The sequence below is a fragment of the Gopherus evgoodei genome, chromosome 13 (assembly GCF_007399415.2).
Source record: "Gopherus evgoodei ecotype Sinaloan lineage chromosome 13, rGopEvg1_v1.p, whole genome shotgun sequence".
In the NCBI taxonomy this organism is placed as follows: domain Eukaryota; kingdom Metazoa; phylum Chordata; order Testudines; family Testudinidae; genus Gopherus; species Gopherus evgoodei.
Genome location: NC_044334.1, coordinates 7,574,794 through 7,794,734, shown reverse-complemented (window position 1 = coordinate 7,794,734; position 219,941 = coordinate 7,574,794). Strand labels below are relative to the sequence as shown.

General features: G+C 43.6%; 8 protein-coding genes across 27 annotated transcripts; 5 read left to right on the top strand and 3 right to left on the bottom strand.

Moving 5' to 3' along the window:
• Window positions 1-1,553: 1,553 nt before the first annotated feature.
• ABCB9 (ATP binding cassette subfamily B member 9) lies at window positions 1,554-37,556 on the top strand. Of its 12 annotated transcripts, none has more exons than XR_004002985.1 (12): window positions 1,554-1,633; window positions 9,449-10,153; window positions 10,451-10,565; window positions 11,696-11,826; window positions 13,106-13,311; window positions 15,634-15,831; window positions 20,587-20,715; window positions 23,000-23,188; window positions 25,849-26,022; window positions 27,202-27,210; window positions 28,917-29,053; window positions 33,021-33,104. XR_004002985.1 is itself a non-coding variant. In XM_030582954.1 (12 exons), exons 2-12 carry the CDS (start codon window positions 9,529-9,531, stop codon window positions 36,625-36,627), a joined length of 2,106 nt encoding a protein of 701 aa, XP_030438814.1. In that variant the 5' UTR covers window positions 1,554-1,633; window positions 9,449-9,528; the 3' UTR covers window positions 36,628-37,556. The 12 variants fall into 12 exon arrangements, 9 of the variants coding, with proteins under 9 accessions (XP_030438814.1, XP_030438810.1, XP_030438816.1 ...); XR_004002986.1 differs by lacking the exon at window positions 33,021-33,104 and adding an exon at window positions 32,387-32,999; XR_004002987.1 differs by lacking the exon at window positions 33,021-33,104 and adding an exon at window positions 32,115-32,370.
• Window positions 37,557-44,236: 6,680 nt separating this feature from the next.
• On the top strand, window positions 44,237-75,294 carry VPS37B (VPS37B subunit of ESCRT-I). The gene is made up of 4 exons (XM_030582970.1): window positions 44,237-44,395; window positions 62,164-62,335; window positions 64,469-64,551; window positions 66,094-75,294. The coding sequence occupies exons 1-4, from the start codon at window positions 44,291-44,293 to the stop codon at window positions 66,595-66,597; spliced, it is 864 nt and encodes a 287-aa protein (XP_030438830.1). The 5' UTR covers window positions 44,237-44,290; the 3' UTR covers window positions 66,598-75,294.
• Window positions 75,295-77,710: 2,416 nt separating this feature from the next.
• On the bottom strand, window positions 77,711-136,422 carry HIP1R (huntingtin interacting protein 1 related). The gene is made up of 32 exons (XM_030582947.1): window positions 136,225-136,422; window positions 108,843-108,906; window positions 107,957-108,099; window positions 106,173-106,229; window positions 105,222-105,302; window positions 104,943-105,019; window positions 103,222-103,283; window positions 101,387-101,527; window positions 99,373-99,430; window positions 99,186-99,261; window positions 98,077-98,214; window positions 97,238-97,296; window positions 97,083-97,155; window positions 96,453-96,636; window positions 95,911-95,999; window positions 95,271-95,387; window positions 94,277-94,378; window positions 92,739-92,933; window positions 91,650-91,797; window positions 90,765-90,851; window positions 89,675-89,782; window positions 88,144-88,280; window positions 86,227-86,337; window positions 85,917-85,975; window positions 85,457-85,487; window positions 85,263-85,325; window positions 84,497-84,597; window positions 83,614-83,719; window positions 82,561-82,684; window positions 81,528-81,589; window positions 80,722-80,925; window positions 77,711-79,939 (listed from the first exon to the last, which is right to left on the bottom strand). The coding sequence occupies exons 1-32, from the start codon at window positions 136,315-136,317 to the stop codon at window positions 79,892-79,894; spliced, it is 3,198 nt and encodes a 1,065-aa protein (XP_030438807.1). The 5' UTR covers window positions 136,318-136,422; the 3' UTR covers window positions 77,711-79,891.
• Window positions 136,423-139,567: 3,145 nt separating this feature from the next.
• Window positions 139,568-160,394, bottom strand: CCDC62 (coiled-coil domain containing 62). Of its 4 annotated transcripts, none has more exons than XM_030582968.1 (13): window positions 160,164-160,384; window positions 159,332-159,510; window positions 158,112-158,304; window positions 156,545-156,711; window positions 155,181-155,282; window positions 154,660-154,831; window positions 154,479-154,580; window positions 153,440-153,528; window positions 152,247-152,347; window positions 145,258-145,459; window positions 143,563-143,694; window positions 142,178-142,270; window positions 139,568-140,401 (listed from the first exon to the last, which is right to left on the bottom strand). In XM_030582968.1, the coding sequence occupies exons 2-12, from the start codon at window positions 159,365-159,367 to the stop codon at window positions 142,184-142,186; spliced, it is 1,383 nt and encodes a 460-aa protein (XP_030438828.1). In that variant the 5' UTR covers window positions 159,368-159,510; window positions 160,164-160,384; the 3' UTR covers window positions 139,568-140,401; window positions 142,178-142,183. The 4 variants fall into 4 exon arrangements, with proteins under 4 accessions (XP_030438828.1, XP_030438829.1, XP_030438826.1 ...); XM_030582969.1 differs by having other exon boundaries at window positions 145,258-145,435; window positions 160,164-160,383; XM_030582966.1 differs by lacking the exons at window positions 139,568-140,401; window positions 142,178-142,270; window positions 143,563-143,694; window positions 145,258-145,459 and adding an exon at window positions 148,451-150,659 and having other exon boundaries at window positions 160,164-160,394.
• Window positions 160,395-164,351: 3,957 nt separating this feature from the next.
• DENR (density regulated re-initiation and release factor) lies at window positions 164,352-175,049 on the bottom strand. Its single transcript, XM_030582973.1, has 8 exons — window positions 174,896-175,049; window positions 172,006-172,120; window positions 169,978-169,997; window positions 169,269-169,353; window positions 168,301-168,384; window positions 167,094-167,210; window positions 165,408-165,547; window positions 164,352-164,638 (listed from the first exon to the last, which is right to left on the bottom strand). The coding sequence occupies exons 2-8, from the start codon at window positions 172,109-172,111 to the stop codon at window positions 164,594-164,596; spliced, it is 597 nt and encodes a 198-aa protein (XP_030438833.1). The 5' UTR covers window positions 172,112-172,120; window positions 174,896-175,049; the 3' UTR covers window positions 164,352-164,593.
• A 1,643-nt stretch (window positions 175,050-176,692) lies between these two features.
• On the top strand, window positions 176,693-185,812 carry GPN3 (GPN-loop GTPase 3). The gene is made up of 8 exons (XM_030582972.1): window positions 176,693-176,895; window positions 177,513-177,621; window positions 178,268-178,435; window positions 178,773-178,897; window positions 180,225-180,340; window positions 181,476-181,572; window positions 182,455-182,583; window positions 183,379-185,812. Exons 1-8 carry the CDS (start codon window positions 176,848-176,850, stop codon window positions 183,439-183,441), a joined length of 855 nt encoding a protein of 284 aa, XP_030438832.1. The 5' UTR covers window positions 176,693-176,847; the 3' UTR covers window positions 183,442-185,812.
• Window positions 185,813-190,331: 4,519 nt separating this feature from the next.
• On the top strand, window positions 190,332-201,115 carry ARPC3 (actin related protein 2/3 complex subunit 3). The gene is made up of 7 exons (XM_030582974.1): window positions 190,332-190,441; window positions 191,877-191,976; window positions 194,151-194,227; window positions 194,532-194,600; window positions 197,029-197,155; window positions 199,516-199,610; window positions 200,825-201,115. The coding sequence occupies exons 1-7, from the start codon at window positions 190,436-190,438 to the stop codon at window positions 200,885-200,887; spliced, it is 537 nt and encodes a 178-aa protein (XP_030438834.1). The 5' UTR covers window positions 190,332-190,435; the 3' UTR covers window positions 200,888-201,115.
• Window positions 201,116-204,151: 3,036 nt separating this feature from the next.
• Window positions 204,152-219,590, top strand: ANAPC7 (anaphase promoting complex subunit 7). Of its 6 annotated transcripts, none has more exons than XM_030582959.1 (11): window positions 204,152-204,407; window positions 206,552-206,738; window positions 207,153-207,272; window positions 211,166-211,277; window positions 211,530-211,683; window positions 213,351-213,493; window positions 214,103-214,220; window positions 214,651-214,847; window positions 215,198-215,422; window positions 215,876-216,026; window positions 217,294-219,590. In XM_030582959.1, exons 1-11 carry the CDS (start codon window positions 204,184-204,186, stop codon window positions 217,481-217,483), a joined length of 1,821 nt encoding a protein of 606 aa, XP_030438819.1. In that variant the 5' UTR covers window positions 204,152-204,183; the 3' UTR covers window positions 217,484-219,590. The 6 variants fall into 6 exon arrangements, with proteins under 6 accessions (XP_030438819.1, XP_030438824.1, XP_030438825.1 ...); XM_030582964.1 differs by having other exon boundaries at window positions 204,356-204,407; window positions 206,602-206,738; window positions 217,294-219,449; XM_030582965.1 differs by having other exon boundaries at window positions 204,407-204,460; window positions 217,294-219,449.
• Window positions 219,591-219,941: the final 351 nt, after the last annotated feature.

The following is a 219,941-nucleotide window of genomic DNA, read 5'->3' as shown; positions in this document are numbered from 1 at the left end:
ACGCTGCCAGAAACTCTTTGTAATAATCCCCAAGTGCTCAGGAGAAGGCAAGATGTGCATGGGAGAACAGGGCTCATTCCAGTCTTGACTTGCTGTATAACTTTGCCAGGGCAATGTGCATGTTTTCACTACACGCCTAGTTTAACGCATTTTGCCTCTTTATAACAAGATCATCCTTGAATCCAGCCATGGCAGGAAAAGCGGATTGATTTCAGGATGGACAAAGCAATCTAAACTTTCCCTTTGGGACAGCTGTAGAAACATTTTTCACCCCATGAAAAGGACATCTAAAAATGGGGAGTGGAGGAAGCTTGTACTGGAGGATAAACACCAGTGTGAGCCTTTTTGGCTGGAGAGCCACAGCTCCCAAGAGCCTGAAGCAAGAAGAGCGCAGCCAGGAGTTATTCCTTCTCTCCTGCTCTCTGCCACAGGGGCAGCTGTGCTGTTTCTGCACCATCTGCCCTTGCTCCTGGAAGGAAGATGGGGGAGGGCTGTGAGTTGCCAGTACAGGGGCACAGAAGGGTGGTCGGGGGTGGGGAGGTTGGTACAAAGGCTCTGCACTTGGCCCAGGTGCTTGCATTGATTATGCCCCAGGCCTGCTGCTCTGCTCAGGGCTGACTCCAGCTTTTCTGCCATCTCAAGTGGAAGGGGGGTAAAGAGTAGCGGCACGTCCTTTTTGGCGGCAGCTCAGAGAGGGAATGAGGGACCCGCTGCCGAATTTCCACGCAAGACCCAGATGTCCCATTTGAATTGACCACCCCAAGCACCTCCTTGCTACACTGGTGCCTGGAGCTGGCCCTGGCTCTGCTTCACTTTGCACTTTAAATCAGCATCACCATTTCGTTTGTTCAGCCTAAAAGGAACAGAGTCCAGGCAACACTAGGGCCCTAGCAGCTGAACCCGGGCACCTCCTTACACAGGAGGCTGGAGGCCCTGGCTATTGCAGGGTTAAAATTCAGGGGATGTGGCAGGAGGGTCTCACCCTGCACCAATCCCCAGTCTGACCTTGTGTTTATGGCTTCAGCCAAACTTGGCAGCTGTGGATCCCCAGGGGCAGGTTACCATCGACCTGCCCAGCGTGAGTAAATCGAGCCACATGCAGGACTGGAGGCTGCAGCCAGGGGCTAGGAGAGCAGCTCTGGGAGCAAGGTCCCCTGCAAATAGGCTTGCCAAGCCTCCAGGATTGGCCTGGAGTCTCCAGGCATTAAAGATTAATCTTTATTTACAGATTGTCAGGAACACGCCCAACCAAAACTGGCACCCCCAGTGCAAAGCCCTGTGTAGGGGCAGTGGGGAGCCCCCGAGGGGTAGGACCAGGAGCCCACTGGGGCTAGGCGGATGCATTTACACAAGCCCCAGCTTGCAGCCCTGGCTCCTCCTGCGGTCAAGCAGCCGGTGCAAGCCAGGGGCCAGGGCAGGGTCCCTCCCCAGGGGCCCCAGATGCTTGCAGGTCAGGCCAGGCACGTGCGATTTCTCCCTCCTAGACCCCCCCCCTCACCCAAAACCGGCTGCAGAGGTGGGCGTGTCTTGATGATGTCACCCGGACAGGCTCCTCCCACTTCCGACTTTGTTCTGCAGGACCGGGGGCCGTGCGGCTCCGCAACGATCCGAGTCTCCTGCTGCCGCCGGCCAGGTAAGAGCCGCCGGTGCAGCGCCGGTCTGGGACCCTGTCTGCAGGGGCAGCTCAGCTCGCTGTACCTGCTCCATCGCTGCCCCGGGGCGGGCGCTGAGTTTGGGTCTCCCCCGGCTGCAAGAGGCGCAGAGTCTCTGGTTGTTGACGCAGGACCCGGAGGGTGACGGTGTGTTTGGAAAGATCAAACCAGGCTGGCATTAAGGTGACCAGATGCCCCGATTTGGGGTCTTTTTCTTATATAGGCTCCTATTACCCCCCACCCCGTCCCGATTTTTCATACTTGCTGTCTGGTCACCTTAGCTGGCATCTGCATGGCAGCTGGCAACATGCACCTAATTCCCCTTCCCCCAGCACAAGTGGGGACTTGTTTTACAGCGTCTACTGGCGCAGATCAGAGCTGGAACACCCTGGCCACTTTCAGAATGAGTGAGAAGGAGGGTGGCTGGGTGGGTACCCCTGGGTCTGATCCTGCCCTCCTTTTACAGGTCTGTTGCATCTTATGGACATTTAACATGTGCAATTTCAGTTTTACGTGGTCGGCAAAAATTAAAAAAAGGAGAGAAAAATAACAATTTAAATACTGTTTCTGTAGTGCGGGCGATTCCACCCGCCATTCAACTCAATGTAATTTTGACTATGAGGTTTTCGCTTTACGCGCTAACCACGGAACGGAACCCCCGTGTAAGATGAGTCTCGCCTGTATATGATGCAAATCAGGTGTAACGCAGGTCAGGGTCAGAAGCCAGATCAGAATCGGGCCCCTTGTGCTTGCCCGTTTGCAATAAGTGCTGAGCGTTGTGTAGCTTGACAATTGTATTGATTTGGTCTGGTCTGGTCCCCCTTAGACAACCCCCCCACACACACACGTTAACATTGCAACAAAACAATACATGTAGACACCCCGCTCTGAGTTCACTACATGGTGGTCAGGTCACTTGGTGACAGTTGCATAAAGGGAGTAACAACAACAATAATGACACCAGTACATCTAATTTCCCATTTGGACAGTCTTCTACAACATGTTCCATTAATAAAGTTAATAAATAACTTTATTAATGGAACATGAACTAGAATTATGATACTAAGCACCATTTTGGCTCTAGCCAAAACAAAATTCTGCAGATGGCTCATTGCTGATCATATAGATTTTTATAAACTCTCTTTTTTTTTTTAAACTAAAGAGTAACACAAATTATATTCCTTTTATTACAGTAACAGCTGTATCATAATAGTAGAGTTCAAAAACGGATGTGCAAGTCAAGGCTGTGTTTTATTGAGACCTATTTAATGTGGTGTTATCAAGCAATTCATTTGTTACGATTGTTTTTCTCTTTTGATTTGGCTAAGCAAGATCAAATAGACTGTAATTGTTTCTAATTTCTATCACATTAGCCAAAAGTCTAGTGCCTTTTCCCTAATCTGCTATATAGTCTATTTTCCTTGAGTCTGATGAGACACTTGTTAGAAATCGCATTTATAAAACTTTGCATCAGATGGAGTTTGTAAGTGGCCAAAGGAACAGATGAGGGGATATGAAATTTTTTAGCCTTAGGATTTGCAACAAGCACAGACTGTCACCAAAAGTCCTTATGTCTGGATGGTTGTTCTAGTGTCCTGTAGGAAATGAGATTGTGGGTCTCAGTCCAGTTCCTCTAATTGTCAGGTTTCCTTATTACAGCTGGCACTAACTGGCACCCCGAGGACACTAAAGGCCAAGTGCTCAGCGGTGCATGGACTCTGAATCCCCCCCTCCCAACCCTGCGGGGCTGGAGCACATTGGTGGGGTAGTGGGGAGCAGTTTGCATAGCTGCTGGATGCAGACACTGTCAATCCAACATCTTTTACAAGCACTAAAATTTGCTTGATTTTTTTTTTTTTTGACTGCCTCAGAGCAATAGGTGGGTTTAATGCACAGACACTGGGAAATCCACAATAGTAGAGCCTCCGATGCAACTAATAGGATCTGGACATTCAGTCACTTTTGCTTATTTTAAATAGTATTTAAACTGTCAAGGTTCCAATCTACTGGAGCTGCACCCTGTACCTGTGACACAGGGAGTCCAGGTGCTATTGGATGCCACAGATAACGTGTCAGTCCAGTTCTATTCTAGAATGTTGTTCGGGACACACAGGAGTCTGTGGCTGAGTTCTTAATTAGAAATATTTGGTTTTGGCTGGAGCTTCTGCTGCCCTTTCTCCACTGGGTTCCAATCCTGCCATGAAACAGCCACTCCATTCCTGCTGTTGGAAGCTTCATTCTCCTATGTCCTCTGGTTTTCACACACAGACCTTCATCTGCTTGCTTTCTTCTTTGTTGCTTGCCCTTGGTGCTGTCCCCTGTAGGAAGCCCTGCTGCAATTTGGGGGTGTAATGCAAATTTGAATGTGGTGGAAAGACAAACAGCATTTTTTGCTTAGATCGTAATCAGCCTCTTTTGCCCATGAAAATAGAAGGGACATTTGTAAAGGAACTAGAAATCCTCCATTCTCCAGGGTTCACGCGTGTTACAATAGTGTCTCTATTGGGCTCCCTTTGAATTCCAGATCCTCCTCACTGGGGATGGGGTGGGGTGAGGTTTTGGGTGGGTTCAGCCTGAGAGGCTGATGATGCCAAGCTTGCCCCAGAGGCCTTTGCCCTGGGGAGCTGAGCCAGGGAGATGGCCAGGATTAGAGAGAGCTGTAGGGCTCCTGAGACCAGCTAGCACCAAAAAGAGGCAAAGCCCAAACAGAGCAAGAGACCAATTAAGCGAAGCTAGTTCTGAGGTTACTCGGCTGTCAATGTCTGGGTGGGTTCAGAGCCCTTCTCTGCAGACAGAGATCCAGCACTGGGGTATTTGGAAGTTGTTCTGCTCTTTCCAACTCTTGCTGGCTGGATTGTTAGCGGTTCTGACGGGAACAGACCCTGGCAGCAGGCATGGGACCTTCACTGCATGTGTAGCGGACAGTGATCTACAGATCAAATAAATTAGGGGGAGATTTTCAAAGGCACAGAGGGCAGTTAGGTGCCCAACTCCCCCTCACTGCCCCAGGGAATTGGGTTCTTAATTCTCCCTTGTGCCTTTGAGAAAAATGCCCCTCTCAGTGCTTGTCTACCCAAGAAAATTGATCAACACAGCTAAAGTGGAATAACTATTATTCCAGTCATTAATAACTATTCTGCTGTAGCTCTGCCGGTCAATTTCCCCGGCTATATAAGCTGTTAGAGAATTATTTTGTGAATAATAGATGATGATGATAAACCATGAAGTTGGCTGAGGCCTCCAGTACAAAGGCCCTGTCTGTTCTGCATGGGCCTTAAAGGTCACAGGCACCTTTCACTGGATGAAAGGTTTGCCCCAGCCTCTTTGGACCGCAGAAGGGACCTCATTTCAGTGACCCCAGCAGGAGCTGTATAGGAGAAGGTTCTCACACAAACAGAGCCTTCAGTGGTGTCAGTCAAGTCACTGATTACTCTAACCCAGGGCATGATCATGTGACCTCTTGTGAGGTTCCTTATTCTACCCACCTGGTAACAGCATTTATGCTTCATTATTTATTTGTGTTCTAGTGTCCAGAGACCCCCATGGTGATCAGGGCCTCTCCACATGGGAGGACGTGCAATTTGAAATTCCTCGTCTGCAGGCTGGTGATCGATCTCGCCTAATGTTAGCTCTGGACACAGACTGGTACAGAGCCTGCATTAGGATGAGGTAGGCACAGATTGGAGCTAGTTCTCTTGAGCCGATGACTCCAATAGTGGTTAAGCTAGAAAGCCATTTAGGGTGCTTTTCCTGCAGATCCAGTAGGGGGAGCCAGATGGTTACTGAAAGCTGGTTCGCGTGGGCCAGAATTTCAAGTGTGGCGCTCCTATTTAGGCCCCCTAATGAATGTTCTCTTTGAAATTCTGGCTACTGATTTAGGTGCCTACATGGGAGCTGTTGGATGCTGAGCTCTCTTGAAAATTGGACCCTGAATGTTTATTTTTCTGCAACAGCATGAGCCAATACATGTCTTTGGATCAATCGATTGCACTCCACTAACAGGACTGCGGGAAAGTGCAGTGATGCACATTTGTGCAGTGAGATTTAAAAAACGGACCCCAAGTTGTTAGGAGTTGTATCAGCTGAGTAATATACCCTTGAAGTGGCTGCCCAGAGCTAGCCCTGTGTTGTCGGTTACATGCAGTGACTTTTGTGTTAAATTAAACTTGGCACTCTGTGCTTGGATAAATACACATTTTAAGGCAGAGTATCCACAACATCTACTTCTTGTTAATATCGCTCTGTCTTTGAGGTCTGAGCTTTGGGTTTCTCATTGCCCAGTCTTAGGGGAGAAGCCTCTTTCTTCTACCTTCTTCTGCCCCATTTTGTACTGCACAGCAGGGGAGAGTAATTTGATCTTCTTTCTTGTGTTTCTTAGACTGTGGAGTGTATCTTTTATGAACAGTGGTGACTGAAACTGCCTGCTCTCTTGATTATTTGAAATCCCGTGTTTCAGGCACTTGATTGCCTATGTTGTTCCTTTGTAGAAGGGGCGAGAGAGGACTGGTTTGCTACCATAGGATCAGAAACTTCAAGGGTTTTGAAATTTGTTACATAAAAACTAATTTCATCTTTGCCTGGAAGGAATTGGGATTTAGCAACATTTTAGGCCACTTTTTAGATTTTAGAAAAGTAAACAGAGGGTTTGTGGCTCTGGAGCCGTTTGGTATTTTTGTTCTGTTGCTCCAGACTCCAATGATTTTATGAACAGGCCCAACCTTAATAGTAGATGGTGCTTAATAGCCAAAGCTTTCCTTCATCCACAGGCTTTCGTCCGAAAGGTAGTGAGCTAATTCATCCCTAAACCAAGCCTGGCCTCCAGTGGCCAGCTCCAGAGTATGTCAGAACACATGCTGGAGCGCTCAATCCTATTGATCCAGGTCTCCAACTGCTAGGGAAGGACTGGTTCTGTCCCACTATTCCGTCTCCATAGGAACAGACAGAGGCGTTGAAGTGAAAAGGTTGTTACTTTATTTGTCCTTTTGAATTTTGTAAAGTATTTGTAGGGTTTATTATGAAAATAATAAGGACCTCTGGGGTCAGGAACGTGCTGGCATTTAACGAGGGGCTGTGTTTACAGCTGTTGTATTAATTTAGCTAGAGAATGAATGGGCCGAAGGTGTTAATATAACCCAGTCACTGTTCAGTATTAAACAGCGTTAAACCAGCTTTGGGGTTTGGAATGGAGAGACCTCAGCCTGATTAGCACCATGGCAAACAGGCCCTTACATTTTATGACCTTTTATTAAAGATACCGAAAAGAAGGAAAACCGGCTGAAGCATTTGAAATGAGAAGCATTCAGTAAGGCATTCATTTTAACAACATTGTTTGTTCCCTTTCCTTTAGCTGGAGAGAGTTTTTCGAAGGAAAAGGCCCTTGCTTGACAGTCTCTTAGATGATATTAAAGATGGTAATAATTGGCCTTTTGGGGGAAAGAGAACTAGTGAGTTGAGATGGGCTGAATCTGTTGCTGTTGCTCTTAAAATCCAATCCCATTTCATCCCAGGTGGTATCTGGGATTCAGCTGGAACTGGCAGAGTTGGGGTCTTATTTGGGCTCCTCTTCTTGGCCCAATCTGGTTAGGACATCTCTCAGGATCAAGGCCAAGAAGGACTGGAGTTCCAGGACATGGTGAGGGTGGCAGCCATGATGGTGAAGCTCACTCCAGTATATGCCATCTGTTCTTCTCTATCCCCCCCCAGCCCCAAGCCTCTTTCTTTAAAGACCCCCAGAAGAAATGGTGGGTGGAGTAGCCCAGCCGTTCATTATTTTGTTCACCAATTAGGCCTAATATTGGACACACCAGTCTTGGCTCATTAATTTTTGGTTCCACATCTTCTGTCTTTACCAAGCATGATTTCAACGGCATCATGGGATTATATCAACATGGTTTTTTTGTTTAGAATAATTCAATCTTTTGGTCTCCCTTTCATACCTCTTTCCATTAACATTTGTTATTATAAATTACTGTGACATCTGATGACCTTTCACGTACTTTCATATGTGAGCTCAGAATTACGGTAAATTTGCAGGCCCGACGATCAGAACAGAGCACATGGCTTTCAGCATCACCAGCTGTTCCTTGAGGTCCAGGCTGTAGGTTTTGTTTCTCTTGAAAGATTGCATTTTAACTGGTTCATTTGCTGTCTATGAAAACTTAGTTTTGTCGGGATCTGGTGGTTTTTGCAACCCGAACAGACAGCAGGTTGGGATCATGCAGGACACTCAGGGAATGAAACTGATGAGGGGAGCAGAGGGACACCGGAACTGACCGGTTTATTTTCATTGAGAAGTGCCAAGAGTAAACACAGCATCAGTAGTGAAGAGTAAAATAGACTTTTCAGGTGCTGCCTGGTTTGAATCTAATGTACTGCCATATGAACTGGAACCATAAACTCACTGAACGTTAAATCTCACAAAATGAGAGTCAATCTATCCTCATCATCGTATCCGTTCATAATACTCCACACCTGAACCTAGCCCTCATGTGAGCAACATCCCTCATATCTCATTGTCTGTACTTTGACTCGTTAACCTTTTACCCTGCTCAGGGATATTGCAGATTATGTATTCCCGATGCCATCCAATCTTAAACCGAATTTTGCACCCCTTGATAATCTGTATGTTATTCCCTAATAACCAGAAACTTCTGTGCTTAAACTCTGTACTGTTCACATTTAAAAAAAAACCACATCATCATCTTAATAACCAAGGGAAGGAAATATTTTTGGCCTGAGTGTCCACTTGTAAATGGGGATAATGTTCCATTCCTTCCTTTGGAAAGTAGGAGTGAGATAAAAAGCGCCAGATAAGAGCTAGGTATTATTTATTCTTCTGCCCGCCAGGAAGTGCCCCTCTCCTTGCTTAAATAGTCTATTGGGCTGCTGGCGCCCTCGAGCAGTTTTTCTACCTTTGCTTTTGTTGGCTGCTGCATTCCCACTTGGACACACCTTACACTTTAATCAGCCCTGGTGGAGTGAGCTGTCTTTTCAGTGTCTAGAAACTGGGGTCCAGCCATCTGATTTCAAACCTCTGCCACCTGCTTCTGTCTCTTGTGGCAAATCCCTTTTGAATCATATTCAGGAGCCCTTTTCGTGCGGGCACAAAGAGCCGACCCTCTCTCTCTTGCTGGCTCGCGGTGGGGAGCTCGCAGCAGAGGCCTGGGGGACACTCCCTATCACACACCCATCATGTGTTCAGAGAGCTGGTTGTCACCTGAGTCTTAGCCTGCAGCCGCTCTGGCTTCAGGGACCTGATCCGTCCAAGAAACATGAATAAATATAAGTTCTGGGGGTAGGGATGGTGCATGCCAACTTGGAGCCTGTCTGCCTTGATGGTTTCCCTTCACCACACAGCGCTCCTGTGGCTGCAACGGAGAGACATCACAGAGACATTTCAAAACAATTTGTTTGACATCATGTTCTGGGGACCTCCTGGAGCCTACTGTTAACACCGTGGTGCTGAGAATTGGGCTGTCCGGCATTGAAGAGAGTAGCTGAAAACACCCCATGACTCTACCTGTAGCCTAGAAATAATTCCCGGCCCTAAAAATTGGAACCGTAGGGTCAGCCTAAAAAGCAGGCTCAAACTCAGGCATGTTGTACAGCTGTGGGCACCCCTTCTGCCAGCGCCCCAGACTATCCTGATCTGGGAGGGGATGGCAGGGAATTGGCCTCCGGCAGAACCAGAGCTCTCACGTGAAACTAAACAGCAGTGCTCCACAGCGCTTGGTCCCCCTCTCTGCCACTTCATAAAGGTCACTGATATTCTTGTGTTGTTCCTTTCCCCATCCCAGGAAGGACTAACATGGAAGTTTTTACCTTGGACTAGGGGGTTCGCTGCCTCAAACTGCAATCTGCCTCTCCCCAGAGTTAGATGAAGATGAGAGTCTGGAAGGCTGTGGCTTGCACTCTGGCGTTCACCGGCGTGGACGTGCTGGTGACCACACTGCTGTACGTGCACAGCCGTAGCGGCAAGGACATTGTCCAGGATCTGAAGCACTTCAATGTCTTTAATTCCATGTTGGACGTGTGGGGGACATGTCTGTACAGGAGCTGCTTGCTTCTCGGCGCTGCCATTGGGGTTGCCAGGAACTCAACCTATGGCCCCAAGCGCCTGAAAGCATCCCAGACCTTCATCACCTTGGTCTGCCTGCTAGCCGGCATTTACACCCTGGTCAAACTGCTGCTCTACTCGGAGGTCAGGAAGACTATTCGGGACCCCTGGTTTTGGAGTTTGTTTGCATGGACGTATGTGTCGCTGGCTGCAACTTCCTGCCTGTGGCAGCTGCTGTCTTCCGTCACATCCTCCAGAGAAGTCTTGGGGGTCAGTTCGGAGTCCAGGGTGGAAGCAGAGGAGATATGTGACCCCAGCCCTGTTACGGTGCAGGAAAAGAGGGAAGAGGTGTCAGGAGCCACTATCCATAAGCTGCTGTCTTACACCAAACCAGATGCTCTCTTCCTCGGAATAGCCACTTTCTTCCTTCTGGTTGCTGCTTTAGGTGAGTGAACGGAGTTTAGAGGGACATTGCCAAGATCAAAATTCCATATTTTCTATTCATATCAGTTCTATAAAAATCACACCTGTCAACCCTGATGAAATCTAAATATTGGGCTTAAACAACCTTTTAATCTTTGTCTCACACCTAGATTATCAAGGCCAGAAACACCGTCAAATATATTACTGTTCCCAGAAACCAATTAAACTCCACTGCTAACATTTGCTTTACCCGATAGCTCTGTGTTTGAAACCCTACCTCTTGTTCTAATCCACCGTCTCTTATGCTTCTCCCATATAGGAGAAACATTCCTTCCTTATTACACTGGCTTGGCGATTGATGGAATAGTCATCCAAAAAAGCATGGATCAGTTTTCCACTGCAGTGGTGATTATGTCGCTTCTTGCTATAGGAAGGTAACTGCGATAGATTATTTGTGCCTCAGTTATAAGAAGTTTATTATGTTGAGGTTTAAACCTTCTTCCATAGTATTGTCCTGAACTGGCTAGTGGTTATATGAACCTCTGCTCGATGGATTAGGAACTGCTCACTCAGCTTTGTGTTTCAGGTGCGAAGCTGCTAACAGCAGTTTTCCTTTAGCTCAGGTGGCTGGGATGTGTCTATGTAGACCCATAAGATGTAGGTAATCCCTGCTCTCGCTGCGCAGTTCTGAGTGCCCACAGTGTAGCAGCAGAATGACAACCGTGAAGCATTAGCTGGCCATGACTTTTTTACAGTATTTACAGACTCAAGAGGGAGTAGGGAAAGAAACATCCTAAACACTTGGTTTAGTTTTATCTAAACATCCTTGCAGAGGACAAGGAGATTCAGAGGCAAAGCTTTGGCCCATGTCTGACTCTTCCCTGGTGACAGCTGCACAAAACTGGCAGATGCAGTTTGCAGAGGGACCAGATGTCACGCCAGCTTGTAGGTTGGTTTTGGTTAACGCAGCTTTGTGTCCCTAAGTCACTTGGCATTCTGGGGCAAATGAGCCCCGGACTGAATGGCCATGTGCATCCTGCTTGCCACTATAATGACATGAAGTTTTTCATGGTTTCCATCTGAAACTGTGAAAGTGACCAGGGCTCAACTGAAAGGGTTTTTTTTTTTTATGTTTAAGATTAGTTTGTACCAGCCTGATTCTGGGGTTTTGTAACAAAAGTTTCTCTTGTTTCTACTCTTGACACTTCGGTGTTGTCTAAAACCGGACGCATGGTGTTAATATGTAGTGGAAGCGTTGTCTAGTAGTGATAGCACATACCTGAGACTCTGCCACTGACTTAGCCATGCCACTTTCACACTTGTGTGTCAGTTTTCCCAATCTGTAAAGTGGGGATAATGAGATCCATCTCGGGGGTGGGGTGTTGTCAGGCTAGTTGTCCGAGCAGCTCTTTGAGATCCTGGGATGAAAAGGCACTTTCAGTACAAAGTATTATCATTGGCCCCTGTTTCGATATGTCTGTCTTGGGTCTGATGGGGCTTGTATGTTGTGTTAAGGAGTGGATTTTGTGCACATTGTTATATAACGTCTCTTATCTGCAATTAGCTCATTTGCCGCAGGTATCCGGGGTGGCATTTTTACGCTCATATTTGCCAGGCTGAATATTCGACTCCGCAACTGCCTCTTCCAGTCACTGGTCGCTCAGGAGACAAGTTTCTTTGATGAGAATCGCACAGGTTGGTTTCTCTCCCTCCATGAGATCAGTCTCTCTTTCAGCAGTCCAGCCTAATCCTCGCGTGATGATGATCTCTGGGAGGCAAGTGTGCTTGGGACGCCACATTTCCGTTGTTTCTCAAGATATGAGAATACAGTCTGAGTAAGTGATTGACCTGAAACACTAATGCACTGATTTCCAAGTACCTGCTACTGAAACACTAATGCACTGATTTCCAAGTACCTGCTAACAGTGTTTGTCAGATTCATGGCCTACGGGAATTCCATATAAATCCTGCAATCTAAAGTGAAGGGAGGTGCTTGGTTGCTCCTTCTGGAGATCAGAGTCCCCAGTTTATCCATAGTTTCTGACTGTAACATTCAGCATGGCCGAAAGATACCACAAAAGCTTTGGCTCTCTGCCCCTCCGCATCTCAGTGGTCACTAGTGGAAGATGGGGGCTCAGGGTATTCCTTAAGAACTGCTACAGGACTTGGGGGGAGGAGGAGAGGGGAAACTTAAACAGATTCAGATTGCAGCAGCCCTGTTTCGAACCCATTTAGTCCCTGCAAGGAGCCAGTGCAGGATTGGGCCCTGCAGTGCATCTGTCTAGTGCTTTGCCCAGTTGGGCTTTAGGACATGCAGAGAAGTCCCAAGCAGGTCCTGACAGCTGGTGTTTGCAGGAACCTGCTGGGCTGGTCACTATTCTTTGTGTTTTGGCTTCTCTACCCTGGGCAGGTGCCCTCCCTACAATACATAACCTGTGGTTGTTAAATAACAAGTGTTCATGTGAACTGAGTGACACCCCTGGAGGATGTAGGTACATTCAGCAGCAGGCAAACCGCCTACATACGCCTGTATCCAGCAATGTGCCTCTGACCTGTCTTGCAGGATGTGAGGGTGGTTCAGTCTCCAGGGCCCATTCAGTACTTGGGCTCTGCTGAGATTGCCAGCAAAGAGCCTGATCGTGGTGATCTCACCTTGACCGAGACCTGCCAAACTCGTTTTCTGCCACCCACTGACCTGCAAGCGGGTGGTACAGTAACAGCTTCCAGTCACTACTGACCTGGCCTGGATTTGAACTGGGAGCCTAGATCTGAAAGGTTCTGTGGCCCATCATGAACAGCTGCATCCCCTGAGCACCTGATCTGTGCACATGTCATTCTTGGTTCCCCATGACCCTCCTTTTTGGCTCAGGGCACGTGCAATCACTACCTGCCTGTGCTGGGATGGAGATGGGGGCTATGATTCCTGAAGCACTGACAGATCGGAGCTCTCCCCCCACTCTCCTTTGCCTTGCAGGGGACATCATCTCCCGGCTGACCTCGGACACAACGATCGTGAGCGACCTAGTTTCCCAGAACATTAACATCTTCCTGCGCAACATGGTGAAGGCGACGGGCGTGATCGTCTTCATGTTCAGCCTGTCCTGGCAGCTGTCTCTGGTGACCTTCATGGGCTTCCCCATCATCATGCTGGTGTCCGACCTCTACGGGAAATATTACAAGGTAAGGCAGATTGCTTGCATCTTCAATGTATGCCGAGTCCCTCTGTCTCCCCCAACGCAGGACTCTTCCATGGGCCAAGTGACCTAGCTGTGGGCTGCTTCTCATGGAGATTGGGGGTGAGCAGCGAATGAACTGTCTCCCCTCCAGTCTGTCTGCCAGGAGAAGAGAGCAGGCCAGCCTGTGAGCTGTGGTGGCAGCACAGGACCCCAAACACTCCCTTGCTTTGCTTGTGCCTAAGGCCTGCTTTGGCTCCGAGGAGTCAGGATGGCTCAGTGGAGTTCAGGAAAGGATGCCGCATACAACAGGGATGCTGTATATGAGCAGGGGAGGGTGCAGTCTGTGCTGTTGTACTGCCTCCTGCTGGCCATCCAGAGAGCAACGTTGGCTGTAGCTCTTGAGCACCCAGAGTGATCGTCTAGAAAAATGTGGGTTCCAAAGTATGTGGTGAGGAATCTTTAGGATACTGTTGCACCACAAGCTTTCCACAGGCCCGTTCCCAGTCTTTGTTCCCTGTTTCTCTCTCCTTTCTGTCTGAAGTAGCCGGTGATCAGTTCTGCAGATCCACCAAGACAGAGAGTTTAACCAGACCAGAGGTGTTTCCCTTCATTTGCTGCTGACGTGGAAAGAGCGGGTTAGAACTAGCAGTTAATACAAATCCCCACAATGAGCTTTAGCTGGTCACAGCCCCCTGATCCATCAGTAATTGTGGCTGGCTGTAGTCTCACCCATCACTTTCTGGAACGACTCACTTCCCCAAACTGGATTGTGCCGCTCCTCCTGGCCACACCTGTTCTCCCCAAATCCCTAAATCAGACCTGTAAGGTTTTTCTTGTCACAGTGGAAGTGCTGGCTGCATGTGCTATTGGTCTCGTCTGGTAAGATTAAACAAACAGATGTTTGGTTAGTGTTCAAAAGACCTTCTGTCTTGATGCTGGATTTCTCTGTTAACCAATCGAATGAAATTACAGGCCCTTTCGTAGCATGATCTTGGGGATATCAAAGGAATGTGTTCTTTACAGGGAAAAGTGTCTGTCTAATTTGTTCCCCCCCACACCCCCGTCTGGGTTTGTGTGTGCAATACACAGTGCTTTCTCTATTCCTGTCTCTTTTTAATCCCAATGTGAGCTCTGTTAGTCTGTGGAAACAGTGGAATCCCCATTGCTTGGGACTTTTAGAAAAAGGACAAAACAACAGAAAATGTACTGCAGGGAGGAATCCCGCCCCGGTCCCCGAGAGAGCGCTGGGGTGATCTAATACATCTGGTTCTCTGAGTCTACAGCTGTGCCAGCTCCATTGTCCTAACCTGTAATACCGGTTGGGGCGTGTGCGCACCTGGCTGTCTCATTGTTCATAAGGAGCTCTCTCTGACTCCCAGGCGAGAATTCTTTCCGAAGTGACATGCCTGCACTTCCATTGGGTGGAGCACGTGAATCAGTACAGCCCACGGGCTGTGTGCCGTGCTTTGAGAGCTTTATCGCTCTCAATGTCAGTGCCGTGGGGCAAATCCTGCCTGTGTGCGTAGTGCCGCCCATGTGACATGCACATGCTGTAGAAGCAGAGGCGCCGTGCCTGGATTCTGTCCAGTTGTGGCTCCCCTGTACGGATTCTCCACCCTCTCCCCAAGATTATTCTTGCTAGAAGTGTGTAATTGGCAAGTGGGGGAGGTTTGCATATTGCCATTGTCTGTTCAGAGTGTGCACGTGCACAGACACCAGATTGTGCCCCCCTTTGTGGCTTTGGTCACAGGCAGCTGCTGGCTGTCTCAATGTGCTTAGAGATCCCAGCACTACAGGCACTTGTGTTCATTTCCTGACTCTTTCTTGGACAAGTCACTTAGTGTCTCCATGCTTCAGTTTCTCATCTGTGACGTGGGGATAATAGCACATCCTGTCTCCTCCTTTCGTCTGTCTTCTCTATTTACACTGTAAGCTCTTTGGGATAGAAACTGTCTTTTACTCTGTGTGTGCGTACGTACGTATGTACATACGCTACCTAGCACAATGGGCCCGGGTCCTGACATCAGGCTCTAAACTCTGTCATCATACTCAAAGAATAATAGTGATTGGCCCAGAGCCACTGAAGGAGTCTGTCAGACCCAGTGGCAGGACTCTCTCTCAGTCCTGTCCTCCCACAACCCCTTTGTGGGATTCAGTCCTCTAGGCTGACATACCAGCCCAGGGACAGTGACATGACCAATGGTCTCCAAATCCCTTTCCATCGGGTGTGCGGTGCGTCCTTAGTGGGGGAGCACAACGAAACGGAACAGTAGCATCCTCTGGTAAGTACAGTCCTGCTTTCCCTTGTTCACTTTGTTCACTGCAGAAGCTCTCCAAGGAGGTTCAGAATGCTTTGGCGAAGGCCAACAACACAGCAGAAGAAACCATTTCGGCCATGAAGACTGTGCGCAGCTTTGCAAGTGAGGACATGGAAGCAAATGTCTATTGGCAGAAACTGCAGCAAGTGTACAAACTGAACAAAAAGGAAGCCCTGGCCTATACGTACTATGTGTGGTCCAGTGGGGTACGTGCCTTGTTTCTATGAGCCACCTATTGTCACTGTGATGATACTGAGGGCTGGGAGGGGTTATGTTCTGATACTGCTCGTTCTCTGCTTTATGAACGTTGTAATACATTGTACATAAAAGGCTTGGGGTGCGGGGCTTAACAAGAGACACAAAGTGTAAAGTCTGCTCACTATCCCCTATGCTTTATTTTCAACGCTCCAAACAAATATACATTTCTGTTAGGGATTTTGAGCAGTGTCATCCAACAGGCAATTTCCTGTAGTAAGTAGCACTATAATTCAGCTCAGTCAAGGGCATTTGAAGCACTGTGTGCATGTGTTATTGCATTATGTACTTAGGCCAGCTAGTTTTTGGTATCCTAAGCTATAAAACAAAGTTTGTGTGATTTGATCTGCTGCTCAGAAACTGACAAAACCATTTTCAGTGTAGTTTCTTTTTTGAAAGGCACTTTGTTGCCAGTCAAGCCTCGATTTCGAGGCTTCTCCTGGTAACCAAAGTAGTGCAAAATCACACACAACTGACCTGGTTCCACTAAATTCCTTTGTTGAAAGGTTTGTGAACCAACTCTGGGGAGACTCATGGCATTCTACCAAAGCCCTGCAAGATCTGTGATTTCTCATGGTTTGGATGCAAAATTAGACCATTTTGAATTTTGAGTTTTTGGGATCATCCAAAGCAAAGCTCACAGCATGAACCCGTGGTGTCTCAGGAAATTGAGAAGACCTGTCCAAAATGAAACTGACACATTTAGCTCAGCTCTAACAACCTCTTTCTCAGGGAAGTGCAGAGTCCTGAACTCAGGTCTTGGCAGATGAATAAAGGAGGAATTTGTTTTCATTATTTTTGGCTTGTAGAATGGATTTATTCGTGGCTTTGTAGTCAACAGCTTTCACTGGCTAACTTTGACCTCTTTAGCCCAGGAGTAGGCAAACTTTTTGGGCTGAGGGCCGTATCGAGTTTCATAAATTGTATGGAGGGTCAGTTGGGGAGGCGGTCATGGCCCAGTCCCCACCTTCTATCTGTCCGCCCCCCGGACTCCTGCCCCATCCAACCCCCCCCCCCGTTCCCTGACAGCCCCTCTGGGACCCCTGCCCCATCCACACACCCCCACCTCCTGTCTCCTGACTGCCCCCGGGCCCCCGCCGCCCCATCCAACCACTCCTCTCATTCCTGATGGCCCTCCTGGGAACCCTGTCCCATCCAACTACCCCTTCTCCTTGTCCCCTGACTGCCCCCGGAACCCCTACCCCTGACTGCCCCCTTCTGCCCCATCCAACCCCCCCTCCCTCCTGATTGCCCCCCAGGACCCCTGCCCCCATTCAACACCCCTGTTCCCTGCCCTCTGACTGCCCCAACCCTATCCCCACCCCCATCCCCTGACCACGACCCCTAACTCCCCTGCCCTCTATCCAACCCCCCCGCTCCCTGCCCGCATTGCCTGGAGGCACTAGTGGTTGGGCACTACAGCCACGCCACCCGGCTGGAGCGAGCCACGCCGTCGCCACCGTGCAGCACAGAAGCTCACAGCCCTGCCGCCCAGAGCATTGCACCAGCAGCGGACCAAGTGAGCTGAGGCTGCGAGGGGACAGCAGGGGAGGAGCCAAGGGCGAGCATCCTGGGGCAGGAGCTCGGGGGCCAGACAGGACGGTCCCGTGGGCCGTAGTTTGCCCACTCCTGTCTTAGCCAGTGGAAGAGTAGATGAGTCAGGATTCATGTGTTCTGTATGCCACACTCTGCTACTCACTCATGTGACTTTGGGCAAATCATGGAACCATTGACGGGGGAGAGATAGCTCAGTGGTTTGAGCTTTGGCCTGCTCAGTCCTTGAGGGGGACACTTAGGGATCTGGGACAAAATCAGTACTTGGTCCTGCTAGTGAAGGGAGGGGGCTGGACTCCATGACCTTTCAGTTCTATGAGATGGGTATATCTCCATATTTTTGGGGGGAGGGGAGGATAGCTCAGTGGTTTGAGCAGTGTCCTGTTAAACCCACAGTTGTGAGTTCAATCCTTGAGGGGGCCATTTAGGGAACTAGGGTAAAAATCTGTCTGGGGATTGGCCCTGCTTTGAGCAGGGGGTTGGACAAGATGACCTCCTGAGGCTCCTTCCAACCCTGGTATTCTATGATTGCACCTTACCCACCTGAGAACCTGGAATGAAGAGTGCTAGATAAATGCAAAGCACCTTTATTTTCCAGTTCTCTTTCAAGGGTCTGATCCAGCTCCCACTGAAGTCAGTGGAAAAACTGCCTTTGACATCAAGTAAGAGTTGGATGAGGCTGTAAGGCAGCACTTCTTAGCATATGCGCAACATGACCGGGATTCATCACTGAAATACACTTGAGTAATTCCACTGTGATTTATAACTTAGTCTAGCATATTAGGCCCCAGGCCAGAGCTCCATACACATTCCAGTGCCAATGTTTGCGCTGAACTTTACATGTACTTTCTGGATTTCAGGGTTGACCTTAATTGCCCTTGAAAGAAACAGCTGCAGGGTGCCGCATGGTGGAACCACGGGCACATGTGGGTACTAGTGTGTTGCTCGTTAATTTCCATATACTTCAGCCTCTCATCTGATCCCTTAATGTAAACCACTGCTGACCCTGCCTATGCTCCTAAGTGTTTTTATTTATTTTTTCTTTAACCACATGAGGCAGATTTCTGGTCCTATGGCGTCCTCTGCTTGGAAGCCAGCAATGTTAATAACAGCTTTGCCTACCATGGGCATAGAGAAAATGGGCTTCTCCTGGCATCTTCAGTCTGAAGTGAAAAGCTGGCATTTTTGGCTAGATGAAAACTCTGCTAAAATATTCCCTTTTGGCCCCAAATGGGGCATTTAATCTGGTCAGGGAGTTCTAAGGCGAGTCATGTTTAGGTTAGTTCTTTGTTTTAATTGTGTTGGTCTACTTATTACATAGTCCTGCCTTGAGTGCAGGGGACTGGACTGGATGACTTCTCGAGGTCCCTTCCAGTCCTACGCTTCTGTGATTTGTGAGTTTTCGGCACTAACTTGGGGACAGAAAGGTGCTGAATCACTGCAGCTCCCAGGGAGGTTAATGGGATCTGCAAACTGTTATTTCTTGTTGTTGAATTAGTATCACAGCAGCACCTGGAGGTCCCAGCTGGGATCAAGGTTGAATTGTAGTTGGCACTGGCTACTCACACAGTGAGAGTTTGCAATCTCAAGAGACAAGACAAAGGATGGGCGAAAGAGATCCAACATCAGAGCAAAAGATTGGAGACTGAGTCACAGGGAGATTGAAGGGAGTTGCCCATGGTCACACAGGGAGTCTGTGGCAAAGAGAGGAACTGAACTCGGATCTCCTGCGTCCTCGGCCAGTGCTTTCACTACAAGATCATGCTTCCTTCCATTGCCTGGGGCTTTTCAGAATCAGAGCTTTAAATTACAGCCCCTTGCTTGAGGAAACATGTTACCGAACTAAAGAAGAGTGTCGCCCCCACCCACCCCAAAACAAAAACAAAACAAAAAAAACCTGTGTGTTCAAATGCCCATGATCCTTGAGGAAGTTTGGACTGGGATCTGAAAGTTATGCTTCAGGTCTATCTGTTTAGCCCACACTCTTACATATATTCATCTGTAAATTCAGTTCATCTCATTTTAATTTTCCATATAAATCAATTGTTAAGATGTTTCATGTTTTTCCCAATATCTGATATAACACCACACTCCTGCAGAATGGCTCCTTTCTCCTTGCCCCTTGCAGTACAGTTCAGATCGAATTAGAGGCAGCCCAGAATCCCAAACCCTTCACGTTTCAAGAGGTGAGCAGAGCATTTGGCTTTGAATTCCCAAATCTGAATCCCGCTTCTGGGTTGGATCCTAAATCAGAAAGGGCCTGTTTTCTGCTTTGAATGCTGACAGTATCTATTACGGTATCTTGAGATTTTGGGCCTGTCCAGTCCAAACCCTGGCACTGATTCAACCCCCAGCCTGAACTCTAGCATAATCCAGAAACAAACTGCTTAAGATGTAAGAACGGCCATACTGGGTCAGACCAAAGGTCCATCTAGCCCTGTATCCTGTCTTCTGACAGTGGCCAATGCCAGGTACCCCAGAGGGAATGAACAGAACAGGTAATCATCAAGTGATCCATCCCCTGTCACCCATTCCCAGCTTCTGGCAAACAGAGGCTAGTGACACCATCTTTGTCCATCCTGGCTAATAGCCATTGATGGACCTATCCTCCATTAATTTATCTAGTTCTTTTTTGAACCCTGTTATAGTCTTGGCCTTCACAACATCCTCTGGCAAAGAGTTCCACAGACTGACAGTGCATTGTGTGAAGAAATACTTCCTTTTGTTTGTTTTAAACCTGCTGCCTATTAATTTCATTTGGTGACCCCTAGTTCTCAACCCTTCTCTAGTTCAGATCTCTTTTTAAATCTGACTTAATTCCCACTGTTCTGACCATCCCCTGAGCATCAGATGCTTTATAGTTAAGACTTTCAGAGTAGCACAGGGGGATTAGACACCTCTTCCATTATTCTTAATGAAAGAGATGAGTCAGAAATCCCATAGATCAACCTGTGCTTCTGAGCTACTTTGTTCCTCCAACATCAATGTCTCTGCTTTGAATTTACAATCTATTGCACAACCTCAAGTACACCGTTGGGACACTCCAGAAATAAAGATGACACTGGTGAATTCTGGACAGCTGGGTGAATGAATAAGCATAAGCCCAAGAAACAACCAGCATTGTCTGATTATGTGTCTGTGCTTGATTTCAGCTGACTCTTCTTGTAGTGCAAGTCAGTATCCTTTACTATGGTGGCCATCTAGTGATCTCTGGGCAAATGACCAGCGGAAACCTGATATCTTTTATTATTTATGAATTTGTCTTGGGAGATTGCATGGAGGTGAGTGTGGCTTATGCATCCACCAGATTTTTTTCACATCCCAGGCTGGAAAGCTGTGGAAGGGGAAGTAGACGTGTTTTGTTTCTGTCCAGGTCACCATTGTCATAGTATTTCATCACCTCCCAAGTATTTAAAAAATGGAAACAATGACGGTCACTGTTTATTTCCCCTCCCCCCCAGCTGATAGGAGTAATAACTGGGTCAGGATATAGGGTTTTGATTGGTGGAGGGGTGTTATAGGAAAGTGAGGTAGGCTATGTCTACACTACAGCTGGGATTGAAGCTCTGAGCTCGATCCACCGGCAGTCGATTTAGCAGGTCTAGTGAAGACCTGCCAAATCAACAGTAGATCGCTCTCCAGTCGACCCTTGTACTCTACCCCCGATGAGAAAAGTAAGGTAAGTCGATGAGAAAAGTAAGGTAAGTCGATGGGAGAGTTTCTCCTGTCAACCCCCTGTGGTGTAGACCCCGCGGTAACTCGACCTAAGGTACGTTGACTCCAGCAATGATATTCACGTAGCTGGAGTTGCGTAACGTAGGTCGACTTACCGTGGTAGTGTAGATATAGCTGTAAATAGAAATTAGTTTTGCATTTAGTTCTTAAAGCAGGTAGGTTTGTGGTCACTCTTATCTCCTTACAAAGCCCTTTTGATTCGGAAGGGCCAGGTTTGGGTACGACTCACATTGAATAATAACACAAGAGAATCAGGCCCTAGATGACACCGAGTGCTAGGTCCTTAGCTGGTGTGAACCAGCTCCAAAGACTGCAGTGGAACTGGGCTGGTTTACACCAGCTGAGGCTCTGCCTCTGGTTGCTTTTGTTATTCCTGTGAGTTTCCTGGCCTCTCCTGCCACCTCACCAGCTGGCACTAGCTCCCGTAGGATATCCTTCAGATTAGATCTGGGACTTTGCTTCCAGGTCCAGTTGCCCCCAGCATGACAGTGTGCTGAGAAGGCAGCCTCACTCAGTGAACAGCACGGGGTGGGGAGAATCCCATTGTTCTCGCAGAATAATAGAAGTAGTTCATCTGCTGATGAAACAGCCGGCTGCAGGAAGTGGAGCGGAAAGCTGTCCATTGCCTGAAGGGCAGAGTCCTGGATGTCCTCCGGGCAAGCTTTCCTGCGTGAAGGATGAAAGGGTTTGGAGGCTGCTTGTTTGATTTCAGGGCCCATTAAAAGCTTAGCTGGATTCTTTTATTTAATTGGTTATAAATGGCTAAATTGGCAGTGAATTAGCGAGATGGGATTCTGTCTGAGATGGCCCTGGGATTGCCGAGCCTGCACAAGTCTGCTGTTGTCTCGCCTCATTAACTCCGCTAATCTGGGCAGAAGAGATCAGCTCCAAACTTCCTCCTAGCCGGTGCAATCACCTTAGTGCTCCAGCCTCCCCTGGAATGAAGAGCAGCACACTTGGCACTAGCCATCTGTTCACAGGACTGCAGGATCCAGTGCCGCTTCCAGTCTCCTTTCCCCCTTATGGGATGCCTGTTCCTTGCACAGTCTGTTCTGAAGCCTTGGGCTTGGTGCTGGAGGTGAAGAGTATCAGAGTTTCCAGGGACGTTTTACTCTAATCGGCCCCACCATCTGCTGCATAGCAGACCTGGGTTTGGGAGTGGGCTTCGGGTTCCCACTGGGGCTCTGATAAAATGCATTTCAGAGGACGGAGGGGCCGTCCCATATTCATAGGATTACTGCAGAATCCCAGGTGTTATGGGAACTGCTTGTCTTGGTCACATGGAAAACGACAGGAGGGTTTCAATCCATGTTTGGGTGATTTGTTTTCTGGGAGACCCCTCCCTGCATTTCCTTTTCCTTCCACTGTCACATGCACGTGCCGTCTACAACCTCCATAGCCGTCACTCCACCATTGCATGCATCTGTGTAATGGATGTTGGACCAAAGCCTGAAATCGCAGGTGTATACAGTGTGTCTTAGACCAGCAGTCAGTGCTGCTGCAAGCATCAGCCAGAGAGGGGTCACTCAAAAGCTCCACTAGGTATTGGTGTGAGGGGAGATAGACCCTTGCACACGACCCCACTCTTTTGCGGCTCAGCATACGGTAATACGTTCATGGTATTCCCTGGGAGCTTGGGCTTAGCTGCTGCCCTGTCAGCTGGGTTGGTCCTTTCTATTGCAAAGTATGACTACGCAGTGCATGTTTATTTCATTTACAAGAGAGTGATATATTTTAACGATCATTATTTCTCTCTTTACTAACGGATCCTATCTCTAGCCCTGACACATGGAGATGTGTAACCTAGGCCTGTTTTCTGTTTCTATTTAGTCTGTTGGTTCTGTCTACAGCGGATTAATGCAGGGAGTAGGAGCTGCTGAGAAAGTGTTTGAGTTTATAGATCGCAAGCCAACGATGGTGAACAATGGAACTCTGGCCCCAGACCATGTGGAGGGTAAAGTGGAGTTCAGAAATGTTACTTTTTCATATGCTACCCGGTCTGCAACACAAGTCCTACAGGTGAGGGTCTTGGCATGTGTTCAGCATTTCCTTCCTGAATACACGGCACCATAGATAGCGTTGTCTCCTGGAATAGGTTAAGTGCAATAGTTCTCCATCAGTTCAATTACTAACCAATCACAGGCTGCAGCATAATCATTGAATCATAGAAATGGAGGACTAGAGGGGACCTCAAGGAGTCACCTAGTCCAGTCCTGCAAATTGAGGCAGGACCTACACTGTCCCCGACTAACTCATTTGTCTAATGCCTCCTTAAAAACCAAATGTTGGAAGCCCCATCCTTGGAGACATTTCAAACCAGACTGGACAAAACCCTGGCAACTAGATAGTGGGGAACCAGTCCACATGGCGGTGTGGTGAAGAGAGGGCGTCTAGGGCCTAACAAAGGATACTTACATTAATAAAACCCTTGTTCACTCTTACAACTTAAGTGTTGTCCAGGGTCTTGAGTCACATTATCGCTGGTGACTCCCGTTGTAGCAACCACCATTAAATGTTTGTTAACCTTTTGTTAAAGACACAGAAAAAGAAAGGGGGAAAAAAAAGTGAAAGCCTTTGAAATGCACAGTGTTAAGTAAGGCTTTCATTGTAATAATTCCCCTTCTTTCCTTTCCCTTACTTGCGCTGTATAAGATTTTTGTATAGGAGAAGCCCCTGTTTGACAGAGGATATTGATGATGATAACTCTGCCCTTGATGGGGAAGAGAGAAGAGTTAGTTTAGGTGGCTTGGAGCTATTGCTGAGGCTGCTGCTGTTATTGGAGTCCAGTCCTGTTTCCATGAAGACTAAATAAGACACCCACAGACAGACAAAGGGACAGAAAAGAACAGCAAAGAGAGAAAAGGCAGTTTCTGACTCGGGTGCTGACTTTCACTGGCTGCTGGAGGGATACAGGCCCAGCACGCCCACTTCTCAGCCTCTCAAGGTCTGGCAAACTTCTATCAGCATCAGGCCGTTTGAGGCACTGCTACTCGCTGCCTTTCTGGTCACAGGCTCGTCATGGTGGTGCAAAAGGAGGAGTTGTCTTGGCCAGTTCAGACAGACTCTGATTAGACAAAAACCAAAGGAGGGGATAGGCAAGAGGAACGATAACGTGGGAAAGGAGGAAGGACACATGAGGAGTGGGTAAGAACAGGAGCCCACATCTCCCGCCCTATGTATTGTTCAGGACTCGACTGAATCTGGTGGCGGTGACTGTGTCCTTGGTACCCTCTCTGGCCTGGCTTGCGGATCAGGACAGTGCAGGCCCGACAATCCCAGGAGACAGGTGGCAGCCATGACAGTGAAACTCGCTCTTTTCCAGCCCACCCTTTCCCCCGCTCCCATTGAGTGACCCCCAGATAAAAAACGTCCAGTTGAAACATGTTTTGGAGATTTCAACTGTCAACATTCCCTCCCATTTGTAGACTCTTTAAGCTTGTTCTCATGACAACCTGTGACTTTACCAGGAGCTTTGACCCATTTTCCCAGTTTTCTGAACCTAACCCATCCACTTTGTACCAGTCGCTGCATATTCGACTTTGGCCGACTTTCATAAACAAGTGTATGTAACAGGCTGAGTTTTGTTACTTTGCACAACTTAACACAGGTCTCTTGGTTTTTCCTGTCTTTCATGCCTATGATTTTGCATAGCTGGAAAAGTCCATCTATGAGCTCACTTACTAGAAAGCCTTTTGTAGCTGTTTAACACTGAGATAGAAGGGATGTTTCTAGGTCACTTGGGAGGCTTGGCAGACGGCGAACCAGGTACTGATCTCAGATCCGTGGGATATATGGGTAATGGTTTGGTCTTGGAGAATCAGCTAGATTCCAAGTGTTTATAGATATAACACTGGAGGGAAACCGAGAGCAGAGCTGCCCATTTGTGGTGGTGGTGGCTTGTGCAGCTGCGGGCATGTTCTGTTTTGTGTCGTGCTAGTGAAAGCTGTTGGCCTTTTCGACCTCCAGTAGGTGGAGGGAGGGCCTGGAAAAAGGATCCACCCATTAAATCAAGAAGAGCAGGGCTGAGATCAGAGGATGGGTACCAGCGCATTGCTGGACTGTCAGCCTTTGAGACTGAGCCACAGAACAGATATAGCACAGGGACAGCAGATAAAGTGTCCCCATGCTGCCAGGTGCCAGTGTGCCTCAATCCTGACCCTCCAGATCTAGCCCATTCAGCCCTCAGCTTCTCTATTGAGACGACCAACAAAGTTGCCAGTTGTGGTTGTGCCTTTTATGATGTGGCCACCAGATCACTAGGGACTGGAGAGGGGCCACTGATCATTTCCAAGTGAAGTTGGGTCAGAGTAGCAGAGGAAAGGGATGTGGTCTGCAGTCTCTCTCCTGGCTTTTGGACATGCCTGTTCTATGAACAGGTGAGTTTGAAGAAAAGATGTTGGGCCCACCTGCTTGTTGTGGGGGAGGGAAGGAGTGAGGCGGAAGATGATACAACATTCAGAGATTGTCTAGTGGGAGCTCACACATGCTCATCTCCTGGCATTGAAGCTGGAGGCAGCCAATCCTCCAGTGGTAGGATAGCAGCACTAAAGAAAACCCTGATCACTGTTTTCACTCTGTTTTAGCTGCCCTTTCTAGTGTACTCTCTGCAGCTCAGATACATGGATGCTATAAAAAGCCAGGTACACAGGCTATCACTCACTCACCTCTTTCATTTACAGAATGTGTCTTTCACCCTCTATCCTGGCAAAGTGACTGCGCTTGTGGGTCCATCAGGCAGTGGGAAGAGCTCCTGCGTCAATATTCTGGAGAATTTCTACCCTCTTCAAGATGGGCAGGTTCTGCTGGACGGGCAGCCTGTTAACATGTATGATCACAAGTTCCTGCACTCGGTGGTACGAGTTACTGATAAACCTGTTATAGCTCTAATCTGCTATGGAGCAAAGCATTTTAGATCATTCAGAGGATACTGTCTGGTCAAATTTGGGCCCAACATTTAATTTCTCTCTTTCTAAAATGTTTCCTCAATGCCTGAGACTAGAGCTGGTTAAAAAAAGAATTCATTTTTTTGCTGAGGGAGTGAGGAGGAAGAAGAGGAAAAAATGCACCTTTTCCCCCCCAAAATTGTCCTTGTTTTGACTAGTTCAACCTAAGACAAGTAGAACCATGTCTGTGATTGTTTGGGTGTTTTTAAAGATTCTAGTATAAACCAGTTTTTTTTAAATACTTCGCACTTCTACAGCACCTTCTATCCAAGGATCTCCATGTACTTCACAAATATTAAGTAGTTAAATCTTCCAACACCCCTGTGATGTATATGATCTCCATCAGCAAAGCCGAGACAGAAAGGTTAAGTGACTTGCCCAAGATGACACTGGAAGTCTGCAGGCTTCATTTCTTCCACAAATAAACATTCCTCTGCAGTGGTTACAATCCAGAATACACATCAAGCTTCTGCATGAGAACCTGAAAACATAAGGGATTAGAAATGGCAGCCCTGAGCTTGCAGTGTTACAACCAAAATGCACCAGTATCACTAGCGGAAGCTGCAGGTTTTGTGCCATTGCTGCAGTGCTTAATAGGGTAATAACCTGAGGTAAACAGACCAGATTCACTTTTGTTCTCCAAGAGCTGCACTTTCAAACAGAGCAGAAAACACAAAGCACTAGAAGGTGTTACTACCCTTGGCTCCTGCAGTGTCGCCAGTTTTGTTTCTTGGTTCAATATGCAGGTGGTGCGTAGTCACTTCCCCACACTAAAATACCAGGTACATCTGGCAAAATGTGCTTCCAGTGCTGACTAATGTCCTGCAGCTTCCATGAGTCAGCCAAGAGCTCATTCTGAGGGCACAGCTGCATTGTTCACACGGGCAGCCTACAACAGAGTGTAATTAGTGCCCTTGCTGAAATCCTCTCTGGTTTAGGCACATTGGGTTTAGGTTTAATGGTGGAACTCTGCTATCTACACTCACAAGCCAACTGGAACCAATTATTGTAATCGGCGAGAGGACTGTAGTCATTAAACTGTGATGGTTCTGTTTTGGTTCTGACTGCCTCTTTCTTTCCTTTCTGCAGATTTCTTTGGTGAGCCAAGAGCCAGTGTTGTTTGCTCGATCTATTGCGGAAAATATTTCGTACGGGTTAACTTCAGTCTCGTTTGAGTCAGTTGTCCAAGCTGCTCAAAAGGCCAATGCCCATGCGTTTATCACAGAGTTGCAAGATGGCTACAATACAGGTAGTACGGACCATTTCGTTTGCTCCAGTTCAGCAGAAGCATAGCACTTAAATATCCAAAACACATCTTGGAGATTGGTGGTAACATACAGAGCCTGTCCTCTCAGGTTAAGAGATTAAATTCATCTCATGTGAGCAGTGACCAAAACTCACTGGCAGTTGATGGTTGTTGGCCAAGATGGCCTTTGACTAACTGCCAAATATTGGGACTGGCCGACAGGATGGGTGACTCAATAATTGCCCTGTTCTGTTCATTCCCACTGAAGCATCTGGCATCGCCCAGTGTAGGCAGGCTACTGGGCTAGGTGGACCATTGGTCTGACCCAGTGTGGCCATTCTTATGTTTATTCTGTTCCATGGCTTACTGTGTGTGAACTTAGTTTGGTCTCAGGCCTGTTTTCCTATTGGGTAAGTGTCCACATCACGGAAACCCTCACCACAGTTAGCACTAATTGCTCCCCATCCTTATTGACAGACTCCTCGGAGAGGCCAAGGACTGAATGAGCTACGGAGACTGAACTATCTTCTCCCCACAGAGGTGGTCTCTCCAAGTCAGGGCTGTGGCACCTGGTCGGGCTTTATATGGAACTCTGTGCTGTTGTTGCCCCTGATATATCTAATATGTGGCTAATGGGAGGCTGTGTCAGGTTTCCGCGGGAACAGGATTGGGCTCTGGATCTCTAACTCGTAGTTCATCCAGTGCCAGGTCCTGGACGGAACACACCCTCTGTGTCTCTTAGTTTTCCAGTGCGCTTATTCTCTTAGCAACCCAATAGCAATAAAACTGAGCAGCGAGGCATAAACCAACCTGCTCCTGCTTACCAAGAAAATAAAATGACAATAAATCTGTAGGAACAAGAGCTGATGTGTTGGTGACAGAAGCACTGTGCATTGGGACAAATGAGGGAAATAGCTTATACGATGCAACCGAAATGTTTCAGTTTTCCTTCCCGTCTCTTTTCACTGAAAGATCTGCAGAATGAGTCCCTAGGGGAGAGAGCGCACGTAACTGACAGTATATGTAAATCTGCAGAAGTAGCAATAACTGGCGCTACCTTTCAGTGCTAAGGTTTCCTTGGAAGAACTGGTCAGTGAAGGTTTTGTATAGTTGATCTTCCAGTCTCTTGCAGCATTTCTCATCCTAAGAGCCAAGGGCTCTTGGAATCACTGTCGCATGTATCAATCCCCTAAAATGCTGGGTTGATTGTGGTGATCCACTGCTGGATCCTTTTAAGGGTATGGCTACTGTTGGGGCACAGGGTTATTTTGGTAACTTAGGGCCTGAAAGACTCCTATTGAGTTCAGTGGGCTTTAGATCAGGTCCTTATTGAGGCGTATGACCTTAAAAATCCCAGCCCAGCATTTCAGAGGAGGGCAGTTAGAACAGCTGCTGGGAGACTAGAACACGCCTCTCTTCTTGTACCAAAATACTTTTGGTTCCTGTAGTGAACCTCTCCACTGCCTTACCTCACAGGAGTGTACTGAAAGAAATCTGAATCCAGTGATACATCTTGATTTTTTTGGTCTCATTTCCCCCCCTGCCTTTCATCCAACAGAAGCTGGTGAAAAAGGAGCCCAGCTGTCTGGTGGCCAGAAGCAGAGAGTGGCTATTGCAAGGGCTTTGATCCGAGCCCCCCCAATCCTAATCCTAGATGAAGCCACAAGTGCCCTGGATGCAGAGAGTGAACACACGGTTAGTAGGGCTAATTCAGTTTATTCCAGGAAATAAATAGGAGTTAAGTCTGGACTTGGGGTACAGATGGGCAGAGACTTGAGCTGCAATTTCTAGGTGGTGGGCCTGCATAGTCTGGACATAATATGTTGCCTTCTTAACATCTGGCAATTGTTGTATGAGCAGGTGAGAATTAGAAACTAATTTCCGCTTTATCTTCTGTCAGACAAGTTTGTAACCATTACAGAGGGAATGATCTGGCATCTATAACATACCAAGACTAATTCAGGTTAGATACGAATTGCTTTGCCCAGGGAAGAAGTTAAACAGTGCACAGCAACATTACACAACAGCTTAGGATAGGGAGTGGAGAAAATTGTATCCTGGTGAAACTGCACTAAGGCAGAATGTAATTGCCTGAGCTGGAATGTAGCCAGGACACCAGAATGAGCCTCTCTGCTCTTGCCAACAGTACCCAGGGAGCCTTCAGGGATAGTGAGCAGTCAGAGCCTTTGTCTAGTCTGGTATGACACCTTGGTACCCCAGTGCCCCCTAATACCATGTTGGGATATTACTTTGGTATCATCTTGAAGGAAAGTTGGTGAATCGCCAGCACCACTTTCTGCAGCACCTCCATTTTCCATAGAGAGCTCCCATCTGAGTACACTAACGCCTCGCTTAACATTGTAGTTATGCTCCTGAAAAATGCTACTTTAAGTGAAACGATGTTAAGCGAGTCCAATTTCCCCATAGAATTAATGTAAATAGGGGGAGTTAGGTTCCAGGGAAAAAAAATTTCATCAGATAAAAGACTATATATACACACATATGTAAGTTTTAAACAAACAATTTAATACCGTACACAGAAATGATGATTGTAAAGCTTGGTTGAGGTGGTGGAGTCAGAGGGTGGGATATTTCCCGGGGAATGCCTTACTGCTAAATGATTAACTAGCACTCGGCTGAGCCCTCAAGGGTTAACACGTTATTAATGTAGCCTCACACTCTACAAGGCAGCATGAATGGAGGGAGGAGACACAATAGAGGTTTGGCAGTGGCTGCAAACATTCCCTGCAGAAACTGAATGTGATGATGAACCCATGCTATCACTGGAGTGCACCACTCTCTCCACTTTCCAAAGTGCTGGGCAGTGCATGTGTGTGTGGGACAGACATGCATTGCTCCTTTAAGTACGCTGACCCCACTCTAAGTACACTGCCTTTTTAAGTAGATCAGCAAGTTGAGACAGCAGCTGCTGCCAGCAAGCTCCCTCTGTCCTGAGTACTGTTGTGTACCCCCCTGCTCTGTGGAGATGGGGTGCAGGAGCAGGGGAGAGGGAGACACCCTGATATCAACACCCCTCTTCCCCCCCCACACCCTGCACAGCAGCAGGAGATTCCCAGGAGCAACTCCAAGGCAGAGGGCAGGAGCAGCACACGGCAGTTGTGGGAGGGACACCTGACCTGCCTCGCAATTGATAGCCTACTGGGAGGTAGCCGCACAGAGAAATTAGGGGACTGGGAAGCTGACGGGGCTGCCAGCCCACTCTGGTTCCAAGCCCCCACCAGCTAGCTTGAACAGGCTGCTCTTTCTGCAGGCGGTGGACAAAGCAGGCAGCTGCCAAACAACGTTATAAAGGAGCATCACACAACTTTAAATGTGCATGTTCTCTAATAGATCAGCGACGAAACAACATTAACCTCCATTAAGTGAGGAGTTACTGTAGTGATTTTCCCCAGACTTGCTTTGCTTTCAGGGATCTCATGAAATCACAGCTCAGGGAGGTAATATGACTGCAGATCTACTGAATAATTAAGCAAAAATGCGAGGACTTGAGATCCACGGTTGACTGCAGCTGATTTGAATACCTCATGTCAGAATGATTCAGTTGGTAGCACTCATCTGAGTCAGACTGTGGAGCTGAAGTCCCACAGCAGGACCTAAGGGCATATCTCATGCTGACGTTACAGTGCAGTACAGTGAGCCTGGAACACTGTTAGGAGCGGTCAGGTGTATTGTATTCTGAACTTGTACACTATCATCTCAGTACACGATGCAACTTAATATGAGGCACCATAGCAAGAGGTGTAGTCTACAGTGCCTGTCCCAAAACAGCACGATCCCTGCGGTTAAGAAAAACTGACTCTTAAATAGGTTTCAGAGTAGCAGCCGTGTTAGTCTGTATCCGCAAAAAGAATAGGAGTACTTGTGGCACCTTAGAGACTAACACATTTATTTGAGCGTAAGCTTTTGTGGGCTACAGCCCGCTTCATCGGCTGCATGTAGTGGAAAATACAGTAGGAAGATATATATGCACGGAGAACATGAAACAATGGATGTTACCATACACACTATAAGGAGAGTGATAAGGGATATCACAACAAAAAAACTTCAAAAACAAACTCCAACGAGAGACTGCTGAATTGGAATTAATTTGCAAATTGGACACCATTACACAAAGTGAAAACTATTTCCCCATGCTTATTTCCTCCTCCCTTCCTCCAGTTCCTTACATCCAGGGGCAGCTCCAGGCCCCAGCACGCCAAGTGCATGCTTGGGGCGGCATGCTGTAGGGGGCGCTCTGCCGTTTGCCGGGAGGGCGGCAGGCAGGCAGCCTTCAGCGGCATGCCTGCGGAGGGTCCACTGGAGCCACGGGACTGGCGACCGGCAGAGCGCCCCCCGCGGCATGCTACCGTGCTTGGGGAGACAAAATGTCTAGAGCCGCCCCTGCTTTCATCTCCTTGTCAATTGCTGGAAATGGGCCATTTTCTTTGCCATTACAAACAGTTCTTTTTCTCTCCTGCTGATAATAGCTCACCTTAACTGATCACTCTCCTTATAGTGTGTATGGTAACACACATTGTTTCATGTTCTCTGTGTATAATAGATCTTCCTACTGTATTTTCCACTACATGCATCCAATAAAGTGGGCTGTAGCCCACGAAAGCTTATGCTCAAATAAATTTGTTAGTCTCTAAGGTGCCACAAGTACTCTTGACTCTTAAATGTTGAAGCTGGCAGTGGAAGAATGTTTACTATAATATACCTTACATTTATCCCATGGCTTTATGTGAACTTCCAGCCATCGAAATGCAGCCACTTCTAGGACAGAGTGCAGCACCTGCCACACTCCACAGCAGTGGGATGGAGGGGAAGTTTTGACTATGGTTACTGAGGAAATCTTAATTCTTAAAAAATGTGTGTGGGCTCATTAACATCCACACACAAACAGATGGGACTTCGGAGTTTGGAAGGGCCTGCCTGAAAGGCCCACTGAAATATACGAAAGGCTGAAACTGGCTCTAGTCAAATGGAAATACAGGTTTGTATTTGTGTAACATTAATGCATTTCAGGATTAGTACCGATGACAGCAAGATTCTTTATTAATGATGACAGCTGTGAGACTATGGCCATCTTTGTTTCTGAGCAGGTAGAAGGTGTGTCCATTTGACACATAGCTAGTCATCAACTGGCTGCCTTACTATATTAAGAAAAATGTCATTTTTTTGTGATGCTGCCTTTATTGATGCTCAGCCAGCCAATATCCCCTTCTTTCCAAACCACTGCATTTAGTAGGTGCAATCTTCTTTCAGCCCCTGCCACTATAGAGGGGCTTCTAAATTCAGGGCCCAGTCCTAATGAGAGTTCACTTTGCAGGATCAGGGGTGTAATCTCTAGACCCACCAGACTAGTTGGTGACTGCAGCAGCAGCTGCTGCATTGCACGGATAGGATTTGTGAGTTGAATTTTGAGCAGTTTGAGGGAGTTCTTAGGAATAAGTCGTCCATCCAGAGGAGTGATATTCATGCTTATTTCCCATTAATACTAATGGGACATCCAGTTAATAGATCCATGTGTATCCAGAGGAGAATAAACCTGTTATTTCAGATTTATTAGTAAGGAGTCATAAAAGACACTCTCCTCTGTGGGTAACAGTGACATTTGTATGTTAATCTCTTCCCTTCCCAATCCCCACCCCCAAAACAGATTCAGCAAGCAATTTATGGTGACTTGCAGAACCACACTGTGCTTGTCATAGCCCACAGGCTGAGCACTGTCGAGAAGGCACACAACATCATTGTTTTAGACAAGGGCCGAGTGGTGCAGCAGGGAATGCACAAGGAGCTCATGGAAGAAGGCGGCCTTTATTCCAAGCTGGTGCAGAGACAGATCCTTGGGCTCGAAACTGGCACAGGGGATGGCTATCATCTGGAGACTAGCTTAGCTGCTGCCAGTGGAGATTCAATGAAGCCGCCGGGAGGACTGGATGAAGAGTTCAGGGTGTGACATGCTCTCTCTGGATTGAGACAGGATGGTTACATTCCTGTAGCTCACAAGTGAGAGAGCACCTGGGAGTCCACGCAAGATCCTTGCTGGGATGCTGAAACAGGAGTCCACTGTAGTCCAGACTCGGACACATTACTATAGAACAAGGCCTGTTTACTAGTCACGTATACTAAGCTTCCAGTAGGCAGACTGGTAAAACAGGGAAACAATGGGCCCGGTTTATTAAGGGGAGTTGGGTCTTTAGCAATTCCCAGTATTTCTACTGGGTTTCTTTTCTTAGAGTCATCAATTCCCAAGGCAGTTGATGGGGTCTGTTCTCCCACTGATATGCCTGTTTAACTGCTGTTAATTTTAACGGGTGTTATACACATGCATGGAGGGGAAGAATGAAACCCCTTAAGGAACTTCAGGAGGTAGTTTTGTGAATTGGTAGGAAGACATTGAACACAAAGTAAGATCTTGATCCTGCAGTCAGTCTAGTGCCCATCCCACACTCGGTGAAGTCAATGGCAAGACTCTTATTGGTTTCAATGGGAGCTGGATCAGCCCCGAAGTGCAGAACTCTTAGTCAGATCTATGAGAGTTCTGCCCAGAGTGTCTGCAGGTTCAGGTTCTGGTCTAAAACATTACCATGCAGAGCTTTTATTAGCTCCATTGCAGTGAGCCAGGGGCCAACCGGCAGATCCTGTCTTCTGAATTGCTGGTGGAGTTTGAGTGTTTTGTTTTTAAAGGAGGTGAAGTTTTACCACAGCTTGGTTAATTTTTTTTAAATGGCTCTGTCTCTATGGGCACCAGCATGGTGTCTGTCTGGCTCCATCATCCATTGAAAGCCAGTCAGAATTATTTCAAAATTTGTTTGTTTTTAAATTCACAATTTCAGTGCTGGGTTGAGAAATATTACCTAAAACCAGGCATAAAATATAAATGATGGCACTTTATAAACCGTACCCAGGCCCCATTCAGCTGTGGGCTGTGCTAGCGGCATCAGTGCATGAGAGATCCATACAGCCGTGTTCCTTGAAATCTAACTGCAACTGCCGGAATTCCACATTTAGGTCTTTGATTATTTTATTTATTTATGTATTTATTTATGAGTAGGAGGGCGGAAAGAAAGATACCATTTCTAACTGCATACCACACTGGTGGATCTGGCCCAATCTTACTACCAAGCCGTAAAGATTCGCAGGAATGTTTATGCAGCCAGCCAGATGCTATTTAAAAATAGGATTAATTGTATCTTATACAGGGAAGATTGATTCAGGTTGGGCAGTTATTTAATGACCTCAAGCACTTTAGCGCTCATGTTAATTACTTTCCAGGGTTTGGTTGCTGCTCTGTAATACTTTGTGGCAGCTTTCTTGTTTGCAATGTTATTTTTTATTTTTAAAGTGATGTTTTACAAACTGTTTTAGTGTCCTCAAAGGGGATACTTTAAAAATAAAATACTACCTCTGCCGTTCAACTTCATAACCAGCGTCTCAAGGCTTGATTCACGTACAAATAAGTTGCAGGTTATTTTTAATGAGACAATTTGTGAATACAACCACATACCTTTCTGGCCCTGTCACTGGGAATGATGAGATGCAGTACCTACAAGGATCAGGCTATGCTGAACATCAGCTAATCATATTGAATCCTAACAGTAGGTGTAACCAGCTTCACAACTTGTTTTTATTCTGTGTCTCATTTGGTTAGTATGTCTGCCCTTCTGTGTGATATTATCTCATCATTTCACAAAGCAATGTGCCCCAGGATCAGCTCTATCTTTAGTATCCAGCCTTTGTAAAGTGATTAAAGTCTGGGCCTTGGAATTCAAAGGTTACCCAAGGGTGATGCCATTCCTAGTACAATCTCTTGTTTTCTCTTCCTGTGCTTGTGAAATTCTGCCTCATTCTAGAGAGTCATCTGTACCATTTTACAGACATTTCCACAGCTGGGCACATATCTGATGGCAGAAAATTATTCTGTAGGTGTGACAGGTGTATGGACCCCATGTAGAAGCTGAAAGGGGTAGGGTTAACTCTGCATTTCCATCAATGTAACTAGGAACAAAATGTGGCCAATAGTCCTTAAAAGTGGAGTAAATTTCTACTCCTTTGCAAAGTCTGAGAAATATGATTAATGGACCTAGAGAACATTGCCTTTGCCTATGAAGTGCTATTTAGAACAATCCTAAGAAAAGAAAATAAAGTGCCAGCTAAGAAATGGGATGCTGGAAAACAGAGCTAGAGGTGCACGGGTGAGCTGGAGAGTCCTATCAAAAATGAAATGGGGTATGTAAACTGTAATACATTTCATTGCAATGCCAGCACTCTCAAAGACTGCACTGAACCTGAGCCTCCATAGTGTTATGTTAAAATGCACTCAAATAGGAATCTTGGTTCCCAGGCTTATTAAAATCTCATTCTTATTAATACACCAGATGCTTAGATCCTAAGAACACACTGGAAACTGCAAACTGGCCATATCAATGGCAACAGTCTGACCTGACATCAGATTTTGACTTTTCTAGGTGTTCAGTGCCACAGATGCTGAATTCCCTGCTATACAGTAGAACAACTGAAGGCAAGTTTTCTGGATAGCGTTAAATGTTAGGGTTTGTGAATACCCTTAGTTATCCTGTCAAACCACAAGTAGGGCTGGATCATTCTTTATGCTGTGATCCCTAAGATTTCCTTATAGCTTTGGTGCCTTGGTGTGATCCCAGACTAAAAGTCCAGATATTAATCACAGCTCTAAGACTGACTCTGTTTCTTTGACTTGGGCAAGTACTTAAATAATTAAATTTACAGATAGCTGCAAGTGTATAATACATTCTGCCTTCCACAAACATACGAACTCACAACTTCCAGTGTTACCCCATCCATACAATGGGAATACTACTGACTCACATGGATGTTTGTATCAGTTAGCATTTTAAAGCACTTTGAAGATGTCTGCAAAGTATTTTATTCTTATTATGCCTGTACCATTGCTATAGTGAGGGTTGAACTAGCTGTTCTATTCAAAAGCCTCTCATTCATTCATCACTCTGTCTGTTCAGACCCTGTTGAGTTATGCAATCCTGGAGAAAAAGTTCTCCTTTTAAGATAAAGGGTATTTATTTTCCACACAGATAACTCAACTGACTTTGTTTTAAAACTTAGCCTCTTGACTTTGATACTGAAGGCACATGCTGCAGAGCTGGAAGAAATTAGGTTTGGAAAGAAGTTCCGAATGATTGCAATTGCTATGCTAAGCATGTGTAGCACTTCCCTTCCTACAGCTACCTCATGTCATTCCAAAAGCCGTGTGCATATTGGCGTAAACACAGCTGTGTTTGGTGTGAATGCTGAAGGACCTGCACCAGAAATCTGTTCAAGGTGAGCCACTGGTCATAGCCATGCATCAGCGACACATGGTTACATCTGTACCTTCATGCTGACAATTAATGCGGATGTCCTGTTGACATCACCATGGAAACATAGTGTGGTGAAGCAACCCAGCTTTGTTTATTTCAGTATGTGTATATTCTAATACAGCTGACTATATCAAAATAAGAAGGTGTATTTATTTCAATGGTTAGGCATTGGAGTGTTTGGTTACACAGGTATGGGAAAACATTACAGATCCACAAAGCACCTTTGTTTCAATTTTGAGTTGCTAGATATCTTTGTTTTTCAGATCTGAGTGACTTAGCTTTAGTCTTGTGCACTGACTTCACTGGGAATTGATGATGACCAATGTGTCCAGGACTAGGCTCTTGCTGTATTGCCTCTGTAGCATCCCCTGCCTTTTCTAGCCTGAGAAGCAAGATACTGACAATCAGCACTTGCTCTCTCAACTAACACTGGGACCACTGTCTCTACCCCAATATGCTGGATGGTCACATCGTTTTGATATATGAGACAATCAGTATTTGACTAGAATGTGGTGTCTGAAGAGAAGTGCATGGGGGCTCCTCTTCCTAAATATAAAAAGGGAAATTAACAAGTCACAGGGTAGTTTGAACAAGGTACATGATGTTTATCAACCAGACGTACAAGGTTAATAGACTCCAAAGATTAGATCTGCAATTCAGTTTCTATGTAATTAACCAGTTTTTCCAGGCAAAACAAGCTGTCAAGAAGGTGATTTGCAAAATGTGGATACACCTAATAACTATGCGCTGGTACCAGAAATAACCTTGAAATGATACAAAGTGAGAAAGGGAGATCCAGGATCATGTTTAAAAATATATCAATATAAATATTAATAATATAGTCTGGATGCTGATTCTTTCTAATACTAATGTTGGATTCTTTATTAAATGCTATGCAACATGATTTTCATTTTGATCTTGAGACTTTTCATTCCTTTCTACTGAAAATAAATTCCTCTTGCCAGAAGAAAGCACTTTGATAGATATCCAGGGCACTTTTTCAATTGCTATGGGAGAAATCCATTTAATTACACCTGTGGGTTTTGATCGGATAACTGAGTGCTGTAAGGAAAAGAGCCTGTGTTCCATAATTTGCATGTCAACAACTTTAATGTTCATAAAATGCTGTCAACATAAAAGTAGTACCAGTAAAGATAAACAGGAACCACTCCTAAGTATCTGATGTCATGTCACACATGGTTCGTGATAAGTGTGGCACACCTCCCAGTGTCCCAGCAGAGGCAAGATTCTGGAGTTCTTGACACCCAGCCCTGTGCTCAGTCCAAGAGACCATTCTGCCTCAATACCTTTAATATGACTGAATGGAATTGCATGTAACTGGCAAGACTGGAATACATGCTTATACAAAAGCAGCTGAACTCTGCTGTCTCGTGTCACCTCTTTTAACCTTAGTTGCCTCTCCCAGCTGGCTAGGAAGCTAAATTACACACAAACTGTGGCCAAGAAGGTAGGGCTATAGGTGACTAAAATGCCACCCAGCAAGCTGCAATAAACAGAAACTTCACCCCAAGAGCTATAGATCTTAAACAAGTCTGACTAAGGAGGTAGAAAGGTTATTGTCAATATGGGTTGTACTCAGGGGTTTAAAGTAATCCGGTACAGGCCAGTACAGCGTACTGGTAAAAAGTGGCCGCTGGTACCAGCCCATATTCAGCTGATGTTGAAGTGCTGCTGCTGCTGCCACCGCTGGTAGAGACCTATCAGAGCCGCCAATGGGGGGCACAAAAGGGGCAGTGATGTTAAAGTGGCCCCCCCCGGGCTGCCTGTGTGTGTGGGGGGAGGCGGAGGGTCAAAAGGAGCAGCTGCCCCCGGTCCGCGATTTAAAAGGGCCTAGGGATCCAGCCACAGCGGCCAGAGCCCCATGCCCTTTAATTTGCCGCTGGAGCCCCAGGCAGCGTGGGCCAGGTAGCATGGATGGGCTGGCTAGGGGATGCTGCCCCCCCAGCCCCGCCCCTTCCAGAGCTGGCCCTGTACTGGTAAGTGTTGAATGTTACTTTCCCCTGGTTGTAATTAAGCACTAATGAGTTCATTCAAGTCCCTCTGTAAATTTTGCCATGACTTCACTATTATGTATCAGCTGGTTATTAACTCTAATGTAATATAGCTACTAATATGAAGTGTGACTAAATAGAAGAACTGATTTACTATGGCTGGATTAGCAGACTCACAGCTATCCCCATTTTCACATACCTGCCACTTGGTGCAGCAGTCTGGGGGAGGGGAAGTGGGCTGATCCTGACTGGGGCCTCTCTGTGCCACTGTAAACCAAATAACTAACCAGTGAGTCTTACTAAAAAGGTAGGTAATAATATGAATAATAAATGATTGACAGTGCTTTACCCAATGAATTCAAAGCATTTTACAAGTATTTGTTGTTCTTTACAATCCCCCTGTGAGGTAGGAAGAAATCCCCAATTTTATAAATGAGAAAATAGGCAAAGGCTGAGAAACTTCCCCAAGATCATACAGTGAGTCAGTGGCAAAATTGGGTTTACACAACAGAGGTCCATAGTCTTAAACCACACCATTGCCCAATACTGCTTATAAAGTGACCCTGATAAAGTTATACCCACTTTATACCTTTATAAAGGAGGGTCTCTTTTAAGCCCTCATCTATTTAAATTTTCCTAAAATGTCTTTTTAAAAATGTTATTTTTCCTGCTATGATGGGTGTGTGCGTAAATATTATGTGATATTGTGTTGTCATTAGCAACTATCAGCTGGTTTTGAATAACAAGGTCATACTGCAGCAGCTCACGTCAGCTGTAAACACACTGGTGAAAATTGCTCATAGGTAGCATTTATTTATTCTTTATGTAGCATCCCCTACTGTTGAGGATATACACACAGAGAGATTCTTCAAACAGCACAACGTACATATTGTATGTTGGTTGTGTGGCTTGCCTATAAATAATAATGACAATGATTGTTCAGTATATTTGAGCCTGGGAGATTAAATTCATAACTTTGCTAGACACTAAAAATCATGGAGTGAATTGAGACACTACATTTTATAGGTCATTACAACAAGCTATAACCTGCTACCAACTCTGACCAGCTGCTTTCTCCCCTTCCCTTCTTTTTTCCCCAGTGACTGGAGGGAAGTTAATGGGCCACTTCACCTTGAATGGTCCTTTATGTTAACTACTTATGCCAAATGATCTGTTCCACCTTGTATTTAGCTGTGATATGATAAGTATGTTTCTCAGACCTGAAGAAGAGGATTGTGTAAGCTTGAAAGCTTGTCTCTCACCAACAGGTCGATCTAATCAAAAATACTACCACACCCACCTTGTCTCTCTAATGATTGTTCAGGTCAAGAAGCCAAGTATGTTGTATTAGACTGATGACAGACCGTATATTTTTTATCTATACATTCAGGTGTCTGCAAGGATATCTTGGGCCAACTTCATCCTTGGCATAACTCCAATAAATTAAAATGTAACTTCATTACACTTCAATGGATATACAGAGATAGGCTTGACCTAGTATGGTAACTGTACTTCTTCTATCACATCAAAGGTGGCAAAAACCAGGATAATGACCTTATGACCACTACTTGTCCCCTCCTCTTAGCTGCAAATATTCTATCTAAGCATTCCGAGAAGTCACTACTTACATAATATGCAGAATGAAAAATATATTGATCCAGTAAATGATTTTTAGGCATAATTTTATTTATCAAATATTATAGTAATTGGAGATTTCCTGGGTCAAATTATTACTAGACCAAATTAATTCCTGGTGTAACTCCATTAACATCAATGGAGTTACACCAGGAATTAATTTGGTCTAGTAATAATTTGATCCAGGAAATACATTTGCCCATAGTGTATAAAACATTTCAGAATGTTGCTGCTATACAAATATTTAACATATGTACTTAACATATATTAATCAGAAGAAATGAGCAAATTTTAAAACTAAAGCAGACATTCTAACATGAGCCACAACTTTCTGGTGTGGTGGTTCTGAATCTTTAAATCTCCAGGCTTTTGTTGACGTAATAGTTTCTAAACACTTTTTGATTTAATATGAAATGCAGACTTGATGGAAAGAGCTTTGCATATGTTCTGTGATTCCATCCTTAAATAGGAAGATACTTAGACACTGACAAGAGTTTGGCGAGATATTATATTAGCTATTTTGATATGAGTGAGTACTACATCTGGATTTGAGAATAATAACATGGTCACTCTTCTGAGACTTTATGCAGGCAAGAGCTTACTTAGTAAAGAAGTGTGGCTAAAGTATAGTTTTCCTTCCTAATTTACAGCTGTACAGTCATAAACAAAAGGGGAACAAAAATGCATGTAATTGTGTTAGTCTGGATTATTTAAACCTTTTTTCACGTACAGAACCCTAACAAATTTCAAATGGAGGTGCAGACCCCTTTGGAAATCTTAGGGGTCTGCAGACCACCGACTGATAACCACTGCTGTAACTCATTGTATGTGAAACTAAACATTAAAATGACGCACAGGTGCCAGCTAGCTCAGAATGCAGTGCCCACCTTCTCCATGGCTCATGCCATAGACCTGAACTCAAGTCCCTCATTTTGGTCCTAATTTTCAAAGCTCCAAATGGCTCAAGAACCAACTACATAAAAGACTGAATTCAGTCTATGAATCATCATGACAGCTGAGCTTCTCTGGGACAATGCAGCTCTTAAATCTCAGGACAAAGTAGGTGAGAGCTGGAGACAAAACATTCTTTGTTGAAGGGATCTGACTGAGGAACAATCCTCCAGTAAGGAGCGGGTGAATCCAGAGTCTGATCATCTTTAAGAAGAGTGGCAAAGCCTTTCTCATCGAGAAAGTCTTTCCACCATAAGTAAATGATCACAGTTCAAACACCCCGTTTATTCTCATGCCTCTACCAGCTCTCCCCCAACCCAAAACAAACAAACAAAAAACTACTCCATGCAGACTTATGACCTAAAAAAGGGAGAAGTACAAGAGCCACCAGGAAGTCCACTAGGAAATTAATGATTGCTGATGATTTTACACAGGTGCTCAGCTGCTATAGTGATAAGTGGTAGTACAAATCCCATAGATAAGATTTCAATTTTACTCTGTGATTTTGTACTAAATAAAAATTATGAAGCAAAAGTTGATCTCATCCCTGTATTGTTATTTACAAAATATAAACCACTAAGGGTCACATTATGTCATTTAATGTTAAATATAAATCCTAAGGCCCCAATCCTCTAAATATTTACACACACATTTAGGTTTGAGCATGTGCATATGTTTTTGCAGGACCTGGGCCTAACTGATTGCAGCCAGAACTTCTGCTTGGAAATCTGTGTTACAATATCATAGAATTGGAAGGGACCTCAAAAGGTCAGCTAGTCCAGTCCACTGAACTCAAGGCAGAACTAAGTATTATCTAGACCAGGTGTAGGCAAACTTTTTGGTCTGAGGGTCACATCTGGGTGGGGAAATTGTATGCAGAGCCGGGGCAGGGAGTTGGGGTGTGGGAGGGAGTACAGTGTGCAGGAAGGGGCTCAGGCCAAGGGATTGGGACAGAGGAGGGGTGTGGGGTGTATGAGGGGGCTCAGGGCAGTGGGTTGGGGTGCAGGAGGGGCACAGGGTGTATGAGGGGGCTTAGGGCAGGGAGTTGGGGGGTGCAGGGTGCAGGAGGGGTTCGGACTCTGGCCCGGCACCACTTACCTAGAATGGCTCTGGGGTGGCAGCGATACGCACCAGGACCAGGGCAGGCTCCCTGCACTCCTGCCCTGGCCCCACACAGTACCACTTCAGGAAGTGCTGTGGCCCTTGGGGGAAGGAGAGTGGAGGGCTCCCCATGCTCCACCCTTGCCAAACTGCCAGGTACCTCCCCTGAAGCTCCCATTGGCTGCGGTTCCCCATTCCTGGCCAATGGGAGCTGTGGGGGGTGGTGCCTGAAAGGAAGGGCAGCGTATGGAGCCCTCTGCCCCCTTGCCCAAGATCCATGGTGCTGGCCACCTCTGAGAGTGCTGGAGGGCCAGCAGCGCCACGGGGGCAATCCTGCGTGCCGGATCCAGCCCCCTCAGGGCTTTGGATCCGGCCCGTGGGTCATAGTTTGCCCACCCCTTATCTAGACCATCCCTGACAGGTGTTTGTCCAACCTGCTCTTAAAAATCCCCATGATCGAGATTCCACAAGCTCCCTAGGCAATTTATTCCAGTGCTTAAACACTTTGACAGTTAGGAAGTTTTTTCTAATGTCCAACCTAAACTGCCCTTGATGCAATTTAAGCCCATTGCTTCTTGTCCTGTCCTCTGAGGTTAAGAAGAACAATTTATCTCCCTCCTCCGCGTAACAATTTTACGTACTTGAAGACTATTATCATGTCCCCTCTCAGTCTTCTCGTCTCCAGGCTAAACAAAGCCAATGTTTTCAATTTCCCTTAGAGGTCATATTTTCTAGGCCTTTAATCATTTTTTGTTGCTCTTCTATGGACTTTCTCCAATTTGTCCACATCTTCCTGAAATGTGGCACCCAGAACTGGACACAATACTTCAGTTGAGGCCTAATCAGTGCCGAGTAGAATGGAATGGTTATGGACCTAAATGGTTAGTAATGTTGAAAATATCAAAAGGTTGGTACCTTTTATTTGTGCAGGGGTGGGGGAGTAGTTTAGTGCTGGTGAAAGTGCCAGACTGTTATCCACAGAACAGGTACAGCTTGGGAAGGGGAAGCCTCTTCCTCCCTGACCTGAAGCAGCGACATGTAAGGCAAAGAGGGGAGTTCAGTCTCTATTGCCTTGTCCTTCCCCTACAGTACCCCAAACCCCATGGTCCAGACTGTCCAAGCCCACCGCTCTCTGCTTACCTTCCTTGTGTTCCCAATACTCCAGTGACTCTGCTTTCCTCAGACCCAACCGCACTCTCCCCCCAAAAAACTCAGTGCTGCCCTGAATCCATCCCCTCATCTACTCTCTCCCTTTGTCTCTTCACTCAGTTCCCATTAGTGTCCCCACAACCCCAATCTCAGTGACCCCCAGCTCCCCTGCTAGTGTCTCTCCTCAGTGACCCCTGCTCCCCTCTGTGACTTCCAGCTCTCCTCCTCCTATCGGCCCCTCAGTGACCTCCTCTGCTAGTGTCTCCCCCTCACTGAGCCCCCATCTAATATCTCCCCCTCAGTGACCCCCAGCTCCCCTGCTAGTGTCTCCCCCTCACTGAGCCCCCATCTAATATCTCCCCCTCAGTGACCCCCAGCTCCCCTGCTAGTGTCTCCCCCTCACTGAGCCCCCATCTAATATCTCCCCCTCAGTGACCCCCAGCTCCCCTCCTAGTGTCTCCCCCTCACTGAGCCCCCATCTAATATCTCCCCTCCTGGTGTCTCCTCCCCACTGAGCCCCAGAGTCTCCCCTCCTCACTCCCGCGCGCCCCCTAACTGTCCCTTTCCTGCAGGGGGCGCTGCGGGCCCCGGGGCGTCTCCCTCGACCCACCCGCGCGGGGAGCAACCGCGGCGGCACTTCCGGTTTGGTGGCGGCTGCCGGAGCAGGGCCCGGGCGGAGCAGGCGGCGGCGGCGGCCGGAGGAGCGGAGCGGAGCGGCCGGGATGGCGGTGGACACGCGGCTCCTGGAGGGTCTGACCCTGTGTCAGCTCAACGAGCTGCTGGAGGACGAGGAGCAGCTGCAGGGCATGGCCCTGGGGATGGACGAGGTGAGCCGAGCGGAGCGGGACGGGCGCGGGGACGGGGGCTGGAGCTGAGGCGACGGGCCCGGGGCAGTGAGCAGGAGTCCGGCTGCGGGGCGCGGCGCGGCGTTGTGAGGAGGCTGACACTGCGGCGGTGGGGCTGGCGGAAGGGACGTGGTGATGGTGGGGGCGCGGGCCTGGCGGGGGCCCTTCTGCGAGCTACTTCTCCTCCTGTCGCCAGGAAATCCCGCATGTTGGGGGCGTCTGCCCCGGGCCTCCCCGCAGCCGAGGGGAGACAGTGACCCCCCGGGCCCGGCTCGGAGCTGCCTGAGCTCACTCTGGCTCCTGGCAGCTTGGGGGCGGGGAGTAAGGTTAGGCCCCTCCACCCAGGAGAGTGATTAATGGGGCAGGTTAAAGAAACATACTGTCCCCCTCCCCGGCCCAGGGATTGTGGGGATCCACCTCCCCTTTGCCGCTTTCCATCGTTACTCGTTAAATGTGATGAGCCTCTGGGGTCCCAGCTTCCAGGCTTGGGTGCAGCTCTACGACCGCCCCCCCCCGACATTTTCACTTAGGAGCAGGTGACCTTTTTTCTCTTTATCTGAGTTGCCGTGCTGCTGTGGGTTTGGTAATAAAACAGCGGATCAAATAAGGAATCTCTGGGTGTTGACTCTTTTCTGTCCCCTATTATAGCCTCTTTTGTTTGCCGGCAGTCTGGAAGGGGGCGTTTCTGCTCTGTTATTCCTCAGTAGCTGGCTAGTACATAAAGCGCAAAGCCAGCCTAGCTACAGGTTTGAAATGGGGAAAGTACTCAACAGATCATTGTACTCAACTATAGAGACATCACTGTAGCAGAGATTGTAGCAGTCTTTCCATTAATACACCTCTTGTTTCCATGGTTTCTGTGCCTTGGGTATAAAAAAAAATTGTGCTCTTGCATAAAATGCATTTATGCTCTCAGTCTAAAAGCAACTGTTTTTTCAAGCTAACAGGAAAGAGAATTCCGTGTGATGCTGTGTGTATGCTGAATGCAGAAGAAACAATTAGTTTGAGTTTTGATGCTTCTTTTTACATATTTGTTTTGTTAGTGTATTAGATCCTTAGTATATTTGGACTAGGTATACTCTTAAAATTGGTGTCTGTTAATATCTGTATGAATACTATAGTCTGATATAAGTCTAATTCAGTTTTACAAAATCACAGGTCCTCCCACAAGATTTCACATGTTTCGATTATGTGCATAACATGAGATGAAGCCTCTTCATACATAAAATTATTAAAGAAGGATAGATGTACCAGAGAGCTAGTGTATGTGCTCTTGTGTTCCTCGCTAGATTTAGGATAGTACTTGAAAAGGGCCCAGTAATGCAATGTAAAGCCATGGGATGAAAGCTGGTGGCAGTTGAGAGATCTGCTTTAAAGAAAGCAGCTTAAAGTTTTTCTTAGTTTATTTGCATGAACTCATATCCTTATGTACTTATCCTTATGCAGTCATAAGGGGCTGACACTGGTCTTGCTATATCATTCTGTTAAGGAAGTAACACAAATTGAAACATGTTCAAATGAGTTTGAAATAACTTCTGTAGTGCACTCTGTTGTGCTTACCTGTTGCATTACATACTGCAAAATGCGAAATATGGAAATAAGTGAGTGATTTGGGGAGTGCCAGACTTACGTTAATTTCCTTTCTCCTGTGGGCTTGCCACTTGGTTTAATGTTAAAGAAGCAGCATTCATTTCTTAGCATTATTTCTGTAATAACTATGGTGTGCAGAGATAACTTTGAGATTGTAATAGACTGTCAGTGTTCTCATATGATCTAATGAAATCCTGTTACAGGCTAAATGTAAAGTGAATTCAACAGGGTTATTCTTCAGTCTGAGATAATGGGCCAGACTCTCATATGGCATAAAGTGGTTTTGCACCTTTCAGTGGAATCTGACAATCTGTGACAGTTGAGGATCTGGCCCATAAGGTGTGTAATTTTTTTCAGGTTATACAGGTCAAAACTGAATGTGCGTGTGGGAGACTAGCATGAGATAAAACTCTTTTCAGTCTGTAGAACTAGACGGTATTCTCAAGTTCATCCTATGGTTTTCCTCTTTAGTTGGCAAGAGAAACGTTTTAAATTGTAGAGTAAAGTTCCTCAGGCCTGAGGGAATATTTTGTGGTGTATGGAATGTGTGGCTAGGTTTGACGGTATTCAGTGTTGGGCCAGAACACAGCTATGTTACTGTCTACTATAGTATAGTCCTTTTTATTGTGTATATAGAGGCTTTACCGGAGTCCATTCAATTAAAAACAGATTTGCCCAATTCTGGAGTGGTTAACTCTTACTAATGAGTGCTGTCAAATGTCCCTTCTCTATTCTCAGCAGCACAGTCCTAAAAATGGTGAAATCACAAATTTTAAAAGCTTGGATTTAACTGTTTGCCAGCTATCACATTGTGTTGCTTAAAGTTTTCTAACGTTCTGATGAAATTTGTCTTCCTCCAGTTATTTACTTTAACTTTTTTGAGTATCATTGGGCTTGCAATACAAGGTCCTGATCTGGCAATATTGTGCACATGGGTGGACCCCTGTACCCATGAGGAGACCAGGTGTCTTTAGTGGGGCTTCACACAGGCTTGGGGATCCGTTCATATACATCATGCTGCTGGGTTAAGCCTCGAGTCCCTGAAAGGAATAACTTAATTGAGCATGCTCATAAATCATGCTTCCAGGGACATTTTGTTAAGATCATTTATATTTTTTTAACTGGCAAGATTTACTTGAGCTAATTACTCCGCATTTGACAAATCCTTTATTGTCCTTATTGTAAGAAGAACTCAGCTCATCATAGAACAATATTCTGCTCACAACAGGGAGAAAGATTTGGGAAACCATTTGAATTTTTTAGCCTCTTTATTAAAGCGAATGTATTTCTAAGGTGCATTTTGGAGGGATTTGTATATATTGTCACATGTATGTACATGACAACTCCATGAAAATTTCCTTAATGGCATAGCCCCAAGGTATGTGTGAGAATGTGCCACTGAAGAGTTTAAGCTACTTTCTCCCTTTGGCTGTGTCTGCACTGCCACTTTCAGTGCTAAATCTAGCTGTTCAGGGGTGTGGGAAAAAACCCCTCTGCGCGACAAAAGTTTTAGCGCTGAAAAGCGCTAGTATAGACACAGCTTTATTGCTGGGAGCCACACTCCCATTTATAAAGCTACTACTGCTCGGTTGGGGTGGTAATTTTTTTATTGTTAGGAGAGCTGTAACATGGGCAGTGTAGACATACCCTTTGTAAAGTTATGTTTTTGAAGCCTGTAGGCTTTTAACACTTGAACAGAGAACATCTTATCTGTTAAATTGGCTTCCTTCCTCATTCTTCTAACTGGGCTCCTAATCTATTAAAGTTCTTCTGAATTTTATAAGCCTTTGGGGTTTAATCTTTTAGTACATAAGTAATCTATAGTATTAATCTTCATGGAATAATAGTAGTGTATTTACATAAATCAGAGAATCTCAATGTGACAAATTTTGAACTGAGTTGAGCAGCTAGTGGCAGTGTGCGTATGATCTGAGTAATAGAAGATCCAGGAACCTTCTCAGGTTCCTTGTGAATATGGATTTTTCCCTTGGTACATGTGTTGGAACTATACATTAGTAACAGTGAACCATCATGATATTGAACTCTGCAGTTCTTTAAAATATTACAAAGTACAACTGGCGAAAGCATACACTGTCTATGAATTTAAATATGTAAAATCAAGAAGCCAAAAATGTAATTTCCTCATCACCCCCATGACTTCAAAGTACAGTAGTAAGCACAGGAAAGTTTTTAAGTGTAGTCTTTTTCTCAAAAGCTGCTTGAAAAGAAATGGCTATAAAAACTCAAGCTTAAACCGAGTAAATAGATGCCCAGATTTCTTGGATCCCTAACCCTGTTTTAAAACCACATTGTATATGTGGTTATGTACTGTTTGGCTAACATGAAACTTAGTTAGAAAGTTAGTAATTAAATATGCCTACAACTACAGATTTTTTCTTAAGCGTCAAGTTAATAAATTGCCTCCATCTAACAAGCACAAATTACTGTTATTTGTGCTTTCTTCCTAATGTTAAAACGTTTCTGTTTATACCATATTTGCTACCCTATGTATTGTCATCTTTAATGTAATTCTAGTTACCACAAGAAAATAATTTAACCTTTAATAAAGGCCTTATTTTGAAAGGTGAATTACATGCTATAAATAGGGCTGTCAAGCAATAAAAAAAATTAATTGCAATTAATAATGTGATTAATTGCACTTTAAACAATAATAAAATACCATTATTTAACTATTTTGTATGTTTTCTAAATTTTCAAATAGTTATTTCAATTACAAACACAGAATACAACGGGTAGAGTGTTCACTTTATATTTAGTTTTGATTACAGATATTTGCACTGGCACCTCCTTCATCTCGCCGGACCAAGAACTTCCCCCTCTGGCGATGGCAGACCTGGGGTAAATCAGCCCCACCCCACTCTGGGCAGTGTTTGTCCCTCACTTCTGTGCTCCTTTGGCTGTATTTCCTGGGTAGGGCTACGGGGTGATCCTCCACCAAACAAAAGGGGAATAGTCCCATACACATAAAAGCAAAGGGTGATACCTTCCCCTGCCTCCTCAGTGGTGCTGGGTGTTGCTCTGTAGCCTGCCCTGGGGTGTTAGTCATGCCATGAACAGGCACTCAGGCTTGTCTGCTTCCCCTATGGGGAGGAGCACAACCTCCCCTCCTGGAGAAGCTTATTTCCCTACTGCCACTAGCCTGGTAGCAGCTTGTCTCTCTCTCCCTCCTGGTTTTAAAAGGTCTCAGGTAGCTCTTAACTGGATCCAGGTGTTCCTAATTGACCTGAGGTAACCCCTTCTCAGGGGCAGAGGGTCGTTATAGGGCTAACATATCTGCCTTCCCACACCCTCTTGCAGTCGTCCGGCCTGACTTTGTCACAACTGTAAAAAAACGAGAGAGTATTATTCAATTCACCTAATACAAGTACAGTCGTGTAAGCTCTTTATCATGAAAGTTGAACTTACAAATGTAGAATCATGTACAAAAAAAATGCATTAAAAATAAAACATTGTAAAATGTTAGAGGCTGCAAGTCCACTCTGTCCTACTTCTTTTTCAGCCAGTCACTCAGACAAACAAGTTTGGTTATATTTGCAGGAGATAATGCTGTTCCCTTCTTGTTTACAAAGTCACCTGAAAGTGAGAACAGGTGTTCTCATGGCACTCTTGTAGATGGCATCGCAAGATTAATTTTTTAATTGCAATTAATTTTTTGAGTAATCGCAGTTAACTCAAGCGATTAAATCAACAGCCCTAATGATAAATACATATTTTGTAAACCATCCAATTTTATAGTGTACATATAACTCACCAACACTGATAGACTCTCTTATACAGGCTCTTAGAAGGCTGATCTCTTTCCTCCTCTGTTCTAGTTCTCTCCCTTACTGTTCCAGGATTGAGCCATCCCACCAAGTTTGTTGAGCATCCCTCTGATGGTTGTACTCTTATAGTGTAGCTGTACATTTTATTCCTAGATTTAAAATATACATAGTATGTAAATCTGTTCCAATTCTCATAACTATATAATGCTTTTTACCCCCTGAAATTCACAAGTTAATCTCTCAACAAACTCAGGCATAGTGGACTAAAATGTCCACAAATACAATAACTGTTTCAGCTTCCATTAATCTATTTATCGGTTGCTTAGTAAAATAGTATTGTATCCTTTGTTCTGGGTTTTGTTTATAGAACTGCTAACAGGCAGCTTATACATTTTCTTATTCAGTTATAGTGTACCCCAAAGTGTGCTGGTTGCATCACAGACAAATAAGATAGTGTCCTTTCCTCAGAGACTTTGTACTTCTCTTCACTGTAGTGTCACCAATGCAGTTGTGCCTGTGGGAGCACTAGTGAAGACTGATAGCAGATATTTTTACCGCTGTTGTCTAGATCATTGAACGCTGGCCAGGAGGGAAGACTGGCGTGCCTCTGCACTTATTTATAGTCTGCTTTATGGTGCTCATTGCCATAGTATTTTCTTGCATATATTTTTACTCCTGCAACACTCCAGTGAGGTAGTTATCCCTAGTCTATACATAAGGAATGTTGGGTTTACATGATTTACTCTTTGTCATCTAGGAAGTCAGTGACAGAGACAGGAATTGAGCCTGGTCTCTTGAGTTCTACTCCACAGACTTAACCAACACCACTATCCTTCAGTTCATATTTTCAGGCTGCTGTTACTGCTCTTTTGGCAGAACTTGGGCCTTAGTTATACCACGCTGAAAGACAGGAGGCAGAACAACTGATGGCCCCACTGTTTCTTTAACAACTAATCTTTGCAATTTTGGAGAGAGATGTATTAACGTTTAACCTCAAATTGGTATATTTTGGGATAGTTCCATATAATATAAATAAATCAGTACTAAATCTAAATAAGATGTCAGAAACAACCCAGAGAAAATTTATGCTAAATATCGACAGTAATCTGATGATTTAGTTCTGTGGGACAGGTTCTGTCATCTTTTATCTATTTTTTGCAGCACCTAGCCCAAGAGGTCCTGACCTGGTTGGCCCTCAGTGCATCTGCAGTGTGAATGTTAAATATTAAGAACTTGGACTGAATCAGCCAGCCTCTGCTTTTGTAGGTTTTTGATCCATGCATCTCATCCCATCCTATGTATTTGGGTGAATGCTTGAATTCTGTGCTACTTGACAGAGTTCATATACTATCACTGAAACAAAGTGAATAATTTTTGTAATGTATAGAGGCTGCGGGAGATTGCTCCAGTCTGCCTTTCCCACAAGGCCCTGAAATCTAATATATTCAATCTTTTGGAGCAAGGATTTTGAGTGCAGCAAGAAGAGAGGGGTTGTAGCTTTAAATACGGTATGTTCAGAGTATAATATCATCTGAGTCTGATGTTAAGGGAAAATGTGCCTCTTTCTATTAACTTTATCAACGGGTTGAATAAAAAAGCACTTCAGTGATGTATTTCAGTGCATAAATTTAAGTTAACATTTTCCCTCCACCTGACAATGAATATGGGACAAAGGGTTTTTGTTTAGTATGAACTCAGGGGAACATATTAATTGTTGCTTTCAGTAGATTATCTAAAGCTAGACTCTCTGGAACTCCACTTAAAGTAGTTGTGAAAATAGTGGGGGATGCAAAATGAGGAGGAAAAACTATGGGGAAAGTCCTCATCTTTTAGGTTCAGATTTGAAAAATGAGAGTAATAATTGCTAGTCTTGCAGTATGCCGCAGGTGCAGCATTTTAGAGCAAGTAAAGTATGATCATACCAGTTTCACTTTATGACAGTCCTAAGTGTACTTATGCACTGAAACACTGGTGTTATGAAAAGATAGAGGGTGCAGAAGTGGTAGTCAGTGCTGGTTCAATGGACTTCAGTTGGTAAAAATAAAGGAAACCTGCCAAAATACCTACATGTATCTTAGAAATCTGGACTACCAACTTGTTCATAAGTATGAACTTTGCTCTTGCTTTTCTGAAATACTCTTCGGCTATGTTTACACTAAAGCATTTTTGCTACAATTTCCCACTGGTAGTAAAATGCCAGCAGCAGCTAGAGCTTTGTCTACACTAGAGCTCCTACCAGTGATACCACCAGGTCTGGTGGTAGCAGAGTGGGAGTTACTTTGCTACAGTGCAGACAATACCTTGGATGCAAGGAGGTTAAGTCTGTTGCAATGAAAATAATTTTCAAACAAGAAATTGTCACATTTGGGCAATTTTCTTTCAACACAGTTAAATCTACATACCTATAGGGCCGGCTCCAGAGGTTTTGCCGCCCCAAGCAGCCAAAATAAATAAATTTTAAAAAAGCCGCAATCACGATCGCAATCTGTGTCAATTCAGCCGGAGGTCCTTCACTCCAAGCAGGAGCGAGGGACCCTCCATCGAATTGCTGCCGAATGCCTAAAAGTGCTGCCCCGGTCCAGAGTTGCTGCCCCAAGCACCTGCTTGATAAGCTGGTGCCTGGAGCTGGCCCTGCATACCTATTTGATAAGTCTATCTTGTTTCCTAACATACTTACACAACTCCTTGCGTTTTATATGTAAACACTGCCTTTTAACCAAGTTTAAACCAAATTTTAAGACACTAAAATTCCTTGACCATTTAAACACTTACTGAAAGAATATTTTACTAATCAAATAGTCAAAGTGTGCGGTTCTGCTTTAAGGAAGACTTAGCACTGTCTTTCATAACTTCTCATTTTGGCTGTTTTCTTTTGTGTTTGTACAATAGTGGCAAAAGTAAAGAGAGGGCAAAATGTGGGAGTATTAGGGTATGTGGGGTTTGGAAGGGAAGCCTCAAATTAGTGTGTGAGTATTAAATGTAAAGCAGGTTAAGGGCTGCAGCTTGGAACATTTTTTTGTGAATTTATAATTCACTGAAAATAAGGATTTTTAATGGAAATGCTGACAGTGTATTTGCTGTGTTGCCTGCCAATGCAAGATTATAATTATGGTAGGATTTGCCAGACTTTGTGGCTAGCTGGGGTTAGTCTCATTCAGACCTTGCATTACAATAGGTATCTGGTTTGGAATTGTTCCCTTAGGAACACACATTCTAAAACTAAATTACACAGTAACTGACCACCATTGCACCACACAAATGAGTCTTGGAGAATCTCTTATGTAAACCAGTGTTTTTAAGTGTTGAACAAGCTTCTTTGGCATGGCAGCAAAATCAGGGTTTTGCTCTTTTTAAAAGATATATGCGTAGGTATGTGTGACAACGGTTTCAGTTTCTTGCCACATAGTCTTGTGCCTTTATAATTATATATATTTAGTTTCAGAATGACCCACTCAGCATTAAGCAGTCCCTCTGTCATTAGGTTCCTCTTCTGATTAGCTCAGTATTGTTGCATTGAATGTTCAGTGGGATGTGGTTAAATCTCAAGTAGTTAAATTAGAAAGCTGAGTTTAGATCCCCCCCTCTCAGGTGGTACTGTCTTGTTGCCAATTCTGACCAGCGCTCTGCGTCTATGCTTCAAATTGCACGTTGAAATTTTTATCTAACTTTCGTTAAGGTACTCTACCAATCCCATGGGCAATTCTGCAAGTGTTCTATAAGCTGCTAGTTTGTTTCATTTGGATTTAACTGTTTGTCTGTACTTGGATTATGTACTTGAAAACTAATGCTTGTAGTTTGTGTCTTAATTTCCAGATTTGATCTATTCTGAGCAAGTCTCAGAGGGAAGGCTCACATACAAGTATCTGAAAGACGCATTCCTCCCTGCTGGCTGGAAAGGGATCTGAGGGAGATTGCTTGAGACAGTTTTTGGTTTCGTACAGCATATTTAAAAGTCTAACTGTTACTTCAATTTGCACTCAGTTTACATAGTGGGAGGGCTTCCCTTAAACATCTCATTTCTTTCAGCTGAAGGTCTTCGGTTGGCTTTGGTGATCTTCCTTTAGCTGACCCCTCTTTGCTGTACTGTCCTGATATCTGACACAGTATAAAACAGCCCCACAGTTGACCAAGGAAATATATTTGGGATTGCTATTCACTTTAAAATAAAGGGATCATTTAATTTATTGGTCTAATAGTGTAAGTAGACAGGCCTAAAGAAGTTACACATTTTTACATGAGATGTGTTTTGCTTCCATTAGACTTTTATATAAACTGCCTTGTGTGTCTGTCTTTTTTTGCAATAACTACAGAAATTGGAGCTATATTTTACATGGATACAAACATTTTCATAACATGATTTAATGTAGACATAGTCATGTTTAACATATAATACCATGAGAAGACTTATTCAGCTTGTATTAAAAATGAAGGTTGGTAATTTGCATCTTGACTGGTCAAAGATGAAGAATGTCAGCTAAACTGTTCTGTTAGCTGGGACAGAGTTCTGCTTTTCCACATGGTCAGAGAACATCCCAGGCAGGAAAATAATCTAGTATTCTGATTTGTAGCATTTGTATTTCCATTTTAAACCCACTAGAATGCATTCTGGTTCAGGCTATTCTTTTCCTCCTTTCTTTTCTCTCTCTGCCTGCAAACACCTCCAGTTGTACACACCTGTGACATCTACTGAGGTGAAAAGAGAAGTTGAGGTTTCTCAAGAATATACTTCCACCTGAAGACTCAGGCTGAAGATACTTAGGTGATCTTTTTTTCATATATTATGGAAGGTAATCTTTGAGATTCTCAAAGGTTTTAGTAACTTTGTCTTTCTCTTCACTGGAGAAACTTCTAGATTTACTAAGGCTTGGTTTGTACTTAAAAGTTTTGCTGGCTTACCTATGTCAGTTACGGGTGTGGAAAAATCACACTGCTAACCCATTTAGATATGCCCCAAAAGCTCTAGTCTGAGCATAGGATAGCTTATTTTGTATGAGGAACTGGTATAAGCTGTAGCAGCAATAACTGTGTCTCCATCTAGGAGGCTTTTCTAGTACAGCGACATTGGCAAACCCGTCCTAGTATAGAGAAAGCTTAATTGTGGAGACTAATTGGAAGAAAATGAGTGTTCTGTTGTTAGTTTAGAACATTCACAGCTTATTTTGCAGGCCTGATTTTTTATAATGTTAACAATGCAGTTCTTGAATCTATTTCTTCTGAATTAAATAAAATAAACTTAAATAACATTGCAATGTATTGACCAAAACAGTGTTTTTAATCTTAATTGTAAAATTGTTTAACTTACTTTACATTCTTTGGTGGTGGACAAAATTGAGATTGCACTTCATTCAGCTTGCCATTTTCATAAAAACTGAGACATTATGAAACATTAAGGAAAGTAAAGATTGCTTAAGTCGTAGTGTTTGATATGATGGTAAACACCAATCATGTTCACCCTCTGTAGGAAATTTGTCCTTATTAGAGATATAACGTAAAACGGGATGAGTCACTGTTGTCATTCTTCAAAAGGTCATAGACAAAGCCTACTTTTGTGGCAGAACCTCACAACTTAGCTATTTTGTGGATGGTACAATTTGAGGCTGATTCTGATAAGTGTGTGCAATTTGGAGGCAGCCTGTTACGTTAATACATTCCCTCAGTGTTTGTGTTTATCTTTACACCACGTTCGTGGGATAATCGGGTATTATCCATGATGTACAGGTGGAGAAAGATGAACAATCTGAGACATGAGAGTTAGCTGAATTGCCCAAGGCCACTCAGGGAACATCTACACAGCCAGTGGCAGCCCACAGCATCAAGCCTCCAAGCCCAGGTCGACTAACTCAAGCTCTTGGGGCTCACGCTCTGGCTCTAAAAACTGTACTTTTAAGTTGCAGCTTAGGCTCTGAAGCCCAGCCCTCTCCCTGGACTTCAGAGCTTGAGGCCGAGCCTCAATGTCTACCCTACTATTTTTAGTACTGTAGTGTGAGCCCTGGAAGCCTGAGTCTGTCAACCTGGGCTCGGGGATTTATTGCTGTGGGCTGCGTAGACCTAAGTGAATCAGTGCCAAAGCCAGGATTAGAACTTGGGGCCCTCCAGCTCTGTCTCCTGACTTCTTCGTTCAGACCATGCTTACTCCCAGCATTTATAATTTAAATGTGTTCTCCAAGGTAACATAAAGGCTATTGCAGGGTTGGGCATTTGACCTTTCCAAAAATTATTGGTCAGATATTTTAAAGCACTAATTTATTAGAACAGTAACAAAAAAGAGTAAGTCTCTGTTCTCCAGTAGGCTTAGCCTTAGATATTTGTGCCTAATCAAGTAACCAAATTAACGTGTTATTTTAACTCAGAAAAACATGAAGCCCAATGAAATGAAGTTCTAAAAAATGAAACAATGACACCATGATGCAATCAGAAATGGAGTCCGCCACCTACATCAGAGTGCTGCTGTTAGAATATTGTTAGATGGTCAGTTGACTGAATTGCCAAATCTTCTATTACTTAAATTGGCTTGTGTGTCAGCCATTGGGAATGGGGCAGGTTTTGAAATGGGGAATATTCCTTCATTACACAACAGTGGTAGGGCAGCCTGTGAAGCTCAGATAATGAAATCCTAGAATCTAGAACTAGAAAAGACCTGTTAGTTTATCCAGTCTGTCATCTGCGTGCCAAAACCAGTTTGTTTCCTTTTGTACATTTGCTATAGTTTTGTCTAGTGTTAAACATGCCAAAGATAGAGCCTCTACTCCTTGAAAACAACAAGAAGTCCGGTGGCACCTTAAAGACTAACAGATATATTTGGGCATAAACGAAAGCTTATGCCCAAATAAATCTTTTAGTCTTTAAGGTGCCACCGGACTCCTTGTTGTTTTTGTGGATACCAACTAACATAGCTACTTCCTGATACTCTCTACTTCTTGAGAAACCGTTTCACAGCCTGCTCTCACTAAGAAGATTTCATTCCCGTCCTAACTTTCTTCCTTTTCCTAATTTTACACCCTTTATTTCACTAAATCATCCCTTTTCCTCCTGGCGTTTACGCTTTTCAGCTATTTGTAGATTTTTGTCTCCTTTATCCCACTGAGTGTTGCTTAGCTATGTTATATGTATTTAACAGCTGACCAACCTGAATTATAGCCATCCTTACAGATACACAATCCCTAGATTTGATTGTAAATTGGTGTGATTGGGGAAAACCTTTGTCTGACTATTCCATTGGTGAGGTGAGGGAGAGAAGCATTTTATATTTTGTTTGGTCCCTGTATATACAATGTGCTGTGTTCCCCTCCATTTCCTATTTCTTTAGCAGATATCTAAGCTGTTAAGAGTTGTGCTAATGGTAGATGTGTTGATAGGAAACTGATGAGGTTGTATTAGGTTGTTAACTAAGAACAGACTTAGTTTTTTTCAGTTCCATTCAAAACGCAGGGAAGGACAGGCAAAGAGGGTAGAATGATGTTGAGCAAATGGAATCTGGCAAAATTGGGGTGGGGGGGAAGGGGGATAACTTATTTTCAAGCTTTTAAGAATGACAAACCATTGCAGGAGGTTTTTTTCAATGCTTTAGGTGGCAGGATGAGGACGAACAATTGGAAGCAACCATGAAATATTAGACAGTCTTTAGCATTGGATTTGGGTAGAAGTGATTCCCCCCCCCCGCCGCCCCCCTTCAGGGACTGGAGTGAATAAGGTTGAAAATATCTGCTTGGGACTTGCTGCCCTTTATTCTGGGAAAATCCTCTGAAAGTAAAACAAAATGGCAAATGCAGTTTGTCCTAAATTGAAAGAAATAACTTGAGTTTTGGATCCATATCACCGTTGACTTACTGGTGTGCTGAGTGAGTGAGATGGGTCAGGCAGAAGAGTACAAAAAATAAGGGCAAGATATAGTTCTTATTATACCTCAAGTACACCTCTACCCCTTTATAACTCCACCCATTATAACACAAATTCGGATATAACGCGGTAAAGCAGCGCTCCAGGGGGGCGGGGCTGTGCACTCTGGCGGATCAAATCAAGTTCACTATAATGTAAGATTTTTTGGCTCCTGAGGACAGTGTTATATCAGGGTAGAGGTGTACTAAGGATGATATGCATTTTAAATACAGCATTAGGCAGTGTTTGGAAGTTGGCAGATTAAAACGTTACATACAGTCCAGAGCCTTTCAAAAGGAAATAATTACTTCTGAAGACATTGTTGACACTGTCTTTAGTGCTTTGAAAATAAACATTCTTTTTATTTCGATGCAGTCTGAGCACAGGACTGGAGGCTATGAACACTTGGCTTCTGATCCTAGTTCCCTCTGTGGCATGGAGCAGGTCCCTTGAACTCCCAGCTTTCCCGTCTCAGAAATAGGGAATTTCATACATACGTACCAACTTCAGAGATGTTTCTGAGGATTCATTAACGGATAGACAATGTTTTGAAGATAGAAAGTGGTGTATAAATGCCAAAGTACTGTGAGCCAGGTTCTTTCTAATGTTTAGTAGTATTGTATTCCACAAGCATCCTTACTGAATTAAATGGGATTCATCTTAATTAAGGTAGTACTATCAGTGAATAATATTGGTATAATCTGTTTTTTTTAATAATAAAAGGTGGTTTTGGTCTTGGTGCTGGGCATCACATGTTCTTAGTCATTGGCATTCTGTCCTGGAAGGAGTCCGTTGGCCTGACTGTTAAAAGTATCTGTCTATCTCTGTATAACATGACTGCACAAAATACTACATGTAGGTGTGTCTACAGCACTTTACAAAATGTAGGCATTGTATCTGTTGGTCTTGAAAGATTTAGTCCCTGTGCCAGTGCAGTTTAATTAATAATACCAAGTTTTAGTCTGCGTGCACACTGGGATATTGGAGAACTACATGTTAAGCTAGGAAATGGGCAGACGTTGGCACAAAGTCTATACAAAAGGCAGATAAGAGAAAGGAAGCAGCAGCTAAAATAAACAGATGGGTGGACCAGGTGGAAATATTAAGGAGTAAAACTGATAACAGGGGGAGGATTAGGGAGAGAACAATAAACAAAGTTAAATGGAAAAACTTGAATAATTAAAAAAACAAAACAAAAAAACCAAACAATCCAGTAATAAGGTCATGCTGGGGACAGAGACTTACAGTTGAGTTTAATTCAAGGAAAAGGAGAAGGGAAACCAGAAGTCATGTATGCAGAGAGATTTTTTGGCAGTTTCAGCTTAACCAAATATTTTAGGAACGCAGACAGTAAAGGGAGCTAATATATTCAAACCTTTTAGGTAACAGAAGTGGAAGTTGTAGTTTTATTATTAATTCTCTCTTTATTGGGTAAGCAAAGTGAGGTTTAATGCTCAGCTTGGTGATCTGTGTGTTGCAACTGATCAATTCCAGAATTTCAGGGAGTGGCCAGAACCCTACTGGTTTGGGGGAAAGGGGAAAAGGAAGGACACTTGTAGCCCCAGGCATCTGGTTAACAAAACCAGCCACTTCAGCCACTTATATAGTTGTCCATGGATTGAGGAATCTCTTAATGGCAGCCATTAACATGTTCCAGCATAGCAGTACCCCCATCTTAGCTCTGCCTGTTCTCCCAATATAGTTTTAAACTGACACCCTGAAAGAAAGGAAAAATATGGGGGGATCAAGGACACAGAGAGCTCGTGATGTAGAGGAGAGTGAGGCCCTGGCATGGGGGTGAGGGGAAGGAGGAATGGGAACACATGGAGCCCTTGGCATGGGCGAAAGGACCGTACGCAAAATCCCTAGTGGGGAGAGATAATACAATAGTTTGGAGGAAGGTAGACATGGGGAACACAGAGCCCCTGGCGTGTGGCAGAAGAATGAATGGGAGCCAAAGGGTTGAGGGAATGAGCTTCTGGCATGGTGAGGGAATGTAGAATTGGGAGACACAGAGCCCCTGTGATCTGGTGGAGTGAATGAGGGGAGACAGAGCCCCTGACATGGGGAGGGGACAGCTGGGGCACACAGATCCCTTGGTATGAGGGAGTGGGTCTGAAGCTGCAGGGAGTCTGAAACATAAGAGATAGGAGAGTGGCACACAGGTCACTTGTCGGTTGAGGAGAATGGCGAGATGCAAGGAGCTCCTGGTGTTTGCAGTGCACTCACACTTAGCCCTTAGAAGTAACAAAGTGTGCAAATCTCTAGTATAAAGCTGATCAGAATTTAAACAGGGAGCACATTGGTAGTGTGGAGAATCAGCTTGAGCATTGCTTAGTCCACAAAGTGCAGTGTGGTGAATCTGCTCCTGCTCTTCTCTTTAAGCTGTGGAGCGGCTGGGTCACAGTTCTGTGGCAGTTGGAGGAGGGACCACAGAGGCAGGAGGAGCATAACGCTGAAAGATGTTGGGGAGCAGACTAGGGACCTAGGGCTGATAGAGCCTTAGCCCTGAATTGCCTACAATGTTTGCGTGAGGCATGATGCACCTTGTGGCATGCTACCAGGGATTATTTCACAAGGGACACTGGTGTACCACTGCACTCCCAAATTTACCATGGACGCAAAATCTTCCTATCAAAAGGCACAAGAGGATGAAGAAATAAATAAAATTTCTTGTGAGAATAAATAGTGCAGGATGATAGACACTGTGTTAGTCCAGCAGGCAAAGAACACAAACTACTGAAAGTTGTAGAGATCTTTCATTGGGTTAAGTAGTAAAGGCAAGTGTCAGAGAATCAGTCCCCCTGGCGGGCCATGGGAAAAGAGTACCGTGGTTTTGATTCAGACTGAACAACTGAAATAAAATCTCTTCCATGTTTCCCTTGTGATGTCTGAATCTTGTTTTGAAGTCTAAATTGAAATCCTGCCCAGGCAGCCTTTCCCACAATGCTCTGCTTTCCCAAAGTCTCATGAAGACTTTCTTGAAAAATTACTGGTTTTGAACAAACTTGGAATATCTCCTACAGTGGTCTTTGTTTCTTACTTTTCGAGAGCTGGCCCTTCATTCTTTGAGAACAGCATCATTCAAACTAGGATGTGTCAATTGGAAGGATTAAACTGGAAAAAAAAACAAAAAACTTTTGCCCATAACCCAGGATTGCTTTATTAACACTATTTGGGAACAATGTGTAGGAAAGGGAACCATAAAGGAAGCAATTATTGATTTTTGCTTTTCAGTAATAGAGGAAGGATGGTATATTTTGCACTCAGTTTACATTTTTTATTCTGGGATCTCAACACCTTTTACAAAAAAGCCTTGCTTTACCCTTCAGCGATCACCATTTTAAAGAGGGAGAAATTTATGCACATAGATTAAATGACGTGTAAGAGGACACACTGTGAGTCAGTGTAGCCTGGAATAGAACATAAAACTCTGAACTCACAATCCTATGACTTGACCAGTAGACCAGACATCTTTCACATAGATTTAGAATTGGGATTAGAATAAATTCTTCAAATGATGAAATGCACACACACTCCCACTTCCTTGCAGATATTTTCTGAATAAACTCCCCAAAAGCTCTGTCTACAGTGTGAGAAGACTGGGCTAGCCACAACCATATTCAAAATCTCAAACCTGGCTCTTTCAGGAATATAGCGAGAGCTAGAACTATTCCAGTTTCTACTTTGGTCCGTGATTTAAGAATTTAAATTAAAAAAAATCTGTACTTGCAAAAACCCACCAGTATCAGTGATTCCTCCTCCCCTTTGCAAAAAAGGAAGAAAAAAAAATGTGCAACTGCTATGGTTCTTTTCTCCAAAGCATGAGTGCCTCCCAAGTATTTAAAAATAAAAACTACTATATTCGTCATCGTTTTCCTCACTTTGTGCCAGAGACAACAATTTCATAAGCTTTCTGCTTATGTGTGAAGGAAGTGAAAGCAAAATCAAAGAAATAAGTCTTTCATTCCATTCTGAAAGTGATTGATTCCACTCTTATTTCCTGTGGTAGAGATTTCCATAGGTGCAGTTCCTTTTAAGTTTGTCTCCAGCATTCATGAGCCTCTCCCACAATAGTCCTTTCTATTGTAGGCATTTCTAATATGCTCCTTGCCGTATACAGCTTACCTGTGTCTTCTAGAGCTGCTTTGTTACTTTTTTAGCATAAGGCTAAAGCACAGTTTTTGAAATGGATTTTCATACTAGACTGGACAGAGCACAGAAGATATGGTGGGAAACAAATCTACAATGATTGGAATAAGGTTGCACAAGATTACCTAATAGGTCTTTCTCATCTTTGGTTTTTTGGCTTACTATGCATTGTCCAAAACTATCAGCATCTGTTTTAGGATCTGATTCAGTGGTGATGAGGATGACTCAAGACAGTTTGGATTTTGCTGCTCAGTCAAATTTATAGAAGTCTTGTGTTGTCTGTATAGATATCAGTATTTGTCTAGTATATCATTGTCCCATTATACCTTACGTATCTTTCTTTTGCAGGCCCAAAATGTTCAGCTTAGCAAGGAAATGACTCTTGCCAGCAACCGTAGTCTGGCTGAGGGCAATCTTTTGTACCAACCAAAATTGGACTCTCTGAAAGCAAGTTTGAACCAGAAATATCAGGAGCTGCAGGTTCTTTTTGAAGCATATCAGATCAAGAAAACCAAGCTGGGTATAACATGTTCTTGTTGTTCTATAACTCCTATTTTCCTGTACTTTTCTCTCTTGTTCTAAAATATGGATAGATATACTCTCTCTTTTCTAACGCATGTCCTTAATTCTTAGCTGTGTGCATATAGAATATCAGTGTGAGTAAAAGAACTGAAGTGTCAAAATAGTAATGTTTGGATTATAGATCAGTCTATATTATTATTATTTATTTGTACTACCATAGCACCTAGGAGCCCTAGTCATAGATCTGGATGGACTTCATTGTGTTATGCCAAGGATGGCCAACCTGAGCCTGAGAAGGAGCCAGAATTTACCAATGTACATTGCAAAAGAGCCACAGTAACATGTCAGCAGTCCCCCATCTGCTCCCCCCACCTCTCCCAGCCCTGCCAATCAGCACCTACTCTTTTCTCCCCGCACCTCCCGATCAGCTGTTTTGTGGTGTTCAGGAGGCTCTGGGGAGGAGCGAGGGCACGGCAGGCTCAGGGGAGGGGGCAGGAAGGGGTGGAGTGGGGCCAGAGCCTGTGGCAGAGCCAAGGGTTGAGCAGTGAGCATCTTGGCACATTGGAAAGTTAGTGCCTGTAGCTCCAGCCCCGGAGTCGGTGCCAATACAAGGAGCAGCATATTATCTTCTGAAGAGCCGCACTTGGCTCCGGAGACACAGGTTGGCCACTCCTGTGTTAGGCACTCTAAAAGCACAGAACAAAAAAAATCATCGGTGCCCCCAACAAACTCACAGTCGATAGGAGATCTGGAAAACCCCACTGTTCTCATAGACTATTAATAAGGCTGCGAGTTTGTCACTGAGGTCACGGATTCCCTCCATGACTTCTGCAGTGGCTGGTATGCCTGGCTCAGGGGCAGCTCTCACAGGCCCTGTGCCAGTCATACCAGCTGCTTCTGGGGCAGTCTTGGGCCAACACCCCCGCCTTCCCCCCGCAGCAACAGATTTTGGCTGTGGGAGGGGGCAGTGGGTTGGGGCATGGGATGGGGTGAGGTGGGCTCTGGGTGGCAGTTATCTGGGGGACTCCTTGGATGCAGTGACATCACCCTTGCTCAGCTGCTAGGCAGAGGCATGGCCAGGTAGCTCTGTTCACTGCCTCCACCTGCAGATACCGCACCTGTAGCTCCCATTGGCTGCAGTTCCCAGCCGATGGGATCTGCAAAGCCAGCACTCTGGGCGGAGGCAATGCGCAGAGCGGATGAGCGGGATGTCACCGCTTCTGGGGAGTTACCAAGGTAAGTGTCACCCATTGCCCACCTCACCCTGATCTGTGCCCCTGCTCCCTCCCACACCCAAACTCTGCTGCTGCTGGGGCAGAGGGGAGGCGCGGGAGCCAGGTAGGGAGCCTTCTGGCCCTGCCAATCCCCCACTCCAGCAGCAGCGGTGGTCCTGAGCTGCACGCTGCTGCCTGCCCCCCAGCACCTAGGCTGCCCTCCCCCAGCACCTGAGGCCGCCACAGGGGCACACCCCCCCCCCCCAAGTTTTAGTCACAGGTATAGACAGGTCATGGGCCGTGAATGTTTGTGTACTGCTTGCGATCTGTCCGTGACTTTTACTAAAAATACCTGTGACTAAAATGTAGCCTTAATTATTAAATACATCTTCTGCCACCTAGTAAAAAGAACTAGAGACAGAATGTATTGTTGGAATACACATTCCTTTCTATGATTAAAAGAACATACATACCTAATTACTGTTGATCTTTTGTCTGCATATGATCAAATTTCAGCTGATGTTAAAAAAAAACCCTCAAATTTTTCTTTCCTGAGATTGTCCAAGCCAATGAAAATTCAGACCTAGACTGAATATAATATTGCATTTAATACATTCTTGCTTCATACTTCAAGTTATGAAGTATTTTATCTTAACACATTTATCAACTTAAGTTCATTTAATTTTTTTCAGTTATAAGTTTACTGTAGTGAGTAATTTTTAAATGAAATTCTCAGAAAACACATTAGCATTTTCTGCGGAGAATCCTCCTGTCTGGAGTAATACAAAGACTAAATAATCAAACAGTATGTTTGGCCTTTAAAAGAAGCCTTATTCTTATTAGATCTGTATAATTTCAGTCAGAAATTATTGCTTGTAACAGCTGGACCATTAACTGTTCTTTTCAAATTATTACAGATAAACAATCCAGCAGTGCTTCGCTGGAGACACTATTAGCACTTCTTCAAACAGAGGGGGCGAAGATTGAAGAAGACACTGAGGTAATAGCAGTACCTGGGTAGTGCAAATAAGAGATTCTGCTCCTCATCTCAGTTATGCAAGGCTTTGAACATACTCAGTTGTAACATATTATTAAATAAAGATATCCTAGATCTAAGGGTTTTTCAAAGAATACGGCCCAAACCATCACTTAACACTTTTGCAAACAGCCACTTGAGTTCAGTGGGAATTATTTTGTCTGAGTAAGGATTGCAAGCTTACTTTAAAATTTTTTAACATAAATACTATAATTTTTCTCTAGCTTGTATGTGGAAAGCATGCTCAGGCCATAGACACACAGCTACAGGCTCAGGGGCGTGTGTGAAAAATTCATGCCCCTGAGTGCCATAGCTATGTCAACCTAATCCCTGGTGTAGATGCAGATAGGGGAACAGAAGAATCCTTCTGTTGACCTAGCTACCATCATTCAGGGAGGCAGTGTTCCTATAGTGACGGGAAAACCCCTTCCATCACTATAGGTTGTCAGTGCTATGGGGTTATCCTGGCATAGGTATGGTGCCTAGCTGAGCTGCTATAGTCCCCATAGTGTAGATGTGCCCTCAGGTTGTTTTCAACCCAATAGCATGTCTGTGTAGAATTTCTTCTAAATAAACATCCAGATGTAATGTTCTTTGCCAGGTGCATGTATTAATCTAAAAACCATGTCAGTCACTCTTGGAGTCTGGGTGAAATGAAAAACTGACGTGAGCCATTCTCTCTTGCTCAAACTGAAAATGTAATGAGGATAATGAGTGCGCAGTGTTCTGGGGAGGAGGAAAGCCTTCTCAGCAGCAATGGAATATTCCATTATGATTCTTGCATATCTGTCTAGTATCTGGTCACCCCTCGCTGTGCTCAGGTTTGTACAGGCATTGACGTGGTTGGCTCTATTTGTGAATTGCCTGTGGGACATTGGCTTGTTTTCACTACACTGCTTGTTAAGAGTAATAACCAAACCTGTTAAAACTGACTTGTAATCTCAAAAAGTCATGTTCAGGGCAAATTATAATTGGTTATATTGAAATGTATTGTTGCCTGTCTTGATTAAAATAGCATTTACCAAAGCCTCACTTTGTCCAGGCAGTGAGAATGAGTAGACTAAAAACATGGCTTCATACTGATCTCTCACTCTCTACTGATGCTGGAACCAGTTCTTGCTTGCGGGGTTCTAAGTGGTTTCCTGGTCAGTATTGGCAATGCTGAATCATAAAATGAATGGTTTGGCCAGCCATCTGGAAAACTGTTGAATGTGATTCATTCATGTTTCCATAGGTCAGGGAAACATGAGAGCCCTACTAAGCAAGAGCCAGGTTTAACTGTTCTTGCTACCGTGGCTTGGGCACAAAATGATAGCTGAACAGCGATGAAATAAAATGCATCTGAGAAAAACATTGCTTGGAATTGTAAAGTATACAGTATTCTGTCTTCCATGTGCAAGCTGGAACAAATGACAGGAAAGGAGACACAATGCCGTTAGGATATAAGCTATTTCTGATTCCTTCAGAACATATTACTTTCTAAGAGGGTTATTCAATGTTTGACAGAATATGGCAGAAAAGTTTCTTGATGGTGAAATATCGCTGGATCCATTCATTGATGAATACCAGAGCAAACGTAAACTGGCTCACTTGCGACGTGTAAAAATTGAGAAGCTCCAAGAGATGGTGCTGAAGGGACAGAGACTTCCGCAGGTTCAGCAGCAGCCTCAGCCAAGAGCACCTGAGACAACACCAGCACCTCAAACTTTCTACTCTTCAGATGCAAACACTCCTCCCTCAGTTATTCCCCGGCGAATACCACCCCCACCTCCTCCATCAGTCCCAGCAGGACGCCTCCCCACTCCACTTACTGCAGCAATGGATTCAGGACCAGCTCTTTCTTATCCAGGAGTTCCATACCCTCCTCTTCCCCCACGAGCGGGAGTTCAATCTGCAGGTCAAATGCCACAGCCAGGATACCCATCTCAGTTTGTATCACAATTCCCCCCAGCACTGCCCCAAAGACCACCACCTCGTCTTCCACCACATCCTGGCTTTATCCTACAGTGAATACATTAGTGCGCCTAACTCATGTATTGGTGCTTACATTTTAGTCCTTTCTCTCTCCCTCTCAGAGACTTAATATAGGCAATGGAAAACCTCTGTGCTTTGCACAATGGAACACAAAGTTTGGGCTGCAACATGGGGTTGTGAAATTGCACTCAGTAAATAATCATTTTCTTTTCTGTTTCTTAAAATCAGGGACTATGTAAACTATTTTTTGTAGGAAGGTGGTGGGGCCGAATTTTGTAAATCTGGCAAGTTGTGAAACAATGCAGTGGATTTGTTTGCATTTAAGTATGGTCTCAATAGTTCAGTGATGGTAAATGATTTTAAGGAAAAAATATACTTGTCTGACATGGTATTGTGTTCTCATTGCGGCTAGATTTTAAGCATGGTTAATTGTGAGCTATTTATATCTCAAAAGAATTTTCTGTGCTGGTATTTGGGTGGTAACCATTGTGTCTAAGTGCTAAGCATAAAGCTGCAGTGGAAATGACCTGCATTCTTTGAAATAAACCCAAGGCTCCACATCGGTGGCTGGGTACACTAACTTTTTTCTCAGAGCCTACTAATCAGAAAATGTTCGGTAGCTTATTTTGAAAAACATTAATTCTTAAAATATTTTGACTCCTAAATTTGTTGTTGCTTTGGGTTTTTCACAATAAAAATGCACATCTTTCACTTCTGTACATTGTTAATTTCCTGAAAGTCTCGGTCTTTTGAAATAAGTAACCGAATATCTTTCTCTATTAGGTGATTGATCCTGGAATCCATGTAAAGAAAACTATTTGGAGTGCCAGTTCATATTTTTGTAGAAACTTCACCGTCCACACCCTCTTGAAGCTAGTCTCACTAGCCTCCTTCTGTTTTCCCCACTTTCCTGCTTGCTGTTAGGGTAGCTGCTTACTTTTAGCTTAATTTGTCCTTCTCATGCCATGGGTTTAAGAAGCAATTTTTTTTACACAAGTGTAACTTTTGATGTTGTCCTGTGATTTCAGTACCCAGGGTGCTAGGCCTAAATTTCTCTTAATCCAGCAGTGGGCAATCATCTCATTTGGTGCCCATTCAAAGTCCACAAATGCATATTCTCAACCTCTCTGCTCTGTCTCTTATTTAGAGGCACTTCTTGCCCCTAGACACCATCATCTTCTGTCCTGCAGTGTTTGAAATTCTTTTTCATATGAAATGTACAATTACCCTTCCCTCCAATAGTCAAAACCCTCTAGGATGGCTGTTTGCATCTTGCTTAATTTATCCTCCCATTCCCATGCCATTTGGGGGAGAAGTGGGATCTCTACACACGTTTAGCTTTGATGTCATTGTGTGACTCCTGGAACCAGGGCCCTAGGCGCAAGCCCATGTCTTAATCAGCCCTGAGCAGCCATATTGTTTGATGACTGATCAAAATTCCGCAAACTCATATTCCCAGCCTCTCCCAGCCTCAATCAGCCTTTGCCCTTCCACTAGTTAGAACAATGACGTAAGAAACATAGTTCAGAATCTGCTGCATCTTGTATGTGGAGGTAGACTTTTTCAAACCACCATCTCCCACTGTCCGGGAAAGTGTTAGATTGCTTGGAAGGTTCCAGTGCCTTTTTTCTTATAAGGGTAAAACAGATTATTTATTTGATTTTCCCCCCTCGTTCTGTGTAAACCCTTTGACTCCCAATTAGTTATTTCCCCCTGAAGTTTGATAGTTGCTAATAATAAATAATCTCATAACAGGAAACCCTCTGGTCTGAAAATAGGACTACATGGCTAACTCTCCCATTTGAAGATCAGAGACTGCAGATGAGTACCTGAACAGCTCCCCCTACATAAATCTGGAAAGAGGGGGAATTTTGTAAACCTAGCAAGTTGTGAAATGATGTGCAGTGGATTTGGTTGCATAAGTATGGTCTCTCTCTCTGTATGGTGGCACATGATTTTTTTAAAGTGTCTTTTCTTGGTATTGTGTTGCCATTGAGGCTTCATATATGCATGATTAATTGTGAACTGTGTCTTTCACTAAGAATGTTCTGTGCTACCAGTGCTAGGATCTGGCTAGTAACCATTGAATCTGAATGCTGAGCATAAAACTGCTGTAGAACTAATAAACCCAGGTCTAGAGCTACCAGGTTGATAGATGGGTACAAAACCGATAAACGGACACTCAGATTAGATTTGCTAAAGCCTTGTAAAAATAACCAGGTAGATTTTATGCTTATCAATTGCCAATTTATTTTCTGGGTTAAAAAATTCATCAGAAACAATAGCGGGGATGAGATAAGCATATTTTGAATTTTGCACTGCATTTTATGTACCTAACTCTCTTTTGAGTGGTATAGCCCATTATTGGTATTACTGAGAAATAGTCCAAAATATTTTTTATTACTTGTTAAATTTGTCTGTTTTTAGTACCTTTAATGATAACAGGACCATTCAGGGATACTTTGTTTAAAAAACAAAACAAAACTGTATTGTGTAAACTAAATACAGATTAATTTGGTGCAATTTACTGTCTGAGAACAATGCATTATCACATATGCATGTGGCTGACGTGCCTTAGGATCAGTACTTGTGATTATAATATTCTTACTAGAATATTAGCGTATCTTTCAAATCAATGGCCATTGCTTAACCCTTTTGATGTAGGGACACTTTCTTTTATGAAAGATTTTTCACCTAGTGCTTTAGAATAAGGCAGTATCTGCTATTTGTATGCTTAATTGCTCTCAGTGGATGATTAGTTTGGTTTTTAGACACTGTCACAATGACTGTTTCAGTTGTTATAACAGTCTCAAAACTGAACTCCAGATGTTCATGGAAAATGCTTGGCCATTAATGAGTATTGGTGTACGTGCAAACTGCTTTGTAGTTACTTGTGTGCTTGCTTAATGGCAATGTTTGGGGGGTGGAGGAAGAAGAGAGCTTTGGAAAGCTTTTGGAGTCTTATTTTCAGAAACACAAATTATACCACACTAATCTGACTGGGTTGGGTAAGAGATGCAGGGGCTATTTCACGCCTCCCACCTTCCGACACTGTTTCCAACTCATCTGTTATAGTTAAAGAGTAAATTGTGCTATAGATAGGATGTTTAGAACCATATGAATCTGTACTGTATATAATGAAAGTGTTGTTAAAATGCTATTGGCAAATTGGATCCTATATAAGGGGATGGCTCCATTCTTTTGCCAAAATATTCTTTTAATATACAGTGTGGTTTGATTTGAAATGTGTGCTACAAATGGCAAATACTTCTAAAAAGAATCAGAGTTAAGGAAACATTTTTATAACATGAAAGTGGACAGTGAGCTCAAATGGCGAGGTGTAACATGGTTTTAGAACGCAGGTAGCATTTTAAATGCCCATTTTGGATGGTTTATGCTTCTGCTAACACTTTGTATGCAACTTTGTAAATGATAACTTTATTTACGTTACCTGCACTGGGTAGTTAGTGTTGAATAGTAATAATTTAGGACAAGTTTTGCTGCCTGGAAAGCTATCTCTGAGGAGACCAACCAATCAGTTGTTTAGAAAGGTTGTACTGGCAACCCCCGTGATACAGTAGAGTCACTGTTTGGAGTAATCTTCCATCATGTGACTCCAGGAGGCAGGATACTTAATCCAGTCCTGGCTAGCTATATCATTTGGTGCCCAATTAAAGCACCACAGCCTCATATGCCAATCCCTCCTGAGCCTGCCCACTCCAAACTGTATCAATGATATAGAAGCGGAGTCCAAAATGTGTCTGTCTTGCTCTCCTCTCTTGTCTGGGGGTTTCTGTGTTCTGTCCTGAAGCTTCTGTAATTTCTCTTTGGCTAGAATGATTCATGAGCTGTCTTCCTCTAACGGTGGTAATATAACTTTAGAATAATACAATATAGAACATAAAATAATTTGTTTTTCTATCCAAACCATGATTTTTCAATAGGCTGTTTTCCTCCTAACCCTTGGTAGTTGCTAGCAATTACTAGGAAATCTGATCAGGAAATCCTTTGGTCTAAAAATAGGACTTTTGGCTAGCCCTCCCCTTGGGAGTTCAGAGGCAGCAGATTGGTCAAAGTTCTTGGCACCTGAACAGTACCTTAGATAAGCCTGGAGAGCGCCAATAGAGGGGTAATTTTATAAGTTGTGAAACACTGTGCAGTAGTTTTGTTTGCATAATAAGTATGGTCTCTCTAATCTAGTGATGATACATGGTTTTAATAAACTAGCATATTTGTCTGTCGTCGTATTATGTTCCCATTGCAGCCTGATTTAAGCATGGTTAATTGTAAACCATTTGTCTCAAAAGAACGTTCTGTTTCATCCATTGGTATTTGATGTGTGGTAACTGTATTTGAATGGTAAGCATAAATCTGCAATGGATGGAAGTGGTGTATTGCTTGAAAAACTAACCTCAGGTCTAGGCTGCAATGTTAGTGGTTGTATACAGTAAATTTGCTCTTAGAATCAGAGGTGCACAAACTCTAAACAGACACTCTTGCATTAGATTTTCTAAAGTTTTAGAAAAAGCAACCAGGTAGATTTTACCCTTAGCAGGTGCCAACTTACAGAGGAGCTCTTGAGTTTCAGTTTCCTTTGGTTTCAGTTTCCTGCTACTTAACCTGGCTATGGGGATAGATCTTGCGCATCCTAGATACTAAACTTTTGAAGGCTGACAGCATGTGGAGAAAGGCCTACACATTGTTCCTGTTTTCATGCAGAAAAACATTACACTGAGCATAGTTAAGACAATATAAATATGGAGAAATAAGACTCCCAAGTCTACTTAGGTACCTGAGCCATAGGAAGAGCAGAAGAGGTAGCTAGGGATACTCCCCCAAAATATCTGCCACTTTAAAAGCAGTATTAAGCAGAAACTCAGCACAAGTAAACTGATCACCAGCTATGGTTAAGAAGTCTTTCCCTTATAATACTGTTGCGTTAGCTGCATCTTGGGGATACAAGGATTGGGGACAGGATTTGAACACACTTCTTCCTGTGCTGCAGGAAACTGGCAGTGTTGAAAGCTGGGAATATAAAAGGCTTTCTTTCAGTGCCTTTAAATGATATGGCCTTTGGGGGGAAGACGGAATCAAGAAGCTGCAGTTCGTAAGCACTGGATTTCTAGGAAGTTGGGTCAGTGGCTGCAGTTTGAAGACTGTTAATATGTCACTTCTAAATAAGTCTGTTAAAAGCATTTACTCTGAGATCCAAATAGGCCATCCAGGAAGTTGCCAAATGTTTGATAAGTTGAGAGTGATATTTATTCTGCGTGGACAAATGTTTCTTATGTAGGTTATTGTCCAAATGCCTTATGTTAACTCCTGGAGGTGGGGGGAGACAAATTGGTTGCCTAACTCAGGCTGGTCTTTAAATATAAAACAAAGGTATAATACCATTAAAACTGAGATCAGCATGTCATTGGCATACTGGCGACCCTGCGGATATTATAGAGCATCTGTTTTCCGCTAGTAGTTGTGATCTATCATGAATGTTCATGGTGGTGAGAAGTTTGTGTGCACACCCTGTTCAGCTCCCTGTATCCTTTGTCACCAGAAATTATTATAGATTCATCACTTTTGGTACTAGACGATCAATTTTTTTGGCCTGTGTAAAGAAAACTCCTAGTATCAACTTCAAATTCAAAACACCCTCCATCCCCACATCCTAGTTTATCCCACCTCAATCTCGTTTTTTTCTCACGCTTGCTATGGAGGGTTCTGACTGTGTTTGCTTAATTTCTCTAAGTATGTGGGTTATAATATATATTTTCATGACTTTGGAAGCTCGGATTTCATTGTGGTGATTCAAGGAACTGGAGCCAGAGTCACAAGCCTACATTTTTAATCCACCGCTGGGCAGCGTAGCTCATATTCTAAACTTCCTCTGACCCCAAATCTCTCACCAGTGCACCCTAAAACAATGACACCTACAAAAAAGCCTGGCCTCAAATCTTCTCCATCTCTCATCTAGAGGCACCTGTTTTTTAAACTACCATCTCCCAGTTTAGAAGTGGTTGAAATAATTTTCCATTAGGAAGGGTCCAGGGATGACTTTCCCTTAAAGGTCAAAATAGAATATTTTTTCTCTACACAAACCATAACTCATCTAGTTGTTTCTCCCCTAGAATTTTGTAGTGGCTACATGCTAATATTAGCATAATAGCATCTAGTCTGGAAGGTAGGCTGTTGGGCTAACTCTGCCTCTAAAAGATCAAAGGCACCAGAATGATCAAAGTTCTTGGTATCTGAACAGCTCCCTGAAAGCCTGGAAAGTGATGAGAAGGAAATTGGTAAGCCTAGCACGTTGTGAAACAATGTGTGGTGAATTTGTTTGCAAGTCTGGTCTCCCAATACACTAGCTGATGGTAAATGATTTTAAATAGAGTAGCATACACTTTTCTTGGTATTGTGTTCCCATTATGGCTCGCTTTAAGCATGGTTAATTGTGAACTACTACTGTTTCAAAATAATTTTTTTGGTGATGTCATTTGTATGTTAACTGTCGTATCTGAATACAAAGCATAAAGCTGCCATGAAAATGAGCTAGGCCACATGAGGTGGTGGTTGTGTACAGGGAGTTTAGGGGGTTTGTATGGTAAATCTGTCCCTAATCAGATTCTCAAAAGCATAGTAAAATCAACCAGGTAGATTGCACACTTAGCAAGTGCCAATTTATTTTGAGCTAAGAAAAATTCTCGGTGATGGAGGGGATAAGAAGTGTGGTCTGAATTTTGAACTGAAGACTATCTACCTATCTTCCAACTATTTCTAGTAAGAAATAGTGCAAGTAAAATACAAGTAAAATTTTCTATTAAAAATATTTTGGAATATTTCTTACTTGTTACATTTTCCTCTTTTTAAAGTAATTTTTATAATGATGACAGAACCATTCAGGGATACTTTGTCTAAAAAGGCAAACCTGTACTGTGCAAATTAAATACAAATTAAGCTGATGCAATTTGCTGTCAGAAAACGATGCATTATCACATATGTATGTGGCTGATGTGCCTTAAAAATCACTCTTTGCAATTGGTCCAGTAAGACTATGAACATACCTTTCAAATCAATGGCCATCGCTTAACTCTTTTGATTAAGGGCCCTAAAAGGCATCCTTTTTTATAAAAGATTTTTCAGTGAGTACTCTAGAAGATTAAAGGGTGGTATCTGCAATTTGTATGCTTAATTGCCCTCAATGGATGATGGATTTTTAAAAATACACTGTCAGGGAATCTTGTATTAAGTCAGTTGTAACAATCTTGTAACTGAACTCTAGCTGCTTAGGGAAAATGTTCTTTCATAAAGTGTGTCCGTGTGTGTGTTCATACTGGTTTGTGGTTACTAATATGCTTGACTGTTGGCAGTGTTTGAGGGTGGCGGAGGAAGAGAGCTTTGGAGGGTTGAATCCTGCTTTCAGAAACCAAGTTGACACTGTACTAATCTGTCTGGGTGGGATGAGAGATGTAGGTGATATTTCAGTGTCTCCCAACTGTTTTTGTTTAAAAACCAAGTCGTTTCTGTTGTAGATAGGATGTTTAGAACTATACTAATCTGTACTCTTTATAATGAAAGAGAGATTAAAATACCATTGCAAGTAGGATCCTATATAAAGGGATGGATCAATTCTCTTGTCAAAATGTTCTTTAATATACAGTGTGGTGTGATTTTTTTGCTGCAAATGCTTCCTTAAAATAATCTACATTAAGGAAATGTCTTTATAACATAGAGTGGGCACTGTACTTAAATTGAGAGGTGTAACTTGATTTTAGAATGTAGGTGGCATTTAAAATGTGGTTTTGATGGTTTTTACTTCTGCTGACATTTGTATGAAACTTTGTAAATAGTGACCTTGTTCACTTTACGAGTACTGTGTAGTTAGTGTTTTTTAAAAAAGATTATAAAAGTACTACAGCAATGAAGATGGACTTGTCATGTTTATCCATAGGGTTCTTTAAAAATCTCATTTGTATACACTATCGTAGTTCTTTGAACATTCAGCAAAATGAGCTGTGGATAGACAAATGGTGATGAGTTGTTGTGGTTCTAGTTCTGCGTTAGCCAAAGTGTGTATTCCTTGGAGGTACTTCCATCATGGAACTCGCTGTGTTGATTGGCTTTGCTCTTCTTGTGAATAAATCATTAGCACTGTTTGTACATATGTTGAAAGCAACTATGAAACTGAAGAACTACCTTCCCCCTTTTGTGCATAGTGTGACAAGTCCACTACGTATTCTTATTCAGACTTTAAAGGATGAAGTTTAGGAGGAGAGTGAAACTGAAGAAAGCTAAGAGGTATTGGACTTACCTGACATATAGTGCCAAGAACCCAATAAGTATAATTATGACTAATCTGTCAACACTACTTAGCATATTAGAATAATAAACTGGTTTGTAAGTATCTCCCCCTCGCACTTTAAGGATGTAAATCTTCCAGGCGGGGTGGAGGATACTCAGTATAGCTTGATGCATTAGACATGCTACTTACTTTGTCAAATGATGCACAAGATTAACACTAAAAACCCTATTTCAAAATCTGTATACATTTCATACAGGGAAATCAGACTGGGGCAGCTAGGAATCAGAGTCTTTAAGCAGCTTAAAACTCTCACTACACTTACAGTGGTATTTTGTTTCTAATGTAACATACTATAAAGGTTTTATTTGTGCTGTATAAGAATGGAATTGTTAGTGGTTAAGAGACCACTAGTTCATTTCAATAAATAATAAACTAAATTCCTTTGGTGTGTACTTTCTCTTTGGAATTGGTGAACTGTAATTGTGAACAGTTTCAAGATTACATTCAGTAAATGAATAGAGTAGGCTCTGCCTTGGGCAAATTTCTCCTTCAATGACTTGGATATTTGTTGGGTGATTTATTTTTTTCCAGAAAAAAATAGGATTACAATTTAATCAGGTGAAAATAGTAATTTAGATGATTAGAGGCAACAGTGGAATATCCTCTTACACATGAAGCATAGTCACTTCTATCTAATTTTGTGATAGTTCTGTAGGAACTAAAAGCTGTTTTGAATACAGGTTCAGTCTTTCCTTGGCTTGCTTTCACCCCTGGTGTGTGACTTCAGGATACATCTGTCCTGCAGAAGGGTTGTGAATGATTTGAATAAATAAAACCAGGGGCAGTAGCTCTCTGGCTGCTTTCCAGTGCTGAGTCCTGCAGCAACATATAAGGAAAGGAAGCTATAACCATTCCTGCCTGAGGCATTGTCTACTCTATGCAGGGTAGGTATAGCTGTGTCGGTCCCATTACCTCCACTAGACTTTTTTTGCCAAATATTTCTCATGATAGCTACTACTGTTTTGGCTCTACAAGTGGTGCAGTCCAGCGCTGCCCGAAGGGCTAAAAGGCTTTGTTTAAGGTTTTTCTTAAATAGCTTGAACTTTGCTCATTCTCTTCACTGATGCAAAAAATTAACTTGTAATTTATACAAGCCAATCTGAAGGATGGCCCCTTACGTTACAGATTTTGAGATGTGGCTAGGATCTTAATTCCAGCATGTTTAATTGCTTTTCCTAAGGTCTTTCCATATTGCAGGCTACATGTGTGGATTTGACTGTGTGAAGATGTTGGGAACTGAAGGCCTGAGTGCTAATCCTGGCCCTGCTACTAACTTGCTTTAAGACAAGGTGGGGTGATGTAAAATCATTTATTGGACCAACTTCTGTAGGGGTGAGGGAGAAGCTTTTGAGCTTACACAAAGCTCTGATATCCTGGAACCAAAATGGCTACAACAGCATTGCATACAACCAATTTGTTTTAGCATTCAGCAAGCTGCTTCGCGCCTGCCATTGTTTTCCTTGCAGATGAGACACCACTAGTTGAGGATTTTATTGTGCAGCATTTTGAATCTATAAAGATCTAGGTCCAGTCTGCATAGTTATTAAATAGTGACGGCACGAACCTTTTTCCAAACTCGGAATAAGCCACGCTGTTCTAGAAGGGGAAGAATAAGAAGGGATTAAATAAGGGGGTGGTGTAAACTTTCAGAGGTTAATAGACTGAGATGTACCCTGCGATTAGTATTTATTTCAAGTTTTGGTTGGGCCTTCAAGCACCCAAACCCAACACTGAATAGTTGCAGAAATGCAGCTCTACTCTCCCCCTCTCCTAAAACACGGCTGCTGTACTGGCAGCCTATGCAAAGAGTGAGAGTGTACGAGCTGTATGTGACAAGGTGCGTGTATGCAGCAGGGTGTCTATTTGCTCAGACATGTTGACATGTTTTAGACCAACAACAGTAACTTGGCAACGCTGGGTCAGTTTGAGACCAAGTCTCCCAGGGTTGGTTTGTTTTTCCCTAAGATTCTCATTAATTGCTGACTTCTGCGGCTATGAGCTGGAAGGCTCCTGACAAAAGCCACAGGCTGCCATCTCCCTTTGAGCTCTTTGTGTGCAGCCTCACTTTCACCTAAAGGTGCCCATCAGTTCCCTGTTTCCAATGTGAGGGGGTGACCTGTAGCCAGTACCCCTTAATCGACGGGGAACAGGCTAAGAGCCCCCTCCATGTGAGATTTCCAGCAGTAACTCTTCTCCCCTACAGCTACCCTTCCCCTCTCCCTTATGCATCTTCTCTCCATGTCCTGACAATCCTCTGCTGTGTCTCCCTAAATATTTGTCCTTCAAAGATGCTCCTAAGCTCTCAGCCCCTGAGCCAAAAGCAAAGAGGAGATGTGTCCAATTAGGAAAGGCAAGGAAATGAGCTAGCTCAAGCAAGTATCAGCTGCTCTGTCCTGGTGCTGCCTCGCCTCCACACAGACAAAAGTTCAGGGCAAGGCAAAGCAAAAACTGATACTTATCTGGGGGACTGGGATGTGCTAGTCTCTTTTGAGGGATATGAATAATTACTAAACATTAATGGTTGTTTAGGTGCATGTGATCAGGAGCGGGCTTTCTGTGCAAACCAGACAGTCCCAACCAGCTGCAGTGTTTTAAGAAGGGCCAATTGCCATTTCCAACGCTAAAAATAATTGAACAGAGTGGGGAAAAGTGTGAACAAAAACTTGGTATTCAAGAACACTTCCTTAATCATAAACCCCACCCAAAACTTAGCTGTTTAACTTGACTCATTAGCAGAACCTGCCCCTTTGTTAAACCGGTTTCCTCTTACCTGCCACAATTTATAATAGAGATATATTAGACCGAGGAACACATTTTATTGCTTGTTTGAGATTTACAAAAGAGTACAAAACCAAGCTTTCCTGCTACTAAAATATAACAAACAGATTTCAATATAAAAACAGTTACAAGTCTTCAGTTCTCCTTTTGCTGTGAGAGTTCCAGCATGTAGTCTTGTCTTCACACTGAAAAGTTGATAGCAAGCAACTGTTGTAGACTACATGTCAGTACTACCTTTAGAAGTGACTTGTGGTGTGGTTGTCTACATGGACATACCTTCAATTAACTGGGGCAGGGTGCAGTGACAGGCCTAGCTGTCACCTGGATTCACTTCAGTTAAAAAATCTGACCATTCAGAACCAAGATTTCTGATAACTGAAGTGACAAAACTCACTATCCCGGAAGTAAAAAGTGGTTTCAGAAGACAGAGCAACCAACATTTTCAACCTGGGGTGTATTGCTGCATAAATTAACCGCATTTGAAATGCTGAGTACAGGGCTCTGCAAACAGGGCTTAAATCCTCATTGAGTATTTCCTGGAGCTCTGCTCCAGCTGAATTTAAGCTCTGACATGAGACAATTCATTCTAACATACAGCAGGAGTCTATTTTTAGTCAAAGAATAGTCAAGGTCCAGACTCCAGAGAAACACTTTTTCACACTGCAGTAACCATAAGTAAAGATTTCAGGGTCTGTTCAAAAGTGTCTGGCAGTCCACATTTGGTTAGTGGTTTGCCTACTGACTCCCCTGCAGTACACTATCAGACCACGATATTGCTTGTGCCATGCTCTCAGCAGTGGAGGAGGCGAAGTACCAAATCACTGGTGTGGGGGGGAAAAAGGCCGGTGCATGGCTCTATGCTGCTGATCAAACAATGCATGAAGACAACCACACTTCTAGTTTAGAAGCCTAACGTGGCAATGTGCCAGTGACCTCTCCCCCACAGTAGAGAACAAACAGGATGGGAAGTGGGAGTTGAAGCCGGTTCCAGGCTCTCCCTAAGCATTCTGTACTGAAGAGCAGTCACATATTCCATCACTTCCTAGTGCCAGGGAGACACTGTAGTCTAAAACATTTCCATCCAGTGCTTGCAATTCCAACCAGTGCAGCACTGGGCTAGGGCATGAGAGCCAGGACCTGAAACCAACTTCACAAAAGAGATCTACAATGCGCTATAGTGAACATGACTATGGTCCATAAACACCAAGAAAGGCAAAATATATATTATTATTTAAATAAAATGTTCTCAAATCTAAATGTTACTAGGAACTCAGGGGAAGGAATTTTTATCGTATTTAAACCAACAGTGTCTCTTTAAATTAACATCTCCCCAAAATTTCTTATTGCTGCAGACTTTCTACCAATAATTATTACATGGATATTGTACACCAAGCGTGCTTAATTCTGATAATTATCTTAACTATAAACAGTGAAACTATTCCCCTGACCTTGATCTATTAATAAGAAAAAAGTTTGCACCCTTATTGCCATCATATAGATTAACTAGTTCTCCCCTGTATGAGCCCTGTTTCTTTAAAAACATTGACAGTTTAAAAACTAAATGATGCCTCTTCCTTTGAATACTTACCCATGCAGAGACATCCGTTACCCTTTCTCAACCTGCCACATTGTTAAAGCAAATGGCTGCAAGAAAAGAGCAACTTCCTACTTTAAAAACATTTCACATTTCCTTAAAGTTTGTGCACTACAGTAGTGAGAGACACCTACATTTACTTAAGATTCCTATTGCTGATAAATTTAAAAAAAAAAAAATTAACTAGGAGAGCTGCTCCAATCGCTTTCTGTATAACTGATGTGCCACGTGACATCGTTAGCATTGCTTTAGTAAACAACAGTAACTCAACCGTTCTAGTGATAGAAAGGAAGTGTAAAGTCATGTTATTCTTCACATGTGGCAGTCAGGAGAACCAGCCGATCAACAACAGCTTGAAGGCAATTCTCGGGTTAATCCAGTTAGTATCTGTTTAAAACACAGATAAAACAGCTTTGGAATGCCTACATCATGGTACGTGGAGCTCTTCCTAGACTCCCTGTGAGGGGAAACATGGTGCCTGCACCGTCCGAGCCTAGCAGGAATCCTAGCCCTCGCCACCAAGATGAAGTGTACTGCAGCTGGAAGGCGAATGCAGCAGCCCACGCCTCCTCTTCCTCTTATGCTGAATCAACTTCTGTATCCCCCTAGAAATTTACAATGCGGGCCTGAAAAACGCCGTCGTGCTGCTCCAGCTAAAAATGCAATGTGGACAAAAAACATTAATCAGTTCCATTGGTAAAAGGCATCATCACCACCAGTGCGAATGGCAACCACCACAGCTGGGTCCTTTCGACAAAGCAATAGTGAAAGAGCTGTCAATGTGCACTCCTGCCCCATTTTCTGAACCGCAATAACCATTATCACAAGGGGAACTCTCTGCCCTTTGTCTGAAACTTGACTGTAGGTTGTGTGGGGCAGGGACCTACCTACTTCCATTTCTAAGACCCACCTAGCCCACCTCTGCACTAGGTATAAATAATAATCATTCACTGGTCTCCCAAAGAGCAGGTGCACTGCTGCTTCATTTCTCCCGCGTCAGAATTCCTGGCTAGGTGGCAGGACTGACAGAGGCAAATTCTCTCTCTCTCTCTCTCTCTCTCTCTCTCACACACACACACACACACACACACACACACACACACACACACACACTCACTCACTCACTCACTCACTCACTCACTCTCTCTCTCTCTCTCTCTTTATTTGTATGAATCCCACCGGTTTATGGATTGAAGTGCATTAGGGACTATTCATGCTGAAAGCACTGAGGGCATGCAGCAGACAGGGTGTTGGACTGGGCTCAGCTCTGGGAACTGCAATTCCCCTGTTCTAATTCCAGCTCTGCCACTGACTCGCTGTGTAGCCCCAAGCCCGTTGCTTCATTTGGCTGTGTCTCGTCAAACAAGGATAAATAAGACATAGCAACCACCAGGGGTGTTTAGTTAGCTGAAGGGGAATGGATCAGAGCGAATACCTCACAGTCCTGTTTTAGGGGGTAGGCAGGTTTCTGAGCCAGTGGTGGCTTCTTCAAGATGCTCCGCCTTGGCGCCACAGCTGGTTTCCCCTCCCCCTCATCTGGGTCTTCATACACTCCAGCCAAAGCATAATGCTTCTTCCTCAGCTCGCCGAGACGAATTCGCTCGTTCTCCAACTTCTTCTCTAGTTCCAGCACCTTCACCTGCATAACAAGAAGCCCTTTACTCTCTAACCCCAAGTGCTGGGTGCACCCTACTATGATCCCTCTAGTCAGGCAACAGCAGTCAGAGAAAGAGACCATTCTCCCATCACATTATGGTTTATGACGCTCTCGATGTTCTTTTCCAGGTCTGTAATGGGGCCTAAAGCTCTTAACAGTATCACAGGGATCTCCTACCCTAGAAATGCAGCCACTTCTGGGGTAGAAAGTGGCGGCTATTCTGCACCAGGATCACCATACAACAAGGTTAACCTAGAGTAATCTTTAGGAGGGGATGTGATGAAGACATTTCTGCTGTTGAACCACAAGCTGAATTTTAGGCAGCTTCAGTGTCCCATCCAAATTCAATCTTGGCTAATACATTCTGCTATATATGCCTATTCTAGGAGACTGAACTCTTTGGCAACAACGTCAGTCATGTCCTGTTTTATTGCTGAAGACTGGATACACAACACTGTCTGCTGAAATCCATACCAGAGATTCTCAGAGACTAGTTCTGAGAGGATGGCTGGGAGCACCCTGTTTGCTAGATCAGTAAAACAAACCTAACCCTGTTTACCTATTCTGAGCAAGGGGTGGCATACCTGCGTCTCCATTTCTTCCTTCTTCAGTTTGATTAGCGACATGCCAGAGAAGTCCATAGTATCTTGTGGGAGGAGAGAGAGGGGGGGTGTTATCCTGTAGCTTACAAGGATCATGTCCCAACAACGATGCAGAACAGAGCCAGCTGGACACATTCCCCACCTATTTGGACTGAGTGAGTGTAAGTGCTAGTGTAACCCACTGGTGAGTGTGTTACTGACCCTTGCTCTGTGCCCAATCCACAGCTGATGCAAGTATGTCTCAACCCCAGGCGCAGAGCTATGATGACTCGAACTAGATCAACCTCTAGCAGCTCACACTTTTAGCTTTGGCGTTCGATCCCCAATGTGTCAGCCAGGATGGCTGCTGTCACACTAGTTCCCTGGAAGGGACCCAAATATTTATGGGAAAAGACTGAAAAGTTTGATCCTGTAACAGCTACTTTTCTCCTAGTCCCTGTGGAAGTTATTAGAAATCACATCCTATATTGTGTCTCCATTATGGAATATTTCACATTAAATGAATGCTAAACTATCCCAAAAATTATTTTAAAAAGTTCAATCACTGAAATGTTTTAAGGAACAATTGCAGCTGGTAGTTGGTGTGAGACTGCAGGATAACGATACTCAGCTCCTCCTGGCTGCATTGCAATTTGGGCCTGTAATTCACAGTCAGTAGTTCAGGCCTGCCTGAATGTTTGGTGCCTAGACAAAGCCCTTAAGATGGCCCTGTGGAGGCTGTAGTAAGAGCAATGGTGTAGAATCGATGGATGGTAAAAATGACTCAATGCGTTTCCCAAATAGAGGCATAGGTCTCTACAAGCCAAGAGCCCAAAACCCCAGAATGTGGGAATCCCATAGCACTTAACACTGATCGACCTTTATATTTTCCTCCCACCAGCCCTGCACGTGTGCTTAGCAGAAAGCGTATAAATTATCTGCTCATTTGAAATGCACATGAACTGACACTTGGAGTCAATGTGAGAGTCATGTATATTTCTGCACTTAAACCCCCAAGGCTCTGTTTACACCTCACCTTTGTCTTCAATCTGCTCTTGTCCGGACTTAGTGGAAGCCACAACATTGGCAGCCATTTCATTTACATTGCGTGAGCACTCCTGGAGCTTGCCCAGGTTCCTGCTGTTCTTATCGGCTTTCACCTGCAAAGATCAACCCAGTGTTTTCAGAGTTACTTAGCCACGAGCAAAATGCAAAGAGATGCCAGTTTTTTTGTATATATGCAAACACGCTTCCAAATGCGTGTGTGAATGGAAACCTGAACTCTTTAGATTCTACTCAGAACTAAATAAGACGCAGCTAAGCTGTGGAAATGGAAAAGGGGCAAGACATCATTTGCTTTTGTTTGAAAGACTCTGGTTATTTTTAAGAGACACTGCATCAAGCAGGCTGGGCCCAACCTCTAGGTTTTGTTTTTAAAAGGTTATTAGAAATTTTTTTTATGTTGTTAATTTGAACATTACTGCAGCAGCATGCTGCTAGTCCATGAGAACCTGAAGATGAAATGTACTAGAAGCAAGTGTGAAATTGACTAGTTTATTTTCATTGTCTAATGTGACCAAAATAAGTGAACTAACAAAGCATAAGTGGTGAAAATAAAACATGCTTTTAACATACTTTTAGTTTTAATCAACTGACGTCACAACACAGATAAAATAACCCAATATCCATCTACCTAGCAATCATTTTTAACCTTTCAAAACCTCTTTTGTCCATATACATTGGAAAGGTGGCAGAAAATGGAATATATATAATCTCCAGCACAGATGTCTACAGTTATTTATTCTGGGGTTTTGTGTTGGTATCAGAACTCTTGCTACAGAGTCAGCTCAAAAGGAGAGGCAAGAAGGTTTTGTATCCTCTTTTCAGAGGTCAGCCCTTCTGGAGATAACATCTCACTTTAAACAAAAACATGAAGTAATAATTCCTCTCCAAAAGGGAGTTTTGCTTAGCCTGCACTGACTCTGATGGGGAGCAAGACCCCCACACATTGTGTCCCCACCAGAACAACAGAGGAGACACCTGTCACAGCTTTCACCTCTTTTTTACGCATTTCTGTTCGAAAATTTACCTTGGATGCAGCCACCAACTGGGCTGTGCTGGCTGCAATCTCATGGGAGCAGACGATCAGTTCTTCATATTTGCCCGTTTGCAGAACCACTCTGTCTGCAGATTCTCTAGAATATAGATCAACAGTGAAGTTTGATCAGAGAAGCCTGACATAAATTTAAAGTAGGGAAGTACAAAGCTATTTATCCTTCAGACTCTGCCTGTGGCTTTAAATAATTGCCTGCAAAGCTTTTCTTTGAAAGGGTTCATGTATAGAGGAAACATGCTAAAACCCCAGAGTCTAGAAGTACTTGAAGGGTGTAAAAACCAAGGAGGAAGGGGATGATTAGAATGGTCCTAGATTCAGGCTATCAGAAAACAAAACTTCCTTGCTGTGAAATGCATTAGGCTGTAGAATATTCTCCCACAGACGCAATCCTACCATTCACGCTGGTCAGAATGGAGCTCAGACTCCTGGCAGGACTGAACCCTACATTATTACCACTATTTCAATCGGAGTAACACCCAAAATGTATTCAATATTTGCTAACAAGAGGAAGCAAAAATCCTTCTTCTGGGACAAACCTTACAATCTAACATATGTATTATTAGGGGTCGATGACAAGGGGAAGGTGGGGCAGCAGACAGGGAAACAACACTAGCTATTCAATTGATTGAGGGGCTTGGGTCTAGAGAACTGGGATCCTACCGCATATAGTCTATTTAGTCAGCTCTAAATTCAGTTGCTAGGAAACTGGAGTGCACATTGGTTACAGGTTACAGCATATACAGGGGTTCTGTACACCCATAGTGCAGCACATACTGAAGGAAACCTCCTGTGCAGTGCCTGAGAAACATTTCCAATCTGTGACTATTTAAAACCGACAGGCATCGCAGATACCTACACGAGCTGTGTGGCTCCCCATCCCACAGCTTTGGAGGCAGAGATCAAGCCTTCCGTCCAACGGGAGTTCTTAGCATAAAATTCTTGTGTTGTTGCTGCCCCCTGTTGTCACGAAAATGTTAGGTTGCATTTAATAGGACACACTTTGCATCAGTTTTTAAATAAGCAATCAGCATATCAAAATAGATGTCACATTTTCAAATTGTTCTTAAAAGTTTCAGCTCCCTTGAATATACCATACACAGCATGTCCCAGGGCACCGTGGTCAAACAAACTTATGCGACCCAAAACATAGAACATGCAGGTGAAATTTTCCCAAAAACATGAGGTGCCTAAATCCATATCCAGGCACCTACCCAGAAGTGGCCCAATTTGCAGAAGTGCTGTGCCCAAAGTCAGTGGGAGCTGCAGGCTCGCCACATCTCTGACAAATCAGGTCACATTCACTTAAATGCCTAAATCTATAATTCTAGGCCCCCCCAGGATTGAAAATTTTGACTTCAGTTTAAAATAGACTGGATTGAGTCGTCATCATCCTCTGTACATTGACCAGGCTTGTTAAGATGAGCGCAAACATCTCCTATAAGCACAGGTTATGGATGCCTTTTTCAATAAACACCCCACGTTTCATAGTGTACAGTCTGTTTAGAAACTGTGACGTTAGGTTAATGTTTGCCCAAGTCGAGCAATTTTTGAAAAAAATTCCTCCAATATTTCATGTCAACCCACAAAGAAGAGTGGCTGTATGATCCCAAAGTGAGCCTTACCCTTCCACTTTCGACAATCTCCTTCTGTAGGTTGGTGGATGTCATTACGAGGAGCCTAATTGCCTGAAACAAATCAAAGCAGACTCCATTGTTTTACAAGGATTTTATAAAGAGCGATTGCTCAGCCAAGAATTTTAAGTTACACCACATATTTCCAGGAATTGTAATGTAGGTTTAATATCAGAAGTACTGACCTTCATCAGATCAGTGCAGGAGTTCAAAATTCTGTTGGAAACAAGGACAAAATATTTAGCAAGTTTGACTGAGGGAACATCTTCCGTGTGATTAAAATAAAATGGAAATTAAACCAGATCAAGGGGAACCTGGTTTGAGGGAGCCCAGAAAACAGCTTCAAATCAGATGCAGCAATGTACAGTACGTGTAGTTTTCCAGTAAAATACATTTTAGCCCAGCATGTTATATTGGGGACATGCTTTTTCCCCACTCTGCACGAGATGAACATAAGAAATCCAACAGTGCTGCTGTTGGTGATGGTACAAGGCACATGAAAGGCAGGCTTGTCAACAGAGACACCACTACACAGACGGCTTCATTTGAAGAGAGCTATGTCCTCATTAATAGCTCTTCCCCTCAAAAAGAGAAACTCCAGATCCCACACGTGCTAACTCTCCTTAGTTGATGCTTTTTACTCACCTCTCGTTCACTTCCAGTTTAACACCAGAGCTTTTATTTCGGGCTTGATTCATCATCTCCTGTTGAGAAGACAGGAAGAGGTGGTTAAAATCTGCCACCTGATTGGCCGTGGTAGGAAAAATAAAGGAAGAGGGTTTCCTTTCATGAGATCCTGTCAAATGAACTGACGTGGTCAGGTCTGAGAATTCTGGATCCCTGTCTGCCTCGGGGGCCTTGACTCAGAGTGTGACAGATAGCAGCTCTATTGGGACTCAGGCCAGGATTTCCGATTTTTCTCTGCTAGACACAGAGTCCACAGTCTTCACCTCACCTCTATCCTTCTGACAGCATCTTCAATAGCTGCTGAGGTGGAGGACATTTCCTTATCAACCATATCACCCAGCTCTTCTTGCTTGATGTCTAAGCTTTTAGGTCTCAACTCCTGGCAAAGGGAAGAAAGCAACGAGCCAGTGTGAAATCAGGTGCCAGGATAAAAACTTTCCCAAAGATTTCAAACAAACAACTAGCAAGAATCTCTCTTTGGCCTGGAAAGAGCAAAACCCCGAGAACAAAACTCTCCACAACGATGAAGAGCTGGGGATGATCCAGGTGAACCAGAGTCTTGCAGTAAATATATCAGAGGAATCTCAGAGAGAGTCAAAGGGTCATAAAGGAAGTTTGATTTTTCATTTAAAGAAAACACTCCAAAAACAGGGACAGACCTGCACTCAGCCAACAGGAGTGCTGCGGTAGCTTTCCAGAGCACGCGGAAGGCAGAATTGCTCGTTGTACTATAAGTTAGTAGCATATTACTGTATAATGCTAGTGGCAATTTTGGGGCAGGAGGGTGTATGTGGGTTTGCAAATTTTTCACTGTTTCAGGGAGCCACTTACTGGGCTAAAATAACCTGATCTGGTCTAAGGGTATTTCCACTGAAATGCTACCCACAATCATGTTATTTCAACCCCTATAAATGGCTCCTGGAATTAAAATAAAGCACATGGGGAATTTAAAAAAAAATCAAATACAAAAATTGAGATATTGGACTTTGATCAAGTTCCTGCAGAACCCAAATGTACAGGAGAGAGAGATTCAAATTAGATCTTAGGTCAGGATTGTCCCCCAATCTGCACTTGTACAGCCCCCAGCACAACGGAGCCTGCTCCTACATAAGGAAGGTGGGTGCTACAAAAATACAAATAGAATTAATGTGTCAAGGCTCCAGGCTCTCAGCGATGCCTTCCCCAACATTACGTTCATTTGAAGTTTGTTTTTTTAATCTAAAAAGAAAAAAATAGTCATTTGTTCCACATTAATAGCTAGATAAGATCATAAAGAATGAGACATGAAATCAATTCCAAAAGAAAGTTTCCTTTTTCCAGCCGGGGCTTGGAATGCTGGACAATAATTCAATACACACTTAGCTTTTAAATTGTTACCAAATACAAACACATAACTCCTGCCCCGTGACTGCAACAAAAATAAATGAAAGGGGGTTTAAACACAGAACAATAGGAAAGCGGTGACGGACTAAGGGAGGTTGGAATACATCACAGCTCTGGATTTATGGCTCAGAGTTGCGAAGAGGGAGGGGCAGCCATGGATGCAAGAGAAGCAAGTCCCTCATGCTAGCGCTCACCACAGGGAATGCATAATTGCCTGCCAGTCTAAGACACAATGGTGGGATCCTTTGGGGGCCAGCTGGTGGCACCAAGAGCAAATGCCAATCAGGATGAGACTTGAGGAGGGAGATGTTCTGGGACCTGGAATAGTCATTTCTGAAGAAGGTAAAAATGCCAAGTCTAAAACCCAAGCCAGTCCCCAGCCTCGGCTATAACAAGCTGGAACTTTCCCGCAAGAGAAAAAAGTGAAAGGTGTTAAGCTCCTGGCTGCTAAGCACTAATCTGCACTCATCGCTAGCCAGCAGAAGCCACATCCCTGCAGAGCAACGGCTTAACTTTGCTGCTATAAATAGAAGCCAGGAAACCACCTGGGTCTGCCATGCAAGTCAACAATGGCAGAGGAAGCCATGGGGCGCCACTTGTGGACGCTATTTCGTTTCCATCTGAATCATCTGAGCGTCCTCCTACTTGCATGTCTCGGCCCCAGTGGGTCAAATCCTTTCCTGGTGTGGCTCCTCTGGATTGGATGGAGTTACACCCAGGGTGGATTTGTCCCAAGACGATGTGTATCTAAGATGAAGTGCTCCTCCACGAGTGTATCCCCACTCTGAGGATTGCCCCCTACCTGGCCCAGTTGAAGGATGCCCTGTAGAGTTCTCCTCACGTCCTCCAGGTTTGCCTGTCTCAGCAACTGCTTATCCTTCAGCTCGTTCAGATACCCCAGACTCTGATGCCCACAGTCCCTGCAGGTTTCAGTTAATTCTGACAGGAGAAAGAATCTCAGTTACGGCAAAGGAATAAAAAAGATGCAGGCAGTTTGTTTCCTTTGCATGAGGGGTGTATGGTCTAGTGGTCCAAGGACAGAACTGGGGGCCAGGCGGTCCTGAGTTCTAATCCTCACACTGACTCCCTCTGTGGCTTCTTCCTCAGATACGTTGAGTGGGTTAAGCAACATTTGTAAAATGCTTTGAAGAGTGTGATCTTAGTGCCAAGTATTACAGTGGAGAAGAGAAAATAAACAACAGGAAAAACCACTAGCCCTAGGAGAGAGTCAGGTGAACAAACAAGGTGAGGCAGGAAATAGGGAGGTAGTGTGGCGTAGTGGCCAGAGCACTGGACTGGTGCTTGGAAGACATGGGTGGCTGTGCCACTAACTCGCTGTGTGTCCTTCGGCAAGTCACATTGTCTCTCTGGGTCTGTTTTCTTGCCCACTCTTTGTCCATCTTGTCTAATTCAAAAGGAAGCTCTCTGAGGCAGGGACTCTCTCACTACACATTTGCACAATGCAGTGCTGATATAGCTAGGTGCTATAGTCATACAAAATAAGGGACAGCCTGCTTCAGGGAAGGCTTTGCATTCATCCCTGGCAAAGAAGGAAGATTGCCCGTAACATTCAATTAGTGCATGTCTGGACAACAGAAAGGAAGATCTGCTGAAGCCTGCACCACATTTAGTAACTGTAGAGAGGCACTTAGTCAGAGCTGCTCTCCCCAGCCCTAACCACTACGTAGTGAGTCACTCAAAACCCCTCCAGCAGACACGAACCGTCCTGCTCATCATCAGATGTGCTCCTCACCGAGCTAGGGCTGCAGCGGCACAAGAACATACCGGCTGCACGTGCACATCCTCTTTCCATCAGCCAGGTGCCGATAGCAACAGTGGGCCCTGCCACACTCCCGCATTCCATGTGGGTTGCGGGGGGCCCAGAGGCACATGGGGAGTGAGTTGTTTTCAATTCTGCACCAACCTCTGGCATCTGCTGATTAAGTGAAGCTGGAAATCCGGGCAGGTGTTGAGAGCAGGGGAGAGCCCGTGAACTTGTCACTACAAGGCATTAGATGTCTTAGCTGGTTGGGTCTCAGTTCAGTGTCTGCATCACACAAGCTACCAGCACCTTTGGCACTAAAGGACACTAGAGGGCACCAGGCTGGCAGAGAGACCAAGGCCTGACTGGAAGTCCCCTGTTCCCACTAGGGCAATCTCACACAGCAGGCTGAAGGCACCTCAGCAGGTTGTGAGGGGATCCTGCACTGGCCCAGGCTACACCGTGGCTTCCCTGGGAGTAAACAGGACACAGGACTGCCTGCCTGGTGCCAGTCCTAACTGCGCCAGGGTTTTTGAAAGCACCTGAAGCAGGCTTTGGGTTCGTTACTCACTGTCGGCATGGTCAGTGGGTGCCATGTGGGACGTGGCACTGCCATTCACGATGGTGTCGGCAGTCAAGTGAGCAAACTGGGCCAGGGCCGCCACCAACCCAGTGGCATCTATAGAAACAAAGAGAGACAGGCCGCAGGATGAGCACTGGACACCGATGCTCTCACGCAAAGGTCCCTGCACCAGCGAAACATTTCGGGGATCATTCTAGGTGGGAAGTTGCCTGCTTGCTGGCCATCAGCTCGCCCTTCTCCTCTCCTACACCAAGCGTTTGTCAGCGACCCCCAGAGCAGTGTCCGAAGCACCAATGCTCAGAGCTGGGACACACGGGGAATCGGTAACTGCCTGATGAGCGCAGAGCAGTCCACGCACAGACCTGGGAGCCAGGGACTCCTGTACCCTAGTCCGAGCTCCAGCACTGACTCCTGGGTGTCCCTGCATAAAATCACCCTGGCCAGCCTTTGCACGAACAGGAGCCTGATGTCGAGGCCAAAGGGACGTCTGCACCTAAGTCACTCGGCTCCCTTTGGAAATCCCATCCGTGGGAGCCTAAATATGAATTTAGGAGGCTGAACAATTTTGGCCTTAATCACTCCAAGTCTCAGCGTCCTCCAATCTGGGAACACTAATCCTTAGCTCCCAGACAGAGAGGTTAGGACTTGAATACCCTGAACACAAGAAAAGCCTCATTCGTTAATTCATGTGCATGTATTAAAATGCGCCTGTCAGAGCTCTGGGCTCGCAGAAATGACAGCGTAGGGCCATCACATCCCACGCTCCCCAACCCACCCACAACCAGAAAGTTTCCAGCGCTCGCAATGACCAACTCCCCCACCTCCTCCCTCCCAGGCAGGGAGCCCAGCCTCTCAGCACTCCAGGGTATTGAACATGGCCTGTCACTATGCGATTTATTTCTTTATTTACACCCCACGGATTTCACAGACACATTAAGCACACAGAACTGTTCAGGTCTGGACCAAATCGCAGCGACCCCGCCCACACTTCCTGGTCTGCCCATTTCAGACGTGCTCTCCTGCGGGGCTGGCCTCACTCCCAGCTTCCGAACCAGACTCACGGCCCAGGCACCTTTACCTGTCATGTTGGTCACATACTGCCCTTGCCCAGTCTCCAAGGAGTTCACAGACTCCAGGGCTGCCTGCGCCCGGCTGATGAGGTAATCTGCAAAGACACCAAGGGTCAAGTGAAGGTGAGGAAGGGATTACATGTGGGACATGGGCCTGAACAAGGCCACGTACCTGTCTGAACAGCCCGAGAGTCTGGATGTTGCAGCGAGGCGCCCATCAGGAGAATTAACCTGTTCCTGGCTTTACGGGCCATGCTGTCCTAGTTTGACTGTGTTAGTAAGAGAATACCTCCGAGTACTGAGCAAGGAGTCGCCATCCAATCGGGGGCCTTTTGAGTGCTACACTTATTTTGAGATGCCTCCTGTTTATGAAGCCCAACACTCCTTCAGCCATGACCAAGCTGCTGCTGACCTGAGCCCCCTGGTTCAGAAAGCCCTGCAGCAATTCAGCGCGAAGAACCATTTCCAGACCGGCATCTGAGCCCGGCATCTAAGCCTGGACACCCACAAGGGCACAGAAATCAGCGCTAACAAGCTGTTCTGCCACAGCTTGGCTGGCCAGATGGGGGCCAAGGGTGGGATCAGCATTACCTGTCCCTTCTAGAGGGGATCTTCCCACTCCTCGCACTCCAACAGGTGTCCAGCTGACTAAGCCAAAGGGTGCGTTCAAGCAGTATTAGGGTCTGACTCACGAAAGAAAGAAAATTCTATGTTGCAGATAATTCACCCCAGGGAAAGCCAAGGAGCCCAGAACCCTTCAGGCTCAATATTTAGCCAAGAAGACAGTGCCAGGGAGACTTATGGGGCAGCATCACCCACCTGCCAGGAAGAAGGCACAGAGCCAGCTCGCATCTGCAAAGCTCGGCTCTCCCTGGCTGCCAACAGCTCCCTACCTGGAGAGCTGGTGCATCGGATGTGCAAGGGGTCGTCCAGCTTGGCAATGGCGTCTTGGATGATGTTCTCTGCCTCCTTCACCGTTCCCTGGAGCATACCAAACTGGTCATCCAGAAGCTTCTGCTGGAGGCTCTGCTCCTGGTTTTTCTGTGGGTTGTAAATAAACGACATTACACATGCTGCAGGGTCTCGGAGTCCTCACAGCCTGCAGCTGTCCACCTCTGCAATAATCATTTCCCATCTGCAGTGCCCTTCCTTCCAGGGTCTCAGTGGGCTTTACAGAGAGTGCTCCAGAGGCTGGTGGGAAGTATTACCTCCATTTCACAGATGGGGAAACTGAGGAGAAGAGGTAAAGTGACTTGCCCAAAGCCACACAGGGAGTCTCTAGCAGAGCCCAAAAGAGAATCTAAGGTATGTCTACACTGCAATTAAAACCCCGTGGCTGGCCCGTGCCAGCTGCCTCGGGCTCACAGGGTTCAGGCTAAGGGGCTATTTAATTGCAATGTAGATGTTTGGGCTCAGGCTGGAGCCCCTTTTCCCTCCCACTCCTGCCCCTCACCCACACAGCAGCCACACTACGCTACAGTCCAGAAGAGGGAATGAGAAACGGGCTTCAGCAGGCCAGGGGGTTATCCAGCATGGGGCCAGTGGATCTTGGGGATATTCAGGAGGCAAAGATGGCCTTTCATTGCAGGATCATACGAAGCCCAAATTAATGGCAGAGTCAAGAACAAACTCCCAGTTCACTGCTCTGACCGCTGGGCAATACACCCTCCCAGATGGGCAGAGATGTGGAGGGGCTTTGTTTATTGCTGGCTGCAAATCACCTGGAGATCTGCCCATGAGAGAAGCTGTGTCACTGCAAGTGACCATTCAGGCTGTAAGGGGTTTGCCACGTCAGCCACGTGACATATGCAGTCTGACCACAAAGTGATTTCTTTGGCATTAGATAGATTCATTCCACATTAGCTAAGCCTCCTGCCTGGCTCTTTTCTCTGCATGCGCGTCACTCGAGGCCCCAGCAGGTTCCGAGGGATGCTTGGGAAAGGGGCTTCTGCCCTGAGACCCTAAACTTTTCTCCCCAGTACCTTTTCCATGAGTTTCCCCTGCAGCTCCCTGATTTCTTTGGCACTCCTCTCTGCCTCCTGGTTCAACAGCAGCTCCTTCTCCTGAATCAGGCCCTTTACAGACAGCAGCTCACACTCCTTCTCGCTCACCGACTTCCTCAGCAAGTCCTTCTCAGCGTGCAGGGCTTCCACCTGAGAGTGGAGCTCAGAGCCAGCCTGAAAACAAAGGGGAAGAGTCAGGGTCTCAAAACTACTCACACACAATCCAAGCCCTCAGCACAAATCTCTGCCCGCTCCACTAGGCACCAGGTACCAACTAACCCGCATGACAACCGATGCCAGCCTGGGCCAGCCAGCCATGGGGGATTCTTGGCCTTCTAAAGAGCTGGGAAGGAATTTAGAAAGCAATGAGGGACCCCTCCTGTTATCCAGCAGCAGGGCAAGCTAGTCTCAAACTGTTCTCCTGGAGAGAGCAGCACAGGAGGTGGCGTGAGATCACGATGGCCTTGGCCTCTCAACTAGTTAGCACCAAGTTCAGTGGTGGCTTCCGTGAAGAGGACGTGCACCAAGTGGGAACGGGCCTGGGACCCACCAAATTCATTTACACACAGGCCACTGGACAGCCAGCCACAGCCACTGGAGTCAGGGACCTGGACATGAAAGATGTATAGCCCATGATGAATTCCCCCGAGCCAGCACCTCCCCATACAGCATCTGGGGGGAGATTCTGTGCTGCTCACCTCAGAGGTGCAGCACAGAACTCCCAGCCCAGGGCGAGTCTGCCTATAGTAGCTTTACGTCACCTTTGTGACCTCTGAATCCTAGGCTGCTTCAGGGCTGGCCTGGCTTCCGCTGTAACTTGGGACGATCCTGGGGGGGGTCTACGTTACAGCAGACTCCCCGGGCTGCCTCATGCTGTACCTCAACCCAGGCCCACTCTGCTGAGACTTGCAAAGGGGGGCTCAGGAAGGAGCCCTGCAGCTGTCCTACACAGGACTGTGCTGTGGAACTCCGCCCCTGGAGGGAAAGGGACCTTTTAGGGCCCCTTTATGCCATTTCAGCCCTTTTATTCGCAATAGAGGGGTTGGCACAAGGGTGAAGCTCTCACGGTTTATCCATGTTCCTTATAACTCCAATTCTGCAAGCTGAAGTCCATTGACAGCCTGCGTAGCCTCTGCAGTATATTCAGGTCACCACCTGGTGGATTGTGCACTCAGAGAATCTGGTTTTAATGAGCGTGGGGAGGGGGAGAGGAGATCTCCAGGATCTGAGTGGGAGCCGTTGCCTGGTGCCCTGTGGGTCTGAAATGCTGCCTAAGAGGAGCGGGAAGTCTGCCAATGTATTGTGTGGTCATCTACACAAACACACAGGGGCAGGCATCCTTCATTTCCTTCTCCAGCCCGTCACAAGGATGCCAGAAAGTCCCCCACAGTTGAAAGGCAGCACTGAGCACTCTCTTACAGGCAGGATTCTGCTTGGAGTCCAATTCCCAGGGGTGCTCAGCACCTCGAAAAAGCAGTCCCCTTTGTGGGCATGTTCCTACCATCTGGGCCATGTACCTGCTTGGAATGGCTGAGCGAACTCTGAATCTGGGTCAGCTCTTCTTTCTTGGCTTCCAGTTCTCTCTTCAGCTGCTCCATCTGCAAGGTCTGGTCTTCAAGCTACATTTGCAGACAGAAGGGAATCAGAGAACGAATCAGGATAGCTCTCCAGTTTTACTTCTGTGCCCACTTAGACAATGGCTTTCTACAGCTCTGCAACCCAGTGGGCCACGGGCAAGGCAGCCCAACTGCTTAAAGAAACAGGAGCTTACATTTTCCAGAAGTGACTAGGGATTTTATCTGAGACCTCAGCATGTTCTGAATACCAGGCCCCTTAGAGTGCCTAACTGGGCTCCCATAATCTTTAGTCACGTCTGAAAATTTAGACCCACCCTGGAGATTTCATGGACAGATGGACAATGACTCTGGAGGAGATGTGGGTGAAATGTGCCTATAAACCACCTGACTGCCAAGGAATCTGGGCGGCAACAACCTGAGTGATGCAAACCCAGGTTGTTAGGAAGGGTGTGAATCACTAATTGCCCCTGAAGGCAGAGGGCAGGCTATGTACCGGACACAAGGATGAGTACTCGACTGTGCATCCATCACACATGCCATGGGCTAGTCGCCATGGGCTAGGCTTGGGGAATTTCAGTCCCATTCATTCAGGCAGCTGTGCTGGAAAATACAAATGCCAGGGGCTGATTTTTCAGAGCTGCTGAGTGCTCCCAGCTTCCATTGACCTCAAGGTTCAGGGCAGGGTGCTGAGGTGCTGCAGGTGCTCAGCACCTCAGAGAAATCAGGCCAGAGACGATCACTTGATCTCAACGCAGCCTCTTATTTTGTGGCTGCCAAACCAGCGAAGATGCCTGCATATGTAGGAGCAACATAGCTCTTCACACAATTTTTTCAGGTACAAACACGTGCACATTAATTCCTACAGGAACAAGATCAGCCCTCAAGGCTATTTTGGTCAAAACCAGGGCAGAGCTTTGGGCAGGAGTAGACATACCTTCATCTCCGACTCCCGCTTCACCTGCTCCATCTGAAACGCCAGCTGCTCTTTGACACGAGCCACTTCTTCCTGGCTCTGCTGCGTCACTGTTAGTTGCTTGGCAGTATCTGCATTCTGAGCACAAGAGAGGAGGATTGGAGAGTTGTTTCGGTATATTGGGGTGTTTGTGTGTGAGGGGCGGGGATGGGGAACATCCAAGCACCACTGCTAGGGTTGAAAGCATTTCATGCCTCATTCAATCCAGTCAATTCAAATTCCAGTTTCCAAATTCCTCATTCGATCCTTCCACCTCTTTACAGGCCAATGAGCCCTGGCAGGATCTGTATTTTGGACAGCACCTTTCATACAAAGTACATATCCCAAAATGCTGCAGGTAACAGAAAGAAAGAAACTGACAGGCCCGAGAAAAGATAAAGGGGTCATGGAGAGATGTAGAAAGACTGCAGATGGCAGGAAGGGGGTCTTGAATTAACAGTGTCGAGGCTGCAGGGACAGACAGAAAAGAGGCCAGGGCTAGACAGGCAGCGGCATCAGGGGAGTGGAACAGGGAGAGAAAAATATACAAGCTGATTTCTGTGACGCCCTCGGGCTCCGCTAAAGCCCTAGCCCTCCTGTAGCCACACGAGCCAGCCCTCACCTTTCGCAGCAGCTCTGCGTGCGTGTTGATGAGCTCGCTGTGTTTCTCTTTCAGCTTGGCGTAGCGCATTTCCGTGGCGCTGGCTTTCTCTGGCAGAGACAAAGAACACTCCCAGTGTCTGTTACACCCAGGAACTCCAGGCTCTGCACCCTGGTGATTCAGTACTAACCAACCTTCTAACCCACAGCGACTCACACACACAGGGGAAAGGAACAGCAGAAGCTAGTTGCTAAACACAGGGGCATCCTCTTAAGCAGTTCAAGCCAGTTTGTTTCCATCACTTTGACATTAGCAGCTAATGGCATTTCCCTTCAAAATATCTGGTCAAACACACTGCAGCTCCTCATAGTGACACGGCCGGGTTTGGAGCTGTTCCTGACCGAGCAATGAATGGCTACAGGGAACATCCTCTCCACAAGGCACAGATCCAACACCACAGCCCCGGATTCAGCCACCCATGGGCATCCAAGGTTTATTTAAGTTCTAGGCCCCTCGGCTCACACTCTCCTTCTCTCTCTGGAGTCTCTGACGCTGTCACCTACTTTCAGCCTCAACGTAAAGCCCCTGCGTTCGGCTGCTCTCCAGCTGTGCCCTCTGCAGTCGCTCCACCTCATCCCGGAGCTGTTCATTATCCACCAGAGCTTTCTGCTTTTGTTTCCGTTGCTCCTCCAGCTCAGCCTCCAGGCTGTTGATCTGGGCCTTGAGCTGCGTGATGTACCGCTGAGCCTACAGACACAGGCACCTGCAGTTACCCACCCGATTCAGCGAGCCTGGCACAGACTGAGCACAGGGCTGGAGACCAGGCACTCCAGAGTGCTAGGAGCGGCTTTGATAATGACTCTGACAATGGCCTGCCCTGGATTCCTCAAAGTCTACATTGGCCTGTGAAGTCCTCAGCTAATATGCTAACATGCACGATCTGACATAGGATCTCTGGGAATGGCCACTACATCCAACTGGAGAGGAATATATTTATCTAACAGCAAAATTCTCTTCTCCCCAGTACACCAAGATACCCAACTGGTGACAATATTCATCAAATGGATTCCAGGCCTGTCATGCAGCTGTGGTAATCCGGAAAGTTCTAACATGAGAGGACACAGTGCAGTGGCAGGGGACAGGAAGTGGGTTCTTCCTCCTCCACCCTAGCTCACCGCAGCGCCAGGCTTTACCTCCAGTTTAATTTTCTCTAGCTCAGCCCGAAGCAAGTCCACTTCTTTCTTTAGGTTTTCAATTTGGAGATCCCTGGGAATAAAGAATGAGCCTCATTACTAGCCCAGAAAGCAGCAGCTCCCTCCTAGCATCAGCTGACCACCATCCCCCTCACCTGTCATCCCGAATGCCATTGGGGGGGCCGAAGGTCTGTTCAAATATATCCGACACGTTCTGCAAAAGAAAGATGGCACCCAAATTAGGCTCAGCCCTTCAAAGTGTCTGACAGGGGTTGGCCTAAGTCAGATTAGGCCTCAGTCGCCTGGAAACCAGTCACAGAAAGTCTGGGAAGGTGGCCAGGTTAATATGTTTTGCACACAAGCGGTCAGTAAAGCCAGAGACAACAGCTGCAAGAAGCCCAATATCCTGGCTGTGGGAGAGAGCCCAATTCATGCCACTTACTCCCTACTGAGGCTCATCCACCCCAACAGCTTCCATGACAAACCAAGGCTCTCAGATTGCAATGATGTGAAAAAAATATCCCCATGGTCCTTGAAAACATTGTTAAACATCAGTGTCCAAATTAGAAGGCAAGGAGCTTTCTAAATCCCTGGGTCTGCATCACATGCTGCCATCAACTTCCCTGCCCTTCCCAAATCCTGACACCCAGCCCAGCCATATTATACAGAATGATGCCTAGCCTCAGCTGTAACCAGCTGTTCAAAACAAGGAGCAGGCAGCCATGTGGGAGGAGAGGAAGAGTCCCGACCAAGGTTGTCTAGGGAAACTAGCGAGGTCAAGACTTCAGCACAGCTACACAGATTGCCAGAAATACTGCAGAAGTTACTGTACGGAGTGCAAAGAAGCATGTGGCTCACTCCAATTCCATTTTTAAGCAACACTCCTAGTGTTCAGTGCCTTGGACTGGAGATTAACACAGACTTTTAGCACTCTAGACAGACTTTGGTTTTCTTGCCTTTCCAACACACCCGAGAAGAATCTCTGAGCTCCCACCTGCTGTTCCACTGAAGGAGCCATACTGATCTCGATTAAGTTTTCTGGTTCTTCGTCTTCAGGGGCCTCCTCGGGGATGACAACCACCGGTTTCACATGCTCTGCCAGGGCAGACGCCCGCAAGAAGTTAGGGGGGCTCTGTCAAGACAACAGAAAACCAAACATGTTTCACCTGGTTGTGGTGAACTGAACTGAATGGGGCACCCGGAGTACAGCCCCTGTTGGGGTGAGCACATTGATAGATCAGGAGGGTACCGGGAACCATCATGACTATGTTCTGTTAGTGCTTCAGCACCTCAGGGTATGAGAGAGAACAAGATAGTGGTCCAGTGGTTCTCACTCTATGGTCCTTGGGCCACTGACATCTGCAGAGCCATTCCTGATGATCTCTGGAATTGAACACTTTTGAGAACCAGGCAGCAGGGCCAGATCCAATGAGTGTTTCACTCTCACTTACAGAGTGGCCTGCAGAGTGAAAAAACGGGGAAACCCCTACATGGACAACTCCCTCCCTGCTGGTTTTCCATGGTGCCTCTTGTACTGCTGCCTTCCTTTGAAAGTCGATGGGAATAAGACACGCTTTCGATGTCTGGCATCATTCCGGCCATTGGATCAGCCAACACTCCCTCTCTCTGAACGTGGAGCCAATCGAGGAAATTCACTGCTGAAGCTGAAGACTTCAGACCATTGAAATAAAGAGACTGCAGGACACAGGACACACTCCCTGCATTGCTGTGAGCACCCTGCGATAGGCCGTTGTTACAGGGAGAATTAACACTCAAGCGAGGCACCTTTAGCTCTGAATTCCCTTGCTCTTGGACTTTTGAGGTGCATTTGGACACCTAGAGAGCCATGAGTTGCCCCTAGGCAACTGAGATCGACAGGGTTACCCATTTTCTACCCTGAAGCGCCTGGCTTGGGTAGCTGGAAAGCCTTCTTTTTTCAGAGCCCTCACTACAGCACTCTGCCTCCCAGGCACCGCACGCACATAATAGACTGCAAGGCCTTTGGGGCAGGGACTCTGTTTCTGGGTATTCTGTAAAGTGTCGTGTATGTTTCTGGTTTCGTGTCAAAAGACATCAGCACGCAGTAAGGAAAGCGGATGGTACCTCTGGCAGCCTGGGGATCTGGATGAGCCGCTTGAAGTACAACATGTCTGAAGCCCTTTTAAAGAAGTTTTTGAGGCTAGAGAGAAGAAAACGAAACTCATTAAAATAGGAGGATTGGGAGCCTTGGTGAATGGAGCATTCAGAACAGCTGCAAGTCACTGCCCCGCGCTAGGGCGCCCTTCGTTACCTGCGGAACTGCTCGTGGAACCGGTCTCGGTGACCTTGCAGCGTATCAGCTGGCAGACCTAGAACAGTCGAGGAGATAAAGGAATTACCAGCCCAGCCTGATAAACACAGCAGGTGCTAAGTCAGCGCACAGAGTACCACTCAATGCTTTAGTTGGGAAAGGACCTCTCCATACACCTGATCCGACCAGCTGGAAGAAACTGCCCATGAAATACTGGGTGAGAAAGAGACCTCTGAACACTCCGGAGAAAATGTACTAAAATGTGATCTGACCACAAACTACTTTAAAAAAAATCCAGGTAGGGTCAAGGGGCTAAAGCCAGTCCCCAGACGTTTTCACATCTGGAGATGCAGTTTAGTTATTGATGTCTCAATGGGAATCCAACCTGCTGCCTGTCAGATGAAAGTGACACAGGAATTCTGCTGTGTTCCACCCGAGCTGTGGCTGCAGCTGTTGCTAGATCTCTTTTACATCTCATGGGACACTGGAAGGCTTAGCTAGCAAGTGTCTGTGAATCACGTTGGGCTAGTCAGGGGGAAGTTACTCTCAGAGTCCAAAGTGTTCAAGAAATGTACATTTCATTAAGTTTGTCCATAAAAGCTTGGCCTGGAAATTAGGAATGCAGGGTGGGAGACGGCCATTTATGTTTCAGCCAAGCTCAAATTGATCTTTGAATCCAAGTGGGACGCATGATGCTGAAAGGAGACGGGGCTCTGACCCTCTCACATTTCCTGGGAATGTCGAGTACTCGAGTTCCCAACCTCCAGGTGAAATCAAACCCTTCCTCGCTGCTCCCTGGGGAACCAGTAACAAAGCATGTACTGCAAACAAGGGAACTAGTCAAAAAGTCAGCAGTGGAAACAAGTGGACTACAGTTCACAATCAGAGCGCAGACCTTATAAACCTTCCATACACACAGCCAAGCCTGATAGTGTTACTGAGCTGCAGGGATACGAAAACTGAAAGCTGATTGCAGGAAAAGGTGCTCTGGGATTAAAGTGTATCTTTACAGTGGGGGAAGGGCCTTTAAAAGGCATAGGAATGACTTGCTCGGCTCAGAACCGTCACATGCAGATCACGGCTTTAACTCTGCCAGCAAGAGGAAACTGAAGCTTGGCCCATGAAATCAAGCAAATGGCCTCAGTGAGAGACCATCATGAAGGGAGACGTTTGCAAAATGTACCATGAGGCACTTAGTTATCTTAAGCCAACACTTGGGCTTTAATAGCATAGCTGGCACCCAGTCACCGGGGTAAAGAGAGAGATTAATGGCTCACACCTACCAACGCTCAGTGACAACCAACAGAGCCCGCTCCAGCCTAGAACCATCTTTAAATGGTGCCATTGACGGAAGAGTTCCAGCTGTTTCCTGACTATGGTGCACCGGGAATTTTACTTCCAGAACCGTATTCTAACACCGAGCAATAGGCGTTAAGTCTACAGCACTGAAGGAGAGCGCCTGTCCCCACCAGCCAGAAAATTCACGCGAGAGCCCTGCTAACCAGCATGGGTCTGGTCTCAGAATGGATAGAGTCTGAAACAACTGGACATTGAAACAACAGACTCATAGATTCCAAGGGCAGAAGGGACCATTAGCTCACCTAGTCTGACCTCCACTGACCTGCACCCAGTTCCCCATGGCCCCTGCTTGCACAGCCGCATGGCTCCCCTGACCCGGGGGTAGTGCACTGAATTAGATATTCAGCCACACAGTGTCCGGCACTGTCAGAAAGGCTGGGGTGGAGGAAGGGGCAAGGGGCCCGAACATATTTTTCAGTGTAGTGAGGTGAAAGGTGCCAAGCTACTGAAGGCATTTCAGTGCCGCAGACAAAGCCAGCTCAGTGTTACAAACACAAAGCTGTTGCAGGCTGGCGCCTGTGAATGGCTTTAACCCAGCACCCAGAGAAGCTGAACTGCCACAGGGGCAGCGGTGTCTGCCAGTGGCAGGTGCGGCAGCGAGTTCAGACGCCAGAGGGGCAGAGCTTCAGGAAATCATGCCCAGCGGGTGACTCACATGCGTGGAGCTTGAACATTAACTGGACGGTGTAGTGATAGAGGTGGCTGCAGTCCTGGATCACCTGGATGAGAGGAGCCAGCCTGCACTGAACAGACGACATCTGAGACACGGCCATGGCGGTGCTGAGCTGTCTGAGAACTGCAGGAGGAAGCGGGGTTAGGACTCTGCAATGGGTTCATCTAGTAAGAGGTACAGTTAAATACAGGCTGCCCAGGGGCATGTTCAGGCAGGATAGAAGCGTCTCACTGACAGGCTGCTCCCAAGAGAGGAAGAACAGCCTCCTGGTTAAGATACTGGACTGGGACGCAGGAGCTCTGGCTTCTAATACTGGGCAGATCACAGACAACTCCTGCCTGCGTCTATATACTGCTACCAGGCAGAATTGAATCGCGTACAGGGGGCGAGACTTGCACAGATGAAGCCTTTACCCAGCGTCAGGTTACAGTGTGACAAGTTAAAAGCCACTGCAGTGCAGCTGGGGTGGCTAGCGAGATCTTGGATCGGATAGGTACAGACTGGTGTCATTCTGGGGAAACAGCATACAGTAACCCTGACTGAGTCTGCAGCTGGAGCCCTAGTATCTTTGTTTACTCAACTTGCCATTGGGCAGAGTGGAGCGTGCTACCTGGATTACAAAGCTTTATAATTAACTACAAAGTCCATGTCTCTACCTGCCACAAGGGGACTGAACTCTTGGTTCACATGCAAGGCCAGTGCAGCTGAACTAGACTAGTGGGAGCAAAGCAGCTGCCCCTCCTTGTGATCAGAGCTTTCAGACTCTTCTCAGAGTCACTTATGAACAACCTGGGTTCTCTCCAGGGGCTGCTTGGCACCGAGCACTTGAGGCTAAAGATACCGAGACCAAGATGAGCAGAACCTCTTTAGTTTCATTCTCAATGTAAGACACCTGTTCTGTCACACCCATCCATCTGCTCAGATATCTTGCCTCAAGCAGCAGCCAATATTTGATGCTACAAAAGGAGGAGGGGGCAGGTAACCAATTGTGCCCTGGCCATGAGACTGGATGGCCATTATTGTAGATTTTGTAACTCCATGTCGTCAACGGTCAGAAAATTCTTCATTTCTTTGACAGAAATCCAGCCAGAACATTCAACTTTGACTTCCTCTATGTTCAGATTCAAGTATCTGTGACTATAAAATGGCAGTTTTAATTTCCCCCCCAGCATAATTGGATCATTTACAACCATCTTGGAGGAGACAGTAAGAGAATCAAGTGTTTTTAGTCACTCGGGAAGTGAAGACCATTAGAATATATTACATTTCCTGCCCACTCTCCAGCTGCACGTTCCTGGCTGGTTAAAAAAATAAAAAACAAAAATTTTAAGTCATCAAAAATTCTTTCAGAATGAGACTAGGCAAGTAACTAAAAGCTGCCTCGCTGTTTCCACTTGCCGAGTCCTTCAGCTCTCAAAGAGGACATTTCAGAAAGGGAAATGAATATTTATAAAGAATACATTACTGACTGCAGTCTCCAGTTTATGGGAACAAAAGCTTTGCGTAATGCATGTAATTAACATCTTTGTATTAACAAGCAATAAAAATACATCTTTTCCCAGCAATACCACACATGGTTTGTCATTGTTCAGAGCCAATATAGGTTAGCTACAAGCAGTCAGATTGTTAAATATCTTCTCCAAATTGGCCTGTTTAGACAGTTGTGTTTATCAGCAAACAAAGCTGAAAGGCTACTTTAAACACCTATGGAGCTCGTTATTAGATGAGAAACGACTTGATCACTGACTGAGACGAGAAACTAACATCAGCCTGGAGAAAGGACCCCAAACAGTAGGGGACAGCGTCACATTGCTTACCTGACTCTGTGAGTTTGAGTTCACAGTCCATGTAATCAAACATCTCAACTGTGAGCTGAAAGCTGAAAAAACAAAATCCCCCCCATCACGTTACACGAAGAGCAAGGTCAGGATCAGCACAGAAACCCTTATTAAAAAAGATGTACAATACTTCAGCAGCACAGTATTGTAAGACATCTTCACAACACTGTCAGCTGCATTGTTCAGACCACAGCTCCTGTCATTTCTTTTTACTATCGGCACACCATGCCGGGGTAGCAAGCAGGCTATAAATACAAATCTAACTGCCATCTAGCAAGTGAGAGGATTACTACAGTACCAGATAAACTCTTGGTAATACTGCAGTAACAGTGCAACATGATACGCTACTTGCCCTGGGTTTCCATTGTGTTTGGGGGCCATGACCGTAGGGTGCTGTCTTATGTTCAGTACTGCAGTGTTGTCATCGGGAGGGGAAGCATTCCTGCAATGCTAATACTCAAAACTTCCTTCCTCCCTCATCCCTGGAGAAGCCTTTATTACTACAGCACTATGTGCCCTTTCGCCAAAAAATACTAAAGCACTCCACAGTAAAGGCTATCAACCATGGTGGTAACGCAGAGGAAGGTGCATGTTTGGGGCCAGGACCATAGAATGCTGTAATCTCTTTCCCCAGCACCGGTGCACAGTACTGTTCTATCATCACCCGTTAGGCACTGCCATTAGGACCCAAGATGCTGCAGAGGGCCAATACGTCCATGGAGCGAGAAGCAGATTCTTCCCCCTTAGTCCGATCCACAACCAGGATGGGGTATCAGCCCCACTGCGGTGCAACAGGGTCAGCCCCCTCCTTACAGTATGCAAGTCACTTCGTGAGGGTTCCCAACCAGAATGAGATGAGGCTGGGAGTGGAGCCTCTGGGCTATTTTTCATTGCATTCTGGTGCACACAGAATAAGAGAATGTCAGCCATTGGCCCCTAGGGACTTCTGGGAAGCAGCTATCTGGGCATTCTTACCACAGGGCCCTGGCTGTCATCTGCCTAACAAATGGGCTTTGGTATCGGGATCACAGAAGTCAGAGGTAGAGAGGTGGAATGTCCCTATTGGGCCATCTAGGCAAACGCTCCCACCCCAGCTTGTTCCTGACAGGGTCTTTTCCACAGCTCTGTCCAGTCTTGAGACAAGGAAAGGGGCTTCCACCGCCCCCCTCTGGAAAGAATCTAACAGATCTGACTGTTTCCTGATGTGCTGCTTAAGATGGCAGAACTTTGGGACCCGCTTTTCAGAGGTGCCGACACCCAGGACTCCAATGAGAGCTGCAGGTACTCAGGTCCTCTGAAAATCAGGTCTTTGCTTATTTGCACTTTGGCCCATGGCTGGAAGGGTTGGCTGATGTGGGCTGAGGCTGAAGTTCCCTACAGGAGGAGTATCATCAGCATTTACACTCCGCACCATCTTACCACTTATAAACGATGAACAACAGTCTTGCTCACAGCTCACGCAGCACTCCGCAAAGGTGCTTCTGTGCAAAGACGCTGTTTGCCTCGCTCAGATTTATGATGCATTTTATGGCTATATCAGTCTAATAAAATAAGCTAGCCTCTGTCTCCAACACAGAGCACTTTGAACTTTAATGTGGAGTATTTCATTAGCAGGATGCACCATTTACATTAATGGTGCTCAGGACAAAGAGAGTCATTATGCTTTGTAGAAGGTTTTAAATATCTAAAAGGAAACTTACATGTTATTCACATCTGTCCCAGCAGCCTTTTCTAGCACCTCATCCGTCACTTCTAGGCCTGGGGGAAAGTCAGGATGCTTCAAAAAGAAAAGTCTTCATAAATTCAGTAATATTTTTATGGCAGGTCCTGCACCTCCACTCCAGACACATAGGTACATTTCAAGCTATGATCCCTGCTCAGTCATGGCTCTTCCTAATCTTGTATTCACACCTGCTCTCAGAACAGTGTGAAGTCAACAAATCTGTCAAAATTTCAAGGGGGGTGGGAGATGGAATTACCTTTAGGTGAAAGGATATCTTGGTGAGTAGAAGTTTGGTATAAATATTCACGAGCTGCCCATATCTGTCATGCAAGTGCCCCTGCCAAGGAATATCAGGAAAACATTAGAAAACTTGTGGGTGATACTAAACATTCATCATTACACCCAGCTGAACAGGACTCAGCAACAAAGAGAAGAGTGTCTCCAAACTTTGGCCCAGATTTTCCGTTGGTATAAACAGGCGCAGCTCCGCTCAAGTCAAATGAGCACCACTGATTTCTGCCACCTGAGGATCTGGCCTCTAAAGGACCAGGAAGAAAAATGTAATTGTGGGCACAGTAGGGTGGGACCTCCCATGCCTCTAAATACAGCTCTCATTCACAAACAGAACTGCATTTCTAGTCCCAGCAGGAAGAAGAAATCACTGGCTCAGTTCCAAAGGACAAATCACTCCCAATCCCCTGCCGACGGTCGATAAGACTTTCATTTTATTCATGAGCCAAACATGAGAAGGATATGGACAAGTTCCAATTTAGGCAATTACATTTACAGCCTACCTACCCTCTCCCATCCCCTCCTACCACCCTTTGCAGTGTCAGTTAGATGCAACAGTCTCTCCCACCTCCTGTCCTAAACTCCCCTAGAGTTCCTGTGTAACACGAAGCTCCTGCGCTCCATTCACTCCTCAAGATGGCCGCACTTCAGCGGTAGGTGAAGCAATCCTTGCTATTTAGGGATTACAGTTTAGGGATTATGAGCATTAAGATGATGTTTAATTATTTTCATAGTACCCAATCACCACTCAAAAGCCTTTGTGCCACAGCACAGAACCCTTCAACACCCTACTAAGAAACAAAGCATTCACCAACGGACACCCCCGTTTCCCGCACTTCACCAAAGGCCTCACAGCTCTACCCCCTTTTCAATGTAAGGCTGTCAGTGGCCAGCACAGTTCGTTGTTGCAACTCACCCACAGATCTCCTGTCTCTCGGATATTACTCCGATATCTTTGACAGTCTTGAAGGACCTGGGGAAAAAGGCAGAGGGGTCAGACATACAGCCTGTATGCTCAAGAGTATGGGGGCGGGGAGGGAAAAAAGAGGATCAAGACAAGCCTGCCCTGAACTGCCCCTCCCAAACTTCAGTCTACAACCCCCTCTCAGCCTCGTCTGTTGCACCGTACAGATCTGGATTTGTCAGTTCCCCCTTTGCTGGCCTATTGTGAGGAAGCAACACAAGGCAATTCCAGGGGCAAATTTTAACTGGTTCAAAGTGGCAACAAGATTTTTGACTGGAGGGATGGATCTAATGGCTCCTGGTCCTCTAGCAGAAACCAGGAATGGATCCCATTTGTCCACAGAAGGTGGAGGCTGAGCTGAAGTTTCAGTCTAAACAGAATGGGGCTGGTCCAAGAAAGAGGTGTGTACACTCTTAAAGGATCTGTTAGAGCACTTTAAATACAATTATGCTTATTGGGAAGCAGGTCTAGTAATCAGAGTAGGGAACTAGGAGTCAGGAGACCCAGGTGCTAGTCCCACTTCTGCTTCTGTGACTTTGGGCCAGTTACAAAGTCAGTGTGACTCAGTTTCCCCAACTATGAGACAAGAAAAATGACACTCACTTTCAAGAAGTGCCTTGAAATCTACCAGTTAAAAGCACTAGGCAAGTGCCTATGTATAATCATTATGATGAGTGACTGCTTTACTCAGGATTTACTAAATTGAATGTAGTGAAGATTAACAACATTTTTGGAAGCTTCACCGAATTGTTATCTAGCTAAGGGTTTTCCTAGGTGCCTTTCACCTTGGTATCCAAGTGCTGAGCTAGTAGTCTAAGTATTTAAAACCCAAAGCTCGAATAGCTCTCAACACAATCAACCTAACACTAGTGTCAGTATCAGCCTCTGTGGTCAGCCTACAAGCTGCCAGGAAGAAGCCTCCTCCCAGCTCACCACTGCATCCCAAACCCCTTGCATTAAACATTAAAAACAGAGGGGTGGTAGTGGAACAGGAGACCCCAGCAAGGCCCTCAGCATTCACAGACGACACAGCTGATCGCAGCTGAGCCTCGCCAGTGAATTGTAGCCTTGTATTCGCTGGAGGGCCAGGCGCCGATCTCCAGGAAGCAGCGCATGGAGTAGTGAGGGAGGAGAGCTCTGGAATATATGTGAGGTGAACATTAATGATCCTCGCTGGAGGAGTGAGTTAATACGCAGCAGAGGAAATGAAGGGAGTTCAGCAGCAGAAACACATCAGTAAATGCTGCAGCCCACGAAGGCTTCCTTAAGCACAGACAACCTTGCACCCACTGCCCAGACTGTAAAATGTCACTCGGCCAGCCAGACACGCTTTTTCCTATTTCTGATACTTCTCTTCCCTCTGACTTTTTAAATGCCTCGCCAGGTTTCTGCCAGGTTGGTGAAGTAGGGCACATGCTCATCTATGACGGTGGAAAGTTCTGCCCTCCCATCAGCCAGCAAGAGGCAACAGAGAACATCGGTTACCCTCTCCTATGCACTCAGAGTCTAACCTACAGCCCCGGCAACTGGGAGCCAAGAGTCCTGGGTTCTACTACTGGATCTGCCACTGACTTGCCATGTGCTGTCAGGCAAGTCACTTCAACTTTCTGTGCCTCAGTTTCCCTCTCCGCCAGATGGGGAGCCTCCTTTATGAGGGGCTTTGAAAGCTACGGATGAGACACACTCTATGAATGCAGAGTACATGGTTATTAAGCGGAAGAGAAGGAGCCACTTACGTTGGGATGCCCGTCTCTCAGGACTTTGTGCAGAACGTGGCAGAACTTCCAGCTGAGGATGGAGCTGCTGGGCAGGGGGAGGCCAATAGCGTATGACCAGAAAGTAAATGCTCCTTTCTCATGGTGAGTTCCCAAGATAATCCCTTTCCAGACGTCAAGGCTAATTGAACAGGTAGAAACTCAGGGCAGCCATTCCAAACAGACATGCTCATTATCTAAGTTTCCTTTATCTCAATCAGCTTCTCATTACGACTCTTGCCTCATTAAAAGAGCCAGGGTTTGAGTAACACAAATCACGAATTTATGTTACATTTTATTTTTACAAAGGGCCTCCAGCTGGACCCTGGTGTGACGGCACACCAAAAAGATGGTCTGGGAATGGAGTGTGTTGCGGGCAGCGGGACATCCAAGTGCAACCCCATGTTCCTGCAAGCAACGGAAAGAACAGAACTGCCTCACCCCCTCTGTACCCAGCTCCTGCTCTTTGTCAGCAAGTGGCTGAAAATGATTTTAAGTTATATTTCTTCCTGTGCTGCACGTTTACTGATCACAGCAAAGACCCTGGAACATGCAACATGCCATCCCACATCAAACCAATGGTCTGCCAAGTCCAGTGTCCTACCCACAGCTGTACCTATGACTCAGAGGAAGGCATATCTCCTCCCTACCTGCCTCACTCCCCAAAACCCCCCCTCATCTATTGGCAAATTCCTGTCTGATCCCCGGGGCAATTAAAAGACACCCTGCAGTATGAGATCTAATTGGGAATTGCGTGATGATGTGTATTGAAATCTGGCCATGAGACTATAAAGCTCCTTTTGAAAACTCGCCATAGTACTGGCCTCTGAGAAACAGGGGTCACCGTCTTTGCTAAGGAAAAGGATACTGCGGGCATGTTTCTCTTTCACTGGCGCTTCTTGTGTATTGATGGCTTTGCTGATGCTCATAGCCTGTGCAGGGAGAAAAGAGTAGATGTCAGAGGCAGAATCAGCACAATCCTTTACTGCCAAACATTGTTAGTCCATAAAAATCTCAGGCACCAGGTCTGTTTCTGGATCCTTGTCATTCACTAGACACTGCCTGGCCACATGGAGCAGCACCGTTCATTTCAAACATGCATTTCAACTAGTCAGCCTTAGACTATCTCTAGGCAAGGAGTATCCTCACCCCACTGTACAGATGGAAGGTCGGAGCAGGCAAGTGACTTGTCCGAAGGCCCAGGACGTATTAAGTAATAGAGCCAGGATTAGAACTCAGCACCTCCCGTCTCCCAACCCTGTGCTCAGCCTCCTGTAAGGTCTCACATTTAACGAGTTTCTTGGTTATAGTCTGAAAAGCGAGCCTCTCAGACCTGAGACCCACGATGCCTCGTGCCTTGACGGCCAAGAACTAAGTTCTCAGTGTTCCCTTTATCAATGACTTGATGTCAAGAGTTGCTCAGGACATATATCAAACCATTTCTTTTGTACCCACCAACAATACAACCTCATCTTTGAATCTGACAACCATCTTGAGTCTTGCCTTGTATATCACTGACCAGAGAGATTCTAGCATTTGAATTTGGGAGTCAAGTTGATGAGAGCAATTGATATTCTCCATGGCTGCTATGATCCTAATAAATACACAGGCTGCATTTTCTCAGCAATAACTCAGGTGTCTGCAGAGCAAACACGCATAACAGCAAAATGCCAATTTCAGAGCTGTTTATCTAACCATAACAATGGTATGTTTATTTCTTTTCACACAGTAGGTGATATTTCATTGGATCAGCTTCTGTTGGCGAAAGAGACAAGACAGAGAGCTCTTCTTTTCACAGCTTTGATGGCATTTCCCTTTATGTCTCCTTACATCAATCTCTCCTCAGATCTCCTTTTGTAGTTTGTACTCCTAAAATTTGGAAAACAGGCCACAAATAAATACAGGATTAGCCGCTGCCACACTCATTCCAAAGAACTCAAAGTGTAGGGCAACGTGATTAAAGTAGCAGCAAAATGGTAGGAGAGTGATGCTGATTGCAATCTTTATTAGGTGGTTAAACTATGCCTTAAGAATTTAAACACTTTCAACATGCCTCAATTTAAATCACACAATTCTACTCTGAAGACTGACCCTATAAACAATGCCATCCGTTTGCATTGGGTCTCAGTGGCTCCAAATCAAGATATACTTGTCTACAACTACAGTTTTTTTCCCCCCCAATTCCTAGTCCTGCAAACTTGTCCAGGGGTCCGAGCATGCAAGCTGGGCTTTCTTCCTTCTTGCATGACCAATAAAAGGCTCAGCAGGCTGAATTCCAGCCTCAGCCAAAGCTGTGTAACCTCATTGTCTTCAGTGGATTTGCATAGGTGTAACTGCCCAACCTTGTAATTAGATCTTGGTGAACAACTCTCCCAGAGGTGCACATACCAGAACAGATTCCTGCTTTGCCAGGCTAACAGGGGTAAAGCCTTGTTATACCATCCACAGTGTGCAGGCAGGATACCACAGACTCACCAGGAGCAGGCCTGGTGAATATTAAGATGCCAATTTTACATTGTCAGGAGAGAGAACTGCACTTTAAATGCATTATGATCCTAAGGGGCGGATCACATAAAGAACAAGCTTTCTAGTCATGAGCGGAGCAGCCATAAAACAGCCAGATTGAAAACATTCCTGTAACTTTGATTCTTATCAGCATTTCCTCCTGTTTCCTTTGGGAGATTCCGTCTGTTGTCTCAGAGCTTCAACACAATGGCAAACGCTAGGCTATGGTTTTGCACTGGATTTTCCAGAAAGGAGGCACATTGATCTAGCATCAAGACACCTACGACTTGAGCTGGGATCCCAAAATGAGAGAGCAGCATCTCAACACACACTGCATTCTCCAGCCCTTAGCCCCGCAAAGGCAAAAGGTTATTTTGTGTCTGGGGAAGAAGGAATGTGAATAGGGAATCTGGCTAACGAGATGAAGAGGTGAAACACTTGTCAGGAGAAACATCAGATGCACCATCCACTGCAAAGACTGAAACACTCAGCATAAATCTAGTCATAGCCAAGGCCCAGTCCAGTGTCCCACTCACAATCCCACCCAAACCGATCAGCATTTCTTGAGCCATTTAGTTTGGCCCTAAACCCTATTTCACAGACTCCCAACGTTAAACATTTCAATGTGCTGCAGATTTTTGGGCTGACAAGATATAACTGGGAGAAGCAGCTCTGCAGGCTTCACCACAATATTCCGCTGACTAGATTCTCTCGGCAGCTTCTGTGGCTAATCAGTTTCTAGGCTGTGCTGAAACTGTCAACAAGAACTCTTGTGTGAACTGGGGCAATGACTTCTAGGACGTGGAGAGACGCCTGATAAGATCTGTTCTTGTTAACTGGTTTCTAGCTTTAGGCCATGTCTTCCCTCAGAGTTCACTCAGGTGATCAGTGCGAGCGTCCACACTGCCAACCAGACTCAAATTACTCTGTCCCCCACGCTGGTGCTGTGCTCACTGTGCAAGGCCCTTGGATTTCTAGGGTCATAGCTCATGGTTCTTAGCACTGCAGTAAGACGAGTAGCTCTGTGATTCTTTCCCAGTGACTTGTGGTAGAACGTGTCTATCTTCCTGGGTATGTGGGGTAGGGAGATAAACTGCGGGAAGGCACTGGAGGAATATCAGCTCTCAGATGGGTTAGCCTGTGTCCTCACCACAAAGCAGTCAGGTTAACCAGCCCAAGCATAAGCAGCATTTGAGTGTTAGCCTATAACCCAGGGCAGGCCAGCTAGTCCGGGTCGAAAGCATCACCACATTCAGGTAAGAGTGCTGTGTGTGAACGAGAGCGCAGCTAGGGGGTGATACCCAAAGAAGAGTCCAAGTTAACTCTGCAGTCAAGACAAGCCCTTAAGTTTCTCACATCACTATTGTAAGAGAAAGACTGTTCTAGGAGTCCTAAAACCACACTCCAAGCCTACACAACATACACACGCACACCACCTCCCTGCCCCCAACACACACACCTCCTCTTACTTGTAATAGGAGCTGGGAGAATGCAGTGAGAGAGGAGAGGAGCCCTGCTACAACACACAGAAACACTCCGTCTCTAAAGCGGCCATTACATGATGCAGAGAGGAGAACCAGCAAACCACCGGACAAAAGTGATACATTGAGAGGTGGCACATGTGACCCCACTACTCAGCTAGAGAGATGAGACCCATCGCATCTCTACAGAGGGAAATGTGTAACACATTGACCCAGACCAATGGATCATGCACACCCTCTGGACAGAGGAAATTCACCCCATGTATTCTCAAAACAGTTCACATCCCAGAATAACCCCACTCATGTGATGGGTGCCAACTTGGCCAACCCTGGGAACTGAAGCAGGGAACTCCAGGGCTAAAAGCATGAGGCTACAGCTCAAGCTAAAAAAACAGACCTTCAAGCCGAGGGCTGTAGTAGACCTGTATCCCCTGTGGATGGGGCACAGAGGGCGGACAAGTACACACACAGACGCCGACTAGTGGGTTAAACAAGATTAGTTAAAAACTCCAAATACGGGCCAGCTTCCCCAAAAGGCTGTAGAACACAAGAGAAGATTCAAGTTGACTGTTTGGATGCTTTTAGAGACTTGCTAATACTAATCTCTGTATGTCCCTCAGGCCAGGTCCATACTACAGCGTTAAATCGATTTAAACAGCATTAAATCGATTTAACGCTGTAACCGTCCACACTACAGGGCACTTAAAATTGATTTTAAGGGGTCTTAAAATCGATTTCTGTACTCCAGCTAAACGAAAGGAGTAACCCTAAAATAGATATTACTAAATCAATTTAGGGTTAGTGTGGACGGATATCGAAGTTATTGGTCCTATTCTTTTACTGAGCTACCCAGAGTGCACCGCTCCGGAAATCGATGGTACCCTGGGACCATGGACGCACACCACCGAAGTAATGTGCCCTAGTGTGGACGCGTAAAATCGATTTTATAAAACCTGTTTTATAAAATTGATTTTACTAATATTGATTTAAAGCTGTAGTATGGACGTAGGCTCAGAGAAACAGAATTAATCTCCAAAGCTGGCACTGCCTTTAAGTCTATGATGTTATATTCCACATCTGCTAAGGTTGGATCTGCATGTTTGAGGGTCTCCAGGAAACATATGGCGTTTGAAGTTATTATTGTCCCACAGCCCTCACCATGTAGAGTCCTCATTCAATTTCTATATGCCTGACCTCATTTCATACAGAAGTCTATTGTGCCATCAATTCATTTAGATTCTAAGAACCTATGCTGCAGCTGAACTGTATAAATTAATGAAGACATCTCTACTCAGAATGATATACTATTGGTTAATTGTGCCTCATGTTTAACGGCACAACAACCTGTAAGACTTCCAAATACAATTCAGAAAAATCCCTGGATGTTATGGTCATCCTAAACATCTCATTTTTACATATTCCATTTAGTGAAAACAGTTGTGCTTTGCTTTGTCCGGTACCACTATGCACTACTCCATCCTGCCTGTGAAACCTGGATTATACAAGCAGCAAAGAATCCTGTGGCACCTTATAGACTAACAGACGTTTTGGAGCATGAGCTTTCGTGGGTGAATACCCACTTCCTCAGATGCATGTAATGGAAATATCCAGGGGCAGGTAGCACACATATATATACCTGTCCCTGGATATTTCCATTACATGCATCTGAGGAAGTGGGTATTCACCCACGAAAGCTCATGCTCCAAAACGTCTGTTAGTCTATAAGGTGCCACAGGATTCTTTGCTGCTTTTACAGATCCAGACTAACACGGCTACCCTCTGATACTGGATTATACAATGATCTTTGCTAATGACTGAGAAACCCAGCCTCGGGTCTCTCAAACACACACTATACAATGCAACCAGTGAGTTTGAGGGCTGCTCGACACTGAAAACTGATATGCATATAGGTATGTCTGTCCCATCGCAGCCGTATCTACCCTGTAGTGCCGCTGCAGCACTTTAAGAGTGCACACACTATAAGACAAGACAGAGTGAGAATCTCTCTGCTTACAGAGCACACCACAAAAAAGGTATCCTTTTGTAGGAGAAAAGGTGGACCTCTGTTTACTTTTCTAGAAGAGAGGAAATCTCTCTCACGTAAGTTTTCAATAGACACCAATAATCTTAGTGTCAAGGGGCAGACCACAGCAGAAAAGGGGATCAGAATGGATTCTGCTTGTCATCCTGGAGTTCAGCCAGTGAAACCGTTTGCCTCCTGCCCAGCTGTTTTGTTCTATTCACGTTCTTGTGCTTGCCCATCACCATAGTATCTGGGCATGACGGGGAAAGCTTTTGGAGAAGGGCAAGAAGCCAGATGGCCTAGAGCTCATTCCAGTCTCCTGTCAGGATATGCCACAGAGAAGGATGCAGCACCAAGAATGCCTGGTCTGTGAACGTTTCATCCTGCTTTCTGCATTCTCAATAAACACAGCTGTCTTAGTGGGTCAAGAGATGACTCTGAGGCAGGCTGGTTCCACCCTGCTAAAGCCCTTGAAGAATAGGACCATCCCTGTGGATTAGGCCCAGGAGCAAACAGGGGAACAGAGGGTACAGTGACAGGAGCGCTCAGGAGACGTGCAGCATGTGGCAGCCCAACATGGAGTTCTTGGTTAGCTCTGGCTAGCAGGCCTAAGTAGAGTGAATTACAGCATCTGTTTCCTGAGGCAGGAAAGGAATGGCTACTAGGGCAAGGGGAGAGGCATTGTCTTCTGGCCGCCTGAAGGTGGCAGCGGCCACAGGAGGGGGCTACATTGCTATTGCTCTCTGGTTATCGAGGGGCAGAGATGAATCCTCCACCACCTCAAGGATGCAGATACTACTTCGAAAAGCAGACGGCAGATGCCTTCCCAGGAGAACCGTAGCCAGCTCCATGACATCTTTCCCTCTCCCTCCCAGCACCACTTATGCATGCCCTAGATACACTCCATCCATCCAGCCACTTGTTTTCCCATCTCTCTCTCGGAGAACACAATGGGGTGTGCATACGCCACACCAGAGTAGGGCGACAACGGGTTCAATTCCAGCAGGAAAGGCCAGGCTCCAAGGCCTGCCCACCTTCTAGAACCAAGAGGCAGGGAAGGGGCCCAGCGGACCCTTTCCCCCTCTACTCCCAGCCCTGACTGAGCAGCTGAAGGCCTGGACTCTGCCTGAGGACACCAGGCAGGTTCTCCTCAGGGTTCTGGTGACAGTGGAGCCTGTAGCATTGTCCAGCTACTCCCAGGAGCAGAATGGGCCCTGCAGGACTCCAGAGGTGAGAGCAAAGAGCAGCAGAGAGCCCAGAAAGCAGTCAGGAGGGACGTATGAGTCAAACGCCCCAGGCAGACATACTGGGAGGTCTGACGTGGAAGGAAATATTGATTATATAACCCAATCCTTCCACGACATTGACCAGAGTAATGGACCAGCCAACTGCCAGGGGGACCAGCCAGCTCAGCAGATGGACCTGAGCCACAGGGTTTGTTTTCAGATCAGAACTTCCCCAACTTTGGGGAGTTTCTAGGTCTGAGGTTTTGGTTCAGCCCCATAGAGAAATGAGAGTCAACCACGAAGATCTGAATTTTACCAGAGTCCAGGGGCAATTGGGTCAGGGCCCGTCTCCAACTTAAGTAGCTCACTAGGGAAGTGGTCGGATTGTCACAGGATTGTTCCATGTCAGGAGGAGGCCGCATCCCCCTCTGCCCCCACGACTGATATAAAAGGTGAGATCTGTTGGGTGAAGAAGCTCATTTGACCACTGACTCCCCACTTCTCTCTCATGTTCCGTTGAAGGCTGCTGCCCAGCTCCTCAGACAGGCACACCCAGGACACAGACATTCATTAACTGATTTAGAAACAGAGTTTAGCAATGGGGCACTTAAAACCCAGCTGTCCAGGGCTCCTAAGGAAGCATTTCAGCTAAGGAATCAACTTGGCTTGTTCAAGCCACCAAGGACATTTAATTTAATAGCTAATCCTCCCACTCAGCTTTAGGAAGGCAGACAGATGGCCTCAACTGCAAAGATAGCTCCAGATTTGTTTCCGAACCCACCCAAAAAGGGGAGGTTCCTGGCTGTGAAGGTGGGGAGGGAATGGGGCAGCTCAGACCCAGCTCCAGAAGCCACAGCCCCACTGGAGTTGAAGTTACTGAACCTCATAAACACAGTTCTTTGTCAAACTGGCAGGCTGAGGAGGAGAGTTCACTGGAGCATGACATACCCTGCCTAGCCAGTCACCCCTCTCCAGAACACAGACACCACGGCTGTATGTTTAATGAGCAGATGCCAGTGCAAATACCACAGAGCCAGCCAGCAAGGAAACTTAACCGGGCAAGCTCAAAGTATGCACTGAACAAAGCTCGGCTTCAGGATACATTATGCCTAGGCCGCACTCCCAGAGCGCCTGGGCAAAAAATTACACAACACATCTCAGTCCTGAGCATAGTGAGACTCTGTTACATTTCACAGGATGCTGGTATTTCCATGCGACTAGAGTCAGAGGCATTTCATACCATGCAAGTGTAGAATAATGGGCTTGGGGACTTGAGAATAATTCAGCTTGCAGCTAATTAAAGCAACTGACAGGGGCGAAAAATCACAACTTCATGATAAGCGTTTAATAGGTTACATGCTATTTATAATCATTTCCAAGTCATTGGCCCTTAAATGTCAGGCACATCTGGGGAGACCAACGCCTTAATTCATTCAATTATTGGCATTTCAGCCTGCGATGAGGCTTCCTTACATGCTGCTCTGTCAAGCTCGCAAGTCTCTCTTCTGTAGTGACAAACAGGGCTAGAATCTCCACCGGAGAGAGAGGCCTAGAAAAGAACTGGCCTTTATTGCAAGCACAGGAATTCAGTACAGACCCCTATAGAAACACTAGTAGAGAATCTCTTCAGTAGCACATTGGTTATCTATGACCCAGCCCAGAGTGGAATAACCATGCTAACATGGGTCTGGGTCAGGAGCTCCTGGAGGCAGGGACCAGTTTGTAAAGCACTTAGCACAATGGGCCCCGATCCTCACTGGAGCCTCTCGGTGCTACTGCAGTAGAATAACTGCTGCTCTACAAAAGGCAGCCATGTTGGACTATTGTAACGTGATAGAGCCACAACCGTCTTGGACCATGGTCTGGTCCCATCCACGCAGAGGCCAAACTGTGTTCTAATCACGATCCTGGCATGAAATATTAATAGAGCTCCGTAAAGACACCTGCCACTCTGCAAAGTTAGTGAAGGTGAAGTCCCCACCCCGACCAGCTTCCAAGGACAGGACTAGGAGCTAGGTGGAAATAAGGAGAGGATACTGACAATCTCTCATAATAATTCCTAAGGCTAGTTATAACTACCCAGGGATGTTGGTGAAGAAAAGGATGGATGCAGATCAATTTGGATTTAGAGTGATCTCTCTTCTGTAGCAATAGAATCATCATTGATGGGGCTGGAAAAGGAGCTTAAACCAACCCGTTCCATCCATCCCCCTGCAGGACTCTTGCTCAGAGAAAAGCTGCATGGCACGGCAGGAGTTAAACAGAGCATGAGCAAGCTACCTACCTCACTTCTCTCCACACTGGGCAAGGGAAGGTATCAAATTAATCTCACTCTCTCTCCAGTGACCTAGTTTCTACGCACATGAGTGACCAGCAAAATTAACAAGAGCTTGTTTTTAAAGGGAAGAGCTGTGAATAATGGCAGGGTTGCGCCAGGTTATCATGGCTGTTGTATGCTGCAAGGAGGTTCTGGACAGGTGTCAGCCTGGGGATCGGAGCTGGAATGCCAGCTTGTGAATGAGAACTTTATTTTTTGGTTGCTTTCCGCAAGCACCCGTTCTCTGGCAGGGTACAACTCAGGCTTTCACACGCCTTCTGGAAAACTCCGCCTGAAGCTGGAGGCCAGGATATAATCCGCTGTCCAGACATTTGGGCAGAGAGAGAGAGAGGCTGCTTAGGAAATGCCATTTTTGCCCCATCATGCCAATGGTCCTCCTTTTAATTCATTCCCTGCTTCCCCATGGAGGCTGGACTCTGCCATCCATCATCCAGCTGCAAGTCTTAGACAACAGGCATTTAAAAGAAAAAGAAAGAAAAAAAAGATTTGCTTCCCATCTATCAGCATGTATGTAATGCAGCTGCTTCATACACATCCAGTTGTTCGCTTGGAGCTGCTGCATACTAGACTCTACAGCTGAAACTCCAGTGTCAAGCAAAAGCTGAAGTAAAGATTTCCTCAGTGATGGAGGAGAAGCGAGATTGCTTTTTTTGACCAGGGAAAAGGCATCTTTTCTTCAGCAGAATAAGACTGCTTCAATGGGCTTAAAAGTGTTAATTACTGAGCTACTAAAAGGCCTTTCTGAGTCCTGCACTGGGGATTGTAATAGACTTTTCAGTTCCATCCTCCACTCCCTCTGGAGCACAGTAAAAATCCATTGGATGGCCACATCTAGAAAAAAACTGATGAAAATAAGCAGCTTCTGTTTCAGCTACTACACAGACCCAGCTAAATGCCCAAGGCCAATTAACGTCACATCATCTGTAGGCACTAATGGCAACATATTTTAACTTAGATCACTGTTGTCTTTGATTTGTCAGCATTAGGATTGAGAAACTGCACTTCATCATCCATGTTTGCACTTAAAAATGGAACTAAATGCAGTCAAGAGGTGCTGGTTTAAATGAGTAGGAAAGGGCGCTCAGCACCCTTCAGGATTAGGCCTTCAGCTAGGCTGTAGCTAAGTGCAAGAACCTGCTGACTGATATTAACTGGTTAATACTTTGACAGCACTTTGAAAATCATTTGAGTAGCAACCAGCGCCTTGCTTCTACAATTTTAATCTGTGTACACACATGCCCTCCCAGCAACACTTTTTATAGTCTACTACTTGCCTTAAGGCCCCTTCAGTGAGTTGTCTCATGGAGACACTGTACTGGTATCTGCCAGTTGCTTTGCTTTTCATAGCATCAAACAGTGTGCAGGCTTCAGGGGTAACTTATCCCGGGTAGGGGTGTTGTGTCAGTTACCAAGCAACCTAATGGCTTCTCTTCCTAACCAATGCCTCTGAAGCAGTGTTATGCATTACGCTGTCTTATTAATTCAGCTATTAAAACAAATATTGAGGCTGACCCATTTTAAAAGGTCATGTAAATTGTTTGGCGTCTCCGCCTCGGTGTCTGGCAAGCTGGGACTCCATAAGTGACTGCGTTTGTTTTGGGTTTCTTCAGTACAGCATTCCATGGCCAAGGCCTTCTCCAAGGGGGCAGAGACTGTCTATAGTTTATTTCTCCTGTTTCAACAGCCCTTGAGTCGGACGTTCTCAGGTGCAGCACAGGCTCCGCTGACATGCATTCAGTCTCCATGACCCATTCATAACTTGGCCCCTCTAAGACTGCTGGCGTAGCCTCCAATCAGTGTCAGCCCCTGTGGTGAGGACGCCTGTTCATTTAGCACTTCTCAGGCTCACGTCTCCAGGTAGCGAAGGCTCTAGGAATCAGTCACTTGGACATTAGATGTTTGTGCATTTCTGAGGCCCTGCCAGCAGTCGTGTGGCAGAAACAGATGGGCAGCAGCTATTTATAAGGAATTGGTGAGGAAGACAATGGTTCCAGTAGATACCTGAACTGGTGCGTGCTAAGTCAAGCTGAGGAGGAGAGCACAGTTATTGAACATTGGTAACTTTACACCTCCTCCTAATTTGTCAAAGTGAAGCAGTTGGAGAATTTAGAATGGAAGAACTATTAGCTCAGAGCCCGTCCCTCTAAATAAAATCCAGCCCCCTACTCAGACTGTAGCAATGAATGAATGTAGGAATTAAACAGATTATACCTGAGCAGTCTGCATGTACATCCAAATGGGGAGGAGGTGTGATGTTTGGGATTGGTCTGGCTTCAGGAATCAGGGGAACCCCAAGGACATTAGGTTTAGGGAGGTTCTGAACTCAATCTGCTCAGATAGTTGTTCCTTCATACAATGCAATGCTGTTGCTGTGACCCACAAAATAGGTCAGGAAGCCTCACTGTCCCTCCAGAATGTAGGATAGAAGCATGAAAATAGACTTCCACAAATTTTAGCACAGCCACCCTCATTATTGGAGGTACTTGAATTAATCCCCGCTCCCCCAAACACAGGTAGGTGAGGTGTCTGATGCCCAGTATGTGTGGTTACAGAAAGGTCTGTTGGATTATTTGCTCAGCATGGAATTTACTTTTGCAGAAGATCTTGATTATTTGAAGTCAGTGGTACAGTGCAGCCACACTCAGCCTGCGTGGCAGGAAGGATCTAACGTAGAGACAGGTTATGGGCATGAAGAGAGGAGATGCAGGATTTGTTTTCAGTGTATTTAACGAAGCCTGTCGGTTTAGAGTAGAGTGACATTTGGGCTGTAATTGTAGTAAAGTAGCTAAACCAATAATTTGATCTAATCCACTTAACCGCTAAAGTTGATCAGTCTGAAATGTATGGCAAAGCGCACTCTCAGGTCCCTCACAGAGCTCTAACCCAGGGCCTAATCTTTCAAAGAGCTGAGCACCCTCGACTCCATTTCAATCCTATCAGAACTAAGGGTACGTAGCAGCTCATAGTGCATTGCAGGCTTGGGCTCCCTTAAACTCTAGCTCTTAGTATGGGAGTTTGCAAGTGACAAACTGTCAAATATGTCACTGGGAATTAATTTTAGATACACCAATAGTTGTGATCTGAAGGAGGATGGTTTATTAACAGAAATAAGACTTACAATGCAGGATACACACCAATGCAAGTCCTATGCCAGTAGCAAGCAAAGTTTCTGTGCTGATCAAACAGGTAGGTACGAAAGATTTTATTTTCATTCTTCCTAGGTTTATTCAGCTAGTAAAGTCTCATAATATCCATACAGGTGGTTTACAGTGTGCATGGAGGAAGTATGTTAAGAATCCTTCCAGATATCAGGAGACAGTGTGGCCTAGTGGATGAAGCACAGGACTGGGACTCAGGAGAATGAGGCTCTATTCCCAGCTTGGCCACTAGCCTACTGGGTGACCCTGAGCAAGTTGTTTCCCTTCCCTGTGCCTCTATCTCCCCATCTGTAAAAATGGGGATACAGACACTCCCTGAGTTATGTAAACCCAACATACGCAAATTCGAGCTCATGGAAAAAGTTCCATAAGATAGAAATAGGAGTGTTTTGGGGTTTTTGTTTTTTTTTTTTGTTGGCGTAATGGTTGGAGATAAGTTTCCGACTTATGCAAAACTTGAGTTATGCAAGGTGTTCCAGAACGGAACGCTTGCGTAAGTCGGGGAGCGTCTGTAATGGTACTGAGAACCTTTGTGATGTGCTTTAAGAGCCACTGAAAAGAGCTAATTATTAGTCCAGTGTGCTGCAGCGTTCCCATGAGAACACACCTGTCTTTTAGACCCAAGGGCTCAATGTCCACCTGTTTGTCCACCTCCATTAAACCATCTCTGCAAGAGCCTGCTGTTGCCCCTCCCTGTAAATCAATGAATTAATTCCAAAAGATACTCCGTTACAGGGTCAGTCTAAAACCCCACCGGGGAGGGGTTAAGGCAGGATTCCATACAGGTGTGTCCTCAGAGCCTTCCCAAGTGGTTTTCATATGGTCACAAAGCACTTATGAGCTGTGCAAACTTTCAGTTCACCTCCACCCTGCAATACCTAATAAAGAGAGGATGAGATCAGTTCTGTGTCTCATTGCACAATCATGTGACTCACTCACACAAGAAGCCTCTTTGCTGAGAGGCCAAGCATTAGGAGATAGGGCCTATGCATCTATACAAACAGGAGAGCAGGATTTGAGCCCCTTATGATCCCTTGGGCGGAGTTGTTGTGTTTTAATTTCTCAGGGGGGCAGGAGCTTGCTTTTCAGTTCTCTTCCACTGAGAGTTGGCCCTGTGTCCCAGTCAGTCTTTCAAAAGACTAGAGCATGATTATGATTTTTCTTTTTTTATTAATCAGAAGATTGAGCTCATTTCTAATTCTGTACGTAAGGCTCAAAGTATTAGCCCTGAAGAAACAGAGAAGTCTGTTTCAACAACTTTTAACAAGTGATTCTTAATAGAAATTAGATCCTTTTGGATCTTAGTAATTTTGAGCACAGAAAAGGTGATGTGAAAATGTCCTAGCCAGAAACGCCATTTCTTCTGAACTGATGGATGGAATCCCTCCGCTGACTTTTTGATGAGACAGTTTCATTTAGACATAAGAATTCATATCACTACATAAACCAGACGTGGAAACACATGGATCACCCTTGCTATATGCTGAAGGCTTTCTCATTCAGCCAAGAGTTCAAGAAAAGTCACTTTTTTAGCTATTGCTAAAATCTAAGTCTCTCCCACATGCCAACGAAGGAAGGAAGTGGTTCCACAGCTGGAGTATAGCTCCAAATACATATGCTCTGGTGATGCAGGTAAGCCTAGGCCAGCACTGATCTACAATGCTTACTGATGGCTATTCAGTGCTAATGTGGTATGAATATGGTGGGTCTCAATGCAGTTTCCAATGGACAGGTGTCCATGTTATAAATCACTGCCTCTCTCACCACTAACTGGCATCTTTGCTGGCAGTGTGTTCAGAGGGTAAGGATTAAACAGGCATGGAGACAGATTTATCCCCTCACTCCTAGGGGTGTCGCTTCAAGAAAGCCTGTACTGCCCATCCTATACTAGTTGTGTGGCTAGAGTGTGTGATGTTGGCTGATCTGGTCATGCTATAGTGTATTCAGGCCAATTCACTTATGTATTGGTCTAGATCAAAATGAGTGTAAATGTAAGAGCGTATTTACGTGTTTAAACTTCATAAAAACTACTGAAATGTTACTTGTGTTGTTTTCACTTATCTGTTGCCCTTATAGTGTAATAGTTAACATTTCCATTGTAAATACCCCTGTAACTAAGTAACTCATCAGACGTCAAAGCAGCCTTGGGGAATGCTAATGAAGGATTTTATCAGAAAAGGTGCTAATTTCAAAGCAAATAGCCACTGTGTGTGATGACCTGAGGTCAGCAACTCAAAGCACATTCTTTACCCCTCATCATCAAAGGAAAAGCCCAAGTGGGTAGAGAGACTGTCAGCTTATCTTTTGTGAGAAGACATAAATATGCATTCAAAGAAAGATCTTTTATCTCTGATTGTTTGCACTTTTACAGGGAAGTGTGCCAAATGAAAAGCAGAGACACCTCTGGTACCTTGCAATTTTTGGGGGGAAACTGGCAGTTTATTACATCTCTGCCACCATTTGGACTTACAGACTGTGACTCACCTGTTAATATATTTTACCTGCTTTAACCTCTCAATATCTCTCATTTCCTTTTCTTAGCTGGTAAACCTATAGTTAGTTTACTGGCAGTGTTGTCTTTGGTGAAAGATCTGGAATACCAGTTGATCTGGGGTAAGTGACTGGTCTCTTGGGACTGGGAGAAACCTGATCTGGCGTGATTTTTGGTTTAAGTGATTATCACAAAATTCAGATTGTGTGGGTGGCAAGATAGGCTGGAGAGTCTGTGACAGCGGACTGTCTGTGACTCCATGGTAAGACTGGTATAGTGATCTAGTTGGTTACTGGCCTGGTGAAATCCAGTTATAGAACATACAACCAGTGTGGGATGTCTGCCCTGAAGTGAGCACTCACAGTTGTGAGCTACTCCAGACGGCATGACAGAAGGAACTTTGGTCACCAGGGCTATCAATTTCACAAGCTTTAAATTCACACTCTTTTAAAAAGAAACTAAATACTGTATAGCGGTCCTGGGGTTGATGGTAAGGCTGCTTTACAACTAACATGGAACGAAGCAGAGAAGAGCTCTGAGATGGATGCAATGCAGCAGTCTCTAGCCAGCATAGGCAAGCAGGTCATTGTACACACACCTTACATGTGCTGGGGACATCTCTTTCAGAGACCAGCAGGGATTTGAGGGAGGGGGGAGGAAGTGATTGGCTCTTTTATCTGGCTTTTTTCTAACATGTCACTGAATCTCTGACTGGGGATCCCATTGTGTGTAATGGCAGCTCTACCTTGGGATATCAAAGGCCAGTTTCAGCCCTGCTGTAACTAGGGGGACCAGACAGCAAATATGAAAAATCAGGACGGAGTGTGGGGGGTAATAGGTGCCCATATAAGAAAAAGCCCCGACTCTCAGGACTGTCTCTATAAAATCGAGACATCTGGTCACCCTAGCTGTAACTGAATACAAAAGCCTGTGAAGTTATGCCATTGTCTGCTCACATTACTGCTGCCTTTGGCCCTGGGAGTATATGGCGGCCAGAGCAATTAGCAAGGATGCGGAGACATTTTTTTAAGGAGCTCACTGCACCCTTCTAGCTACTCCCTGGCAAGGACGAGACTGCCATCCCACAAGCAGCTGTCACTGATGACACCATGTCCCTCTGGATCTGCAACTCCATGACTAATAATGGACCATGGAGCTGCTCTGTTTACACCAAGGGAGGCAGGACTTAGCCCCAGGGCTAGATTGTTGACCAACGACGAACTTCCTTTTTCCCAGTTCAGTGAACTCATTCCTTTATTTAAAGGCTTTAACCAGGGAAGCTGCATTTTTTGCTTCAATTCAAGACCTGAGCAACCGCTCTTCTGTCTGTCCAGGAAGTCGCCCAGCCCTGAGGAACATGTGAGGTATTGGCTCTGACCACAAGGCAGTGAGACAGAAGCTCATTCATGCACTATAGACAAAAAGTAACACTGCCTCCACTATGGGGGGAGGATAGCTCACTGGTTTGAGCATTGGCTTACTAAACCCAGGGTTGTGAGTTCAATCCTTGAGGGGGCCATTTAGGGAAGTAGGGATTAGTCCTGCTTTGAGCAGGGAGTTGGACTAGATGATCTCCTGAGGGTCCCTTCCAACCCTAATATTCTGTGACTGCTTCTGTTAATTAAGGCAGAGGGACACATGAGATGGCTCCAGCCCCAAAGGCTATCTACTAGGCTTCCTGCTTCCACTCTATGCTGTAGCAGGGATAACCTGAGAGTGGCATTTAGTGCGATTCTGCAGCCAGGCTGGGAAAAGTGCCACAAAGGACAGAGAGAGACCTCAGGGCCTGGGCATTAAGGACCTGTCCACACTTGGAACTTTACTGAAATAGCTATTCTGGAATAACAACTTCCACAGGAGACCCTGAACGCCCACTCTTATTCCAGAGTAAGCGGGGTCAGGGAGCCATTCCAGAACAGCTATCTTGGTAATTTCCAGCTGTAGACAAGCTCTAAGGAAAGCTGGCCCGAGAAGCCTCCCTGAGCCAGAACACAGAAAGAAGCTGTAGCAACACTAGCAGCTCGTTCTTCCAGCTGCATTGCCTTAGCAAGACTGTAATGGAAGAGGAGAGGATATTTGCCAAGCTGGACACTAGTCTGAGTCAACTGAGGAGTTTATCGTGGGTTCATCAGGTTCCTCGGTCCACAGATATGAGTGGAAGAGGATTATATTTGACATTTTGATGAGTCAATCCTTGCTCTCCTTTTGACATGACATTACTAGGGACCTCACATTTCCCAGGTCATCAGTTCTCTGCTTAATAGTCCTCACTACATAGATTTTGATTTAAAGTTGAACATAAGTGAACTGCTTGTGATGAGGCCACACTGACAACCTGGGAACCTATCGTCCACAGAACAGGCAGAACAGAGTGAGTAGCAGCACAAGCTATGCCACTGTCAATGTGCACCACCCCGGCTATGGAGAGACCACAGAAGCAGAGTTCAGCTTCCATAATCCACTCTGCCTTTGGTTTCTCTCTGCTGACATCAGGATGCTAACTGGGATGTGGACACCTGACTCTTGGGAATATAAACACGCAAACCTTCTTGATGCAACTTACTAAGAAGGTGTGAGACTATAGCGAGCTTCAGATTGTACTGAGCTGATCTCGGCTTCAGTCCAAGGACCTGAGGTGAGAGGCTGTGTATTCTATTACTAATTCAACTGAGCCTTTCACTCTGTGGAGTGCTGTTGGGTTTTTTTAAACTTACACATAAGAGGCACAAAAACTGAAGCAGAAGGAGAACTTGAAGTCTATGTACAGAACTATAATGTCAATATTGATATATTGTCCATGTGTTACATTTATTTTCCAGTCACTCAGGCTTATAACCCAAGTTATAAAGTTCAAAGCCCTGAATCAATTAAGATGCTTTAGAGCAAGAGAAGAACTATTTGTAATTATTCAAATGGACTGGAGACAAAAGCATTAAAAATGGAAGGCCAGACCCTCAGCTGGTAGAAAGAGGCAGTGTTGCCTAGTGGACAGAAACTGCACTGGGACTCAGGAGACCTGGGTTCTCTCCGAGCTCTGCCACTGACCTGCTAGTGACCCTGGGTAAGACATGTTACCGCTGTGCCTCAGTTTCTCCATTTGTAAAATGGGAATGATACTGACCTCCTTTGTGAAGTGCTTTGAGATCTATGGTGGAAGCATGCTATATAAAAGCTAGGAATTAGTATTAATAAATTGTCATTATTAAATTTAAATCTCATAGTGTCTGATTTACCCCAGCTGCGGATCTGGCCCTCCAACTGCACATGCCTGACCCTGCATTGTTAGTTGGCGCTCGTATTCAGAACAGTCCCAGTTCTCCACTGGCCAGTAAATCATCAAATCTGGATGCACGGCCACTGCCCCTGTCAACGTCTCATTTCCATGGCAAGAGGCCATACTCATTGAGCTGCCTTGGGAAAGTCACAGTTGCAGGGATTAGAGGATGTCTTTGAAGTAGGCCAATTGGAATATTCACCTTGAAGCGTTCACACTCACGATCACCCAGTCCAAGACTCACCCTTCACTTTTTCTGAGGACTGTGGTAAGGACTGGCAATTCCTAGACTGATCTTCATTGGAAAAACATCATGGGGTCAATAAGTGTTCAAATTCTGACTGCTCAATCCTTTAAGGGATCCCTTTATGCAATTTGGAAAAAAAATGCTGAAGTGACTACACGACAGAGAAGAGCAGACGGTACCTGTTCTGGCATTTCTAGAGCCAGCCATGTCTGACTGAGCCAATACCGTACAGCATGCCAGACATAGTGATCCCACTTGTTTCTACTGAATTTAGACTTATTTTTTATGCCGATGAGTGTAACCCTGCAATAGCTCTGAACGTTCTGAACTACCTCCCATTCATTTGACTGAGATGTTAGCTCTATAGCTCGGTGGAGACAATTTAAATATGAATATGATTAACTCTTTCCCTGCTGCTCATTTAACAAACTCCCGCTACTCTGGGATTGTGAATGGTACCCGGATAGAATGGCCCCCAGGGGAAGCTACTCAGTCTGACAGAACAAGATGTACAGAGATTAAACTGAGATTTGTTGGCAGCCCAAGTAGGAAATGATATTTGCCTGAATTTAGAGTATCAGGGGCTGTTTCATGTCACTGAACCACTTATGTAATTCCACACCCTCCCTTTTCAGTCTCTCTAGCCTTATGGTGCAGAATTTAGGAAAATTGGCTCTTCTGCTCCAGGCATATCCAAGATGCAACAAAGTTAGCAATGGCCGTAACAGTCTCTTGGGATCCTATGTGCTCAGAGAAGACAGGGGCTGGGAGGATGCTCTAGTCCCTTTGGACACAACTGTACATCAAGTAACCTCAGAAGGAAGGTCCTGGGTTAAGGCACAGTGTAACCCACACCTGCGGGGTGTGGTGTTCTGTGCCATGGGATTGATTGAAGAGTTTGCTCTACAGTCTTTGCTAACAGCCAGTTGGCGTTTAGCTCAAGCGCTAAGCGCCAGAGGTCCCAGGTTCGATCCCACCTGCTGACGACCAGGAGCTGTGGGCATGACAACAGCACTAGGAGTCAAGACACCTGAGTTCTACTCTCAACCCTACCATCGATTTTGTGTGCGGCTCTGGGCAAGAAATCACTTCTGTACCTCAGTTCCTCCAGCTGAGAAGTGGGGAAAATAAATACCTGCTTCTGATATTTTTCATTCTTTAGTCTTTATAAAGCATTTGAGAAATACTTGGATGGCAGATGGTCTACCAGGGCAAAGTAGGTTAAAATGATGTTATGGAAGAAAGAATAGCTAAGACCATTTCCGTGTCTTTCTTGAGCTGTAACCTGCACTCCAGTTCACTGAATACATAGTTCAGTGGAGCCAGACCCACCTACCCTGCCTATATTTATTTCCAGAATCAGGACTTTTGATGAGTTATGAAGAGACGACAAGTGGCCAGATTTTTTCCGCATTAGGACAGACTATAGTCTCTTACTCAAAACCCTTATGTAGCAATCCAGTGACTAAACCTCATGATTACACAGTCCAATTGATGGAGACTGGTGTTTCACCCACTCTTTCATTTCAGACCACACTAATTACTGCTAGGTACTTCCACCCACTGCTCTTCCAACTGTTTTGCATGAGACAGTGATGCTGAAGCGCCACTATCTTCCCCATCACAGAGGTGGAATCGAGTCTCCTGTATGACGGTGCATAATGTTCGCTGTAAGACCCCCTTTGTGATTTATTTTTGCTAGCAGAACATTGCACTGTAAACCTTTTACAGTAAGTAGCCCACAGCTTGTCAAATTGGCCTAATCCCCACTGGCTGCTTAAAAGAATAAGTGTCCTACTAACATTTTCCCCCCTTTTAACAAACCAAATGCACTATGAAAGTGGTACCAAGTAGAAATATACATTGTGTTCTAGGCATCTACCTGGTTCATTTGATCTTTGAAACTTCTGGTAGAGATGTTTACCTTTGAATGCGTAAGGAATGCAAAACCCAGCAGGATTTTATTCCTGACTATACTTCACAACTCCTAGGTTCTATGCCTGTATCTATCATGGACTCACTAACACCTCCAGCATGTATGTTTATAGGGACACTGTCTAGGTAAATTCAGCCCCAAAATGTAGAGTTGGAGAACAGAATTTAAGACCAGTGTTCCTATTAAATCATGCTTAAATAATTCAAATGAAAATTTTATATATGCACCCACACAGACACACAAGTAGCAAAACAAACAGAATGAAAAAAAGGATTATTCACATTTCTATAAATGATCTACATGGGAAAAGATAAGCCGGAGGGAGGCGGGGGCACAAAGCTACTGGTGATCAGAAACTGGACAGCAGTCATTCTGAAACAATTTTCATACTGTTCCACAATTTGGCTCCTAGATCTAAAGAGTTCTCCAGCATGGGGGGTGGGTGAGGGGAAGAGGTGGAGGAATCTCAATCCTGCAAGGTGCTGATGGTCCTCAACACCCACTGACTTTGAGAACAGGAGTTAAGAGCTCCCAGCATCGCAGGATCAGGCTGTAATACCCAAATGAAAGTGTGAACACAGAATAAGGATTTTAAAGCTCTCCAATCACGTATTCAGACAATAGCCCTAGACAGTTCCACAAAGGTTACTGCCAAGAAAAGGTGCTGGCCAGTATATGTTTCTTGAATCATCGTATTCCTTGCTCCAATGGCTCCTGACAACTTGTTCTACTAATTGAGTGTCCCTGACCTGGTACAGTGTGCCATACTCTACAGAAGGCTTCCTGCTTCTGAGCAGGCTTCCTCAGTCACCTAGCCCAGCCAGGAGCAGATGCCAAGGACAAACTGACACCATTCCAGAGGAAGTGACTCAAGAAGAGGTCGGGCTTATTCAGAGGCAGTCACGAGGCAAGGTGGACAGGCATTGCCCTGCTTTGCTCAATGGCGATTCTTGTTTGGGAATGGAATGTACAATCAGGCCTCCTTGTGACTGCATGTCAACAAGCATCACTTCCTTTGGGATGGTGTCATCTTCCCCTTTGGCATCTGCTCCCAGCTGGGCTGAGTGGATGAGGAAGTGTGTTTAGATGCATAAAGGTGACTAAGTGAGGGGAACCATTCCAGGGTGAGGGATCCTTGATCTGGAAATAGAAACTACTTGTAATGCAAGGAGGAAATCCCTCTATGAGCCTTTGATACGACAGTTTTCGTTTCAGTCTCTTGGCTGAAGTGCCAACTCTTACAACAATATTCTTCAGTGAAGTACAACAGATCGCCTTAAGCAACCATACAGTAAAGATACCAAAGACACAAAGCTGTGATACATCAGAGAACAGTGCTCATTCTGCACTGGTATCAATTGGACCTCAACATGATACTCTTATTGTCTTTGGATCAACCAAAGGGGCTGCTCCGATTAAATTTAAAATGCCCATCAATATAATTTTACTACTACTTTGAAGGGTTTTTTAAGTTGATGTACATTTTTTGAAACAAACAACAACTCAGTCATTGGAATCAGTGTTACATTAAAGGTGTCTTTGGATGGCACAAAGAAAAGAGGTCTGTTTCGTACAAGGCATACCATTATTAGGCAGTGACTTCAGGAATTCACCAAAATGTATTTAACTAATTCAGGTACCCAGCCAAGCTAGCCTAGGCACACAGTAATTTTTAGCACAGATACATTTAAAGGTGCACCTGCAACTTTCATAAAACCTCTCACTTCTATCTGGAATGTTTGCAGCACTAATTATGTGAGCTGGATGAAATTTTTCAGCCAAAACTCCTCCACGCCTCCCCTCCCCCCCACAATGATAAATGCAGATTTGGGTCAAAAAACATTTTGTGAATTCAAGTAAATTTAGCTGAGTTGTTTCAGACAAAGTCCTAAAATAAAATAAAATAAAAAAAGACATTTTTTCTGATTCAAAATGACTTTATTTCAAAACTGCTTTCCGTTTTATTTAAAAACACTTTTAAAAAAGCTCAACAAAACAAAATGTTTAGTTTCAGGTTGAACAAATGGTTTAGTTTGATCTGAAACAAAAAAAAATTTACTTTCCAATTTGCCAATTTTTTTAAATAGTTTTAGGTTGAGCTAAAACATGTTTTTTTTAATTTTTCAGAATGCTCCCCCGCCACCAAACCCTAGTTATGTGCACAGCACTACTAGTGACACCTTGTACTCTCCTATAAGGCTCATGAAAGTGAAAGCTCTTGAGAGATTTCTGTTTAAATTAAACCATCTAGTTTGCCGAGATGTTAGGAAATTTGGTCTCGGACAGATAAATGGCTGCATGATCAAGACTTCTCTTAAAAAGAGGTCATCAATTTGAAATCTTCCCAATATAAAACAAATGATTTACACTAGTTTTGAACACTAACCTCTTGACAATATTTATGGGTTTGCAATTCTGTTTTCCTATTTTAGAAAAAAATCTCTCCCTCCTGTGGCTGTGTGAAAGACCCACACAGAGACCATGGGAAAAACTGACAGTAATTACACCCAAAGTGATAAATGCGCAAAGCAAACTGAAAAAGTATGGAGAAATATTTCCTCTCTAGTCTCTTTTCAGTTGTTCAGAGGGGTTACTTATAACAATAGCAGGTAAATCTAACAAAGTAAGAACTTTGCTTCCAGTGCCATTCTAGTCATGTTGGTTCCAGGACAGACACACAAAGTGGGTGCCTCTCTCACCAACAGAAAATGGTCCAATAAAATATGTTACCTCCCCCACTTTGTCTCTCTAAAGCAGGCCTGCACAACTCGTAAAGCAGGGAAGGCCATATTACTCCAAAGAAAAAAGCTGAGGGTCGAACCCCCCCGGCCCTGCCAAACCTCCTCCCTCCCCCGAGCACCGCCCGCCCCGCGGAAACAAACCCTCCTTCCCCAGCGCTTCCCAACCGAAACAGCCATATTGAACCTTGGTAATATGTTATAGTGGGCCCCTAAGGAAGTAAAATTAAGGTAAAAGAAAAATGTCTTTTTGCTAGAAGTAGAATAAGATCTTCCCCCAACATTGTAATCAATTGTCCTGTTGAATGAATGAGGTGTGAATGAGGAAGGCGTGGAAGGCAGCACCTCCTGACAGCTGAAACCCTTGGAGAGGAGATGGGAGCCAGACCAGATAAGTAGAACAGGTCAGCCATTGACTCCTCGCTCGTCTCCTCAGCCCCCCACCCCTCCAGCTCACCTACTCACCCCCCCACCACTGCCCGCCCACTCGCCCCCTCAGCCCCCCTTCACCTCCTCACCCGCCTCTTCAGCCCCCCTCCCTCACCTACCGCGGGCCACACAGTGAGCCCACCTACTCACCCACCACCCCCGCAGGCCACACAGTGAGCCCGTCCACGCAGGCCACATGTGGCCCCTGGGCTGCATGTTGTGCAGGCCTGTTCTAAAGAAAGAACCTGTCAGATTTCTATATTGACTTGTCCAAAGGGAACCTGAACTGAAAGTTTGGTTCTCCCAACAAAAAGATAGCCTCAGTAAATGCCAGTTATGCTACAGAATGCACTTCAGGAAGGCATTAATCAGCTACCTGCCTTTCCCGGCACAGCTGGACAAACTGAGCAGGAGGAACATAACAAAGCAGCAGTAAAGTTAGCAATTTTTTTATACTGTTTGGTGGTGTTTACAAGGAAAATGAGACTGGGCTTGTTTTCATTCACTTGGTTCTAGCTAACTTAGGTACTTATATATGGCTCCCATTACTGTAGTGTGGATATATTAGTTAGCCAGTGACACAGCAACATGGAGTGAGATTCCTTTCCTCTGCAGAGAGAAAGAACTATCAGAACATCTAGGGCAACAGCTATGTGACAGGGGAAGTGATCAGGTGTTTGAATTAGCAGGCTGAGTTAAAGGCTTGGTTCCGCACAGCAGGCCACAGGAGATCCCCTTTGTATTATTCCAAGAAGAAACTGATCAGCCCCTTTTGTCAAGGGAAGATGAGAAGGAAATGATCACTCAAGATATTCTTATAATTGGGAGCGGAAGGGAAAATTTTCATGCACTAAACATTAGACTTGCCACAAGACATAACATTGTCTGTTTGCAGTATGTGATAGCAGTAGAAATTAAAGATGAAAAACTTGTTCAGTGCTATCCATTCCAAAAGATCTCTGTTTTTTTCCACAGAGTGACCATATCAGAACAGAAAGAATTTCCTGAGCCGCAGGCCACTATGCCTTTTATGCTAGATCACATAGCATCTCTAGGGCAACTATAGCAGTCACTTGCATGGAAGCTATCAGAAAAACTTATTTATTTCTAGCTGTCTTCTGGGTGAAGAAGTGTTTTCTCCTTTTAAAAGTCAACCATATCTATTTTTATTCTTCCTTTTCTCTCTCCTCCATTTGTTTTGGCACCTGGAGTGAATCTGCTTCTACTACACTTTGCCAAATGGGTCAATTTAACGTACTTAACTTCTCAGTCCCAGAGTCCATCTGACACTAGGGTCAAGAGTGTAACAGGCCTGGGGTTTTGTTTTTAGTCTATGCACAAGAACAGCCTGGGATCTACAGAACAGAATATGGGACCAGGACAAACACAAAGATTTTAGTACGTCTATTTTAAAAAAAGGTTATCATGACAAGACTTCAGTCATTTGAAGGGCAGCAAAGAACAGCTTACAGGATGTTTACCTGGCCTGCACTCGGTGTTGACAGAGAACTTGTTCAGCATTCTTTGTTGCTGCTGTTCCTTTAACCTTCAGCAGCACCACTGAATTCCAAGACCCTCATGCCCATGGACCTGGAGTTATAAAACTTTCTATTCAATAATTTGCCAATATTTTGAGTGTTTACACAGAAGATAACACTGTGGAAAAAATCTTAAGGTTTATTATTGTTCTTTAGTGCAATCATTTAAAAGAGGATAGTCCTGCAGCACCAATCTCAGGCAATTAAAGAGCTGGAAGCTTGATGTTCAGGAATGCTGGGCACCCATTTGAAGTCAGTGAGATCTGCAGGTGCTTAGCACCTTTGGAGGAAAAAAAACAAAAAAAAGCAGACCCTGTGTGCATTTTTTACACACAGGTAAGAAAGAAGCAAAGAAAAACTGTCAAACCAATTACTTCAGCAATTGTGTATCTGCTATGTCAGTGAACTCACAATATACAACTCTTGGATAAACTGGCTTGGACTTATTTTAATCATGCCTTAGGTGCAGTATGTAACTTATTCACTGCCCCTCCTCCCAAACTAAGACTCCCTCCAAACAACCAAATACACATGCACAGGAACCACGAGACTAAGCGGGGAAAGACCCCACAATCTTGTGGGCCAAATTAGGAGAGATTATTCAATTTTGCCAGAAGGGACCTGAGGAGGACAGAAAAACGAGGTGATCTCAATTAATGCTGCTATTTCACATGATTATTGCTTGAATTTAAGTTCACTTGCTATTTGAGGAAGTGATCTAATACATCCAGTCAGCCATAGAAATATGGCTGCCTAATCATCAGTATGTCCTACAAAGAACTGAAATCAGACTTAATAAATAAAGCTATAAGCAGGGGCAGTATCCTCTATTCACCCTCTCAAAATACACATAGTGAGGTCCACTTATTAGAAACTGCTTTATGAACATGAACAGAAAGGAGGTTCTTCCTTGCAGCACCATGAGTCTATCTAGAAGCACACAGACATATTTTACTTTAATATATTATACATACCCAGAAGAAGTAATTATTCTTTTATGTGCAAATGTTTGCAGAATCAAAATCTTAGGGTAAACACTTCTATACAAACCTAAAAACTGTCTAAAAATTGATTGTGTCAAAATATATTTTGAAAAGTCTTATGCTACAATATCTGTCCCAGATTTCTCTGTTTCAGTTCAACAGATAATCTATTTTATTTTTGCTTATACTTTCAGTATCTTGGCCAAATCTCAAATACCAACTTTGATTAGCCTATTTAGTGTATTATATTAGCAAACACCTGAATTAGAAATTACAGCTATTTAAAACTCCCTAAAGTTATTAAATTGTGGAAAACTATTCGACTACATTATTCTTATTTTAAGCTTCATGCCAACTGACAAGTCGATTATCTTTTCCATGTGCAAATAACAACGTTAATTGCTTATGCCTCCTAAAAAAATGCAACACAGACTTTTAATTATGGAAGGGCTTGAACTCCAAATAATAATGAAATGAACAACCATCCCACAAACCCTGTATTCTTAGGTCTCCTCTTTAAATATCTGTATTTTAGGTTATTTCAAAGCATCCTTATACCATATGTTAACTCCCAAAAGCTCAAGACCCACAGACATTTCTACACCTGATTTTTAAAATTTATTATAAAAGGTATAGAATACATAGAAAAGCCCTTTTCAGAGAAACATGTATACTAAAGACAGTTAAAAATAATCCACATCACACATATCTAAACAAAAAGGATGTATATTTTAATATACACATAACATTCAGAGTCAATTACATGTGAAACTTTTCACCTCACAGATTCCTAGATAATAATGGACTTGTTTTGCCAATGGAAAGAAAAACAGGTTTGCTCCTGCATCAGACTTCTGTAACTATGTCAAACTGGATATACTAGGACAACTAGAAAGAGTACAGTAATTGCAACAAGTTTATAAAAATAAAAATCTTACAGGCAGTGCAAATAAGATAAATGCAGCAAGACTGATTCACTTTTATCTGTACAAAACAAACCAGCCTGATCTGATCTTTTGCAAGACCACTTCCTGACACCCACCCAAACACATACTGCACCCTAGCCCGAAAAAGGAAAGAGCTGAGCTGGCAGCTGGCATGGCCACTGCATAACCTGGTTGAAGGTGTCTGTGATTTAGCCAGGCCACAGTTTCCTTGTTTATTACAGGAAGTGTGAACTGTATCGATGCAATCAACAGGGGACATTTCACATCCAGATGTATTTACCTTTTTTTTCCCCCTTGGTCTTAAACTTAATTAATTTTACCCACGAAAATTAAAGAGTAAAGGTAGCCAAGCCAGAGATAAAATGCCTGAGCCAGGGACCACAAGTCCCTGGAGCTGTCAAGAGCCCAGGCCTGCCCTGGGAAGCTGTGGAGATCCCAGGAACACTGACACACACACACACACCTTTTCTCTGTCCGAGTCCAGCACAACTCAGGGATCACAAGCCCTTTATGCATTTACTTCCCCCAGCAAAATCCACCCACTGCTCAGCCCCTCGCTGCGGTGTTCTCCGGCGCGACCCCGCTCCAGCCCCTTCCGCAGCGCAGACCCGGCTCGGCTCGGCTCCGCCTTAGGCGCCCCCATGATGTTTGCGAGGCACCGCTACCTGCGTTACCTACACAGAGGCTTCCCCGAGCTGGAAACGAATTAGCGCGGGGAAACCGAATCAGAGAACAGCCCGCCCCAGAGATGCTCCTCGCCCCCCGAGCCCCCGGCAGGCACGCTGCATGCTCCGCCCCCCCGCTCGCTACCACCGGGCTGTCCATCCCACTGCCCCCCAGCCGTGCAGGGGGGGTGCTGCCTTCCGCCGCACACCTGCCCCGCTCCCCGTGCCATGCAGCACCCTCCCCCCGCGGGGCCGTCCGTCCGCTCCTTGCCTGTGTCTTGTCAAACTGCTCCCGCTCCGCCTCCAGGCTGTGCCCGGGCCGGCGGCTCAGCACGCGGGCCGGCACGTTCTTGATGGTGTTCATGGTGCCGGGAGAAGCGGCGGCTCGCTCCGCTAAGGGCTGAGGCGCGGAACCTTCTGCTCCTGCAGCCGCGGCGGCCAGACCCTCAGCCTGGCCACTGCTCGCATCCCGGCGAGAACCCAGCCAGGGAGCGCAAGGGCGCCCCCAGCGGGCGGGCCGGGCCATTGCTGGGGGCAGCAGCAGCCACTCACAGGCGAGGGAATCCTCCCCTCCCAGCTCCCAGGCGGCCACTCACAACCAGCAGCTACTGCCGCTCCTCCCCAGCAAAACAGCGTCGTCCCATTTACCCCCGTCTCCTTCTCTCCCTCCGCCCACTGCAGCCCCTACTCTAGACTAGATTCTAGAATTACAGGCGGGGTATGAAATGAAGCATCGTTCTCTACCCCACGTAACGTAATAGAAGACCCTGAAATGATACCAACGGCAGAAGGCTGAGAGCGGGGGGTAGGGGGAAATCAGTACCTGCACTGTCTGTTCACAAGCTAGGATTGTTCGTATTTAATTACTCCTCTTCCCCGGTAGGGTAACAGAGTTCATAAGGAGACTACAGTAATTGTTCTGATTTCTTTGGAGTAAATTATGCAATGAGACCTAAATCCTGATCTACTTTAAATCAAGGACAAACCTCCTTGACTTCAATAGAAGCAGGATTTGGGCAGGAAGCAGGCTTCTAAACATTTAGCACTCCACCTTCAGTTGCATTCACTCATGTCAAATGGTTATGTAAACATAAGCAGCATTTGTACTCTAGCCCTGCTTTAGTCCATAGTAGTCCCTGTCTATAGTAAAGCCACTTCTGTCTCTAGGTGTGTAACTCAAAAATAGCTAAAGTGATTTTATAAATACAATAGAATCCTCTTACTTAGAGCATACTGATGGACAACTTATCACAGTGGTTACACTAAGATCATTTTAAATCTGAAGGCTTTAACAAAATGTTGTAAGGAATAAAAGTATATATGGTGCATTTCAACTTTGACACTTGTGCACAGATACCTGTCTACCAATAAACAGTACCTAAATCACCACTGAACAGTTAGTTGCAAATGCAGACAGCATCTTGACCATTCCATGGTCTGTCCATCTAGTCCACGTTGAAAAAGCTTAAGGCAGCACTGTTTGATTTCAGACCTATCAAATGCTTTAGCTACTTTTGTGCTTGTCCTTGTCTCTATATATAAAGGTACTAAATCACTTTTATAGAGCATAGTAATGTATCATAGAACCTGTGTTTTGGTAAAAAACAAAAAATACTTTTGCAGGCACACCTGTATAGGTGTTGTTCTAACTAGATTTTTTAATTCTTTTTGAAAAAACTTAAATCCTGCTGTACTATTCATGAAGATATCATTTAGAATTCTTTGATAGCATATGCATCTATATAAACAATATCATTTATACTACTGTTGCACACTCTATATGCTATCAGTGATCAAGGCCACGTTGTGATAAGCATTGTACAAACATGTCGCAAGAGTGCCTCTGCTAAAGAGTTTGATTAAGGACAACAACATGTAACAGGTATGTGAGGCAAACATAAGGGTAATAGTGGGGGATTGCTAGAATGAGATACAAAAACATTTTCATGTAGACTAGATGTACACTAATAACAGCTTACAATGTGTCTTAACGGGCAGTGTTTCACAAGCAGCATAGCTGAAGTTAAAGGGATTTTTCTTATACGTCTATTTCTCTAGAAGTTCATTATCTCTAAGACATGGATTTTTTTCCTGCAACAGACTAGTTCATTTAAGCTCTGTAAGTGAGCTACAATAAAAAAAATTGCTGAGTAAATTAAAAAAACCTGATAATATATTAAGCGATTACAACAATACAGATAGAACAAAGTATTTGAACTGGAATAATCCTATACATGTTCTCATAAGATTAATCACCAAAACTAAATGCATATAGGAAAAAAAAAATCTTTGAAACCATGAGCTGTTATTAAAGAACAGTGAAGTTACGCATTATAAGATATTTGAATATAGATATCTAAATATCAGCTCTCTTTACAAGTTGAGACACTTTACTTTCAGGGCTTTAGCAGCATTTGCCCTAATAAACTGGAACTCTGCAAATCTGTTAAGCGAAAAGGAAAATATTTGGGACAATTATGTTAATTTTTCTGTCTGTACTGTGTAATTGTCAGCTCTCTCCAGTTTTTCTATTTGATGAAGCTTTCCTGAATCAAGGGCTGTTTTTGTTTTGGTTTTAAAAATCAAGCTTGTTTCTCTATACAAAAACTACAGTAATAGAAAAATGTACAAATTAGTTTAAATAGCCACAGAACCTCACTGCTATCTTCTTCTGTTTCTCAGACCTCTATTTAGAAAAGCCAAGTAGCTGAAAGCAGTTAAATAAAAAAGTCTAATTTCCTTTAATAGTACATTTCCAAAGGTCCCTATTCTTAGGTAGCTGATTTAGTTTGAAACTCCATAGAAAGCCTCAGAGCATAATCTATTTGTTTTGCAGGTGTGTTAATGCATGAATAAATTCACCCAAGTATTCCACCTCTTTCAGTTTGAAAGTTGCAATGTTCCAGATCTCATGCCTAGAGAAAAAACCATATTCAGAACAAGATTAAGATATAGTGGTGTGCGTGACTATGCCAGACAAGAGTTCAAAACAAATACAGCAGCACTAAAAGCATGCATAATATGACCATGATACTAACTCTTAGTGCTGGCCTCCACAGTTTTTGCACCTTAACTAAAATCAGTTTTATGTATTGATTTAATTAAAATAAATCAGTACCACCTCTCTGGTAATGAACACGTGTACAAGTTTCAAAGAATTTATATTTAGCTTGTGTTGGTTAGATACGAATACTTTTAAAAACTGATAAGTGCATCCATAGTAGGAGGTTGCACTGATCTGATTTAATCAGCTTTTTTTTTAAATGTACCAAATTTAGTTACATTGGTGCAAAGACACAGGCTAGACCAGGCCTTAGTGCTAGCATCATGAACTTACCATATATGCTTTTCACCCTGCTGTGCTCCACTTAACAGTAGTCATTAGCAGATAAGCAGCTGACACTCAGATTCCCTAAAAAAATATTTTGAAAGTTTTAAAACAGTTCTTGTCATGTGAATCTCAGAGCAGGGATCCTTCCCTCCCACCAGTGCCACAGAGTGAGCCAGGGTTTATGCATGATAGGAGCTGTGATGCTAGATTTGAGACCTAGTACATTCCCGGTCAATAACTGGTTAAAATGTCAAAACTAAGATGTAAGGAAGAGATTAAGAAGTGAAAAAAGTGGTATTTATTAGGTTGTATGGCCTTTTTTTGGTTAAAAATATTTTCAAATGCAATAATGAGTCATTTCTACTTTTCTGATAGGTCACAGATACACAAGGCATAGTTAAAATATTTAAAAAAAAAGACTATACATTAAATCCATGTCATATATTGCTAAAAACATCCATATCAACTCATGATCTTAGAAGCTTGGGTTAGAATAAATAGCTCATGACTGGGGAGAGTTATTTTGCCCATATTGTGGGTGAAGGGTCTTGTAAATTTCAGCAATATAGGAGGTATATCCTGGTTACTTCACTAATTCACAACTTCTTATAACCATTATTCATATCTATTTACACAGCAAAATGTCCAGAACTAAAACAATGGACTAAACAGGAGTGAACACTGCTATTATACATTTTAAATACCAAATATGCACAACTATGGGAGTAGTAATAAAAATAGTTCTATATTTTAAAAAAGTATGTCACCTTTATGGAGTAAACAATTACCCATTTTATATTCTTACTTTAAAACAAACTAGCATTTAACCTGAGTACTGATCTATTAAAAAAGGCAGTTTTTCATCTTAGCATAATTCTAAATTATTATTCACAAATATAGAATACATTCCAGCACAAGGTCACATATTTTTGGCACTTGCAAAATTTTCAAACATTTATGAGAGATATGACCAAAAGTTCAGTAACTGTTCATTGTAGCTTATGTGGTAATGATCTTCGCATCTCAAAATGTATTTTAATTAATAAGGACATCATCTTTGTTCTTGCCAGATAGTAAGGATGTCATCTTTGTTTCTTCCGGATAACATGCAAGGAATCTGGTTGAGGGAGGGAGAAAGAGAAAACTCAGTTAAAAACATATTGGGAAAAAAAAAAAAGTTACCACTACTATTACTAATAGTACAAATTGAAACTACAACTCTGAATTATTTTTCATGGCATAAGAAATAGAAATACCAGTAAAGACATGAGATGTCAAGAGGGGGTTGGGGGGGGGGGAAAAAGGTATTTTATAGAATGAAGTGCATATGAGCAGTCTCCCTCAGGGACATGACTGGATGGTCGCTACATACATTCTTTTCATTTCTGTGTAAACACTTAACAGGTGTGCAATTCTCATTGCACAAGGACTACTCCTTTTTGCCCTGTGTAATCCTGAGAGTCAGGATTTTACAAGCAATGGTGCATGCCATAGCTGCCAAGAGCTTAAGGTATCATTTTTCTCATTGCTTTCACCTGTTTTAGGGCTTTTAGACTCCCTCCAAATGATTCTCTTTCCCAGAGGAAAAATGAGACTGATGAAACCCAAGATGGCCAAAGCTTTGACAATTAAATAGGAAATTAAGGAAGAGCACCTTCCAGCTGAGGATTTCAAAGCAGTTAACATTAAATTGATTATGCCTCTAAATAAAAATGTACAAACATACATTAGTTATTTCTGGTCTGCTATAAACTGTGTGATGATTGTTTTAGATTCAGTTAAATCAATTTTTAAGGCAGTTTAAATAGGAACTATGCAACAGTCTCTAGGAGTATTTGTTAAGGATTTGCAGTGAGTGACTATGGACAAGTTCCGTTCTTCAGTTCTCTCTTGGCTGAAGTAAATTAGATCGCCCACATGCTTAAAGTTAAACAAGTTCTTAGTGCTTTGCTGGATCAGGATCAGGCTGCGCAGCATTTTCCAGTGCATTGCCTCTTGAGCATATCACATCCACACTCAGTGCCTGACTGGTTTCCAGACACAAGTCAGGCTGTTGGTATTGACATATAAAGTCCATAATGGCTTTGATTCTATACATCTTTGGCTGCATCTATAGTGGGCTTTTTATAATTCAACATTTTTCTTTTGTTACTAACTCTGGTTCATATCCCTAGCAGCATTTAACCATGTCATCTCACTCAGCTCCAAATAGATCTAGACAACATGGTGCTTAAATTGCCGGCTGTAAGTCTCTTGTCTATACTAGTACTCCAGTTGGTGGTGCTGGAGTGGTAGCAAACAGTGGGAATTTTTGAGGGGGGTGGGATGGGGGGAGACCCAAAAACCCAAAACCAAAAAAAGTAATCATAGATTTCACTTTAGAGTCAGCCTTATTTCCCTGAGGCTTCAGGTCTGCTCCAAATAACCATCTCTAGATTTCCAGTTCTGGGAGCTGGGGATAGAGCATTCTCAGTAAAGGACCCTTAACTCCAGAATTCACTCCTCACTTCTTTGGTCCAGTAATGCTTCAGACCTTCATCCTGTAATCTGTTGCACATGAAAAGAATTGCTGTGCCCTCCCAGAGATTCACTAATTTCAGTGGGGCTCTGTGCAGTACAGACCATCACCCACATGGAATGAATTGCATGATCAGGGCTTGAGTTGCAAGGCCTAACTGCCCAGCGTTTTTCAGAGGGAGAAAGTCGTCTGAGGAGTTACTGGCTGCATTAGCTAATATTGGTTTGCTGCTGTGTCTCACGTATATGGGTTTTATAATAGATGCACTTAGAGCTTTGTACTAGGCCCACCTTAAGTGGGAAAAAAATACATATTATTGCTACAGTTGTAAACATTACAAAATTAAAAAAACCAAGAAAAAACCCAAAGACTTACTCAAGATCATAAAGAAAACAGTGAAAGTTTTGTCTCACTTTCTTCCATAGCTGGCAGTTGCACTTTGCAGAGAGCTTCTGTAAGTTCTGTGGTCTATAATATAAAAAGATTAAGTACAGACTTAACTTCACAGTGAATCATAAAAATTGATGCAGCTGCAGAGTTCAAAACTGGAAAAAAGTAATTATGGGCTCTCCAACTCATCTCATTCTTTCCCACCTTTTTTTTTTCCATCCGAGAAGTAGGGATATGGCATATGCATTTATCTGCCCTAATTGAGCAACCTACCACTAAAACAGCACCTAATACAATGCTATTTTGCAGAGAATCTTTCATGCAAAAAACCAACACAATTATGATGTAAAAATAAAATTGTAACAGGAGCGTGAAATTAATAGGTATTGGCTAGGTAGAAAAATTTTCAGAAGAGATTTGAAATGCGATGAGTACGTAAGGCAAAGAGGTAGAAGAAGAGTTTCATTTACACCTAGAGTAATGAGTTATGATTTATTTTAACTATAAAAAACTGTCCCAGCAGCTGAAAGCAGAAAATAACTAAAATTAAGAGAACATAACCCAGCAGGAACAAACTTACACCTGCCAAAGGCATATGTTGGATCCTTTAAAATATGCCTTAAATGTTATAAAGCCCAAGTTTAAAAACAGCTTCAGTGAACTCCATTTCAAGACAGATTAATTGGCCAGTGTAGATTACGATAACCCCTGTTAAATGTGGTTTTTAAAAACTATTTAGAAATTAGATCAAAGTTTTAATCTTCAGGTTTGAAGACAGCTCATACTACAAGTTTAATGTCAATATTCTGTGTACAGAATCCTCCTAACAGGACACACTGATAAGACCATCTTCTGTGATAAATGCATATAGATTATATTCATGCACTTCCATTGTGATTTAATACATTATCTTTAATCTTGCAATGAAAGAACTAAAGAAATTAACCTGTTAAAAATGAGTATTTATGCTGTGATATATGCCTGTACCAGAACAGATCATATATACCACACATTAATCTCTGATATCACCTTCCTCCCTCAAAATGATACTAAGCATAAGGAGGATGAGTTAAGATCAGAATTATGTTCATTATCTGCTGTTCTGCCACAACTTGCTCCAAAACAACTTCTTCCTTCCCTGTGTTTAGAAACACAAGCCAAATTCTGTCCTGATCATATGAAGAATGAGGGGTGCAAGACTGAGCCAAATTTGGCTCAGACACTTTATCATAAATATCCAATCATTTTCCTCATCAGTAAAGTACTGAGTACTTTGTCTATATCATAGTGCAAGCCAAGCAAAAGGAAAAGAATGTTCACAGTAACTCTTCCCAACATTCTAGATCTAGCCATATTAAAGTGATAAATACCATATTAACACTGCTGCTGCTGGGACTGCAACAGGGGCTAATGTGGAGCAGCATGCTAAGCTCCAGATCAGCAACCATCTGTCGAGACTCAGCCAGCAAACGCTGGAGCTTACTTGTTGGTGAACAGGAGTCCTAGAAGAAACAAAAATTGAACAAAAGTTATTAAATTATAATTTTAAAACATGTTCACTGGTTGCACATGTGAATTACCACTGAGCATTATTTATTAAAACAGAAAAAAAAACCTAACTTTGAAATACATTTACCAAACACCACCATTCCAGAATCTGTAACTGTTACACATTTAACTGCTAATATTTCCATTGAAAGGTCTGTGCAGGGTAACAGGTTTCATATAGTTATGCATACACACACACCCCCGCCATTACTGTTAAAGACAGGTGTCAATGAGGAGACAAAAACTAGTATTTCAAATAGAATAGATGAAGAGGCAGCAAATTTCTTACTAGTTTCAATAAAGCAACTTGTCCTAGCAGCTGCTGAAAGGAGAGTCAGCTGGTGGTAACTAAAAATGTGATCCTCCCCATTTCTATACTTATAAACCTGGAGATATTCTGCTTGTTTAGAGAGGCATGTTTAATTCTTAGGCCTAGATCCTAATCCTAGGCCTATTAGGTCTTCGGTTAGCCTAAATGACACCTCACAAGGTGCTGTGCTGGGTTATTGCTCATTTTCCTTACACAATGGGGTTCCCACAGACCCAAATGATAACTGAATGGTGGGTTGATACCCAATACGTAAAGAATGGGAATTTGGGGATATACGAGATCTGAGAGGGACCAGGAGACAACTCATGCCTGCCCCAACAGTTTTAATGACTGATTTGAAGTCTCCCATGTGGGAATGGTGAACTAACCTCCTGCTCGTAGGATCAAGCTTGAGTTGCAATACTTATCAGATGGACAGAACAAAACCCACAAAAGGTGCAAACAGAAATCTACTCAACATTGCCTGCAATCTATAAATAAAATCCAACCAGCACAACCCAAAAAACAAACACAGACGGCAACACTTGGAATCAAGACAGTGCAAAAGCTGATTATAACCACGCAACAGCAATATTGTAATGACTAAGAATATGAATAGAGAGATGGGAAGGAGAGAAGAAGTTTCCAGTCAGCAAGCAGAATAAAAGGAACAACCTCTAATAGCAGCACCCAGTCAGTCACTCTCAGATCCCAAGATTTACTGGGACTGACTAATGGTGACTAGCGCTTTGCAAGCATGTTTGCTATTACCTGGTTCCTGATGCAAAGGGAAGACCCTCTGGCTTTGTCCCCTATGCTGGCACCATCAATAAAGGCCAGCATCATTTTCCCTGCAGCATTTGCAGCCTAAATACTGCAACATCATGATAACTCATGGTGGGAAACTGGAAGTGAAATTTTAATTGACCAAGCAGAACCAAATATTTTTAAAAGGCACAGACATGATAACTGAGACTTTTAAAGTGATTCCAGTTTTAATAACCTATAACTCATTGTAAAAAAAAAAACAACCCAGGTTTTTTAAACATGATTTGTGACTTCACAATACTCTTTAAAACCCTTTTTAAAAGTCCAATTTACTTCATAGATAAAAGAATAAAAACCAGACACAAACCCACTCTTGTGAAAGTAAATTCACTCTTAGCCATCCTAAAACTAATGTACTATTATGAAGCTAGATACTGACACAGTTGATAGTAGGACTAGTGCACTTATTTGCTGACTGAATCACTGATAAGTTACTGATCTCTGAAGGGAGGTCTGCATCGAAGAATCTCTCACATTTCTGGAGACCATCTCTCTTCTGTGTGGACGTCAAACAGGGAGAGTCCAAGTAAAAGGAATTCAGATCCACATGTTCTTCACTGTCAATAAAATTAAGATATTTCCTGAAACAATATCACCAGTAAAATCACCAAGAAAAGTCATAATGCAAAATAAATATACTTAAGCCTTGATCCAGCAAAGCAGACAAGTACATGTATAACTAGGTCATTTACATTACTCAGTGTTATTCACATGCTTAAGTGCTTTGATGGATCCAGCCTTATTTTCTGAATATGAGAGGAATCCTGAAATACTTCCATGAAGCAGCAAATATGCTAAGGATATACTTAGCATGTTTACCTTAAATGATAGCACAAAAAATATCAAGGTACCTCTAAATATCTAAATGAAAGCAGCCCCCCATGCTTTCATTTTCTGTCTACCTATTTCCCTATTAAAAACCTCCTTTAAACAAGTCTAAAAATGTAGCTTTTAATATTAAAGTGAAAATTTTAAGAGTTTAAAAAGTTATTTTCCCACTCTGGACATCACTGGTCAGCTTCCTCCCATCCTTGACTACATTGGGTTATTTTGGTGATAGTGGGGGGGAAGGGGGAAGAGGGACAGAATTTAAATACAATTTCTCATAAATTGTAACTACAGCTAACACTCAACTGCCTGGATAGGGTTTCAGAGCATGAAGCTAAAAGTGTATTGTTTCAGCTCTGTCAGGAGGTAAACATCAGGCAGTGTAGGATCAGGCCTGACCTTTGGTGACACAATCAACAGCATGCAAGACCTTTTCAGCCTAGAACTTCACATGCAGCATCATCTCTTTATACCTTCAGTTTTCTCTACAGAACTTTAGACCATCACTTATTAGTGAAGGTAGTATACTCAGAAAATTCCAAAGTTGGTATCACTAATATTTTATATGTATGTAAAAGCTTTTTTATGCCAAAAGGACTTCAACCTATACATAATTCCACATACAAAAAGAAAACCCTAAATTTAGGGTTCAGGCTGCTCGAGTATATTTCTTCATACCACCACATATTAAACAAGCAATTAAATTGCAAGTTAAGGCAATAGTTACACCCAACACAATATCAGTGTCCAACACTGACCCGCTACTATCAGGATACTCAACCATAGCACCACAAAGTCCTCTCTAGCACCCTTACTTTCAGTTCAACACTAGGATATCCCACAATGTGCACATCAAGGAACTGAATGTTACACATATTCTCTTTCTCTAATAAAAATTAATTTTACTTTCTACCCTTGATAAGAATATTGCTCAAGGATAGGGGGAAAAACTACCATACTTCAAGACAAAACAGTCACAATACACCACGTGGAATCTATGCAAACCTCTGACTGCTCTGTAGTTTAACCAACCAATTACTAATTAAAAAGTTTTACAAAAAGCCAGCCAGAAATCAATCCATTCACATCGAGCAGCACAGGAAATGGACTGTGCTAGCACTCTAAATAGATGTTAGAGACACTGAACTGGGGTAATTGCTAGAAACCCAGCAAGCTGAAATGATTCTAAACAATATATAAGATCACCTGCATCCTGTGGTCTGCTTACACAGAATGTCTAGTGTAGTCTGCTGCTTATTCACAGTTGTTTAAATGTGGGCTCAGGGGGTTACTAGTAGTTTCCAGTTACTAAATGAATCAATTTCACTTTAATGGAGCTTTTTTAATGTTGTGTATTCTTATTTTAAAAAGTTAAAAATTAAGAAGTGACCATCCCTCACGTTTTTCTGTAATCATCTCTAACAAGCAAAAGCACCTTTTTGGACACATTTCTGCATCTACAGGGAATCATCAAATAGCAGCATGCATTTTTATATGCAATCCGACATTCATTAAGCATCACCATTAAGCACCACACTTTACAGGGCCAATACAGACAATTCCTAACCCAAAGAATTTACAATCCAAGAAAGATGCTTTGGAAGACCCAAAAGGAACACGTTATCTCAGAACAGTTTTGTTTAATTTTAGTTACGCACTTATAAAATGGTGCAGTACAGAGTCCATTTGACTGACATGCTCCAATGTTTGTGAGCCTTTTAGAAGAACGAACTCTTTAGGAGGGCTATGAATGAGGAGAAGTTGAGCGTCTGCCAGTCTTAGTTTAGGAGGTCATTCCACACCATGATCCAGCTTTGCAGTAGACAGGGTGAGGAATGGGAAAAGGAAATGAACAGGCTTGAATTTGGCATGAGTGGTTTGGTTCAAGATACAAATGGGCCTTGTTTAAACCAAACAGAGCGCAGGCCAGCAATAGTACAGTGAGCAACCAGTCTCATGCTCTAACTTGAAAAATATAACCCGCATTCACTTCCATTAGACAAAATTATAGCAGCTGTTAGTACAAGAGAAATAAAGTCACTGTAGTATAGAAAATAGAGATTACTCCATCAGTATCACATTTCACAATCTTGTGATAAAATATGGCAGTTCATCAGCTGAGTTAAGATCCCTTTTGCCAGTTATTACAAAAACTAATGACTCACACCAAAATGTTAGATGGCCTGACAAGGGAAGAACCCTCCTGAATACCCAATTAAGCTATCACCAAGAGACTACAGAAACAAGAAGCAAGCCCTGGATAAGAGTGCAAACTCTAGCAAAGGTCCCAAGCAATGGTTAATTCACAGTGAGCAGGTTTGTGGTGGCAAAAGGTACCTTCAACCTCCCCTCATCCAAGGGGTGAATAAACATTTAGTGCAGATTCACAAAGTGGATAGCACTGGCTGGGAAACTGATGTGGCCAGGACAGCACATCCTCCATCCGTTGGGCTCCTATGAAGAAAAATCCTCAGGGGAGGGCAACAGTAGAAGCACCACCTGCACCCCATGGGGCAAAACCCATGCTAGGTAGAGTAGTCTTCACTGGCAGAAGGAAATGACATCTGCACTTCCCTGCACTACCAAGTTTGACTCTGTTCCCAAGTGTGAACTTTGGCGGGGGGGGGGGGGGCAGAGACAAAGGGATTAAGTTAAAGTTCATAACTACTTCTCAACTAGAAATTCACTGGAATAAGAGTGTAGCGATTCCTAGGAAAGGGCGCAAGGTTGTTTTTGGGGTGGGTGGGTGGGTGGTGGTAGAAGAAAGGGGAGTAGAGGGGGAGAGATGATTTAGGAACAGTCCAAAGTAACTTTAACCAAATAAAAAAAGCTGGTTTACAAACGCAAAACTAAGCTAAGCTATGTGGGAATGCTCCACAACAGCATTCCATTTCAAACGGATGCCTATTCATCAAAACTTTTGTCCCTGAAGTGAAATGGACCTATACAACATTTTCTTTCTTGTTTTAAAACAATTCAACAACAAGAGTCAGTACCTTAGACATGCCCCTACATAAAAGTTCATACAATATGATGTTGGAATATATTCTCTGGGCAAGATCCTCAACTAGTGTAAGTCTGTGTAAATCTATTGCAATCAATTGTGCTAGCTGATTTACACCAGCTGAAGAGATGGGCCTCTTCTGTGTCTAGTGGAGAGTTAAGTGGGAATAGGGATGAATTATTTGTAATGTCATCCAAAGGATTAAGTCCTTGTACAATAATATTGATAACTGAAAAAAATTAGGCAATCCGAGGAGGGAAACTGAAGAGAACTGCTCCTCAGTGAACAACTGCTGTCTCGTGATATACCATAACTAGTCAGAGCTTTGAATTTCCTTGCCCACTGTCAGCCTAACACTCTGTACATAAATGTTTCCTTAGAGGGCTCCCAAAGCCTGCAAAATATACCAGTATTTCTTTGAATTTCTGCATCTTGAGAAGTTTTATTCTCCATCCCACTGGCCTCTGACTACATCTCAATTTTTTCTAATATGACACGGGGATCTAAAGATCAATAAATGTGTCAGACAACTAAAATTATTGTGGGATCGATACCACATTAAGCTATGGGTTTGGTTTATTATTAAACTTAAAGTTATTTCATTTTCTCTCCTCAACGAATTTGAAGCAGCATATGTAAAATGCATGGATTTTACATTCTTTTCCAGACACTTATTGAGTTGTCAACTGAAATCAAAAAGGGCAATAAAAACTTCACACAGTGACTAGATTTGATATCTTAAAAATAAATCTCTCTCTTCTGTGTGAAGATTTATCTACTAGTGATACTGGTAACATTATAACCAAATGTGGTTTTGTTTTTTGGTTTTTTCAACAAAAAATTAAATAAATCCACTCTTTCCCCTTAATTTGATATTTGTGCATTTGACAGCATATTGTTTAGTCAATTTCAGAGCTTTCCTTGTTTGTCTGGGTCTTTCACACAACCGGAGGAAAAACAAACAAACAAACAAAAATATATAAGAACAGGAAAAATGTGATACTTGAAACTAAGTAAATTTAAAATTACGTAGTTTCAAGTTGCTAGTCTTCCTTTGAAACTTAATATGGATTTTAAAATCTTGTTACAAGTTAAATAAAGTTGTCAAGAGGTAGTCCAGATTCCTACATAATTATAGTTGTATCTATATATTTGGGTTTTCAAAAACAATACATAACCTTTTTAAGGTAGTACTTTTTATTCCATGTGCAGTCTTGGGACAGTTGCAAACTGCTCTGCACCACACATTTCCATCTCCTTCTATTGGTCTGAAAATCTGCATCCATTCCAGATCCGTTACTGGCTTATAACATGCAGCTTTATTTATGATGGAGTTAAGAGTACAGAAGCCAGATTCGTCTATGGGAAGTGTACCAGGAGACACACTGCTTTTTCGGTCACAGAAAATTCCCACTGTCTCTGTCTGATCATTACATTCAACATCAGTTCTGTCAGACTGCTTTGACCCAGGACGGCAGCAATTCAACGAATCTAAATGAGGACTGAAGTTGAGCCAATGCTCGTGTATAGGTAAAGATGCTCCAAAGTTTTTCTGGTCTCTGCTTAGAAATACATCTTGTGAAGTTTGAGATGTTTCCCTGCCTTCCACAGACCTCATACTGTTTCTATCAGATACAGTTCTGATGTCTAGTTCATCTGTGCTTACTGAAGCATTCTGCTTTTCATCTTCCATAAACAAAGTCTTTTGTCCATGTGATAAGCCTTGAAAGTTTTTCTGAAGCCGATTTAAGTGAGCCAAGGTACTTTCCTCCATGTCTGACACATTAATTAGCTGGCTATTCTCTGCTTCACACATATTACAGATTTTTTTTAGACTGCATTTCCGAGTTTGTGTAGTCCCATATTCCTTAGGTATCTTCTCAGTGCCTTCACTGCTAACTGTGTCTTTTTCGTTGCTACTTTCAAGGTCTGATAATACCAAACCTATGCTACAATGGCATGATAAAGAACTCTAGTTATAAATACTGCATTTAATATGTGAATTGTATTTGGTATAAACCACACTTTGTATAATTGTGGCTTCATCTTGTGCTAGATGTGGGATACACAGGCAAAGATCTGTGCTTACACAGAACCCCATTGGCAAGGCTGTCAATCCATGCATTGTACATTGCAGGATCCGGAACAGAGTCTTTTTATATTTTACCCATATTATACACTGTAGGAATTCTACTTGAAACTATAAATTGTGCTCCGATTTTCCAGACTGAAAACAAAACCCATTTAAATTAAAAAAAATAGTTAGATACTATAGTTGGCCAGTTTTATGCTGCTCCATATCTCCAGACCTCTCTTTAGCAGTTTCACAAGAGAGAAATGGACACCAACGTATCAGTCTCTCAGGATTGAATTCATCCTGAAAAACAAGGAAAGTTTCATCTAGGACAGTGGTTATTGACATTTTTTCATCTGTGGACCCCTGAAAAAATTTCAGATGAGGTACAGACCCCTTTGGAAATTAGACAATCTGCAGACCCCCATGGGTCTGTGGAGCACAGGTTGAGAACCACTGCTCACATCCAACATAAACAAAAAATATCAAAGGTGAGAGAAAATAAGCTTTATATTGTACATAAAATCAATGTACAAACAAGCATTAAGAATATAAGCCATTTGTGGCCCCCCCACCCCCCAAAAAAGAAAGGAAGTTTGAATTCTACACTGTTTGAGGAAAAGCATGCAGCTAAAAGTACATGGCTAATAGTGTAAGGTACATCCACTAGAAGAATACTCTTCTAAAGTGCTCCCAGCTACTTTTTTGAAGACACTGACTTAATCTTGACTAATAAAAAAATTAACACACACACACACCCAACAAGGAAGCCCCAGAAGCCTGACAGGCACTTAATCTGAAACACTAGTAGGGATCAAATTCATTAAATAAATGTTACAAGGTAGAATGATTAAGCAGACATAAAGAGATGGTAAAAATGACTATTATTCACTATATTATGGCTTATTTTACTGGAAACCTTTATGACTAGATTTGTTACGTTTACTCCAGCTAGGAGTAAACTAGGGGTCGGGACCCCTCAGGGGGTCATGAGGTGATTACATGGGGGGTCACGAGCTGTCAACCTCCACCTCAAACTCTGCTTTGCCTCCAGCATTTATAGTGGTGTTAAATATACAAAAACATATTTTTAATTTATGGGGGGGGGGTCCACACTCCATGGTTTGCTATGTGAAAGGGGTCACAAATACAAAAAAAGTTTGAGAACCACTGATTTACTCTAATAGTTTAGGTAATTTGATTTTATAAAAAAATTCTTACACAGTAGTAGTTGTGGGACTCAGAGCTGATGCTCTAGTCTGACTAACATATACCATGTCTCTTGAACACAACAAAATTACATGAGAAAAATATTGCATGTTTGTGGCTCACAGGCCAGAGGTGTCATATTTTAAGCTTATAAAAAAGTATTGAAGTATTATACATTTTTAGAACACTAGATGTGTCATACATGATTGATTCTCTCCTTAGATAATTATGAAGGCCACATCATCAAACTTACTTTGTTTTGTGTGCCTCCTCCTTGTGTTTCTGCCATAATTCTTGAGAACTCTCCAAGTTGAAATGAAGAAATTGCAGATCATGCTGCTGTTTTACATAGATCTACTTCCAGACAGTGATAAAACAGTTAGCAAAATGCTGAAGGAATATTATGCCATCTTACATTAATATACTGCTTTACATCTCAAAAGATGCAGGGCATTTTACAAACCAACACTGATATTCAAACAAAAAACGTGTCTGATCCTGCATTTCCAATGGAAGTTTGGCGTAAATGGGAATGTGTAAGATTTGGCTCTACCTAGGAATTACTTTAAACCCTATTAAAAATGCAGCTATCCCTTTTTTTGGGGGGTGGGTGGGGGGGAGGGGAAGGGAGTAGCTGCTTAGCAAAATGACAATAGCACAAAACATTGTACGGCAAGAAGTATAGAACACGATATTCAATTAATACTATGTGGAAATTGTATAGACCTAATTAAAAAAAGTTCCCTGAGACTAAAAACACTGCTACACTTACAAAATGTGCCATGGAATCCTTAAAATAATCACAAGTCATCAGGACAACTCTTCTGAAAAAGGACAACACATCTAGCAACACAGTGTCCCTTCACTTCAGTCATAAGGGATTTGATTTTCCAAGGCATGGAACACTCACAGCTCCCATTTGCTTTAATAGGAACTGAGTGCTCAGCACCTCAGAAAACAAGGCCCACAATTTTTTAAATTTAATTCCCCAGATAATTTTATTAAATATCAAAGCAATACATATTTGGTAAAGTAGGTTATTTTAATTTGTGGTCATTTTTTCCCCTAGACTTAGGCCCTCATTCTGCAAAAAACTCATGCATGTGCTTAACTTTACACTGGGCAGGTGCAACTCCTCCCAGTGGAGGAAGCTGAGCATATGCTTAAGTCTGTGTGGGATATGGACCTTATTTGTCACAGCATCAAATATTTTGATATAAAATCAGTGCTTTAACCTTTAGTTACTATAATCAGCATGTTAAAAAAAAAAGTAGGATTTATACCATAGGTTCCTAGTCATAAACAGCTCATGATTTAGCAATAGTGAACAAAATTTTAATACTCCAATTGAACTGTTAATTCTATTTGTATATAGTTCTCTACAGACAAATATTACTGAAAGCTACCTTCATAAAACACAGAAAATAAATGCAATGAGGATCATACCTGCCGCAAATTGGACAGTTCTGTATTGGTCCGTACTTGTTTAGATTTAGCAGATTGAAGAAGCTGATCTTGTCTATTTGCTTTCTCAACTGTTTTAAAAAAAAAAATTGATTAAAACAATTATTTTCCCCATAGAAATCCAAGTGAAAAACTAAGTAAAGCCAAGAGATCTCAAATACACACGAGAAACTGTCATAAAAAGTAATATTAACCTAAAAATCTCAAGATCAACACAATGCTTTTTCATGAAAGAGAGAGACTCCTCATGGGCCAACTAGAACAAAAAACAAACATTCAGTTATGGTTTTTCACCTGAACAGAAATCCAACTTTGCTAAAATGTCTAGCAATATTTTTAAAAATACACTTCATATCATAATCACTCACTGGCTTTTTTGTTTTTATATTTTAAGATTCCTTTATGAAAAACTGTGTCTGTGTGGAGGAAACAGCTGCTAGTATGGTTTTAAACACATGAGGGGTCAATGCTTGGCGCAGATTAGATGGGGGAGGTCAGAGGCTTAAAGCTCCCTGAAGCAGGGGACAGAATCTTATTTGGTCTTTTCAACCTCCATTGCACATTTTGAAGTCTGAAAGAGCATCAATTTGCCATTCTTTTAGTACTATGTTGCTGCAGTATAGTAACAGCACTATTTATACTCAAAAGCAAAGTGCACACATCAAGACATATAATCACTCCTTTTTGCTATTCAGGTCTTCATGTTAAGGCATTTTAAACCAAGAGAGTTCATTAAGGGAGAATAGCAGCCAAATGAACACTCTCCCTCCTTTCCGATATTTGCTTGCTGCTAATCCGAGAAGCTGAAGGCACTGAGCACCTCACAAGTTCAGCCCCAGCCATGTTGCAGACGCTTGTCTTTTTATTAGCTCTAGGTTTAAGAAGTTGTGTTTTTAAATTGTTTCACCATTTTCTATGCAGTTGTTGAGATAGCTCTCTAGACCACCAGCAAGTGTTGCACAGACCACAATCTGAAAACTTCTGATCCATCGAGAGTTGGGCACTAAAGCCCTTCACTCACCATTAAGTAGGAGCTCATTCTTCAAGTAGTTGTTTTCTTGTTTGAGGCGCATGATTTCTTCCCGCTGCTCATTATTTTCTTTTGTTTTTTCACTGAGGCCATCTTTAAAATAAGACGTGTTCTTGAGTGAAAAGTATACACTCAGGTTTACAATGGAGTAGGTGTCAGTTATATTACTTACCTTTTAATTTATTCATTTCAAATGTTAGTTGTTTCAGTCTCAGTTTGAAATCCAGCTTTTCTTTATTGATACTGGATTCTGCCATCTTAGCTGTACGCAATGCACTTTCCAACTTTTTAAATTTAGATGTAAATTCAGTAATGTGATTGGTTGCTTCAAGTATATCTTTGTCCTACAAAGATATGAAAATAAAGCATACTTCAATATTTTTTCTTTTATCATCTTTTCTAGGTCTTCTCATTTTATCTGATAGATGCAGATGCAATAGTGAAAGCCTCCCACTCTATTAATAGTCTCATGCTGATTTGGAGAAGACTTGCTCTGAATTCTGAACAATCAGAAATGGTGTTTACAGAAGTCCACTATGCTTTCTGAATACACGGGTTTCTGGGTTCGCTTAAGATTTTTCCCACTTCCAATCAAGTCAACCATCCAGCAATCTGATCACACCACATTTGATAACAATACTGAAGTTTTGTTCAGATACTCTGGGCATGCAGTGAGAAGATGACAGATGTTACCTTTAGCTTTAGCATCGTAATGAGTTCCTGTTCTCTAGCTTGTAACTGGCCTATCTTAGCAGACAGCTCCAACACTGAACAGTTGAGACTTTGATTTTTCTCCTAGTAAATAGCAGGAAAAAAAAGTATCAACTAGTGACTAGTTACACTGTTACTAAATAATCTTTCAGTAATTCAACATCAAGGGGCACAACTCATTTAAAGTTAGAAGGGAGGCAACAAAATTTAAAAGAGTAGAAACTGGGGCTTGGGAGCTAGTTGTTCCTAAATTCTAATCCTGGTTGTTCTCCAATTTACACTCTTACATTTGACAAGTCATATCTCCTCTCTGTGCATTAGATTATCCATCTGTAAAATGAGGAGAGGTGGTGAAAGAATTTATAAATGGCTTTGAAAATGTAAATCACTATTTAAATAGCTACAAGTTTTGGAGGGAAAAAATAGGACTCTTAAAAATGAATCTTAATACCATTAACAGCTCACTTACCTTTAAAAAAAATAAACAAGAACAAAAAACCGAGCAGCAAGGACCAGAAATTTCTGGATATTGAAACACCAAGTTTGGGAGACACTATTCCAAGGAGTTCTAGATCGAGGGTGGGAACAGAGAAGGAGGCAGCTCTGCATTGTTCAGCTAGTATATGTCAGAGCTAGATTTATGGATTTCTCATTCTGTATTATAGTCTACTGGTTACAACAGGGGGATTCAGAGTTAGGACTACTGGGTACTATTCCCAGCTCTTTCATACGATCACAGCCAAGTCTCTTACCCAATCTGTGCCTCTGTTTATCCATCTGTAAAATGGTTATGCTACCACCTATCAGCCTCACAGAGCTTTTGTGACACTTCACATTTATAAAGATCATCAGGTAAGCGGATATAGAAAATGCAAAGTATTACTCAACTATATTGTGATAGTATTTTTAAATTGTGTTTTAGATAGATATAGGTATCATTGCCAAATGAACAAAGACATTTAAAAAATCTGCAGTTTTAATTACTTACGTATCTTTAAACTGATGACAAGATTTTTATAATCCATGAGAGTGACTCAAATTTACAGCAATGGCTTTCTAAAACTGTTCATAATAAAATTGCAAGTACTGCAGTTGGTCAGTTTAATGGCTGCAGTTTTGGCATTCCCACATTGATAAGTGGCACGCCCCAGACGCCATTTAAATAGAGACAGCAATCACAAAACCTTGATTGTAATACCTTAACCTAGTATTATTTGACCCAAAGACAAGTACAAGTACAATACAGGAGCCTAAATCTGCAGTCATTTGCAGAAGATATCTGCAGACTTCAGCGGGAGTTGCATGCACGCAAAGAATGCAAAGATAGGCCATTAATCAAGACCTACCTCCAGGGCCTGACAATGAAGAGTTGCATCTGTTGCTTTTTGGGACAGCTCCTGAAGCTTCTGTTGAGTATTTTCAAGTGTTGTCCTACGATCATTCTGCTGAGATTCTAAGACCTTTAATCTTTGTGTTAATGTTCTTATCATCTCATTTCTTTTGTGTAGTTCATCTGAGGAAAGAAATCAGGTGTCTATTGCGAGCAAATAGTTTAAATTATATATTTCACAAACCATCTTTTAAAAAAACTACAAGTACTTTAAACACAACATTTTAAAGTAAAACACACATTTCTAGAAATGGATGCACAGTAGCATAATCCTGAAGTAGATGTATCGATTTTTACCTGACATTTCTTCCCTACTTAATTGTACATTTGAGTTTGCAGACAGAATTAATATAAATATGCATTTTAAATAAATGATATACAGGTTATATTAATGAAGAAGTTTACAGCTCCTTAAAACAAATAACTGTTTTCAGGTAATAGTTTCTTTCAGAAGTGCAAAGGATCTTGCTGGTTTTAGAGTTGCTACAACAAATCATCTTTTAATAAGCTCTAAAGAGATTCTTCCCTCCATAACATTCTAGTATTTCCATGGTAATCTAAGATTCTGTGCGAGATACCATTTGAACATGGCTGAATACACAGATCGCCCACAGTCTCATTCTGATTGGCTAGCAGTGCCTTCCTGATGATGTCACAGATGTGCAGTAATTCCTGGTGGTACAGAGCTAAAAAATCTCATTGTTCAAATACACAAAAATCCCTACACCCTTAATGTTCAGAGAATGTAGAGGGGAAGTTAGTGAGGGAAGAGGTCAAAAATAAAAAAGTACCCTGTGGGGCCGATAGAGGAAGACACTATCGAGGATAAGGGGACAGCAAAGGGCTGAACACAAAAAGGGACAGTCACAATTTAAGCTGCACCCCAACTAGGTTGACCTTTCAGTAGCAGGTTGTGACTTGAAAATTAATCTCCACAATACTCAATAGACCAAATTATTTTGTAATCAAGTTAAAAGTGGCTGCTATCTTATAGATATCCTAGGAAGAGCAACTAGATTTCTGTGGGACAGAAAGGGAGATGGTAAAATCCAAATAATCCAGGGAATGTTCTTTAAAAAAAAAAAAAAAAAGAGAGGATTGATTCAGAAAAAAAATCCAAATAGCCAAGTTAGGGACACTCTTGCTTTAATGTAGCAATAAACTATAGCACACTCCTAAGAAATGATTTACAATATTATGTTCTTTTTCCTACATCATTTTATGATTCAATTTTTTTTTTAAATGATGCTTCTCACTAGTAAGAATTAATGGAATCAGCATGTGGTTTGAGAAGGAAAAGATCATCAAATTATGAGGTACATTTCTTGCCAATCAATAATCAGACCACTGAGGAAGTTGTCTCTGGGAAGATACTGACAACTTCATTTAAGATGGGAAAAAAATAAAACACATCCTTTACATGCTGTAACATTATACACACAGAGGGGGATCTGCAAGGGCACAAGCATCTACCTACATGGATCTGCTGACAGGACCAGTGCCTTACATTGTACAGTACTTACTTTCTAACCTGCTACAGCGTTCTGCCAGAGTTAGTATTTTTTGTCGATCATCTTCCCAGGCTAGCAGCTGTCTCTGATGCACTGCAACCATGTCATTCAGCTCCTTATCACGATCTTTCAGTTCTGCTAGTAACAGCTGGAGTTCTTTCCTCTGTTTCTGAATGGTGCTGCTCTCAAGGTCTGGGCTTGGATTCTACAGAAAGAAAACTAACCCATCATGTACAAGCAACAAGAAATTAATCACAAAACTATCTAATTAACATGTTATGTCTTTATATAATACTATGAGGTGGCTACTTGTATTTTTAAAAACAAATATCAGAGGGGTAGCCGTGTTAGTGTGGATCTGTAAAAGCCCCCGTTCGGAGGCTGCTTTTAAAAACAAACTTTCAAATAAGCCATTTAAAAATCACCAAAAATAAAATCAAGGAGAGCACTAGAGCTTTCCTAAATTTCAACATAAAGAAATTGCATTTTCATAGCTCAATTAAAGCCTAAAGTTAGAACTAAACAGTAATTTACTTTTAATGACCAAACAAATTCCATCATTAAAAGAACAAAGAACTGATAATGTGGCAATAATCAAACTAATTAGTTAGCATCTTTAATCTAAAATTAAATATTTTTTCACATCTGAAATCAGATCAGAGATCTCATTTACACTTTGCTAAATACACAAATAGTTGTCAAGAGTTAACAAACATTAGTGTAACCAAATAAAAGAAACAAGGTTTGAATACTGCTCCAAAATGCTAAACTATCTGATGAAGAATAAAGTAACTTAAAACAACTGTTCAGCCTCTGATGCAATCTCAGGCCTCAATCCTGCAAACATATACATACACACACAAACAAAATTTTACTATTGGTAGTAAAATTAAACATATCTCCTTGAAGAAATTATACAAGAATTTTAAGTGTCTGTAAGATCAGAGCCTACATTTACAGAACAATTGCCACAGATAGTCATCTTTCTGTACTGTCACAAGTTTCCAGGATTCTACTAGTGTTAAATTAGCACAGGTTATACATCTTAGTAAAAACATTTTTGTAAAGTAGGAGAGCATGCTTTTATCCTGCCTGCTCTCTGTCTTTGATATACGGCTTGAAGAAAAACTAATACCTAGAAGATTTGATTGAAGCTCTCTGCACTCCAATGAGTGCTTTCCTGTTAAACTATACATGCTACATATTTAAAGTGTTGTTTGTTTGGTTTTTACCTGGGGTGAAGCCGAGTGTGGTAATGATGAATTCATAGGTATTCTGTGATCAGATGTTCACCACTTGCTAATTCGGTCTTGATAAATATTTTCTACAATTTTAAGATTCAGTTTAGAAGCTCCAGATAATTGCAGTGTTACATGCCTGTTCACCAAGCCCTATTTGTACACGGAGGTCACTAAAAGAGTTAAAATAAATACATCAATGAACTCTGGTATAAGTATAGTCTGAAGTGATCCAGCCAAACAGAGGAATTCTGTCCTGTAGCACGACTCCTAACTCTCTCCACACCCTGGGCAACTTCCTGTCCCTGGCACCACTTCTCTGCTCGTAGTTTGCCAAGCCTCCATTCTCCTCGCCCCCCATCCCCCCAGGCGCCGCGGGTGGCGGGCAGTCTGAGGGGAAACACTCTCCCGGCCCGGGGCTCAGGCCAAGCTCGCGCTGCCGACTCCCGAAGGCGGATGGGAACCGCCTGGCCGTCCCGCCGTTAGCGGGGGCCCAGGTCGCTCCCAGGGCTGTTCACCAGGGCGCGGGGAGGCCCGGGCGCCCCCTGGCCGCGCCGGAGCCTGGCTCGGAATCCGGCCCCCGTCGCCGAGCTCCACGCGCTCAAAAGGACCCTGCGGCTGGGCTGGGCTCCGGAACCTGTAGCCCGTGAGCCGAGGGATGGGGAACCGCCGGGAGCTCCGCTCAGCCCGGCCTCATCCCCGAGGGGCGCCCCCGTTCGGAGGCGGCTCAGGGTCGCCACCTTGCCGGGACGCCTGACGAGAGTTTACACCACCTCAGCCCCAGCCGGTCGGGACTCGAATCCCGCTCCCCGCGTGCTCTACTTACACGGTCTGGTCGTACCGCGGTTCGCAGCTCCTGGCTGCCCTCCAGCAGCTGAAGCTCGGAGAGCCGCAGACATCCACCTCCACCGGCTGAGTCCCGTTCAGCTTAACCGACACCTCCATCGCAGCCCTCCCGCCTCAGGCGGCCCACAGACCCCGCCTCTGGCCGCCATTAGCCCCACCTATCGGCTTGCGTCGTGCGGCTCACGCGCTGGACCAGTTCGAACGCCGCGCGAGCGGTTAAAAGAGGTTGGTCGCCAGCAAGCTCCACCCCCTCAGCGCGAGCTCGGGGGGCGGGGCTGTGGGAACTCCGGCTCCACGGCTTGGGGCCGTGTCTGGCGAAGGAGCACCGAGGGGGGCGGAGCCATGGTACGGCCGCGCCCTGCCGGCCACTTTTCCAGCCCCGGCCAGCGACCGCCCCTTCTCTCGGGAGCTGCCAGAAAACCGGGGGTGAGATGAGAGGTGCCTGAGCTGGGGTGCAGCCCGGGGTGACAGTAATTTACAGGCTTTACCTGCCAGAGTCCTGAGGGGGGGCGGCCTCAACCAGAAGAGGCGGGGCCTCTCAAGATTTAAAGGCCCAGTGGGCCCCCTGGACTTTAAATCAGCCGGGGGCTCCCAACTGCAGAGGTAGTTGGGAGGCGCCAGGGCTCATGGGCAAATTAAAGGCCCTGGGACTCTGTGGCCAGCAGAGCCCTGGGCACTTTAAATCCCCACCGCAGCTCCAGCCTGGCCACAGTGCTGCAGGCAGGATTTAAAGGGCTTGGCCCTCACAGGGAGCCTAGAGCCCTTTTAATCCCAGCTGCAGAAGCTGGACCGGATAGGCTTACTTTCACCTCTGGGGACATGCAGACACTGGGCTCCACCCTAAGGTACCCACACCTGAGAGGAGTCAGGGCCTGCACTGCAGAGCTGGGTGCATTCTCCCCTGGAGGTGGCCAGGGGGCCACTAGGGTGCCATGCTGCCCTAGCGATCTCATTGTAAAATCCTATAGATTAGCCCCCACCAGGGCAAAAAGGACCGCAATAGCTACAGCAAGGTTAAAGGTACCTGGGTCATGTCTCTCCCAGGCTTTTACAGAAAAGACACAGTCAATGCAAAGCAAAAGCAATGTACTGTGTATCGACTGGTCCCAACTGCCTAGGTGCTGAGGGCTGCTGCTTGCACTGGAAATTGGGAAGGCTGAGGCACTTTTGAATCTCTTACCCCGGAGAACTGGAAGTTACTCCATTTCTGCCCTTCATTCATGCAGTGGGACAGAGAGCTGAAACATCTAGTTTTTGCATAGCTTAAAAAGGAACTGTATTTAACTTTTAGAAGTGTAAGTGGCTACTTATTTCTAATTGCACTTAATTTTATAATTACATGAAACTAGTGTCTTAAGGTAAAATTATTGTACTTTAATACTTTAGGGATTTAAAATTACAGTACTGAGCTTTTCTACCCTGAGCCAGTAGTGTAACTGGTGGAATTATAGAAGAATTATATATGCTTAAAACTGAATTCATAAGACACATCTAACAGAACCTGGCACCTATATGAAATTGCCACAAGGTGACTAATATAATGAACACAGTAAAACAGTTACAGCAGGGCAGTTGTTGCTTGTCAGATACAGCGCATTACATGAATTACAACTATCAGTTTATACACTGTGATGACTCAAGTCAGGCGTATTTAAAACCACTTTATCAGAGAAGCTTCAGCTGCTATTTTATATATGTTGCAAGTCTACCACTCCTTTAAGAGTTTGAATGTAACAGTTGCAAAGAGAAATTCCGTAACACTTAAGTACCAACATCAATTCTGGCCCATCAATTCACAGACTACCTGTGCTAAAACATTTAGCAGGAAAAGTCTTTGGTATGAAGTTACTTAGTTATTTGTCACAAAGATGTGGCTACAGTCAGCTGAAGCAAAATCTTTCAACATCAATATAATGCCTAGATTGAAGAAATTTGGCCCCTAGGCCTAGAGGTGGTTTGGTTTAACCATAATTTGAATTTCTCTCAAGCCAGCTACATGCTAATAATACTAAGAAATCACTTTAAGTCTTTCTAGAAGATAATTCAGCTTTTATTACATGACTGACACAGAACTAGTTACAGTTTCATAATATAAAGCTGAAAGAAGAGCTAGTGGGTGTTGTTCAGACAGGTTGATACATTTATTCACAATACTTTTTCCTTAAATTCAGTTTCTTACTTAGCACTGTATTTAAATTCAGCAAACATTTCTCTTTAAGACTATAGTCCTGGTTTGAACGCTATCAGTTTTATATTAGCAGCAAACCAGAAGTCAGATGTGCAGATACTGTTTATTCCAGACTCGTATGTATTAAGTGGACTAACCCTATGAGCCAATATAGCATTTGGCTGGCAGGAGTCATACAAATCTTATCTTACAGTATTTGTTGCAAACAGCATGTCCTTCAGTGTCTTACATTCCTTAGTGTTCCTTGCTCTATCAACCCTTTCAATATGAAACTATTAACAGATCTTTGGAACCTGAGGCCCATTTCTGATCTCACTTTTCATTTACACCAATTTAAATAACTCCATTCAAGTTAGAGGAGTTGCACCAGTGTAAGTGCATTGAACTTTGATTTCCAATTGGATCATTTGAAAGTGGTGGAAGGGTCAAGTGAGAACACATTTTTACTAGGACTGTTGATTAATTGCCGTTAACTCAAGATTAACAAAAAAAATTAATCCTGATTAACTGCATTGTTAAACAGAATACCAAATTGAAATTTATTAAAATTTTTGGATGTTTTTCCACATTTTCAAATATTTTTATTTACAAACACAATAAAAAGTATACACTGCTCATTTTTTCAATTCACCTCATACAAGTACTGTAGTGCAGTCTCTATCGTGAAAGTGCAACTTACAATGTAGATTTTTTGTCATGTAACCACACTCAAAACCAAAATAATGCAAAAAACTTTAGAGCCTACAAGTCCACTCAGTTCTACTTCTCATTCAGCCAATTGCTAAGACAAACAAGTTTGTCCACATTTACAGGAGATAATGCTGCCCACTTCTTATTTACAATGTCACCAGAAAGTGAGAACAGGCGTTCGCATGGGATTTTTGTAGCCTGCATTGCAAGGTATTTACGTCCCAGAGATGCTAAATATTTGTATGCCCCTTCATGCTTCAGCCAACGTTCTAGAGGACATGCTTCCATGCTGATAATAGTTGTTAAAATAATAATGCATTAATAAATTCTGTAACTGAACTCCTTGGGGAAGAATTGTATGTCTCCAGCTCTATTTTACCTGCATTCTGCCATATATTTCATGTTATAGTAGTCTCAGATGATGACTCAGCACATGTTCATTTTAAGAGCACTTTCACTGCAGATTTGACAAAAACACAAAGAAAGTACCAATGTGAGATTTCTTAAGATAGCTATAGCACTCAACCCAAGGTTTAAGAATCTGCAGTGCCTTCCAAAATCTGAGAGAGCCGAGGTGTGGCGCTTGCTTTCAGAAGTCTTAAAAGGGCAACACTCCAATGCAGAAACTACAGTTGGTCTGCTCTGCTTTGGACTGTTATCAAGCAGAACCCGTCATCAGCATGGATGCATGTCCTCTGGAATTGAAGCATAAAAGGGACATGTGAATCTTTAGCACATCTTGCGAGGCCGGTTACAACAGTGCCATGAGAACACTTGTTCTCACTTCCAGGTGACATTGTGCACAAGAAGCGGGCAGCATTATCTCCTGCAAATGTAAACAAACTTGTTTGTCTTAGCAATTGGCTGAACAAAAAGTAGGACTGAGTGGACTTGTAAGCTCTAAAGTTTTACATTTTATTTTTGAATGCAGGTTTTTTTTGTACATAGTTCTACATTTGTAAGTTCAACTTTCATGATAAAGAGATTACCTAATACAAGTACTGTATTACAAACTGAACAATACTATTTATTTTGTGTTTTACGGTGAATTTATTTGTAATAAAATAAAGTGAGCACTGTAGAGTTTGTATTGTGTGGTAATAGAAATCAATATATTTGAAAGTGTAAAACATTAAAAAATATTTAAAAACATGATATTCTATTATTGTTTAACAGTGCAATTAATTTTTTTAATCACTTGACAGCCCTAATTTTAATTGAATCAGGTCTTAAAACTCATTAAATTCTGTTACAAAAATAAAAATAGCTGTAAGGAGACAATAACCTCTGTCAGTGAGGAACAATAACTTTATTTAATTAAATCCCTACCTTCATGCATGAGCATGATAGAACCCCCAGTTGAACTTTGGCAAAAGTCACAACAAAAAACAAACCAAGCAGCCTATATAGAATGGTGAAAATGCCATGGGTAAGGACACCCTACAGTTTTACTGCAGAGTAATGCATTTAGAAGCCTCGCTTTGGCTCTGTCAACTATAACCATGTAATTAAATAAAGGCAGTCTTTCAAAATCACTTCTTCACTTCTCCAAGATCTTCAATGCTGTCATCATCCACCTACAACAAACAGATATTACTTTAAGGGGGGGGAGAGAGAGGGGGAAGTGTGCATTCCTTACTATGCCCTGCTGCGCTAGGTTCTTTACAGAAACAGTCACTCCTTGAAGAGCTTCCCATTTAAGGCTCTCACCCTGTGATGAATTTTACATGACTGGATCTCTGGGTCCATGTACAGCCCCACTGAAATCAACAAGGCCAGTCACAGAATCCATTGCCTAATGGGCACCAACAAATAGTCAATGTACAAAGGCAGGAGAGACACAGGTACAAGCCAATAAAAATGTTTTGTTATAATTACATCAACTCTAAACCATCTGAATCTCAGTCCAACTACTTAAACATTAGCTAATTTCTCATAGGTGGCAACAGACATATGGTTGAGAAGAAATGTGATCAGCTGGAGAGACATTCCACACACAAGGAACAGTGTGGAAGAAATCATGGAGATTTTATATTTATCCAGCTATTTGTGGCCTTCATCACTATAGTATCCAAGCACCTAGCAGCAGATAATTATGTAGTTTTTGGAAAATAAGGGGATATTTGGGTGTCATGTTCTTATGAAGGACTAGGTACTGTTTAGGAGTGGACATAGCAAGGTAAACTACTGGCTCTTTTAGTTTGGTATCTTACATTTCTACTTGTGGCCAGGGTAGAAATGAAAACAATTTCAGAATTGTATCACAAGAGCATGGGCTACAGCCTCATGACTTAATAGTAATTTTATGACCATGATGTGATAAAAATAAGTCACTTTTACATTTACCTCAGGCCATTTCTCCTGGATTACATCAATTATGTCATCTGTAAAGTCCCCCTGAATTATGATTTCATCTTCTCCTGTTACCGAGGCACCGCAAGAGAATTTCTGAGCAAAAAACCTTTGTGCTTCCTTCAGATCAATTTCTATTTACATAGAAGAAAATGTATAGAACAAAGAGTCAATATCATAATGTCTTCTCTAGCTTAAACACCCAAAATTTAAACCTGGCTTTAATTAGGAAGATATCAGTAGCAACTAGTTTCATCATAATTAAGGTTGTGCCAGGGTTTCTAGTTAAACCAGATCCGTAAGTGTGTAACATATTTCAGGAACGTTTATTCTCTGAATTTGTCCTGTGAAGAGTTATGCCATTTTAATTTTCTCTAATATTTCTTCTCTACATGATCTCTACAAGTTCCCATTCTTGGGGTGAACCAATGGTGCAGCACCGCATTGGGGGAAATGTGCAGAGCCCATCTCCAATAATTCTGGTTAGAGGTGAGTAACCTTCATTTTTAGTAAATGACTTCTTAAGCAGAAAATTAAAAATGCTCCCTTTTTAAAGCGTGATACTGTTTTCCTGAAATTTGAGTTTCTTCTAACACAATATGCAATTCAAATAAATCACACATAAGTTTTAACTGACACCTCAGGGAAATTAAGATACATTTCACAGACATACATTATGTATTCTATGTGAAAGAGTATTATGTTGAAGCCAAGGTTAAAGCTTGCCTTTTTAAAGGAATATGGGAAATAAAAGGAAGTTCAGTGTGCGTGTTAAGATGTTTGGATAGTAAAACTATGAGTGAACTGAGGCTGCTCTGGTTGATACTCTAGCTTTAATTGTCTATTTCATTGATTATGGATTGTATTATTAGGGGATTCACTTGAGCATTTTTAATCCCAAGAATGTGTGGAAATCCATTCAAATAATTTGTTTTCATAAGCTTATTCAAATATGTATTGACAGAGAGCCAATTGCTTTTATGTATATGCACAGTTACTTTAAAAAGGCAAAATACACAATAGAGCAAAGACTGTTTGACTTAAATGCATACTGATATTGAGATTGACATAGACAGGTATAACTTCCCTTGCTGTGTCTTTGCTTACTTTTAAACAAAAATCAGTGGAAATAAGGACCTTAGAAGATAGCATTTCAAGCAGAAAGGGAACAAAAAGATAAAATAATTAAAAGGGAAAATATATGAATGAGGGCTGCTGACAATATATTTTATTCTACTAAGAATTTGAAACTGGACCTTTGTAACCAGAAGAAGGATATAAGTTTTGGTAGTTCTTTACGTCAACTAAAATCATTTATATAGCATCATAAATGTACATGACACTTGATATCTAACAGACTGTAAATGTAAGACAAGTAGTGGCCATGCCTGGGCATGGAGGGAATTATTGATAAAGAAAAAAAAAAAAAAAAAAAAGAAGATTGCTTGAAGTTGATTTTTAAGGACAGAGGTCTGGAGAAGCAGAGACAGGAGCACAGAGAAATAGTAGGATAAGGACAGAAGAGTGAAATCAAGAGCAGGAAGAGAAAGTGACTCAAAAGAAGTTTGTTGCTGAACTTTTTCCTGCTAATATGAACCAACAAAATTTTTGAGTTAATATAACTCAATGGTCAAAAGCAAATGCAGTTAGAATAATGAAGTGTTCACTTGGCAAACTCACCAAAAGTTGCAAGGCCACACACTCTTGTGACATATTTCTTCTTTGCTCTAGGAATTTTAGCTATTGTAACTTTCTGTGGTACAGTCTTCTTTTTCTGTTTTATCTGACCCCTTCCACCTTTGAGACAGGACAAAAATCAAATGAGTATCTAAGTAACCATTTCATATATTGCACTTGCACTTCAAAAAAATAAGAACCTGAAATGCCAATTTTTTTTTCCACATAGTAATTTTGAAAAAAGTTATTGTCACCCTTACATTCCATATAATAAACATTTCATATGTTGCATAATGTTATATCAATATAGGTACAACATTGCAGTGTTGTATTGATAATATAACACATCTCACAGTTGTCTTAATCATGCCATAAAGGTACAGTATTACAACAAACATTAATACATGGTCAGCTAAGGCTGTAACATTACTTTTTATTTCTTATTCCTACTTAAGGCAGCATTGACCAAAGGACATTAAGTCTGAGAAGGGTTAAAACATTACAGATGCAGGAAATGGACTTCAGTACTCAGTGTTAAAATAGTTTTGTGAAATATATACTCACACCTAGCCAATTAGAGAGAGTTAATTCCTGTATTAAAATGCAGCATTTACAGCAAACCTTTGGTACAGTTACAAGCAGGTAACATTTTCACTATCATAGTATTCACACTGGATTTAATCAACCCTGCAGTCTAATGCATGACTACAAATTTTCCTGTTTTTTCAGCTGTACAGACACATGGAGCTTTGAGACCTAAAGTTATTTGGTCCAGAGACTGTCAGCCATATACATCTTTGTACAGCACTCAGCACAAGGGAACCCTAGTGTTGATTGGGCCCTTTGGATGACATAGGACTTCATGAATGACCAGGAAATACAACTTGCATCTTTTATATGCATTTGGTATTGTTACTAGCTTGACTCTTGCCAGGCTGCCTAGCATTCTCAGCACTGTGCAACATATATCTGCACCAATTTGCAGGAATACTGCATTCGTGTACAGGATTTGTTTTGTGCACCATTACCTCAACAGCTAATAGATTAGTTTTATAAAATGACCCAAAAGGTTGAGAAGTTGTGCTAGAGTGCATTTCAGCTGGTTGAAAAAGGATCCCAAAGTAGACAAAGATTCCACAAACTGCATATGTAAGACGGGTTCTAAGTTTATGGGCCAGATTAATACCACAATCAACTATTTAGACCTTGCCTCTCTTTTGCTTTTTCTTCTCCTCCTCTTCTCCTGCTGTTCCTTGACCTTCTCCAAATCCAGTTTCCTGTTTTGGTGAATTTTCTTATTATATTAAAAAAAAAAGAAGTTTAATAAGTAGGACTCCCACGTCTGACATATTGCATCTGCAAGGCAATTCTCAGGCTTAGTAAGATGTTACTTTAATGCCTATTCTATCATTGCAGTATCCCATCTGCAGACACATGTTATGTGTATGGCATTATATCACCACATTTGCACAGATTAGACATCAAACATTAAAAAACCTTAGCCTCAGGCTACATTCACCATTCCAAAGTAGCATCTCCATATAATAGTTTTTAGGAGAGAGAGATTAGTATCAACATTGTCATTCATGTTCCAAATATAAATTTCCACTCTAAACATTTATTTTCACCAGTAATACTTCCTATTTAGAATCCCGATAGATAGGAATTTATTACCTTTCCACCTATGGGTAGTATAACTTTGAACTCACTCACCAGTTCAGTTAATAGCAATTCTAGATGTAATCTTAACTGAACAGATGACTGGGTACAATAGGAAGTTTCTCTGTAGCCCTGGGAGGAAGCTCTATATGTCATGTCAGACATTATTTGACAGAATATTACATATTCTCGCATGTTGTCAAGCTATTATTTTACAGCACCCAAAAGTATACAAGGCCTTCACAGAAGCTATAAGACGACATAATACCTCCCTTAGGCAGCTTAATCTAAATTTTAGACTTAGCATGACCAGAGAAGGGAGATGAATAGTAGGGAGGTAAAGATTATTACAGTACAATTACACAGATCAGCAAATGGACAGAAGTAGAATGTTCAATTTCAGCAGTGTATCATAATATCATTCTCACAGGATGTAGGGTTTTGTTTCTTTACACATGCAACCCTCAGTCTTTAGGTCACAAGCCCTGATCAACTGGAAAAATACAGAAAGATTCTTACCTACAGTAAGTTTCGCAAATTCATTTGGAAAATTCTTCTCTAACCATTGTCTGCATTTAGTCACATCAGGCATGTATTCACAGTACTAGGGGGAAAGGTCACAAATTGTTATCTGAGAAATTACAAAATATATCACTAATACATAGTGAGAGTCTGATTAACAGGCAAATTAGCAGCAAGGTAAAATGCAAGCTATTTCTTCATTTTGCTTGAGGACATGCACTTCAGTTGATTTCATTTATTAGCTGGCAGTAAAATTTTAGGTCTGGATTGTGGAATGAAACGGAGCTGGTGTAAAAAGCTGGATTTGTGGAGAAGTTAGGACGGGGTGCAGGAAAAAAGCAGAAGCAAGTAACATAGGATCAGCCTAATTGATTAGATACTGTGCTCTGCACCACCTTACAGGAGACACGTTCAATTCCTCAGACCAACAGGGGCTGGGCAAGACAAACTATGCAGGTGCTCAGTTTGCTATCCAGGAGCCTGGAGGAAAGTCATCTTGTATAGCTCAATGGTGTCTCCTAGATCAACACTGACTGTTTCCAAGGAAGATCTGCACATTCTTCTTCAGCCAGATAGTGGCTGCAGCATAGAATTTTAAGGGTTGAAGTATAGCAGGCAGAGAAGGGCAGCGAGAATCCCCATAGCGAGTACATGGAGAACTCGGAAGGGAGAGGGGAGAATAAATCCAAATGTGAAATGAACTCACCTCTGTTGGCAATGAACAGACTGGGGAAGGAAAAGAAGGAGATTATTAAGAAATTTAATTCCCCACCCATTAATATTTCATATCAAGAACAATCCTTTTGTCATGTTAATCTTTGGGTGACTTTATGCCACTGCATTGACATCTATTAACCACACTGCTCTGCTAGCAACTCAGCACTCAGCCCTGAGTTCTGAAAAGGAACCAAAACGTTGTGCCTCTCTGCTAAATTTATCTGCTAAATCACATCCTAAAAACAAGATAACATATACCCTGTCTTATCAGCTCTCTAAAATATTCTGTCACTTTCCCCTATCCATTACATTACAGTGGTTACCTTTCTTTACTACTGAATCATGCTGCCTACCTATAGTCCTAGTACTGGACATGCAGGAATAACAAAATGAAGATGCCACTGAATATACAATCTATATTCTATAATTCTGCACCTATTTTACACTAAACCAACACATTTGTCTCAGTCTAAAGGCCCTAAATTCAAGCTTCAGGAAAGCTAGACCACAATGCATTGTGGAGACCCAACCTGCCCTAGCAAGAGGGATGGACAAAGTGATCTAGTGGTGTTTGTCCCTTGAGCCCATCATAACACAGTTTTCAAGAATACACACCATGCAGTTTCTTCATATACACTCTTAATACTCATAAGTAACAACACTGGTGTCTGTATAATACAGAACCAAGAATTGTGAGGCTGAATCTCTTGGAGCTACTGCAGTCAAACAGTTGGTGTCTCAACCACAAATTTTAATAGCCTTTCATATCTGACACTTCACATATAAAATCCTATAGCTATATTATGAGGCTGTAACATAAAATGATAAAACCAGGAAGTTTGCAGCTGAGGACAAGACGACTTCCTTAACTCCGAGAGCACAGAGCGACAACAACTTTGAATCTTCTCTTGCTTAGCAATAAGAATGCCACTCTAGCATGAAGCAACTCTAGTATTGAAATGCTAGCCTTCCTGAGCTGCGCCAAACTCGGAAGTGATTCTGGGAGGTACTCCAAGGTGAGTGAAAACTAAATAAGTCCAACACATCTTGATTTGTGACCAAAGTCAAGATTTAGACATCATTTAGATTTACTTGAAATGGAAACACCTCAACAGGGCTTTTTCCTGTCAAGTCATAAACACATCTATAGTGCTACAGAACTAAATCGTCATTTAAACCCAGGATCCGGAGGATGAAAGGCCAGTGAAATAACCACCAAGTCCTTGCCACAAAAATGATGATGTTATTTTATTGAGGTCAACCAGAGTTTGTTTTCGCCTACTAGTCATTTGTTCAGACACTATGCATTTGACTCAAGGCTTAGCATGAGAATAATCTCTATGGCCAGGGAGAAGAAAGAGCAGAGAGTGCCCAGACCTTTCAGGCAAAATTAGAAGACACCACTTCTCCTTGAGGCAGATGATATTTGAAACAGAAGATTACTGGATCATCTATTTAATTTTGCTGCCCCCAGGAGAAGCCAATATCCAAGAAGAAAGGCAGAGCCCCATAATACACCTAGCCAACTATGCGATATATAGATAACTCAAAATTATTCAGTCCCTTTTTAAATCTGGCCATAATATTTGACTCTGATATCATGCAACAGTGGATAAAGCAGGCAGACCCAACTGTACAGAGAATTTCCTTCCCTTAGTTCTAACTTTATTACTAGTATTACAGTAATACCTAGAGGCCCTAATCAGGATCAGAGCTGCTTTGTGATAGCGACTTTACTCTGTACAGAAAGGGTCTCAGCCCAGAAGTGTTTACAGTCCAAGTGTGATGCCCATTAATTTAAGAGAGCAACTCATTCTTCTTGTATAGGAAGCCATAAACAGACATGCCAATTGAGAAGTCTTGTTTAACCCACCACAGATTCAAAGTACTGTCACAAATGCTTTAGGTACACACCATGTGACAGTACTTTGAATATCAATGCTAGGTTAAGAGTAAAAACACAGAGATCCGTAGCATGAAGCATTACAGAGAGGAGACTGCAGAGTGCAGCACTTGCCTCCACAGTAGAGGACCCGGAGGGGATAGTCTGCATCTGACCTGGCGTTGCTCCTTAGATCTCCTTTGCAGTCAGGGACTGTGGACTCAGCTGTATCCGTTGCCATCTCACAAGCCTGCAGGCCACAAGAGGAAAGTTAGTTATGTTTTTGTTTTAAATTGCTGAAATAATGGAGGATGAAGAATAAGTCATCTTCCCCAATGTGCCCATTTTAGAGGACTGCGGAGGCTCAAGGATTAAAGCTCATGTTGCTACAAGGATGTGGGGGGGAGAGGAAGCAACAGGAAAGAGTGGAAAGGGACAAGTAACAACAGCAACATATGGGGAGATGGTATCATGAGGTTGTGGATGCACAGAGCATGAGATATAAGGAAGGGCATAGATACACAGCACATAAAGGAGGGGTGTGGAAGTGAAACATGCAGGGTGGGGTGGGGTGAAGAGAGATGTGGGGTGTTATGCTGTGACAGTTAAGATGAATGGTGGGTGTGTTGAGGGGACTGTAGGTACATCAAGAGATGGAGTGGTTATAATCAGCATTAGAGGATTGGAACAAATGTTGAGGTGCTTGTAGGAAACATGAAGTGTCCAGGAATTGAGGGCATATGGGTGAGGGGGCAGTGGAAAACAATGTGGGGCCTGGGCATATTGATTGAAATGTGGGACATGCCAGGGAGGATGGAGCAGACATAGGGTGACCAGATCTCCTGATTTTATAGGGACAGTCCTGATATTCGAGGCTGTGTCTTATATAGGTGGCTGTTACCCCCCACCCTGTCCCAATTTTTCACACTTGCTACCTGGTCACCCAATTTTTCACACTTGCTATCTGGTCACCCTAAGCAGACAGGATGAGCCATACCTCGGGGATCAAACCAAGTTGGGGGTGAGGGTGAGGAGTGCCAGTAGAGGGAGGATCAGAGAGATCAGGATGCAGAGTGCCACGGGTCAGGTAGTGACAGGGCAGAGGCAGGATCGGATCAGATGGATAGGGGTGGGGTGGATTGCTGGCAGTGGAGGAGAGTGGTGGTGGGGGGGGGGTTATACAGAGACAGGGTGGGAAGGGGTAGGGCGTGAGGAGCATCTGAAGAGGCAGAGGTGCTGGGAAATGATCAGAGGCATCTGAAGGGGAGGAGTGAGGGAGGGGGTGAGAGTCAGGATGGGGAGGGGGTGACTGAACAGGAGGTGGTGCCAGGGAGGATGGGGGGTGCCTGATGGGGAGGGGTTACCAGGGAGATCAGAGGGAGTGAGGGGTTCCAGGAGGAGGGGGTCAGAGGTGCCAGAGGGAAGGGTGTCTAAAGGGGAGGTCAGAGGTGCTGGGTGAAGAGTGCCCGAAGGGAGTGAAGGATGCCAGGGGCATCAGAGGGAGCGTCTGAAAAGGAGGAGTGTTGGGGACGGAGTGAGGATTGTCTGAAGGGGAGGGGTACCGGGGGCCAGAGTGGGTGAGGGGTGTCTGACAGAGAAAGGTGCGGGGAGGGTGTCAGAGGGGGGAGGGGTGTCTGAAGGGGAAGGGCTCAGGAGGGGTCACAAGGGGTGAGGGGTGTCTAAAGGGGAGAGGCGCTGGGGGGGGATCAGAAGGGGTGAAGGGTGTCTGAAGGGGAAAGGTGCTGGGGGGGGTCAGAAGGGGTGAAGGGTGCCTGAAGGGGCAGGGCTCAGGCAGGGTCACAGGGGGTGAGGGGTGTCTGAAGGAGAGAGGTGCTGGGGGGGGTCAGAGGGGGAGAGGGGTGTCTGAAGGGGAGGGGTGCTGGGTGGGTCAGAGGGGGAGAGGGGTGTCTGATGGGGAGGGGTTCGGACAAGGTCACAGGGGGTGAGGGGTGTCTGAAGGAGAGAGGGGTGTCTGAAGGGGAGGGGTGCTGGGTGGGTCAGAGGGGGAGAGGGGTGTCTGATGGGGAGGGGTGCCGGGAGGTTAGGGGGTGGGAGGGGTGTCTCACGGGGAGGAGTGCTGGGTGGGTTAGAGGGGGGAGGGGTGTCTCAGGGGAGGGGTGCCGAGGGGTTCGAGGGGAGGAGGGGCGCCGGGGGGGCTAGAGGAGGGAGGGGTGTCTCACGGGGAGGGGTGCTGGGCGGGTTGGGAGGAGGAGTGTCTCACGGGGAGGGGGGGCAGAGGGGGGAGGGATGTCTCACAGGGAGGGGTGCTGGGGCGGGCTAGCGGGGGGAGGGGTGTCTCATGGGGAGGGGTGCCGGGGGGTGTTAGAGGGGGGAGGGGTGTCTCACGGGGAGGGGTGCAGGGGAGGGTAGAGGTGTCTCACGGGGAGGGGTGCCAGGCGGGTTGGGGGGGGAGGAGTGTCTCACAGGGAGGGGTGCCGGGGGGCAGAAGGAGGAGGGGTGTCTCACGGGGAGGGGTGCCAGGGGGTTAGAGGGGGGAGGGGTGTCTCACGGGGAGGGGTGCCAGGCAGGTTAGAGGGGGGTAGGGGTGTCTCACGGGGAGGGGGGGCAGAGGGGTAGGGGTGTCTCACGGGGAGGGGTGCCGGGGGGTTAGAGGGGGTAGGGGTGTCTCACGGGGAGGGGTGCCGGGGGGTTAGAGGGGGGAGGGGTGTCTCACGGGGAGGGGTGCCGGGGGGTTAGAGGGGGGAGGGGTGTCTCACGGGGAGGGGGGGCAGAGGGGTAGGGGTGTCTCACGGGGAGGGGTGCCGGGGGGTTAGAGGGGGGCTAGAGGGGGGAGGGGTGTCTCACGAGGAGGGGTGCCGGGGGGGTAGAGGTGTCTCACGGGGAGGGGTGCCGGGGGGCAGAAGGGGGAGGGGTGTCTCACGGGGAGGGGGGGCAGAGGGGGAGGGGTGCCGGGGGGTTAGAGGGGGGAGGGGTGCCGGATATCGGGCGGAGTGGGAGAAGGTGCGGAGCAGGCTGGGGGAAAGGTCCCCGCGGGGAGCCCCCTCCGCCTCGCAAGGCTCATTACCCGGCTGGCCCCTCACGCCGCACTCTCGGGGGGAGGGGGCGGCTCCTCCTCCTGCTGCTGCCTCCGACCCGAACAGCACATGCAGCTTCCCGACCAGCCCCGCGAGAATGTCCCAGAGCGCCGCCGCCTTATCGCGAGAGCTCGAGGGTGAGGAGCAGCCGAGCCTCGCTCTGAGTGACGTTAGGGAAGGGAGGAGCCTGGTTTCCGAGGGGACGGTGCTGAGCTACTAGGGCCGCCGTAGAGTGACCTGGGGGCGGTGCCAGGAAGCTAAGGTGCATTCTTTAGGTTCGGCGCCTGGAGGGGAGACAGTTGATGATCCAGAGGGAGTCAGCAGGGGGCGCGTCTCTTGGTGCTGGGTCTAGTGGCACCGCAAGGCGGGAGAAGGGATGTGTGCTGTGCCCCCAGCCTGGGTAAGAGTGGGATCTAGCACCCTACAGGATCAGCAAACCTGTGATCTCTGCTCCCTTGTGTGTGTGGGGATAACTACAGACTGACCCACTCAGACTGTTCAAAGTCAACCAGAGTGTTGCCATAGCAAACAATACACAAAAACTCCTCTCTGGCACTTTTTGTCCACAGGTCTCAATACTCTTCACAAAGCAGGTGAGAGCTGCGTGGAGCCACTTTGCACACCTCCACCTAGGAGCCAGACCTGCTGCTGGCCACTTCCGGGGAGCAGCGCGGTCCATGGTGCCAGGACAGGCAGGAAACCTGCTTTAGCACCCCTACTGCACCACTGACCGGGAGCTGCTGCAAGAAAGCCTGCATCCCAATCCCCTACTCCAAAACCAGAGCCCCCCCTCCACACCAAAGCCCTCATCCCTGCCTCTCAGCCCAGACCCCTGCCCCCCTCCTGCACCCCAACCCCCTGCCCCAGCCTAGAGCCCCTCCCACACCCCAAGCCCCTCATCCCCAGCTCCGTTGGGTCATGGGCATCAACAATTTACTTCAACTGGGTCACCAGAAAAAAAGTTTGAAAACCACTGTACTAAGGTATATCTCTGACTCTGTTTTATAGGAGAGATGTACAGCATGTGGTGGGGGGGAGAGGATAAGGGACAGAGGTTAAGCTTGCTTGGTGTATTTAAACCAACATTGCCAACTCTGTTTTATCTCATCTTGCAATATTTTAAGGCCCAAGCTAGTGTTTTTTATTTAGCCTGTTGTAAAACTAGGCAAATATCTAGATGAGTTGATGTACCCCTTGGAAGACCTCTGCGTACCCCCAGAGGTACACATATGCCTGGTTGAGAACCACAGGTCTAACGGCCACATCTGCAGAAGCATGGGAAACAATAAACAGAAGCATGATTGTTAGTGCACACACAGCATTGAATCATGCAATACACAGTAAATTCACTAGCAGTCCCACTGAAGCCAATGAGACTCAGCCCATGGGATTTGGCCCATTCTCTACATTCAAATCCCCCCACTAATATAACACAGTTACTGGAACCACTTAGTGATGTATTAATAGGAGGAACCTGGCAAAATCCCCTGGTCTCTATCTCATGTAGCCCTTGGCTTTAGATGTTCAATGACTCCCCATCAGGGGGATGTATGGTCTCAACACAGGGCTGTGCAGTCAGTTTACACTGGCATTGCTGAACCACTGGGCTGAGCACAGGTCGGGGACCCAGGAGCTCCCAGAGGCTAAGGCTGGCTCAGCCAACAGCCGTAAGGACCTTGGCTATTTCACCAAACTACCCCGCTTTGGCCTGCCAGCAAAGGTATCCGTTCAGCGGGCCTCGGGCTCCTCCGCAGGGGCGAACTGGGCTGAGCAGCGCGATTCAGCCCCTGCAGGAAGCTTGAGCCTTGCGAGCCTCCGTATCCGAGGAACTGTGTGTGTGTGTGTGTAGAGTGTGTCCGCCACGCTACGGGACCGTGGAGGAGCCAGTTCCTGCCGCTCGGTCTCTGTGTTGCGCCGGGTTGTGGGAACGGAGCAGGCAGCCATGCCTCGCTTCGCTCAGCTGGTCATGGGCCCGGCGGGCAGTGGCAAGGTGAGACCGGCCGCTCCCTGCCTTGTACCGGTGGGGTATTTGGGGGTGTAACTGGGAAGTGTGGGGGTAACGGGTAGTCGGGGTAATTGGGGGCAACAGGCGATTGGGGTGACTGAGGGGCATGAGAGTAATTGGGGTCATGGGGGTATCTGGTGCATAGGGTAACTGGAGCGGTTATGAAGGTCTATGGGCGCAGGTAGCTGCAGCCCCAGCCTAAACGCTATTCAGTGGAAGTTGCCATGTGCCATTGTTGGCGACTGTTGTAATTTGAAATAATGTAAAGTGGTGGTGACTCTTCAGAGAAGATAGTCCTCTTAAGTAATTTACAAATAACCCTTTGCATTGCACTTACATCGCTCCTTTCCTTTGAGGATTGGAAGGTCCTGTACAGAGGTGGTAGTGTTCCCCATTTCACAGCCAGGAAAACTGAGGCATGGAGGGGAAGTAACTTTCCAACATATGCAGCAAGTCAGGCAGAGTTAGGAGTGGAACCTGGGAGTAATGATTCCCAGCCCCTTGCTTTGACTGTTAGATGGTTGCCTCTCCTTTCAGATCTAAAATTGCAACACCTTTTAGGTACTTTCAGCTGTGTAATAAGGTTTCTATTTAAATTGCAGAGCACTTACTGTTCCAACATGGTCCAGCATTGTGCAGCCATAAACCGCTCTGTGCAAGTTGTTAACCTAGACCCTGCAGCAGAATATTTCAATTATCCTCTGATGGCTGGTGAGTTGTGCTTAGGATCACGCTTTCTTAATTTCCCATACTCTCAGAACTGCTGAAAACAGGTAAAGAATATAACAGTTCTTACTCAGGATGAATCAGTCTTGAACATTGAGTTTTCTTACATTTTAATAAGACAGTTCCAAATTTAGTTACCTAGAATTAACCTGTCTGGATAGCCAAGCTGTTCTGGTTTGATTGACAGCACTCTCCAGATTCTAAATCTAATTTTTTTTTTAAACCTAAGTCAAAGAGCAATACATATATATATATTTTAGGCATTTGGAGGCAGTATTAGTAGGACCTACAAAAATATTTTTCCTGAATCTGCAGCACTGTTTAAGAAACTTCTTAGAAATAGTCAGCTTCATTGTTTCCTCTGTATAGTCAGTGAGTTTCTCTTATTGTTTGAGGATTTTTTCACATGGCAAAAGGGAAAAGAAAAATGCTTTTAAAAAATAGGAATTTGTGACTGTAAAATCACAAAAATTGGCAAAAGGCTTGTGATGATGAGGGAGCTGGTATAGCACCTGAAACAAATTTAATTGGTCGGGTTTGTTTTGAGAATTAAATTTGTTGTAGGAATTTACCTCTGGAATTTATGTACCTAGTGTTGGAAAAACAAACAACACAACATCTTTTGTTCTAGACATTCGAGAATTAATTGAAGTGGATGATGTTATGGAAGATGACTCCTTAAGGTTTGGTCCCAATGGTGGTTTAGTATTTTGCATGGAATACTTTGCCAAAAACTTTGACTGGCTTGAGGATTCTCTTGGCCATGTAGAGGATGACTATATACTCTTTGATTGCCCAGGTAAACAAACTTCTGTACTCTGGTGTCCTCATTTTTTCTTATCTGATGTGTAACTCTTAGACGTTTTTTGCTTGCAGTGATAATTTGGAGATAAAATCTTTTTGTATGGTTCTGTGGGTTCAGTGCCAAAAAGTCACTTATTATTTTAGTATAAATCTATCTAAGAGCAAGTAGAATTATCTAAAAAGAAAGATCACACATTCTGTGCTAGATTTCACTAATTTTAATAGAAATATCCCATGCCTATCTGTTATGATATTTGATTATGAACTAACATACTGGCAGTGTCTCTGTGTTAGTTTTACATTCTTGCATATTAATTATGTATGTGTCCTAGGTCAGATTGAACTCTATACTCATTTGCCAGTGATGAAACAGCTGGTGGAGCAGCTGCAGCAGTGGGAATTCCGTGTCTGTGGAGTTTTTCTTGTTGATTCTCAGTTTATGGTGGAATCTTTTAAGGTATCAGTTTTAAACTTGGTTGTTACAATTGATTTATAATTTACAGAAGGACAATTAATCTGGGAAAGTGAATAACTGTATTCAAAAGCAATCATAATGTTTTTCACCTATCTGGAACTCTCCATTGTTACATTTCCGTAAACTTGAATATTGTTTATGGCCTAATGGTTAGAGAGAGTGGGTGGGTGGGAAGTGGGAGTCAGGCATTCTGGGTCTTTTTCCCAGATCTCATACTGCTTTCAGTGTGACCCTGTGTCACTCACTTAACCTGTAAAATGAGGAAAATTGGCACTTGGAAAAATGAGGCTCTGGAAGTAAGGTCCGGGACACACTGAGATAGGAATCAACCCCCGCACACCCCCCAGTGGGTTGGCTTCTGACCTGGCAATGCTCTTGTCATAGCTATCTGTCACTAGTTTTGCCCCTCTGGTAAAATAGCCAATTCCTATAAATGAGGATGTAGGGGTGAGTTGTGTGAAGATGCATAGGGTTGAGCGGAAAAGGCTGATGGGGTAATTAGAAAACTATAGTACAGAACGGGGAAAGTGAGAGTGGGGAATAGAGAGACAGGCTATCTCTGTGCTACAAGCTAGGGATGTGATTCCCATGCTCATGTACACATAGTCACGCTTGCTCTCACCAAGTTAGCACAAGGATAAATAACAGTGTAACCTCAGTAGCACAGGTAGCAGCAGCGGAGACACGGCTGAGCCATGCTGAGTACATACTCATCCATTTTAGGTGGGTTTAGACTTGGCATACTTCAGCTGTGCCTCTGTTCATACTCGTGCTAGCTTGATGAAAGCTAGCAGGAGCATGTGTATGTGAGAAAGAGAATCACATATACAAGGGAATCACAAAAGAGCGAGCATATTGTAGTCACTTTATGTGTGGGGCTTAGAGAAGCAAGAGTCGCTTTATCCTGGCTAGAAGGTGTCTGCTATATTTTTCAAGTCCTTAGGATACCACTTACATTCTGCACTTGTAAGATCTTCAGCCAGAAGGTATTAAAGTGCTTGACAAGGGAGCTTGCCCTTTTTAAAATAAATAACATATAGAGCATAAACCTGCGCTTATAATTTATTAACTATTTCAAATATTCTAGTCCTAGGGAAGGTGGGGTTGTTACAGTTTTGTTGTGGCATCATAGCTATATGAGAGCAGCATCACTACCTGCTTCCTTGTATCATGACATGTAGTGCATTGTTGCGATGCAGCAGTAGTATATTTACTGCAGTGATTATTAGGTTCCTTTTAAAAACTCCTAAGTTATTGCTGTATATTTGTGTGTCTGTATTTAATTTAATCACTTTTCTTATTTTGTTAGTTTATTTCCGGAGTCTTGGCAGCCCTCAGTGCAATGATATTGTTAGAGATTCCACAGATCAACATCATGACCAAAATGGATTTGTTGAGCAAGAAAGCTAAAACGGAAATTGAAAAGTAAGTTTTGAAAAATACGTATTCTGTATTCTGACACCCTGAGGCAAGATTCAGGACAAATTCAATCTAATGTCCTCCCAAAGTGAAAATGGAGTCTCTGGGGACAACTTGTGGGGAGAGGAAGCCAGATGGAATTGTTAAATTGTTGAGATATTTACCATGTAGCCTCTGATAATTTGCAACTAACTTTGTCAGATGATCTTCTGCATGTATGTGTATATACACATGGATGGAGAATTGACTTGGAGAACTGTAAGAGCCTTTTGAATCCATTTACAGAGGATTTTGCCTATGTAGTTCAAATCCTAAATTAGAGGTGGTCCTGCTTCATTATATTCAATTACAGACCTAAAAGTCGCAAGTCTTCAACAAAAAACCTCCAGAAACAGACTTCAATGAGAAACTGCAGAACTGGAATTAATTTGCAAACTGGACACCATTAAATTAGGCTTGAGTAAAGACTGGGAGTGGATGGGTCATTACACAAAGTAAAAACTATTTCCCCATGCTAATTTTCCCCCTACTTTTACTCACACCTTCTTGTCAACTGTTTGAAATGGGCCATCCTGATTATCACTAGAAAAGTTTTTTTTCTTCTGCTGATAATAGCCCACCTTAATTGACTAGTCTCGTTAGAGTTGGTATGGCAACACCAGTTTTTTCATGTTCTCTATGTGTGTGCATATATATATATCTTCTTACTGTATTTTCCACTGCATGCATCTGATGAAGTGGGTTTTAGCTCACAAAAGCTTATGCCTAAATAAATTTGTTAGTCTCTAAGGTGCCACAAGTACTCCTTGTTCTTTTTAGTGAAAATATAGTCCCTTTTCTTTATATGCAGATACCAAGATCTACATTTCCCCCATAATCTCTCAAAAAATTTAAAAATTTAAAGTATAAGTAGAAAATTAAAACTTTAGAGAGTTTGGTACTACAAAGCATAATCTTATAAACCATGATGTTTATACATGTGAGAAAACTCTATTTTTAAAACAGCGTTTGCAAATATGTTCCCTTCTAAAATTAATTAAAAGTACAAAACCACAAGGAATGGTGCCAAAGATTTTAAAGTATCATGCATTATTCAAAGCCTTGATAATTGTTTTTTTAATGTTAAAAAACAAATTTTCAGGTATTTAGATCCCGATATGTATTCTGTGATCGAAGATTCTGCAAATATACTAAAAAGCACAGTGTTCAAGAAACTGACTAACGCTATATGTGGATTGGTAAGTGATGTGTTGGTGTTTTATCCTAGTATACTTTTTTTAAATTCAATCCTTTATAATTTACAAATATTACAGTATCAGAGTTAATTTTTCTGCACATGCTTATTTTTATAGTATCTAGAATATTTATCTCTTTCTCAAAAATATGTTTTGATACAACTAATTTACTAGTATTTCTGGGAACTAGAGCAGTGGTTCCCAAACTTTTTTCCATCAAGGACCCCTTTAGCATCTGACACTAAATGTCCTCAACTCCTTCTGTTTCCAGTGCTCCCAGAACACTCCTGCCAGCATGACCTCTCTCACAAGGTGCATGGGAAGTTACACTGTGTAGAGGATGCTATATTGAGAACAAAATGGCATCCTCCATATAGCAGAAGAGCCAGAATGCTATTTCAGTGCATTCCAGCCTTAGCTCTAGGGACTGACCCCTGCATAATGCATGGTGAACCCCCAAAGGTCTGGGGACCCCACTTTGGGGACCACTGACCTAGAGAATTCTCAGACTCATGAGTGTAGATGCTGACAAATTGGATTTTTTTAGCCTAGTCTCTCACAGACTGAGTTTCAGTCCAGCATCCAGTGACTACCTTATAAGTTAGGCATATAGTCAAGATAACATTTAAGTGATCCTGATGTGTAAGCAGTGTAGTGTAGTGAACTGAACAGAGGACAGGCAGCCAGGAGCTCTGGAATTCTAATCTTGACTCTGTCACTGGTTTGCTATGTGGCCTTTTATCTTGCTTTCCCCATCGGTAAAGCAACTGATCTGTATCTTGTTAGAGTTTGTATGGATTAATGCTTGTTGTTTGAAGTAGAGTGTTCTTTATTATTTATTTATCACATCCTCTAAAAGTCATACTTTTGAAAACCTTCCTCCAGATTGATGACTACAGCATGGTTCGATTTTTACCTTATGATCACTCTGATGAAGAAAGCATAAATATTGTGCTGCAGCACATAGACTTTGCTATTCAGTACGGGGAAGATCTAGAATTTAAAGAACCAAAGGTAAAGGACTTCTGTCTTTTAAAATGTAAAATTAAAAAAAAAACCACCAATCAATTAAATGTAATGAACTGATGGTGTTGGTGTTACTTTGAAACATGGACACTGACACTGCCAAGAAGGATTTGTGCAGCCAAAGAGGAGCTGGCCAGCATTTTCAGCACTGAGCAGGGCAGAGTTTAGTGTATGAATTAACTGTGACATTTAACCTCTGTAATGAAAATGGATAGATATGGAAACGCTCTCTTAGCATAGTTCTGCAAGTTTGAAAAATGCATTCTGTGGGCTGCATTACTCATCAAATTAATGGAATCATAGATTTTAAGGCCAGAAGTGACCCTTGGGATCTTCTAGTTTGACTTCTTCCATGACACTGGCCAAAGGATCCCACCCAACAATTTCTGCATCAAGGCCATACCTTTTGTTCGAACTATAGAATAATATCTAAAATATAGACTCTGAGACGCATTACATTCAGATCAAAGCCATACTTAGTTTTATTATTATTCAAATATTCATGAATCCTGAAGAAATAAATATCCGCCCCTCTTATTTCATTTTGAAATTCAGTTGTTCAGTACTCTTTAAATATACAGAATGCCTGGATTCAGATTTGTTACACTCTGATCCTTGGATCTATAGTATCTAAGAGGACTATAGAAACCAGATTGCTTCTTGGCATTCCTTGTTACCTGTTTTATGGAATGTTGTGATTCCTGTTGCAATAAAAAAGTCATAGAATAGATGTAACCATAGAGAAAAATGGAACCAATATTTACTTTGTTTATTTTGTGGCAGGAAAATGAAGAAGAGAAACCTGCTACTTTAGATGAATATTTTCAAGACCAAGTGGATGAGTAAAGAATGTATATACCAAAAGAAGAGAGAAAATAGCCTGGTTGTAAAATATGCCTAAATAAGGAATCTTTCTCTGAATATTTGTGGGTGTTGGGTTTTTTTGGTTTGTTTTTTTAAATATCAAAACTATAACTTGAATAAATGGCTAGAGGAAGCCAGTCATGCATTTTCACATTATTACTTTAAGAAATAATTGTCATTATTGTATATAAAATACTTAGCCACCAGTCACAGAAAGCTAAATTCCATACACATAATTGCATTTCTTCTTTAAATGCTAGATTGCTTGAAAAATCTGGACGTTGTAGAGGGGCACTGTCAAAATAAAAATCATATATATTTTTTTCTTCCCCTCTTGCTAGTAGCTTATTAGTAGGGAGAAAGTTTAAAACAAATCTAGTTTACTTACCATTTATGCTGTTGGTTGACATTTTGTATTTCATTCATACAACTAAAAATGGAGTAGTCATTTTCACTTTCTGGTTAGTTGTGTGCTAATTTAATGTTACTGCGTTTTGGTTCCCAGTGCTGCAGAAAAAATGTTTAAATGCCCCCAGTAACATGGTTTTTGTACACCTCATGAAAATGTTGAGATTGATATATCATTCACCCATTTCATACCTGTTATAAATTGATGTAGCTCTCTTGAAGTCAATGCAATTGTACCTGGTTATACCAGGTATGAATTTGGTCCATTAGGTTTTTGTTAATCTGCTCACCAATTATCTAATTTCATTTTAAACAACCTACATTATAGGCCTATGCAACCTGTCAGTGTCCATCTATCCTCCCAGAGATGTTTTTAAATCCTTAGCCAATGGCAAGTTCTCTGAAAGAGAAATCTGACTTTTAAGTATTGACTTAATACTTCAGATTTACACAGCTGTTCAGAAAGATGTGAAAAGCAGTTCTTTGAAGGAAACTGTTGCTCTTGCTGTAGTACTCTGTACAATATTTAAATATGAAAAAAATACTTTTTCAGATGTTTATATTTCATTCCTTGACTATTACAATGTTTAATAAATTGTATGTATAGGAAAACCAGCAATTCCCTTGTATAACCTTCTAACTTCCTTGGGATTTCTAGTTGGAAGATTCATTGGTTTCAGGAGTTCTCTCCTCATTGTAGCATAACCTTCAGATTAGAACACTTGCATGATATATTTTAAAGGGGCACTATTAGGCTGCTTAGGTCTGACACAGTTTGACCAAGAGTGTAAAAATGTGATGGTCACATGACTTCTCCCCAGTCATATATGCACACTACACAGAATGGTAGTGATAGCTATGTGACAAATTGCAGAATCATGTGACAAAGTTCATCCTTCCCTCATCTGTACTCTGCTCGCTAATCTGCCTCCCCAAAGAGCTGTCACTTTAAAACCAACAAAACAACTATAGTGAGGTATAACTTTTCCTCCAAAATTAATTGCACTGGTTTGGGATGCAGGATATGCAACCCTTAGCAGGAGAAAAGTCATAGCTTGGAGATACTGGATTTTGAACCTATCACAGGTAGTAAGCTTTACACTATTGGAGCTAACAAACTCTTTACAATGGGACACATGACTTCTACCTGTTTGTGATTCATTGTGGAATATTGGACCTGACAGTACAATTACATGATTTTAAGGTCATTATTTTCTCTCCCTCCAAATCCTGAAGAGTTGGACAACATGTGGCATATACAGAATGACAAGTCATACGGTGTGGTATAAAGGTTTGACACTTGTTTGGAATGACTTGCAAAACTCATTTGTGATGCTGTCACTCGTGAATAATATAGCCACCCCAAACTCATGTTGATAAACATTTCATATCACTCCAATGTGTGGTTTACATAAACATATGCATTTCATCACTAAGAGCGGTGGCGATAAAATGCCTGTGCTCACATATTTGACTTATTTGATTATAAATAAGGAAATAAATAAAAGCAGACAAGCTAATTTCAGATTAATTGAATGTGTGACAACTGTAAAACGACAATTGATTAAAAAAGAGTGAGTGGAATCCTAATGCTATTGAAGTCAATGGAAGTTGTGCTATTGACTTCAACAGAGACAGGGTTTCACCCATATTTTTCATGCTTCCAAGAGGGCATTTTAAAAATTCAGTTGCTGGTTTTCTTTTAAAATACATGTGCTTTCTCTTGTACTGCTATATAATGTCAACCAGTGGCACGTTACAAGAGCATGCTCATTATATATTGCTCCTTTTATTATCTTATTTCAATGCACTAAGGATCAAATGAGTCTTTAGAGGCAAAACTCTGATGGACTTTGGTGGGAGTACTGCTTGAATAAGAGTTGCAGGATTTGGCTCTGTGTATTGATAATGTGCTTTCAGGCACCCTTCCTCAACTAAGATTCCATGAACAGGAAAAAAAATAAAATCCTCTCATGTGCTACTTAAAGTAACTTTTCTGCTGATAAGATCTTAAACACAGTGATGTCCACTTAACAAAGAAAAGCATTTCTAAATTTGATTAAAATTGCCAGGAGTTTACAGGGTTGTCCATATTATCTACCAATAATCACTTCAGAGGGCATGCTGGCCAGGCAAGAATTTGGTAGCAAATAAGGCAACTATGTATCGTGTCTAATGTTTATCTCCATAGAGAATTCATATTTCATTGGTACCGTTATATAAGGTGCTGGTGAGACCCCATCTGGAATATTGTGTGCAGTTCTGGTGTCCCATGTTCAAGAAGGATGAATTCAAACTGGAACAGGTCCAGAGACGGGCTACTAGGATGATCCGAGGAATGGAAAACCTGCCTTATGAAAGGAGACTCAAAGAGCTTGGCTTGTTTAGCCTGGCCAAAAGAAGGCTGCGGGGGGATATGCTTGCTCTATATAAATATATCAGGGGGGTTAACGTTAGGGAGGGAGATGAATTATTTAAGTTTAGTACTAATGTAGGCACAAGGACGAATGGGTACAAACTGGATATAAGGAAGTTTAGACTTGAAATTAGATGAAGGTTTCTAACCATTAGGGGAGTGAAGTTCTGGAACAGCCTTCCGGGGGAAGTAGTGGGGGCAAAAGACTTATCTGGTTTTAAGACTAAGCTTGATAAGTATATGGAGGGGATGTTATGATAGGATAGTTTAATTTGGGCAATTGATCTTGGATTATCACCAGATAGGTCTGCTCAATGGCCTGCGGGGAGATGTTGGATGGGATGGGAACTGAGTTACTGCAGAGAATTCCTTCTTGAGTGCTGGCTGGTGAGTCTTGCCCACATGCTCAGGGTTTAGCTGATCGCCATATTTGGGGTCGGGAAGGAATTTTCCTCCAGGGCGGATTGGCAGGGGCCCTGGAGGTTTTTCGCCTTCCCCTGCAGCAGGGGGCATGGGTCGCTTGCTGGTGGATTCTCTGCAGCTTGAGGTCTTCAAACCAATTTTGAGGATTTCAATAACTCAGTCCTGGGTTAGGGGTTGTTATAAAAGTGGATGGGTGGGTTTCTGTGGCCTGCCTTGTGCAGGAGGTCAGACTAGATGATCATATTGGTCCCTTCTGACCTATGAGTCTAGTTGTATTAAACTTACGTAATAAAACCTTTGGTCCTTAAGTCCGTTAATGGCTATTAGCCAGGATGGGTAAGGAATGGTGTCCCTAGCCTCTGTTTGTGAGAGGGTGCTGGTGGATGACAGGAGAGAGATCACTTGATCATTACCTGTTAAGTTCACTCCCTCTGGGGTACCTGGCATTGACCATGGTCAGTAGACAAGATACTGGGCTAGATGGATCTTTGGTCTAATCCAGTACAGCCATTTGTATGTTCTTATGTACAAATACAAAATCCTGTATGCATATAAACCCTTGAGTAACTTCATGATATGGAAGCAGTCTCACTGATGTCTCATGAGTAAAGTTACTCGTATCTTTGGAGGATTTGGCTGTAAGTGTTAATTGTATGCAAGTCATACATGCCAAGTATACTCTTGGATTTAACCGATAGGCTTATCAAATATCTGTTAGCTTTTTATATGTGAGCATTATTAAATTATATTATTTGTAATGATCCATTTATTAACATTGCACATGATAAATTTTTAATCACAAATACTTAAAACTATATGAACATCTTAATGGAAATAATGCTTTAATTTAGGATTGCATTTGGATCATATCTTGTGACTGTCTCAATATCTACTTCTGGAGTTCTAAATGGTTCAAAGGATGAGCTTTCTGTCACTTTACTAAAGAGAGAATTAGATCATCTAATACAATACCATATTTATATTAATCTGTGTTTTTGCTTAGGTTTTTCTGCTCATCACATATAAACACCTGACAAAGTCCCCATAAAGTCCCTTTCCTTTAATCTTAAGAAACTAGATTGCTTGCAGAGACTTTTGATGAGGCATGAAGTAGATTTATTTTTGAATAAATCCCAGACTCATCTGTATCATATTAAAAGCTGGACCAACAAAAATATTTTGGCTGAAGACTGTATTTTTAATTTTCAAAGGATTGCAAGAGAATTTAAAATCCTTATTCTTGAACCTAGTGATCATGTCATAGATTCATAGACTTTAAAGTCAGAAGGGACCATTATGATCATCTAGTCTGACCTCCTGCACAATGCAGGCCACAGAATCTCACCCACCCACTCCTGTATCTGAGCCACTGTGTGCTCAGTTTGATACAAGGATATTTTCCATGATGAGAAATACAGCACTTTACTATAATAATAAAATATATATATGGAGATGGACCTATCTCATGGAACTGGAAGGGACCCTGAAAGGTCACTGAGTCCAGCCCCCTGCCTTCACTAGCAGGACCACATGCTGATTTTTCTCCAGATCCTTAAGTGGCCCCCTCAAAGATTGAGCTCACAAGGCTGGGTTTAGCAGGCCAATGCTCCAATCACTGAGCTATCTCTCCCTATAGAAACATGTTGATGCACAGAATTTCTAACCCAATGAGATATATGTCTCCCTGGAAGCTTGACTCAATGAAGTACAAATACTTTCTAATAGAGCTTTGCATTAATTAAATGCTTAACCTTGGAGAGAGAGCTCAGTGGTTGAGAATTGGCCTCCTAAATTCAGCCTGGTGAGTTCAATCCCTGAGGGCTCCATTTAGGGGTCTGGGGATTGGTCCTCCTTTGAGCAGAAAATTGGACTAGATGACCTACTGAGGTCCCTTCTAACTCTGATATTCTATGATCTAGGCACTGATAATGGTCCCTGTCACCATAATATTAGAGCATTACTCATTTATTTAAAGAGAGAAAACAATGGCTCCCTTCCCAATCTGTAGAAGTATCTTGATTAGTTTATATGTGTTTGTGTGTGAGAATACCTCATTATGGAAAAGCTAAATAAAATAAATGGGTTCCACACTTAACGGCTGAGCAGCTGTGAGGCTTGTGAATATTTGAACTAGGTAAGCCTGAGTGTATAATGCTGGCTGAGCATAGTTTATCGTTTTTTATTTTTTTTTACATCAGCAGGTATAATTTACTCTCAATCTGCCCTCTGCTTTCAAACAAGGAATCTGTCTAAGCTGCTGATAGCAAGAGCAGGCTTGCAGGGAGAGTCCAAAGGGGGACAAATCTGGTAATGGTGGGGTGAATCTGAGGAGCAAATCCTGTGTGAATGGGGGAGAGTGCAGGCCCCTCAAGTCTTCTGTGGGGGCAGCATCATTGCAAGGAGAGGGGAGAATTAACTTAAAAAAGAAAAAAAATCTAGGTGACGGCTGGTTAAGGATTGCACAGAGTGGTCCAAATAGGAACAAATAAAAGCAGAGAAACAAACATTGCTAGAAAATTTAAATGGTTTCTACAAAACCTGGTCTCGAACAATACCCTGAAGATGTGCCATTTCTGCATTGGTTTTAAGTGAATAATGTCTTAAAAGAACATATTTGTTCTCATACTAAGTAAAAGAGAAAGTGCCCTTGATGCATCTTTCCCTGCTGGGTTTCTATTAGAAAAAAAGTAAACATTCAGGCAGGGATCTAGGCCTTGATCCGGCACTGGGATTCTCACAAGTGGGCCTTTGTGTCCAGAGTGGTGCCAGCTCTCATGATTTTAACATGAGTCTCACGATACTTGGTGTTTTTCTTAAAATCTCAGCTCCTGGAGTCAAGTGATTATAAAAATCCCAACTTCAATTTTTGTTAAAGTAAGTTTCTAGCTATCATGATTGTGGAGAAAAGCCGAACCTTCTGAGCTCAAAACCCAGAAGGAAAACAAAAGCACTAAATGTTATTAAAAAAAAAAAAGATTTTTGAGTCAATCTAATGATTTTGGGGGGGGACTTTTTGTTTCTATGTGCAGCTGATGCAGGACTGGTGCCACAGACCTTGTCTATACTTTGAATTCAGCAATCAGCAGCCAGCAACCAACTTAACTGCACAGCGCAAACCTTAGTGGAGACAAGGAGAACTGTGCTTTGCACTGGTGAAGCTGCCTGCTTTGAATCTCTCTCTCTGCAATGTTGTGGGTTTAGTTCACACCCAGGTATGCAGGCCCCTGGCAATAACAAATCCATCTGGAGTGGTGCAAGCAGAGATCAGGGCTCTGAAGCCTGTTAATTTCAATGATGTTACATCAGGGAAGAATTTGGTCCATTGCATTTAGAAAGTGAAAATCTTGCCATAGCCCCTTCCAAAACCTGAGCCACTGTAAACTCAAGATGATTTTTACAGACTAATTTTGACTTGCCAGGCCAGCAGATGGAAATGTGTGTGACACAACATTCTGATGGTGACTGCAGGGCAAAATTTGTCTCAGTTAAAAGCATCCTCTCCTAGGTGTGTGTAGGCACACACACTTGTCTCTACCCTCAAAGGCTCAGCTGTGGGTGTCTTCTTAGTGCTCTGACTCCCCCTGCTGGCCAGCTCCTCCGCACAATCACTTCCTGCTTGCAGCAGCCTTGGGTGGGACAGGAAGGGCTGGCTCTTTTGCAAGCCCTGCATTGCTGGCTCAAGCAGCTTCCTGCTCTGTCTCCTGTGAAACTGAACTGTCGCCACCAAAAATGCCGGTAAGGGAAAGAACCGCGTGCAGTTCTGCAATGCACCCGCTTCTGGTGTTTGCTTGTGTTGCATCCTGTTGCCCTGTGAGAACAGGCAGTGGCTCTGGGTTGCTGCTAGCCAGGGAAGGGAAGGAAAGTGCTATGGGGATGCTAGGCCCAGGGGTGATAAATTGGGCCTCTTTGCGTCTTCTCCCTTCGCAATCTGCAGCCCAGCAGTGGAGTTTAAAGGAATCGGGTAGGTTATTAAATGTAACAACATATGTGGGTTTCTTTCCCTGTGTAGAAATAGGAAAAGGCTGAGTGCAGCTGCTGCTGTGGGAAGTGTCACTTCAACTGAAAAAAAGGGGAACTTCCTTTTATGGCAATAGTTAGTGACAGTGGAAACCCCACAGCACTAATAATCGTCAATGTCTCCTGCAAAGGATTTTGCTTCTTATAGGCTTGTGGATGCCAAATCACTTGGCTGTGATTTTACAATTAGATTGGGTGGGCAGACCCTTGTTGATTTAAGTGGGTCTTCTGTGCTCAGAGAGCCAGTAGCATGACTGGGGCCTTTACATTGCAACTTCATCCCAGTTTAGCTTGTGTAATTTTCTTTACACAGCGTTCCTAAGGCTGAAAGGCACTGTTGTCCTGTATCACTTAGCATCATAATGAAATAGAGTAGAAATATATGATCATTGCCCTCACTCAAGGCTCTGCCCCATAGGCCACTACAAAACTTAGGGACCAGGTGAGCCTTTCCAGTCACTAAAACTCTTTAAAAAATTAACAATATTTCCTTGTTTGATAAACTAGGGGAATTATAAATGAAAATTATTTTTATATTAAAAAAAAACACAACAAAGAAACACAAAAACCCCACCAACACTGGGGCTTTAGAGTATCTTAAACATGTATTCTAAGTGCATGTATATTTTGGAGTAAGCCTCCTTTATACAGCATTGGCTCGTATTGCAATTGTCAAGAAAAAGCTTATGCGCCAAAGTAGAATATGACTTTTAAGGTGTGTGCACTGGCATTTTTTCGGAAAGTGTCTACTGGTAAAGCTTCACTGGGAGTGAAAATGGAGAAGGATATGAGCATTTTTACCACCAAGTCACTGAGACCTGCTCTGAGTTAGACCACATGGTGATGAAACACACCCATGGACCCGGTCTACATTATAGCATTCACCATTATTGTCACTGGTGAGACTATGCCTATGGCAGTTCCATGGTAAGAGTTTTTTCCCCCACAATGTTAGTTAGGCCTAATTAGTTAGATGAGAAAATAGCAATGGACTTGCACAAGCTATGGTTGCTGGATCATTATTAACCGGATAAACTGTGCATCCATCGTTTGGAGGAGATGTGTGGGAAGCTTGTGTAACTTTATTCTTTCAGGGCAGAAAAATGCTTGTTTTCTTTTTATCGCTCACAGTCAGCCTTCCTCTTTGTTACAGGCTTATCACTCCACTTTAATGGACTCTGATACCAAGTTAATTGGGAACATGGCTTTGTTACCCATTAGAAGTCAATTCAAAGGACCAGCTCCAAGGGAAAGTAGGTTCCCAACACTCTTTAAAAACATTATTTTTATATTCGCGTTTATTTATTTTGCAGTCCATTCAAAGCCAATCTTAAATGCTGCACTAGGCATCTCTCTGACCGATGTTTCACATCGGTGTGATCTGGAGATGGTTAGAGGACTGTTGTATAAACATTATATAACTGAGGCTTTTGAATCATTTTTGTGTGTCCAGTTCTCAGAGTGAGGAACAAAGGGACAGATTAGAAACAGGGGTACTACCTGGTGATGGAGGAAAATGGCTCTCAGGTGGCTGTTGATGCTGTTGCATTGGGCTTTGCTTTTTCCTTGTGCTGTGCCATTTATCTGAGAGATTTACCCTTCCCTATCCAAGCCCCTGAGTGCCTCTTTAGGAAGAGGAATCCTCTGATCTAATTTTTATGATGTGTCCCTCTCAATTGCTGTTTAAAACATCGTTAAGCTGATTCCAAACTCTACTCAGTACTGTCTTGTGAAATTCTCCCCTTTCTGTGACTCTTGTACAAAATTATTTGTAGCTTTATTGCTTCTGAATTGTGATTTTTTTTTTTTTATCTTTTCACTCCAACTTGGTTTTCCCTCCTCCTGCCTCTGGGATTTGCTTTATTTAGCTCCAAATAGTATTCTATCTCTAGCCCTTGCTTCTGGTAGGCATTTTATCATCCTGGGTCTTCACATGTCACTTGCACTCAAAGACACCAGTCCTGTAATTGTATCTACATACATGCATGTGGAGTCCCGTTTATTTTAATTGGCCTCCCAATAGGTGCAGAGGTCTGCCTGCACAGACCCAATGGTAGGATTGGGATTATAGCATGTAAGCTCTTTGAATCAGGGACCATATTTTCATGTGCGTTTACACAGCATCTAGTGGAATGGAGCCATTATTGTTAATCATGTTTATTACAGTAGTGTTTAGGGACCAGCCAAGATCAAGGTGCCTTAGTGCTAGACACAAACACCAAATCCACAGTCCCAAGAGCTTGCAGTCTAAACAGACAGGACAGATGAAGGGCAGGGGAAAGAGGTGTAACACATAAGCAGAGTGAACAGTGTGATGTGATCAAACATGTGCCCTGATCTTGACTGGGGCTTCCAGGTGTGCTACCATAATAAATAATAATGTGGTATCTTCCTGGTGTATCTTCAATGATGAACACATTTGATTTGTTTTCTCTTTAATGACTCCAGAGTGCATAAGCTTATAAGCACTAAGGAGACCCTGTTGTAGTTTTAAATACATTCTATAATTCTCTTGTTTTTGGTGTGTGTGCTTTTTGTTTTTGTTTTTAAATTAAGCCTAAATTCACTATTTTTCAGGCTAGTTCCTGCTGCATCGTGCAGCCATCAAGATTCAGAACTGTGGGTTGTGGGTTTCATTAGGTTTTTAAATGGTGGTGAGGCATTATCTAGAGCCTGTTATAATAACTGGCTACTGCTTCAATATTTTCCATCCTGTGAAGTCTTTCACAATGTCTCATGACCACCTGGCAGCATTAAAATATTTGAATTTGAAATGGGAAAACATCTCGATTCAGATGATTCTACAGCTCTGTTACGGAAACCCAGAGCCTGCTGAATGTAATGTTACGAGATCATTTGCTCTGTGCGTTTTTAAAGAGGAAAGTGAAGTTTTCTTTTTTAAATTTTCTGCTGTATTTCAAAGGAGTTTATTTTTCCAGAACTGGTCTCAAAAGGTATTTTAATGACAACAAAACCCTCATTATTTCCCACTAATGACGGGAGACCTACTGAGAATTACTGATTTATTGCCCATAATGGAGTGAGCAATTAGGATTTTAAAAATATCAGAGCTGCTTGACTGTAAAATTTATTTTGACAAGTGTATACCTTAAATTCATTGATACTTCATCTTACAGTAAGTGTCCTGTAGTACGCGCTGCTGTGTGCAAGTAATGAGGCCATGGTCATGTGGGATATTACCATAGCACTTACTTTCCTATTAAATTTTTGCTGGGAAATGGCACGAAACCACTGCGGCTTTGTTTTTTGTAAGAATAATTGTTTTTGTAAATGAATTAAATGAAAGATAGTGGTATTATTTGATGTAGGTCTCAGCAAATACTATTCCTCTGTTTCCAACTTTAATAGTTAGTGATGTTATCTTTAAGTGCTGCCTAATTTTCACATTTCCTACCTTTCTTGCCAGCAAAGGACACAGATATTATAGATGAAGCCATCTACTACTTCAAAGCAAATGTCTTCTTCAAGAATTATGAAATTAAGGTAAGAAATTATTTAAGATATTCAAACTCTGTGCACAGAACAGTTATTGGAGTGTGGTACCCTGTTGGAATGTTAGAACTATTTCACTGCAATAAACTTAAAGTTTCTGAGAATTTGTATATTTTGTATGTAGTATATAACGAAGGAAACCGTTTTTTTCTAGTTAAAACTATTTTTAAGTAAGGTAAATGTGTCTCCTGTGCTGTCAATGTGTCTTTTTTGTGAGAGGCCGTAGGCTGAACATATGATCGTTTTTACAGCTGCTGACAAATGGCTGTGGCTTCTGCTTCCTTTTATTTTGCAGAATGAGGCTGACAGAACCTTGATCTACATAACTCTCTACATTTCCGAATGCTTAAAAAAGCTGCAAAAGGTAAAAAAATGGAGCTGAATTTAAGCTAAAGGAAGAAAATACAATAAATGGCAACAAAAATGTGCCAGTTCTGCTGATTTGCCAAGGCAGTGTGGAAACCTAGATAGGGAAAAATGTTGTTGTTTAGAATGTAATGCTTCAAAGCACTGTACAACATGGGCCCTCACACCCAAATTTCTGATTGGGATAAGTTTTAACCTCTCTGTAAAAAGGGGTAAGTGATGTGCCCAAGGCCATAGTGAGTGAGTGGCAGGAATTCCTAACACCTAGTGCTGTGCTCCTCTTATTGCTCCCAGGCTGTCTGTCCCCCAGTAATGTTGATAATTCTTGGTTCTGTAATATTCTCACATGGACAGTATGTTTCTAGCAGGTCCTGCCAGCACTGCCATGGTTTTAGCTCTTGTCAGCATTTCCATTGTAAATCTTTATTTTATTTTTTTTTTAATTATTTCATCATCCCTTTTTTCCGGCAGGTTGTAGCCAGGATGAAAGGCAGCATCAAGTACTATATAATCTTCATCTTTCTAGCCTCTCTGCTTCTTGCCTCTTTCTGTCCCTCCCCATCTATCCAAATATAATTGTTAGTCATCAGCCTCTGCCAGATTTTCCATCATCTGCTCCCCACCCACTCCTCAAATCTGAAAGCACCCAGTTCAAGTTCACCGTAATCTTTCCCTTGCCTAAATCTCTCGGCTCTTTAACTTTCTCTTTCTACTGCGTGTCCCATTTGGCCTTTGATTATATCTGTGCACAATACCATTGAAGCTGGTGGGGGTTGTACATTCACGTCTGAAGAAGAATTTGGCCACTTTGTTACATTTTAAGGCTTGTCTATGCACAAAAGTTGTACTGTTTTAACTATACCACCACAGCTAAAGGGGTTCAACCCCCCAAGTGTGGACCCAGGTATACTGGTATAAAGGTGCTTACTCCAGTATATCTGGTCCTATACAGGAAGGGAAATAAGCTATACGGTATAAGGCACCTTTATCCCAGTGTAACTGGCCACACTAGGGGTTTATTCCTGAGGGCATTCTTAAAAATTCTGCACACAGTATTTTAAAATTTTGCAAATTTTATTTGTCAAATAAATGTGAAGGCTCCAGCATGGCACTGGGGAGCACAGGCCACCAGCTGCACTGAGGTGGGAGATCTCTCTGCAGCTCCCCCCAGCCCCGGGACATGGCTCAGTAGTGAGGCTGCCCCCAACCCTGACACAATGCAAGGACCAAGCCTGCCCCCAAAATGCCCCAGGGCCCTGCCCTTCCAGGCCAGGTGTACCAGGTGTGGGCAGGCAGGCTCAGCCCAGCAGGATCTAAGTGTGGGGGGGCCTAGTGTGGGGGCATCTATATGTGGGTTGAGAGGGTTTTGTGTGGGGCAGTCTGGGTGCAGGAGGTGATCAGGATGCATAGGGGCTTGTTGGGAAGGTTCTGGATGTAACAGTAATGGGACTCTGCAGGGAGGTCCAGGTGAAGGTGGTTGGGGCTCAGTGGGGCAGGGTATGAGTGTGTGTGGGGATAGAGCTTGGCAGGGGGGTCTGGGTTTGGAGGGTTCAAAGGGGGATCCAAATGGGGATGTGGGGCTCAGTGGGGTGGGAATCTAGGTGCAGCTGGTTGGGGCTCGGTGGAGTGGGGACCTGGGTGCGGATGGCTTGTCAGGGTGGTCCAGGTGCAGGGGTAGTGGGGCTTGGCGAGGTGGGGAGGTTTTGGGTGTCTGAGGCTCAGCGAAGGGTCTGGGTATGAGGGGGTTAGGCAGATGGGGAAGCAGCTCCCCGAACAGTGATCCCTCTTCCTGTAGCTGAGGAGCGATGGGTGGGGAGTTTTCAGAGCTTCCTGCAGCCTAGGGAGAAATCTGGGGGTGGGTTTGACTCAGTCTTCAATGCCGTGCAGGGGAAGAGGAAGTCTTATCCTCCCCAGCCCAGTTGGGACTAGCAGCTGTGCCTGGCACAGGGTAGGAGCCACCAGCTGAGTCTTCACTGTGGGGCAAGGGGCAGGAGTGGGGATTTACCTCTCTGCCGCCTGCCCTGGTCACACAAAACATACTGCTGGGGAGGGTTGCATGACTGCCTTTGTGGCTTCCCTTTGCTTCCCAGTCAGAAAATAATTTTTCTGCAGGGAAGCAAAGAAATCTGCGTGGGACAAGAATTCTGTGCATGCGCAGTTCCGCAGAATTCCGCCAGGAGTAGGGGTGGTACAGATATTAGACCAATCATCAATCCCAACTGCCAGAGCCACAGATATTCCAGAAAGCCTCTTAGGTAGAAGCAAGGGGCTCTGTACTCTATAAAAACCTAAGGACTCTTCAGGGAGGAACTTTCTCCTCAGGGAAGCCCTGATATGTCTCAGTATAACATTTCAGCTGCACCAGCTTGTGTATGTGTGTTTTTGTTTTTGTTTTGTGAATGATCTCTCTTGTTTGGTTCTTCCAGTGTAATTCGAAAGGCCAAGGAGAGAAGGAAATGTACACATTAGGAATCACTAACTTCCCAATCCCCGGAGAGCCTGGCTTTCCACTCAATGCCCTCTATGCCAAACCTGGCAACAAACAGGAGGATGGTAAGAATAAAAGTAGTCGTGTGTCTCTTAAAGCCATGCTTTGGCCTGCAGTTCACAGCCTGGATTAATTCTGTGGCTAAAGCCAGAAAAATAACTATGTAAAACAGTACCTTCTTAATTAATGGTTCTGCCTCCTGTGTGTACCTGGATTCAAATCTGCTGACTTTAGGAACAAAAATAGGTTGTGCCTACTTTTCACTTTTACTAGCTAAGAGGGAGGGAGCTGGACCTATTCTAGCTCTGTCAACTGAATAGCTAGCTTAGTTCCATTTATAGGGCCAAATTCTGCTCTTATGCTTGTATGCAATGTTGGTCCCAAGATATTAGAGCAACAAGATGGGTGAGGTAATATCTTTTAGCCTTTTTGTGAGAGAGACAAGCTTTCAAACTTAGAGAACTCTTCTTCAGGTCTGGGTAATCTTGAAAGCTTGTCTCTCTCGCCAACAGAAGTTGGTCCAATAAAAGATATTACTTCACCCACCTTGTCACTCTTATGCTTGGACAATCCCACAGAAGACCATAGACATGCAGAGGTGTATTTGCAGGCTGGACATAACCTGTAAAATCTTTACTACTAATGCATGAACCAAAAAGATCCCTGGTTGAGTTACTTTTTTCACTTGTAAATTGAGCGAAATTACTCTTGCAGTCACTGAATAACTATAAATGTGGAAATCCACAATGCTCCTTTCTATGCCTTTTGATTCTAACACAGCTAAGCAAAGCAGAAGCGCAATAACTGGTAGCGTTCAGATTATAGCTAAGGAAACGCTTACAGAGATCTCATACCTGATCTTCAATTAAAATTGTAATGGAAACTTACTAACAACAGAAAAGCCAGGTGCAATCATACTATTGTGTTGACTTTTGAAGACAGATGTTTTCCTAGAATACCGATATGAGTTCCGGCTGCCACCGCGCCTTGTAGGTCCCTAAACTCAGCATCTAAGGCTACATCTGCTCTAGCAACTTACGTCAGTATAACTACGTTGCTCGGGTGTGAAAAATCCACACTCCTGAGCAACAGTTATATCAACCTAACCCCAGGTGTAGAAAGCACTATGTTCACCGCCTCCCATCGACATAGCTACCAGCTCCTACGCAGCTGGGAGAAGCAATTCTGTCGGTGTAGCAGCATCTTCACTGAAGCAGTACAGCTGTGCCACTGCAGCGTTTTAAGTGTAGACCTGCCCTAAGTGGGTTTTTTTTCTTTTTCTCCAGCCATACGCACTACTGCCTCATGATAGGCATCCGGACGCCACAGCCCCAGAGCGATTCACCAACTGGGAAAGATAGGCGTTTGGCTGCCTGTGTCTGATATGGGAGTCTCATCTGGTAGGCAGCCTGTGAGCATCACTATCAGATCAGGCCCCCCATGCTAGTTCACACAAAATAGCTGAGGTTGGGGGAGGGAGAAGGAAGACCTCCCTTATAACCTTTGGCCTAGTGCAGGGGTAGGCAACCTATGGCATACGTGCCGAAGGCGGCACGCAAGCTGATTTTCAGTAGCACTCACACTTCCTGGGTCCTGGCCACTGGTCTGTGGGGCTCTGCATTTTAATTTAGTTTTAAATTAAGCTTCTTAAACATTTTAAAAACCTTATTTACTTTACATACAATAACAGTTTAGTTATATATTATAGACTTATAGAAAGAGACCTTCCAAAGATGTTAAAATGTATTACTGGCTTGCAAAACCTTAAATTAGAGTGAATAAATGAAGACTCGGCACACCACTTCCGAAAGGTTGCCGACCCCTGGCCTAGTGGGTAGGGTACTCACCCAGGATGTGGTTGAAGTCTCTCCTCTTTCGGAGGGAGAGAAGGAATTTGCACAGGGACCTGCCACCTTTCAGATGAGCGTTCTAACCACTAGGCTAAAAGTTATAGGGGAAATTTCTGCCACCCGCCTGGTTGTCTTGTTTTGGGTACTCCCTGCAGCATAGATGACCAAGCGCCTATCTTCCACTGGGATAGCTAGCAGACCTAGGTACTACCCTGCATCCCAGGCTTAGGCACCTGAGAGGCAGGATGTAGCACACACCTTTCAGGTTGGTATCTTCAACTGGCTAGCTTAGATGGCTCCGTGCCTAGCATGGTGGCTCTTGTGGATCACATTTAAGATGCCTTTCTCTGACCATTCATTGTATAGGAGCCTAGGCGCCTAATGCAGGCTTTATGGATTGCAGTGTTGCAGCCTAGGCACCTGAAAGTGAGCGCTGCGATGCCTAAGTGTTGCAACACCTAAGTACCCATGTGGATCTCACCCTAAGCGATTTGCCTAAGTTCACACAGTGAGGCACTTGGCTGGACAGAATCTGACCTGGTTCTAACCCTGTATTGGTATATGCTCTGTTTTAGAGGTGATGAGGGCCTACTTGCAACAGCTGAGACAAGAAACAGGTCTTAGGCTTTGTGAAAAGGTGTTCGATCCCCAAAGTGACAAGCCTAGCAAGGTAAGATGCCGTTCTCAATGACTGGGTGATTATTTATCCCAATTACAGGCTCTCTTTCTTTTCTGACTGGTGGACGCTTGAGGCATGCTCCTTCTTCAAAATGTTAACCCCAGAAATAATGTAAAAAAATCAAGTCAAACTTGGCTCGGTTTGCTATTTAAAAGGTGTGTAGGGTGTAGATAGAGGAGTTGAAAGGATAGTTTTCAAATGCTTGTCTGTGGCATGGAATGCAGTAGAGCAACAAGGGGGATAAAGGAAAAACAGCAGGGAGAGATGGGGGAGAACCTGTCAAACAAGAATCCTGAGAGGCTAGTGGAATAGTGAAAAGTGATTAAGACAAACATTTGTAATGTGATATGGCAGCAAACGCCAATTCAGGCTGCATAAGTAGAGGCATCCTCTTAAAGAGCAGGCCTGTAACAGTCCCCACTTGTTGGTCCAATTCTGTGAAGTGGTGAGCACCACCTGGGAGCTGAGAACTCTCAATTCCTTGCATTGAATTCAGTAGATGTTCAGGATACTCAGCATCATTCAAGTTAGGTCTGATGTGATCACTCCTATGTGGGAAAGCCCTTCGCTACAGATATGAGTAGCAAAAAATAGCTGATTGATCCATCAGTTCCTGACTGGCTAGTCAGACATTTGCACATAAGCAAGAGTAACTTTACAATTATCAACCCAATTATTTTTCAGAATTACTGCCTACAAGTCACTGAAGACTCAGCCACATGCCATATCCACAGTCTTGACTGCATCTGCTTTTGAGTCAAGTGCAAGAGAATAAATTTTTTAAGTAAATCTTGTATGAGTTTTTTTTTTACTTAATTCAGAAGTGACTGAAATGACCTTTTAAATTTTTTGTAAAAAAAGTTGGACTGAGATTAAGAATGAGACTCTTAATCTTCTTTTTTTTATAAGCAATGGAAAGTAAAGGCTTAGATCGAAATGATCACCTCAGCCTTAACTATGAGTCTGGTACTGCAACCCTATACGACAATGTGTTGACTTAATCCACGCTTTGGGTCTAATCCTGCCTTCCTTGCACACCTAGAACTCCAGTCGAAGCCAGTGGAGAAAACTGGATGTGCAACTAATGCAGGATCAGGTCCATTACATCTGAGTTGGTTTTAAATCCTGTTTTGTTTTGCCTCAAACTTCTTACCTGGAAATTGCTACAGTATATCTTCTGATCCCACTGTATTTCTTTCCCTTAGTGGTGGACCTGCTTCGTGAAGAGGCAGTTCATGAATAAGAGTCTGTCAGGACCTGGGCAATGAAGAGGCAATGAGATACAGTCACAATGTTAAGCAGTTTGCAGCAAGATGTATAAAATATTTTGCCTTTGTTTCATATACATTTTATACCAAGGAAGAATAAGTGCTTATGAGGAAAAGCTGTCAGTCTGCGGGGGAAGATGGAACAGAAAGCCATTTGAGTACTGTACGCAAATGATGTTAAGCTGGTGCTTAATAAAGAATGATTTCTAACATGCTGTTTCAGATCAACGCTGCTTTGTTATTTATTGGTGGGTACGTATAAGATAGGACTTGACTTAAGCCGAAAGAGAGATGTGCAAAGGAGCATCTAAACACTCTACTGGATAGAGTACTGACATCTATGTCCCTGGACAAAAGGCCACTCATGCTGTATTGTAAAGCACAGTGAATTTTACTCCTGTATCAGTAAACTTAGCTTATATTTCAAGTGGTAACTGCTTTCTCTCTTATGAATATAGATAGCTTTAACAAAAATCAATGCTTTATTTGTATTGCAGTAGCGCCTAGAGACCCCAGTGGAGACGGGGGCTCCGTTATGCTAGGCACTGTACAGACCCATAGTCGGAAATGTTCTCTGGCCTGAAGAGCTTACAATGTAAATAGAGGAGACACCTATGGTATAAGAGGGGAAAGAAGCACAGGCAGGTGAAGTGACTTGCCCAAGGTCACATGGGAAGTCCGTAGTGGAGCAGGAAGTAGAATCCCAAGATGAAATCCTGACTCCAGCGAATGAGGCCAGAAAGTCACCCTGCATTCTTGTCCAGTAACTCAGGCACTGTCCATGCTATCTCTCACTCTAGAATGCCAGCCTTGCATTGAGAAGTCTCTCTTTTTGACTGGAAACAAAATGAAAGTTATATGGGGCCTGATCCTGAAGTTTTGTTCAGGCTATACTCCCTTCAGTGAGATTTTTGCCTCAGTAAATACTGTAATATGTTGTTAGAATGATCACTGTGTCTATAATATCACCCTGTGGAACAAGGTGTAATTCTAATATGAACTGCAAGCTGTCACATTGACTAGAAAGTTGCATTACAGTAACTGGAGATATAGGAGTGAAATTCTATCAGATGTTAAAGGGATATTTTACATGGCAGCCACGTGTTGTCTCTCTCACTTCCCCTCCCCTCTTCAATATATACATGCCTCTTCCTCCATCTGTGCTGGAATGTCCCACATCAGGCAGGGCTGCAGGAAATCCCCTCTGCCCTCAAAGGATCTCCTCTTTGCCACCAGGGTGCTGCTGTGGCAAAAGAATTGCAGGTCTCCAAGCTTAGCATGGGGTATGTGGGTGGTGGGGAGGAGTTGGCTGGCTGACTATATTTGGTATCCTGCTGGAAAGAACAGGGAGGGGCAGAGAATGGGGGATAGGTTATGGGATAGTGAAGGCAGGGTGAGGGTACAGCACAAGGAACTGAATGGTTGGGGCATTAGCATAGGTTGGAATTCAGAAGGGGACAGGGAGAGCTAATGAGAAACAGGAGAACAGTAGAGGACTCTGCTTCACAATCTCCTGACACTCCTACCTCCTCAGACCACCCTAGGTTCACTTCAGTCTCTTTGGCTCTCCTTTGCCCTCCCACTGCTTCCGAGGGCTAGAGTGGGGGAGCATACGTTCCTGGTTTGACTGTGTATGTGTGGAAGATGGGGGGAAATACAGACTTGTTCACACTAGGTGCAAGGGTTCTCAAACTGCAGGTCAGACCTCAAAGTGGGTTATGACCTCATTTTAATGGGGTTGCCAAGGCTGGTGTTGGGGCCTGAGCCCCACCACCCAGATCACATGCCTTTCCTCCTTCCCCCCACCCTCTGGGGCAGAAACCCTTGGGCTTCAGCTTTGTCTCCCCCCTCTAGCCCCCCAAGGTGGCGGGACTCAGGTGGACTCAGTCTTCAGTCCCCCCTGCTAGGGTCATGTAGTAATTTTTGTTGTCAGAAGCGGGTCATGATGCAGTGAAGTTTGAGAACTGCTGGACTAGTGTGAAATCATGGGTGCAGTCTGGGGGGAGAGGGGAGCATTACCCCCCAAACTGCAGCCTTGGGCAGGCGTGGAAGCTGCCCCCCCATGAATGACCACATTGGCCTGACTGGAGCTGCTCCACCGCCAAATACATAAGTCAAACTTTGCCTATGTATGAAATGTCAAACCTGAAGCTGTGCAAAGCTTAGCTGCTCTGCCTCTATGGTAGGTCAGGCCCAACAATTTAGTTCCAAGGGGAGAAGAGATGTTCTCCCGAATATTTATTTAAAAATAACCAAAAAACAAACAACAAAGATTTTAAACCTGTAGCTTGAGGAGCAAGGCCTTAATAGGGACTCAGGAGCCTCAGCATTAATCCTAAATCTCGTCCTGATTGATGAGACTGTTCATCTAAGGACTGCAGGATTAAGACCATACTGTATAAAGGGAAAAAATACAAAAAAACTTGAAAATACTATTGTTAGAGTATTATGAAAAGCATGCTTCATTTAAAAATAAATAAACCCTTTATATTTTGTGTGGTACAATCTGAGATGCCTGCACCTAATTTGTTCTCCTACTGAATAATTTTCTTAGGTGGTAACATTGAATTTATTTCCCCCATATGTTGAGTAAAATTAACGTTACCTTAACAACTTCTTCATCTCAGATCCAAGTGTGGCATATTAATCCCACACTCCTTACAGCTCTGGCTCATGTCCCCATTGACTTCAGGGGGAGTTGTAGCTACAGAAGGAACATAAGAAGGTTGATAATATTGTAGTGTTTTTCTTTGTGTACAAAAAGCAGGAGAGAGCACAGTCATGCACAACTGAGCAGAAGGTGAGAAAAACCAGCCAAAACCCCTGAATCAGACCAGGGATAGTGTTTCGTGACAAAATTAAAGCTGACCCGTGTGTGTGAACCATGGCAGCATATTGACCGTGATGTGACTTTTTGGTTCATTTGCTACAACACCCACTGCCTTTCTATAGCATAACAGCGAGGCCCCTGCCCAGGCACCAGAACATGTTGTACCAGAGCCCAGCCCCGTTCCTTCAAAACCTGCTGAGCCCCACAGCCACTGCCCGCCAACACCTCCCTACAAAGCGCTGACTAGCAGAGGCAGCTCCTGCGCATGCGTAGAGTGTTTCAGCTGCGGGGGCGACCATGATTGTGCCTGCTGGAAAACGTCCTCGCTTTGTATCCTACACCGGCAGCGGCAGCGGTTTTAATGGTGGAGGAGAGGCGAGGCTGGCACCTGGGCGGATTTCCACGGGGTCCCAACGGAGAGGTTTTTTAAACTGAGGCGTGAGCGAAGGCCACCTAGAGAGGCATTATGGACTCCTGCCTGCGAGGACCCCTAGGTGGCGCCATTTTGGAGTCGCAGCGGGCTGAGGAAGCGCTGTCTCTTCCGACCCCATCCCCGGCCGGCGCCCCTCGTCCCGCTCCGGCATCCAGGATGAGCGTGGTGGAGCATGTGCGGGAGATGGCGGCTGCCGGGCTCCACTCCAATGTGCGGCTCCTCAGCGGGCTCCTGCTCACCATGAGCGGCAACAACCCGTGAGTGCCGCCGGCAGGGGGCTCTGTGCGGGCGGCGAGAGACCGGGGCTGAGGCAAGGGCGCTCCGGGCCTGGTGTGGGGGAGGCTGCGGGGTGATGGGGGGAGGGGGCCTGCGCGTTTCTCGGTGGGGAATGGGGGGGGTGAGATAAGGGGCTCAGGGCTTCGTGGGGCCCTGCGGGAGCCGCAGTGGAGAAGGTCCTGCCTGGGGTAACAGATCGGGGCTGCAGTTGCTTGAGGTCTCTCCCCGTCACAGCTCCCCCGTGTGTAAAACGGGACCAGCAATATGCTCCTGGATGAGGCACTTCGAGGTGTGTGTATGCAAAGCCCTGTAAGTGCTAAGAGTTTCAGCTTCCCGGGCGGGGCAGTCGAGAGACGAGGTGACTTGCCCATCGCTTTCTGATGGATCATCACTGAGGGTATGTCTACATCTACAGTTTTGCAGCGCTGGTTGTTACAGCTGTATAGGGCCAGCGCTGCAGAGTGGCCACACTTACAGCAACCAGCGCTGCAAGTGGTGTTAGATGTGGCCACACTGCAGCGCTGTTGGGCGGCTTAAAGGGGGGTTCGGGGAACGCGAGAGCAAACCGGGGAAGGAGACCAGCTTCCCCGCGGTTTGCTCTCGTGTTCCCCGAACCCCCCTGCAAACCGCAGGGAAGGAGACCTGCTTGCTCGGGGGTTCGGGGAACGCGAGAGCAAACCGGGGAAGGAGACCAGCTTTGCCGCGGTTTGCTCTCGCGTTTTCCGAACCCCCCTGCAAACCGCAGGGAAGGAGACCTGCTTGCACAGGGGTTCGGGGAACGCGAGAGCAAACCGGGGAAGGAGATCAGCTTCGCCGCGGTTTGCTCTCGCATTCCCCGGACCCCCCTGCAAACCGCAGGGAAGGAGACCTGCTTGCTCGGGGGTTCGGGGAACGCGAGAGCAAACCGGGAAAGGAGACCAGCTTCGCCGCGGTTTGCTCTCGCGTTTTCCGAACCCCCCTGCAAACCGCAGGGAAGGAGACCTGCTTGCACAGGGGTTCGGGGAACGCGAGAGCAAACCGGGGAAGGAGATCAGCTTCGCCGCGGTTTGCTCTCGCATTCCCCGGACCCCCCTGCAAACCGCAGGGAAGGAGACCTGCTTGCTCGGGGGTTCGGGGAACGCGAGAGCAAACCGCAGGGAAGGAGACCTGCTTGCACAGGGGTTCGGGGAACGCGAGAGCAAACCGGGAAAGGAGACCAGCTTCCCCGCGGTTTGCTCTCGCGGTCCCCGAACCCCCCTGCAAACCGCAGGGAAGGAGACCTGCTTGCTCGGGGGTTCGGGGAACGCGAGAGCAAACCGCAGGGAAGGAGACCTGCTTGCACGAGGGTTCGGGGAACGCGAGAGCAAACCGGGGAAGGAGACCAGCTTCCCCGCGGTTTGCTCTCGCATTCCCCGGACCCCCCTGCAAACCGCAGGGAAAGAGACCTGCTTGAAGGAGAGGCTTCCTCAGGTATGCTGGGATACCTGCTTATTCCACGGAGCTCAAGAAAAGCGCTGGTAAGTGTCTACACTTGATTACCAGCGCTGGATCACCAGCGCTGGATCCTCTACACCCGAGACAAAATGGGAGTACGGCCAGCGCTGCAAACAGGGAGTTGCAGCGCTGGTGATGCCCTGCAGATGTGTACACCTCCTAAGTTGCAGCGCTGTAACCCCCTCACCAGCGCTGCAACTTTGTGATGTAGACAAGCCCTGAGTCTGTACCTCCCATATCCTTCTTCTGTTGACAGTGATGATAGTGGACATAGCGATGGTGCATTATTTGTGTTCAGTGTACTTCCTGAACCATAATTGTTACTAACAAAAATTAAAATACAGTCCTAAAACTGAGTTATTGGCTCTCAGATCTGCCTGTTGCAGAGGATGGTTAACAACAGTTACCGTTGTAAGGTCTTAACAGATGATTGACAAAGAAAAGATCTGATTAGGGCTATTGTGTTTAAGATGGGACTTGCTTGTAGTTGGGCTTATCATTTAAGGGTACAAATATTGCACTCTTAGTTCTTCCAGATTTCAGGCACAGCCAGGGGATTTAATTACTAATACTAAAAAATTAGGATTTAGCAGTTTTGCTCCTATTATGTAATCAGCTAGTTTAAGTTGATATCTTTTTGAATTTCTTCTAGTGAGTTATTCTCGCCATCACAAAAGTACCAGCTTCTTGTATATCATGCAGATTCCCTCTTCCATGACAAGGAATATAGGAATGCTGTAAGTAAGTATACAATGGCCTTGCAGCAGAAGAAAGCATTAAGTAAAACTTCAAAAGTAAGACCCTCTACTGGGAATGCTGCAGCCACTCCACAAAGTCAGGTATTTGGAAATAGAGTGACATACTGCATATAACTCTTATTCTCCCTGTAAAATGAAATATTGGTGAATCAAATGTTGTAGCAGTAGACTGTAAAATTACACAGCAAAGAAGCTTGAATTTTGTGGCTATTTAATTTTGAAAATGTGTCTGACCACTACTTTCTAGTGAAAAACTTAAGTTGGTCTCAAATGTCAGAGAGAGTGCCCGTTTAATTTGTAGTTTTCATTAGCAAAAGAGAAGATAGTCTACATTATAAAAATACAAACTACTGTCACCTTTACATTTTATATCTTGATTTTGTTGATGAAAATACAAGTCTTTCATAAGATTTTAGTAATTTAGACTCTGTTTGTTTTTATTAGTTAGAACAACTTTTGAGAGAGATTACATTTTAGTGATCAATTTTATTTTAGTGTCTGCCATCTGAAATTGAAGTGAAATACAAGATGGCTGAATGTTACACAATGTTGAAGCAAGATAAAGATGCTATTGCTATACTAGATGGAATTCCTTCAAGACAGAGAACCCCCAAGGTAGGTTCTGGAATTGATTTGTGGCAAACAGTAGTTTAGATGTTTTTGGAGTTGTATAATCATATTTGCTCAAGAATTAAGTTGTATCATATAGAGGTAAAGAGATTAAACCTTGGCATTTGTGCTTCCAATATTTAAATGAGTTATCTGGAAACACTGGCTAAACACTTATAAATTATCTGAGTTTAGTAAGCATGTCTTCTTTAAAACCAGGTAATCTCTATATGGAATTTCTTTGTTTGAAAGAGTTCACCAAACTAATGGGAGCTAAATGTTTTTGGATGTCTTTAACAGGTAATTCTTGTGAAAATTACCTGGGTAATTTTGTTAATGCTAGTGGGAATTACAAAATCTTCTCTATGGGCTTGTCCAGACTAGTGGGGGGAAATCGATCTTAGATACACAACTTCAGCTACGTGAATAACGTAGCTGAAGTCGAATATCTAAGATCGGAGTACTCACCCGTCCAGACGGCGTGGGACCGATGTCCGCGGCTCTCCGTGTTGATTCCGGAACTCCGTTCAGGTTGATGGAGTTCCGGAATCGATATAAGCGCGCTCGGGGATCGATATATCGCATCTAGATTAGACGCGATATATCGATCCCCGAGCAATCGATTTTAACCCGCCGATACGGCGGGGTAGTCTGGACGAGGGCTAAGTGTGAGGAACAATAGACACCTTGACATGTGCTGATAAGCTATTGAGAGCATGTATGCTTAACCTATTTAGGATTGAAGTCTCTATTAGCTATGCAAAATTCTACTCTCCGCAGCTGACGCCTCTGAGGTTTTTGGAGGATAGTATAACTAGTTTTTACAATTCTGGGAAAGAGTAATTGCTGCTCTAGACAAAAGTGGTAAAAATGCCTTAGCTCGGACTATGTTAATACTCCCACCAGTGCTACCACCAGAGGTAGTAAAGCAATGGACAGTTCTTGAAAACGGGGGGAAAAAGAAGTTAATAGGAAATGAAATGTTGTCATCTTGTATTGTCACTCTACCACTACAAGCTATTCTTTTTCTCTCCTGCTGATAGTAGCTCACCTGAACTGATCACTCTCCTTAGTGTTTATGGTAAAACCCATTGTTTCATGTTCTCTGTGTGTATATATATATATATCTATCTACCTACTGTATTTTCCACTGCATGCATCCGATGAAGTGGACTGTAGCCCACAAAAGCTTATGCTCAAATAAATGTGTTAGTCTCTAAGGTGCCACAAGTACTCCTGTTCTTTTTGCAGATACAGACTAACACGGCTGCTACTCTGAAACTTTTCTTCCTTAAGATTCTTCTCACACTTTTTGATGACTTACATAGTGCTAATTCAATGAGGAGTACTTGTGGCACCTTAGAGACTAACACATTTGATGGTGTCCAGTTTCCAAATTAATTCCAATTCTGCAGTTTCTCATTGAAGTCTGTTTTTTGAAGTTTTTTTTGTTGAAGAATTGCCACTTTTAAGTCTGTTACTGAGTGTCCAGGGAGATTGAAGTGTTCTCAGACTGGTTTTTCAATGTTATAATTCTTGACGTCTGATTTGTGTCTATTTATTCTTTTGCGTAGAGACTGTCCGGGTTGGTCAACATACATGGCAGAGGGGCATTGCTGGCACATGAAGGCATATATCACATTGGTAGATGTGCAGGTGAACGAGCCCCGATGGTGTGGCTGATGTGGTTGGGTCCTATGATGGCGTCCCTTGAATAGATATGCGGACAGAGTTGACAGTGGGTTTTGTTGCAGGGATAGGTTCCTGGGTTAGTGTTTTTGTTGTGTGGTGTGTAGTTGCTGGTGAGTATTTGCTTCAGGTTGGGGAGCTGTCTGTAAGCGAGGACTGGCCTGTCTCCCAAGGTCTGTGAGAGTGAGGGATCATCCTTCAGGATAGGTTGTAGCTCCTTGATGATGCGCTGGAGAAGTTTTAGTTGGGGGCTGAAGGTGATGGCTAGCAGCATTCTGTTACTTTCTTTGTTGGGCCTGTCCTGTAGTAGGTGACTTTTGGGTACCTTTCTGGCTCTGTCAGTCTGTTTCTTCACTTCACCAGGTGGGTATTGTAGTTTTAATAATGCTTGATGGAGATCTTTTAGGTGTTTGTCTGAGGGGTTGGAGCAAATGCAGTTGTATTTTAAAGCTTGGCTGCCAGACAGCCCCCCAAGCTGAAGCAAATATAACCGGCAACTACACACCACCTAAAAGTGGCAATTCTTCAACAAAAAAACTTCAAAACTCCAGTGAGTAACTGCAGAACTGGAGTTAAACTGCAAACTGGGAGTGGATGGTCACTACAAAAACTAATTTCCCCTTACTGTTACTCACACCTTCTTTTCAACTGTTTGAAATGGGCTACCCCGATTACTATTACAGAAGTTATTTTTTTTCCCTCCTGTTGATAATAGCCCACTTCCACTTTAATTGAATTATCTCGTTAGAATTAAGTATCAGAGGGGTAGCCGTGTTAGTCTGGATCTGTAAAAGCAGCAAAGAGTCCTGTGGCACCTTATAGACTAACAGACATTTTGGAGCATGAGCTTTCATGGGTGAAGTTGCATCTGAGGAAGTGGGTATTCACCCACGAAAGCTCATGCTCCAAAATGTCTGTTAGTCTATAAGGTGCCACAGGATTCTTTGCTGCTCGTTAGAATTGACCCCCCCACTTGGTAAGGCAACTCCTATCTTTTCATGTACTGTGTATATATATCTTCTGCTTACTGTATTTTCCACTACATTCATCTGATGAAGTGGGTTTTATCCCATGAAAGCTTATGCTCAAATAAATATGTTAGTCTCTAGTGGTTGTTTTTGCTGATACAGACTAACACGGCTACCACTCTGAAACATGTCATGGTGCTAAATGTTTAGGACACTTAGTATTTTTCACTGATAATACTGAGACTTTGCTTGCTGGTTCTGTCATCTAGATAATCTCTTAGGCCATTTACACCTCATGCATAACAATTTACATGTTAGCAGCATCCCATCTGAGCCAGTGAGTGGTAACCATAAGGTGTTCTCCCTTATGCAAGGCTTGCTGTACAGAAAAGGAAGAAAATTGAGGAAAGGAAAAGCAGCCTTCTACCCCTGCAAGCCAATAAACCAAAAATGCTTAAGCACTATAGCAACTAGCTGCATTGGGAGGCGAGGGAAGCTTCCTCAAGCCATTTCTGCCCTTTCGTGAGCTGTGAATTCAGTCAGAATTTAAATGCAAAGCTACTCTCCACCTTCGAAATACAGTTGCTTTGGTAGACTTGGGGTATGGCTACACTTGCGGCAGCGCTTTGAAGTTTCGAGTGTGGTCACAGCGCCAGCACTGGGAGAGAGCTCTCCCAGCGCTGCACGTACTCCACATCCTCTACGGGTGTAGCTTGCAGCGCTGGGAGCTGCACTCCCAGTACTGCGGCACTGTTTACACTGAGGCTTTACAGCGCTGTATCTTGCAATGCCCAGGGGGATGTTTTTTTCACATCCCTGAGCGTGAAATTTGCAGCGCTGTAAAGCGCCAATGTAGCCCTGGCCTTGCATTGGTATTCAGAGAGAGCAAATAAAAGAAAGCAATAATGTAATATATAGGCCTTTGCAGACATCACTTCTACTTATGTAAACACTTGCCCATCTTTTGAATGAATGTTCAGAAAACACTCTTGTGATTCCCAGAGGTACTACACTAGTGTATAATATTAGAATATCTCCATTTTTCTGTATTATGAATCAGAAATGAGAAACACTTCTCATTTTATACGAGTTGGTGACTTAAGAAGCATAACTATTCTCTGTCCAGAGAGCTGGGAAGATGGGGCTATACTTGATAATGAAAACATGACTTTTTGGTGAGGAACTCTGCTTTTCATAACTCTTGATTGGCTTGTTCTCACAATCAGATTTTTTTGATTACAGATTAACATGATGTTGGCAAATTTGTACAAGAAGGCAGGTCAAGAACGCTCATCTGTTACCAGTTACAAAGAAGTGCTGAGACAGTGTCCATTAGCACTCGATGCCATCCTAGGTAGAGACTTTTTCCCTACCAAGTATCTAATATTAAAAATTACATCAAGCAATATTATCACTAAAATATGAGATGTGTAAAACATATTAGTAAACTAGCTAATTTGCATGCAGTACAGGCTGCATGCAATCTACAAGTTGTACAGGCTGCATGCAGTCTACAAGTTGTACAGGAGCATTTAGACATTTTAACAAATTTGTACGACAAACTGTTTTGGATGCTTGGATTTGACTAGTGTATTTTTCTGAATAGGTTTGCTGTCACTTTCAGTAAAAGGGGCAGAAGTGGCTTCCATGACGATGAATGTTATTCAGAGCATCCCTAACTTGGACTGGCTTTCAGTGTGGATCAAAGCGTATGCATTTGTGCACACTGGAGATAATACTAGAGCAATCAACACCATCTGGTAAGAATCAAGGTGAATTAAATTACTATTCTTGAGTCACAACTTCACAGTGCTGTGACAGATTTAAACATGCTGCTTGGCACAGCATGATGCCTATTTTGTGCTGTTGAGGACCTTGCAGTTGATCTGTAAGCATTGCTTGGATTTTTGTCAGATGCTGAACATAAGTTTGTTTGTTTTTTCCTGATTTGGAGAAAAGTCTTGATTTGGAAAACTTTTGAAAAAGAAAGCGTAACAATATTTTTAGACTTGCTATCCATTTTTGTTCTGACAAACTATAAAAAATCAGGACATTTTTCCTTACTGGTCTTGGATTGTACCTAAGATTCAGTGCATATAGATTAAATAATATCTGAGATCTTTGCAAGATCTGGGTATTCAGTGAAGAAAGCCTCAATTAAAGTAAATAGTTCTGCAAAGGCTATACACTCTTTCATGGGGAAGAGAAGGTACCTTGTATCTCCTTAGACTAGAGTGCTTAACTTTAAAATTCAAAATTGTTCTTCTTTTCAATTCTGTAAATTAACTTCTTAAATTACAATCTTTTTGTAACTGAAAACAGCGATGCAGCTACTTTTGAAAACTGACTGCGGGAAACTAGTTTAAACTTTTTGTGACTTAACTGCACATTTCTAGAACATGAATGGAAACTGAGAACCCCTTAATGATGCTGTGCTGTTAGTGCAATTTCTTTGCCCAGATGCTCTTATAAAAGCTACATGTTTCAGTCAATGCAGGTAAACCTAACTAGGGCATGAAGTTTAAAAAAACATATTTCCTTTTGGATGTCTATTGCATTGTGCTTTAATTGAAGGTGTGTTTGAAGTCCAGCTGGTGTAGATTCCTAGTGCCTTTCTCCTAAACCAGTGGTTCTCAACTTTTGTACTGGTGACCCCTTTCACATAGCAAGCTTCTGAGTGCGGCCCGCCACCTTCTAAATTAAAAACCCATTTTTATATATTTAACACCATTCTAAATGCTGGAGGCAAAGCGGGTTTGGGGGTGGAGGCTGACAGCTCACGACCCCCCATGTAATAACCTCACAACCCCCTGAGGGGTCCCGACCCCCCATTTGAGAACCCCTGTCCTAAATGATCATTGCTTGGGGTTAATGGTGTGAACTGGCTGCCTTGTTTGTGGATGCACCTCAAGTTGCTGGTGGTTATCTGTAAAGCCCTGCATGGCTCTAAGAGGTCAGTATTGGAGACACGCACACCCCGCCCAGTTTATCATGCCAGGGAAGGTTATCTAGGGTGCAGCTATTTATTCCTGGCATCAAACTCGGGGGCTGGCAGCAAGATATCTTCAGTAGAGAGTCCTTGCTTAAGAACTGTCTCTCTTCTTCCCTTCCCCCCCCCCCCCCCCCCCCCAAGTTTGGCAGCCTTCAAGTAACAATGTAAGTTGTATGTATGTCATCAAGTAGTTTTTTTGAATGAGTGTTCAAATGGTGGGTGTGCGCTCACTCAGTAAAGAGAGAGCGTCAGGTAACAATATGGGTGATACCAGGTCTTGTGGTAACTGTAACTGTAGGTCTTTAAATGAATGACACTTAAAATCATAATTTTACAATTGTATTTGAGAGAAAATTTACAGGTTCCAAAGCGTTTTAGCATTCAAACAGTACGTAACAAGGTGCTAGTTTAAATGGCATTTCTTTTCTCTTAAAGCTCATTAGAAAAAAAGTCTCTACTGAGGGATAATGTGGATCTATTGGGTAGCTTAGCAGACCTGTACTTCCGAGCTGGAGATAATAATAACTCGATTCTGAAATTTGAGCAGGCACAAATGCTGGATCCTTATCTGATAAAAGGTAAGTAATTGTAAATTCTCGAAGTTGGCCTAGCATGCTAACCCCTTGAATGACACGAGCACAGCAGGTGCATCCAGTTCACATTCCACTATAGGCTTAGAACAGCTGCATAATTATTTATCAGCATAGCAGGTGCATAGTTTCTGTCCATACCCAGAAGCAGTTGGAGGCAGTCATAGTATAAAGTGGGTGTTTCTTACACCTCATTAATAATTACAGTACTTCTAGAAGTTAGTAGAGCTGTACATCAGGCTCTCCATAGAGGAACATAGTACTAACAAATTTAGTTTAAGAAGCTTGAGTGTTCTGTTTTTCCTTCTGAATGAACTATCTAGAATTCTTCATGCGCTCATTTTATACCTGTTTTGTTTTGTTTTTGTTTTGTTTTCTTGATACCTCCTCCACCTTTAAGGTGAAAGTGCAGAGTCTGGTGCTCAAATTTAGTCCCAAAGCATGTATCCTAGCTACTCCTAGATTGTACAAGTGCTGTGAAATCACTGGCCCTTATGGTCAAGTTCCATTGTGACCTTAAATCTTCATAAAGCTTTTAAGTGTTATAGTTAGAAGTTCAGCAATAATATAACTGATCCCAAAGTATTTCATTCTTAGGAATGGACGTATATGGTTACTTACTGGCACGTGACGGTCGACTGGAGGATGTGGAGAACTTGGGCTGCCGTCTTTTCAATATTTCTGATCAGCATGCAGAACCATGGGTGGTGTCAGGGTAACTTCCATTTACTTCCTTGCATCCCGTGGCTCCTTAGCTAACTTGTCTTAGGAGCTTGAATGTGTTTGTGGCAATGTGTTCAGGTATCATTAGTTTGGAAGCTGTACTTATCCTGTGAGTCTGCTGTTCTACTTAAACATTTAATTCTTGGTCTAACTTTAAAATGTCTTATTAGATACATATTAAGTCTTTCAATCCTTTTCTGACTGTATTTAAACACTTTGGAGTTGTTGGGTCTATCAGATAACTAATGTTGCTGTAACTAGTACCTGAATCACCAGTTTTATTAATATTTTGTTGCATCATATTTTGTTAATATCTTTTTAAGTAACTGCATGCTATAAATCCATCAGTTGCTTTTCTTTTCAGCTTTCCATGAATGACTCTTGGTAGTGCACACTTATCACCATTGCTCTTCTTTTTGTAGGTGTCACAGTTTCTACAGTAAGCGATACTCCCGTGCCTTGTATTTAGGAGCCAAAGCTATTCAGCTGAATAGTAATAGTGTTCAAGCTTTGCTGCTGAAAGGGGCTGCTCTTAGAAATATGGGACGAGTACAGGAGGCAATTATACATTTCCGAGAAGCAATACGCCTTTCACCTTGCAGGCTTGACTGTTATGAAGGCAAGTAAAGTCCAATGACTCTCATATACAGTTTAGATAGGGCTTCAGTGTATGATGGTGTCATGGTATAGGAAGAGTATAAGTTGCCTCCCAGAGTTCCCTGCAGGTGAAGTAACATTGCTTACTACCTAGTAGCATAATGATATTGAAAAACCCACTAAATAAAGCTGGAAATCGGGAGAAGAGGGGGAAATATTAGACATTAAATGCATGCTTGTTAAACAAAAATAGCTGAATTTGATGTATTGAGAAGCATACTATGAAACTCTGATACAGTGTCTGTAAACAGACTGTTAGTATGCCAGTATGTAAATATTAATGCACAGTAACATCATCTTTTTGGTCTTCAGGCCTCATTGATTGTTATCTGGCATCCAACAGTATCCGTGAAGCAATGGTTATGGCTAACAATGTGTACAAAACCCTGGGAGCAAATGCACAGACGCTTACTCTGTTAGCAACAGTCTGTCTTGAAGATCCAGTCACACAAGAGAAGGCGAAAACCTTATTAGATAAAGCACTGACACAGAGACCGGATTACATTAAAGCAGTGGTAAAAAAAGCAGAGCTTCTTAGTAAGTTTCTTTTCTTTGAGATGTCTCTTCCTTGTCCAGTTTATTTGAATCATATCTTTCATGAAAGTGAGTGTTCCACAAAGTCACTAATATGAAAAACACTATACAAATGTTACAGCCGAAGACTAAGCAGTTCTGTGTAAAAGAAAAATTACAGGATGCCATAAGATATGAATTGCTTATCTATTACAGTGATTGGCACTATAGTAATACTTCAGATGGAAGAAATTATAACTTACTAATTATTTGAGAGAATCATGTATGCATTGATTTTGGTTAAAAATATAACACTTGGAGCAAGAACTACATTTTCAGAAGATTTAATTATCACCAACTGCAGATGGTTTTAGGAATAAAGAAGAGGATTGTGATAGTGTTTTAGATCATCCACAAAATAACTTGAAGAATATATATCTAAACCATTAATGGAACTGTAGCTCTGCATGTCAACAGGTAGAGAACAGAAATATGAAGATGGAATAGCTTTGTTGAGGAATGCACTTGCCAATCAGAGTGACTGTGTTCTGCATCGAATACTAGGTGACTTTCTTGTAGCAGTCAGTGAATATCAAGAAGCCATGGACCAGTACAGTATTGCCCTAAGGTAAAACTTGTAGACCCTTGGGTTTTCTGTATGCTTCTTAGAAATTAAGAATAACATGGCTGGTGTAAGATGGCTTAGTAGTACATCTTCAGTCAGTTATGAGGGGGGCAGCAGGGTTGTTTGGTTGGGTCTTGTCCTCTCTCTCTCTCTCTCTCTCTCTCTGTGTGAATTTGGGATTGTCTACACTTGAAGTGCTACAGTGGTACAACTATACTGCTCTAGCTGTACTATTGTAGCACTTCAGTGTAGACAGTAGCTATGCTGATGTGAGGGGTTCTTCCATCAGCCTAGCACTGTATACACAGCAGGTTAGATCAGCTTAACTATGCTGCTTAGGGATGTGGATTTTTCACACCCCTAAGGATGTAGTTAAAATAGCTTAATTTTTCTAATGTAGACCATGTCTTACTCTTTATGTACTGCAATTCCCAATTCAGAGTCTCAAAGACAAAAATTTACAATTGTAAACTTGTGTTAATGTTAAGTATGTTACCAGGCAGTCAATTGCTAGACCAATAAGAAGGATTAAGGCATGGATTTGTTTATAATTTCTTAAACTGTTCTATACTCTGTCAAGCACCTTGGGTTCCACCTTTAGGCTGGAAGGTGCTGTATAAATTTAAGGGATTAACTAAATTCAAACAGAAAGGTTTTGATGTTCAACTGAATCAACATTTCTTCTTACAATAAAATTGAGTCCCTCAGACTCAAATAGAAAAGAATTATTTCAAACTTGGGTAAAATTTAGCATGTTTCAGAATAAGATGCCATATTTCCTAATAAAAAAATCTTATGTTCTCTGCATTATTAAAAGTTAAATACCTATCTTGAATGCAACACCTTGTTATACCCACAAACCTTATAAACTGTAGGGTCAGGTAGGTTGGCTATTTTTGCCTCGATGGAGGTGCAGGAACAGTGTTTTTAGTGCTAGTCGCTTAAATTGCATTAATCTGTCTTCTGTTGCTTTAGTTAGTATTGCCTAGAAGAATTGTGTAAGCTTCATTGGGAGGTTCATAGTGTTCAGACAAGTGCATTCTCAACGGTTAGGAATTTGTATATAGATGATGTAATTGGTGTTAATCGTGCTCTTCCATCTTTTGTCAAATGGTTATAACAGCAGTCCGAGGTAAAGTTGCAACATCTTTGAGTTTAAATATCAGTAGCAGTAAACAGGAAGTGGGGGAAGCAAGATGGAGATGTTTTGATTAGACATATTTCTAATGTTGACTACCTTAAGTTTGAGTAACCCTTTTTTCTCCCCCAGTTTGGATCCCAATGATCAGAAGTCTTTAGAAGGAATGCAGAAAATGGAAAAAGAGGAGAGTCCAACAGATGCAACCCAGGAAGAGGATGTGGATGACATGGAGGGAAGTGGAGAAGAAGGGGATTTGGAGGGCAGTGATAGTGAAGCAGCACAGTGGGCAGATCAAGAACAATGGTTTGGCATGCAGTGAAGATTTTACTTAAACTGATATGGGTTTCAGTTCTTTGAATGTGCCCTGAGATCCATTGTTTTCTGAAGGAAGGACATCACCTGCAATTTTTGTATTAACAAAGTGGACTTTATAAAAACAACCGACTCTGAAACCATTTAATGGTTCTCTACATCACAGTTCTGTCAATTTTGTGATGCTTCCTATTTATCAGTTATAAGATTGAGCTGAACCATGCTGGAGATTTATAAGAGTGACTGACTTAGTCTTTTCTTGCTAAAGCTAGAATCTTGAGTATAAAGCATTTCATGCAATATACCTATTGCTAGTGCCTAAAATGTCAAAATTGAGTCCAAAACTAAGTAGTCTTGATCCTTAGCTATAGATGTAAATACAAGTTTTTTGGTTTTTTTTTTTTTTTTTTTTTATTCCTTTGTGAAAGGCTTTTCTTTTGTCAGGGTTAATGCTTGAATGTTTGTGGGAGTCACTTGTACATATTCGAAGGGAGCAATTTTTCCCCTCTCTTCAGCCAATTAACCTGTTTGATATAAGGCATTGCAAGGTGGAATTTGTATCTCCGGCATCCTTGACTTATAGGATGCTTTGTAACTAATCAGTTTTTATGTGCAAAGAATAGTGCAATGTTAGAATTATAGTAATTTCCCCAATCCCTACAAAGCCCTATAATCACTTAACCTGTATGTGAACATTTACTTCTAAATAGAGTTCAGTTTTATTTAAGTAAGTTCGCGAAGGCCTTACAACAGCAGTGACACAAAGCCACTTCACATCCAGTGCATGGCTCTGTCAGTTAATTATTTTTTTAAACTTCTCCATTGCATCACTAGTAGAAATTTTAAATTAGAATGGCTGTCTTGGCTTTCTTTATATTTTACAGTTAAAATATAGCTTAACCTATTGAAAATAGAATCTCGTGCTATCACCTGCTAAAACGATACTGAATTGTCCACAGTAGAAATTGTCCACAGTGGGCATCTCTTTTTAAAAGTAAAGCTTTCCCAGAAACCAGAAATCCATACAAAACTATTTCTGTGGCACTTAGATTTTGCAAAAGAACTACCCTTGTCCTAGTGTTTCATTCTTGATTTACTTGCTTCTTGCTAAAACATATGTCTTTATTACGCTTTCTGATGGTGCTGTAGTTCATATTGTCTTCAGTCCATGGTCATGCATAGCCTTGTAATTCTGCCTGTGGCTTCTCAAGTCTATTGTACTGTTCAATGCTGTCATAGCAGCTGAAGCAGAAGTTGACTGGTTTTTGTACTGGAACTTTTTGATATCTAGAGCAAATACTTGACACAAAAGAAAACAAGCTTTTCACTAACTATAGTAGCATAGCACATACACAAATAAAATACATGAAATATCTTCGTTCCCAAAAGCATACATAAAAATACATATTAAAAGGAGAGGACGTTTAATCCTAAACACATTGTAGCCTGTTGACTTTGGGATGTTTAGCATGTGTAAGCATTACAGAGTCTGGATAGCTTCTTCCTGTTCATAGCCAGACAGCTACCCAGAATGGATAGTCTCCTCTTTCCAGTCTTTTAGATGTGTTTGAGGGTGGGGGAAACCACTAGCTTTTCTCTAGTGTCAATTGAATTGCACTAAAGTAATTGAAAAATAAGCAAGCAGGTAGCCTGCCTTACTGCCCTATTATTGATGGTCTTAATTAAGAAGTCTGTTGGTTTATTATCTCATTTCACTAAACTGTGCAATCCAAATGGGCTACATTTAAACTAAAATCCTATTTAGGTAGCTGCTCTCTGAGATTTGTGATCAGTACCCTTCCTGGCTCTAATCTACTTCATGAAGATTTCAGCTGTTTGTCATTTGGCAGTGGATGGTGATAGGTTTCAACTCCTTTCATGTTGTTAATTCTTTACAGAAGGAAACTAGAAAACAAACTGTTCATTTTGCAATCTGTCCATTTCTTCTTTTCTCTGCAATAAACCTCAAAATCTGTGCTGCTTCTGAAGGTTAACAAAGGTGGGCTGATACAAGTCTCTTAATTGTATGTCAGACCCTAGTTGTGAAGATCATAAGGGAGCATTTAATACTTGTAATCTGAAGTAAAGCAAAAAGGCGTGTGTTTAAAAGCTGATGAGTGTGTGTGGGAGGCATATGGTGTATGTTTTAAATTGGCAGCTGCTCAGCTGAGGGTTTTTACTTCAAATGACTCATTCAGATGCCCCTAATCAGAGCTGCTCTTATAGCTTCCAGCTGTGTTAGTACCATGCATTGCAATACTTTTTTCTCTCTAAAGCAAGGTTTATGTGGCACAAGAAACCTGATGTCTGGAGCCCAGTCATAAAATGGTTCAGAGTGGTTGTAGGTAGGAAAGTGTGAACATGTGTCTGTTAGTTTTCTCACCTTAGATCATTCTCTTTGGTATGTAGCCTAACTATTGAATAGTGACAGCAAGTGCTGTGAATGATGAGTTTTGAAAACCTTT

Bases quoted from the DNA above. Each gene is read 5' to 3' on its own strand.
- ANAPC7 (XM_030582959.1), top strand. From the start codon at position 204,184: ATGGACTCCTGCCTGCGAGGACCCCTAGGTGGCGCCATTTTGGAGTCG. The intron at 211,684-213,350 runs GTAAGAATCAAG...TTTCTCTTAAAG, and splicing joins AGAGCAATCAACACCATCTG to CTCATTAGAAAAAAAGTCTC. The intron at 214,848-215,197 runs GCAAGTAAAGTC...TTTGGTCTTCAG, and splicing joins CAGGCTTGACTGTTATGAAG to GCCTCATTGATTGTTATCTG.
- CCDC62 (XM_030582966.1), bottom strand. From the start codon at position 159,367: ATGAATTCATCATTACCACACTCGGCTTCACCCCAG. The intron at 156,712-158,111 runs GTAAGTACTGTA...TTCTTTCCTCAG, and splicing joins ACGCTGTAGCAGGTTAGAAA to ATGAACTACACAAAAGAAAT. The intron at 155,283-156,544 runs GTAGGTCTTGAT...GCTATTTACTAG, and splicing joins TTCATTGTCAGGCCCTGGAG to GAGAAAAATCAAAGTCTCAA.
- ARPC3 (XM_030582974.1), top strand. The intron at 194,601-197,028 runs GTAAAAAAATGG...TGGTTCTTCCAG, and splicing joins GCTTAAAAAAGCTGCAAAAG to TGTAATTCGAAAGGCCAAGG. The intron at 197,156-199,515 runs GTAAGAATAAAA...GCTCTGTTTTAG, and splicing joins TGGCAACAAACAGGAGGATG to AGGTGATGAGGGCCTACTTG.
- GPN3 (XM_030582972.1), top strand. From the start codon at position 176,848: ATGCCTCGCTTCGCTCAGCTGGTCATGGGCCCGGCGGGCAGTGGCAAG. The intron at 176,896-177,512 runs GTGAGACCGGCC...TTTAAATTGCAG, and splicing joins GCCCGGCGGGCAGTGGCAAG to AGCACTTACTGTTCCAACAT. The intron at 178,898-180,224 runs GTATCAGTTTTA...TTATTTTGTTAG, and splicing joins TTATGGTGGAATCTTTTAAG to TTTATTTCCGGAGTCTTGGC.
- HIP1R (XM_030582947.1), bottom strand. From the start codon at position 136,317: ATGAACACCATCAAGAACGTGCCGGCCCGCGTGCTGAGCCGCCGGCCC. The intron at 105,303-106,172 runs GTGAGTTGCAAC...ATTCCTTGGCAG, and splicing joins GAGAGACAGGAGATCTGTGG to GGGCACTTGCATGACAGATA. The intron at 103,284-104,942 runs GTAAGTTTCCTT...TTGTTTTTTCAG, and splicing joins GGGACAGATGTGAATAACAT to CTTTCAGCTCACAGTTGAGA.
- ABCB9 (XM_030582950.1), top strand. From the start codon at position 9,529: ATGAAGATGAGAGTCTGGAAGGCTGTGGCTTGCACTCTGGCGTTCACC. The intron at 27,362-28,916 runs GTAGTACGGACC...TTCATCCAACAG, and splicing joins GCAAGATGGCTACAATACAG to AAGCTGGTGAAAAAGGAGCC. The intron at 29,054-33,020 runs GTTAGTAGGGCT...CCCCCAAAACAG, and splicing joins ATGCAGAGAGTGAACACACG to ATTCAGCAAGCAATTTATGG.
- VPS37B (XM_030582970.1), top strand. From the start codon at position 44,291: ATGGCGGTGGACACGCGGCTCCTGGAGGGTCTGACCCTGTGTCAGCTC. The intron at 44,396-62,163 runs GTGAGCCGAGCG...TTTCTTTTGCAG, and splicing joins TGGCCCTGGGGATGGACGAG to GCCCAAAATGTTCAGCTTAG. The intron at 64,552-66,093 runs GTAATAGCAGTA...AATGTTTGACAG, and splicing joins AGATTGAAGAAGACACTGAG to AATATGGCAGAAAAGTTTCT.
- DENR (XM_030582973.1), bottom strand. From the start codon at position 172,111: ATGGCAACGGATACAGCTGAGTCCACAGTCCCTGACTGCAAAGGAGAT. The intron at 168,385-169,268 runs GTAAGAATCTTT...TAATATAATAAG, and splicing joins ATTTGCGAAACTTACTGTAG to AAAATTCACCAAAACAGGAA. The intron at 167,211-168,300 runs GCAAGGTCTAAA...CCTGTCTCAAAG, and splicing joins GAAGAAAAAGCAAAAGAGAG to GTGGAAGGGGTCAGATAAAA.